Here is a 243793-nt window from a genome sequence, read left to right as displayed (position 1 = left end):
CCCGGAGGACTTTCCTGTTGTGGTGGGTGGGCTCTGGAGAACGTCTCTGATCCAGCAGCTCCCACGTTCTGGACCTTAAGCATACTGATGTTATCCTTGAGATCTCGGCAAAGGAAGGAGAAATTAGTATTCCTCTGTGGGACTGTGGGAACGTGGTTTGCTGGCGGCAAGGCTGCAAAAGGTTTTCAGCAAGCAGTGCAAAAATGGGATTTTGATTGTTTTCTAAACAGTCACGACTGGCATATTTTAAATGACTATAAAAGACTTGACACCCTCCCGAAGAGCAGGGCTGCCCTTTGATGGTTTGGTTTGGGTTTTTTTTTTTCCTTCAGAGAAGAGGCACAAAGGAAAGAGGTTAATTGACAAAACAAAGCCCTGCATCGCTACAGTGGCGTGTTCCCAAGTAGCGACATGGAAACGTAGCGCCCAAATCAACAGTGCGTTAGGCCGCCGACGCTGTAGCCAGGCTGATGGGAGACCAACAAAGGCATCAACGCCTGCTTGCATCTGCCGGGGAGGCAGACGCATTATGCCGTACAGTCCTGCTTTACCTAAAAATTGCAACTTTACATTTAAATTTTAGTATTCCAGTAAATAATACAGCAGCGCTTCAAAGGGTGCGGGCGCTTGCTGCCCTGGAAAAGCCTCCTTTAACTCATGCAAGGCAGATAGGCAGTCTGAGCTACTTAAACCAGGGAAGGGCACAGCAAGCAGCCCTGCTTCTTTTAGCGCCTTGCTGGGGACATGCTTCTAGGCTCTTGGCCCCTCGGTGACTTTGGCCCACGGTGGCAGCCCTCAAGAAAAGGCAAATGCAACTGCGGTGGAAGGGGCATAAAGGAAACGCAGTGCTGGCCCTCGGTGCCAAATATTTTGGGGAAGAACAGCAGCTTGGAGGGGTGCTGTGGGCTAGTTAAGCTCCTGGAAGCATACCATCTACCATCTCTTACTCTGCAGTGGCCCAACAGGGGCACTGCGTAGTCCCAAACAGGACTTTGCTATTTAAATGCACCGTGCTGTTCCCTGGGTAAGAATCTGTTGAGGTAGTTTTTTGTTTGGGTTTTTTTTTTTTTTTCCCAAAAAGCCCTTGCTGATTTTCCATTTACTCCCCCAGTGCAGTGATTACAGGGTTTTGTAGTTGAACAATGCTTAAGTGAGGGAGCGATTGACTGTTTGGGGCAGGCGGTGGTGTTGTAGATATCTATAGGAAAGGTCCTGGCAGCAGGGTTCACACACCTGGACCTGCTCAGGGCCAAGGTTGCAATGGAAAAACAGCGGAAGGGTGAGCCATCAGTAAGTGATAGCAAGTCAGTTAAAGTGCATTTGAGATCAATAGAGGCAGGTTAGGACACACATAGCCATTCGTTTCTGAATGTCTTTTGACACAGCTGCATGTTGCCATGTTAGCTTAAAACCCAATTACTGTGCATTTAACAGGGTATTAATTTTTCAGCACCCTCCACTCAATTTGGGCAGAGTCCTTTAACTACTGCGTTACATGGGCAAACACTGGGGTAAACCAGCCTGGACGTAGGGAACGAGAAAAATTATGCTGACGCCAGCCATGGGACCGAGTGGTCACGGAATTATTGGGAACAAGTGACCCACATGTGCTGGCGAAATAAATCATGTGACAAGGCCCAAAATAGGGCCCAAATGTGTTTTCTTGTTCGCTTTGTTCCTTTTCTCACTGATCTTTTGGAGAACGGTCCAAAGCACCAGAGGATCTCGCTAATCAGACAAGGTCTTATGTGTCATTTAGATTTACTTATTCTACATATACCCCCTCGTGATATAATTAACAGCAGTGGCACTGTTAGGTAATTAAATTTAGTTTTATGCAGAGGTCAAATGACCTGGCTAGTTTATACGTGAGCCGATGCCCTTCAGTGAATAATTCAAAAACACTGACCCTGACATTAGCCCCCCACTGCCAATGGCCGAGCTTCGGTTCATTTAAGGTGCTCGATGCCCCCCCAGCACTGACCAAGGCTGGGGACTGCCGCTCTGTAGGAAAAAATGGCATTTTCACATTTCTCCACTTTCTGAATAGGGATGAAATGGCAAAAAAAACCAACCCTACAGCTTGTCACAGAAGGGTCCCAGCTTCTGCAGCAGCAGAAATGCCAGGTATGGAGCTGATGAGACGCGGGGAGCTGAGCTAGGAGGGGTTGTGCTCTTCTTCCATGGCTCTTGCTTCATGAAGGGTGGGATGCGACAGCTTAACGCCTTCGGTCGGCTCGGCAGCGCCCTGCCCATGCCGCGGCTCACGTATAGCCACGCCAGCGCTGCGATGCAGCCCGGCTGGCCCGAGCACAGGGCACCGCGCGGCCAGAGGGACCACGGCGAGGCACATCGGGGTCCAGCCGCCGCTCCCCGGGGGGGGCCCGCCACATGGAAACACAATTTCATGCCGAACTGACTCACAGCAAAATATTTTGGGCCAACTCCGTGAGTATGCTGTTTCGGGTCGTAGTGACTCCAAATGCAAGCTTTTGTTTAGATGCTCCTGGCATAAAAACAGTATATGGAGAGACACAGATATACACCTCCTTGTAAACAAAGAAAAAAGATTAATATCTTGAAAACTTCATTTTCTACAGAAGCAGCTTCCTGTATAAAATGACTGCCCATCTCTAGCTGTGGATGTCCTCCGGCGTGGCCGGGCACCGGGACAGCCTGCACAGCAGCCCCGGCATCTCGGGTGGTCACCGTGCACGTCTCCCTGCTGAGACCGCTCCTTTCCCCCCGAGCAGCGTGGAAATGACGGCCCTCACTGGGATTTTCCTTTCACCTCCCGCTATCACTTTATGCATTTCTTATGTCAGTGAAAACAGAAGGGTCCTCTACATTTTTACCATCTTGCTAGGCGGTGAATAGATCGTAATTACATCGCAGTTTAGCTTGGGACTTTGCATTCATGCTGAGGAGCAGGGCAATCTGTTTATTTGCAGGATCGGGCACGTATTATTCATTTTTTAAAATCCTGATGTGTTCCACGCAAAATGCCGTGCATTCTTAGATGGAAAGCACATTAGAGCAAGCCAGTGTCCTCTCTCATCCTGTTTGTTCTTCCCTTCTCTCCCTGAGAACAATGAAAGCAGGAGGAAGTCTCGCATTGGTTTGCTACCAGTTTCCAGGCAGTTTTTGCTTCCAGCATCGCAACTACGGGCAAAACATTGCAACACCCAGGTTTGAACAGACACAGACAACATCTGGTTTATAAAAACAGCCCAGCACCAGGAAAGATTCAGGAGGGTGCTCAGAGGCAATGAGAGGGTCCCTGGTGTTTCTTTTATTGAGTTTAGCATTTTGATCAAATTTTGATCAAATTTTGAGGACTAAAGATTATGTAAGACATTGAGGAGTGATGATCCGTGGCTTGGAAAAAGGGGATAAATCCAGGCAGGCTGCCGTCGCTGCGGGCGCTGTGCAGCCCTGTGCGCCTCACCCACGGCAGGCGACTTCCGCTACCTGCCACTTCAGCAGTTCATTATTAAAAAAAAAAAACACAAGACAAACCCAAATAATCACATTCTGCTGCGCCCTCGCAGCCCTGCAAGCCGAAACGCCGGCGCTGCCGCTCCCGCCCCCCCAGCCCCTATCAGCCCTGCTGCGATCAGGGCTAATAACGCTAATAAGCCACTGATGCAGTCCCTCCGCTGCTGGCTATCCAGCGAGCGGAGGGCGGAGGCACCGGCGGCCCCGACTTCTGCAACCGCCTCGGTGGATCCTGTCGCTCCTGGGGAGGTTTCGGCTGCTCCTTTTGGCCTTTTGTCCGTCTGTCCCTCCCAGCCCACCCGGGAGAGGCTGCGCCTCTGGCACCAGCTGCAGCGGCGCAGCCTCCCCACGCCTGCACGGTTGTTTGTAATTCAGGTTTTAATTTTTTTGGAAGCACATCTCCAACCAGAAAGTGTAAGAAAATCCCATCCGCCTGCCAATTGACTCATGTGTAGGGTTTCCGCTTCCCAGATCTGCATATTGTAAGCTCCTGACACGAGCTGATGCTCTAAGTACAGCTCCCATACGGTTCTCTCAAAGGCAACAGATTTTTTTATACATATATATTTATATATGGCACCTGGTTTGGCAGGAACCACATCCGAAAAAGGGAAATACGGAAAACAGCAAAAGCTGAATCTACCTAGCCATTGATGGCTTTGGAGGGGGTTTGGCCAATTCCGAAGACAGCATAAATCTCTTACTCTCACTCAGGAATGGCATGGGAGTGGACGGGGCTGGGATGGCTCCTGAGAGCGGAGGGAACAGGTCGCGAAACCAGGTCTGACGTCTGGATCCAGCTGGATCCAGAAGAGAAAGGGCCATTTCTCGACCTGAGCACCCCGAGGTGCGCAAAGCACATGGACGGCCGCTCCTTCGGCGCCCAGCGAGACCAGGCCCTAGCGCTTCCCCGCGCTCCAGCCTGGGGGAATTTGGGTTCAGCGCCTCAAATTTGGCAACTTTCGCTGCCGGACACGACGTGCTCTGGTACGGGGATGATCCAGGCGGCCTGGATTTTTCTGCCCGCTGTTTGTCACTGGGGGGTCCCTGTGTTAAACCCCTTTCTGGGGGGGTGGGAGCCTGCAGGACACCCACTACGGCTCTCGCAGGTGTCATCCCGGCTGGGAAGCAGCGCATCCCTCCGGAGGGTCCCCGCCGCCGGCGCTCTCCCGCAGCCCCTCTCCCCATCCCCACGGCTCCCGGGGACCGCCGCGAGTGGGCCGGCCGGTGGCGGCGCCCCACGCCCGCCCGCCCTCAGGGAGGGCCGTGGGGTGGCGGTGGCGGGAGGGGCGCCGTGCCGTGCCGTGCCCGCCGGCGCTGCCCGCCCCCCTGCCCGCCCCCTCCCCGCGCCGTGACAGACAGCTCCGGCGGCGGGCTCGGCCGTGAGGGGAGGCGCGGGGTGTGTGTGGGGGGGGAGGCGGCGATGCGATGCGCCGCCGCCGCCGCCATCCCGGCGCAGCCCGCGGCCGCTCCTAGCCGCGCTGCAGGCGGAGGGGCAAGGGCGGCGGCGGCGGCTTCTCCTTCCCGCTCACCCGTATGAGGAGAGGCGTTAAATAACGCCGAGCGCCGCGGCGGCCGGCACTGCCCGCTCGGTGGCGGAAACATGGCGAGCGACTCCCCGGCGCGGAGCCTGGACGAGATCGACCTCTCGGCGCTGCGGGTGAGGCGCGGCGCGGGGCCGGGGAGGGGGCCGGGGGGGGGGATGATGCGGGAGCACCCCCCCATCCATCCCTCCCTCCCTCCATCCCCCCACCCATCCCTCCCCCGGCGCGGGGGGGGGGGGGGGGGGCGCATATATGTGTACATGCGGCTACACGTATGTAAGTACCGGGATACGAGCGCGTGCAGCCGTGTGTACGCGCGCGTGTGTAGCCGTGTGCTTGCGTGCACGGATCCGCACGCGCACCCCCGTATGGAGGCGTGTGGGCAGGTGTGAGTGTGAGTGTGTGCGTGTGTGTGTGCGCGCACGTATATGGGCGCGTGTGTACGCTCCCCTGCGGCCGGCCCTTGGGGTGGGGGCGCGCCCCCGGAGCCCCCCGTTTGGCCGCGCCTGAGCTCCGCTCGTACGGCCCGCAACACGCCTGGACGCACGGACGGGGGATCGGACACACGGATGGGGATCGTGGAGCGGGACATCTCTGGGATGCAGAAGCGGGGCTTTTCCCCGGACCCACCGTTTCCCCACCTCGCAGCCTTTCCATCCATCTCCCGCCGTGCCCCTTCGCACTGTCGTGTCCCGTCGTCCCCCCCCCCCTTTGAAAATGAAGCTCATCATGTACCCTTGAAATGTCAGGCTCGTCAAACGTGTCAGCCTCTGCGTGGGCCGTGGCCTGATGTCCCCCCCGGTCTATTTTTCCTATAACTTTCTCCCTTTCCCCCCTTTCTTCTTCATCCTTCCTGTACCTAGTTGGTATAGAGCATGGGGAGTCATTTAGAGAAGCAGAATTTATTCAGGAGGCGACAGCGAGGCTGCTTCTCTCAACCTGCTGCCATAGATAAAGCAGTAAAATTAAGCAGAATCCGCTGAAGACTTGCACAAGTGTATTTTTAGAAATATTATTTGCTTCCGTGCAAAAAAAAAAAAAAAAAGTCTATCTTTATTCGCTTGCCCTACTTTCTTCCTGGTGAGTTTCTGGTTGATTAATAGTGTAAATGATTGCTCAGCAATACAGTGTAGACAAGATTGCAGCGGGGAGATGAGCTAGCTTAAAAACAGACCTGGAGCTCCTGTTTCCCCTCTTAGGTAGAAGGTGCCTTGGGAAAGAGGTTGCTGAAGCTGGTGGGGTTAATCCAGGAAAGCAGTATCATTCTGGGGGGGGAAGGGGCCCTCTCCTCCTCCCCCTGCTCCCTGAAAATCAGATGATTTTTTTTAAACATCTGCATTAGGAAGTTTATTTGATCGAAGGCACCGTTTCTTTTTAAAAACTGTATCCATGCACACTTAGGTTTTTTCCTCTGTTTGTGGCTTTTAAATAGCAATGTGCACCAGATACAGCCAGGGTTTTGTTTTTGCTTTAGGAGGAAATGTATATTCCCTCCCTCCCCCTGAGACCCGCCGGCAGCGCCTGGTCTGCAGGCAGAGCGATGCTGGCGTTCCAGGGGAACCGGAGACGAGGGGACCTGAAACCCCGACCGATGGTGGGGTGGCACTGCAAAGCTGGGTCCCCCCACGCCCAGCCGTGTCCCCTGTCCCGGTGGTGGCTGCTCGGGCAGGACCCCGGGGACTGCGAGATCCTGGTGCTCCTGACGCTCGGGCCTCTGCCCCCTCTCCAGGGGAGAGACCTGCTATGGCACTTCCCTGTAAATGATGAGAGATGGGGTGGTTTGCGAGACAAGAATAGGAGCTTAATTTGCCAAGGAATAGATCTTCTTCTAAACTAAGCTCTTTTAGCACTTAGAATAATTGTTAAAGGTCATAAATTCAGCAGATAGGGCAAGAAGCATGAATTATTCTGCAGGGTCTGAATCAGAAATCAATAGTAAATTTGCTGCCTGAGCACAAAGCGTGGCAGGGAGGAGTAATTCCCCAAGCCTTGCAAAATTTCGTTTATTAGAAAAGAAGTGTCACATTGCTGCGGGTTTGTAGATGAGTCTGGATGGAGGAGCCATTGCTCTTGTGCCTACGTGTTCGAAGGGGTGAGGGATGGCTGTGTGAAACGCTGGGAGCAGGTAGTGACTCAAAAATCTGGCAGAGGGGATGATTTGTTCCCAGCAGCGGGGAAAGGAAACACTTGGGCCGCTTATCTCCAAGTTTGAGTCACTGAAACGATCCAGGAGGCTGGGTTTTATGAACAACAAGCAAATGCATATTTAAAAGGTGGACCTTTGGCTGCCTGTTCTCCCCGTCCTTTGCTTTGGCTTCCCTACCTCTGTCACAAGGGAGGAAGGTGGATTTGCAGGGTGAGAGCGTGCCGTCGGAGGCTGAGCACGGCTTGGCACCGGCAGAACCCTGCACGCCATCATTCATTTCAGCTTGCCTCTGCCCGCTAGCTTTTGGGGTAGGATTTGTAGAGCTGGGCTGAAAGGTAACATAGGAGGTAGCAGGCGCTTCTGGTTTTGTCACACTAGAGTTTATCTTGGCCACGCAGTCGAGCTCCACCGCAGCAGTGCATCTGTTTGACGTGGTGGCGGCTGGGCCAGGAACAAAGCACTGAATTCTGATTAAAATGCACGGCCTGGTGCATCGAGTAAGCGTACTTCGGGCTCGCTCCTGCCTTCTTTGCGACATGTTTCTATCCATCATTGTGCACCGTGCTCATTGCCATGGTACCCAAGTGTCCCCATGTCGGTGCAGAGGGCTGAGCGTGTAAGGAAGGGCAGGGTGAAGCCTTCGACATCAGAAGGGCTCTTAAAATAGAGATCTCCCGGTGGTGGTGCTGGTAATGAGTATTGTTAATGTTGCAGAAAATTGTAATTTAAAATGATGAGGCCATTGAACAGGTAGTGCTGCATATTATACTGACAAGGGGATAAGATAAACTACGTTATAATGTTCCTTTGTACGGGCTGGGAGATATTTTTGCTAGTCCACTCAGCACGTTTAAAAGCCGAATGACCTGGCAGTGCTATTAGCAGAATAATGATTAACACAGAGATTCACACAGGCTGTTGACAGGCGTGTTTGAGAAGCAGATTTTTGCAATAAAAGGAGAAGGAGTGTGAGGAGGGATGCAGTGGGCCATGCTCTGGTGGTAGATGCACAGCTGATCCCAATAGGAGAGCAAGCAGAAAGATGGGGCTGGGTTTGGGGGGTTTTTTCCACCCTTTTTTTTTTCTTTTTGTCTCAGCAAATGCAAGAGCCTGTCATCTTTTGCTGAAGGCACTGGCCTTGATCCTTCTAAAATATTCAGGTCAATAGCTTTTCCTCTGCTGCATCCATCTGCAGGAACGGGGCCTCCGGCTGATGTACCGCTGGTGGCAGTGGGCTCTTCTGCAGTAGCCATCACAGCTGGATGCATTTGAGATGATTTGCAAGGTGTGTGGGAGGGGATAAAAGCTCTCTAGGAGGAAAACTTTTCTCAGTGAGCTGATAACCCCCGGGGTGGGACCTGTTTGGGGCAAGCAAACACCCCCTGCTCACAGCTGCTCCTTGTCTGCTTAGTGAGGGGCTCGCTCTGGGCTTGGGTCCCAGCTGAAGGCTCGGGGCTTGAAAGGCTCACCTGGCTTGTACAGCTCGGCTCAGGGTTGCCTGCAAGGCTGGGAATTTAAAAAGAACCTTTTTGGGGAAGGAGTAATTGTTTTCTTCATGTACCTGGACGTTGCTTTTGTTTTGAACTCATTAAGAAAAGCCAAGCTTTTGTTATTTACTTTTGCAAACTGCTGAGTGTGCGCTCTCTGGAAACTGGATCCTAAAATCGTTAGCTGTTTTGGAAATGCCTGGCCTTTAATGCTCAGGCTTGGAGCGGAGACAGCACAGAATTAAGGAGCCGGTAGGTATTAGCTGTTGCTGGGAAGAATTGGATGAAACCCAAAAATGTCACTCCTCTTCCTTTAGCTTAGCTTTGTATAGAAGTGAAGTTTCGGTGGCCATTTGTTTGCATTAGTTGATCATTGTCAATGAAGATAAAAGCTCTCATATTTTAAAAAAAAACAACAAACAAACCACAAAACCCAAACAAACATACTGGCTTTGTCCTGTTTCCAGAACTTCATCAGTTTATGGCGTATTTCAGCATCATTAAAGATTTAGGAGAAGTTCTAATGGGGATAAGCACTGCAAGCCACCACTCGGGAGCACTATCCCGGCAGCATTATGTTAGGTTTCTTCCTCCAGCACCTTTTAAAAAACTCTGTAGCTCAACAGAATTTGGGCAGCTTTTGCAAAGGTCACCTTCTTCCTAAATAGAAAGAGGAACAAATTTGACTAGAGATGACTTATTGAGATTAAAAAAAGACATGAAAAGCTTATTTATTTGAACAAATTTGACTAGAGATGACTTCTGGAGAGTTAAAAAAAGACATGAAAAGCTTATTTATTTGTAGTGTGTTTTACATAGTATGCTACCATGCAAAATTTGGGACATATCTTTAACAAATGTGTATATATAGCTGCCGTTCCTGAGGATGGACACTCTTGGGGGTCTTCCATCAATCAGGGACTTCATCTGTCGTCTTCCAGTGTGATTCAGTGCATGCGTAAGCTATGGACCATGACTGTGTCCATGTACTTTGTATATTTTTGAGCCTTTTTTTTAAACCATAGAACCTTGGCAGCACAATTCTGGCCTCTGAATCATCCCCAAAGGGTGACAATGTCCAGCTCTAAGCCTTTTTTCTGCGCCTGCCTTCCATTCCTTGAGTCGGGAGTGCTGATAGTGGTGCAAACGCTTCCTTTCTACACATGCCTATGCATATCCTTGTGTGTGTGATCATGAAGAGTTACAACAGAAATGAGGCTGTCTTCTGCCTTAATTTCTCTTCCCCCCTTGCGCCTTTTGGCGTTGTGCAGCCCAGATGCTGCTCCTCTGCGGTTCTCCATGTCTCCCTCAGCACTGGCGCTGTGTTTGGGGTTCTTCCACAAGACGTTGATGGTGTTTTTTAAAGGCACAGAGAGTCTCTCTGTTCTCAGTAGTGTTCCTGAGCTGGTCAGCTATAAGAATTACTAATTTGGAATTAATTTAGAGCAAAATGTCTCTTTGAGCAGGTTGATGTTTGAGCACAAGCATTTTGTAGAATTGAGGATTGAAGTGATGAAGAGGTAGGGATTTGATTGGTGTGTGTATTTAAAATCAAGTGGCTGATTTTTAATCCATGCAAGAAGTAGTTACAGGAAGCTTTTATCCTTGCTATGGGAAGGTAGTTTTTATCTGCCAAGCTCTGGTAAATCACAGATCACAGTGGCGGGGGCTGGAAGGGCCCTCTGGAGCTCATCCTGTCCCACCCCTGCGTGAGCAGGCACCCCCAGAGCAGGGGCACAGGGCCGCGTCCAGGCGGGGGGTGAATGTCTCCAGGGAAGGGACCCCACAGCCTCTCTGGGCAGCCTGTGCCCCTGCTCTGGCACCCGCACAGGGAAGGGGTTTGTCCTCATAATCAGGTGGAAGTAGTGGTATGGTTTGTATGGGGTGAGAGGAGAAATGATTTCCATTTGATCTATATGTAAATCTCCAGAAATGAATCACCTGGCTAAGGAAGAGGTGTCCTTGGAAGTTATCATTCACGTGGGGCCAGGCCACACTAAAGCTGCTGTCACCTCCTGGGCTTGGGCTCTGAGCTGCTCTCTGTAAACCCTTGCCTGACTCGTTCTCATGTACCCCCAGTCACTTTGCAAGGGTAATTATAGACATCGGTGGGAGTTCTCTGCCTCTGACCTGCAGACCAAGGACAGAGTATTGATCCCTGCCTCATTTCTTCATGGCTCAAAGAAAAACAGGGTGAATCCTGTTAGCTTTCCCATGCTTCCCCGGGTGAAGAGCTACCAACAGGCAAAAGGGTGCCCGGTGTGGGGGAACAGCGCTGGTAAAAGCTCTTGTGTCTTGGGGTGGGGACGATGGTGTTGAGGGTTCAGGACCGACCTCCCGAAGGCAGCTTCTCACCCACGGCAGACACATGCCGTTACCCCTCTTGCTGCCAGCTGCAGAAGAGACCAGGAGTGTCGTGGGGCGAAGCGCAGACCCACAGCAGATCTGGGTCTTGTGGGAGTTGGCGCCGTTCCTTCTCCCAGAGCTTTGGCTCACTCTTCTTCCCCACTGGCAGTGGTTTCAGCTCTGGCTGCTGTGCAGGTGCCTGGCTCGCCCATGGGAAGCGTAGAGCCTCCATCACCTGAGGTTTGCATTCACTGATGCTCAGGCATCTTCTTCATTATGTTTCACACAGCCACGGGTTGAAAACCACTAGCCTAAGTCATTGATAGCTCTATTAAATGAGGGATTGTATTTCCCACTTATAAAGCCAGCAGCTTTGATTTCCTCTCCCCCAGTTCCCTCCTCCTGTCCCCTTTTGTCACTTTGAACCATGGCTGCACATTGAAACCGGCGGGCAGTCTGCTCTGGGCTCAGGAAAACTATTTATACAAGCGAGGTTTGACGCTCTACCTGTAAATCACTTACGATTTCTAAAGGAGGATTGTCTAAGGAACGCAGTCCTTGGGAATCGGAGACACCCCCTCTCCATGTTCCCCCTCCATGGTGGTCTCAAGATGAGCCCTGCGAGGGGCCGAGCATCCCCCTCCCGCAGAGGGATGTGGGTGCTCAGCCCATAGGGCCCGGCCCTGGGGTGTTCCTGCAGTGGGGTTGTTAGTGAAAGGAGAGGAAAAGCCACCAAGGTCAGAAAACACTGATAAGAAGTTTAGAGTCGGAACTCAGTTATATCTATCCCTGCACGCCTGGTTTTATTTTGTAATGGCAAATCTGAAAACCTTCCTCCCCTTTGACTGAAAAATGTTGCTTTTCCACAGTAATTATCTGCGGTGCTTGCCAGAAGTTCAAGGTTGTGTGTCGGTGGTAAATGATGGATGATTGTAATCAGACAGGCAGCACTAGAGTGTCCAGATGTGTCTTGCGGAGCTGAGAACCGACATTTCCCTCCTCCGTACTAGGTGAGCAAACAGCGTGCGCTGCCCTGGGCTCAGCTGCTGAGCTGCCCCGAATGCGGCAGGAGGCATGCACTTTGCTCTGCTGCAGATAACCAGCTCTCCTCTGCTACAGAAACCCTATTAGATTTTAGTGGCTTTGTGCAAACACCACCCCCTTGCCAGTAAGTGAGACCTGAGTGGTTCGCGTGGTCCCATCCTACATACACACTCAGGCTGAAAACAGCCGTGGCCTCCGGCAAGTGCAGTAGCTGCCGAGTTTGTGCAACGGACTGTGAACAGCGAGTTGCTCTTATGAGTAAAGCCTTAGCAATCTGAGTTTAACATCCTCTTGGTTTTAAGTGCTGTTGTTGCAGTGAGGGTGGGTGGATGTGTTTCTGTTCACGTGCGTTCATGTGTGGTTTCCAGCTTCAGAGTACATGAAACCTGTTGTTACAGTTTTCGCTTGCTTCCTCCAACAATGGTATTTCAGGGCGCAAATCGAAAGCAGTTGTTTAACTCTCCTGAAAGCAACACGCTTCAGAAGCCAAGGATGTTGCATAGGATGTGTATTCCTTTATAAACTGACAAAGAATCAAAAATTTAATTTAGGTGCCTGACCCTTCCCCCCTCTTCAAAAATTATCTTTGCTCTTGATTTTGAAACGCAGCAGGAAAAAGCCTACTGCCAGCTGAGTCATGTGTTTAGTGCACGACAGAAGTGACTGTTCGGGACCGTGCCCTTAATCTGCTGGATGGAGACTTTAGGATGCATCGGAGGCAGTAGAGCCTTTGCCGGGGAAGAGATCGCACAGTTTGAATCTAGTAAAATGTGTCTAATAACCGCTGTGGCATGCTACAGAAATACAAGAGATCAAAGCTTCAGAGGCATTTATTTTCATAATTTGTGGGTCAGATCCTTGCAGGACTAATTGGGTGCTGTTTGATGTCCAGGCAACAATAGAAATCTCCCTGTAAATCAGAATATATTTGCCTCTTCCTTTCTCTTTCATACACGGGCATAAAAGCTTTGTATGATTTTGAGATAAACTGGCAAAAATGAAAGTACCGATCTCCTCCCTGCCTCACTGCCATCTTTCTTAGATGCATTAACATATAGCTGATACAGTGACCAAAACAACTGCATTTACCTATAGCTGGTGGTCCTTCTGATGTCGTGCCAGGAGCGCTAAGCCTGCTGGTTATTGCCTGCCATGCTTCTGCTCCCCAGAGCATGAACCGAGATGAAACCAGAGCACAAGCTTTCCTGGTGCAGTTTGTGGGATCTCTCAGTTTGTGGCTCACTAGTCATGATTCCCAGGTGGTATCTCAGCTTTGCAGCTGGTGACCCCCAAAACACAGCAAGCCAGGAGTGCTGTGTGCTTTGTGGGGGCACTTACAAAGTTCTTATATTTTTTGCTAAAAAAATATATATATAAAAAATAAGTGTGGATCTAACTGTTCCCTCTTGAACGGAGTAGGACGGTGTGGTGGGCTTGTGTGCCTGTGTCCCCATACCTGGCACATAGACCTTCTTCAAAACACAGGCCACAATTTTCCAAAACACTCGCTTATATGGGAGATGCTGAATTAGCCATAGACCTTTTCTTGCACGTGAAATCTGGCTGGAAAGGAAGGGGCGCTGCCCTTACAATACAAAAAACTGAAGTTTATCCTCCCACTGAATCCCCCTGGTAAGTGTTTGTGGGGGGCTTCTTGTGTGTCTGCAGATGCCACCATTTTGGGAGGAAAGAAAGATGGGTGTGTAAGGAAACTGTGTTCCTGGAGCAAAACCAGAGGCAACAAAATTAAAAGGGCTTTAAATGCATTTTCTGGCTATGCAGACAGGCTGTCTTCACTGCAATAAATCTTCGGCCTTTACGTATTGATTAGCTTCAGTAAATAGTGTGATGACTCTGCTCTTCCTATTGCTATTCTGCAGGGATCGGTGTGTTAGTGTGGCTGAAGAGGCTGTAATAGCTAAATGGGATTCCAGTAGTGAGAGCAGTTTACAAATGCTCTCCAAAGTGAACCTCGCAGCCAATGTGACTGTGTTTGACTGCTATAAATACAAACACAGAGTGCTCCACCGGTGACCGGGCTGGTAATGGCAGTATTTTTTAATGGGCAAAATGGCATTCCCCCAGCCAAGCACCTGGTGGTGGCTGTGCCCTGCCCTGGCAGGGATGCTGGCTTCTGCTGGTTCACTGACTGGGGAGCTGTGGTGGGTACGTTGTGTGTGGGTGAGTGAAGGGAGCAGGAATGGAGGGGAGAGGTTGGAGTCACGTTGAAATGTGGGTCTGCTTGGCCAGAAAATGGAAAATGGGTGAAAACACCTTCTTTTCTACCTGCCCTGCTGATGGCTTGTAACGGTTTCTTCAATATTCAGGCGTAGCTGGGCATAGTTCAGAGTGATTTTATTTGTTGGGCTTTGGCCCTGCTCTTGGGGGTAATGGTGCGGTGTGGCAGCCTGAAGGTGGTTGTGTCTGAGCGCTGGGCAAGCCCCAGATCCATGGAAAATTGTCACGGTAAAGTACGAACAGAGCGGGAAGGTGGCAGGGACAGCAGCTCGTTGTGCCTGTGGAGCAGCACTGGGAGGAGGGATGGGGAGCTGCTTTAGATCCTAGATGCCGTAGCTGGAAACCCATCCAGAAGACTTCCCATTGACATGCCCAGGTTTTGAGACAACCTGTAACTACACCGCAGCGGAAAAGCTCTTCCCAAGGCAGTTTGGGCCATGAAGTGAAACCCCAGGTTGCTCCGGAGATGGCGGATGGAAAGATAGGATAGAGCAGATGTAAAATTAGCATAACAATATACCTTATATACCTTTAATTCAACTTGAAGGAAATAATTGAAGACTAGTTGTTGCTTATGTTGGTGACCTCTGCCAAGATGACTCATGCTGCAATATAATATGAGTCACTTGTTAATGATGGCCTGTTAAGAAGGAAGTGCCAAATCCTGGTAACTTCTTCATTGTGCGATATAAAAGCCAGGATGAAGAAGGGGGTTCAGGATATTGTTACCTAAAAATAGCTGATACTTAAAAGCGCTGAAACACCTTTACTTGACTCTGGGGGACTTTATCATGAAAAGCCAAAGGCCCTGAGCAAGAAATGCTACCTCTTCTTTGGCTTCTGGTTGCAAGAGCCACGTGACACACTTTGTACCTGTCCTCCCCAGCCTTCTGCATTGACGTGATGTTGCCCGAGGGTGGGGACCCTGATAGCTCTCCTTCCTGCCAGATGGCTCAGCTGGCCTGAGGGCAAGTGCCTGCTGGTGGGAGGGAGGTGGGTAGGTGCTAAGTTGTGCAGTGAGCGTGCAAAGCTGTGGCCACCTTTGCAAAGGTTGCCTGGCCAGGGCTTAGCATGGGGAGGGAGATCTTGGGGGCAGCCTGGCTGATGGGAGACTTGGGAAGGTAGGAACAAGGTCCTCCATGGGAAGGTTCCTGAGGTGCCACTGATGGGGAGCCCTGGGGTGGAGACCTGCAGTCAGGAGCCTGGGGGAGAAGGGAGACGAAGAGGTAACAGTCTGTGGCCCTGTAGTCCTCTGCATCGAGGGCTTTGCCAGGCGCAGTCTCTCAGCGAACACCTCCAACGTCTGCCAAATGGGTGCAGGATGAGATGTTTTTTATGGCTATAAGGAACCTGTGGTGCTCCTGTAGCAATTGACTTGAGCACTCACTTGTTAATCATCTACTAGATGTCTTAAATCCTTCCTCATATTGAACTAGGGTTTTTCCTCAATAAATGAGGTTTTGCAATCCACAGAAGAAAGTGAGAGCCTGGTGCGAAGGCGCTTGTGACCAGAGGCAGGAGCTCACCAAGAAGCGATAGGAGGGCTAGCTCCTGGGCTCAGCCTGGGGCTCAGTGCTCCAGCCACGCTCTTCTCTGCCCCTTCACGTAGCAGTGGGGCAGGAGAAAGGTACGGCAGAGGGGCACCTTGCTCCTGGGAAAGGGTTTCTGACTTGTCAAAAGCCTGATGATTTTGTCAGCAGTCATGAAATCCTGTGAAGTCCTGACACCAGAAGTTAACTTGAGAGGGGAGTATTTGTTTCCTAGATCTCCTAATTGTAGAGAAGCACGGCAAAAAGGCCTTACTAAAAGATGGGTATCCAAAGGGTAAATAGAAGTTTCCAAGTAGTTTATTGAAAATACAGAAGAAAAAATGGTGATAAATATGTGAGGCCTTGCCTTCTTTCTTCCCTGAGTGACGCACCACAACAGCCAGAGATCCCTGGGCTGTTTCTGTCATGCTTTAATTTTCTGGGTGAGATGCTGTTTACCTCCACCGTCCCGCACTGCTGCCAACTGCTCCAAGGCGTATCTTGCCCTCTGGACCGTGCCTGCTTGCAGACCAGACCACACTACCGGATCCTGCTGCCCTTACGTAGCACCAGTGTGGCTCTCGAGGAGAGAGGAGGGTAGTGGTGAAGGGCTGTGGAGGAAGGTTGAGGCTTGAGGAGATGAGATGGTGTGGACCTGAAGGAAGAAAGCTTTCCATCCAGGTGTTGCTGTCAAGGCAATCTGAAGCAACCAAAGGACCTTGAATATACAAGTGGTTGCATTGCAGAAAATTGATGTGTAGTACCCTAGGAATAGATCTCTCTAAGGGATGGAGGAACATCTCTTCCTGAAAAGAAGATGCCAGCGCAGTGGGACCCAAATCTTCTGCACATCTTTGTTTTGTTTTACTCCTTTGATAATTATCATCCTTTTCTTTAGCAAGTTCCCACCATTAGCGTAGTGGTCCTGCTGCTGTGGCAGCTCTCGGGAGCTCTCATCATGCCTCTCTTGCCATCCTTTTTGGCTTCGGCACCAGAGGGGATCCACAGTAAGGAGGGTTTTTGCTCTATGGTAGAGCAAACCAGTGCCGTTGGTGTTCACTGAGCAGCTGGATCCCAGGTGCCAGCTCCTCCTGGGGTGATCTCCAGACTGGCCCTTAGACCTGGGGGTGCCCCGAGAGGACCATAGTTCCTTTGCCATGAGTGGAGTTGGGGTTGCTGTGTTGGAGTAGAGCACTACAGGCTGAAGGATGGCTGGGCTGCATCTCCATCATGTCTCACATGTTCAGGCCTGGGAAGGCCGAACGTCCTTTACATGGAGACCTGTGCTTCCAGGGTGTACCAGCTCATGACCTCTGAGAGGTGGGTGGAGTAAAAGCATTACACTTTTGAAGAGACAAAGGCTTTATCGTGTTCAAAGGGAGGGATGCCTTGTAGGTGGACAGACCATAACTCCCAAGAAATGAAGCAGTGTGGTTGACAAGGGAGACAGGGCAGAAGTTCAAAGCTGGAGTCGCTTTCTCAAGACCCTTTCACAATAAGTCGTGGTTTCGCTTTCACCGGTTGACGTGACCTCTTCCGTGCTGCTGGAGTGAAAAGCAAAGTGCCTGCACAGAGGAAACGTCCTCGAGAGAAGATGCAAGAGCCCTGCTCATTATCAGAAATGAGTAAAACTGCTCCAAGCTAATCTGGCTGCCTAAAAATAGAAGTGGTGGTAGGGGGAGGGACTGTCTTCTGTGTTCGTTTGCCCTTGATTTTCATGACATTTTTCTGCTCTATATTATGTGTCTTGAAGGGGAGACTGTGTGTCCTGGTCACACTGGAGCAATTCACGAGAGCACGTGCTCGTGTCAAAAACCATCAGGGAGGAAGGCTGAGAACCTTGTTCAGGGTTTAGCAGTTAACTTGCAAAGAGCAGTTATTCAGGTTTGTTCCCTCGTTCTCATGCTCCTCGCAGGTTCACAGCCTCTCCCTTGGAGGGATCTTGAGGCCTCCCTTGGGGCAGCTCTGAAGAAGCGATGTGGCTGGCGGCGGGGCTGTGGGTGGGATGGATCCCTGGTGCTGCGAGGTGGTGGGAGCAGGGGGCATCCGTTGTGTGTGCACCTTGCCAGAGAGAGTCCTGCCTCAGCTGAAGGTTGCAGCATCTGCTTTGAAGTTGGGGTGGGGGGCGAAAAAAAAATTACTTAAGAGACTTAATTACCGTGTTATTGTTATTCAGCATTTAAAACCCAAGTTTCATAACTGCCTTGTGATATCAGCATTTATGTTCTTTGTCAGTATTATGCAAGCAGCTCACCTTGTGATCATGAAATACTGAAATATGCTTTCTAATGCTCACCCTGTTTCTCAGTAAGTCCATAAAACCTCTTCTGCTTTCCATTAATTATGGAACAATAGGTCATTTTTCTCTTTTTGAAAGAGCTGAGCTTTTTTCTTTTAATTTTTCTTCAAGTTCTTGGGCCAGATGCTCCTCTGAGACCTTTTTGTTCCATGTAGCTAGACCAGAGTGAACATACCTTCTGTCCTTCACTGCACTGTCTTTTGCCCCCTGGGGGGGAAGGAGGAGGTTTGTGGACATGTCTAGGAGCACAGGTCTTGCCGTACTGGAGCAGTCCCAGCTGGTGCAGCTGCTGTTGCTGGCGCTGGTGTGGTTGATGTGATCTACCTGCAAGGTTAGCCGAGGCAACTGGGAAAGATGTGCTGGGTCTGGATTTACCCCATCTCCACATCCAGCTTTTGTAGGACAGCAAGAGTAGACTTTTAGCTTTTCTTCAGTTCTGCTGCTCAGTGGGGCCGAGAGCCAGGGTGGGAAACAGAAGGTTATTCTGTTTTGTGGTGGTGTTGCCTATGGGGTAACTCTGCAGGTGACTAGCTAGAGGTGGTGGTGTCTCTGGATACTGTGCTGGAAGACTCTGGCATGATTTCCTTGACTTATAGGGACACAGGATTTAATCTCTTTGAGTCTGCTCAAGAAGAAAGAAATTATTTTTATTTTTTCTTTCCTGTAGATGGAAAGAATTAAAACGTGTCTCTACGCACAGATGGGGAGCGCAGTGCAGTTCAGTTTGCCTGAATACACTGAAGAGGATGTGTCTCCAGGCTATGTGGCCAGTGGTGCTTCTCCACTCTTTCATACTTTGCTTTACAAACACATCCGGAGATGTGTTACGCTTTTCAGATGCTAATGAGGACTTTATAGATAAGATCCCCTGTGAGGAAAGGAATGCTAGGATAGTCTCATAGCAGGGGAAATCAAGGTGAGGAGGGGTCAAGCATCTTCTCTAGGTTGACTTACAGGTGATGCAGCCCTGGCAGAGTTGGGAGTAGAAGTCAAACCTTCCGGCCTCACATCCTGTGCTGTAGCCATTAAGCTACGCTCTCCTAAGATTAGATAATGTGGTTTTTGTGTCTGCAAGACTTGATGAGCAAATTCTTTTGAATAAATGCTATTCTTGTATACTTGCCAACACAGAGTGAGATTTGGGACGTGAGGGAAGGGAAATAACTTACAGGTGACAATTTTCAGGAGGGAAATCAGATGGGGAGTTAATACCCAACAGGTTAGAGTTCTTGGATGAACTCAGTGGTGAGGATCGCATCCAGCATCTCTGCTTTAGAGTAAGGGATGTGGGGAGCCCAAGTTGCGACGTGATGCCGGCAGGCTGCCACAAGCTTCGATATTACTGAATAATCTGGATCTCTGGCAATGGGGAGACATGGTGCTGGAGTTTGTTTGGGCTCTGGGATAGGTGCTAAAGTTAACATGCTTAACTTTATGTCTGAATGTTGGAGTTCTTGATGGATCCAGTTGTAGAACTCTGAATTTTCTTACGATGTGAATTGTAGTAACATGGTGGTTGGTGTCTTCCCAACTGAAAACTCCATCCTGGCTTCAGAGCGCTTGCAGTCTGGGGAAAAACTGCTCACTGGCCTGGTTCCCCAGCATAATGAAATACTCCTTTCCAATACATCAGGTCTTCAGAGGAGGAAAGGATTACAAGAGCATCTTGGTCTCAGAGTAATTTGTCTTCCTCGCTGTAGCCCGGGGCTGTAAGGCGGACCGGAGCTCAGCTGAGCATGCATCGCCATTGCTTGCAATGAAACGGCTGCAGCTGCCCTCCCCGCTGACCAGGAGGTGGTGATGGGCCAGCCGGCTCTGCTAGGTGGGGTGAGGCGATGCTGGGTGCCACAGACAGCGCTCTGAGGATTTGGGGTGGCTGGGCAGGGTTTGTTGTGCTGTTTGTTTTACTTTGGGGCAGCGCGTTGTTGCTGAAACTCTTGCATGGGTTTGATTTCTGATTATAAGCACCCTTATCTGCTGCTGTAGCCATTAGCTCTTTGTCTTGCCCACATGGGAAGCTGTAAGTTACTTCATCTGATAAGACTTTCCTTATCAGCTCTTGGCGTTTATTGTGTAGAATTCAAATTATTCTAGGAACTATAAAAAAGGGATGGAGCCTGGGAATTAGAGCTGAGAAATTACCCTTCTCTTCTCTGTGCAGACCAGTGAGATGTAAATGGAAAGTATGAGTCTCTGTTCGTCAAGCTGGGGCTGAGTTCTCAGTCGTGTATCGTGTCGAGAAGGAAGCACATCTCCTGATACTTCTTTTCCTTTCCTTCCTTACTTTGTGCAGCATCATCAAAATGCTTCTTTTGGCCTTTTAAACTCATCAGCCTGCTTGTGAAATACTCGGAAAAGCTTGGGCTGAGTTTGCATCACTGGCAGTGGGTTGCATCCTTTTGGCGTGGCTTTGATCTTGCTTTCTCCACACGGAGTAATTTACACTCCTCTCACATGAGCAGCAGCTTCAATGGATATGCCGCCCTCTGAGAGTCTGGCCCTTGCAAGCTCTCTGTTTCTCCTAATGGTAAGCATTTAAATGGTATTAAAGCTGCTTATCTGAGTCTTTTTTTCTTTTTTAGAGTCATTAACACCTCTGCAAAGAAAGTGTAAAACTCTAGTAAGACAGCTGGTGGCACTTTGCAATGGTTTGGATGGTTACTTCGGGGAACAGAATTCCTTGTGCTGGTGAGGGTGTTTAGGAAGGGGGCTGGTGGTGGTCGCAGGGCCCACGGGTGGGGAGCTGGTGCTCCCACACGCGATGGGGATTGCCCTCCAGAGGCCATGTTCTCCTTTGGCTGGGGGTCAGGGCTCCCTTCTGGGTGTGAGATCTGGCACCTCTGGTTTTTATTGGTGCCCCCTGTGATTCCCCTGGGGTCAGAAATGTCCACCTCGCCATGTTTGCTGTATCTAGTTTAATGGCACGTTTCAAGTGATGTTAGCAATTTTCTTTTAAAGGATCTGTGCTATTTTGATAGCTTTATGAGGAGACATTGATGTTGAAGGGTGATCCCGCCATGAAATCATCAAAAAAAAAAAACAAACCCCAAGAAGTTGGCTTTGTCCTTCACCTTGAATATCGTCCAGTGCAGAAAAAGTGCCACAGTGGTCTGATCTTCCTCGTGGATACAGAGCAGTCCCATTCTTGCTGTCCTTGCTTAGTCTGCTGAGCCAGTTGAGCTCTGCACTGAATAATGGGAAATTATAATGACTAATGTTATGCTGGTAGAAAAACTAATAGAGGTGAGTAATAGCACAAGATACATGGAAGTCAACATTTTTCTCCTTGGAGGCTGTAGATGCAATCCACTTAATGTTCTGTGGAACACAAGATTAATTTTCTTTGGCATAATGTACGGGAGGACTTTTCTTTTTGGTTTGCTGGCAGAGGCATTGCTACGTTGCAAAAGCTGAGGGCGGAGGTGTAGGAGGGGGGAAGGATGCTGACCCGACTTCCAGAGGGTGCAGGAACGGTGAAATCTGGCTAGAGAAGATTGGTCTTCTCCCTCACTGGCAGGACTTTTCCGCAAGAAGTGCGGCTGGGACTGGGTGTCTCGAGCGAACACAACGGGGGCCATCCCCGTGCATCGGCTTTGCTGTGTGGTAGGGCATCTTTCCACTCTCTGGATGTCTAAAATACTGGTGAATAGATCTGATTTGCTTGGACTGTGTGTGGAGACTCTCCTGGTGGGCTCCCAGCACAGAGCTAGTGTCTGTGCCGTATGGAAACCAGCTCCAGCCTTGCACTTGTCCTCCTTCACAGCATACCTTTGCCGTCAATTAAACTCGAAAAGCTTTGTAGAGGTTCCTTTAAAATAACAATGAATCAAACCCCCTGGTTCTTTTCTTTCACAGGATGGAAAGAATGCAGTGACTTGCCAAGCTTAAAGAGTAGATACAGCAGAAATAAATAAATCGAGCCCATTTATTTTAAGTTGATTAATCTGATATGTTCATAGTTTTCTAAAATAAAATCTAGCCCTGGAGGGTTTAGCAAATCAAATAACAATAACGGCAATTAATTTAGAAGCAGTTACAAATGCTTCCCATCCCCTTTTCACATCCCTACACCCACATGATTAATATCACCACTTATGACTGTGGGCCAAATCCTGCTTGGGGACACGCAGTTGTCTCTCTTTGGGTTGGAGGAGGTGGACCTGAAGAGCTTCCTCCATGCCAGAGTACGGGGAATAACAGTGAGCAGGGGTGAGATGAGCAGCTGGTGGATGCTGGGCTCCTGGGGCACCTTGTGCCTGCAGGAGGGCTTGGTCTGCTGCCAGGTTGGATTTATCTGTTGAAAATCTGGGTATTATGGACTTCTCTACCTGCTTTGTTTTCCCATTTTGTACTGGTCTTCGGCAGGCTGGTACCTGCGGTCTTACAGGGCTTGCTTTGCTGCTGTGTGCATGTTGTGTTAATGTTTCCAGCTGGCTTGTGAGACCTAATAAATAAAACCAGAGCTCTAGCAAGAGCGTTTTGCTCGGCAGAGGCCAGATAATGTCACGGCTGGCTCCAGGGACCAGAGCTAGCAGAGAGCTCCCAAGGCAGGGAGGTGTCACGAGGCTGTAATTTGACAGGGAGCTCAACTAATCCCGTAAAGCAAAAGGTGGTGGTTGGATTTACAGGGCATCGTGGTGACTTGCAAAGCAAAACTGGCGCATCTTCCTAGGATGCCTGTGTGAGAAAGGCCCCTCCGCTTCGTGTTGGCCGATGTGCTATTGTAATGCATACATCAAATGAATGAAACTAAATAATCCTTGCCCCCACCCCAATTTTAGTAACTTGGGGCATCGTGATTTGAAATAAAAAGTTATTTCCTGAATTTACAAGAGCGTTTCACAACATAAGAAGCCCCCGACAAATACAGAAGTCTTGGTGTGGGAAATATTCTGTGACCTGGCAAAAAGTTATTGCAAATCATTTCAGCGACTGTGGATTGTCTCTGACTTTCAGGCTGTTTTTTTGGCATGCATCAGGCAGGAGCTTGTTCTTTTTTCCTGTGGGACCTTGTTTCTCCCCCCCAGTTTAAGTGAGCATCTGTCAAGACCAAATCTTAAGACTCCCTGCCGAGTCTGGCATTACTCAAGGCAGCCTGTGAAATGTAGGAAAAAGGTGAGAAGCTTTCCCTCCCCCTTTCTGCAGCTTGTTAACTCTTGAGTGAAAAAGGTCTTTCCAGGTATGAAACATGCAAATTAACATGTATTTGATATTCTTTTAAATAATTCTTCTGCTTTGTCAAGACAATTCTATGAAAACAATGTGTTCATAATGCACTGTTTTGGGAGCTTGTTGAGTATAGTTGTGTTTTTTACGGTCCATTGGCTGCATCTTGTGGAGTTCTGCAGCTAGTTGAATGCTCAATAATTCAATGTAGTTTGCTCCCCATAGTATTTTGTTGAAACTATTGCTACTGGAGAGTTATCTGCTCCTCTCCTGCTGACCAGGCCTTGTAGAACCAGCCATAAGGAGTTGATGAAAAGGGGCATGCAGTGGGGAAACTCTTTGAAAAGCACTAAACCAGCAGATAACTGTGAAAATTGGTCCAGTGTGAGAAACTCGACTGAATCCAGTAGGGAGGTGATGTTTCTCCAGACACGTATATAGAGACTCTGCCTTGTTTTCAACAAAATATGGAAAAGTAATGGCAATCACTTTAAACTGGGATGTAGTGATTTCTGATGGGCAAGGCTTTCCACCCATGTTGTCTCTCTTAAGACCAATGTGTAACTCCTGCTCCTGTTTTGTCCAAATGGCTTGAAGGGTCTGCAGCAGCTCCGCAAAACCAAGCCTTCCCAGGTGTGATGTCTTTGGCTGTGATGCTCATCTGCTGCTGCTGGGTGGACATGAATGGTCACAGCTCTGGCCCAGATGCCTTCTCAGCTCTCCCTTGGCTTTACATCTCTCCGAGGCTCCTTGGTGTGCATGTGTACATGCCTGGCCTCTACGCTGGTTGTTGCACAGATCCCTGCTGTTGAAGGCTGCGGTCTGTAGGCTATTGGTGCCACAATGGCACAGCTGTTTCATTCCTGTTAACTTTTCCCTGGTCAGCTCAGCCCATGCCCTCAACCATAATATAAAAACAGACAGAGAGGTGCAAAACCATCCAGCTTTTAAAAAAGCAAAGTGGTTTAAGATTGCTTTGCTTTTTTTTGTGTTCCTAAATGCATCTGCAAGTGAAACGTTCTCCCATTTTTAAGGCATTCCTCTGGCCACAACTCTCGCTACAAGGAAGGAGCAAGGCTGTCTTTTCTTGACAAAGGCAATCCCAGATGGCTGACCTCAGCAGCCTCCTGTGAGGGCTGCAGAAGCTGGGACGTCCAGCCTGCAGTGACTTGGAAAGGTGCAAACTGGCTTCCGAGCTGTCACACACACCCACCCCCCCACCCCGCCTCAGACATCCACAGACCAAACCACAAACGTGACCTGCTGTTGGAGACTGAATTTTTGCCTGCACGTGAGAGAGGGCTGTCTGCTTTTGGCAGGAGCTTGGCATTAACCTTGCTTTTCAAAGTGTGCCTCTAGGAGTGGTATGTTAAAGAGGCTGCAGTTCCCGAAACAGCTGCTTTGGTAAGTAATTAAACCAACTCCTCTGAGACCCCATAAACCTTTGACAGCATTTACTAGTAGGTAGCAATTTCATCTTGATGCAAACATTTGCTGGCCGAGGTGAAACACTTTATTTCTCAGAGGGGTGAGATCTAAACATTTAGGAATAATATCTTATTGGTCTGAAACTGCAGATAAGTGACTTCCAGTGAGGAGAGTGTCCAGCTGCTGTGCTCTAATTGATGTCTGCATCTGAAGAAGTGTGGTACAATACTAGTAGTGACTTTAGATCTTTTGGGGACTATAGATATGATTTATAATTGGCGCTGTAGCTTTTTAGAGACGCTGAGCTTAGCCAAGCCTTTTATATATCGCCCCGTTGAAGTTGTGTGCTTGAATTAGGCATATGTTCAAGTGGCTGGTTGTACTGAGGCTGCATTCATCTAACACGGCGTTGAAAACCTCAGGGTTCACTTAGCAGTAGTGCTTTTGCTGGTGCTTCTGGACTGATTGACTTCTAACTCTTCTAGATGAACAGTCTTCTGTGAACCAGAAGGAGGGCGTATCATAAAACTGCAGATAATTCATGGAGTCCATCCTGGGGAATCTATGGGATGTGCTGTAGAGCTTTAAAAATGAGAGGGGATTGTCTGATTTGGAGGGAGTCCAACTTCAAGTGAAGGATAAGTAGAATTGTGTTGTCTTAAGGGTTATTGACTACCTCAGTCAGCATCTTCTTACCCTGGTGAGACTCATGGAGGCAAGATGTTAATCTTCATTAGCTTCAAGTCAAAACTCAGTGCCTCGTGCTTGAGTGACATCAGGATGAGATGGAGTCACCTTGTTGCTAGTGGTGCTTAGGTCAGGCTTTTGAAGGAATGGAGAGGAGGCTCGGACCTATCTTGTTTTGATTACAGTGTGTAGCTTGTGATGGCTTTTCCTCAGGCTGAGCTGCTCCAGCGTGCCCTATTGGGGGAAGGTTAGCTTTATGTATGTCAGTGTTGTCATTGTCCTCTCCTGGTATCACTTTTGCATCTTGGGCTGTGGGCCCGCTGTCTGCAGTGGTACAAATGCATCATCTTGGTTTGGAAAAATCCTTGTGTCCAGGTCTGTACGTGTTCTTCACTGGCTTGGAGCTCCCATGTTTCATATCTGTAGAGGGTGTACAGAATGGCTACTTTTTCTGTTGACATGGTAGGAAGGAGAAACTAGGTCAGAAGAACTCTGGTGTGTGCAAGTGCTAGCCCGTGAGTAGGAAATCTGGAATAGGTCAATATATTGTAGCTTCAGTGCCTTGGCCTCAGCAGCACCAAGTGGGGCTGGACCGTGTATGTGCATGGGGGATTTTTTACTTTTCTTCCTTCAGTAGTGATGTTGGCTATACCTTTGCTGGCTGATGGCTACAAATCCGCACTTAGGCCTTAAATTGAACAGGTAATAGTTGTAGAAGTAATCCAGCTTTATTGAACGAAAAGCCCAATGTGGTGATTAGTTCTTATTTAATTTTGCTGTTGCCAGCTATTGGCAGGACTTAACATTTTGGAAAGGAAAGAGATGCATGTGTAGTGACTGGAGCTTTACTGCAGCAAGAAGCTAGGGAGAGGAGTGTTGGAGACCTGGGAGAGCTGATTTATGGTTTAGGAAGAAGAGGTGGGCAGAGCACAGAGTGGCTTTCTGTAGGGGCTGGAGGAACAGTTCCTCATGAGATACTGAAGAGGAATGGTTCAAATGGGTTTGTAAACAGGCTTCTTTCAGCTGTCAAGTGAGGAAGTTCTTCTGTTAATAACTTAGCCTTGACAACAGTTCTTCTTATGCCATATAGGAGTGTTGTTTCTTGACTAACATCTTCATTTAAGATATGGAGCTGGGTGTTTGGGGGTGAGGGAGGACAAACTGCTTCTTCAAAATGAAAACAAAACCCTCGGCGGGTTCCTTATTACTCTTCCAAGTAGAGCAGCTTGTATTGCTTGAGTAGGCAGAAGGTGCAGTGGTAGATGGCATTGATGATAGCTTGTCTTGTGAGTCTCTAGATGGGTGGGCGAAAAAGGGGAAAAGTACCAAAGCTGGGAGGAGAAGACATGAGATAAAGCAATCCCCGTGAGGGCTGAGTAGCACCCAGTAATCCGGCATGGTTCTGCTTCATTACTTTTCTTAGAACTGAAGCAAAATACCTCAAAAATACCTGTGCAGACTGTTGAGCTTTTTTGCACTGCTTTAATTAACAGGCAGGCTTAGGGCTATGTCTGTGTGATGGAAAGGCAGTGTTTGAAGCTCAAAAAGGTAATGTCTCCAGCCTCTTTTTCTGGAAGTTCCTAGTAACTCAACATTTTGTTGGCTTTCTCTCTGCTTTTCCACTTTGCTTGCTGTTGTCTGCAGATATATCAGCAGCCCTCTCCTGGCTGGTGTGATCCATCTTCATACTACTCACAGGGCTGTTAACTAGAAGTGCCTTGGAGATGGAGACAACTAGTTGATTACTAAAAAGCAATTGTGTCTTCAAGTACTCTTCAAACCCCTCTATTTTTCTCCAAACTACGTGCCATTTTGGGTAGTTTCCCCAAGGTGATCCGGACCTCGCTTTGTCAAATCATACAAAGTGCTTCAAACCCTACTGTAGAAGTCAGTGTAAAAAGCGTGGCAAAATGGGTGAGCTGATGTGTCCTCAGAAGGAATATCAGCTGACTTTGTAGAGCTTGATGGTACTTGGCTCCTGACGCTTGGGAGATACGCATGGCTGTCTACAGAGGTTCTGACTTTGCCAGCGTGAAGGATGGCTTCACAGAGCATGGCCCAGCTTGGGCATTTGGCCTTGGGAAGCAAAATCTGAGCAGGTATACAGTATGTGAACTAAAGTCTTGATTGTTATACTTGTTCCTTGTAGTGATGTTTTGCATAATCAGAAATACATTACCCTGATGACAATTTTATGTATCGAACTGTATTGCTGAAAGGCTTCTCTGCCTCTCCTGCATTCCTCACAAAGCCTTTCTCAGGCTCTGAATTAATAATCTTCCTCTCCCGGTTGGAGCTTGGTGGGGTTAGAAGACTCAAATTTCTCCAGGCGGTTGTGTATATACACTACATCTCAAGACAACCACTTGGTTTTAGAGTGCTGCCCATTGCCATCATGCCAAGCTGCGGGATGCTGGGTGGGATTACGGCTCTCCTGTGCTGTCTGTGTGCTGTGGCATTGCCATTAATTTACGAGAGCCAACTGTTGGGGAAGAATGACCCTTTGGTGCTTCCCAGTGACAAAATCTCTCCTTGTGACTGCCAGGACTTATCTAAACAGAGGCACCTGCACACAGGCAGAGCTCCCCGGGTCTAGTGTTGAGGGTTGTGAGTAAATGGCTTTGTAAGCCACCTTTGGTTCTTGAGGGTTCCTGATCAGTTTAATGGGATCTCCTGTTGAGGCTGTTTTGTTATGGAGTTGTAAGGCAGAGGCTCGCAAAATCCTGATGTTTGGGAACGTTAGTTGCACAGGCTTTATTCTTGGTGGAGATTAAAAACCCCTCTCCTAGTGCCGTGGAGTTGCTTCAGCTAACTAGTGCCTGGGGATGCTCCTCCGTTACTGACCCATAACTGCGCTGCCTCCAGTTACGCAGTGCGTATTCCTTCTCTAGGGTTACAACATTTGCTTAATGACTGGTTATCTCCATGATTTTTGGCTGGAAGTTGTCATTAGCTGCTCAGAGTTGGGGGACTAAGTGCGCAATGATTATAGAGGCTCTGATCTCTCATTTCCCCTCCCATGCATTCAGAGCAATTGTGGTTTAATTGGTGTGCCCCTCAGTTCCCCCAAGCATCTCTCCGCTGTCTCCTCCTGTCACCCTTCCTGCTACATACTTTTTGTGTGGGCTAGAAGGGAGAAAAATGAGGCTCCTTCAAGGAAAACAAGTAAGTTTGGTGTATAGACTGTCTATAAATGCTGCTTGTGTTTGTAGACATCTGTGTGGCCATATTTAAGGGCAGCTAACTGGTGATCCGCTAAGTCAGCGGCCACCATAACCAACACCGATACACACCTGCAGCCCTCAACCCTCAGCTGGCTTGGCCCTAGATATGGATATTACTCTCTAAATAGTCTCCTCAAGCAAAGTGTTGGCTCTTTTGTGCCTTGGACTCGTTGAGGCGTCATGGTGTGGGCGAGGATGTCTTTCAGCTTTAGTTCTGCGGGGTCTGGGTTAGGCGGAGCGGAGCAGTTTTAAGGAGGAGTGTGTTCCTGCTGCGAGCCCCGCTGCTGTGTGCTCCATGCTGATAAGTCCTTCAAAAGGGATGCTTGTTTTGTTGCTGAAATTTGGATACATCCCGCTTTATCATCCACACACAGAAGTCCCTTTTCTGATAATGCAGCAGTTTTAAATATACTGTTTATCGAAATAAAGTGGACTTTTTTCCAAGATATCGCTGGAAAAGATGATGCTCTTGCCTTGTTCTGTGTCTCAGACTGGTTTTAGCCACTGAGACTTTGGGACCACTGATTTTCCTGGGAGGTGGGTGAGGAGCATAACAGTTGCCCACTTGATTTTTGAGCCCGTCCTGGCTGCAGCTGTGGAAGCATGGTCAGATCCCAGCACGGTAGAGCTCGGGTGCCAGCCCATCCCTGGTCAGAGGACCAGCGGATCTACGCAGCCCTTGCCACAGGTGCCGCTGTGCAAAACATTTCCCATCCTATGAGCAACTGAAAGATGCTCTTGTTGAGTGTTTTGTTAGTTTATGAAGAGCTCCATGCCCGAGTTTGCTCCTGTGTCTTCTGGCACAAATTCCAAGTAACTCGTCCTCCTCAACGAGGCTTTGTGTGCCGTGGCGGGCGAGCGGCCGTGCTGGGGCCGGCAGTACCTTCATATGGACAAAGCTAGCTCCACGCACGCAGTGCAGCTGGGCTCTTCTGGGAGTGGGGTGCTGAGCCTGCACCACCCTAGAAAGCTTACTTTTTTTAAACTAAAATTAAGCTCTTTGTTTCTTACGGCTGATCTGTGCATCACTGCAGGTCTGAAATGGGAATAGCTGGTAGTCGGTGATGCGCAAACGTCCACCGGCATCCCTGCGGCTCTGCAACCCCTACCTGGGCTTGTGCGGCTGCCCCTGCCCTGCCCACCCCTCCTGGGGCTGGCGTGCGGGGCGGTGGGCGCTGCTGGCCTCTACGGACCATGGACAAGGTTAACGTGGGCTGAAAGCAGCCCTGCCTCACTGCAGTGTGTGGGTGTTGGGGTCTCCTGAGCTGGTGCTGGGTTTTGGCTCTGCCCTTGACCCTGCCTGCCTTTCTGCGCCCTTGGTTCAGGCAGGCTGGCAGGGGAGGAGGGAGGGACACTACCTTGGTAAAAAGGCTCTTGGCAGAGCCCTGGTGCTACTACGACCATACAAATCTTCTGCCTGGAGCTAGTGTAGAGCTGGTAATTATTTGTGGGTTTGTATTAAATGCTCATTCTTTTTCCCCCCATTTTAAACAGCGCATCTTCTTTTCCTAAACTAACAGATCGCCTCAATGTTTTCCTTTAATTTATGGGCTTGTTGTTTAGTCCAGATGTTTTTATTAAAAAAAAAAACCAAAACATACAGTTTGTGAAAGCAGTCTGGGGTGTGGGAAGAGGAGGCTGACGTAGCAGGAGGGTCCAAGTCTCACCGACTGCGTGTCCCTCTTCGATGGGGGAGAGGGCACCGGCAGAAGGTGGTAGGCGCCAGGCTGGAAGCAGCTGCCTGTAATGAGCTTTGAGGCCACCCCCAGCCAAGAGCAATGCAGCACGCTGCTGTGAGCCCTGATCTGCAGTGCAGGCTATATTTGGTCTGAGATTACTCCCTGCTTGGCCTGGATTGGTCCCCGTCCGGGCACTGCGGGGTGGATTTTGTTTCCCCTAGCTAATGTAAAAGCCCCCATGCAGTGTGCCTCTGTATCTTCCTCCCTCCCTGCCTGCTCCAACCTGCCTGAGCTGCCGTCGCTGCTGTTGCTGCTCTCTGGTCCCCTCCTGAAGCATCTGAGCTGGGCTTTGCAGGGTGCAAGGTGCAGGATGTCCTGTCCCCACCCAGTACCAGGGACAGCCTATTCCCCAGCAGCCATTAAGATGCAAAGCTCATCTCCACCTAGGAGCCAGTCCAGGAGTGGAAAGACAGATTTCCCCCCCCCTTTTCTGCCTGCCCCATCCTCAGCTGTGTGTTTTCTGGAAAGGCCATTAACACATTTTTCCCGGGCATGAAGAGTGGCTGTTGGGGAGAAGCGTTGTCCCTCCGACTGCCTGCTGCAGGGGCCGAGGAGGGCAGCGCGGCTGGGAGGAGAGATCAGCCCTTGCGCTGAGCTTGCTGCCGGCGCATTGCCGGCATTCCCGGAGTGTTGCCATGGCTGTGCTGAGATGGGGTGGCTTGTGCCAGCAGCCAGGGGAGAAGTGTCACTCAGCACTGCGCTGCGAGATGCCCGGTTACCTTGGCGATGCTTCTGGAAAAATGTGGAGAGGAGAGTGGGGTGGAGGGGGGACGTGCAGCAGAGAAACCGCTCGGCGAGCGGGAGCTGTGGATGGTGGGAGCAGCAGGGAAAAGTCCTCCTGGTGCTTGAGCTGCCCTGGCCAAAGCGGGGTGGTGGCAGTGGAGGTAGGCACGGGGCTGGCGGGTCTGCGACCAAGTGATGGACGGCCTCGGATAAACCTGGTGGAGCCGTACCACGCCTGACACTCGCACGCGCTAGAGGAGTGAGAAGTGACCTGGAATGGCAGGAGGGGGTACGCTTGGGTTTGAGGATTTGCGGAAAGACGTTGGAAAACACATTGTGAAGAGCAGTTCTCTTTATCAGAAATGGCCAGCTGCTTCTCTGGATGTTTCTCCAAACCTCCTGATCGTCTGCCTTAGGCACAGCTTTCTTCTCCCTTAATCTCCTAGTGAATATTCAAAAATAGATGTAGCACTGGAAAAGCCTCTTTCAGGGTTGTTTCAGCACTGCAGAGAACAACCCTTAGGAAAGAATCTCAAAAAATAAACAGCAGCTGCTGCCATGTTTTCCCCCTGCTTTCTCACCCAGCTCGTGGAAACCCAGTGCACTGCTGGTTCCCTTTCCCATCTGTTCGTGCACTTCCCTGCCTGGTACCAAGGCAGTAAAGCCACAGGATGTGTGCACCCGGCTGAGATGCTGGATGCTGGAAACCTGTTGTGCCGCAGCTTCACCTGCATTGCCTGAGCATTGAAGGTTTGGGATATATTTGCGTCAGGGCAGGTGTGTCCTCAGTGGTCTCCAAACCTCCTTCCAGAGCCATTTCCCCACCCTGTGCTGCAGATGGTACCACCAAAGGTTGAGCTTGGGCTCCCTGGGGCTTCCCATGCGGCATCCCGAGGAAGCTGCACATATGATGGAGAAACAGGCAGAAGTGGGATGTGGCATTTCTAAATGTATGGGGTGATCAGAGGTGTTGCTGTGACCCTGGCGTGGAGGTGTGCTGAACCCTAGCAGGTATGTGCCAGCGCACGTTCGGGGCTGGGTGGAAAGGTGCCACAATCTCAGTAAGGCTTAGATTAATTGACTTGGGGTGTTATTAAAACATTGAACCCTGCTTCTCAGCTGCTCACAAAGACCCAGTGTTTGACTTTTGGACCCAGAAGTCATCCTGAACTGATGCGGGCTTTGTAATGAATGAAACCTCTATGTCCATAACGCAGTGGTGGGTGTCCCTCCCCTGTCTCCCAAGGATTGCTGCTGGCGGATCCTCCTTTGCCTGTTAGAGCCGTTAATCGACCCGTCTGCATCCTCTCAGATGGCAGCTGGCAGCCCTTTGCTCCCTGGGGCGCCACGTTGTTCGGTAGCTCAAGGGACTCAAAACCCCGCAGGGAGGATGGGTGGTGCCATGGGTGCTGGGGTCACTCGTGCTGTGGGCGGGTGGGCTGGGTGGTCACAGGGATGCGCAGACCCCTCTGCATCTTCCTGCTTCCAGGGAGATTGCACGATCTGAAACTGGAGTGACGAGTACGGGAGAAGGAGGAGGAGCAGAGAAGTATAAATAAAGCTTCTGGAAGGGGAAAACCCACCAAGAGGAGAAAATAGCAGCGCTAGTGTATTCTTTCCCCACCCTCCCTCGTACCTCTCGGCGTGTATCGTCTTTCTAACTGTGCCGGCGGGCGTGCTCTGGCTTCTGCACGTGTGTGCGCTTGCGTGCGAGTGCCCTTCCCCTAGCTGGGCACACACCGGGTGGGGGTTCTGGGGATGGGTTTGGTGCTTCGGTGCCACCTTCCAAATCCTCGCGTCCTTACGTAGCGCTGCCCTCGATCTGCACGTCTCAGCTGACAAACCAGAACATCAATGGTCAGGATGCACCAAACCAAACGTGACACTTAGGCCAAGTAACCTAATGCTACTGACCTCAGGCACAGACCTGGAAAAGCCTGTTTTGACCCCAAAAGTGACGTCCCACCAATTCGCTTGTTTAATTCCAAAGCCGATGCTTTAGAAAGCCTAGGTTGTAATAGCAAATAACTGCTATTGCATTTAAAACATACACCGAGCGCTGGCATTTGAAGCAGATGACAGCAGCCGGATCAGCGCTTGCTCGCAGGCGCCAGCCTGGCATCTCCCAGCCCAGATGCTGGAGGTGGGCAGAGCCGTGCTGCCGGCAGTGCTGCGCCTGCCCGCGCCGGGAGGGCTCGGCAGGGCGGCTGCTGGGCAGTGCCGCGCTTCTGCTCGTCGTCACTGAAATGCTAATCCCTGGGCAGCCTGGAAAGCTTAAAACACTCAAAACACTTGTCAGTGAATTGTTGATCTATCTTTGCTGAATGTTTATTTTTGCAGAAATCTTTAAGTATTGCTTATTATATTTTTTTTTTCTTCTTTTTCTCCTAGGATCCTGCAGGAATCTTTGAACTGGTGGAGCTTGTGGGCAATGGTACCTACGGGCAGGTCTATAAGGTAAGGGTTCCACCTGAAGTGATCCCGTTTGCCTTGTCCATGTGTGGAACATGGAGCATCCCAGCACATCGTCTTGGCTAGGTTTGACCTATTTCAGGCCTGACAAGAAGCCTTGCTGAACTCCGGCTTTTTGGTCTTGTGTGCAAGTACCGTGTCCCACTCAGAGCTCTTATAATAAGCAATCCATATTACTTCTGAAACTGTCACTAAAAAATAAATCACTTTTTTTTCCCCTCCCCCCGTTTGCTTTTTATTGATTATATGATGAGGAGAGCACGAAAAGTCTGTGCTTTAATAGATAAATCTCGATCTCTTCTAAGAGCTGAGTTTACAGCTGCAATAGGCTGCCAAATGAGTTTGCTACAGTCTGGTGCTCTGCTCGCACGCAGGCTGGCTGCTGCCCGTTCCATCAGCAGAAACCTGCTGCAGGAGAAGAAACACAACAGTCAACAGGCTTGCTTTAAATTTCTGTAAACATCTGGAAGCAGCTCTGCAGATGAGAACAGTGAGGGGACTGTGGAGAACAGAATTTTAAACACTTGAAGTTCTGTAGAGAAATGTATAAAATGTCCACCCTCTGCCAAATTATATCACCGGTCCCAAACACCTCCTAGCTTGGGGGATTTCTGTAATTTGTCATCATAGTGGGGTTGTTTTTGTGGATGATCTTGAATTATTTCCAAGTCTGGGTTTATCTGCACTTAATATATTGGTGGGGAGATGTTTCTTGGCACGTGACGTGAGGAATTTGCCAAATATTTTGGGTCTGCTGGGCTCCAATAGCTCCCCTGGGCTCCATTCTCCAAAAACTGTATGCGTGGGCATAATATATGTGTACTCATGTGTTTGTGTGCAGGCACATAGATCCTGTTTACCTGTCACACCCATATTCTCTTCTGACTAGGAATATATTCATGTGCTCTTCCTTGGTCCCTTGGAAGGCACAGCTCTTGCCTGTCAGGTGTAAAAGACAGCGAGCTGCCCCTGCTGAGAAGAGAAGGGTGCTTAACAAGCTACCTGTCAGGAAGTATTTGTTCTGAATTCCCGTTTCCCATCGTCCCACTGCTGTAGGCTAATCCCATCAGTACAAGGACAGAGGGATTGAAGTGACCTGAAGGTGAACTGGAACTTCCGGAGTTTCAAATGTGTGAATTTTTGAACTGGAATAAGTTTGGCTTTTTTTTAAAAAAGAAAAACAACAACAACAAAAAGAGCAAAAACCCTCCACCTAAACTGTTCTTATCCAGGTTATATTCCAGGGAGCCTTCCCTGCCGATACAGGTTGTTTTTCCACCATGTGCTCCCCGCCATGGGAGCTCCCTTCTGAACTGTTTTTCCTCTCAGCTGCTAAAATAGTGATAGAGGGTGACCTAATTCTAACTGGTGCATATTTCTAACAATCAGTGGAAACTATGCGCCTTTAATGGCCTTTTGAAAGCGTCATGTTTTTGTGGAGAGCAAAAGAGGGAAATAAGCTAGCTGGTGCTGGCGCTGCTGGTTGCACGGCTCTGCTGATCGCGTTTCCTCTTGCTGTGTTTGATTCTTACGGTGCGTCTGTGTGTTACCTCAAAGTGGGGGAAAAACACCCAGAAACGTCCAAGTGTAGGGTTTCCGGGAGGCAAACGCTTCTGTGTTCCCTTTTTTTCCTGCTATATGAGAAAAACATCCTCCTCCTAACTGTTTTTAACTTGCTGGAGTAATCGGATTGTCCTCGGTGTGATTCACTTGGTAGCAGTGCCAGACGGGATGGTGATGGGGAGGGGAGGAGCGCTGCTGTCCAAACCAAATTAGTAAGTATGAGGTATGCGTTCAGGCTAAGACTGACTTCAGAGCTCTGTTAAACTGAAGTCTTGGAGTAGCACCCACTCTATAAACAAAAGGAGACTTTGATAAAAAGCATACATAACTGTTTATGGTGTCCCACCCTAAAACCTAGCACGGAAATAAGATGTCTGTGATTCTTTTCCTCCAGATACCATCACTGTATTTATGTCTTGCAGCAAAACAAATGGATCAACTTTCATGACACGCAGACCTTCTGGCTCCCTTCTAAAACAGGCTTTAGAAGCGGTCCCTACCTAGGTGTGGTGCCATCTGTAATTAGATGCTTGTTCCACCGCCATTTCAAACCCATCTCAAGTGGGGCCGGGGTTTTCCTGCCCCTCTGCACTGGTGCTACCCGAAGTACACCATCGCTGTCCCCCCAGCGGCTGTGTGTGTCTCTAGTTATGTTTTTAGATATGGAAGGAGTAGTTCATTGTGGTGCCCGCTCTGGTGCTGGCTTCCTAGCCTGGGCTTTGCGGGTCCAACCCCTGCGCTCTCTGCCAGGAGCGGTCACCTGGTGAGCATCGCCTCTCCTTCATACGGCTGGTCCCTCTCTGAAGTGAGCAGAGCAGCTGCCCCGTGGGGAAGAGGCAGAAGCGAGATGCTTATTCCAGGCTGGGGGAGAGCATCTTACGTTTGTATGCTGAAACAGGACTGCAGCCCTGACGTTTGCCCAAGAAAACCTGATTTAGCAGCCAGCTCTAACGCTGCCGCGTGGCCATATTTGTGTTGGAGGCTACACGTGTGCTGGTGGTAACCAGCTGGCCTGCCCAGGACCTGGAGGGACACGTGCCAAGCTCCCATTGATCCCGTGGGATAAAGTGCGGAGTTACATTGCTCTGACAACTGAATGGTACCTCAGCTTGACACGGTGGGGAGCCTGAGAAATGTCTGGTACCGCCGCAGTAACAGGAGCCATCAGAGAGCAGTGGTTCATGGAGCTAACCTCGGGATCTGTTGCACTGGAGATGTTGGGGAGCCCCTGCCACAGCACATGCCTTCTTGCCCGCAGAAGAGGCGTATTGGCCAAGTCTGGTGCACGTTAAGAGCTCCCAAAGGGAGCGCACCCCTCTGCCGAAGCGTGGCCACCGGGATGGAGCTCGCTGCACAAGTTGCTTGGATCCTGCTTTCTGGGTCATGATTTGAAGATCCTGTTCAGGTGGTACACAATGCTTCGGTATATCAAAGCCTTGTTCTCTGAGGCTTGTGCTCCAGTGGCAAAGGTAACTTGTTCAGATTGATCCCTGTGTTCTCAAGCAAAGGCCTTTCTTTGCTCGGGACCGCAGGTTAAAACATCGCTGTGATGCTTCCCGGCTCTGGCCGTACCCGAGGGACACCTGAACGCTGCAGCAGCCCTCAGCAGTGACCTGCTCTGCTTGCTCTCCTCTAACCCCAACCACAAATTCTTCACTTTGGATAATTGCAGAGAGAAATAACATTCTTTGTCCACTGCTTAACAATCTGTTGTGAATAACTTGATTTTTCTTTTAATGAGGGACCGCACTGGTTATCTTTTCTCTCTCTAATTGAATCGGAAGCTTTTCTTTATTTTCTAATAATCCTGCATCTAATGATACAGATCGTAAACTGTAAAAGACTGAGAACTCGCTAGCTTTTGCAGTAGGGGATTTTTGTGTCCTTGGATTTTTTTTTTTTTTTAATTTAAGGTGTTTAAAGAACTGACTTACAGGAATATAATGAGTTGGACTTGGGGAATTGAGCCATTGCCTCAGTGTTTTTTAGCAGGTAGCTGATGCTGAAAGCAAAACTGTAAACATAAAAATCCTTTAAAGATCCTTTAAAGCATTATCTAAAGTGTGAGGAAATGCTCCAGATATTCCAGAACATTATTATTACTGCTTATCTCTTCTTTGCATTAGAAAGCAAGCAAAAAGTCTTTAAAATACTGTGTAGGCTTAGATTGCCTGTATAAATCACAGCACTGCAGCCCTGACGCTTCCTCAGAAATACCTTTCCAACAGATTGTTACAAAGCTGGGGGAAGACATGCGGTGGGCTACTTATTGTGCACTGAATATGTTAAAAGCCAAAGCAATCCCCTGGTGCTTTTAGACCTGCTTAGCCATGGGCGTTCACACGCTGGCCCGTGCACGGTGTCGCCAAAGCAGGATTTTAATGCAAGCCTTTGCAGTAGCAAAAAAAAAAAGTCAGTAAATAGGTCAGATGGTAACCTTTGCCTATCTCATCTTTTGTAGTTTTACAACATTGAACAGGGAAATAAATTATGTTGAGATTACATACTCACGTGCTTCTTCCCGACCATACCAGGAGGACAACGGTCATTGATGCCAAGTGCTGCTTTGCTGAGTGCCCTGGGGATGTGGCTCTCCATTTAGAGCTTTAGCAAGGCTTTATTTTACAGGGTACAAGATACAGTACTGTGGGCTAACTCCATAACTGCACAACAACTATTGATTGTTTAATTAGCTGGTAAATGCCATATAATCGCTAAGCCATTACACAGCAGTACTCTACGCTCTAATTTAGAGCGTGTGGGATCTGCAAGCTGCAAGTCTCCCAGCTGTGGCTCCCCAGGGAGCTCCTCCACCATCATCACAGGATGGGGCAGAGCTGGGGTCACCCCCCAGGAGCCATCTCGGGGTGCCACCAGGCACCTCCAGGCAGGGCGCCTGGCCACAGGCTGTCCCTGTGCCCTGCCAGCCCAAGGTAAGCAGCCGTTAGAAGAGGGCATGGTTTTTGCAATTGCTCTTCGTTGCACTGCGTTGTGTCTGTCTGGGGTACAGCACGTGGGGGAAAAGGATGGAGAAATGCATCCTGAGGTCTTGTGGTTTTTGGGTTTACTTATTACCCAGCTGGCATTTGCCAGAAGCCAGGGCTGATCCACCTGGAGGCAAACCCCCAGGTTTGACCCAGTAGATGAAGATGCCGAGATGTGTAGGTATGAGAAAGCTGATAAAGCATTTGAAATCCAAGGTCACCTGTTGCTGGAGAGCTGGGAGCAGCAGGGCTGCTGGGACACTTTGGTCCCCAAGTGAAATCCCTGAGAATGTCCCAGGCACAAGCCTGTCCTCAGTAACGTTGTCCCAGAGTTTGCAGGTGTCAAACGAGACGGGGTGACATGTGTCCTGCCTTCCCGGGGGCTGTTTGTGCGATCCCCTGCGCAGCAGCATCCATCCTCGTGGCACCTCCGGGTATCCCACTGCTGCAGGCTGGCGGGGTAGCAGGTGAATATGGTAAAGAAAGGCTTTTAGAAGATGGTTTTTATCTTTCTTTTACCTTTTTTTTGGAGGGGAGGCATGAGAAAAAGAACTCATGTGCAGTCTGTGCCATGTTTAGCTTGCCTGAGCTCTGGCTCAGCCCGGCTGCTGCTGATCAAGCGCTGGGCCCTTGCATCAGCCCTGGTGAGAACAGACTCTGCAGGTTCCTGGGTCATTATTAGCAGTTCACACAATTAGCCTGAAGTGAAGAATGACATTAATTGTTTTTAATAATCAGTTGTTTTATTGTCTCTCTTTCTGAAAGGCTGATGGTCAATAGTTTGATAATTAATCACTGTTGCTTTTAGCTGTGTGGAAGAAGTTACTGTGCTGCACACAATTACTGTTTCCTGGGGATTGTTGCTGTAAAGAATTAAGCTTAGTTTACATACACAGCTTTTATAGCTGAAGGCTGACTGCTGTGCCTTGAGAGGCCAGGCTGAATGCATGCAAACCACGCGCGCTGCCGGCACACCGGATCATGCCGCTGGCCACCCCTTGCCCAAACACCCGTTCTGCGGGGGTGGCTGCTGTGTGGTGGTCCTGAGCATGCTGGGGGCACCTGGTGCTCCCTTCCACCGAAGGAATTCAGAGCTCCACTGTCTTGCGATCTAAACAAACAGCTCTAAGCCTGGACAGCCAGCTATTGCGTTTGGAGGTGCATTGTAAACATTTGCCTTTTCCCACCTTCTTGTTGTTCATAAAATGGACTGGGGTGTTGTGAGGTTGGGTGTCAGTTGAGCCAGATAGGTTTTTCTAGCGTTGTTTCCTTGGCTTTGGATCCTTCTTTTTGTTTTTGACCTTTTCAGAGGTTGCTTTTGCCGCGTGGCGGGGCAGGCTGAGTGTAATGGCACGCGCGTGTGCGTAGAGCCGTCCATCGTCGTGCTCCAATGGTCGCCTTGGACCGAGGCAAACGCATGAGGGGTTGGTACCCTCTGATTTCGGTAGCTCCTCGGCTTTCCCTGATGATTTGGTGCTGTGCTAAGAGCCTGCTCCGTAGGGCTGAGGCAGGGAAGCACCTTGCTCCACTGGGGCAGTTAACCAGTGCCGAGCTGACGTGCCCCATCCAGGGCTCTGCTTTCCGCTGGGATGGTTTTGCGGTGGCTGGGACCGCTCGCATCCACGTCCAGATACGGACCTGCGTGGGCAGGCACCAGCTGCCCAGCATCTTCAAGGTCACATGTGGGCCGTGTGAGCATGAATGGATTTACCAGACTTACAAGCTGCTCTATAATCCTTCCGTATTACAAGCACAGTATTAAATATTAAGCTATTGTTTCTGCTGGGATGGCTTCCTGCACTGGCAGAGAGGATGGCGGTGCTGTCGTGTGAGGATGCTCACCGGCGTGGGGGTCTGTGCTGCTCCCCTACGCACCGGCTTGCAGGTGGTGCTGGGCTTTTTATCAGCTCTTACTGGGTCACAGGAAGGGGCTGGGCTGGCATACTGGTATGTGATAACTCGTGGTGGCTTTATCAGAAGGAAAACGGGCAACCTCAATTTATCAGCTTCCCTATGTTGTTAAAACATCTCTAGAAGAGAAGGTCCTTTTGCTGACTCAAATGGGGTGTGTGCATTTCTGAAACGGGGACTTGTTTTTGCCATGCAGGCGAGGAAGTCTTAACTGGAAAATGCTTAAAATGATGTTTCACTCTTGTAAAAGGAAAAAAAAAAAAAAGAGCTTTGTTACCAGAGCAACTGGTACATCTTGTGCTGCTTCATTTCTCTGAAACACAGAGAGAGCCCTCAGCCCTCCCTCCTTCCCCACAAGAAACCAGCCCACACAACACACCTACGCACCAATATGTCACATTAACTTCGCTGCTTTCTGAATAATATAAGGGAAAGGTGCTTTTTACATTTCAATCCTATAGAACGCAGGTTATAAAAGGTGATTAAAAATGTTCCTGCATTACCTCCCTTTTAATATCTATTTCCTTTTCCCCCATCTGGAGTTCGTGGTGGGGAAAGGCAGGGTGAAGGTCAGCAGCAGACCGATGCGTCTGTGAAGTGACATTTGTCCGCTCTCCGTTACGATGCTGGGTGCTCTGCTTCTGGGAACACCGCACAATTTCGCAGGGCAAAAAAATATCTGCAATGGCATGGGGGGAGAAAAAAAAGCTACCTTTGAAGATGCTAAGTAAAGTCAACGGGGTGCTGCAGAGGATGTGGGATGTGGTGGTGGGTCTTGCAACACTGTTTGTGTGGGTGCCAGGCATGGATAGGGATGGAGGGAGAACCCTTTTCTTGACTTCTGGGGATTAGAAGATGTTCCTTGCAAGCACCATTTCCAGCGCCGCCTTCTATCCTATAGGAATGACTGGTCCAGGAGCTCAGGCCTCTCTTCTCAGGTCGCCTGTGAGGACACAAAGTGGGCCGATTCACTGGTTGCCTGTACAGCCCCAGTACACGCAGGTCTCATGGCTGTGGACCAGTGCTGCTGGATGTGTGGCCTGTTTTATGCAAGGGGAGCTGCAGCAGGACAGTCGGGGAAGATCAGGATGTGGATGCATGTGGCTATATTTAATACTGATATCTGGGAAGACTTGCTGCCTAGAGGTCTCCAAGCTCCCCAGGAGGAATTGGTGCATGTCAGGCTGCTCTGTGCTTGCGTGGCTGCTCTTGAGGTTGCTCAAAGTCCCTTGGCTTTGGTCAGGCTCTTTGGGTCTGCTCGTGGCGATGTACGTGGGCGTCCAGCCACCATCTGCAGTCCTCAACCTGGGAGACGAGGGGAGCTGTTGAGAAAATAGCCCTGATTTTTAAAAGCTGGCTATTCCATGTGAGAGCATCGCCCTCCTTTTCGGGAGGTGCAGCTTCTTGTCCTACTGAAGTTTTCATTGCTCTGCTCGCTGTAATATCTTACCACAGTATGTAGTATCTTATAAGGGTGTGATTGTAGCCAGCGGGTAAGGTATGGATGCTGTAAGACTCCGGGTGGATTATAAAAAGCAGATTAGGAGCATCTTGCTCTAAGTAGAAGCTGCTACCTGCTGGGTTTTGTTGTTGTCGACTTGTTTATAGTATTTAAGGATTAATCTAGTGAATTGGAGGCTAGTGCAGCGTACAGGAAGCCTAGGACCAAATCTGCGCTGTTGCGGACTTCTCCGGTGACCGTGGCTAAATGACTCCCCTCTTCTCCTTTCCCATCCCTGTCCCCACCCCTCTCCCCATAAAATCAGGAACAGGGCAACGCCGGGATGGCGTGGGGCAGAGCTGGGAGCTGCTTGGTGGTACCAGCATTGGAAAGCCATCCGTGAGGAGATGGTGTGCTAGGTGTCCCCGCTCCAACATTTTGAAAACAAAAGGTTGGCGGTAAGGCTGGCTCCCAGGGGAGCAGAGTACGGCAGCGGTTCGCTGTTACTAGGTCAGCTGAGCAAAGCAATCTAAAGAAGCCCTGAAAAGTAGGTTTTAGAGCTGGGAAGTATTTTTGTTCCTCCTGGCTCTGAAGGCACCACTCTCAGCTAAGAAGGCAAGGGAGGACTTTTTGGAAGGTTTAGAGAAGGGGATGGGGGAGCAGTAGCCTGTGAACATTGGCCCAGGCTGTGTATTGGAGGCGTTCACAGTTGCCGGAGTGTTTGTCTTCAGAGATGTTTCTTGTCATTTTTTATGTCTTTTCAAATTTTGATGCAGCTGACTCTGAAGACTTGAAGGCAAGCGATACCTACGGGGAGCTGGTTGGAGCTCTGCATCTTCTCCTGGTTATGCTTTGAAGGCTCGCTGCAGAGAGAAGCATGTCTCTCTTGAAATCTGCAGCTTATTCTTAGGTTTACCTGGGAAGCCCTTTACACTAATTACCTAAAGATGGAAAGTGCCAAGCAAACACAGCCTGCTTCCAAATGTTGTGGATTTTTTTTCCTCCCCTCGCGTAAGAATGGCAGATTGGCTCCTTTTGTTTTTTGTTTAGGTCTTTTAAATTTTTTTGTGTGTGTGTTGAGGTCTCTAAATTCTTGCGTTTGAATGTACCTATGGAAGCGTGTGGCTAGGAGCCCAGCTCCATCCCCACAATGCTGCCCTTGTCCCCCAGCCCTCATCCCCCTCAGCTCCTCACGTAGGTGTCCGAGAAGGAGGTCAGTTAGGGCTTCAGACTGCACTGCAATCAGCTGGAGAGGCATGCCAGGGGAACCCGAGCCTTTGTTAGCATGAGCTGTGGTGATCCCAGCCCATGGAGTCCTGCGTGGTACCACAAGCATGGCCATGGCCACCCCTCTCCCCATGCTCTGGCGGGGGTGTGGGGCTCGGTGCCTACCCACGGGTGTGCAGCATCCCCGGCCGTGTGCTCGGCGCCGCATGTCCCGGGCAAGGGTGGCGTGCTGGGAGCTCACCGGTCCCTGCCGCTGCTCACCTACCCTGGGCTGGGCTGAGATAGACCCCTGTGTGTCATGTCCCAGGGATTACTTGCATTCTTTAAGTTATCCCTCCCACCCCCAAGATCTTTTGCTCTTCACTGGTGCAGGGCAGTGCTCTTGAAGTGTCGGTACGTGCTCCTTTTTCATGCGTCACCTTGGTTTTCCCAGCTGAGGGGATGCGAAGTACAGGATGCATCCAGGAGACTCAGCTGTGGCCCGCAGGTCTGCAAGAGGATGAGAAATCCAGGTGCTGGGTTGGGGCTGGTGGGCTTTCTCTTGGTGCGCGTCTCTGCTCGAGCGTGGCAGTTGGACTCGGGGACTGTAGGAACCTCCGGGGTTGTTGGGTTACATTGGTTGCGTGGCTGGGGGGGTTTCACCAAGGGTCGCATCTGCATCGGTGGCAGGAGCGCCCCGGAGTGGGAGGGATGCTGCTCTGTCCTGGTATCTACTGATGTACAGGGGCGCTTGCAGCCTGTGGGAGTGAGTTTCCAAAATGAATAACCTTCTGCAGGTAATTTTCTTTTGGTTTGTTTTTTTTGTTGTTTTTTAATCTGTTGCAAAACTGAACCTGACAGCAAACGATATTGAAATGACCTGGATGCGCAGGGGCAAAGAGGGACAGGGAGGTAATCCGGCCCAGAGTGTTTAAAAATGAGGGTTGTAGAGGGGGAGGGAGTTGCATAAAAGCCAGAGATTGGGATTTCAAATGCCCATAGCTAATTTTACAAAGCTGCCCGCAAGCCCAGTCTGGAAGCTGTGCTGGCTTTGTTAGCTCTCCATGGGCATTAAAGATCAGGAGGCAGAAGCACCTTATCTGGGTAGGACCCGTTAGTGTGACATGCTTCTCGCGCCGGAGGTGATGCTCCACCTCGGCTGCAGGGAACGCGCGACGCACTGATCGCATTTCAGTGGATGTTGCCTTAGGTTGGTGTAAATTTTAATTATTGTTTTAAATTTTCTTTTTCCGGCTAGTTCTAGGTGGGGATATTTTTTCAGTAAGTCTAGCTATTGAGTTCCAAATAAACAAATAGTGTTAGCTCGTTACAGTTGTTCTGCTCCCTTGAGAAATAGTTATTAACAGGGTCAGTGTGAAGAAATGTATTTTATGTTTGTCTGCATGGTATCTAGATCAAATGAAATCAGGCTTATACAGTAAAACAGCTACATGAACAAAAAATTAGCTCGTGGATGCCTCCTAATTAGTTAAAAGGTGTGACTGGTTCATCACAGGTTGGCGTTGTGTTTTACTTGAAATAACTGTTGATGCGTGAACTTCAGGGTGGTTCCTCCATCTGGACAAGCAACCTTGGGGTATCTGCAGGGATTCCTGGTGGGGCCCCAAGATGATGGGATGGGATGGGAGCCTCTGCTGCTGGGCTCTCATCCAAGCTCCTGCTCCAGAAACCCTGTTGTAGTGGTAGGTAGGGGTTGGCATGCCAGACGGAGGGTTGGGAAGGACAGCTTGGAGCTCATTCCAAGGCTTCTACCTCTCCCTGTCCATTTATCCTTGATTTTCCCAGCGAGGGTGTAACGGCCAGGGTGTTGGGCTGGCGGGGCAGTATGCCTGCAGGTGGGTCAGTGGCCTGTGTGGTGGTGCTGGCTTGCATTTAAAAAAAAAAAAAATATTTGTAGGTGACTGTTGCTGAGGAGGGGTTGAACATGTTAACCTCGCTGACAAAGGAAACAAATTTAAGCAGATTATTATTTTTTTAACGTTTTCTTTTTTAAACTCCACGTGATGGATCTGTCCCCGCAGAGCCAGGACTGAGGTGTGGCCGTGGGGAGCAGTACTGCACTTACCTCTGCTGTGATTTAAGCTGGTCTGCTTCACACCAAGGAGCAGAAAGAAAAGCAAGCCCCTGCAGTGGGACATTCATGGTAGCAGTCCCATTTTGCACTAATTGCTCAGGTCTCTGCCCGCATTTTCCAACACCTATGTATCCACATTCAGTCCTACTAGGTTTAATCCTAATATTTCACTGCCTCTGTATGACAGAGAAAAAAAAATCCCTACGAAGCGTAGCGAGGAGTTGAGCCTTCATCTGTGGTGTAGTCTTCCAAGTGCTGAGCAGCTGGTGGCATCCGTGGGAGGCAGTAGCACAGTGTGCTGTCCCTGGGCTCCAGCACTGGCATCCCTGGGCACACTGCTGGTGCCGGTGCTGAGGTCCAGCAAGAGTAGGGGGTGTGCTGGGGGAGACCATCATCTCTCCTGCCAGGGTCTCTGGAGCCAGCCCCGTGTTGGCAGATGTTGTTGGTTGCATCTCACCAGTGTTGGTGAGATGCAGACAGAGAGCCATTTAATCTTTCCAGTTTACTCTTTTTTTCCTGCTTTGCATCCTCTTCCGAAAAGACAGGATGTTTCTGCTCTGACACATCTTTCAGTTGATAAGTCTTTATGCTAATACTTATATTGGTGTTGCGATTTGTCCCTGAGCTAAACCATTAGCTGGGAATATGAAGTCTTATGAAGTATCTAACTTGAGCAGTCAGAAGCCTCCAGCCAACCTCCCCTCTCCCTGCCTGGCACGTAAAAACCTCTTTAGAGTTTGAAGCTCCTACAGACAACAGGAAAGGCTGGAAATGCATCTTTATGTTTTATGGAGGTAGAAATTCACATGTAAGCAGCGATCAGGGCTTAGGAAAAATTGCAGATGCCACTGGACTTGCCATTAGTCTCTTGTTTTGTTAGAGCAATTATGGTTTAGCCAAAGTGGGCAGTGCTGCTGGTGCATGGTAGGAATGCGTTCCTGTGCTTCAGAGATTTTCTCTTTCACACTTTAATTTAGCAGGTCCAGGATTGAGGCCAAAGCTTTTCTTGTCTACATAACTAATAGAAAGACAGCCAATTCAGCAGAATTTCTGTAAATAGCCTGCTCCAGATGAATTGTGTATCCGAATGCCAGTAGGGCTCACACGAGGGGTAGTTTGCAAAAGAAAATGGAAATCTTGTGCCAGAGGAGCAAGCTTCTGAAATGCAACGTAAAATTGCGCTTTGGGACTTTGCAAAGATCGTGTGTGCTGTAGTCATGAAACCAGCCAAGATGCAGAAAACCAAAGTCTTGACCCCGGTGCTGAAGGGCAGCATCCAGTAGGTGAATCCTCCCGGTTGTGCAGAAAATGCTTAGACTCTGCTTAAAATCCTGTAGCAGCCAAGCAGTGAGCTGGTCCCCGAACATCTACCAAAAGGGCTCCTCCAGTATTGTCCGCTGGGATAGAAGAGCCATGGCAGTCGCGGTGTGTTCGGGATACCCTGCCTTTAGCATCTGTGGAGTCAGGGGCTTGTGGGGGTGGTGGGTGCTGCAGCGGGGCTGCTCGGCCGGGTGGTGGTCCGAGGCGTGCACCCCCCCGCAGTGACGGCTGCCCGTGGGGCTCAGCCCTGCCGGGAACGGTTGGGTTCAAGGTCTGTTGCTGTCTAGCCTTTAAACGCCAGCATTGACAGGGCGGGTGGTTCCTTCACGCTTGCTGGCATGTCACTCCTCGGGCTGGAAATGGATTTGCACACGTGCTGCTGTGCTGGCGTCTGGGTCGTGCAGGGCATGGGGGATTCAGGTTACAGCTCTCTGCTCGAGGAAGGGCACTGGGGGCAGGGAGAGGCTTGCTCTAGAGCTCTGTGTGTGTCTTTGGCCGGGTTGACTTGGGGTCTCCGAATCATTTGCGTTTAGCTCTGCTGCAGAGTATGGTCAGCGTATTTGTTCGCCCAGGTTAAGCAGTACAGCGCTGCGCCAGGGCTGCACCTCCATCTTGCAGCCTCCTTCTCCCTTATGGCTACCTTGGGGTGTTTTGGGTTTTTTTTTTTCTGTTGGGTTTTTTTGGTGTGGTGGTTTTTTGGTTTGTGTGTTGGCTTTTTTTGGGCTTTTTTCTTTTTCTTGCATGTGCCTGTATGAGCTGAAACTTGGCACAACTAAGGAAAATCGGTGCCTTTCCCGTGCTGTTCTGCAGCAGATGCGGGTTTGCATGCAGAGCGGTGCCAGCAGCCAGCAAGGTCATGTAGCAAGGGACATGGATTAGCAAAAGGGCTGACGGTAAGAGCGCAAATACGGCTTGCCCATGTGACGAAGACGAGCCTTCTTCCTCCAAATCTGTTGCCTGCCTTCTAGAAGAAGCCCTAAATGTGTGGTACAGTGTCTGGGGTTGTGTTTAGCGAGAACTCAGCATGTCAGCAGCTGGATTTAAATACAGTAGGGGAAGAGGCTGGCGTGGGGGCAGCATGTGAGCCCCATCCCTCGCGCCGGCTGAGCCCCCGGCAGCGGGATGCGCCCGCTGGTGAGGGTCCGAGAGGCCCCAAGCTGGGCCGCCTGCATCCCTGGGGAGGGGATGTGGCTCCTGGATAGCTATGGCAGCGTGCGCCTTAGCCACTGCTAATTACTGCTAATTACTGCCTTCAGCCCTATTGCGATGCTAGGGAGTATCGCTCGGGCTGCGTGAGCCCGCGGATGAGTTGGCGTGGGCAGGAGCCCAATGGTGGGGAAGAGCAAACGCTCTTGAAAGCTCCAGCATACACTCAGAGCGTTGGTTTGGGGTTTGTTTTTTTTCTTTTGTTCCCTTATTGTTGACCCTTCACAACCTATTTGGGAAGGCACTTGAGAAGAAATAAGCTAATTACATAATTTAATAAAAGATGTGCAAGTACTGATCTAAGCACGCCGGCGGTGTTGGAGGAGCTGGGGCTGCAGAACGTGACTTGCGTTGCACGGGAGAGATTAATCACACCGACTCCCGTGAGGCAGGTCTGCTAGAAAGGTGGTTCCGTTGGATGCGCTGTTCGTATCTTTTAAATTAGGCTGTGTACAAGAACTAATAAAAGCAGAAGAAAAGATTTCTAGCAGAAGGGATCAATAACTTGAAAGGATTCTAATTCAAAATTAGAAAAATGAGAACAGTTATGGGCAAGGAGAGTGTATTAATAAAAGAAAATGAGTATTTGTTACTCCTGGTGTGAAATGAGATAATTTGAGAAATGCTCTAAGTGCCTCTTGTCACAGTTAATGCCTTTTGTTAGATTTCCAAGCAAAATGGAGCCTGCGACTTTCAATTTCAGGGTTCTCGGATGATCAAAATACCATGGGGCAGTCTGATCATCTCATACTTTACTGGAATGAGGTCATCAATAACTTTTGCCTGGGTGTGATTTACACAGTTGTCAGTGTCTGAATTGCCATAATATGTCTCTGCCTGGGAAAAATGCGGCATTTGGAGGGGGAAAAAAAACAAACCCAAAGCAGGAGCGCTCTGGGTAGCTGGTTCACTGCTAATAGTGGATATAGAAAAGTGATTACTTGTGATCCATTCAAATAGAAAGGCTCAGCCTCTAAAGCTGGAGGCATGGAAGCTGTTACAAGGTCAAGCCGTGTCCTTTAAGGAGAAATAGGTGGCGAATACTGTCAGCTGCAGATAACACATCTGTAACATCATGAAAAGCACATCTGAAATTGAGATTAAAGGCGTTTTGCACTCGCACGGAGAGAGGGTTAAAAGAGAAGACACAGGCGAAATCAGGAAAAAGAGGATTAGCTTTTGGTGGGTGACAAGCGATAGCTCTGGCCAGGGAGGGATTTTAGCAGCAAAGTGCTCAGTAACCTGGGGAATTATCAGAGGTTTCTGCAGCTGCTTCCAGCTGATGGCCTTCAACAGCCCTACGCTCTTTGTGTTCGAAGCCCTCTGTCACCCCGTGCCTGTGTGTGTACGTGCACACGCAAAATCTCATCCGCAGCCCCGTGTGTCAGGCTGGGAATCGGCAGACCAGAGGGGCTGGCCGTGCACGCTTGCAGGAGTCTGCTTTAATTTTAGATGCCTCGGTTTATGTTGGGGCAAAAAGGCATCTAAGCTTCAGCTTTTGTTGAGATACGCTGCAGGTCAGGGCACCGAGAGCTTGTGTAAATGAAGTCCTCATGTCCTGGCAGATGTGTTCAAGTTTCTGCTTTGGTAAACGGGGCTAGGAAGCATTGCTGAAGGTCCTGCGAGAGAAACTGAATCTCTTGACTGATGGATATGAGCCAAAATTAGCATTTCTTAATGTGTTGAAGAAGGTGATACTGTAAGTTTTGTCCGTCCCACCATGCTGAGAAACCCTCGTTTGTGAAAATCAGTTTTGGCTACATTGTCTCCGAGGAGTAGAAGGACTCAACCCTTTATAACCATGGCAGTGGCTTCACAGGTGGGACTCTTGGATTCATGTTCCCAACTTAGAGTGATCCCAAAGGAAAATACCGCCCCTGAAGCAGAACAAGCAAGGTCCAAGGGCTCTAATGTGCTTTTCCTCCGGCTTGGGAAAACACCAGAGCCAAACAAAACCTATGTTTTTTTCATCAAAATCGAGCCCTTTGATGCAAATCTTATTCTTGCAAAAACTTCAGAAAGGTTTGGGTTTTATTCCGCAGTGGAAGGAAACTGTCTTCGCAAATCTCAGGTATTTTGGGGAACTGGTGGTGGTGTCCGGGGTCAGCAGTACCCAGGACCGTACGTCTGCTTGCTTCCTTTGTGGCAGGATGCTTGCTGACACCCGATTCATCAGGTCCGTACATACCCGGGTGTGTGGGAGACCTTACCGGTGCCTGGTCTGTAGCTGACCTTTCATTTTCCTAGCAGAAAATGAAGATTAACCTTGAGATCAGCAAACTACAGTGGAGACTGCACACCCGTGCCATAGGATAAAAATAGACACAGAAACTGGAAAGGGAGAATATCATATCTGTTAAAGATCATCTATGTACTATTAATGTACCGATGACCAGGCCCCATTCTGAGCTTGTGGAAGCTTTAACTGCATAAGAAAATTGTGCATGAACTATAATAACCTCCAGGTGTGTGTCCTTCTCGTACATACGTGGACCTTGCCTTCCCCATTTTCTCATCTGCCCAAACTAGGCTTATCAAAGGAGCATAGTGTTTGATTTGAGGCAAGTGTCAGAAGAATAAGCTACTATGGTTTTTGGTAGTCTGGTACAAAATTCTTTCTGCATTTCTTGGCGCTTAGTTATTAATGAGGCATTTGTTCTGTTTGCTTTAAAACCTCCCAGCAGCTAGCACATGTGCGCTATGCAAATTATTTGTGGTCTGGTTAAATACTGTTTTTCTAGGAAGAGGAATAACTGAAATTACTAGAGGAAAAATAAGTAACATTAACCCTCTGTAGGTTGTTTCCCTCGTTAATAATTTTGCTTATTTGGCTCTTGCTGTGGAACTGAGTGTGCCACTGTCGTTAACAGCGATTTGGGACCTCAACTTGCATAGTCACGTACCCCTGTGTGCTTACTTTGGGTGGCAGCGGTCCAGAAAACTGCCAGCGTCCTAATTAACACACTTTTTCAATGGACAATATTCATATCATACTATTATACTGTAAAATGAGTAATTTGAATAGACAGAATGTCTTGCACTCTCTTGATCTCTTGTGGATTAACCTACAAAAGGCCACTGGCACTCATTCTTTCAGGCCTTAATGGGTATGAAGGCTTCTAATAAAATGGTGTGGAGCAGAAGTACCTAAAAATGGGTAGCAAATATAATGCATCTGACAGGGATGTTAATGTTTTGTTAGAGCGGCGAAGGAAAATGTGAAGGGAAATGTTTGTAATAGATGAACACCTCCGAATGATGGAGGAGTAAGGCCGCTCTTGGGGGTGAGCGGTCTTACAACATCCATCTAAATGATGTCAGCCCTGCAGGGGTGATGCAGAAGTCCCCCAGCTGAGCCGGTGCTTAGAGGAAAATAGTACTGAAAGGGAGAAAGCAAATATATGTTTGACTGGAAAACAAAAGGCTTGGGAGGCTGGTCATGTTTTATTGATGCCCGCCATTAGGGGCTACCACAAGATATACTGCTGATTTTAGCAAAAGGCATGGATGTGTGGAAAACACTGTGAAAGAGAAGAGTTTCACCCAGAGGAAAAAGCAGAGGTTCAACTGAAGCAGAAAACACTGTATTTTATTTAGCAAATAGGCTAAGAGGCGTGAGGGTTGCAGGATACGTTCGGGTAAGGACCGCCTAATTTACTGGAGTATCCAGATCCCTCTGTTTGCCTGAGATATGTGCCCTGTACGTGCACAAACCATCCTATAGCAGATGCCCTCTGCCTCTCCCAAGGTCTGGCTGACCTTGAGTCCTCGGGGAAGGAGAAACTGGCTTTGGGGTCAGTATTGAGGGGAAACCGCTGCTGAAAACCAGACGAGTCTCCGCAATTCTTAGGTTCAACGTTCAGTACGGAATAGGCAGTTAGCTGGTGGAAATGAGCTTTGCAGTTGCTCCATCCTCTAAAGAGCCTTTGCAGGTGCAAATAGTGCAAAGGAAGGAGGCCCTTTCGGTAGCTGCAGATTTGGCTGTGGCCCCAGGACTTGAGATCCTGCAGAGATGTTGGTCTGTCTTCAGCAGCGGAGGAGAAAGCCTACCTGGGTGCAGAATTGATGCTAACAAATTGTGTTTTGATTGGCTCGGCATAGGAACGAGGTCACGTTTAACAGAATGGGGGATACTTTGAATAATCGATGAGAGGGAGCTGAGTGAGAGGGCAGCAGATCACCTGGGCCCAGGATGGTTTCTGGTGGCATCACACACAACCTGTGCATCTGCTGGGCCTGGCACCGGCTGTGGTCTCTCATGGAGGACGCAAACATATCTTAGATCTCAACAAGGAGAAGGCATTTGTGAAGAGCAGCATTTTCCGAAAGAGGAAGGTGACTGTGTGGTGCTACGGGGCTCACTGTTTAAAACTGATTTGGTTCACTTTGTACACGGGTAGCTTTGACTTCTGGATGAAAGCTTGACCATGGAAACAGTAGCTGCCGAGTAGAGCAGCACACGTCTTTCTGCAGAGCCTGGCCTGGCTCTGCTCAGCTGGTGGCATCTCTGTTTCTGCGCCTATGGCGTGTATAAGCTGTTGGAATGGGACAAACCGCTTTTTTGGAAGGGAACTCATCAACCCCTCTGCCAGCATCTGAGATGAGGAGACAAGACTGAATTACCTGGTTGATTTTAGATGCTGCCTGTCAGCTGCTGGTAAGACCTAAAGCGTTTGTGTGTGCGTGCCTAGGCTGCGCCCATCAGATGTTCAAAGGTGGGTGGCATCTGCTCTTTCCAAATAGCTTCAAATACATCTTTTTATGGTGTGTTCACAATGAACGCTTAACTTTTGTACCGCCCGTGAGCTCCTTCCGTAAGCTGGGACGTGGCGGGTCCTGTGCAAACACTGAACGCGGATGATGTACAAGCCTCTGCCTTTTCAAACCCTGGCACGTTTGTGCATCCAACTGCAACGCTGATGGCCAAGTTAGCGGTCACTTGGGGCACCGTGTCCCTGCTGGAGCACGTCCCCAGACTGCATCTGCATCAAGCGTCATCCTGAGAAATGGTCTCGTAGCACAAAGATTTGCACTGAGCTGTGGTATCTGGAGAGCAACGCTGTGAACCTGTTCCCATCGGCTTTTGGGGAGGCACATTCCCGTAGGTATCAGCAGGAGTGCCACAGCAGGGGCACTTAGTCTACCTGGCTCTATGAGCTCAGTTTAATATTTAAAAAAAAAAAAAGAAATGTGTAATAATTAAGGTGAAAGGGGAAGAAAAAGAATGTATTCAGCCTGTGCCACAGGTTACTTGAGTCCCTGCACAAAGGAACCCACGGGTGAGATTGGAGGCATCCCGTTAGCCAGGAGCTAATGGAAAATTGGAGGCTTTCAGAGCCTGAGTCACTGTTGTGAATCAAACGGTGAAAACCTGCTTTGTTATTGCAGCTTGAAGAGAACTAGCAAATCTCCTTCAAGGAGTTTCTGTGATTGAATGAGTGGAAAATAAAAGTCCACATCCTACATGCTTCTGCCCTGTGGCCGTGTGGGGCTTGCTGGGGCTGGCAGGCTCCCCCATCAGCCCTGACTTTTGCTCTCTGCAGCTCCCTCCCTTGAGCAGAAGGTATTTTGGCTAGCAGTGAAACAGCCAGTGAGTCAAACAAGGTGGAGGGGAAAAAAGAAAGAAAGGAGAGAGGAATAATAATAAAAATAATACTCGAGCCAGTTAGAAGGGGAGGGAAGCGGGCAGCGAGTGGTGCAGAGCTGTGACTCACAGGCAGCTCCGCTCCCGACGCGTGCCGAGCCAAGCGACCGCAGTACTGCAGCATCTCCGCTGACGGGCTTGGCAGCTTCCCGGCAGCCGGGGAGGCAGCGAGGCCAGCGGGCTGCACTGCTTTCCCGTCCCCTTCATCCCTCCTCCGCTGGTTTCCAGCCCGGTGTCTCCCGCCCGCAGCGTGGGTCTGCCTTTGGGCGATGCCCGGATCCGCCCCTGCCGCCGCGCGGAGGTTGCCCTTTGCTCCGGCCGTGGCGAGCGGCGAGATCGAGGAACGGTAATCGCGGCGCCGAGGCGAGGAGCCCGGTGCTGGGTGGCACGGACACCCTCCTGCCGGGTTCGTGCGCGCGATAAGCCGAGCTGGGCTCCCTTCCTGCTGCTTCCATCTGCCCCGTCTTTGCTGCCAGAGTTCATAGAAGTACTGAAATCTATTTTCCTGCCGACACTCGCTGTCCTTACGCGTCCTCCTTTGGTGAAGCGCTTTCATATTAATTTGGAAATTGGGCTTTTTGGAAAAATTCCCAAAGAAGGCCTTAGTACAGAGAAATCATGTAGGTTTAAGTATTTTTGAGGAAGACTGGGAAAATATTCTGCAGCCTGTTCTGTGACCTTTTAATGTCTCCTAGGAGGCCAGTAGCAACTTCTTTTTTGAATAATCCCCCAACTGCATTCAAAATACAAAAATTACTCATTTGTAACTGTGTATTTTGCTTCAAGGTGACAGAATTAAGTCTTCGAGGTACTGACTGTTAGCAACGCAGGGCTGATGCCAGTAGGGTATTTGTGTCCATCAGAACACCAAGGCACAGGGCATGATTTTTTTATTTTTATTTAATCTCCCTTAAGAGAAAGCTAGGGTTAGCCAGGCCAGGCTTGAAGGTCAGTCTCAGCTCAGCCTAAAAGCTCGCATGGCATTTTATTCAGCTGAGCTTTAGAGGGTTTATTGCTCCATTCTCTAAGCTCAACTCAGAATTTTTTCCATTTTTTTGCAGGAAGGACATTTTCTCCCAGATCACTTGCTTTTGTGATGGGGGAGGAAATTCTTCTGACCCAAAATACTCAGATGATGGTTTCCTGGTAGAAAGAACTTAACTTTTTTTTTTTTCTTTACTGTCCCAAAATGTTTATGTAGTTGCAACGCTTGTCTGGGAAACATGCACTATTTTTGAGCTTCGGTTCCCCTTCTGGGGTTTTGCTTTGTTTTCAATGTGTCTCTGCAGTGGGAGCTGCTGCTGTTCCAGCTAGCTCTCCTCACTCGACATGAAGACAGTTCATGAGAGGTCTTCTAAGGCTCCCCTTTCTCAGCTAAATGCCTTTTCCTGCCTCCGTGCCCTGGCCCGAGGTTAAGCATCTCTGCCCCTCGAGGAACGAGGGAGCGCCCTTTGCGGGAGCAGCTAATTGGCAGCGCCTGCGGAGGTGACGGTGCCCTTCGTCTGCCAGCCGGAGCGAAGCTGTTAGCCAGCGGCCTGAGAGCACAGAAGTGAACCGTTTATTTTCTAATTACTATTATTTTGGCAGGTTCTTCTGACTTTCTGAAGGGCCTGTAACCGATCTCTGCCACGGTGACTTTGGCGGCTCGCTCCAGCCTCGGCTGCATAACGTATCCTGGTACAGCGTTCACAGCCGTTGTCAAAAGACTGATTCTTCCTAATTTTGCATAATGCTGTTGGAGGTGCTTGAAGCTGGGCCTGGGCAGCCAGTTCAAACTGCAGCGGGAGGGATCAGTCTGTTCACCCATCCTTCCCCACCACGCGGGATCCCCGGCTGCACTGCGCGGCACAGGGAATAGGGATGCTACGTGCATCCTCTGGAATAGCTACCCTAATGGTCTGTGAAAAATGCCAAAACGCTTATTATTTTGAACAGAATGAGGTATCTGCTTGCAAAGCAAACAACTTTTGCTGGTTAACTTGAGCTCCCCGCAGGTTCATAAATTCTGGGCTGTGTGGATACAAGGCACCCGGCTTGCTTGGTGTTGCAGTAAGGTAAGGAGATCACCCCTGTGGTTACCTAACGATGACTGGCTCAATCTTGTCCATATTAGTTCCTAATACAGTTATTTATTTGCTCAGCCCAAGCATATGAAACAGCCCTTTTGAAATCGAATGGGGCTGCTTGGGTGTCTAAGGGTGAATTTCGGGGAAGTGTTTTGTGCCTGCGAGCCTGATCCAAGTTAACTGTGCTCCCCTTTATTTTACTGGCCCTCACATGGTCAGGAGATAAAATTATGTTATGTTTTTCTCCTGTGGGACTACGGGAGTATATAAGCCAGGGACAGAGAGGTATAGATGCACCACAAAGAAGGAAGCCTCCTCCTTTGGCAGAGGTGGTGGCTGAGGAGACCCTGCAGACACCCCTGCTGCAGTGCAGCGGGGAGAGGATGCTCGAGTTGAAAACAGATTACTTTCCACAGCGTTTTATTTAAGAACCACTCCCAGTTACAGCTCCAGGACTAGTTGAGTGTGATGAAGAACTAAAAGCCAGCAGATTATTTCAAACTCCTTTTTTAGTTCTGGAGGCAGGAGTGGAGGGAAAAAAGAGGAAAGTCATTTTGAAGCTGTCAGGGCGGTATCAATTACCAAAGAGTGAGATGGCGGGAGGGAGTGCTGGGTGGAAACCCCAAGGGGTTTGGTGTTACAGGGGTCTGTGCCCCGGCGCCGCATCCTGGCCTGTCAGAGCAAATGGGCACAGATGTTGTTGTTCCTTCGAGGGCAGGCAGGGATCCAGGGAGGCTGGGCACCCGCGAGGCCGGCAGCTGAGTCACGGCTGCAGCGACGGGATGCTTCGGGAGTGGGGACCGTCGCCCTCATCCCTGCCAGAGCATCCCTGCCCGCCCTGCAGGGCTTCGGGTGGGACCCAGCGGGTGTTTGAGGGTGGCGCAGGGGGTCCTACCTCCAGCAGTTAGGACTTTCTTCCCGTCTTCTTTCTGTTCTGAAGCAGCGTTTGCATTCGCATCCATTTTTTTCCCTGGCTGCTGTGAGATTTGTGCCGAGAGGGCCTTTTTGGAGAATGCCTCTGACAGAAATGTGTTTTCTTATCCCTTGAAGCTGAAAGCCATAAAGAAAAGAATGACTTTAATGAACAGACCTTGCCGAATCACCACCTTGAATCTCTAGCCGCTCATGTGAATCAAAACCTGACAAAAGTAGGTCATATAGTAAAAATGAATTAAGTTTACTTCACATTTTATTGCCTCTGCCAGTTTTTCATTCATAGAGGCTTATAGTTAGGAATGTATCTTGTCCTTTTAATGCTAGGCTGAGGGAAAAGGGGAAAATCTTGTTCTTTATTCCCTCCCATTTAGCTTGCAGGTGAGTCATGCGTATGATGGATGCCCTTCCTCTTTTCCCTGTTTATTATTTTAGTCTCCTGCACCGAAGAACTGCTTAAGTGATGATCAAGCTCCCATGGTACGTTCACACGTGGGAATTCAGCCTGGTCCCAAATGTTCGTGCAACACCTAAATTCTTCTTAAAACTCCTGTGGAGGGTTGGAGTGGTGGAGTGGTGCCTGCCTGCGGGCAGATGGATTGCACTACATCTCCTTAGTGCCCTGCTGAACTGGGGAAACCCACTTGGACCAAGGATGTTCGGGGTCTCCAACCCTATTTATTGTGCAGTAATGTTAAGATCTGGGTGGCTGCACTGAGGTGGGCATTTGCAATTCCAGACAGTGCCAGGGTTTTTCAAAAGGATTTTTTTGTTGCCCCTCATTTATATGATTCACTTTAATTATCTGAGAAGAAGCACAAATGAAAACCCTTGTAGAAGCTTACTTTATAGAGCTGCAGGTTGGAATCTGCTGCATGCAAAGGAGGAGAGGAACCCAGCTGTCCAGCCACATTTATGAAGGTTTTATCACCAACACAGCAGCCTGTTGCAATCCTGAGAGTTAACCTGGAGTTCTTAATTCATATTTGGGTTGCATTTATTATGCTATCACTGATTTAGCCCATTTGTTTGTTTTGGCAGCGTGGGGCTGCAGCAGCAGCGTGCCACTTGCCAGAAATCTCTGAGGATGGGGTCGGGGGGAGCCGGTGGTTTTGGGCACTGAATAGCTGAGTATTTGGGAATGTTAGGTGCAGCACTATTAATTTTGCTAAAATACAGGGCTTCTAAGATGAATCTGGCTGGGTTTTGGATTGAATGCTGTCACTGTCCCTGTACTGTTGATAGGACAAGCCTGGCTGGGTGCAGGCTTGGCGTGGGAGGTGTGTGCCTGGGGGTTTCAGGTAACCTCCGTGCCTTCTGTTTCACAGCCGCGTGATCGGATGAATTATCTTTTATTTGTAATATTGAATATAAGTCAGTGTGGCTGGCCTACAGCAGAGCAGTCCAAGGCCAGCGGGTAACGTGGGTGGGATAACCATGTGCAAGCATGACTGTGGGACCCACAAGTGAGTCACTGTAGCTCAGACCCCGTTTAGATGAATGCAGAAGGACTTTCTACAAGGCCAGTTGGCAGGATACGTGCATAAAGTAGCAAATAAAATGGCAAATTCTGGAAACATCTAGATCTGACACTTCTAAGTGATCCAGCACCAAGCCCTGGACTTCCAAAACTGAGGAGTCTGAACCACATTCCCACAGCAGTGAATGGAGAAGGGAGGGACAGGAGTCAGGCTGGAAAAGGGGAGGTGCAGTGGGGATTTTCATCATCTGAGCACCAGAGCCATGACTATTAAGCTTTGATAGCATGCTATAGGTTAGGTACTTGTACTCAGGATGAACTGGTCAGAATCCTTCCCCAACAGCCCAGCTGGTCCAGTCCCTGTCCTTACTGCCATGGGGCTGTTGCTCCTCAGACATGACTGGGTGGGAACACTCATGGACCAAGGCAGGAGGTCTGGTGAGGCTCTTTGGTGGAAGGTATTTAAATTGGGGTTATCTTTGGGGTGCGCTGAAAAGGGGAGTGAAAACCACAGCACAGTAGGTAATTCTTCAAGAGACTCAGCTGGCATTCAAGGTGACATGCAGTGCATCTTGGAGAGCACGAAGGATGGGTTTGAATGGCCAAGGCATGGTGGACGAGGGGCAGTGAGGCTGATGACTCTGTGCTTGGTACCCATCGCTGGCAGGGCTCAGGACTGGTTATGCTGATTATTTCTGTTCCTTTTTATAAGGTTGGAATTACTTTCCCTATTTTAAGGATGATGAGGGAGGGCTTTAATGACGTGGTGGATGTTGTAACCCTGAGATACTGCAGTGGAGATGAGGTGAGGTCGGTCTCAGCCTCCAGTACGGTGGTATGATGCCTCCTGGGCTTTTTCACTGAGAATTAAATGCACTACTTAGGGTTCTGGGAGTGCAAACAAGGGGGTGCAGCTCCATAAGTTTGTTTGACCATTTGGTTATAGCTTGCAGCAGCTTCTTTCAACATGACGTCCTGCATGCAAGGAGGATGTTTTTCTGGTGGGAAAGGAATAAAAGGGAACCGTAGGCCAGATGTTCACCCGCTGTAAGCGAGGGCACTTGCTCCGGGTAGCGCCTGTCTGCCTTCCCGCGGCTGGGGAGCTCGGTGCTGAAAACATGAAGGTGTGAGGGCTCTCCAGCAGCGGGCTTCCCTCCTTGTGAAATAGTTTTCTGGTTTTGTGAAATCCTGGATTTCAGCAGGCTCCACCCGTTGATTTCCGTGGCGCGGGCACCTTATTCAGATCAAACTTCGAGTTTTGGTGCAAAGCCTTCAAGCATCAGCAGTTCCACTGCTCCTCCATCAATCCCTGCTGGTGATTAATTACTCTCACTTAAAAACGATGCACTTCATTTCCCATTAGACTATGTCCGTCTTCAGTTTGTAGCCATTGGATCTGGCGGTTTTGCCCTGTTCTGCCTCTTTCTGGTATTGTGATTTCTCCTGAAGTTTCTGCTGGAGTTAAACGATCTGGTCTGAGCTTTAGCAAGAAGGTGGGAGGAAGAGGATGGAGACAAGGCGAAAGCGTTGCAGCGGTGGGATCCCATGGCTTTGTGCATGTGGTGTTCTTCATTTAAAAGACCTTTTTTTAAGGGAGACGTGTAAGAATACACAGCACTGAGGTTTTACCTTGTGTTTAGGATTTCTGTCGTAGCTAATGGCAAAACCGTGAATGAGGGCAGGTTCTGTGATGACTGATGGTTTTTTTTTCCTGCCGCCCTCTCTCTCCTGCCTGCTGTAGATGGTACCTACTTTACAGGGGTGAAAAATCCCTACTGATAAATTAGGATTTGTTTTACAACCTTCTCTCTGCAATTATAGCTAACTGCTTTGATCTCAGCTGAAGACCTTCATCCAGTGACAAAATATAAATCTTCTCTACCTGTGGTTTCATAGTTTAAAGAAATGAAGCCAGAAACTGTCTGGGTAGGAGGAGAGAGTCCCCACTGGTACCCCTGTACCAGGCTGCCTGGGGAGGGCACAGCAGAGAGTACAAGTAGCCTCTGTCCTTTAATTACTGCTGGAGAATCCACACATTACCTAAAATCACAGCTTGAAAAAAATTAAACTACTTAATGTTGCATAATACAACGTGACATACAGACGAAGGCCTATAAGTAAACCACTATTCTACTCTAGAAAAGACCTTTATTGACTATTATGTGAATAATAAATCTTCCATTTTCTCTAAGAAACAGTAATTACAGAATCTTCAGCTGCGATGTGTATCTCCTGCTGACAATAAACGTCTGTCCTTCAGCACATCGTCAGTATCTTGGTGATGGATGCTGGTGTGGACTACACTGTAGAGATAATATAAAATACTGTCTGTAGTATGTACTAGCAGCCCTTTTTTTAAATTTATTTTTTTTTAAGCCCTGTGAGTACAGATTGGGATGGTGCTCTGTGTATCGAGGAACACGTCTTGTTTGTCACACTTTCTTTTTTTAGCAGTTCCAAGATATTTTTGCTGTCTGGCTCTTGGTTACTAGCAAGGAGCTCCAAGGAGATAAGCTCCACTCTTCAGCAGGTAGGAAGCTGCCTCAGCAGTTGCAGCGGAGAAGGATGACCTCTTTCGCTGCTTCACCAGCAAAATCGAAGTGGGAAACCAAGTGGATCAATGGGATCCGTAATCCATTTTTGCAATGTGGAACTGGGTCACAGGGAAGCATGGGCAGCTCGGAGGCTTCGCTGCTGCCTGCTACGGGGAGCCTGCCTGTGGGTGCAGCTCCAGCACAAGGTCACGTTCGACCGCCATTCCCTTTCGACCCTGATGGGCACCGACTGTCCCACAGCGGGGCTTGGTACGTGTAGCACGTGGGGACGTCTAAAAGGAATCGTCTTCAATATACGTCTTAGGGCTAACGTGGACGTTGCTGGAAAGCAAACGTGCTTTCTCTGGCATAGGACCTACAGCTGGAGGCTTCAACTCTGCTGCCCGAGCCGTCCCCAGGGATGATGGCTCTGCTGCATGGTGGCACGTATGTGGTCGCTGGTTACGAGAGATTTGACTCTAGGTATCATGGACCTAGCAGGACAACTGAGGGTACCTGGAAGCGGCCGAGTGGTGGGGAATCAGCCCGGTGTAACTGTCTTGCTGTAGTAACAGCTGAGAGCTGAACTTCCACACATGCTGTAGAAGGGCTTCTGCTACTGGGTGTTTGCCACTGTAACACACAGCATTGGATGGATTTTTTATTTTAATCACTCTTATTCATGCAGGCTGTGTCCAGGCAGCGAGCTGTGCTGGGCGAGGGGAGGATCCCTTCCCTCTCCCCTTGAGAGACAGCAGTTCTCCCGTGACACTGCTTGGCACTTCCAAGAGTTCTTCGGGGTTAGTTCCTGATGGAGACTGTTGTGGTGAGCTGGTCTTGAGCAGAAATGGAAAAAAATAATTGTCACAAGGTCTGGACGAAAAAAGAAATGTTGCCAAAACCTTGCAAAGTGCAGGTTTTAAAAATACAGTCTTTACCACCAGGCTTCAGCCCTGCTTCCAAACCATCCACATAGACCAGGGGCTCTCTGGCTTTAAAATTGGATTCCTCTTTTTGGAAGGAAAGAACAGAGAGAGAGTATTTCTGGACTCAGAATGCTTCTAATATTTAACTCCTGAATGTACATGCTTTTCAGATGAATATAAAATGGGACAGGATTTATAGAGAACTTCATCTTTCAACTATTCCACTTGGGAAGATCTGTGCAGCAGCGAGTCCCTCTTGGATGCTCAGCCAGGTACCCTGCAGAACAGGGGCCTCTGTGGTGGGGTTGTTTCGGCTCGGCAGATGGGGGCCAGCCTCAGTGACTGCTGGTACCTGAGATGGACTTTGGATTTAATGCTGAGAAAGATGAAAGGCTGAATGGATGGAGCTAGATAGAGTCTGTATTTATTTTTAATTCTTAGAGTGGTTCTTGAGAAAATATTTCTTGAAAAGGGTTGCAGCCTAATTTAGATGGCTGCGGGTCTGAATTCACTGACAATTCTGACATTTTAAAATTTTATTTCTTTTTTTACCCTGGCTTTGTGTTTTACAGTCCCACAGGAGTTTGGTGGCAGCAGAGGGGCTTGGCCTCTGTTTTGGAGAAGGCTCAGGCTGATCTGATTTCCTTGTAGTCTCATTAATTGCAGACCCTCTTTGAATTGCCTAGAATTCAGAGCGAATCGGGTTCGGGGTATGACGTGGTTGCCTGCTTTGGCTGTCACGTCGCAACACAGACTTTTTCCATGCAGAGTTCACGTGCTTGAGACTTGAAACCATCTTAATAAACACTGGGAGATGTGTGTGCCTCCGTCGGCGCTGCTGGGGGCTTTGGCCAAGCCTTACCTGTGGTTCTGTAGCTTTTAGAAAGACTGTGATCGGGCAAGCGGCTGCCGTGCTTTGACCCTGGGATTTTCTCTCTTCTGTCGCCTCTCTTCCAGGCTGCTCTTAAACAACTGTGCAGCGGGCACATGAGGAACACGATATTGGTTTGAAGAGAGCGTCAAAATAGGCAAATAGCCAACTTTTGTCTTTAATAGTAGCTGCATTGCTTGTTCCCCTTTCCTCTTGTAATGTATAGTTTGCTGTTTTTTTTCTTTTTTCATTTTCTTTATTTTTATCTTTCCCTAACTGAAATTGCCCTAGTTACAGCTGTCAGATTCTAGCTTTGCGGTGGTCTGATTTGGCAGCCCTATTCCCTCTTAAAACTTGCAGACAAACGATGACGTTTAACTCGCAGATCCTCTGGTTGCTCTAGACTGTCACAACAAGATTAGAGTAATTCACGTGAAAGCAGAAAAACCCAGCTGTCTTCTAGGAGGAAAGCTGTACAGAAAATGAAGATGGAGCAGGTTTTGGTGGAGAGCCAGAGCTCCTCTAGTTGTATTCCTGTGTTCAAGCCACACCAAGCGTATGCTGAATCCTCTGGTATTAGCGGCGGTTTCAGGGTGTTCTCTGTCCATCCTCTGCTTGTTTTCTGGAGGTGGAGTCAACTGGGCACCATTTCATTGCTGCTGGTTTAAATCCCAGGTTGAGCCGTATTGTTCCCGAGAAATGAGTGAAAATAACTTGCCGAGCCGACTGCCTAAATAATTTACTCTTGCAGGAGCATTCTTTGAGCGCTCTCTGAAGCAATGAAGAAGTAGGGTGCTTTTCCTACGCAGCAGCACATTGAAAACCATCTCCGCTTCTTTCAGTGATACAAATAAATTTTGAAGGCTATCTTTGTGTTCTTCTACCTCGTGTCCAGTGACTGAGCTGGTCCGTTTCATATTATCCAGTGTTTTCCTTCGTGTCTGCAGCAAAAACTGGCCTTCCCTTTGTGGCTGGTGACAGAGGAGCTCCTGGCATTTCCTGAGATGACTCATCTCTTGCCATGTTGATGCATTTGGGATGACTTTGGGCTCTGTGGTGGTTTGGTAATTAACTGGGCATCTTTCTGTGAAAGGGCTTTCAGTAGCAACTCCTCGTGACTTTTTTTTTTTCTGTTTAAGTCATTGAACTGCAGTGTTGAGAAACTTCTGTGTGTGGAAAAGGGAGCTTTTGGGTCTTCCTTGCTGCAGGATTAGTCAGATAATGCCCAGTGGGGTACAGCTTGAAAAGGGGCAGATGTATGTGGTTAAAGCACAGGACTGAGATTGAAAAGCTGAATGTTTCTGGGGTGCCACGTGTTTTCGGTATGATCTGGGCTGTTGACCTTTCCTGTGCCCCCCCTTGGTTCATCGGTACCGTCAGCCCAATGGAGACATTACTCACTTTATTATGTTTCTTGGGTAATTGATGCCAAAACCACATTTTCTAGTGTGTCCTCCTGTCTCCCCAAGGAGTTTCTAAACAGGCTTGTCAGCCTTGTGAAAGCTCTGTGTGGCTCCTCGATGTAGTACGTAGGGTCTGGTTAAGAAGGGAGCCATGGGGGACCCGGGTCCTCAGCTGCAGGAGGGTTCCACGGGCATCAGTCCCTGCAGATGTCCATCGGTCCAGAGCAATGTGCCTGCAGCTGAGGAGGAGCTCCACAGCCTTCATGATGGTGTCGACAGCTCTGAGGGCTGGCTGTGGGTCCGCATTTCAGTAGCATTTGGGGAAGATCGCATCTCCCGTGGAGAAGACTCAATCATTGACCCATTTTTGCCTATGCAGATGGAATGGTTGGGTCTAACAAGTGAGTGTACTTGTTCTTGGGAGGGAGCAGAGGCTGCTCTTGTTTCCACGAATTCGTGGCATGTGCCCCACCATGGGAGCAGGCTTTAAAACCAGGCAGCGTGGCAGTTTGTTGTTTGGGAACATGCTTGGTTATGGGAGCAGCTTTGTGATCTTCTGTGAGCCATCCTGTAAAGGAAAGGGTAGATCTGTGTGATAAAACACCTTGATCCAGGTACTGGCGCTGTTCTAATTACAATATATAATACTCTATAAGGGGCTGCATTATGCAGCCTTGCCGCAGCCCCACAGGGAGAGAGCAGGAGAGGATGAGCAGGTAATAGATGACTGTGGTAGGAGCACAGTAGATCTGTAAAGCACCCTTTTAAAAAATACTGGGATGGATAGAAAAGCTTCACTGTGGTTTTAAACAAAGTGGGGCCGGCAGGGTCAGAGCTGTCCTTGTGCCCTCCACAGTTTGTGGCATACACGTGTCACCAGGCAGGATCCCGCTCCATTTGTACCTGTCTGCACCACAGGCTTCTTAACGTAAGAAAAACAGAGTCCTTTTTCAGCGTGGCTTTGAGAAATGCTGTTTTTCTGACCAAATACTCAGGACTTAGCTGTGATCTTCACAGAATGACTTTGGTACAGATGGTTTGATGTTAACCTGGGCTGCGCCACTAAAAATCACAGCTTTTTTTATACAAAGGTTGGAGTTCATGGAAATAATATGAAAATTCTATTTATTGTTAATACATGAAAACCCACGCTGAAGATGAAAACTCGTCTTACAAACAGCTCTTTCAATTAAACCTTTGTGGTGTTAGAAATATTCTGCTTGACCCTTTTAATTACAGTCTGAACTCTATAAGGCAACTACTTTGCATCCGCCCTTTGCTTCCTTGGCTGTTTGCTGAAAACATGTTCCCTCTGTTGGGATGACCGACTGAATTGTGCTGCCTCTTCCTCTCCCAAATGTCCAGAGGCGTGTTATTTACACTGTATTATGGGTTTGCTGTAGAAGCAGCAGGATTGCTGGTCCCTTCTCCCCAGTGAGCAGCAAAATGCAACGGGTACCATGCCCTGACCCATGGGTAGGTTCAGCCATGGCCAGGTAAGGTGTTACCCAAACACTTTTTAAATTACGTGTCCTGTTCTTCTGCTTGTGCTGCCAAACTGGTCACTTTTGGGCCAGGAAGAACTGATGGGGTGACCTCAGGGAAGACCATCACAGCATTGTAGTGCTCCTGTGGTGCCAAAAGCATCCTCCTCTTTGGTAAGCATCACTCTTTGTCAGGTTTTTCCCTTCTCATCTGTAACTGTGGGGTTGTTGGTAGCATTGTACGTCGTGGTGCCTCTCCAAGTGCTGACAGCATCGCTGCGGCGGGGTCCTTGCTGTCAGCGCTTGGAAAGCAATCAAAGGCTTTGATGTGTCAGGTCAGCTGAGCTCAGCGTAGCATGAGGGTTCATTTGTGCCACCTAAATAAACAGTGTTTTAGCCAGTCAGCTTTGCTTTTCCTGCTCGCTTTGAGAACAGCTAGGGACGGTGTCTCTGAGAACAAAAAGGCAGCAGTGATGTGAAGAGATGAATGAGTGGCTTCTCTAAAAGACAAGTCACCATCACGGGAGGACCCGCTGGACCCTGCGTATTGCTGGTGCCCATGCAAGTGGCAAAGCCCTGTCTTTGGTGTTTTCTTGTCCTTAATCCCTTACTATCTGTTTTCTTCTCAATACCTTGGGAATGAATGGCATCAGTCCCAGGATCAAGGTTCAGATAAGAACCTCCTAAAAGATTGAGGCCATTTTCTCTTCTGAGCTCTGTGCATGTGTACTGAGTGCTGCAGGAGTCAGGGAGCAAACCACTATAATGAAGAAAAAAAGCCTCTGATGAACCATTGTGTTCATTCGCACGCTGTTATAGGAGACTCCCAGAGTGTGTTCAGTTGTGTATTTGCAAGAAATAGATGGGCGGAAGGGACCGTAAGTGGGACGGGTGCTCTTATATCACACTGAAGGAGAGAGCAATCTTGTACGAGAGCGTTCCTGTTCAGAGAAGCGGGATGCACCTATATTACAGCAGCAAATTGAAAAGTCCTGGGTAGATTAGGTTTGCCAGCCTGAAGAATGCCTCCTGGAATTCAGATACAGTCGTGCCAATAATAGAGCATTAAAATTTGATAGCTCTTGGTTTCACTGAAAGCCTGAACTTACACCTAGTTACCGGGGCGTGCTGGTGGCCTGGTGGAGGCTGGTAAAGCATCCACCAGCATCTCTGTGCTGCAGCAGCTTGTGTGCAGCATTTGCAGAGCAGTGCTGTGCACTTGTGTGTGTTGGTGCTGCCCAAGGCTGTGCTGGTGCGGATGGAGCAGCTTGGGGTGGAACTGCTATTGCCTTTTGGCTGGAGGTCTCCACCCCTCAGCGAGGAGACATGACTTCTTAAAGAAGCCACTGATGGTAAAATCCCAACCACTTTTTGAGGTTTGACCTCTAATTCATAGAATCACAGAATCATTAAGGTTGGAAAAAACCTCTAGGATCATCAAGTCCAACCGTCACCCCAACACCCCCAGGCCTCCTAAACCATGCCCTGAAGTGCCACGTCTACATGTCTTTTAAATTACCCCCAGGGGTGGTGACTCCCCCACCTCTCTGGGCAGCCTGTTCCAGTGCCTGACAACTCTGTCAGTGAAGAAAGTCTTCCTAATATCCAATCTAAACCTCCCCTAAAATAATCTAAATTCATCTAAATTAATCTAAAACTCCCCTAAATTCATCATGTTGTGCATCATGCAGGGCGCTTCCCCCTTCTCATGCAGCTGAGCCTCTCAGCTTTGCTTGGTGTCCTCATCACTTGTGCGTTAGGGATGTTTGACGCAGCCTTTGACCTGGAGATGCCATGAGGGGCTTTCTGAGGTGCAACATCCAACCACGAGGCCCAGGCTTGCACCTGAGGAGAGCCTTGCCCCTGACTGAGGGGACTTCACAGGCCAACGTACCTTTGGAAGTATGGTCCTGTTGGTGCTCAGTGCTTTTCTTCTGTAGACTAATTCAAAATGAAGAGCAACACACGTTGCTATAACCAAGTCTCTGCTGGTGCTTATGATGATACAGGGACCTCTTTGTGGTGGTATGGGATGAAGGAGCCTTTGCGGCATAGCTGTGGATCAGTAATCGTGTTGCATTTCACTTTTTGCAGCCCCCTTTCAACTATATCATCCCAACTCCAAAAGACCTGAAAAAAAGGAAAAGTAAAATCCATGATGACCCTTGAGGGAACAGTATGTTGGAGGAGTTTTTGTCTCTGGCAACAGTTGAGCTTACTTTTGACTAGCTGGAGTTGGGACAGAGGCCTGCTCTCTCCCATGGGTCTGCTGTGGCACCTGGGTCGTCATGGTCCATGGTGGCCGTGCCTTGCATGGGGGTTGGACAGATGGAGGTCCCTTCCAACCTATTCCCGTACATCTTTAAAAAAAAGAAAACAAGTGAGGACCCTGGTTTTGTCAGTGAAGTCAGCAGAGTAACTCCAGGTGAGGAGAGAAAATCGTGTTTTAACTCTGCTGCTTTCTGACCATCGCACATCTGAGGTGGCTTACCAGCCGACGTCCCCACCAGCAGGCCCAGGGAGCCGGTGGATCGGGTGGCCAGGCGAGCGTCCCGTTTCTGCACCAGCACTACCACGGCACGTAGTGCACTTTCCCCTTGCTACCCCTTTGCCCGTGGATACCAGCCAACCACCGGCAAGCAAAGGGACGATCTCCATGTCACACCGAGCACCGTGACCTTCTGCTGGCAGCGCTGGCTGGCCACCGGCCCCAGTTCATGCCGCTGGTGTTCCCCGGGCAGGGCTGGAGGCAGGAGCAGCAGAGCTGACCGGGCACGCCGCATGCCTGTGCTCAGCACAGATCACCCCGACCGCTTGCCTGGGAGGGTTTATTATTTTTAGATGAAGCAGGAGATGGGAATTCGCTGAGCCGGCTCCTAAGACCTGCCAAAAAAGGAACATCTTTCAGGACTTATTTTAACTTCCAGCCCTGCCTTGACACAAGAGTGATGTACCTGGAGTTGATAAGTGATATTGCATATGGTCAATAAGGCTTTTGTCACGCATCTGTAAGGTATGAGAAGTATTTCAGAAGTATTAGAGGAACTGTGTTAGGGCAAACGTCAGGCTTAAAAAATAAAGCAGGCATTCTACACCCAGAAAAATCTTAAGTACTAGGTTTTTTAGTACTTAGTACTAAAGTCTAAGGTACTTCTAAGTACTAAGCAAGTCTAAGGTATTTCTCCTCGTTTAGGGGCAAATTATGGCAGGGGTATTTGCATTCTCATTTCATCCCTCTGAATGAGAAGAGCAGCGGAAGAAGCTGAGTCCTGGCGCAAGGACAGGCGGACCTGCCGGCTCGTATGTTTGTGGCGTTGGGGGTTGTTTTTATTCATCTGTGCTTCCCTCAGTTTCATGGCTTAAACTCAGGAGTTGTTCCCTGCGCTGTTCGGTGATGCTTTTCAGCTTTCCGAGGCCTGGCGGTGTTTCGAAGCGGTCCCAGGTACCGCCGAGCGGTGGGAGCCCCGGGGGGCGGCGGGTGCAGCCCAGCAGCGACTGCGGAGCCGTCCGTGTGACGGGAGGAATGCGAGGCTTCCCCAGCGAGCGGGGCTGGGCATGACGTGCCCTTTCAAATATGCCTTTATTCTTGGCCCTTGCAACCGGGAGAGACACTCGTGACTTACAGGGTAAAGACAAACACCAGAAGCACACCCTTGAGTGATCTTGTGTGACATTGTTGCTGTGGTGAAGTACCTTGCGAGGACGTTAATCGCAGGGTTTTGCTCTATTATAAAGACAGCGATAGAAGGCTGTGGAGGGATACTGCGTTTTTGCATTGCTCAGTGAGCTTATTAGGGATAACTCGGTTTTTTTTTTCCCAGACTGATAAGTTGCATTTAAAGTTTTCTAGACCTGTAAAATAAGGAGTAAATTAAAAATGTTTGGAACAGATGTAGCTTTTCTACGTAATCTTTTTGTGTACTTAATAAGCAAAATATTTGGAGGTAGTGTTTGTTGCAGCCATGATGAACCAGGCACAGAAGAAAAGCCAGGTTTGTAGCGAGAGGTAGGATCTTCTATTAGAACAACCAGCAGAGCTGGAGAAGCTGCCTGAGTGTTAGGGCATGCTCAGTCTGGAAAAAGTCAATGAAAATACTTTAAGCAGACTGCTGACCACGTTAGGCAGGATCTAAATCGGTGTCCCAGGGCGGTGATTCGCTTAGAGGGGGGAAAAGTTGGTCCATCTCCACGCAGGATGGATGGGAGTTGTCTAACTCCATAAGGAGATCTGAGATTTTTGGATCAATGGCTGATGTGAAACCCACCGAGATCAGCTGTTAGTGGTTGCTTGGGTTTGGGGACGCAGCGTGGGCGGCCTTATTTATGTCCCCGTCCGGCTGCTCCCACAGCAGACAACTTGCAGGTGTCCCTGGGAGGGGGAGAGCTGGCTCAGCGAGCTTAGCTTTCTCCTTGGCTATCAGTGCTTTGCTTCCATGAGTGAATGTTTTCTGCCAGAAAAATGTTCCCAGCTATATATTTTTATTTTTTTTCCACTGGCTTTATGGAAACACTGTGCCTTTCTTCTCCTGGCGTCCCAGCTGGTGCCTGCCCTTCCTGCGCATACCAAGTCTTCCCTTCATCACTGATAGCGGCTGCTCAGACCCTGTTGGTCAAAACTGGTTTGCATTGGGGGGGGCGGGGGAAATCAATACATTTTTATGCAAATTTAAGGCTTAACTTTCTTTTCACCTAGTTTCTAGGAAAGGTGGGTGGAGAGTGAGTGTGTGCAGCTGAAACCCAGAGCCCGTAGGTGCCACCCCAGTGGGACATGTCCCTCAGCGCACCGGCGAGAACGGGCACTGGGTCCCTGGCTCCCCACAGCACCCTGCCCATGCCTCCAGAGTGAAATATTCAGAATATTTTAATGAAATGTTCCAGGACATAAATGTTTTGGGGGAAATGAAGCTGCAGGGAAGTTTTCTTTCTTTTTTTCTTTTTTTTAGATGTTTTGGGGTTTTCTAAGCCATCTTTACTCGGTGCCAGCCTGGAATTGAGCATGAAAGGAACGATAAGCTTTTTAGCTGAATTTCCTAAAGAAATGAAGCTGCTGCAACTTGCATGGCTGTCAGTGAGACTCCTCTGTCTCCAGATCACAGAGATTTCCAGCCTGCTGGCTGATCTCGGCCAGATTTGACAAAAGAGTAGAGGTCTCTGAGATGGGCAGTTCCAGCAGATTTCCCAAGGACAGGTAATGAGAATAAATGAGAGGCCCTCGATGCTGCTGAGGGAACAGCTGCAAATACTAAATTCAATTAGGTTATTGAACATCAAAGAATTTATATTTATGAGTGGCAGAAAATAGGTTTCATAAACTGTGATGCTGGCTCCTCTTTACCTTTTTAATGAACAGAATCACTCGTTTATAAACGATGCTTAAAGGACCCTGTGTGCACCACTTATTTAACGGCTTGTAGTGAGCCTTGATGGGAAAGTGACCTAGTTCAAGTCCCCGGAGGGTACTGCAATAAGAATGATTATGAATAAAAATACTTTTATCACCATATGGCAGTTTTAGGCATTGCACATATACATAGTCTGTGACTGTTTTGTCCAGAAATGGTGAGCTTTCTCTTAAATAAATATATCTAGCAAAGGCAGAAGAGGAGGGGTTGCCATTATTAGTATTCTCCCCTGTGAACCGGCTGCAAAATCCTCGGTTGCTGGAAAGGGGAGGATGGGTTTTGTTCTGCAGGCTGCCCTGGATAATGTGCTTTGGGGAGCTGAAATCCTCCGATGGAACAGAATCCGTTTTGCAGGTGCAGAGCACTTTACTTTTTTCCTTATAAGCCCAAGCTGAGATTTAATTGCTGCTCTTCACAAGTGCAAAACAAGAGAATGTAATAATTAGAGCTGTCAGGGTGTCCTTTCTTTTACGCTGATGCTGACATTAGCTGGTTTAAAGCCTATTTTTAACCTCTGCAGCGTTGAAGACTTCCTGTGTATTTTCAGTCTGGCTTTATTTGTTTCAAACTTTGTAAATTTTAAGCAACCTAAGCTGGAGGAGGTGGGGAGAAACAGGAAAAACTGGATTAAAATAGGAAGGAAGGAGGAAAAGTGAGCCAAATTAAATGAAAAATATGTCGGTAAATTATGTCCACATTAGAGTGAGGGTTTTTTTTTTTCATTTTATGAGCCTGCAAAATTCTCTTTAACTGGAAGCTAAAAAATCTTAAAACATAAAGCACTGAGCGCCTGGAAAGATAAATATTGTGTTTAGTGTACCTTCAGACAGTGTCCTGGATACTGCAGACAGCCAGAGGACTGTGTTTCTGCTTAAATAGTCATGGCTTTATCAAACTTCACCCCTGACCCCTCTGGGGGTTATCCTGATGAGCCAGCAGTTGTGATAGCACTGATGGAAAGCAGGTAGGATGTGCAGTGCTGATTCAGCACTTCGTATGTATTACATATGTACATATATGTGTGGCTGTACATGTCTGTATATGCATAGTGAGTGTGGAGAGTGACTTGCTGCTGCCCTGCAGCTTTACTGGGGTAACGGGGAGCCGCTGGGTTTTACTGGAGACTGGAGGAGGCTGAGCTGGTGGAGATGTACCCATGCAGGGTGCTGAGTGCTTCGCCATGATGTAGTGAAGGGTTCCTCCTCATCCTGGATGGATCAACCTGAAGGGCACGCTGAAGCTGGGACTTCTCAGGGTGTCAGAAAGGTCACAGTGCTTTGGGGCTGGTTAAGTATCTCCTTTAAGCCAAGGCAGGGATGGAAGAATAGTGGTGCAGCTGCGTGGTTTCACCCTTGCTCAATTAGTGCCAAAATGGGATGCCCAGACAATCTCGCCACATGGCTTTTGCATATATAGGGGTTTTTTTTCTCTATCTGGCATTTAATTATACTTTTTTTGGCATCTGTCAGTGTTGTCAGCAGTACCCAAAGGCTGCAGGGAGAGGTGGGGCTGGTTGGCTGGTGGAGGGCTCTTCTTGGACCCATCTGATGGTAGGGTGGACCCTGCCGTGTTGCTGGGTAGGGGCTCAAATCTTGTGCTGTAGCTGGAGAATCCCAACAGAGGTGGTGGGAGTTTGCACATTAGCCCGCCCAGTGAGGGACCGTTTTACTGGAGAACACAGACAGTGGTGTTTGCGGCAGATTTACTATTTCTTTTTTAGAGTTTCTTGGCACGGATGGCTCATTCTCCGCTTGCCCTGCCAGTTCCTTGCGGATGGATTAGAGCGTCGTCATGCCAATGCTCCTGGCCCTTTTCTCGTGCAAGGTATTGACATCCAAAATATGGATTCCTAATCCTAAAATTACAACCTGCTCTTTCATAACACAAAATCAGTTAGTTAATCTCCAAATAGTTCCCCAGCCCCTCGTTAGTCGCTTTGTGCTGTTACGCTCTCAGCCAAACGTTTATCCAGGCATTAAAGCACGAATGTTAAATATGCCCGCTGTTTTGCTAAGCCGGCTCTGAACCTGCAGACCCCGAAGAAGGATGGGGTGGCAAAGGACGGAGCTTTCTGCAGATGAATTGACCCCTGGTGGGCTCAGCGCTGCCGTGGGGAGTTGGTGGCTTCACCTTCTCCTTCTCAAAGCCTGTTGGTGTTGTGTTGTTAGACCTGATGATCCTGACTTTCCTCTTACATGGGGGAAAGTGAGATGTCGGAGTCACTGAGAAGCGCTGGTGTAAATCAGACCTGAGAACCAGGGTCAAACACTTCTTCCCTTGAGGCTGGCCAAGCTGTAATTTGTATTTTGGAACAGCAGTTAAACCAGATAGAGGCTCCCCCCATAATGAGCTCAGTTACTTGTCCATCGTGAGTGCTGTGTTTCTAGTGGCCCTTGAGTTTTGGTTGGTTTTGTTATTAACTTTTCCTGAAAGAGCAAACTAGGACTGTGCTATTAAGATTACTGATTTTTTTTTTTTTAATCTCTTCCCCAGTAATCAGGAACAAAATGAGCATTTCTGCAAGCACCAGAACTAATAAACCTGGTTTCCTTTGTATTTATGTCTCTTGGTTGATTGAGTACTTCCCTAATTAAATTAGGATTCTATTATGTCTGCTTATACCTATAGTCTCTCCCTCCCATTACTTTTCTGGCAACATAGAGGCTGCTATAATTGACTGGAGAAAGGGGCCGATGGGATTAAAAGCTGTTGGAGATAAACCTCATGAATGGCTGCGTCCAGCATCCTTTACCACCCGGCTGCCTGTTTCCATGAAGTTGGTAGAAAATAATTATCTTTGATGCCTTTGAAGCTACCTAATAGCGTTAAAACTCACAAGCACGCACACACGCATGCACCTGCGAGTCAGATCTCCGGGTCAGCATGTTGCCGAGGAAGCTGGGATAAAATGGTGGAGGGATGGTGCCTTTTTAGTCCAAGCCAAGCACTGAGGATTTTGGGTTGCGTGCTTTGCTTCGGAAGGCAAAGAATGCGTACGGTCAGCACGTTAAAGCGTGGTTTGGCAGTCGTGAAATGGCACGGCGCTTTGTGCACTTGTGCTTCAGTAGCGCTGTATGGAGGGGAAATCAGCCTACAAGTGAATGCTGGGTGGGGGCTTTTTTTAAGTACCAGCTTCCCAAATGTGGTCTGTACCCAGAAAATCAGGCTGTGCCTTGAAAATCAAGTGCCTGGTGCCAGGGTAAACCTTACTGATTTCGGGCAGGCGGGAGGTGGTTGAGCCCACGTGAAAGCGAAGCTGCGTCTCTGGGAGTGCCACAGCGTAGGTGTCAATGGGAATAAATAGTGTCTCACAGACCCCTGGAAGGCGTTCGGTTTGTAAGCCCCGCTGCTCTCGTCCCCACCTGAGAAAGGGTGACACCCTCTGAGCCAGAGACCCTCCAAGCTGAGCCTCCTGGGTCTCTCCACATCGGACCATACGGCGCCTTGGCGTGCATTTCGGGAGCCTGTACTCCCAGGAGCATTGCAAGAGCTTTCAGCAGAAGTGTGCCTGATGCAAGACGGACTGTGTCCGGTAATAAGGGCAAGAAGGAAAGTTAGTACGTTGAAAGGTGGAGTGAGATATTCCTCTGTGTGCTACAAAAATCCTGGAATGATTGTAATTTGTGCTGGAAATCCATCTTTGGTTTGCTGAAGTCAGGCTTGGTGGTTTAGAAAAGACAGGAAAACTGAGACCTTGCATGGCAGGTACCCATGTTCATGTAATGACCTGGCTTAAGAGATGGCGGCAATGCTCAACCGTGTTTTGGGGGGTTTGTTGCTTGTTTGTCCCCCCCCCCCAAAAAAAAGCCCCCCAAACCAACACAAAAACCAAAACAAAGCCAAACCCCAAAAAACAAAACCACAAGGGTGCAGAGACAACCTTAGGACTGCAGTAAAAAGTGAGTTACCTGAGAAATGTGAATCTTTATATTTGCATATATAGCAAGATGGGGGAATTGCTTTATACTGGTATGGCAGCACAGCCCAGTCCTACAAAAGTAATTGCATAAATAGAAAACATTCTCAACCGACCTTTTTGCCCTTTCTTAAAAGTATATATATTCTTCTACAAGACAGGATAATTTTGCATCCTTGGAATTGCCGGTTGTTCATTTCTCATAAGCTGAATTAGATGTACTGTTGCTTTTCTGAATTATTCTGTTTTATTCTGTGTGCTTTTAGGTGCTTTTAGTTTTAATTTATGTTGCGTTCAGGTGCCACAATCAGAGAAGGATGGAGGAGGGGAAAGGATGAATCCTTCCGTCAGCCCCAGCCCTGGCGAGTGGCTTTGTCCAAGTCCTCTGACATCCCTATCGGATAGATACCTTACCAGGTGGATACCCGGTGTCGGATGGATACCTCGCCATCCTTACCGTGACCACAGTGGAAGAGGGAACAGGGAAAAAGCAGGGTGTGAGAAGGGGAGGAAAATGTAAAGAATGAAAATAAAGGGGAGAGAAGAGGAACGTAGCGAGGAGGCAGTGGGGTCTCACGGGGTTTCGAAAGCTGGAGACAAGCTGCTGTCAGACAATGCCACAGGAAGCCTGAACTTGTATTTTTAGGGACACTTGGGTTTGTATTTTACAGTAAATAATGGGTTTGGGGGAGGAGGGGGAGAAATGACTGCTTTTCCTGCTGCCTGCTCTGCTAGGCTTTGTTTCACTTCTCTTTTCCTTCCTCCCAACCTCAGTGTTTGCAGAGCAAGGGGCGTTAGCGTCCTCCCATCCCATCGCTCCTGGCACTTGTCCCCAGCACAGCAGAGCATTTCAAGGTGGCACGTGAGCCGGGGAGCCACCACGTACTGCATGGGGTGGGCAAGGACCCAGCCCGTCTCCTGGAAAACTAGTTCATTAAGTCAGTTTTTGAATAGCGATTTACCAAATCAGCAGCCTCTTGACCCAGGACCAAATTTGCTGTATGGCAGAAGATCTTTCCTTTATGTTCCGAAGTCAATGTTTGCATTACAAGCAGCTCTCAGCTCGGAGCAGAAGGGCAATGGGTGGTTAATCCAATTTGCATAAAATTGTTCAGGAAAACAGGGTGTTTGTGGGGTTCAGAAGGATAGCCGTATTTTTGACCTGTTCGGTAAGCTTTCAGAAGGAGAAATGATTTCAGATTTCCTCGAAGTGATTTCAAGCTGTCTAGGAGTTTCAGGGGAGACCGAGGTCGCCTTTTCTGTTGTCACATGCGGTGTTTTTCACTTCTGCTTTCTGATTTATTTTTTAGCAGAACTGGGACACATTTACATTAAATCACAACATTGTGCGTTACTGACAGTTTTGGTGAGGCAGGTTTTAAGAGTGCTTTTAAAAGACTCTCTTCCCCCATCAGCGTTTAAGACAGGACTACGAGGATGACTTTGATTTATCATCAGCATAAGCCTTTTTAGGAGGGACGGGACCATTGTTTCAGAGCACATTAAGAGGCTGCCACAGACGGCATGTCCTGAGCAGGTGTAAGGAGCTTTGCCCTGTCTGCAAGTGCTGCTGAAATATCTTATTTTTAACAACTATCCTCCATGACCACGCGACCCGCCTCCCTGTCAGCCTTTCCTGCGGGGAACAGCCTGACTTGGCCATCATTCAGGTCAACTTCGTGGTGACCGATCTCTTCAGGTGGATCTACATCTACACGGAGGCGGTTTATCTCCTCTGTTTTGCCATTTATATTCAGGTTAAGTTTTACCGGCCGAGTCCCATTTCTTTCTGGTCTATCACGTTAATGTTTTGAGATCCCACAGAGACAAGGAAAGATACTGCAACAGGAATTTTAGGGGATGTAAGTGGGGTGAATAGGGACTAGGTTTATTGAACTCCCTGGTGGTTCTTGATCTGAAAGGTACTGGGAACAGCAGCCTTCGGGGAATACTGCAGCTTATCTCTTTCAGAGACGGGTAGGAATTTGGAAATCTGGAGGAGGGAAACAAAATGTGAAAAGCTTAAAGAAGAAAAGAAAAAAGAGAGCGAGTTGTAGCACAGGTACCTAATCCAGTCCAGAGATTTGTGTTTCAGAAGTTTTGATGAAGGCTCATTCTGTGTCTGAAATTACTCATCTTCCTCCTTTGTTTAAAGCACTGGAGGCTCACAGCTTGTAGGCAGCTGATGAGTTGTGGCTTCCGCAGCCGTCATCTGTGCAGTTGCTGGTGCTGCTGATGTTGGCAGTGACTTCACTCCTCGGTCTCATCACTGCTGTAAGCACTAACCACAATTATTCAGTTGTAATTAAATAGCCAGGATGGAGTTGTAGCAGCGTTGTGGGCTCTCTGGAGTGAGCTTGGTTGGAGGCAACATCTAGAGAAGTTACGCTGGGGTCAGCAAGCCTTAGCAAGTGAAGAGCAGGAGCAGGGGGCTGGAAAGGGGGGCCTGAATTTTGGGATATGTCTGTCCTAGGTGTTCTTTTTCCCAGATAAGATTTCTTTCTGCACTTCCATGTTTCATTGGTGAGAATTAGCTTATGCAACTTTTAAATCCCCAAAGAGCGGGAAGGGGAGGGAGAAGGTTTAAAGGCCTGACTGGTGTGTCCCAAGCCAAGTGATGAGGGGCACTTCCATCTAGCCTGGGGGGACTTAGAAAGCCATTTCGTTTAGGGACAGCGATGGTGGTACCACAAACATCTGCAGGCGAGGAGACTGCTACATCACCCACGCAGAAAGTGGCCCAAAACTTTGCAGTGGTGTTAATCTACTCTGTACTGACCCGAGAGCTGTCGGTCTGAGGAGGTGTGAAGACCCAGTGCTCGGTAGGGTGGCTGGTCCCTGCTCAACATGTGCTTCCCGTTTGCTGTGGACTTGATTTCCATCAGGAAACGCTCAAGTGAGCAGTCTTCCTTCTGGTGTCTTGCCTCTTGAGGGTGGTGACCTAAATGCAGACAAGTTGGGTGCTGGGAGGGAACTAAAATGATCTGTCACATTTGTTTTGTTGTCTGTGTCCTTCCTCCGCTGTCTAACCTTCCGGTTTTGTATGATTAATTGAATGGCAGATGGACTTCGGGGTTATGTTGGTCTTCTCTACCGCACCCTGAACACAGGTTTGATCTTGCAAGTCTGATACTCGAGCGGCACTTGGGTCTGACTCTCTTCTGGCACAGCCCCTGCCGTGCTTGTAGCGGGACAGAAGTCTGCCTCCCTGCCCATTTGCTGTGCTGCACGTTGCGTGTTAAAAAGGTGTATTCCTATTTGGCATGGGCTCATCTGTGTGATACAAAATAAGCCTCTTTTGTTCAAAGGGATCTGCGTGCTCTTTTGTGATGTGAGGGAACGAATGTCTTTCACCCTTCAGGAGGACCCAGGTTGTACAAGTGCACCCTGGAGAACGAGAGAAGAACGACCTGATGTAGAGACACATCTGGAGGTTTAAGTTTGCAGCTGCCGGGTGTCTTTACTGCAAACACCCTCTGCTTCTTACAGCCATGTTCCTGCCTGAGCAAATGCAGCCCGGGCATTTCATCACCCTCTCAGAGTCTCCCAGTTACCTTTGCCTGCCTGGGAGCCCCCATCAGAGTTTCGCCTCTTGCAGAAGCCATGGCTGTGAGGTGCACCAGGACGTCCCACCTCTGTGCCGTCTCAGCTCCTCGCCCGCATCGTTACTGAAGCAACCGAAAAAAAACCAAACCCAAAACAGGCCAGGCACATCTTGTAGCTCGCTCAGGGAAATGTGGTGCTTGTGGAAATATTAGAAACGAAACCCCAGGGTGATATTCCTGCGGCCAGTGTGTCCCGCTGAGCTACAGCGGTGGGAGGGCTGAGAAATACCAAGCAGTTTGACAAGTCAGATTTCCACTCTGAAGGCAAAGGGGCAGGTTACATTTATGATGGTATTTATACAGGAAAACATGTGTGTTGATGGGCTTTATGTTATTTTTACTGGCATTTTAATGCTGGTTTTAAAGGCTAACAGCACAGTTTGGGTTCGGGTTGTTTTTAAGGGCATGCCAGTTTGGTTATAGCTGACACGGTAGTTTAGTGCCTGAAGACCAGGGAGGGGCGTGGGGAAAATAATCTGCTGCCTTCTGCTAGGTTGCACGCAGCAGGAAAACCCTCTGTCTGCGAAGGACTGGATTGCTGCGGCTGGCCCCGGGGGAGCAGGGATGCGGGGTGGCCCGGCGCTGCCCCTTGCTGCTCGGGGTGCTGCCATCCCCTGCCCTCCCTCCTTCCCTTGGTGGTCCAGGGGGCTTCAGCACCCCATTTTGGTGTGGCTCACCCCCTGCCTCGTGGCTTCCCATGGGGTAGACGGATAGTAAATTAATGCCTTGGTTATGGGTTGGGTTGTGAAGGGGTAGCTTGGAGGAGAGCAGAGGGGCTTTCTGTTCGTTCTGTATGGCGATGCTGCTTTTGGTCTTGTAGATGAGTACCTGTCATCTCCTGAGCCCCTCTGCATCTCTGTCTGGGCTTGGCACTGCAAACATGCCGGGGAGCAGGGGATGAGCAATGGAGCCCTCGAATCTTCATCAGTGCCGGTGTGAGCCCCAGTCCCCTCAGCTCACACAGGGAGGGTCAGCGTGGAAGGTGAGGCCGTTGAGCAAAGCAAATGAGATTCATACAAGGCCGCATCTGGGCTGCTGTAAAGGATAGAGAAACTGGAGAGGAGAGACAGGTCCTCAGCAGTGGTTTGCTCGTGGGTTGTGAGGTGGTTCCTGTCTCTTCTCACCTTTTGCAATTAGCTTGAGTTGATCTTGGCATCCTACTGGGTTTGGGAAAGGACCCTGGAAACGAGGGTGACCTGGACTACGCCTCCCCAGTCCTCTCTCTGCCTCCAGCCTAAGCTGGAGCCTTTCTGATCCCTTCTGCAGGCAGGGGCCCTTGCTCGGGGGTTTCTTTGGAGATGCTGAAGACCAGCTGATCCTTTTGTCTGAACAGGAGGGAGCCAAATCTCTTGCATTCACCGCAGCGCTGGCACCCTTGCTGGGCTCGCCGCTGTTTGCATGGAGGGGTTTAATCTGAACCTTGCCAGGTCCTGTGGGAAAGTCCTTGCGCTCTGTGACAAGGCTTCTGATTTTAAAATCATTAGCAAAAACATGGTTGCCCTGTTTGCAGAGCCACCTCCTCCAGCACTAGAGAGGGGTTTGGTCCTTTGCTCTCATGGGCTGTTCGTTTCCCCTCCGATGATGCCCAGAAATTAGGTGGTGATAACTTCATTTTATCTTTTGCCCTTTGTTTTTAAGCAAACCTTCCCCGAATCTTCGATAAATGCTGGCAGCTCACCGTGTGCCGTTAGGAAACAGTGCTCCGCTGGCAGAACTGTCTGCGGCCAGGGCTGAAGCCTGCAGAAGCCTGAGTCATCTCATAAGGAAGATCAGCTTTTAATTACAATTTCTAGTGCACTTTTTAAGCAGTCTTGTGGAAATGCTGTGTAGGAGCATTTGAATTACAAATGTAAAGAAATTGTTCGCCTTTTTTTTTTGTAAGGCTGCTGGGAAAATGAAAACCCCTCTGCTGTAGGAAAAAAAAATAATCAAGAATTTAGAGTGCTATTGTTTGACGGTGCAAATCGGGGCTCTGATGCAGAGTATGGCTGCGTGAGGAACAACTTTTATACTCAAACATGCTTGTATGTCCAGGCAAGGCTTTGGAGGCTTTTTGCAATGGAGCGTCAAGCATTGCATCATCTTTATGGGGTAGCTGCAGTATAATTTTACCCCTTTTATTGGGGGACAAAGTTGAACGGTGAAGAACCTGGTCTCTCGCCCAAGGTCGAGCGCAGTTGGTGGGGATCCAGGAATAGCGCCCAGCTGCTCGGCACGGCCTTGGCCCCGCTTCCCGGGAAATCGGCCCACGCCGCGCATCGCCGGCTGCGCCTTCTCTCCTTCCTTGGAGTTTAAGACTCCTCAGTGTACTTAAAAATCAATATTAATTTAATCAAGGCTCTAATATAAGCGGAATTTATACATCCTGTGAAGTGTATCAGAATTCACCCCCCAGCTGTAGGGGTTCAAAGGAGCAGGCAAACTGACAGGTTTTTGTTTTGTTTTGTTTTCCCTGGGAAAATGCAGGGAGGTCTTTCCTCGCTCCTGTGTAGTGGTGGACTTTCACATACTGCCTTCGCCTGCTCCGTTACAGGTGCCCCGTCCCTGAATACCAAGGAGCAAAACAAAACTGCAGTTCTGTCCTGCAGCCAGCTCTCGCTGCTGGGAAAGATCTTGCATTTTTAACACGAATCTGCCTGTAAAATATCAGTGGCTTTTCGTGCTTAGCCAGCATTGATCCTTCTGGGAAAGGGTTAAACGCCCTGGAGGGGTGGCATGTTGTCCTGGCTGTAAGGGATGGGGCGAGCAGGTAGGAGCAGGAAGCAGCTGGTCCGGAGGGATGCTTATAAAGCAATATATTACATTTTCTTTCTCTTAGCACAGCTGAAATTGCAGGTTCGTGGTTTGATGCCGTGCCTGGCCTTGGGTCCTTCCTGACGTCCCTACAGCATGGCATAGTCCGTGTGAGGTTTGGATTAGCTGTGGATGAGGTTTCACGCCGAGCCTTTCAGATTTCCACTAAGATCTTTATCCAGTGGAATAAAAGGCCATCACCCCCTGCCCATATGTGTTCTCCCTGCAAAGCTGCAGGCAGCCTCCGAGCTGCCCACGTTCCGGCAGGCGTCCTGCCTGCAGGCAGCTTTTTGGGCTGCTTTGAGAGCTTTTTCGTCTGCTTTGTTTCACTTTGCAAATAACAGTGAGTAAAATCCATAGCCTTCCGATGGTTCCCTTAAACTGTGCGGCATCGATTTGTGTCTGTACATGTTATTTCTCTGTAAATAGGAGCCTTAATGGCTAGATAGCCCTCCTGTGATGATAACCACGTCGGGCAGTGGCTGCAGTGGCTGGAGTCCCTTAATTACCAAATAGTGACGTGCTGAAGGTAGCAGAGACGCTTGGTCCTTTCTGGCCTCCTCCCACGCCTTCCTAAGCCATATTGTTCCTGTGCAATCCCTGGTACTGGCTTAACCTTCCCCTGCTTAATCCACAGTCCTCCTCCTTTCCTCCCTGCTTTCAAATCTCTGACTAAAGCCCCCGCCTCGGCTGTGCTGCCTGCTGCAAGGCTGGATGGGGATCGTGTGCGGGGCTGGGGGGGAGCATCTTTTGCTTTGTGGGGTCTTTTATGGCTCCCTCCTTCCCCAGAGGAGCCCTCGCACCCCAGTTTCTCCATTTGGCAGAGAAATGAGGGCCACCGAGCACCGGGTGTCCCGGGAGGAGGGTCCTCTGCCAAGCAAGGGCAGCACGGCGGTGCCCTCGGGTGCGGTGAGGTCCATTTTGCAGGTCTGTTGGGGAAGGCGGGCAAAGGCAATGATTTGGCTGCCTTATTTCTTACTACAAAAGCTTTGCCTAGCCATTGGAAGGATTGGCAGTTCCTGCTTGAGAGGGGAGGCTTGAAAAATGAGAAGCCATGAAAGCAGTGCCATTTAATCTGCTGATAAATTCTGTTGATCCTAACCTGCAAGGCTGGCTTAAAAGGGGAGTCACAGCGGGGCTGTTCGGCAGCAGAGTCAGGAATCCCATCTTTACCCCAGACAAAGCGACAAACGTGTGACACACCTGAAGCAAATATAAGGATAAAGGGTCTACATGTCACTTCTCGGACTCCCTTTTCCAGTAAGTGGTTCTAAAAATCTGCTACCAAATACCTGACTTGCTTAAAGCCGTGGGCAACGTGAAAGTCTTGATGTAGCTGCGTACAGCTGAATTAGTATGTCTATCACATCCTATTGCTCTAGGCATGGCTGGGTCTTTTAAATCGGTAGAACATAGAGACTGCAAAATGTTTATTGACTACTGACAGTAAGTGACTTGGTGTAGGGTAGGACGGACAGTAAGTTGTCAAGGCTGCTCAGGGCAGACAAAAACCCTGGAGGCAACTCTGGATAAAAGTGTGTGTGATGCCCATCTGCCTTCAGGTATGTGAGGTCTAAAATTGTTATTTGAGCTGGCATGGATAGAACCGTGCAACACGGGGTCTGCTGTATCTTGAGTTACAAAGTCATTTGGCTTAGGGGAGCACCTCAGCCCTCCATAGCACTAGATGTGGGGTTGCTTATGTTGTTCTTACACTTACTTTCCTAATGCTAACACCTAAGTCACCCCAAGAGATGTAAGTGAAAGCTTCTGGCAGCTGTGGCATTTTATCCTAAGCTCCATGAAACGTAAGTGCCTTTATCAGCTTGCTCTTGTTATTTCTACCACTCTGAGACAGGGACTTGGAGTCTTGCTTACCAGTGATGAGTGTATGAAGCCTGAACGTACGAACTGGCTCAGATGCCGGTCAGCTTTGCCACGTGGTCAGGATTCAAGGTGGTTAGACCTGAACCGATCCTAGTGTTAGCAGAACTGGAGAGACTCGAGGAGTGAGGCAGTGGAAGGGTTGTAAGGATGTCTTGCTTAGAAATTGGTTCAAGGTACCAGACAAATGTCCTGGCTCCTGCTGTGCAGCTATTGCCAGCAATGGGACTGGACCTCAGAAGTTCAGCCCAAATTTCTCCTGGATTTGGGGCATTAGGGTTGGTGCACGGATGAACCCCCTGGGTTTGTGTTCAGGCTCCTTCCTGCAAGCTGAGAGACATGGGGCAGGTGGGGGTGAAAGGGGTGACAGCCCCATTTAACTGCCTTGATAACCACTGCTGAAGTGTCTGGTTATCAGATCTGGAGAGATCCAACGTGGGATCCCAGGAGCCCATCCCGGGTCATTGTGTCTGTGGAGGAACACAGGGCCATGGGGGAATGTGGGCAGCATATGCAGCTATACCATGCTGTGAGCTGAGATAAAAGAAACACTGCCCTGCAGTTATGTGGAGAAACAGAGGGAACGGGGAAAACTTGGGCTGGAAAAGCAGGCAGGGCTATTCAGTCAGCCTGGGTAATTCATGTGGATGCGGACAGAGTCGTTTTATGCCATTGGCAATTCAATGAAATGCAATGGAAGCCCTTCATGGAAAAGCATCGACAGCCACAGAGTTAAATTTCCTGGATTAAATGGTCAGGAAATCACTGAGAAGAGATTTGGGCTTTCCATCATACTGTTTTCCTTACACAGGGACAAAAGAAGAAAAAAAAAATCTCAATCAGCTTTAGATAAGAGCTACCTCAGTGTTACCTGGCTCCCCTGTGGGTGTCTCCTGCCGCCGGTGCTGTCCATCCATGCTGCCAGAGAGGATGCTGAGCACTCAGGTTCGTGGGAGGTGGTTCTCCCCACTGTTTGTTAGTTGATCAACCACCTTGCACTTCACACGCCACCTCCAAAATTGGATCTTGCTACTATGAAGCTGGAGCCGAAGTCAAGCAGATGGCACTGAAGAGGTGTTTCAAGAAACCACATTTCCATCAGTACGTGTAGTGTTTTTTCCTCAAGGGCCTTTTTTTTTTTTTAAACTCAGCTGCAGTTTGCAAGAGTTACTGATTTGGGGCATGGATTAAAGAGCAGGTGAAACTTCACATGTTGAAATGCAGCTGTTTAATGCACGGCACAGATAAACAGGGTACCAAAAGCCTGAGGAGGCTGAGGGGTGCCTACACCTGTCCGGTGTTCTGGGATGAATTGCCATGGGAGGCAGCAGCACACGTTTGCAGGTACTAAGCCCTGTCTGCCCTGCAGCAGGGAGCACGTTAGGAGCAATCTGTTTTGAAGGATCTGTTTTTTCTATAAATACAGAAGAAACAGCAGCAGCCCTGCCGAAGTGCGTTCCATGGTGGAGACCTTGATGGTGCCCCTGAGCTCTGGACTCAGCGGTTTGCTCTCATCCCAAAGTAGAATGTCTTGAGGTCATAAGCAGCCCCAGTAATTACAGAGAAGGGCTTAGAGAGCTCCCTGGTGCCCTGGGACATCCATTCCTGTATCCTGCGCAGAGCCAGCTTCCCCTGTGGTGGGAACTGGCATCCTGAAACAAATGGGCCCATCCTGGAGTTTGGGTCTGAACATCGAAACCTCTGTGGTTGTGGCCACGATAAAGCCACGGTGCCCTTGAACCATGGCTGTGGGGCAAACTGATGCGTACAGCAAAAGCACGTGGAAATCGGGGTCTGCCTGGTGTTTGCAGCTGTGAAAGCTCCCTGCTGCAGTCCGGATCTGGGCAGGTTTGTGGTGGTCCCCCACTACGTGTCAAGCAGCAATGGTCTGGAGGAAGGTGTCAGCCAGTGGGATAGCCTGGCCCACTGGAGGAGGCTGTGTCTTTCTGGGGCCACCCTCGAGAGCCAAGCATCTCCCTTTAGAGGACTGGGTGGTCCTGGCACACGTGGGCAGCACCGTTCCCTCCATGGCTCAGTGCTTCCTGCTGGAAGGAGCAACGTGGTGCTGCTGTCAGAGACGTGGCCTGTGCGAGAGGGTGCCTTGTGGGTCTCCTGAACGGAGGTTTAATTTTAGTTATGAATACTGCAGTGTTGAATAGTCAGTGATGTGAAACAGAAGCACGGTGGGGGTGTTAAAGGGTGGTAATAACATGGCTGTCATGAACTAATGTTACTGGGAACAGACTGTACTGCCTCTTTTAGTTGCAAAAAATGTGCATTTGCAGGGAAGCAGAGGAGCCGGGGGCAAAGGGCGGACGGGCTGTGCAGGAGGGGAAGCAGCACCCCCAGGGACTGGCTGCCATGCTCCTTGCCCTGGGGGGCTGCAGGTGATGGGCTGCTCCCCTTGGCAGAGGGCTGTGGGGATTGCCCCCACGCTGGGAGCTGTCGTGTCAGACGTGCGTGCGCTGGGGGTGCCGGAGCAAAGAGCAAAGCTTGCGGAGGACCTGGGAAAGTTGCAAGGGGTCCAGCGGGAGCTGACAGCATCCCTTTCCTCCTCCATCCCACTGGTGCTTCTTTGAATCCTGCTGCCTTCAGCGTAGGACCAGCTCTGCGAATATTTTCCTAAGGCACTGTTTGTCCATCTTTTTTTATATTATTTTTAAATGCATTGCTCTTTGTCAGGAACATCTCTTCTCAGTCCTTTGGTGCCTCGGGTCTCTGTAGGCTGCTCCTTAAACCCACTTTTGGTGTATTTGCTGTCTGTTGTTGATCCCTTTGCCTGCTCATGCTGTTACGCTCAGTCCACTCATCCTCCAGCCTAGACCTGCTCTTGTTGAGGCTTTGACCTCCCTTTAGGAGAGTGGTGTTGGTTCCTGCGTCCCGGGAAAGCCCTGCCAGATGCAGAAACATCTTGAAATGTGGTCTGCCGCAAGGTTTCCTGTGACTGTGAAGCACAGCTCTTCAAAACCTACGGCTTCAAACACATGTGGACAAAATCTGTGCACAGACCTCTGTGTGAGCGTGAAGCACCCAACCCCCGCCAACCCCCTCTTGCCAGTTTGCTGGTGTTAAATGATGGCAATGCCACGGAGAGGGGGAAGCACTTTCTAACCAGTGGTTTTCCAGGGTGGGAATTAGAAGGGGTGCAAGCCACAGCTAGAGGAACTGTCTGCAGAAACTTCTGGAAGGATTTGGGATCTCTGATGCTGATTTAGGACCAGTGTTTTTATCCATGGAAGAGGGAAACCTCTCAGTTCTTCCTGAGGTGGAGGAGGGCTGCTGTCTCCACTCTCCTTTGAATTACAAGAGAGTAGTAGGATGGTGTGAGTGCAAGCATTAGTGTAAGGGATGCATTTCTCCTTATATATAAAAGGGAGTATAAGATTATAGTCTTGCTCACCTATGTGCTATAGTGAGTCTCATTTCTGGAGATGAATAATATGCTAATTTAACAATTTAGCTTGTTAATCTAATAATCCTGCCTTCTTTACTTAACGTCAGACCTATTGTGGAGCTGCAGTAATGGAATTTTAGCTCTCCCAGCTGCACGGCCCCGATCAGAGCTTGGATTGATACAGAGGATTAGCAATATTTCAGTCCAAAGGTCGGCTTTGGTCAGTCAACACAGAGCATTAGCTCGACCCTGTGCAATTAGAGATGTCTGTGCTGAGAGAGGATTTATGCCTTTCCAAGGGGAAGCTCTGTTTGTTCAATCCAAACTGAAGTATTAATAAAAATGCCCAGCTGAGGAGAACAAAAAAAAAATCCACTCTATTTATTTTTGTTTCTCTTTGAGTTCGTTTTTTTTTAAATGTTTTCAGAGTTTTACTACTTAAAATGTTGGAAAAGATGACAGATGTGAGGGAGGTTTGGCTACAAGTAAAACTTGTGCTTGTCCTGCTTAGTGAAGGTCTTCTGTGAAACCACCCCAAGGGAAAGAGCCATGCTCAAGCAAGCAACCGGCTTTCTGCAGGAGAGCTCAGGAGGACAGAGGAGCAACTCTGGAAATGTCACCTGGCCAACAGATGACACATCAAGTCATTGGATCCCCCTCTTTACCTTTTTCATAGGCTTTCCATTTCTGGTGTCAAAGCATTGGCATTTCGGGCATTCCATGTATATGGGAGGATGCCATTTGCAGAGAAGGTTGAAGCCTTTGGGGGACAGAGGATGTTTTGGGTAGCCCCAGAAGTGAGTGGAAAGAAACTGCACCAAGTCAGTCGTGTCCTTTAGTGCCTTGGGGCAGTGGGGTCACCGCGAAGCTCTCGCAAAACTGTTTGTGAACCCAAGAAATGACGGAGAGGTGGGAATGTGTGCCTTTGGAGGGAAATGAGTTGCCGTCGTGGTCATGCTGTTTGTCTCAAAAAGGACAGCACAAGCTCCCACTGGAAAGGGCAGAGGTTTTGCTGCAGTGTTTGGCTGAAAGGCAGCGAGGTAGAGCTGAGTCCTGGCCAGGGTGAGGACCCGGTTCCCAGCCTGCAGGGTTGTCCTGAGTCCCCACTGGCTTGAAATCCCCCTGCCAGTAGTTGGGGTTAAGTGCAGGCAGGAACGTTAAGGTTTGGCCCACGATCCCTGTGTTTTAGTCAAACACATTGTACTCATTGTTAAAGTAAACATTTTTCCCATCCTGTTACATGACTCACTTTTTCTTACGCTGACCTGATATTTAGAGTATCTGATGTTTTAATTACCTTCTCAGAGGCATGGATTTATTTCAGATACGTTCAAAGGGATGTGTAAATCAAATGCAAAGCGAGCGTACATCGTTTATAAAAACAGCTTCTTTTGGAGACTGCTGAGTTTTCACATTAGTATAGGCCTGGTTTTCTATCAGTAAGTATTTTAGCCCCTTTAAACTAATTGGAGGGGGGTGTTTTTTGGTACCCTCAAGATCTATTTCAATGGGAAACGAAGTACTTAAACGTGTCTATACTCCGTAAAAGCCAAGGATGAGCCACACTGGGTGCTATAGAACGGTCTCATTTACTGCAGGATGGCAGTTCGGGTGCACGGCTCCTGTTGGAAGGCAAAGTTCCTTCTGTCAGGAAAAACTGGGTGCGATTTTCGGTGCGTTAGCGCTAAAGTGCCTTTATGCTAAAAACCTTGGACCGAGTCCCTGAATTGCCTTGAACTACAGGGAAACAAGGAACTGGCAGGACCTGGACCAGGACCTGTGTGAAGGTCTAGCTCATCCCAGGAGAGCTCTGCTGCAGAAGGTCTGGGATGCAGAAACGGAGTCCGGAGGAGATGAGACTCATCACCTTGATGGTGTTGCCTGCAGAAGTAGGGCTTGACAAAGAGTTTGTCTTAGGTCGCATGTATCAAACATGAGATGTTAATGTAGAAAAATGAACCGGTGATTTCTCACCTGGCAAAATCTCTGGTGTCTCACACCATTCCTGTTGTAGGAAGAATATGTGTGTGCTGGAGTTGGTGGTATTGAGGGTGTGCTGACTAATGGCATGGTTTAGAGGCAGGAGTTGGCCAGTAGAAAGGGCAGTCGTTGGGCTGCTGGCCCCAGCTTGGTATTTTAACTGTAGCAAAAATGGAAGTTATTTGGGAGGCTTCTGTCTCACTGAAGTGGTAATATTCAGACTTTTATGAGACTTCTTGTCATAGTTTACAGAGATTTCTGTATGAAATGGAGTTTTCCTTGGGTTGTACTTTCTCAGCGGTGAGGGGTGGCGTTGTGGTCTGGTCCCAGCAAAGCTGTCTGTGTCAGAGGGCACCCTGATCCCACTTAGTCACATAACATGGAAATATTAAATAAGGGCATTGCAAAATGGCTGGATCCCCAAGTGTTTTGCTTTAAATTTTCAGACCTGCAACAGGGTTACTCCATTAAACACCTGCTATCGGGCCTGTGTGTGCATGGGGGGTTGGAGGCTGGGTGCCCTGGTTGGGAGGTTTAAGAGACGATGCTCTGCCCAGCTGAAGGCAATGGGAGCTCTGCCTTTCTCGAAAGAGTGACAATTCTGGTTGTGTCCCACTGGTTGCAGCAGGTGGTGGGTCATGTGTTTTGTTGCATGAATAGGAGCAGACAGCAGAAGTTAAGTTAATGTGGTGGGATACGTTTCTGGGTACAGAAATTGCAGTTTTTGCTTAAATGCGAAATCTGTGCTTGTGCAAGCAAAATTTTAAAAAGCAAAAATCAATCATTCTCTTTCTGTCCTTAAACTGTGGACTTGAATTTTGGGCCAGCATATGCAGGTTTTGTGTAAAAGGCTGCTATTGAGGCCGGGGTTTGTTTATTTAGAAAATCTAATGCCTGAATGCATCAACTGATGTTTAAAGGCGTTTACCAATGTCCCCATCACGTGCCAGTCCATTACGCTTTATGGGGTGTAAGGACCACAACCTTTGAAGAAACACTTGTGGTGCCTGCTTCATTTGCAGAAATTAGTTTTTGATACGCGATATTATCAAGTTAGTGATAGTTGACACAACATTTTGAGGGTAATTAGGAGCATTATGCTCAGATGGGTGTTAAATTAAAAACTGTGGCAGCTTTGAAGTTCACGCTTGAATAATCTGGAGGCTGAAATGGGGGTTTATACCCTAGTGAACCTTGACAGCAAATATCTGGAGAGGGGAAAAACAGTAGCTCTAATCTCCTCTGATTTGTTTTACACCGTCACAGCCATCACGGTGTCTGTAACTGCGCCGAACTGGTGAAGATGAAATCGGATCTTGCAGTTCAGCCGGGACGTCATGTAGCCAGATGCAAAACCTGCTTCAGGGAAAGGAGCAGGGAGGTGTCGGAGGATATTGTGTGTTTGAGACATCCGGGAGCTCTGCCCCAGGTGATGCTGGTGGTGGTACACGAAGCCTTGTCGTGCTTACTGTGAACAGCCAACATGAGCCTGAGAAAGTGCCTCCTGGAAATGTCTTCTCCTTCCTCTCCTTGAACTTCTCAGGGGTTCAGTCGTTGCCCTGCGTGAGTGGGGAGTAAGAGGAGGGTAAACCCATGCTTATATCCCAAGCAAAGGCGGTGGCATGCAGGAGCTTGAGCCCCGCGGCAGGATGGCGCTGGTGGTACCACGTTTGAGATGCTGGGATGTCGTAGCAGCTTGGGCTTTGGGAGGATGCTGGTCCTCTTCCATCTCCCTTAAGTACGAGCAGTTGGAAGCAGCTCACCCACCACCGACAAGTGGAAAAATCCTGAACGATGCCAGGAGACGAAGAAGGCGAGAGGACAAAATGTTGCTAAAGAGCAGATCAGCTCCTTTTCTGCAGGCAGGCAGATGACCACGGGCTGTTGGGATAAATTATTAAGCAGGCAGGAGGCGAGGAGGGTGTGGGGAGCAAGGGTGGCTGCAGTGATTGCTGCTCCCCTCCAGCTTCCGTTGCTCCCATCACCAAAAATGTCGGTGGTGGTGTGGTCTGAAGGCTCGGAAGTGACTGTCTTAGCTGGAAGGGTCTCATTTTCCTGAAAGCTTTGCCTCCAGGCATCTGTACCCTCTCCAGCATCCCCAGTGGGAGCTCCCAAGTACGGGGGCACCAAAAAGGAGGAATTTTGAAAAAGCAGAGAATTTCTGTTGAAATTCTGCATGGGTACCTGCAGCCTCACCTGTTTTGACCTACATCTTTGCTGTTGGGGGAACAGGCGACTGCAGGAAAAGGAGTTGGGCTCGGTCGTTGTGTGGTTTTGTAGCAGAGGCCCCTGCTCTGGCGATGGTTTATAGGAAAGAGCCAATGAGTTTTGATGGGTGGAGGACACACAGGAGGTGAAAGCATATTGCAATAGGGGCTTTCTGGTGCTTTTCTTGGTCTTGCTACCCCAATCCCCATTTGTAGCTTCTTGAAAGCAGTGCAAGGTTCACACTGGAGAATTTAGCGCTTGCCACTCATTAATGAACAATTTTAGCTTGCTTTGGCAGAAATGGCTCTGCTGCCTGGTCCAGCCCGATTCCTTTGGAAAGGCTGCAGAGACACGGGTGTTCCCAGTCCCTCTTCCAGCCTTTGGGCACAGGCACTTCTGCACGGCCAGTGTGCATTGCTAATGGAGGTGGCTGCTAATGCCATCAGAAGGGCTCGTTGCTTCCATGACATTTTTTAACGTGCACAGGTTGGATGCTAATTTTATTCCTGTATTGCATCTATCACTTTCAGTTCTCGGTGTCTTTCTCCAACCTGACTGTATCTGTATTACGAAACCAAGGATGCTTGCAGCAGAGTGAAAACGAACCAGTTTTCTGAACCATATGTGTGGTCTCACCGTGACTATCAATGCTGAGCACTAGGTATGCTGAATTAAAAGGGACAGTTTAAGTGGTGAGGAAGTGCCTGATTTCCCTGGACAGAGGTGGAAATCTGCCAGGATGACACTCAACAATCCATTGCTGCAGATAAACTGTATGAAAAGCAAATCTTTGTTCTAAAGTTCCAAGACTAAATAGTTATTGGTTCTACTTCGCCTGATTTTTGCATGACTAAGTGTCCCCCATGGCTTACATTAGCATACATTTCAAAGCAGTTTTGTTTTGGTAAATATTCGCACAATATTAAGATCTTACTTTCATCTGTAAATACCTGGGAGGTGTACGGGGCAGCGCCAGATCCGTGGGAGAAGGATGGTGTGGGCGCGCAGGGCTGCTTTTCCCCTTGGCTAGTATCGGAGGTAGGCAGCGTCACTCCACCACGGCAAGGCTGGGACTTTTCCTTGAAATACAAAATGAGGTGGTGTTACGAAGGCAGGTATAACTAGCAAATACATGGCTTGAAATGCCCCAACTTGCTTCCCCATCTCCCTCCTCCATTTCATGGGAGATGCAGCGCACCATGCTTGTGTCCAAGCATATCCCTTGCTGGTGCTCTGTTGGCTTTAATTAAAGGGTTGGTAAGTGTAGGGGCTTCCTGGCCAAGCAAACAAAGATGAATTTAGGAAGGGGAGGATTTGTTTTTGCACATCATGCTGTCTAAATAGATGGTGTCTAGCGATGCGCCCTCCTTCCCGACGGCTGCATTCGGAGGATGCTTCAGCCGCAGCCTGGTGCTGCTGGGCTGCAATTTATTCTGTTATTTTTTTATGTTGTGCATTTTAAAATCAAGCTTTTTTTTCCTGTTGTTGTAACATGCGATTGCTCAGGGCATATAAATTGTGTTAATAAAAGAGTGAGGAGCGTCGGTGGGTGAATTGGCTTCCTGGTGAAGTCGTAAATTTGGAGAGGAAGATGCCGCCTTGCTCCGCAGCCAGCGTGTGGGTTTGTTTCCCAACACCGTGCCTGGAAACCCGAGGGGTCCCCGTGTCTGGTAATTTGGTGTTCCCGCTGGAGGCGAGATGGTGTGAAAGACCATCTCCAGCCTGCAGGAGGGCTGGGAAACCTAGGCACAAACCCAGCAAGCACACTGGTGGGGGCTGGAGGAGCCTGCGATTTAGGAAACGCTTCTATTTTTCCCTGTTTCTGCCATGCTGCGCCTTGTCCCCTCTCAGCCTCTGCTCCTTGTTGTGTGTGTCGTGCGTTAATTATCAGCGCTGCAGGGTGGACACAGAGCGTGTGCGCTCCACACGTATCTCGTGTGACGGGGCCTTGGGTTGCTCCTGTAGTAAGGAGCGATGGGGAAATAGGGATGCTTCCCTTTGCCTCCCGGCTCTCCTGCCCGGATCGGCGTCAGCTGGTTTTCCGGGAGAAGCAGCATCTCTTCCTCTGACTCTGCCCATTTGTAAGCAGAGCATGTGCCCTCAAATGGTAGCAGCGGGGAATGATTTGGTGTAAGCCATTTTGATAGGATGCTGGGGGAACCGTTTCTTGGGAGAAGGGGAAAGGCCGGGAATTGGCTTGCTGGATAGCAGTTGTGTTGGTTTTATGATGCCATCAACAGTTTGGGCTCTTTTATCATTTTCCCCATCGCTTCCAGGCATTTTTCCATTAGGATTAATGTAGTTGAGCACTGTGCAAGGAGCAGTTCATTGCAGTGATTTGCTAATTTTCCAGTTGCTGGAAACCGAGGAGGCTTTGTGTGTCAAGGGGCTTCTGTTTCCGTGCTGGCTCTCGAGCATCTCCTCTAGACGCACGCTCCCCCGCCGCTAAAGGTGGGGTCGCTTCCATAGCCAAGAAGAAAATCCGATTTTAAAAACCTCTCTGGCCTGCTAACCGAGGCATTTGCAAAATAAATAAATCAGTGGACAGAGTGTATAAAGGTGCCCTGCAGGCTTGGAGTCCCTTGGGCGCCCCCAGGTCCGTGAGAGCTGGGGCTCGGATGCGAGGGGACTAAGTCCATGCCATGTGGGTACCCCAGCCAGCACGTTTTCATCATCACAGCTCCAGCAGACCATTTCCAGCCGAGTCATGCTCTGTGCTCAGGAGAGGCCCCGAGCTGTTTTTTTGCATGGCTGAGCATTAAAGGATATTTCCAGCACTTGTTTGCCAGGAAAATACAGCATCGAAGGCCCTTTACTAATTAATTGTAATGGCAAGAGGAAGGGGAGGGAATTGCTTTCCCATCGTGGCTGCTGTGAAGATGCTCTTGAAAAGGCAAAAAAAAAATAAAAATAAAAAAATAAAAAAAAAAGCACGGATGCGGCCAGGACGAGGAGATTAATGAAGAATATTGTTCACTGCAACCCTGCCACTGTGATAAAACAAACCAAACCTAACTTCTCCCTTTTCTTTTGCAGGGTCGTCATGTTAAAACAGGCCAGCTTGCTGCTATTAAGGTTATGGACGTCACCGGGGTAATGTATCCTCCTCCTCCTGCATCCTTAAATTACAGATAAGGGGGGAAAGGGGACGGGGTGTGATAACAAGTGGGAGTTGGTAGAAGGCTTGTATTCCTGGGAAGCAAACCCCCTTTGCTTTAATGTGAAATATGCCTTTAAGAGGTTTTGGTTTTAATGAACGTGTGAGAGAAAAATAAGTCTGGAGGAGGTTTTGGTGATTAAAGTAGTTTTGTGCTGAAACAAAGCAGCATCTGGTTCCAGCAGTGGCTCTTGTCAATGGGTTAATAAAATGTGAAGAAAACAGTAGCGACAGGATCGTGTATTCATAACAAACGTCAGTTTCTCCAAATCCATGTTTTTCACCGAAAAGCTTCTGTTCACCAAAACTATGTGCAGGTATTGTTATGAATAACTTCACTAGGCAAGTGAAACTAATCCCGCGCATCCTACTGATAAAGAGGGAAAAAAATGTACCACCCTGGTCTCAGAAATGTGGCTCTTTTGAAACTTGCATCAGACTTAGAGGACTAAGAATTTACAAGTCATTAAATGAACAACAGGATTTAGGGGGAAGAATGGTTTCACCATTTCCCAGTAGCCACAAAAGAAAAGATGGGTGTTACAGCTCTGATCCCTAAAAATCTAACCAGATGCATTTAGGAGCGTGACATGAAAGTGTTTTTTCTTGCATTCCTTTTTTTCCCCTAAATGCAGTATTATACCTCCCAAAGTTCCTGCCTACATAAACAATGCCAGGTTTGGGAGTAAGAATGTCTGTTGCTGTGTTTTGGCTTTTTTTTTTTTTTAACTAGAATAACACATTTCAAAATTTAGGACTCGATCCCAATCTACCCACCTTATTTCTTGAATTGATGTTTTTAATTAGCTCTCAGGAGTTCAGCACGTACAGCATTGACTCGCTGTGAAAGCAGTCAGCTGGCTTCAGGAGTATGTTTTGAAATACCTTAGGCGTTGTGGTGTGGTATTAATATCTACAGGACTGTCATCCAGGTTCTTTTTTGTGCTAATGGGTGAAATGGCGCGTGGAAATAAGTCCGTAAACGTGAATGAGATTTGTTTCTGTTTACTTGCGATACCTACAAGTGCCATTTGTCTGGTACTTGTGGGAAGCAGGCGCTAAGGGAATGGGCAGACTCACCAAACATAACCCCACGGCATAAATACAGTGAGATTCCCATGGGATGAAGTCTGAGGTTACTACAAATTTAAGCTGAGAAATCAGAATATTACTTTGAGGCCAAACAGGGACTTAAATTTGAGTCTATGCTTAGTTTGGTGGTTTTGAATTATCATCATTTCCAAGCAAAGATATTGGAGAAAAGTGCCCCAAATCTGATCCTGCCCAATAACCAATATTTTCAGCTACGTCTCGAAGTACATGTCCCTGATGTAAACATTTATGTTCCAAAGCAGGGTCTCACGTCTCTAAACGTCCAAGGGGGTAAATCAGATATTTGGCGTGGGATGTGTTGTTTGGATATTTAATTATTTTCCCCTTAAGCTGCTTTTAGCCATGTTAAAACATGTCAGCTATTTTTCCTTTAATAGATAATGAGCAAACTTTTAAAGTCAGTCCTCTAAAAAGAATCCCTGAGCTGAACTTCTCCTCTCTTGTACTACTTCTACCCCATTGAATACCCTGTGTGGTGGCTTCTCAGCCTCGAGTGACCCCAGTATTGGGTGAGTGGAGAAGCAGCTATCTAGCAGCTGAGGTGCGGAGGTGAGACCCCCACGTCCTCTGAAGGGATGCCACCGGCCTGTAGTCACCAACAGAAGGCTGCTCGGAGAGCAGGACCAGGCTTGGGCAGGACGGGCGATGACCACAGGGAAGACAGAGCAAACCTGTGACATGGTAGGGGACTGACTGTGCTGCATAGCTGTTGATGCTGAAGCCTGGTCTAGAGCCGTGTCCTCCAGCCACCGCAGGAACGGTCCTGGGAATCGCTTCTGGGGTCATTGCTAAATCATACCTACAGCCACGTTTGGCACCTGGTCCAGGCTCGGTGCGAAGGCTGCTGGTGAAAACCCAAGCATGTCCGCTGCAGTCCTTCACCACCTCCTGACACGCACCAGTTTTGGTGCTGCCGCTGCTTCCTTTTATCCAGATCTTCCATCCCACCTGTTTTTCCAGGATGTCCCTGATGACAACGTGTCTTTCAGAGGCCTACAGAGAACAGACTAGTGTGGTCATCCCAACCATAGCCACCTGCAGTTTCACGGAGGAAGTTCTTTAGAGTGAAAACCCCTCACATGCTAAGTGAGCTCCTGGCCAGCATCTCATCCCGACCACGTGCCTTGCACTAAACCCCCAGAGGCTCCTGCCAGCGACGCTTTAACTCATCTATGCTCTTGCTAATTATCTGTTAGGGAAGATGGCAGCATAGAGGCCCTCAAATTACAGCACTTGATCAGTCTGGGCAGCCACTATCTCTGAATTTGGATTCATTTTTCAGGGGCTGGTCCTGCTGCATGCCCTCCTTCTAGCGATGGGTATAGTAGAATTGACTGATGGAGGCAAAGTGTGGCATAAAAACCTGGTCTGTGGGTTTTGTCAGTTGTGGGGTTGGAGTAGTTAGAGCAGCTCGCTATGATAATTCATTTTTCTTCCCTCCCTCGCTGGGTTTGCTGGTGGTGATCTCTGGCGATGGTCCTGATGGAGCAGGAGGCAGGGCTGGCAACCCCTGAACCTGGCCATGCAGGCACGTCCTCAGGTGCCATCCACAGCTCGGATGTTTTGGATTCTCCCTTCCCGCCCCCATTTTGAATACTTCCACCTAAAGAGGGAGTCGAGATAAAACCTTAGATCAAGCGTCCCTGTGGCTTATCTCCATTTTTCCTAGAGAGCCGGGTGTGAGGCAGGGGACAACTGAAGAGCTGGCTCGTGGTACTCAGGGAGCCGGTGGGGTTTTACACTGACTGCTCCTCCTTGCTCCCAGCATCACTGAGCATCCAGCTGCTTTTTTTGTTGCAAAGGGCTTCAATTTAAACAAAAATAATCTCTGGGGCCTGATAAACTGTGTGTTACTATATTTTCTGGTTTCCTGAGCAAATGAAAACAAGCAAAGTTGTGTTGACTGCTTGAAGGAGAGGTGATAAAGGTCTTCCAGAAAAGTGCCCGGGTCTTCCTTGTCCCGTTCCTCATAGTTTTTGGTGCTTACACGCTCCACGTTCTTGCCAAGGATAAAATTGGAGGTTTTTTACACAAGCTCCACCTAACTTTTATTAGTTCCTCCTGTCCTCATCCTCACTGTTCTCCCCTGAATTCTCTCTGGAACACTGTAGCCATTAAATCACTTTCTGTGGTAGTTTGGGACGAAAGCTGTGTTTCTGTCCGTGCTGCGAGACACCTGGTCAGGGAGCGTCGCTCTTCAAGAGGAGCTGTCCCTGCAGCTTCACTGTTCGCTGGGGTGTCTTGTCCTTTGCTGGTTTGTAAAACTGAAGTCAGGATGAAGCAGGTGAGGGGCCCAAGGGGAATAAAGAAGTAAGAGCCCTTCTGGTCCTTCTGTAATAAAACTCATCGACATCAAGGCACTAACTGCTGCCCCACCGCCTGTGGAATGGCAGTGGGCTGCAAGTCGGTCAGCTTAAAATAAAACCAGGGCACGTTTGATGGTCATGCAAGTGAAGAGGTAGGACATCAAAACAGGTACCGGTGCAGTTCCCCTGCCTCGGCTGCTTCAGCTGTTGCAGCTTTGCAGGTGGGATGGAGAGGGGCCGTAACAGCCCGCGGGAAGGGCGCTTGTCACCAGGACCGAGTTAGTCTGGCAGGGAGATTGTGGACGGGCAGCGTCTGCCTGCTCCCTGCGAGGTACCACTGCACCACCAATGACAGCCCGTGTCCCCAAACGTCTTGTGCCGCTTCCAGGGTGGGCAGGAGCGGTGTGTCGGGCGGCTGGGATGCACGGTGCGGGAGCAGTTCTGCTGTGCAGTGGTTGCTAGAAAACCACCCTCTTGGGCCTTTGATGGGTCTTGGAGGGTGTGCTGATGCATTACTGGGGTAAGGCAAGTATTGTTAAGCTTCAAAGCAATGCAATACTCATGTAAATTGTTATATGAATTATTAAAGGAATTAGTTTAAGAAGATGGAGGAATGTCTAAACTGCTGAAAACACGTGATTTGGCTGCGATGCCAAAGTTCGGCACCGGTGGCCCTCTGGGTGCAGAGCATGTCTCCATGGGAGGGCTCAGTTCCTGGCCAGACCGTGCCTTGCTCCCGCCCAGCAGACCAGTGCCCTTGGCCAGCCCCGTTACACCTGCGGCATGTGTAGGTACTCGGCTCCTCGGGAGGTTCCCGGGGTCTCCGCTCCCACTCGTGCCGCAGGGTTTGAAGCAGCGCACAGGGGTGGTGGGTCATTAACACGCGACAGAGAGAGGTCGGCTGCCCACTCTTAAACTCTGCCAGTGCCTTCAGGCTCCCATCCTGGAGGAGACAGCAGCACCTGAACCATTTGGAAACCACCAGGCACTGCCTGAAGGTCTGTCTGGTTCAGGGTTCAGAAATGCGATAGGTGACGTGGCAAAGCATGTGTCTTCTCCAATTCTGCTCGTCTTAGCTTTTTAGTTTCAATCATTAGTTGGGCTTTATTTTTTTTTGTTGTTTAACCCGTTAGTCTCCAGTCCAGGCTGCAGGCTCCCAGGGCTCCGGTGTCAGTTCCATGCTGCAAAAAGTGGCTGTAAAAAAAATGGTGCAAGGAAACGTAGGCGAGGCCTGTCAGAAATGGGGCGTGTGGAAGTTCACCCATGTACGAAGGGAAATGGGAGCCTGTGAAGTGCAGTCTCTTAGTGTCTCTGGTTTTGTTTTTCTTTTCACCTCATCCCAGGATGAAGAGGAAGAGATCAAACAAGAAATTAACATGCTGAAGAAGTATTCTCACCACCGAAATATCGCTACGTATTATGGTGCTTTTATTAAAAAGAACCCCCCAGGAATGGATGATCAGCTCTGGGTAAGTTGCTTTCTTTTCCATAAATTAACTGGGGTTTGACACAAATGATTTACTCTGTGTTGTCCTCTTACCACCACCTCTGTCACACAAAAAGCCTTATTTTGAATCTGTCTTTTTCAAAGCCATGGCTTTGAAAAGGCTCCTCCTGCGCTGCGAAATGCTCCTCCGTTTTGCCATAAAATCTTTGCAGACTGTTGATAAAACCATTTTTATCCTGAATTGTCATTAACGTCTTTGTTACAATATTCAATTGAAAATTATTCTGTCCTTTGAAAATAAATGCATCAAAAAAAAAAAAAACAACAGTTGGAGGGAGCCGGGAGCGTTGCTGGGAAGATGGAGGCTGGGCGTGGGATGCTGGGCGCGCGTGATTCCTGCCAGCTCTCGGCGCTGCTTCTTGTGCTTAATGCTTCACAGAGCCGGTGCAGGCAAATAAAGAGGAGGGGGACGGTGAAGGGCAGGCAGGAAGGTCTGTGGCTGTTCAGCCGTTTCGGTGAAGATCGCTTCATCTTGCTGAAGGGCTGCAAGCTGCTTTGCCTCTCCATAAATCCTCGCCTGCCTCCTCCCGCTGCTTCCCTTGTCAGTGGCCTCTCGGTTATTAATTCAGCATTCCCAGACCACGGAGAATAGTGTTTAAATCCACTGTCTATCTCCAGAGACAGCCAGAGCGTTGGAGCCCACCTCCTCGCTGGCAGCTGGTGCTCACGGGCGCCGGGCAGGGCAGCAGACACCATGGGTCGGGGCTGTGGGCGCTGCCCTAAGCGGGGTGAAAAATTAAAGTTACTGGGCTGTATTCTGAGCTCGGCTGTGCTGATCTAAGCCTGTGGAGCAACAGCCTGCAGCGCCCGTGGGCGCCTGACCAGCAGTTTGAGACCCTGCTTTTGTTAGGGCAATGTTGAAGACAAGGCTACATTTGAGTTGTCTTAAATATAACGACTTGGATGCTGTCCTGTGATCTAAATAGCATTTTATTACAATCTTGTAAATCCAGTCAGTTCTGGGTTATCCACAGGTGGTTTCCAGTGTATTTCTGTGCCTAGATTAGGCTAGAGCCTAATTTTTCAGGGGTAACATCCGTGTTTCAGCTGGGAGACCATGGAGATGCTGAAGAGCAGCAGAACATCCTTTACTTTCTGTATAATCTAGGCTTTATTTTAGCAAAAGGTTCAGTGGCTTCAGCTGTTTGCCCCCATGTCCTCATGCCAGAGCGTTCGGGGGGTTGTGGGAACCGGGGGGCTTCAGAGGACATTCCGCCTGGGACAGAAATGGAGCTGACGGGCTTCTGTGCTGCTTTGCTACCTGAGGCTTTGTGGTACACTGAATTATTGGGAAGACTTCGGGGCTTGGGCTCCAGGGGCTTTTCTTACTTGGGTGTTGGGGTTATTTCTGGTAAGAACTTTTAAAAAAACATGTTCTTTGCAGCTGGCCAGGGATTCAGCGAGGAGAAAGCTGTCAAGCTGAGAAATGCCTTTTCATCCCATGAAATTCCATTTGGCTTGAGCTGGTTTTTAATCTGGTTTTTTTTTTTTAAAAAAAAAGTAAAATAGAAAACCAACCCACATCATTTTCCCTTGTGCTGCTGGAGTGCCTGGGGTGGGGAAAAAAGCCCCACCAACTGTGTGCCAAAGCCTTCCCCGGAGCTGGGCTCTGCCCAGTGCCTTTATGCTGCTTGGGTCTGGGGTTACCACGGAACGGCCAGGGAAGAGAGGTTTTTCTTCCTTCTTCTAGCCGCAGTGCACAGAGTTATTGGCATATACAAGTGTTAATGAAATAATGGTTTTGAAATAATTTGCCCATCCAGAACAGCCCAAGCTTCCAAAAAGAAAAACTCAGTAGAAAACTCCTTGGATTAAGAGAGGCTCTTTCATCAAGCCCCATCATCATGAAATAGCAGAGGATGCTGTACGTGCTGTATCGCCTTCGTCAGGAGAACCCGGGCTTCCCCCCGGCGGGTCACCCAGCCGTGCAAGGGCGTTCGTCACCCAGCCGGGCTGCTTGTCTCTTGGCCCCCGGGAGAGGCAGGCTAGGTAATCTAAATTCTCTTCCAGACCAGCTACCTCTCCTCTCAATTTTGGGGCCTTTCTCACGGGGTAGTGAAAAATAATTGTTGCAAAAGCTGCTTTCCTTGCACTGAAGAGTGCTGGGGTGTGAGGTTTCTTTAAGTCTATGCCCATTGCTGGGGCTGGTGGAGGTATTCACAGGAAAGCGGAGGAGAGGTGTGCTGGTGTCGCTGTGTTAAATAGCTGCTGTTTCAGGATCTGATTGAATTAGGACTTGCACGAACTCTATCAGTCTTGCTGTGCAGATAAAGGCTTGTTTATTTTTCATTGGCCCTTTGTTGAAATAAAACGGTTTCTGATAATGCCCAAGTAATTCTTTTTATCGACGTTCAGGAGGCTGATACGGAAATAAAAAACAGGGAGCTCTTTCAGTGGAGATTAAGATCTCTCGGGAACGCGGCAGGCTTCTGACATGAAGTATTGTCATCATTTCTGCCGCGGTGATGAGCAGGTCTGTCGGTGCCGCTGCTCCATTCGATAGCAGCCACTCGCCCTGAAAGGCGAGCTTTACTAAACAAGTGAGTTTCCCTGAAATTTAAGAGCTGCATGGAGGATATTTTAGCGGATGACAATGGAGATGTGCATCACAAGTCGTATACATTAGGAAAAAAATGGAAGTAAAAGTCATAGGGGCAACCTTTATGGAACATGTAAAAAATATATTAAAAATAGGAGGTAGGCTTATTCCTGTGTTGGATAAAGTGTTGCTTTCTGGGGGTGCTGTGATGCTTTGGGAGGGATTGCACCCATCTTCAACTGAGACAAGGGAGTCCTGGCCAGGGGAGCCTGTGGTGCAAGGGGGCAAAGAGAGGGTGGGCTGCAGAAGCTGGGGAAATGACCCAGCGGACAGTGAGGACCCAGTTAATCAGTTAACTGCTGCTTCTCAGAGTTAAACTGCTTTAAATTCCCCTCGCACATCTCGGATCTAAGGTCTGGGCTGCCAGGCTGTGTGTAACTCGGTGGGCGGGGGGGCATGTTTTGAGATTTTGGGTTTTGTTTTTTTTTGTTTTTTGCTGTGGAAGATGGGGCATTCATCAGGAAGTGTGAACTTGCTGGGGGAAGTGACCCCCATCCCAAAGAACCCCCTCGCCAGCACGTCGCCTGCCCCGATGGCTGCTGGAAATCGCAGGCTCTCTGCCTCGCTCCCATACATTAACACACCGTATACATCCGCAGGGCAATAGGGATGCTGCTGTGCTGGATCTTTGTCACCTGCCCTTGCCCTCCACGGCGCACTGAAGCCGTTACCAGAGAAGCCCCGCGATGCGTGGGCAGCGGTGGTGGGCAGAGGGGGGTTTGCGGAGCGTGGGGGCTGAGCGGCGGCTGGCGGCAGCCCGGGGGGGAGCCCGCACTGGGGTCCCGGGGGGCCAGACGATGACTGCCGTGGCATCCCTGCCTGCGCCCGGAGCTGCGTCTGGCATGAAGGGATGGGAAATTGCTAACAGGCAGGTTGCCAAATACCTGCTCGTGGTGAGCACGGACAGGGACCCCGCTGGGACAGAGCTGGTGGGGGGGCCTTTGGAGCATCCTCCACACCGGGTAATCTGGGGCAGTTTTATAAAGAAGGAATTAGGATGATTTAGGGCCAGAGGTTACGCGAGGATGGCACCGCTGCAGCCGTGCAGCACTCGGGGCTGTTGCTATGTAGTTGTAATGTGTTTTTTCGCTGCGTTGAGCTGCAGGGGCCCATTGAATCACTGCAGGGCGGTACGAACGGAGTCACACCAGGGATCTGCAGAGCGAAAATGGGGGCAGCGAGGCTCCACGAGCCATCGAAATGCTGGGTTATACCTGTGCAGCTCGGAGCAGGTTTGCTCTTAATCTGCTTATAGGCAGTGAAGAATATTTTTGTGCAGTTGCTGATACCTCACGTCACAGGAATGAAAGCATTAAACATTTGAGAGGGGACAGTTTTTAGTTGAGCTGTGATTTTCTCTAGTCCCTGCAGTCCCGGGGAGGGGGGGGGAACGAGGCTGCTCCTCCAGCCCCCGACCGAAAGTCCGGGGTTAGCAGAGGCTTTCTGCTGCTGTCTGGCTGACTAAGCCAACACTCTTTCATTCTCACTCCTCTTCAAAGTGATGTCAGTGCTGTAAACACTGCAAGGCTGTGAGCTCAGCTCCTTTCGCTGCCGTCCCTAAGCCCAAAGCTTTCAGCCTGCTCAGGATCGGTGGTGGCAGCTGCCCACCGGCTCCGAGGGAGCAGGAATGGCTGGGCTGGCCTCAAAGTGCAGGGAGGTGCGGGCAGGGCACAGCCAGGCGAGTCATTTATTTATGAATATGTGCAAGATGCTGCCATCGGAGAGGGGAGAGCGGAGCAGCTCTGGCCCCGCTGGTCCCACCCAGGTGTCCTGCTGCAGCATCACAGCTTCTCCCGCTGTAGCACTGACACAGGCAATTAAAACTTGCTTACCTTGCTATGGAACATTTCAGTCATTGTTTAATACCAATTTGATCAATATTTCTGTTTCTGGAATGTGTATCAGCTTTGCTGATCCACCAAGTCAAGGCCTCTTATTTTTTTAATGCTCCCTCACTGGCTGTGGGTGCCCTGATGCGTGTGATGAGGGACCCTTTCGCAAGGGAGCCAGGCTGTGGGGTGGGATGGGAGGCGTGGGTGGCCTGGGCATACGGGATTGCATTGCACCCCGGTTCTGTTTACACACGCGGCAGGAAGAAGGATTTCCAGCAGCATTTAGCCTGGGGGTGTTGTGTGCTTGGTTACTGTAAAAGAGCAGTCAGATTGATTGTGGGGTGAGGAATGGGAACACAGAAGGATTTGGCTTGCAGAATAAAGGGGTTGGCTGATTTTGGGGGGTTCCTCTGGGCAAGCTGGAGTGGGGTTGGGTTGGGGTTTCTCTACTGGAAACGCCTCTACTGGGGTTTCGCTGCTGGAGACGCTCAGGTTTGAGCCCTTCCAGGTAATGTACAGTGGCAATGGTCTTGTTGGCCATTCCCCAACTGGGGAAGGTGGTGATTGATCTGAAAGCTGGAAAAGGCTCTTTAAACGAAAAATTTCTGAGACAGCAGGACACAGAGATTTACAGCTGCTGCTTCTGAATTTGCCTTGCTTGTGAAGTTTGCTGTCACTCTGATAGGAAGAGCTGAGTAAATGCTAAATGAACTGTATTTAAAAATACTTCCTCAATAAATGGCCTCGCAAATTAAATTTCAGAAGAGGATCTTACTTTCAGCCCATCTTGATGATAATTTTAATTATGGTTAATAAAACCTCAATCTGCATTTAAAGTTTATTGTCTTACCCCATCATGACTTCATCCTTCAACACTGGCAACGATGCAAGCGTGCGCAGGGCAAAGCACTCACCTAGAGTGACGGTATCTTAGTATAAGTGCCATTTGAAGCCTTTCCTGAGGATACTAAGCTCTGTCCTAAAATCAGCTGGAACTTTTGTTCCCTTTTCTCTTCTCCTGGAAGGCTGTTTGTTGGTTTCCAACCTAAATACACCCATAGGGTGTTGATATTATGCCAGTATCTACCTTGCTCTTCTCCCCCTCTGGTGCTTACCTGTCCATACTGTTGACAGCATATGTTCATACCCCACAGCCATCAATCCCCTGGCTGGCTGAAGAAACCCTCAGATCCTCTGAGAAGCCCTGCTCATGTTCCTGTACCTCCTCTGGTGTGTGTTTCTCGTTCCTGGGCTCTGGCCCAGCAGGACAGGCAGTGCTGTGGGTGAGGTCTCACCTGGCCTGTTGGTGTGACTCCTTAGCCATCATCTGTTTCTCCTCTCTTTGGAGGCTGCATTGTGCGAGCTGTCGTTGGGGCTTCTGTAGGATCCTTCCATCTGCAGATCAAAGGGGATCGCAGTGCCGCTCTGCTCCGCAGCGGCGTGCTGCCAGCTTTCCTCCCGTTCCATCCAAACCTTCTGGAAACGGTGTTTTTTCACGCCAGGTGTCCATCAGCTCTCCGCTGTGGACAGGGATACTCGGGCCGCCTTGTCACCTTTCTGCTGCTCATCATCTTGGAGAACTCGTGGCAGAGCTTTCGGGAGGTGCCTTACTGTTAGCAGCACGTGCGTGCTGCTGAGCCCCCTTGGCCCCTGCCCAGCTGAACCTGGAGGCTGCTGGTAATGCCAGAGATCCGCGGGTGCTGGATATTTTCCTATGGACGTTACAGGACTGTGCGGCTCTTAAAAAAACAAGTTGGAAACATTCCCCATGGGAGTTTCTCTTTCCCTCTGATTTTTTTTTTTTTTTTTTTTTAATCTCCAGGAGATTTCACAATTATGGGTTTGGCACACATCAGCAGGTGGCCGTGTTACTCACCTCCTCGTGGAGAATTAATCTTTGCTCTGTGGAAATTCAAGGACAGGATAGAGGACCGAGTGAACTGCCGGCTCCATAAAGATAATCTGGCAAATTAATGGATGCACTGTGTACTTTTAAGGGATTACTTCCATCTTCTTTTAAGCATTGTGCTTGCTCTACATAAGATAGCATGCCATCTCTCTTTCTCCAGCTCCAAGCCCTGGAGAGGGCCTGTGGGTGAATTTCCATGGAAGGGGACTGGAGAGGGTCAGCCTTTTGGGTTGGAAAGTGTTTGTGGCTGGGTCAGCTCTCCAGGGTTTTCCCTTCCGTGCTTGCTGCTGTGATATCCCAGACATGCCTTTAATCAGAAACACGTGCAGACACTTACACGTGTCGATCGTCCAAAGGGAGGAGAGGGAGGAAGAGCGAGTTTGAAACCAGTTGTTCTGTTATTCCCCAGTGGGTGAGCAATGAGTAACCCAAGACTTAGGCCGTGTCCCAGTGACCCAGCTGGGTTGCTGGTCTGCTGTTGGAGTGGAAGAGCTGCAAGCGCTGCCACAGCGTTCCTTGCCTTTGCACAGGACAGACTGTGAAACCAGTTTCCTGACTTAACAGGGACATACAAAGAATTCTTTCAGCTGTCAGTTTAGGAAGAGAAGACAAACTTAATATCAAAACTAAAGCTAGGATTATGGTCAAAGCCAACTAAGGTATAGTCTTGCTCAAGCATTTTATTTAACCTGAAGGTTTATAGCAGTACTCTGGATTTTATGATCGTTTATTTATGATAGTCTTTTAAATCACTGTGTTTGAGCAATTTGGTTAGAGGTAACCCTTCTGCTGTTTCCTTCTCCTCTTGGCCCATGCTTTTAATAAAGTGATGTCACTTGCTTGGAGAATATTAAATGCCATGTAAGCTTCACGTGATAAGAAACTTTAAATAGGTACGTTGAAGAATCTGGCAAGGTATGACTTGTAAGAGAATATCTTTTAGTAGCAAGCCAATCTAATTGGAAAACATGGTTTCATGTCTGAGAGAAACACTTCTACAGGTCTTGGAGGAGGCCTGTTGCATGTGCAGGTTGTGCTCGCTTTCTGGAGCATGCTGATGGCTCCTGCACGCCCCGGGGATCCGCGATGTCCCTGGGAGCAGACTCGCATCCCGTGCTATTTTTATAAGGTTTATTTCACAGTTGCTCAATGACAAGATTAGGTTTGGGCCCGGGTTAGATCATTGTACTTCTATATTTGATATGATGAAACTTTGTAAGTGGTGCAAGCAGTGGTGCTCTGTTTCATTTGAACCAACCCAAGGACTCCAGCTGCATGGCAAGCTTACCCTCAAGGAAGGTTTCCTGCTCAAAAGGTGTCAAAAGCAAAGACCTCCTGGTAAAAAAAAAATTGGAAGAGTATACCTGGTTTTTAAGGTTGTCTGAAGCTTTCAAATACCTGTCTCATGGTCTTCACATTTTCAGAGTTGAAGAACTTCTATGCAAGAGGTAGAGTTTTGCTTGTATCGCTATTGGTACTAAATATTGATACTAAACATTCATCGTAAGTATAAAGTAGAGTGTGAGGCGATGGGGTCTGAGATTTCAAGGTTTCCGATTTCCTCTGCTGATTTTCAGCACTGGACTGATTCCTGTCTCTTGTTCCCATCCTTCTGGAGAGGCACAAGCCTTTCAAGCCTTCCAGCCTTTTATTGTTTTCGTTTGTATAACAAAACCCACATGGATTAAAAGCTGATACGATCAAGACTACGTCCCGGTGGCTCTGCGTAGCACCGCGGTGGCCCTACCGCTGCGTTGCCAGCGTCGGGCTCCTACCCTGGAGCCAGGCAGCCCGGAGGATGCTGTCGGTGTCACTGCAGTAACTGCGGTTTTGTTCCGTTTGGCAGCTGGTGATGGAGTTCTGTGGCGCGGGCTCCGTCACCGACCTCATCAAGAACACGAAGGGGAACACCTTGAAGGAGGAGTGGATCGCCTACATTTGCAGGGAGATTTTACGGGTATGTGACCAGGGGGACCTAAATGTCCCCCCGACTCGGTGCTCGGGGGACAAGTTTGGCTCTGCAGGCTTCGTGGCTGCTGCGCTGCCGTGGGCTGGAGCCTCTTCAGTGCCGGTGGGCATGAATGATTCATGTGCTTGTATGATGCATAATAAATAAGCCCCATTTAATGCCCTTTAGGTCTGTTAGTTCCCTGACTTTTAACCCTCTTTCTCCTTCAACAAAAATATAATTTCCTTTAGTGTTAATAGGGCAAAGATTTACTTACATTAGAATTATATTTTCAATTAACAGAAGGGTGAGGACTAAGAAGGTTGGTGGAAAGAATCTTCATGATTAAAAAGCACCCCTGGTTTTATTAAATCCACATCTCTGGCTTTAATGAGGATGCTGCAGCTTTTATACCCACAAGATAAATGTTTGACTGGAATGCTTTAAAATGGGCTGCGCCAGATTTCACGTACTGGGGGATGGCAGCTTCAGCAAAGGCTTGCTTGCCTTTTGCACAGCTGAGGTCAGACGATGTGATCATCATGGTTGCTTTGACATTAAAATCTATCACTCCGTGAACCGAGATTTTGTTCAGGAGAAAACAGGAAAAAATGGGCGCATGAAGGAAAACTGTAAAAAAGCCATTCAAAGAAAACAAGGCAAAATGAATACTCCAAAAGGCCGTGTCTGACACTGCTGCTGAGGCTGCTGCGGGTGTCCGGGGTGACCCAGCACTTCTCTGTTGTCCCTGAATGCTACCGTCTGCATCAGCACGATGTGCAGAAGACGCTGGCGCTGTAGCTAATCAGTTGTTGTCCGGACGCTGCTTTCAGTGCCAGGAAACCACACTTACACGGGCTTATTTTAAATGTCTGAGCTCTGTGAGCCTACTCCTTAAAATAGACCCTGGCAGTGAGTCAGAACCCAGCCACTGACTCATGTCCCAGGGCCACCATCGTGTGACATCGCTCGCGTTTTGGCCGCGCGTTGGGGCGGTTGGTTGGTGACCTCCACAGGGTTTCAGGTGATGAAAGGCTCCCACCTTTCGTGCTGCAGAAGGTGGCTTGCTTGTGGTTCAGACGTTGAGGACCAGTTGTAATTCTAACAGGAGGCTCGATCCTGCGCTGTTAAAGGATTTATTTTTTTTAAATTCACTGACATTTTTGCTTTGCCTCCAGTGCACAAAGGTGCCTCTAACTGGGTATAGCATGGCTAAAAAAGGGCTCGCCGACAGATATGCTCTATTCCACAGTGTTGGCCCAAGGTAACACGTGTAAAATGACTAACAACTACTAGCAGTGAGAGCAGAAATTCTTTTCTTCCTCAAATATGAATACTTGATGTGAAATGTAAACCTAAAACGAGATCAGTTTTTAAGTAATCCATAGTTTTACTAAGCTGGCAATATGGCAGGCAGTAACATCTACGTTACTTTGAAACTGAAATAATAAGTGAATGAAATAAAAATGTAGGTTACAAAAAGAAATTAATAAGCTAATCAAAAAGTGCAACAGAAAAGCTACTTTACCTTTAGCCTTTGAGACAGGCTTTTAATTTGAGCTATATCTCCATTAGGGATATGTGCAGCTTGTAGTAGTTGTATTTGCATGGTGGCTTTTTTAATACAAGCTCATCAGTGTGTTGAAGTCAGGTTCATTAGACCGATACGAGAACTGTTTTCTTCAATTTCTGGATGATGGAAATATAGAAAGGAGACAAAACCATCCTATTGTTTCTGCCACAGAAATGGCTCCCTAAGGCAAGGGAGCACACAGGGGAAAATATGTCTAGAGATACGGGAGAATTTGGGTTAATGTGGTTTCCTGCAGAAACTGAAAGGTTGGGTTTAATCCCGCGTCTCCTGCTATGGGGAGCACCCACTGCAGCACGTATAGCCCGTCGGCGGGCATCTGGCTTGCCAGGCAGGTCTTCCCAGCGTGTGACATAGGACAGTATTTTGAACACATGATAAACAAAAGCGTTCTCAGTTGCTTACCCCCAACTGTGAGTGTTTCATTTCTGGAGCGTAATTGGTTGAGGAGGAATGTCAGAAAATAACATGCTTTGAACTTGGATTTCTCTAACCTTTCTCTGAATTCTCTAGGGCTTGAGTCATCTACACCAGCACAAAGTAATTCATCGAGACATCAAGGGACAGAATGTATTGCTGACGGAAAATGCAGAAGTTAAACTAGGTAAGAGTGGGTTAGAGCTCTTGGAAACTGCAAGTGGGCTGGCTGGAGAGAAGCAGCAAGACTGACTTGTACATGACTTGGGGATGGATACCAAGAGCTACTCTGTGTTTTTTCTTGTGCCAATCTCAATAATGTGACCTTGGGCATTGAGCAAGTGCCGTGCAACAAACTGCCAACGGTTGATGGTCAAGTTCTGCGTGCAGAGATGTACTTGCAGTTGTCTTTCTGTTCAGACAGGCAGTTTGGGCAGCTCTGCCATCAAATACAGGTATAAACAATCAAGACCATTTTTTCCATGCCCCGAACTGAAAAGTGGCCTCTGTGCATCGCCAGCCATTATCAAAGGCTCTTTCCTCACACCTTCGTAGTAGTGTCCTACAGGAGCATAGTCCAGCCAACTTCGTGTCACATAATCCAGATTTTTTTTTCCAAGGCGACCTGTTGGAGAGAGATTAATTTGGAAGAACTACTCTGAATTTCATATGCGATGGTAGGCACCCTGGAGAAGACCAGGCATTCATGTGAAGATCGCCTGGGAGACAGCAGATCGGCAGACATGATGTGCTGATATCCTCAGTTGTCCAGCATCAATGTCATTAAGGCTGTCTTTGTGTATTTTAATTAATGCTAGTGATGACAGATCCCTTACACTGGTAAAGTGAGGCGCAAGCCTTGTTCTCCCATGTCCCTCCTCTCTCTTTACAGCAGAGTAAAATCCCAGCCTAACAGATGGCACCACCAGTTCGTTTGGCTTTATGCTGGTGAAGATTCCTCGCCAAGGGGAAATTCTCCAGGGCAAATCTCCAATCACCGTGTTGCGCAAAGTGAACTTAGTGGACCATAGAGTATTCTCTCATTGGTTTAATTTCATCAGTTTTTGCTTCATTTTGCAGCTTTCTGCTTGACATTTCCCTATGGGCCTTTGTCCTTGGCCCTTAGTTCCTTAAGTCTTTTGCATTTCTGCCATTTCCAGGAAGAATTTAGGTAGAAAAATGAGGCTTCTACCAATATTTGGCAGGCTTTAATTCAAATGAGAAAGCATAGAACAAAGGCTGCTGCTTATTCATGTTGCTAACCCTGTTTCTCATTAGTATGAGGAGCTGTGATTTCTTTTCATTGCCTCCTGGCACCGGGTTTCTTACAAAACCCGGACATCAGATGATCAGGTTTGTCCTTGACTGACCTCTGTTGGTCCCAGCAGAGATCAAACAGGAATGGCTCTGGCCCTGTCTTTCTCTCCTGGCTGTGCAGAGAAGCTGGTCTGGATGAATTTAATGTTTTACAGTCAACAGAAGAGTGGGTCAGGTTATCTCCGACCTGACGATGCCCTGTTGTCTCTCTGATCCACAGTGGATTTTGGTGTCAGCGCTCAGCTGGACAGAACGGTGGGCAGGAGAAACACCTTCATTGGAACGCCTTACTGGATGGCCCCCGAGGTCATTGCCTGCGATGAAAATCCCGATGCCACTTACGACTTCAAGGTACCTAAACGAGCATCTTCCTACTCTTTTATATGTCGTTACGGATGTGGTATGTGAAAAGTTTAGCACGTTCACAAATAACATAGGCAAGGAATTAAAGCAGCACTTAGCAGTGCTTGCCATGACAGCTGTGACCATAAACATCTGAAGAAGGTGCTCGGCATGAGCTCAGATTTTACGCCCCAGTACCATGAACTTGAGCACTCAGGAATTTAGTATATTCTTGCAGCTTTGCAGAATACGGTGACAGGCGACGACGTAATCCTGCTTTTTGGCTGTTGGATTTTGAAATGCCAATTCAGGGCTAACGTGAATCTTTGTTGTGCTGTTCACGTATCCAGATTTTCTCTGAAGAAGTCAGACCTTCCTACCTGCTACCCTGCTTTTCAGTGCTGCATGTTTAAATACTACAGTCAAACATGCTGTATTTGCTCTGTTTACTCTGGAGGGAAGTGAGGTCAGGTTTAGAAAGGGCAAAATCACATCATCTGGCCTGCAGGCTGGTATTCGCAGGGAGATCTGAAGGCTGCCACACAATCGGACGTTTGGGGGGCTGACCTACTTTTCACATGTCTCTCTTGCCTGTTTGAAGTTTATTTTTGGATCGGTGGCAGCCCAACATTGCTGCTGAGTTATAATGTGGCTCGGAGCCCCGTGCCACGCAGCAGGTCAGCAGGAGGGCTGTCAGTCCCACCTGCCCGTTCAACCTACACCGAGGTCCAATGTTTAAAGCAAGAAGAGCTGAATATATTTTATCCTGTTTCTGCCTTACGGCGCGTTTCTGGACGCACATCTGTAGAAATATCCCCTGGTTTTTGTCCCATGGTTTTTTGAAGCATCTAGAACTTGAATTTCTAGCTCCAAACCCCCTAAGGTGCACTGAGTGTGTCCAGAGAGCAGAGCAAGGGTGCGCCACGTGGGCTTTCGGGGGAGAAGCTGAGACATACATAAAGCTTGGCGCGCCTCTGTTCATGTGCACGCTGAGAGGTCGCTTTACAAGGCAATGTTTAAAAAGGACTTTGAGACCCTCTGGTGTGGAGCTAGGTGGCTGCTTCCTAACAGTAGGACGTTACAATACAAAACAACCCACCCTCGTGTTACAATTTGGGGTGCAGTTACCAATCACTCAGAGAAATTTTTGAGGGGTGAAGGATTTTAAGTAGCCAACCGATGTTTTGGTACTGCAGCTATCTGAGTGCATCAGTCAACTCTTGAACTGATGGTGTTCCAGGGAGAAGCTCCCCAGGCTGAGTTCAGTCTCCGGGTCACATAAATCGTTAATGATAAGGACATGAAGAAATAGTTTAATCTGCAATTACTTAATTCTCTTTGATTAACCAATTACAACAGGCGTTTCCTCAGCTCTGCTGATGGCTGCAGCCCACGCTAGCTGCTCTTGCTGCTTCTCCACTGACAGCTGCCTGGCTCTGACAGTGCAACGCTCTAGTTAATCACAGCTTTTTGTTATTATTTTCTTTAAAAAAACGACTGATATCTTCATAGGCTACTTTCTACCCACAGAAATCCCTGAGGTTTTTTCTCTTTCCAGAATAACTAGGGCGCTTAATATGCCATTGACTGACGCACGAGCGCCAGGACCAGAATCCCTCTATTGTCCCCGAGGATCAAACGCTTGTAGCGAGCCGGGCGTTTGCGTCTCTGAAGTTGGCATTGACCATTTTCCCTTGGCTGGGGGTATGAAACAGAAGGCTGATTTGCTGCCGACACACTCATTGCAGGGTGTTTTCGGAGCTCGTGGTGGTGCGGGAGCCGCCGGGCATTAGTCCGTACCCCAGATCACCTCCCTGCGCCTGATGCTCTTGCTTTGAAGTTCGGGGGACGGGGCATGTAAATTACTTTTTTTAAAGGGATGCAAATCAGATGCTCTCAGGTTTAGCCAACTGGCTTAAAAAATAGGGAATACAAAAGATGAGATTTATAGGGTGAAAAAAAGGAATCCTTGCAGGCTTAATCTGTTGGACAAAAAGCCTCTGATCTCACTGTTTTCCTAGCCAGAAAGAGGTGCCTGTGTAATCTATGGAAGGAGGCAGTAAATACCCCTTTGCAAAAATAAACCTCTTCAAAAAAGAACAAATAGAAAGCCCACATTGTTGAGGTTATTTATTGGTTTTTTCCCCCAGCCAGTCTTCCGTTTTTCTTTAGAGATATCTTGTCAATAAGCTTAGAATCAAAAAAAAAAGAGGAGGGGGAAGGAAGCTTGATTCCCTTCCCAAGTCAAGACAATGCAAATATATTAGCATGGCGTCTTTTTGCTGGGTGGACTGAAAAGCTTTTCAGACTCAAAAATAAAAACCACACACACAAAAAACCCCTGAATTCCAGATCATTATAAAATGTGTGCTTCCTGCTGAGTTCTTGCTTTCTCTGGGAGACTTAGAGGGGTGATAATCCCTTTCTATATTGCTCCAGCTTTAAGATCACTTGGCATCTTGCATATAATACTGGGCACCTCGATATGGAAAGACACACTAGGAATTTGGAAGGAGTTCAGCGGCAACCCAAAGGGAAGGGGTCATGTGTGCTGAATCATGTGGAAAGACTGCGATAATTAAGTATGCAGCAGAAATCCCAGCTGAACAGAAACAAAGAGTGGATGAGACTGTCCTGCAAAAGGGCTGGAAATAAGATTTGAGAGAATTTTTAAGCAGGTACAAAGCTGTGTAGGAAAGGTGGCATTTTTAAGGGGAGAACTTGAGATAAAAATGAGGGAAAAGTGCCTTGAAATTAAAAATCCAAGTTGTCTTTCCTGGATGGAGTATGTGAGAAGGTGCTTGTGGTCCCTAGAGGCTCTCTCTAGCTCTGGCTGAGCTTTTGGGGCTCTGTGCTGGGAAAAACAACCTTCCTGGGATTTACTTGCTAAATTGCAGGTTTAGAGGCTTGAGGCCGTTTGGAAACAGCAGTTCTTGAAATGGAGAGGAGAAAACTGAAGTGGGACTGCAGGGACGTGGCAGAGGGCACAGGGCGAAGGGAGAGCAAGACATCAGAGCTGGGGGTGCAGGGGGAAGGCTGGAAAGCAGACTGTCCCTTCCACCCTGAGATGTTCCTATTTACAATGTTTACTGGTTTTGATGTGCTAACTGGAGTTTAGCTGGTCTCCAGCAAACATCAGCTGCAGCTACATAGAACCAGGCTTGTTCTGGTCCCTTGTGCACCTGCAGCTTCTGCCCTTGCCGTTGCCACCATCCCATCTCAGGCAGGTCTCTCCACCTCCCTGGAGACGTGTCAGAGGCTGCGCTTGGGATGAAGGCACCAAAATTAGTCTGAGTCCTGTTCCCGATGCAGCAGGTACTGGGTTGTGAATCATTAGCAGCCCTGTACGCGGTGTCCAAAATAATGAATTAGCTGCCTTCTGCCAAAAAAAACAAGTTGCAGCAGTACCGTTAGGGAAGGTGCTTGTTTTCTCTCGCCGGGCACGTACTGCCTCTGCCTCCGCTGCTGTCCGGGAGAGCCGAGCCGTCCTTTGGGGCTCGTTACCAGATCTAGAGGTGCAGCTGTAGCTCATCGGTGATGGCAGGGTGGGGAGAAGGGACTGGAGGGGAGCTCACCGCTGCTCTCTGGCAGGGGGCTGGCGGTACAGATGTCCCTGTTTGCAAGGGAGAAAATGGAAGGAAGAGAGATGCGAGTCTGAAATCAAAGAGTTTTCCAAATAGGTGCCTACTCTGTGCTCTGATCATTCAGGAGACTCAACCAACCGTGTGGGCTGGGCAGGGCTTGGGAGCAGGGTAAATGAAAGTGCCCGTTTCCCCTTCCACTGGTGAAGTGCTGTTTTTCAGGCTTCCATTTAATGAGCAGTCCCTTATACAAGAGCCTCCTGAGGTATCTCAAGATAATTCAAGGTTTTAATCTATTGCAGGCAGCCCGTTTTCTGTGGAGCTGTATCAAATCCGTGGATGTATCACCCAGCTTTAAGGAGGGAGCCAGCAGCCCGGTTTGCTGCTTACCCCAGCCCTGAAGCCGGGGAGTAGTTTGTCACCAGCTAATCTGGGAGCCAGGGGTCCATCCGTTAGTGCACAGGGCTCGTTAAGATGCCCCACGAGGGGACCTTTAGGTCATCAGCGCCTCCCCCGGCAGCCATCCTCACCACGGCTACTGGGAGCAGTTCCCCAGCAAGGTGGCCATGTTCCACACCAAAAACGCCTTGAAGGTTTTGAAATAAACAGTGGGGTTGGGAGCCTCTAAAGCCCCAGTGCATAGCAGGAGGATGAGGCAAGCTCCCGAGCTGTGGGTCTAGGGGCTTGCAGAGGACATGGAGACCCAACTCGGGGCTGAGCTCCCCAGGCTGGGGAGAGCCACGCTTCCCGCCTTGCCCGGTGCCCACCACTGTGACAGTGCTCCCCTGCATCACTGATGTCCCTCTGCTTTCTTTTACAGAGCGACTTGTGGTCTTTGGGGATAACAGCCATCGAAATGGCAGAAGGCGCTCCCCGTAAGTAGATGCATTGCTCTGCTTTAATTAACCCTGGGCTGTAACGTGCTGGGGTTTGCTGGGCACCAGCCAGGGTTCGGTTCTGTGCAAGAAACACCGTGCAAAGGTTTTCCAAGCAACCTGGGCTCACTGAGATGGAGCTCACAGGGTCCGTGGGGACAAAGCTGCCTGGGTGGCGTGGCCTAGGGGACAGGATGGGCAGCGAGCAAAGAAATGTGAGCAAAAAAATGTCCCACCCCTTAGGCACTCTGGGACTCGGTTTCCTCAAATAAAATGCATATCAAGAAGAGGTGGTGGACTGGAAGCAGGTAAAACACTGCTCCTCAGCACTGGTGTGTCACCAACCTCTGCGGTGACACAGTGGCGCGCTGGGTTCAGCTGGTGCCTCTGCAGGGGTCATACTGCCATGGTTTTTCAGCATTATCATGGGACCGTCCTTGCGTGCTGATAAATGCAAGTAAATAAAGCAGAGTGTAGCGGCACGTGGTGCGGCTGTACCGTGCTCTGGGCCCGTGGCTGTCAGCACCTGGCAGGGTGCTGGGGACACGCAGCTGCAGGAGCGCAGGTGTCCTGAGCCGGCCCCCGCCGCTGAGCCCGGCGGTGCTGGGGACATGCACGCTGCTTGGCCGGGGCCGGCGGCGCTCGCCTGAGCTCCAGGCTGCTGCCGGGCCGGGGTCTGCAAACCCTCCCGCCCTGCAGGTCTTGTAGCTTCAGAGGAAACTTGGCTCTCCCCAGTTAAGCATGTAGAAAGCCTAACTTTCTAAAGTTAGGCTTTAGAGGCTAAGCTTCTTTAGGAAGCCCAGGGGGTCTGCAGGACATTGTGTCGTATTTAACACCTCTTCTTGCACGTTGCAGCTCTCTGTGACATGCATCCCATGAGAGCCCTCTTCCTCATCCCCCGCAACCCGGCCCCGAGGTTGAAATCAAAGAAGTGGTGAGTCTGTTTCTCGATCTTCAACAGCTGTAAAAATGTTTCTGGAGCAACCTGTTTCTGCAGCCCGGGCACGCGGGGGATTTGGCGTTTACATTTATGTAGCTTTGGGGGTCGGTGAGAGTCTCCAGCATCGCTCCAGTGAGTGCAGCTTTGGGTCTTGATCGCCTACGGAGAGGCAGTTTGGTCTGAAGGAGTCGTGCTGGAGGGCTTCCTAGGTAGGCAGAGAGGGGAACGCTCTCTAATGCTACCATTTCGCAACACGGAGTCGGCTTTTCCAAAGCAGTTCATGCAGCCTGAAGCCAGATGACACTTTGCTTGGCTCCCGTTTCTTTCCAGTCAGGTTCTGTTTTCAAGTGGAAACATGTATCCATGCCAAGAAAAAAAAAAAAGGATAGTTTATCTTGAAGGCCCAGGAATGCGGGGATTTGTACTTAGTTTGGGCTTCATTTTAAAATTTTGCAGGAAAAAATACATCACTGTTTTGAAAAAAAAAGCAGGGCATGCCAATAAAAACCCGTAGGAAAAAATACTCCTGAAGCCCAGCAGATGTTGTTTTGTTACTGTATGTTCTGTACCAATGGAGCTGGAGTCCTTAAAAACAGTCATCTTTGGTTTGTGCTGTTTGCCTGCCCCAGGTTCAGCAGTGGTTTGGTCAGGAAAGGTCTACCAGATGCTAGAGAAACAGCGCTGCCCCTTGGTCCTAGATAGGCTGAGCTCACTGAGGGAAGTTTTGCCTTTTCCCTTGAAGTTATGCGTATTATCTTGCTGAAGACACACAAAAAAAGAAGAGTAACTGCTGGGTATTGAAGCGCTTTATGCCAAAGCAGCAGGTGTTTTGTTGGTGGGAGAGGAGTGAGGGGGACTTGGAGTCCTCTGCATCCGATGCATGGTGTTGGGGTTTTGGGACCAGCCCCCTAAAAGCTCACCCAGGCTTTGACAGGAGGTATCTTAATTTTGTCAGCCCGATCATCAGCTGCTCGGGTACCAAACCAGGAGGAGAGGGACCTTTCCTGCTGGCTCTGCAGAGCGCGGCAAAGATGCTTGCTCTCCTTGCACAGCCTTTTGAGGATACCATTAGTCAGCTGAGAAAATAGTTTATACACTTTGTTTTCTGCCAGATCACCAGCCTCCCACTTCATTATCCTCACTGCTGCAGCACAAAATGAATTGTAAGACCTTAGAGTTTATTTTTCATACAAAAATGCTGTTTATTCAGCAAAGGATTCCTCAGCCTCAGGCAGAGGGGAGCTGACAAAAGCAGGTTTTGAGCAGAACATTTCGCCATCTCCCTAAGGTAAAAGCTGCTCTGGGGTGGAAGTTGTATTTTAATCCCTGCTCTGAGATACCGGGATGTGCTTTGTGCAAGCTGGGGTGTTGCTTGGCACCACCTTCCCCTCGCGTGCCTGCTGGCTGTCTCAGGTTTGCACTTCTCGTGGTGGTGAACCACGGCGGTGTCTGCCCAGGGTTGGCTGGTGTGTCCAGGGCTGTGCTCTGCCCACGGCAGGGGTGGCATCCCGGATGCTTTGAGAAAGGGATCGCTTTGGAACTCATAGCTTAATGAAACTCCAGCTTTGAACCCCTCCAGGAGAGTGCAGTGCTCACCTGGCCTCTGCTACCCCTCTATGAGCAAGCAGGGACCTCTGGTCTCCAGCAGAGCTGGGACACGTGCACCCTGGGCAGCTCAAACCCATATCCATCTTCCAAGCTTTCATTGCAATGAGAAACTCCAAAGGACCCAGATGAAGCTCCAAGCCAGTACGACTCCACTGATTCCTTAAGAACGATTTTTTTTCAGCATTTTCAGTGGGACACCAGGCAAACTTGCTGTCCTTGGCTCATTGCTCAGCTGGAGGTTTTGGGCCTGACCAGAACGGGTCCTGGAGCTCTGCAAGCCTGACCCAAGAAGACTGGAGATGTTTAACCAGGCTTTCACAGCGGCTCTCTGGCAGTCAGTGGTTTTCACAAGCACAGATCACAAGAGAGAAACAAAATGAAGAAAGGTTCAGCCTGAACCTTGAGTTCATCCTTGCTTCTGTGCACAGCAACACGTGAAAGTACACCAAGACCATCTTTTTTCTTACGTGAAAGAAATAGCACAGTGACTCCAAGCACCTTTGAGGGTAAGTCACGGAAAGGCGAGAGGAAAAGCAGACACGGGAGCTGGCCCAAGTCAAAAATCCCAGAGATGAAAATACTTAAGTTGCTTACTAAATCCTTGAACTTGCTTTTAAAGTAGTGCTGTGGTCCTATGGAATTAAAGAGTCTTTGGTGTGATTTTTCTTTCCCAATTAAAACCAGCCAGCAACAAAGCTTTATTTTCTTCTTCCAGTGTTTCACAGATGAACTAGAACTTTAGTGCTGCAGTTCCCATAAACACTCCTTAGCCCTGCCTTATACGATGACAAAACCTCTTTGTTAATGAGGTGGTGTTTGCACTGTGACACCACTTTCCATCCAAGCAGCTGCAAGGACTTTGCAAACATTGATTTAAGCGTTACAAACCACAGGAGCTGGAGGAGCGCGTGGTTCATGAAGATGGGCTGAGCTGCGCCTGGGGAAGGGACGAGATCTGTGACAGTGTCCTCCTGGATCAGAGCCAGGGAGAAAGCCCTTGTCCTTGCTCCAGCCCTTGCCTTCTGCTTCAGCCCTGGTGAGGGCTGAACTTTGCCACTGGATAGGCTTGCTTTTTTGGAGAGGAAGATTTCAGGAAAACCAGAGGAGTGAGCTGGCCCCTCTCCATGGCTGCTCAGCCAGCTCAGGGATGCAGAGGTGTCTTAGGGCATCGCAGGGCACTGGGACCCCCATCCCCAAGAGGTGGGCAAACCCATCATTTACAGGAGGATAACTTTATAGCTACTTCAGCTTGACCGTATTGGTGGGTGCTCTGGACCACTCACCCAGGACTGGAGTCTCTCCAGCTTCACACCAACAGGGGAGAATCATAATTTAGAAGCAGATTGGGGTTTTTTGAGCATTGCGTGGATTGTCCCTTCTGGAATACACTGAGGCACGGGGTTTCTTGAGGCAAGGTGGGGAAGGAAGATTTGCTCATTAATAAAGCTGGAGGGAGGATTTAATTGGATCTAGTAGCATATTTTATTTTTGCATCTCAATTTGTATGGATTAGCACTTAAAAGATAAATCACTTTTAGTCTGACAGCTTAAAAGTAAAATCCCTGAAAGCTTATTGTTTTTTTCTAATGCAATTCTGTAGTATCTGTTGGCTTCTGACATTAATTTACACTCATTTTCCTATTTGCTAAAGCAACATAGAGTATAGTGGCCTGTCAACATCTTTCTTCCTTGTAAATCCTTGTTCTCTTGGGTTTATAGTGTGGTGAAATTAGTTCCAGGAAAACTTTTGATATGTAACACTTGAGACAAAGAGAAATTTGTTTATTAAAGATTTGGCTGAAATTGTTTTAGCTGAGATTGAATTTAACTGTTTGCAGGCTGTGAGGAGGGGCTGGGCTCTGCCACCTGCAGCCACGTTCCCACCTCTGCCCAAGCCGTGCTGCCCAAAGAGCACATCCCATTTGCCTGGGTCTGTGATCAGGGTACCGGGACTCGGTGGCCCCAGGACCTGGTGGGTCAGTCATGCTGCTGGGGCTCGCTCTGAGAGAGCAGGGGAGGACTGCAGGCAGCGAGCATCACCCAGAGGTGGTCTCATCTTTCACAAGCCATGTAATGCTGGGTAGTTAAATGTAAAAAAAACCATTGGTCTAGCTCGTCCCACTCATCTTCAGAGAGGTACATCTCTTGAAACACCACCTGGGGCCACAAAATATAGAAACAGTCCGTTCAGAGACTGCATGTATATCTGTATGTGCTGTCTCTCGTTTCTACCTGCGCTTTCACAGGGCAAAGGGAAGGGAGGAGGAATGCTTCCTCGCGTTTTTTGGTTGCCATTGATGATATCTGGTGATTCCCTGGTCATGCTGATGGTTCCCAGCTTTCTCCAGGCTCTGCAGAATGGTGGTTTCTCCTTGTTGCACGAGGAAGGCATAGATAGGAGCACGCATGGGAAGAGTAGGAGAGGATAAAGTGAGAGAGGGCACATGCGATGGTGCTGCTTTGAGACCCTGCTAAGCATCGACAGAGAAGTCATGTGAATCCACTTGGAAGGTTGTGTCTGAGCAAGAACTGTGTAGCAGCCAAATGATCTCGAATACCCACAGGCTTCTCATTTTCTAATACAAGAATCAATAGAGTTACCTGTTTTTTTTCAATACCTTCCTTTTATGTCCTGGGCCAGGTCTAAAAAGTTTCAGTCCTTCATTGAGAGCTGCCTAGTGAAGAACCACAGCCAGAGACCAACCACAGAGCAGCTGATGAAGCACCCCTTCATCCGAGACCAGCCCAACGAAAGGCAGGTCCGTATCCAGCTCAAGGACCACATCGACAGGACTAAAAAGAAGCGAGGAGAGAAAGGTAAGTGGAGAAGCAGTGCTCTGGGCAGTGCTTGGCCTCTGCCATGTGCTTGGAGATCCCTACAGCAGACCAAGGCGCATCCGTGTGGGCGAAACATACGGGTAGAAGGAGGAAGGCAAAGAGGATTGGGTTGCTCATGGTCTCGGTACCGGTTCCCTTTATTCAGGTGGCTAAAATTGTTCACAGACTGAGTTAAATAGGTGTGGTCCTTCTGTGTGACCAGGCTTCTCAAGGTTTTGAGGTCAGATTATTTTGTTTGATTTGATTCCTCTCGGTCACTGAAGCAAAAAATACATATCCGTAACAACGCAGTCAGTGTTCGTACAAAGCCTACGGGTGATTGTCATCAGAGCTAAGCAGTGGTTTTAAATATTTATTTTTTTTTCTGGTGAAAAATGGCATCTTTTTTGTCCAAGTGGTAATTTCCACATGGAACATTTAAGCTTTGATTCATTAAAATGTGTGTATAAGATTTACGTCTGCACATATACATACTGGTGTGTGGGAGGGAGAAGCTGCTAAGCTGAATTTTTCCCAGCTCACTTATTTCATGCCAAGTCTGTTGATGTACGTGACATTCATTCTGCACCAGCGATGAGCAAGGTTGTGCAAATGAGCATCTAGATAAGACCCTTGCCCCAAAGCTATTCCGCTGACTAGGAATAACCTATTAAACTGAATGTTTTCAGTGAACTCTCCAGGCCCTGTCAGAGTCCTCTGAAAGGAAGATCAGATAGCTGAAGAAACTTGTTAAAGTATTTAGCTGCTTGTGAACTGAATTTTAATTTGAAAGCTCATTTGTATAATCCAGCAAATTAATATGTCGCTACTTCTCTTCTTATTGGTAGCGGTATTAATTTTTCATGCGTACCTTCCAGCCCCTTGTAATAGATTTCACTATAATCAAAACAATAAAACGGGATCCCAGTGAAGTATTAAATGTGTTTAGTCTGGCAAACGAAGGTTGGACCCAAGAGATGGAGAGTAATTGGATAAGTGCAAGCCTTTCTTTTACTATCATTCCCTTCACCCGATAAAGATGATATCCTAATAGAAATCACAGTGTGTAGCACAACATTGCAGTTGGGCTTTTATGCAGATGTCTTCATTGCCTGGGAAATTCATGGGTTTCCATAGGAGGAGCATATGCTTAGAGAGAGAGGAGTTGGTGCCTTCAGAGCCATAGTGAAATCCCACCTTCCAGTGCCTGTGGCTTCAATAGCTTGTGGTGCCACCTCCCTTTGAAGAACCCTCCCGAAGAAGGGGATCACTCACTGTCCTATGGAGATAAATTCTTACTTTATGGACACCCCCCATCTTTACATTGAGTGTCTTTGGTTGCTGGGGCCGTTGCACGCTGTGCTGGTGCTGCCCGCGGCGCTCCGGCCAGCACTGCAGCCCTCTTGGTGGGCTGCAAGGTGCCAGCACCCAGGGAGACCGCCCATGCTTCTCTGGCCTTGCAGCCCCCTGTAAAAACAGAAAATGAGGAGAAATAATGCTGCTTATTCTTTGTCATGTGAGAAAAAGAGTGTCGTCTGTTCTGCCTTCAGAGCGCTGGGGTTTTCAGCCGCTGGAAAAACAGATGAGTCCAGCAAAGGGCACTGACGAGCAATTCTGTTCTAGATGAGACAGAGTACGAGTACAGTGGAAGTGAGGAGGAGGAGGAGGAAAATGACTCCGGAGAACCCAGGTAAGAATCAGCGTTTCCTTTCTGCCCTTACATCTCTCTAACTCTGTATAAATTGGCTTGGATTAGAGGCTCGTATGAACTAGAAATGGCAAAAGGCCAGTCCGAGCACTCGGTCCCTTTCCTAGGCAGAAGAGGGAATATTCCCTCTGCAAGGTGGCGTGTGGGTGTGAACTGATGCTACAGGTCACCTTGGCCAGGGAAGAAGACCCAGGTACCCCATGGCCTGTGGGACCTGCAGTGCAGCGGGGTGCTGTCATGGGAATGTGGGTATTTAGATGTGGAAAAAATGTGAGGTGAAATTCAGGAAGATTCTTTACATTGTGGTTCCTTGCATCCAAGCGTAACTCCATTTCCTTGTAACTTTTCACCATGAAACCTCCCCGGTGCTGCTGCAGGCACGGTAGGGCTGGAACTTTCTTTCTTTGGTGACATTTTTTATTGTGATTAGTATCAGGTTATTCCATTATTTCACTGAGATAATGTAGTATTTTAATAGCTGTCAATGATTCATGCTAAATGTGTTTTATGAACAGCTAAATATAGTGTGTGCCACTGCAGCACAAGAGGCTTTGGTTAGATACTTAATGTAAAGGAAACCTTTAGCAAATAAGGAGCTGGTGAGCTGTAAACAGTGTGTTGTGTCTGCTGCCTGCCCTGATATTTGTGGTCTCTGCACCCCTCCATCCGCTGCTGTCCAGCATTGGGTGTTGGGGTGCTGTCGGGATGAAGGGATGTCGGGATGCTGTCGGGATGAAGGGGAGAGGAGCCACAGCGGAAAATCACGCAGAACTTCCCCTACCAAGAGGTTTAAGGATGCGGGGAGGGGATCTTCTCTGATGCTTCTCTCCTATGCAGCTCTATCTTAAACCTGCCTGGGGAGTCGACGCTGAGACGGGATTTCTTAAGGCTGCAGCTGGCGAACAAGGAGCGGTCGGAGGCGCTGCGCCGGCAGCAGCTGGAGCAGCAGCAGCGGGAGAATGAGGAGCACAAGCGGCAGTTGCTGGCCGAGCGGCAGAAGCGGATCGAGGAGCAGAAGGAGCAGAGGCGAAGGCTGGAGGAGGTAACTAGCCAGAGCAAACCACGGGCTGGCAAAGGCTGGTTTGGGGCGGAACAGCAGGATTTCTGGTAGCAGGTCCCAAGTGACTGTTCTCAGCCTGGCATAAGAAGATCACGTCCTAACCTCTCTAGTCAGTAACCCCAAATATTTCGTTACGCTGGACAAACCCCCTGCTCGTGCTTTTTGCATACCAGCCTCTAGCCACTCTCCTCACCATAGTAAGTGTTGCCAACTCTTGTGAAGGAAATGGAGCTGGTTTGCTATAAATAAACCCTCTTAAATACCAAACTTAAAAGGATCCCTGGAACTACTGAGCAGAGTTAGCCCGTTATTGGGGTGATAGCTATATTCAGTTGAGGTGGGCAAAATTCTTACCGGTCCAGGCGTCTGTCAAGTTCATTATCGTTATTTGCTGCTGTGGACTGTTAGAGTTGAGAAGAAGCTGAATAGCTCCATTTGCCACTTCCCCAGATCCATGTGCCACTTGTGTCCCCTTTTAATCCCCAATTTCAACTTCAGTCCTTCCAGTCCCTGCCAATACAATTTCTCTTGCAGGGGAGGGGCAGACGCCTGCCTGACTTGTGCAGTGATCCATATGTGCCCCGAAGCATAAGATTTCATTACCCTTGTCTTAACATACCAGCTACAAATGCAATCGGTCATAAAATTATCCACCTCATTTAAAATCCAGATGCAGGATTTGACCGGGTGACTTTGGTTGTCCCTGAGTTGCACAGCCCTGCTGCATTCTCTGTATGAAGGACTCGCTTTTGGTTTAGTGCACAGTTCCTGGATTGCAGAAGTCCACCAAAGGATAAGGGGGCGGTTCTCCTGTTTTTGAGGGGTTTGATGTGGTTTTGCACAAAGAAACCCATTGCCTCGCACTGACCTTATCCCAAGTGTCTCATTGAAGGGTTCATATGTTAAGGGTAATTAAATTAGCTTTCCGAGAGGCCACTGATATGTCTGAGTAAAGGATTTGCAGTAAATGGACTATTGGAGCAGCCACCCCCTTGACTTGCACAAGCCGGTGTGTCTCTTACATTTAACATGACTCTCGGTGTGCTGGGTACTGCCCCCAGGCCAGGGGCGCAGACAAGAAGGAATTTCAGGCAGCTCATGGTGATGATGATGGTGATGGTATGGCCCCTCTTCAAGGTGGTCCTCGGAGCCCCCCTGGAGCAAAAACCAAACCTGGGCAAATCCCAGGCAAAGCATTTTTTCAGTCTGGTAAATATGTAGGCCTGTCGTGTTGTCAGAGCGCAGGGCATCGCGCGTTCAGTATGTTGTTGGTCAGGCTTTGCTTGCGCCCGGCACCCTTCCCAAAGCTGGCGAGTTGCTTTGACAGAGGATGGGGTTTGCACATGGATGCACCCCGAAATCCCCTGCCCCGACAGATCTGAGGGCTGTCGTAAGGAAGCCTGGCTCTGCCTTTGTCCCAGTCTGTTTGCTGCAAGCGGTACAGGAGCAAAACAACAGCAGAATAAAAGCAGACACCAGATTAGCTGCAATCCTGTAATGAATACAATGCTTGCTGCTGTATTAATACGTTCTCTTCACGTAGAAGAAAATGGTTCTCTCTCTTTGCCGCTTCCCAGGCAGGGTTTGAATGGAGGACTAATCCCCTTGCTAAGCTGGCAAACTACGCCCTGAGCTACGGAGGTGCTGCCTTGCAGGGCCTGGCTGTGCGCAGCCCCACCGGGGCTCTGCCACGTCTCCCCGTCCTTTCCCCCATGATATTAAAAGCTAATGCCACCATAGCCAGCATTTAAAATAACGCTTCTGTTTCTGGTGGCTCTAACAGCCCCCCTGGGCTCTTCACCCAGTGCCTTCTTCCCAGCCGCCTTACAGTTTTCAGACCTAAATTGAAAGGGAGAGATCGACTGGGGCAAAGCCGGCAAAGAGGTGTTTTCATGCTCCTGCCATGTCGGAGAAGTGGGGAAAGACAGTGAGACTGCAACCGAGGGGCATCCTCTGCCCGCTCCGGCGTGGGACCGCCGGCGTGATAAGCCCTGTGGGCTGAGCCGGGATTAGGGCAGCTGCACGCTGGCGGCTGCTTGGGTGCCCATCTTCTCGGGTCTGTCTAGCCAGGTTTAGCCTCACCTGCATCTCCAGCCACGGAGTAAAATGAGCTCTCCTGTGTATTAGACACCCTTTGCATGGCGAGCAAGAAACATAGCCGAGTTGCTATGGTGAGGATTAAAGCAAGAGTCCTTGAAGAGGTACAAACCTTCCGTTGCAAAGGTGGTGGGTTGTGGCAGCGGTTAGGAGGGATGCTCCCCAGCGCGGCCAGCTGCGGCTTGGCCAGCTGAAAGGGGTCGTGTATCTGCCGTGGGCTGCTGTAGGAAAACCGGAAAAATAGAGGCAGAGATTAGCAAACAGAAAGTTTTCTCACTCCTGCAGGGAGTGGGATAGAGGAGTTGCAGAACCAGCTTTGAGCATCTTCCCCTTGAGCATCCTGCTCATGGAGGAGTCCCAGCATCTGCCCTGAGGAGGGATGCTGCCTATGGGGACATGGGAAGGGGTTTCTGCCCCCAGGATGTCCCACTACTTCTAGCACAGCCAGGCAGTGGTGGATATAGTTGGGTTCTTTTATGTTCCTCCCATGTATTTTGGGGCAGGAAGCATCTGATGGCCAGACAGAGGTACCAAACAGCGGCTGCCACAGCTGTGCTGAATTTGATATCGCTGCCTGGAGGCACCCAGCCCACTCCATCTATGCCACTGCAGTTTTGCTCCAGAGAGCAGCACTGCTCCAGCTCTCCTAACCATGGCAATGGCACCCGAACCCTTCAGCAGCAGCCAGGCTGTTGCCTTTTGGCCTCTCTGTGTTTTCTTATGCTAGCTTTGCACTAACTTCCGTTGTTGACTCTTGGCTCTGAATTTATTTTGGTTAATGGGAACATGGTTTCTTCCATGCTTCTTTATGGGCTGACTAAGATGGAGTGTGCCTCCAATAGGCAGCACTGTACCAGCAGATCTCTGGGAAGGGAGACCAGTTGAAGACTCAGATTACTGTATTTTCAAAATAAAGTTGACCTTTAAAACCCAAGAAAGCATCCGGGACAAATAAACACTTGGAGCTCGTGGCTTTTGGGGCTCCTAAGTCAGCCTGTTTAGTACTGCCAGGCATATTACTGTGTTTATGGAAAGAGCTCTGACTCACGATAAGACGCCGTGAAGGTGGCCAGGCTGAGCGAGCCCATCGGCTGGGCCCCAGCGCAGCACCAAAAGGATTGACTTGGAGGATGCTCAGAAACACCTGGAGTTAATTTGTTCTGGAGATGCACAGCAAAAGAGCTGGAGAAAGGCTATTAGTAGGATAATTGGTCCATTCCTCTCTGAGCAGACCATCAGTAGATTATCTTGTGGTTTTCCAATCTTGCCAGGCATAGAGTTCCCACCATTTCTGTTCCCTCACCCAGAAGAGCGCATAATGAAGGAATCCCATTTTTTCCTGTCATCTTTATCTTCCTAAACCAGGATTTCTTGAACCTCTCACAAAGTACCTCTCATTTTTAGGGCCTTTTTTGGGGAAATCTACCATCTCCTAATATTGCTCCTGCAATAACACCGAATGCATGTATAAAAAAAGTCAAGTAAGGAGGTCTGGTGGTGGCCTCCTGATGCACCTCATGCTGCCACCGAGACCTGCTGCCATCCTTAGTGTGCCCCCTTGCATCTGTCGGACACTTGGGTCTCCTTTTTCAAGAGCTGACCAATTTCCTTCGTTAAGGCTGAATCTTCTTCCGGGCAGCTGGAGAGATTTAGATCTGCAGCTGTCTTTATTTGCGGTGGATGTAAAAATCCCCAAGCTAGCTTTGAAACCAGGTCCTTCAGGGGAGTAGAGTTGCAGCTTTGTTTTCCCTTGCACAGAAAGTTGGTCTAGTGAATTCAAAATGTGGCCCAGAACTAACTGCAAAACCCCCCAGATTAGAGAATTAAAGATCAATAGATGAAATAGCACTAAGGAAAAGATTTGTGTAATGCAGAAGGGCGAATAGGCTTGAATATAGTTTAATTTTTCCCTTTATATACCTATATTAGAGATACATAGCTCCCTAATAATCCCTCCATTTGTTGCTGGCACAGAATGAGCCTTGCTGCACCAGTTTAACCACCAAAACTCCAGCTGAGCTGTAGGAATAATACATCTCCTGGTCAGGAGGATTGGGGATCCTGCGAGACAAATCTCTGTGCAGACCCCGTGGCAGCAGTGGGCAGACGTAGTCAGGGAAGGGTTTACATAACCTCATTTTTCTGCCACGTTGTGGATTTTCTTCCTTTCTAGGTATAAAACAAAGGTCAGATCTTTACAGGGAATGGACAAGGCAAATCTAAGGATCTTGCTGTTTGCATGTGAGGTTTCAGCCAGTGCAGCTATAGAGCTGGATGTTCAGGGGATAAAAAATTGCTGCAGCTCCTTTTTAAGTTAACCGGCAGAAAACCGTCTACTGCAAGCTTTTATAAAGCAGTGCAAAAAAATTTCTGGCAATTAATTACAGATAAAGTTAGGTCAGCTAAAATGGTGGTTGTAATTTTCTTCTGCATATACAGGTGTCATATAGCTTGTAGGAACATTTTTCGTTGAGATGACAGCCTCCTCGCAGTGATGTGGTACATGGGGGCACTGCAGTGGTCCCGACTTCCCATTTCCAAAGGGAGCTGCGTTACAGCAGCTCCTGTAGTACAGGTATGTGCTAAGCCTTACATCTCTCTCGTTCTCCTTTGGTTAGTAGAACTCGTGGTTTCCGAAGCACGAGCCTTTTCCTGCGTGGAGCATCCCTTCACGATGATCCCAACTCAAAGCTCCTGCAATGGTTCAGAGCGTATCAGATCCCTGTTTGCTATGATGGGAAGTTCTGACCCAGTTTCTCTACCAGTGGGAAACACCTCTCCGTGCTCCAGTGCTTGGTGTGTCAGGAAAGATGATGTTCCAGCCACAGTCGCTCTTTCCCTGGTGGCTCAGATAAATGAGCCTGTCACAACAATGCAACCACCTAGAATATTTGTTTTCATTTGTCACTTGGAATTCCCCTTCCACTTCTTTGCTGGGTCATGCTCGTGTTCGGGAGCAGCAGCCAAGGTTTCCAGGAGCCACCTCTTGCAAGCGTTGGTGCCTCTCCCAGCTCGCTGGGGTCACAGGGCAGCTCCAGCTCGCCGATCGCGTGTAGTCCCGAATGCGTCTGATCTAGCAAAGGGAGCTTGCTCCTTTGAAGTCCTTGTTTCATGCCAGGCCTCCACGGGCCTTCCCACCAGAGGTTTTGCCTTCGTGTGTCTTCCCTCATCAATATTTAAAACCTGTCATTTCTAGCGCAGCGCAAATAGGATCCCATTCTGGCTTACAAGCAGCTACATATAGCTTTACCTGCAGAGTTATATAAACGCAGTCCTAATTAATTGGTGCTCTTGCCTTGCATGAATAATAGATCTGGATAGTGTAAATACGCACAGTAGTTTCAGGCTTGGAGAAACGTGGGAAGTACGCATTTGCAGTGGGAGAGGGAGGGCAGAAAGCAGGGAGAAAAGGAGGCAACTAGAGAGAGATCTTTGAATCTCTCCCCTTTTTTTCTTTTCCTTTCTTCAGGCGCTTCCCACATGCAGTTCTCAGCTGCATCTCACTTTGCACAATCCCTCCTTTAAACAGGGTCCCGATCATCCCGGTGCTGCTCAGCACCAGCGTGAGCAGAGGCACAGGGGAGATGGGTGCACTGCCGGAGGCTTCGCCCACCGCGGTGCCAGGTCCTCTCCAGATGTTTGCCAGCTGCCGAAGCGGGGCCCTACGGGGAAGGCAGCTGAGCATGCCGGGAGGCTGTGCCGCTGCTGATTCAGCCCCACTCTGCTGAGACGGCGGCGCGGTGTTTAGCTGAAGGTGCTCGTAATGCGACTGTGACAAATGACTTGCTTATAATGTGACCTGACAAAACCGCCGTCGAGCTGGAGGGAAGCTCTGTTCTCCTGGCCTCGATAAATGTATATATTTCAGCCTGCTCACAGCCTCAGCCCAAAGAGCCTGGCTGCAGCAGGATGCAGAGGTCTTTTAAATATCCAGAAGAGCATCGGGTCTGGCTTCGAAAGAAAACCGTGCCTGGGGGCCCAGTTCCCAGCTCCTGGTGTTAAATAGGCTTTTTGGTGTGGAAAAGGGCTGCTGGCCAGGTGGTCTCCTGGAAGGCTGGTGGTGTGCTGTTCTCTCCCTGGGGAAAATGTTTTTTGTTTTTTTTTTCTCCTTCCTTGGAGGGGTTTGGCTTTGTTCGCCTGCCAGATTGGCAATAAAGACCAATCGGGTGATTTTAAGTTAAGAAATAGCTGTAGCATTCAGGGCCTTGCCTCCTGCCAGCCAAACCCAGCCTACACAGGCGTTATGTGCTTTATTCAGCAGTGTGCTATTTTAACTAAAAAAAAAAAAATAAAATGTTAAAACCTACCCCAAACCCAGAGCGATACACGTAGTGATTGGAAGCTCGGGGTAGTGTGTATTCAACCCGTTAGCGAAAAGGTCTGTGCTCCTGAGTGCACGGGAGCAGTGACCATCACCAACAGTGCTCATCCGAGGAGGTCAGGGAGCGCTGGTGAAGCCAAGAAATCCCACGTATTTCCGCTACTGCTGCAGAATTACCAGGTCCCAGCGGCATATCCTCTGCAATTTCTAGTATAGAGTTCAAAAAATTACAAACAGCCCTACGTACGCGTTGCGCTCGGCGAGGACAGGCGTACGCACGGAGTAACACATGCATCCCCGGCTTACGTGGGCAGCGTGAGTGACTGCGCCTGGCGTGGGACACGCCGGAGTCTGGAGCTGGCAGGTTATTTCAGGTTGGGTGTGATTTTTCTTTCCCTCAGGCGAGTGGAACAGCACTGATAAATATGGCTATAGGTGGCACTAAAGCTGTGCTGCAGCTCGAACGTGAAGCTAGAGGAAACGAGCAGAATCCCTGTGTGGGGTGGCTGTGGATGCTACCTGTGGATGAGGAGACAGCAGCAAAACGGGCAGTGGCTCCTCCCTGTATTGAAATGTGGGGGAGATATTTAAATGTTTGTTAAAATATCTTTATATCTATCTATAGATACAGCTATCTTTATAGGTAACTATAAAGATATTTGTAGATATTTATTTCTAGGGAGATATATAGAGATATATAATAGAATATAGAGTAGAATATAGGATAGATATATAATTATAGTATTTATAGTAGATATCTAATAGAGTAGACTTATCTATTAGATAGATGTCTATTATAAATACATGTATTGGAGATGGATCTATTAGATATCTTTTTACCTATTATAGACATAGATCTATAGAATGTCTATAATATCTATTTAATAACTCTATAGATAGATATCTATAATAGGAATGGATATCTATATAGAAGATATCTCTATAGATATCTATCTACAGATAGATACACGTATCAAATCCATCTGTATGTACAGCGCAGGTTTACTGCAGAGCAGCAATGGATGCATCTTTGTCTCCGGATGGCTCAGCCAGCTCCTTGGGCAGAGCCGCCATAGTCAGCTGCCAGCTCCAGACCTCCACGTGATTTAGCTGACGGACGGCGTTGCCAGCCCCTCCGGTGCCTGCCTCGCCACTGCAGTCAGCTCAGCTGCTGTGTGTCAGCAACGGGGAAGAAAAAAAAGGGAGGAAAAAAGACCGGGTTTCTGCTTCGGCAGGTTGCCTCCCCGTTAGCGCCGCACACATCTTGCTGCACCCAGCGCGTGGCCGAGTTACCGCAGGCTGCAGAGCCCCCGTAGCCCATCTTGGCATTTGAGTGCCCTCTGCCGATGCGCCGGCTGCGGGGCTGCGGTGCGGAGCAGCCTGCGGCCCCTCTGCTTCATGGCACAGTATTGCAGCAGTTCGCTGCCAGCCCCTGCTCCCCAGGGTGGGAGAGCAGGCTGGTTCGGGGAGCTGGAGGAGTCACGCCAGGTTAAAAGCAGGGGGTGTGGGGGGCTGCGGGTGTCACCTGGGTGCCCAGCGCGCGCTGGATGGCTCACAGCAGGCTGTAGGTCGTCATCACCCCAAAATGCCCTGGGTTGCTGTTGGCAAAGATGCTACGGAGCCAAGCAAGCAGGGATGCGACCCAGGAGGCAGAGGGTGGGGGTAGCCTGAGGCTGGTAAGGGAAGCCCCTCCACCCTGCTCATTTTGTGTTTCAGAAAGGAAAAACCCTCAGGTTTTGGGTCTTCTGTGTTAGCTTCTGATCTCAGCAAATGTAAGAGGGATATGTTCTCCTCTTGGCGGACAGTAGCTTCCCCAGCACCTTCCCTTGTCCCCATGGGTGGGTTTGGGGCCGAGACACGCGTTCCCATCAGCAATGGGCTCGCGTGGCTCCCGGGATGAGCCCCCCGTGCCTCCCTGCATCCAGGGCCTGATTAACCCACCAGTCAGGCACACGGGTGAGTGGGGACCACGCACTGCCCGTGTGGCTTCACTTGCAGGTGGGAGAAGACATGGGGTTGCCTGCATGGTCCGGTGCTGGCCGGGAGGATGCCGTGGGCTCTCCGTAGCTGGTGCCAGGCACTGGAGCATGTGAGGATGAGGTGGGATCGACAAGCCCCAGGGCTTATCCTCGGGCAGGTGGGAGTGTTGTGGGTCTCTGGTTGAGGTGGCTCCCAAAAACTGTGAGAAAAGGGACTTTGAGCTTCCGGAGAGAGGAGCGGGGGTGCTGACCTGTGCCTCCTGCCCCCACAGCAGCAGAGGCGGGAGAAGGAGCTGCGGAAGCAGCAGGAGCGGGAGCAGCGGCGGCACTACGAGGAGCAGATGCGGCGGGAGGAGGAGCGGCGGCGTGCGGAGCACGAGCAGGTAACCCAGGGAGCGCCTTCAGCGCAAATTCCTCTTCCTCTAATCAGAGATTTTTGTCGTAAACACTCGTATTTTTTGCCACTTGAGAACACATTGCTTAATTGTTAACACTGCGTGTGTCGCTTTCCACCGCTGTCACTTGTTTCGGTGTGGATCCACTTGCTGGCCGGCAGGTGTGGAGACACTTGATGCAGGTTTTTCCCACTGACTGGTTCCCGGGGTGGGATTCTGCGGTGTTAAAGTTTGCCATTTCCCAGTGGTTTTCACCTTTTATCCTCGGAAGTCCCTTGTAAAGTGATGGATGCCCCAGGCTCTGGGCAGGGATGGAGGATGCCCGGGCTGATTGACTGGTGTCAGCAATCGGGCGGGATGGATGCGGGTGCCCACCTCATTCTTCTTCCTTTTGGGAAATACTGTCTCTTTTACCTTCTCTCTCTTTTTCCTTTGATCCTTGCTGCCCATGCCTCCAGGAGTACATCAGGCGACAGTTAGAGGAGGAGCAGAGACAGTTAGAGATCCTGCAGCAGCAGTTGTTGCAGGAGCAAGCACTACTTCTGGTAAATGGGAGGCCCCGGCCACGCTTGCCGCTTTCTGCCCGTGTCGCGTCCGCATGTGCCTGCGTGCACCCACGTCCCCCGAGTGCCTCCTGCCGTGCCAAGACACGGGGGACGCCGCTGCCACCGCCAGACCCGGACCCTCCCGTCCCGCCCCGTGGCCGCGAGCATGCCTCGATTCCCCCGCCGCCGCTTCGGGCTGGGTCCCCTCGCGGCGCACGCCCCTCCCGTTGCATCCCTTCCGCAGCGTCGGCGTGCTTGTGCCTTCGTGAGGGGGGCAGCCCTCTCCGTTGCTGCTTAATTTCGAAGGCTGTTTGCAGCATGTTGGAGCGTGGTCGAGCTGTTGCGTGCCTGCACCTGGCAAACCCACCCTGCCACGAGGGTGTTCCTATTCTGAGTGAAGGCTTTTGTTTTAATTTCCTCGCAGGAACACTGTGTATTCCTTCTCGTGTAGTTTGCGTTCTAGATGTCCTCTTTTTTTTATTTGATTTATTTTTTAATTATCCTTTTTTAATGCTGTTAGCTGTTACTGTCACTGCATTTTCGTTTAATCCGCAGGGTTGATTCTTTTTCTCTCTTGCTATTAGTTTTATTTAGGGAAAATAAAAACCCTCACGCAAGCCCTGGCCTTTTAAAAAGGCCCTTTCAAAATTATTTACTCATTAAACCTCATAGAGCCGTAGGGATTTGGAAGGATCATACGGCTGGCTCAGCTGTGCGGTCCTTCCCACGAACAATAAATTCGTCCTACAGAGGACTTGGCTTTGGTTGGGCTTTGGCTGACCCGGTGGTGTTTGGCACCTCATCGGATTGATGCTTTGTTCTTCCCATCCAGAAAAATCTGGGCAAAGTCAATGGTAATTCATAAAGGAATGTCTGAGCCCTTGCGGGGGGTCTCACAGTGTTTCCCTGGCGAGGCAGCGCCGGCACCCTCCGATCCCAGCAGACAGGGCAGTTCACTGGCCGCGCTGGTCACAACTGGGAATCCGCCAGCTCTGTCCTCCCAACCGTCTCTCCTCCAGGATGCTTTACAGCTCAGTCCCCAAAGTCTTTCAAATCAATGAGCTTTACCAGAAAACAGCCTTTCGGATACTCGGGCCCACTTTTCTACCCAAACAGATAAATCTGCAGTTTGCAGCCCTGCGTTTACACGCTGGCCAGGCACCCGTGTCACTGTGTTTTCTTCTGGGTAGGAGTATAAGCGCAAGCAGCTGGAGGAGCAGCGGCAAGCGGAGAGGCTGCAGAGGCAGCTCCAGCAGGAGCGGGACTACTTGGTCTCCCTGCAGCAGCAGCAGCAGCAGCAGCGGCAGGACCAGAGGCCGGCAGAGAAGAAACCCCTCTACCATTACAAAGAAGGGATAAATGCCAGCGAGAAACCAGCGTGGGCCAAGGAGGTAGGCGAGAGCGGTGAGCGTGGTGATGCTAGTCTGCACCCGCAGGTCGGTCTGAAATGCATGCAGCAGATTGCGCGCTGCTGGGTCAGCCTCCAGCAGATGCCAGTAGCCGTGCTGGAACCGCTCCCAGTTCAATGCGCATCTGCGTGTATGTTCGTGCAAGCAGAGGGAGTGGAGGAAGGAGGTTTTCCCGTGAAGGCATGTGAGGAGGAGGACGGGTCCCTCCTGGAGGGGTTCAGCCATCGCTGGGGATTTGCGGACGTGCCAGTTGCTCCTGATGCTCCTTCCTGGCACGTCCACAAGTCTGCCGGGGGTCGGGGGCGAATGCAGAGGGTGGTTGTACCCGGTTCCTTGCTGAACCACTAATTCAGTTCCCCGTGATCAAACTGGAACCAGACAGCTTTTCCTCCCATGCTCAGGGCTGTATCTTTTGGGGTTGCTCTTTCATGATTTTCAGGAAGGCAAGCCGCAATGCCGATTTTCTTTTTCTCTTCAGCAAAAAGAGGGAATTATTGTAACAATTGTGAGATCTTGAATATTAATTATTGCCTGGCTGAATAGTCTTGAAAAGATGAAGACATGCATTGTCTGCAGTGCGGTTTCAGGATCATGTGCAAACTCTTTCTCCTTAATCTCTTTGTGGTGGCTCCAGTAAGACCGATGCCCACTCTTGCTATTAATTTTCCTAAAGCCCTTTGTGTTTAGTTTGTTAATTTTGTAACCCTACTCCTGGGCAGAAAGATCTTTTAATAACTCGCCTATTCTTCCTGCTAAGGAGGATCACGGCTCTGCTGCCAAATGTCTGGCACCCTTTAGTCCTGGCAGAGACGCGATGTGCATCCCACACGTAGCTGTGTCCTGGTCTTGCCTCTTGATGGCCTTCAGCTGCATCCACAATACCTGCAGGCATCACATGCTCAAGAAATTCGATCAGCTGTCCACTGCTAAGCAAAGGCCGATAACACAAACAGTTCAGAGGTAGATGTGCCTGCCAAAAATTCTTTTCTCCTCTTTGTACTCCCTCGGGTTTCTCCTTCTTTCCCTTCTGATTTAGTCTTCAGAATCTTTTGGTGGCGATGCGCCAGGCAACACATTTTCATGGAGTTGCGGCATTGTTCTCCAGGCCTTCCAGTGGAAGAAGAGGTTTGGTAGGTGGATCTGCAGACGAGATGTTCCAGATGTGCTGAGCCGTCTCCGATGGGAGAGGCTTCCTCCGGGGTGGTGCCTCTGCGGCTTTCTGCAGAACTGGGTCTCTACTGTCCATCTGCAGAAGTGCTTGACAGTAGGTAGCAGGCAGGAAAAAGGGAGTCAACTCTGTCTTTCATTGTCTGGTTTTAAATCAATCCTCTAGAACGTTGCTGAAGTACCTCTGTCACTGGCTTCAAAGCTACAACAAAGATGTATGAAAAGGAATCTTATTCTTTATCTAGGGTGAAGGAGAAAAGTGCTGATTTTAGCTTTCCATTTCAGACACAAAGGCCCATTTCCTCTGTTCCGTGGGGGAGGCATCTTTTTTGGATGCCATCACTGGAAGCAGGGCGTTGGGAACTGTACAATGTGAATAAGAGCAGCAGAATGTGGTCTCATACCCTTTGCTGAAATCATAGGGAAGATGAGGTTTCCTGTTGTCAGGGAACATCTTCAGCTTCCACCAATTAGCTCCCCAAACCGCTCATTCTTTACCTGTGTCACTCTGTCCAGTGTCTAATGAAACGCTCAAGGTGGCGACTGTGGCATCTTCATCCTCTCGAGAGCATTGGTTTGATGTACTGCCTTGACACAACACCCTTGGGAACTTCCCAAAACTACTCCTCTTGCCTCCATCCCCTCTTTTATCTACTGCAGAGTCCCACTTTTAGCACAATTCAGCTACTTTGCTGCATATATTGAAGTACCGCCCTTGCTGGCTATACAGATGGACTTGTGCTGATACTTTATCAGCCTACCATGATTCTTGGTGTAGTTTAGCAATTTCCATACCCAACCCATGCATGCTAATTTAACAGAAATATCGAGACTTTGTTTTCCTTTGGGAACAAGGAAAAGGGAAGTCTGGTGCTCAGCCTACAATTTCTGGAGGCTCTGCAGAGCTTATCAGGATATTTCCTGAGGATTTTGCACAATATCCCATACCATCCTTGCTTTTATGCTCTTTGGTCTCAAGTCTTCTTGCTCAGGAGCTTGATCACCACAGCTGAGTTCTCCTCATGCCGTGCCCCCCTCTGCTTTTCATACCTCTCCTTTATGAATTTATTTTCCCACCTTAGTTGTCTTCACATGGTGATTCCAAGACCCTGCAGATGTCAGGTAAAGCATAAAAGTGAGGCTGTGGCCACTCACGTCTCTTCTTATAATCAAGGACTAGCTGAGCCTCTTCAGACACCATGTTGGGACCCTCTGATGATCCAGCCAGGGACGTAGCATTAGCACTCTAACAGGGGTACTGTAATTAGCAGCTCTCTCCATTACTGACTCTTCTGTTACGGACCAGTATTTGCCAAACGAAGCGGTGCAGATAGCCAGGTCTAACTTCTCAGTAACAAAGCAGCTTGTGCAGCTGAAGGGCGGGTTTGGGCAGGTATATGCCATACATGACCACAAATAAATGAGGGGACAGGTTTAATCGGATGTTTTCCACGCAGTGGCCGGGCCTTGCGGTGCTTTCCCGCAGCTCAGAGCTTCCCAGGGACTCGGGGCTCGGCTGTGCGTCACGAGCCGTGCTGTTCTCTGCAGCAGCCAATGCGCACGTCACCTCCTCCTTCAGTCCCTGTGGCTTTTATCCTTCTCTTGCTTTGAAGTGATGTATTAAAACATTAGCAGCCTTCCACTGGGACCTGCACAGAAGCTGCTAGGGATGTTTCCCATTTGAGGGGGAACCTTCAGCTCAATTAGAGGTGACTGGAACCGGAGCAGTGATGTATTCCTGCAGGGTTTTGCTGCTTTTTCCCCCCCTCTCTGCCTAATGGTGAAGTCAGTAATGCTCTATGAAGTACAGCTGGAGAGTCCCAAGAGCATCCTCTGCTGTGCTGGTGCAACAAAGTACTAGTGAGTAGACGCCGGCAGTGGGAAAACCAAGCGCCTTTCTCCTCCCCAGTACACAGGCATCCCCATTTCATCCCTCTCCTGTCTTCTCCTCCACGCAAGCTTTGAAGTCCTCCGTAATCAGCCATGCATTACGGCTTGGCAGCGTGCCGGCGGGCGCCTGGGAACACCTGGAGGAGGCGGCGGCAGCACCGTCTCTGCCTGCGGTTGTTCGTGCCAAGGCTTGGCTGATGAGGAGATGTACGGGACCAGGCACTGTGACCCAGTGCTTCTGCTGCTGCTGCCTTGTTCAGAGGGAGTTCTCTCCTTCCCACCCTTGCGTCCGCTCCCGTGGGCATCGCTGAGCCGAGCTGTGCACAGCCTCTGCTGGCCGGCGGGCAGCACCTGGGGAAGTTGCGACGACCTCTTGGGACACAGCAGCGGCCCGGGTGGTCCCTCATGAACTAGGAAGGAGAAAGTCCATAACACAAATCTTTTACCTAAATTTGATTCTGACTCCTGCTCAGTATCTGAAAAAGATTAATTTTTATTAATATAACGGCTCTTTTGTGTCACGAGTATTTATTTACTTCAAGAAGAGCTGCAGTTCTTTCCAAGCAAACGTGTTTTAAAGATTGCCTTTTAACATGACATTGTACGTGGCGGAATTGAGACATGCTAAAGGTATTTAACAGGTTAATGATATGTAAATGAAAATATACGTCAGATGTCGAGGTAGCAAAAATTCTGCATAGCGTATGCTGCATGAATATCAATGCGTACGGCGTAACTGCAGGAGCGCCCAGATGGCGCGTGTGTCTGGGTTAGCTGAAACCACCGTGTTTTGTCCAAAGGTAGCTGAAAGCAGTGGGCTTTGGGCTTATTTCTCTCTCAGTAATAGAGGTTTTTCCCGTTTCCCTACATGACAAGACGCCAGACTCACTAAATCTAGATCAAAGCCTGCCATTTTCTGGCTGCCATGTTTATCCTTTTATTCAGATCAAACAAAAGCACTCCTCATGGTGTTTATAGGAGTGAAGGAAAAGGGTCCTCTTGCTTAAAGATATGTTTGAGAAGAAGCAAGAGCTTTTCAGGAGTCATCTTCTAGAAACACCTCTCTAAGGCATGTTACCTCTTTTCCTCTCATAATCAGAAATGAATTATGCGCATAAATTCAAATAATCCTTTTGATGTCTTTAAAATGCATGTATTGCAGTGTCTCTGGGTGAGTTGGATTCTGCAATCATATGATATATATGACGTACCTAAAGAGAAAACAGCTTCCTGTATATGTGCGTACCTTGGTTTTCAATTGGAAATGGCTTTTCGTGGGGCATTCACCCACCCTCCCCGTCTCGCCGCAGGTGGAAGAGCGCTCCCGGCTCAATCGCCAGAGCTCGCCGGCCATGCCCCATAAAGTGGCCAACAGGATCTCTGACCCCAACCTGCCTCCTCGCTCGGAATCTTTCAGCATTAGCGGTGTGCAGCCAGCCCGGACCCCACCCCTGCTCCGACCCGTGGACCCACAGGTAACGGCGCTTCCCCCGGCAGGCTCACCTACCGGAGCCGGGATGCTGGGGGTGCTGGTAAGGTAACAAGAAAAAGAGCGGATTAGAGGGAAATAGTGTCTTGCTCCCTGGTTTCTCAGCCTTAAGCGTATTCGTGAGTAAGAGCAGCATCTACATTCATGAGTGGATTCCTCTTGTCACCTCCATGTGTTAGAAACATCACGCTGGTTTATACCTTCCTTTGAAGCATCACGTACTGGTTACTGCCAGAAACAAGCCGGAGGACCGAGAGGAACTGCTGGTCTGGTCCAGTGCGGCAGTTGTCCTGTTCCTCTTTGGATCTGGTTAACGTAAAGGACGGGGAAAAAAAGGAGGTTTTGCTTTCTTTGCCGCTTTAATTCAAGGTTTTGTTTTGGTTTTCCATTGAGTTGACATCAGTCACAAACACATCTGGAGAGGGCATAGATCACCATGACCATCTAAAAATTCCTCCCAGCCACGAGGTCTGTAAGTACTCTGCCACCGAAAGCTCTGCACCGAGTGTCAGTGCTGGCTCTGGTCCAGCCCCTGGGAGCGCTCCCGCAGATCCGCAGCCTCCAGCAGGGATTTCGGGGGGAGCAACAGAGCCTTTGCTCCACGTCCACGTGGGCTTTCTGTGGGAAAAAATGTGCCAACTAAGCACCATCCGCGTGTGCTAAGCGCACCTGTAGGTCAACAGTACCATGCCAGCTTTAAACAAGATACATGCAGGAAAGCCCTTAAACACACTCTTTTTTTCCCCAGTGTACATGGCCAACATACACTGGGAAGTGGGTGAAACCCCACCTCACTGTAGTCTTTCATTGTCCAAATACTTTTCAGTGACCTTTTTGACGACCTGTGTTGTCAACAGCTACAAAGACTTCTGTTTGGCGATAAAATACTAATGAAAAGGTTGTTGGAAATCCAGAGGCACGTGTAAATGTACGCATGCACAGGCATATACACATGGTACGTGTACATGTGTACCTAGACATGCACGTAGAAACGTCAAATAAAAGCTACAGCCCCACTGCATCAAAGAAGTGCAGCTTCGCAAGGTCCTGGGAAGAAGCTCTGATTTCACAGAGCTTTGTGGATTTCTCAGATTTCCCAAAACAGAAGTCAGTATTCCTTTCACTCGTAACCCTTAGATCTGTAGGGCTGACCCATGGGATAGGGGCTACATAGACCTATAGATACTCATGCCTCAAGGTATTTTTTTAAGCCATCTATGCCTCAGAATTCCTGACGATTTTTTTTAATTATTATTTATTATTGTTTCCTTCTTTTTGTTTTTTTTTTTTTTCCCATTTTGAACAAGGAAAATCCATGCCAAACCTCATTAGCACAACCTTAGAGGTGCCAGGCGTAGGAGCTGGAAATCCAGCCAGCGGCAGGCAGAGCCTGGGGCGGGCACAGCGTGTGCGGGAGCTGGCAGGAGGGAGCAGCGTGCCCCTGCCCCTGGGGTGGTACCCACCGAACGGCGCGGGGCCGCATCACCGTGCGCACGCAGGAGCGGTCAGGGCTGAAGCATGACGTTGCCGGATTTTAAAGGGCTGAGCTGTGCGAGGGTGATTTTTTCATAGATCTTGCGTTGAAGCGATAGAAGTCAGAAGTTCCTGAAACCAAGGCAGTGCTGATCTCAAACCAAGGGGGCTTTTTAGTGCATCCAAAGTGCTAATCAAATTTTTTTTTAAATCAAATTTTTAAATATTTTTAATTCCTTTTTTTTTTTTTTAATCTTCTCCATTTTGTACTGATAGTTCTGTTTTGACTTGGTGCTTAGATTCCACATCTGGTCACTGTGAAATCCCAAGGAAGCTCCTTGTCTGGGTCTCAGTCACTGCATGAACAGCCTGCAAAGGGACTGGCTGGGTTTCAGGAGGCTCTGACGGTGACCTCTCACCGCACTGAGATGCCAAGGCAGAACTCGGACCCCACCTCAGAAAACCCTCCTCTGCCCCCTCGCATTGAAAAGTTTGACCGAAGTTCTTGGTTACGGCAGGAGGAAGACATTCCACCAAAGGTAACACTATCGCTCCTCACTTTCAGCACATCAAAGAGGCAATCCCGGAGCTAAGACCCCGCGGGACGGTGCTGCGCCTCAGCACCTCCGGCAAAGCAGAGCGGGCAGGACTGAGCCCCTCGCCGTGGCTCTGCGGCGGGTACCGCCTGCCCGGGGGCTGCGTTTCCCGAGGCAGGTTTTGCACAAGACGCTGGGAGCTGCTCTCGGGTGCACACGCAGCGCTGCAAAATAGTGTTGCCCTCCAGCAAAGAAAGTTCTCGAGCCCAAAATAAATTAATATCTCCTTTCCCTAGGATAACAAACAACCTTCTGTTTAAATAGAATTATAGGAACATAAAATTTGTCATACTCAATAAGACGGGTCCTCTTTAGTCCGGTACCGTGCCTCCAGTTGCAATCAATATTTGATGGAAGACTTGTAAAGGCTCCAGCAGCTTTATACCTTCGTTGACATTTTGGCAGCGTGTGGCAGTACCTCTTTAATTAAGGCTCTTCTGGACCAGTATTTCGATCGCAATGTTTATACACCTTCATTTTGGAAGAATTATAACTCAACCATTAAAGTTCCTCTTACGGTGAATCAGCGCTCAGCCTGGGAGGATTTTTACAGAGGGAAAAATGATTACAAATTGATTAGTGACAGCGAAGCGGTATTTGTCCCTGATTGAGAGGCAGTATTTCTATGTATTAACAAAGCACCTTGCCTTTTTAAGAGAAAAATATCAGCTACGAGGTGAGCCTCCCTGTGCAAGGGATCTACGGTGGCATGTACATATGTTAATAATATTCCTATTTCTGCTACCACCAAGTGATAAGAGACGTCGGTGTTTGCTTAAGAGGAAAAGCAAGCCAACAGCTCCTGGAGTTGTTCGTGTGCTTTGCTCCTCGGTAGTGCAGAAGGGTGGCTGCCTGGTTTTAACCCAATTTTGAGAAACCCCTTGCAATTTAAGGTTAGCGCTTGCCCCGAGTCCTTCGAGAAGGACGTCTCTAAACTGCAGTCATGTGCTACACGGTGAGACCACAGCACCGGCTCCTTGGAAAAAAGCTGTTTTCCAGCACTATGAAGTATTTTCCCCCTCGACTGAGGGAATGTGAGCTGTGGAAGGGGTCCCCACCAGATCACATTTAAGGCCATCATGTCGGCAGTAATACCCATGAAGAGTCTGACTTCACATTTTACTGCCCGAAGTGGGTTTGATGTGTTTGTAAGCGGGAACGAAAGGACTGCCCTGTGAGGCAGAGCCGGCTGTCTCTGTGGTCCGGGGTCTTGTTTCTGCCAGTGCTTACGGATGGATGCTTCAGAGGAAGGTAAAAAACTCTCCCAAGTCCAGACTGCAGAGTCCCCTACCCAGAGGGGAGGTTGCTTTTTAATGACACAAGACATAGCTAACGATGCCACGGAATATAAAGCTCACTCGCTCTCTAAATTTTTTTATCTTGACTAACGTAACTAACTGTTTGTTCTCAAAAAAAAAAAAAATCCTAATCATTTTTTTGCTAATCCCGCCAAGCCTTTGGCCTCTCTGTTATCTGGTGCAAGGTATCGCATGGTGAGTATCATCAGGCGTCTCCACATCAGCCTGCACTGCCGGGGGATGAGACCCGTGCGCCTGCGGCCACGCGGCGATGCCCGTGCTCCCACGGGACGAGGCAGGGCTCTGGGGTGACCCGCCGTAGCGCCCGGAGGCTGCGGCTGGCTTTGGGTTTCTGCCGGCGGCGTTGATGGTGAGCCAGCCTGCCGGCAGCGGCATCCGAAGCTCATCAAAGGTCGTAGGGTCTGATTGTGGGTGTTAGGTGGTTCGGTCTGGATCTTCCTGCTGTCAGTCGTCGTGTTTGTCCACCAGTCACCACCTCCTCTCTGCTGGTGCGCGTTGTATCCAAACTAGAGATGCTAAAAACCCCACCGTGGCTGCTGAAATGCACTTCAGTCTGAATTTTACCTTATAAATTACTTTTCTGGGGTTGGTTGGGTTTAGATTATATATATGTGCGTGCGTACGTTCAGCTTTTGAAAAAGTAAACGCCCTGTTTGATGGTAGCCGGGCTGCATATATTGCATATAACTCAAAGGGAAATCAATTGTAAGTCGAGTCTTAAGGCAGTGCTGAAAGGTAATCTCTCAGATGTGCCAACGGCCGCCGGGCGTGGTGGGGCAGACTCGGTGACGGCGAATGTCTCCGTTGCTTTCCAGGTGCCTCAGCGAACCACTTCCATATCCCCTGCTCTGGCAAGGAAGAACTCCCCAGGGAACGGCAGCGCCCTGGGGCCCCGGCTGGGCTCCCAGCCCATTCGGGCCAGGTACGGACAGCGAGGGGGGTGGGCAGGAGCGATCCCAGCGTGCCACTGCCTGCGCTCCTGGCATCGCCCAGCTGGGGAGCCCAAACATAGGCTGGGCTTTAGCCCTGCTTTCGCTCACTGGTAACAACGGGAGATTTGCAGTGCTTCTCTCATGTAGTATTTTGTAACGTCAGCAACGGCCACGAGCGCTTGGATCCCTGGAGGTTTTGCTCCCTGGGCTGAATACGTTCCTGGGCATTGCAGGGTTTGGAAGGGGATGCTGCATCTGCTGCTGCGGGGTCAAACGGGAATTTGGGTGCTCCCTTTAGTGGAATTAGGTTCTGGTTCTCCCAGTGTCACCCCTTGCATGTAAGGGGATCCATCTAAGCCAGTGGGGAGAGCTCAGAGATATGTGCCATACATTTCATGCCATCAGAGCAGCTTTTCACAGATAATGACCGAGGAATGTGCCGGAGGGCAGGCACTGATACACCTTAGTGAGATCTTCCTTAGATGTAGATCAGGGATTAAATTCCTTTCAGCTTCCTAGGACTAGGGCCTTAAGTTTAGCCAGATTGAGCTCTCTGGCAACAGCGGTGTGCAGGGCACGCTCGTAGCACCCCGAGGAGGGATGCTGCACCATATCTGACACGTGCCATGCCAGAGCTATCCCTGGGCATGTTTAAAACGAGCAGGGAAGTTGACAGGGTCTGTTCAGAGCCAGATGGAAAAAACGTGGCTTAGTCATGTGAGAGCTTGCCTCTGGTTTGCAGAGCATCATGGGCAGGTCTAGACCTCAGAGAGGTAAATATCAGGGTAAACACGTGTTCCACGTAGCCTTGCATGATGGAGCTCCTTGGTCTCTTCTTCCTGCCTTGTCCTTTCAGGGTGAGGTCAAAAAGCGAATGCTGGGATGTCACCAGTTTTCAGCATACGCCTTTCTTTCCAGCTCAGTGCCCCAGCCATGCATCAGCAAACTCACATACAGCGGGCAGCAGCTTAGCATAGCTGGCAGGGGTACCAGACAGAGGAGGAATCATTTTTGGTGTTGCGGAATTTGGCAAAATAAGAGTAGAAAGCTGCTCTAGCTGATTTTTCATCGTGGTTGTGGTCCACCTCCATAAAGATGTTGAGTGCCTAATTCAGCTCCCATGGATTTCAGCGGGGCTTGCAGGCTCAATAGCTTCAGAAGAGAAGACCTCAGCCCTGCCTTGTCCAGCAGAAGAGGTGTCTCTCACCTTTCAACAGTCCCTGTCAGTGTGGGAAGGATCTGAAGCCCCGGAGGTGCATGCAGCACCATCTGATGGTGCCCCTCTCGCTTTGTGCTCCTGCAGCAACCCAGACCTGCGGAGGACGGAGCCCATCGTGGAGAGCCCGCTGCAGAGGACCAGCAGCGGCAGCTCCTCCAGCTCCAGCACTCCCAGCTCCCAGCCCAGCTCCCAGGGCGGCTCCCAGCCCGGCTCCCAGGCTGGCTCCAGCGAGCGCAACAGAGTCAGAGGTGAGGTTCTTGAAAAGGTCCCTTAGCACCGGGCGTGCCTTCTGAGGCTTGTTTGGTAAGCAGGAAGGACAAGAGGTCTATGATCTTAGGCATGCTTTTCAAAAAAATTTTAAAAATCAAAGGATTCATCATTTCTGATGTAATTCTGTGACCAGGTGGCCTCCTGGCAAACGGAGATGCCGACGCTCCCTTTGGCCTGGGTGCTGGTGTAGGACGCCCACGGCAGCTTATGACTTTTGTTATATGGTTGTAACTTACACAAAAGGAGATGGGGGTTGTGCTGTAGAGGAAAAAAAGCAACAAAGAACACCAGCATGCTTCCTATCGTCATTGACCCAAGCTCACTTCTGTGATGCTTTTTTTGGGACTGTGTTTCACTTTGGGTGGGTATCTCTTTTTTCCTAGTTTTTTCTTTTGAGCTTCATCTCTGTGCGAAGCCTGGGGTGGGAGCAGAGGAGTGAATGAGCCCACAAGAAGCTTCCTCTAAAATGCTTTCACCCGGCAGCCATGCTTACACCGGGTTTATGTTCCTAGCCAAATTCTTTCCTCTCATCTTAGAGCCACTCTTAAAGATATTCCATTCCCCCATTTAATCACAGTAAAAGTTGCTAAAGCACATACAGCCCATACATCTGCATTTCTGGCAGAGCCCCGCAGTATAAATCCCCAGGGCTGAAGCGCATTAAAACAAATGCCTCCATGCTTTGCATTTTTTATGACTTGGCCGTAAGATGACGTGTCTGTTGTTGAAATCCTCACTTCTCTAGGTAGTCAATAAAAGCAGTTTATCGCCAATTGTCCTTTTTGGTTTGGTTTGTTTTTTTACTAACGAGGAATCCTGTGATAAATAACATCCTAGTAACGTCAGATGCTGCAAAGCTTTTAATTTATCACATGCCCTGCTCTTTTGCAAAGTGGATTTGCTTCTTTAGTAGAAAAAAGGGCAGTTGTGCTCTGAGAAGGCTGTTAGCAGAGGCTGGGCTGGGTTATGGTTTCTGTGGCTCTATGGAGGGACACTCCATATAGTCAAGTAGAGAGGAGCAGGGGATTTTTCGAGACAACAGAAGCAAAACGTAGTGAAACTTCATTAGATGGACAAAAATTACCTGTTTACAGGGCACCTGGTCCTGAGCCTGGGATGTCCTTGTCTGCTTTCACCACCATCTTCCTGCGCTTCATGGGCAGATAGCCGGGGAAGGGGCTGCCAGTGCCCTGGCACTGGGGCAGGACAATGAAGCCGCCCATGCCCCCAGTCCCAGGCGATGGGATGCAGGAATGGCTTTTCAGCTTTTCAGCAGCGCTTTAATTCCCACTCTCCTCTTGCCTTTCACTCAGGGAACGCCAAGCCCGAAGGGTCCCCTGTGCTCTCCCACGAGCCCGCCAAGGTAAAGCAGGAGGACAACAGGGACGTGACGCGACCGAGCCGACCCGCTGTGAGTCTTAAATTATTTCCCGTGGGAAGGTTCCCAGCCGGCTTGGCCGCGTTTCCCTTCCGTGCAGTAGCACAACCGCGGGGACCCCAAAAAAAAGGCTAGTACCATTGCTCCTCCAGCGGAGAGGCTGGAAAGCGGTGGTACGGTGAGAGCCTGGGGAGATTTGAATGCTTAAGAGAGTGCATGAGTTTTTACCAGGAGCCCAAGTCTAGGGGAAAGCGCTTAAGCCTGTGTTTTCACGTGAAGCAGGTGCTTAAGGGCTTTGCTAGCTTGGGCGCGGTGGTTGCCGATGGCACATTGTTGTGTTCCGTGCTGCATGTCCCCCCGCAGCAGCCTGGTGGAGGGATGCTCTGCTCGGGAAGGCTGGGCGACCGGCCCCCGACAGCCTTCACAGCTTAAAACCAAACATGGTAGTGGTTTCTGTACACTCCCGTTTTATTATTCTGAGCAAAATCTCATCCGAAGTGTTTCCTCCTGGTTTAATGCTGTTGACATTTGTATTTTAAAACTGCAGAGTCAGCCTAATAACAAAATGAATTTCCACTGCTTCTCTTTTTTAATGTGTATTAATGTTTTGTTGATGTTGGTTTTTTTTCTCTACACTCCACAGCGTTGAGCTAACAATTCTAATTTTATTTCTAACCTGCTTGCCCTTCCTCTGGCTTTTTCCTGTCCCGATCTGTTTCCTCTGATGCTGATTATTCTTCCTTTACCCACAGAGCTATAAGAAAGCTATAGATGAGGTTAGTGATATCTTTTCTCAGTGGGTCATGCCTATGCAAGGTCGACTAGTTAGCGCTTAATATCGAACCGGGTTTTCTTGGTGCTGACATTGAAAAAGGTGGCGATGCAATCTTGGGTCAGATGGGAGCGAACGATTGCGTATCGGCGTAGGGAGCCTGCCCGCGGGGAGGGGAGCGGCGCTGCCGGTGTGTTCTGCTCAGCCGTGGGCTGCCTGAAACCCGCTGGCCAGACCACTTGCATGGAGGCTGTGGCAAGAAGCACCCCAACTTTCACGTGCGGAGCAAAGGGTGCTGCCGTTGTTTGGCGTATTTGAGAGAGGAAGAGCGAGAGCGGAGGTTTCTTGTGCCAGCGGAGGCGCTCCAGGCAGCCTGCGCCGCTCACCACATTCTGCTCGCAGCTACGGCCCCCGGCCGCCCACTGATTTCAGTGGGGCCATCGAGTGCTGTTTGAAATGAATTTTAAGCCTAATTCGAATGAAGGCATTTGGCAAATAAAGGAAAACAGAGCAGTGGAATACAGCGGGTAATTCATTCTCATAGACCCGACCATCAGCTGTAAAGCCAGAGTCAGCGGAGCCATCCTGGATGTTGATGGGCAATGCTAGTCTTCATCCGCCCTCGTAAAAAAATAATAGTCCTGAATGACACCTTTTTCACCGTGTGAAAATACTGTGTATCTGTCGATGGTGAGAGTTGAAACGTTCATGGGAAGAGACCAAACATTCCCGATCTGGCGTTTAACTTGCCTCCGACATGCATTGCTGTGCGCACGCTGCTCATCCCGGTAACTGCGGGGCTGTAATGGAAAGCACCGGTACCAGCAGCCCCTCCTGCAGCCTCTTTCCTCTGAAATTAGAAGATATGAAAGAAGGGAGATGTGCTGGTTAGTTAACTTGTTCTCTTGGATAAAACATGAGCAATGCATTTTGTTTAATGAGGTGCTTTGTTAAGAAGAAAGCACATAAATCAGTGTCTAAATAGAGGCAGCGTGCGTGTGCTAAATTCGAGTTCAATGAGCTATGTGATTTCGGAAAGCAATCTGACTTGATTCCAGCAAATATTAAATCTCAAGAAGTCTTTGTAATTAAAAGTAATTAAAGAGCACTGGTACTGCTAACTTATGTCACCCTGAGTAATAACATTTCAAACACATGTGGAACTACAGAGCGCTTTCTAGTTGTCAGATTGTTTTTGGTCCAAGAGCAACTCCATGAAACTGTTTAATCCTACAAAGTGCTCGTTACTTAGAGCAAATGATAGCATCAAAGAATTCACCATCCCGAGGCAAAGCTTTAACTAGGAAATACAAATTATCTGATTATATTGCCTGGGAGTATTATTGCTGTTATAACTTCCAAATTAGTTATTAAAAACTAATTAGGCTGATTTTTAAAATACTTGATTATGTTCTAGCGATGGCCAAAGGAGGCTGATGGGGTGCCTTGAAGCACGTTAGAAACGGAAGGTGCAAAAAAAAGAAGCCATTTTCACGGTCCATCGCTGTGATAGAGAAGGGTTTAGTGCTAGCCCTGCGCTGCAGGAATTCCAGCTGCAATTTTAAGAGGCTCTTATGCAGTCCTAAAGTCATCTTAGAAGTTGAGAAAGCTCTAATCCAACTCAAAGGCAAGTAGAGCACATTTTATACTCTAAACAGAAAGCATTGTTAAACCGTTCAAATTTCCATTGATTCTGATTTAGGAAAAGAAACAATCACATCGTAGAAGCTTCTGCAGCACTAATGAAAATAATTTGTTGTCATGGCTGCATATTTGACTGCATTTCAATCCCGAACATGTTGGCATCAGAAATAAACTCTTGTAATACCACGTCCTCTCTTTAGCCATGATAAAAGAGCCTTTCTTTAAAGGTACAGAGAGTGTTTGGATTTGGAGAGGGATATATAATACCCATCACAGGCACCTGCTGCCAAGCAGCGATGGATCCTGTTGTTTAAAAGACCGAGGGGTTTTTTTTGGTAAATTAATATTTACGGGTCTGATGCAAAGCCCTCTGAGGTCCGTGGGAGCCTCTGCTCCATGTCGGAGGGCGGGCAGGCAGGCAGGGCACACCTGGGAGCAGAATGTGCGGCTGTCCACCGGTGGGAGCCCGCCGGGGGGTGTGGGGCACCAGTAAGCAAAGTACAAATTGCTTGCAAAATATTCCTGCTTCACAATTAAAAAAATAAACTGGGTTTGCATCTCAGCCATAGAAGTTTCCCATCGTTTTCTTCACATGTCGACGGGATAGATTTTAAGAGCTCCCTTTGCAGCCGTAATTAATATTGCCGTAGTTGCCCTGCTGGAACGGTAAACTGGAAATGCAGTAAATGAGAGTATGGCCGTAAGAAAACTGTGGAATTTAGTCTTTTTCAATGAGTTTCTTTCTCCCTAATCCTTTATCTCTGACCGAATGCACTGATGCCTACCTCGGTCACTAAAATAGGGAGAAATGGTAAGACTGACAATTGCGATGCTTTGTTCGTCATGTGCATGTCTTGTGCAACAGAGTTCTCTAACCCATTCTAATTCGAGCTCTCATGCTTTTCTGCCCTACTGCTTCCCCCTGCATTGCTATAAAAGCATGTAAGATAACAAAAAGTCTCTTTTCTACACGGTGCCTGCCATGTTCTTTGTTTTGAAATAGCAGTGTCTATTTTATATGACTGTCGGGTCTGAGGCCTCATCAAAGTCATGGTAAACTGAAAAATTATTACTAGGCTTTGGGACTGCTCCTATCTTTTTTCTTGTTTCAAGGCTTTTTTTTTTTTTTTCCCCTTAGCTTGTAGGCTGCCACATTTCACATAAAGTGCTTAATGGGTCCCGCTGAGGGATGTTTTTATTTTTGGTTGGTTGGTTTGTTTTTTTTTTTGATCGTGTGGCTGACTCAGAGCTGTGACTCCAAAGTCTGGCTGAGCTGGGCGCTTCTCCTCGTGCTCCTCACCGCCTCTCGGCAGCCGCCCGACAGCGGAGACTCACCACGGAAGCAGCTCTTGACGTGGGGATTGCACCACTCCATGGGAGATGCTGTCATTGCTTCCTTCCCAGATGCATTTATTACAGAATAAATACACTTACGGGGTCTCTTTGAGAAGTTTGAAAGAAGAGAAAACCCTGCAGGAGAAATTCTCCGAGCCAATCTTTGAAATGACGTTTTCCAGTTTACTATGATGGTGACTGAACTTCACCTTTTCCAACAAATATAATTTTGTCGTGTATATACATATAAGTGTGTGTATATATATGCACATACACGTTCCAAACAGAAAAAGAAGAGGTTGGCTATTGATTTTTCAGTGAGCATAAATCAGTTTTGTTTTGTTTAATAAATGCTACATGCTACAAACATTGTCTTACATTTGTCTCATGTTTGTAACGACTCTGTAAAGCTATTTCTTGTTGCTCGTGCTGTTAGCATTGGCTTTTGAAGAGATGTATGTGATGTTCTCCTCGCTTTAAATATAATAACCATCACCGCCTTGTTTTCTTGCCCCCATCCCCTTTAGGATCTGACGGCCTTAGCCAAAGAGTTGAGGGAGCTGCGCATCGAAGAAACCAATCGCCCCTTGAAGAAGGTGACAGACTACTCCTCCTCCAGCGAGGAGTCAGAAAGCAGCGAGGAGGAGGAGGAGGACGGGGAAAACGAGACGCATGACGGGACCGTGCCTGTCAGTGACATCCCACGGCTTATGTAAGAAGCGCTTTCTTTTGGGGGGCAAACCATGAAAGCGTGGCGCGTCTGGGTCTGGAGGAGCCCTAGCTGTGATATGGGATGTGTTCGAAGCACGTCAGGGTTCAGCAGCTGGCACCAGGAATGGCATCACAGCTGCAAGGGATAATTTACTCAGATGGGTCTTTTTCCTGCTCCAAACTAGAGATACTTAATGGGAAAAACTGAATTATTTCCACTGCGCGTTCAGGGAACTTGGACCCCAAGCTGACGGACCTGTTCCTGCTGATGAGCAGGGCAGGTCTTTGGCCAGAGTGGACACGCCTGACTTCATCCACACCTTGAATCCTGCCCACAGGGTTGGCGTGTTAAAGCTCCGCCTGCTCTTGAGCCTGGTCTTGCCCCAGATCAAGCCATCATACAGGAGTGCAGTACTTGGTGGCCTGCCCAGTGCCAACTATTAGAGCCAGGATTATAATAATCCTGAATCTTGGTCTTCGTTTTTTTTTCCTTGGCTCAGGCACTGTGTGATACGCGGTGGGCTAAAACGTTGAAAAGAAAGCAGACTCTATTATGGCATCCTCATTATAGGTCATGGGACACTTGTGCTTTTGAATATCTCGAGATGAGGGAGGAGGGCAGCATGGCTTCAACACACACAAAACAGCCATCGTCATGCGGTGTGAGCTCTGGGAGCATCCCTACCTGGGCTCCCTACCCGGTGCTTTGCAGCACTAGCACTGCAGGGGCGTTTCTGGGGGGCTCTCCACCCAGCAGTGGGGTCCAACTTCTGCTCCTTTGAATTCACAGAGGAGTTGTGGGAAGGCTTTAGAGGATGATTTGCTTACCAATCCGTTCATTTCCATTCTTCCTGCTAAATGAATTATTAGTCATTATAGGTGTCCCTGCCTTCATAGTGGTGGAGTGAGTGGCAGGGAAGCTCTCCGGGTGGCAAGGAGACCCAGCGGATCCATGTTATGCAGAGAGCCAAGCTCCTGGGTTGGACCTTCCTTGCAGCAGCAGAAGAAAAATCAGAGCTCTTGGAATTTGTTGGAGAATGTCAGGAGACGGAGGGATGGCTGTGAATACGCAGCACTCAGATGGGCAGTCATGCATGCAAGAAGGGGCCTCAGGCTGCTTGCATAAGAGGAATTTGGTCAGGAGTGGTTAATCTGTGCTGACATCCTTCCACCAAACGCCTTGCACTCGACACAGCACTACTCAGTGGATAAAATACCTCACTGAATGCTTTATAGCCAGATGTGTCCGACAACAGGCATGGCGGTGAGATGGACGCCCCAAACCCACTGCCAGCCGAACGCTGCTTGCTCCATAGCATCCTGTCCATGAACGTGCCCCTGAGACTGAGCGCTGGCCTGCAAACCCTTGGTGTCACAGCGAGGTGGCAGGAGCACCGTCCGTATCTAAGCCTTCACGGGTATCTGCGGGCACGGCTGCGCTGCTGTGTGTCTGCGGAAAGAGAAAGTGAATGCTTGGCTTTCCACCCTTGTTTCACAAAAGGAGCCTTAACTCAAGTTCAGACTAGATGTAGTTGGGCGTTTTTCTACCAAAGCTTTGTTTTTCCTACGTTCAGTGTTTTCCCATTAGAAACTGGCGCCAAGAGAGATCATCTCATCTTCTCCTGCACCTTCCGAGTGATCTTTGTGTAACCCATTTTTAAACTTCCCTGGGCATCCTCCCTGAGCACTGGGCAGCTCTTCATTCCAGGTCTTTCCTGCTGTGGGATAACCTCATCCATCACTTTGTGTCCCAGTGGATAGGAGGGACCGTTCACTCCTTCTGTCTCTGCAGATATATTTTCTGCATCTGAAGACTATGAGACTGCCTTCACCTCCCTCTTCTCTGGGCTATACAAGCCAGCTCTTGCTCATGTCCTGGGAATTCTTATAGAATCACAGAATCATTAAGGCTGGAAAAGACCTCTAGGATCATCAAGTCCAACCATCAACCCAACACCCCCAGGCCTCCTAAACTGCACCCTGAAGTGCCACATCTACATGTCTTTAAATACCTCCAGGGATGGTGACTCCCCCACCTCTCTGGGCAGCCTGTGCCAGGGCCTGACTGCTCTGGCAGGGAAGGCATTTTCCCTCACATCCAACCTAAACCTCCCCTGACGCAGCCTGAGGCCGTTTCCTCTCGTCCTGTCGCTGGTGACTTGGGAGCAGAGACCAGCCCCCCCCTCACTCCAGCCCCTCTCAGGCAGCTGCAGAGAGCGAGAAGGGCTCCCCTCAGCCCCCCCTTCTCCAGGCTAAACCCCCCCAGCTCCCTCAGCCGCTCCTCATGAGATTTCTGCTCTCCAGACCCTTCCCCAGCTTCGTTGCCCTTCTTCGGACATGTTCCAGCACCTCAGTGTCCTCCCTGCAGGGTGATGCTGAAATTTGGGACCTTGGGGCTACCACAGCCATTCATTCACTCGCTGTATGGTCTCAATATTAACATAACCTCCTTTGCCTTTGGTTTCTTATTTCTAAAACTGGAATCACTTTCCCACCTTTTGGTGGTGTTAAGCACTAATGTTGAAGGAGGTGGGAGCTCCTCGTGCACAAGGTACAGCAGAAGTATGGCACGCTGTTGTTTGGAGTGCTTTGGTGATGCCTGTCCAGTCATACGTTTGATTAGGTGCAGGCGAGAATCCATCATCGAGCCAGGCCCACCTTGGGGTCCCCGGGGCTCACATGTCACGTTGGTCCGGTAACCCCATTGATTAATGCAGGCTTGCTTTGGCTTTTCACATCACCAGGCTCCCTTGTGGGCACTGACAGCAGGTGTGCGTGGGGATGACGTGTTAAAGAGTGAATTAGTTCATATTGATGGAAAGCAGCCGGTCTTTTAAACGCAAAGTAACAGGTCTCATCAGCAACATCTTCGTAACCATCATTGACATTTTCCGGCGCACAGGCAGCGCTGGGTAATCCAGAGGTGCTTCATCATTTGCTTTTGGATTTGTCTGAATTATATGTAAGCTAAGAACGTAATAATAAAGTAACGGTGGCTCCTCACCACCTGCGACACCCACTCTCAGGCAGTCCTAAAATTTAATGTGTTTGAGAATAAATTCCAGCCTCTCTCTTGATGTAGGAGCACAGAAATAATCTCAAGGCAAAATCATGGCTTAGGGCTACATTTTCACCTGGAAAACAGCAGAGCGCTCCAGGACACAGCTTGTACTCCTGCCCACGCCTCCTCCAAAGCCCATCCCCTCCCTCATTGCCTTTTGTCATCAGACGCTCTGATGCCCTGTTCCCTTTTCGGGGGTTGAGATGAGGAGTAAAGGGAGGGAATTATTATTTTTTTAGAAAAAACTTTATTAAGTGGAAAAAAATGATGTAAGGTAGAGCAGGACTGCAACTCCTCATCGCCTGTTCGGCAGTGCTCCTCCTCTCAGGGCACCATGAGACGGGAAGGGCCCTTCTCTTTGGTCTCCGTGCTCTATCTGTAGCGTATCAACCTGGCCCTGCTGCTGTATTTCTGACAGCGTAAATAATTTCCCCATACATTTAAAAGGATATATTTTCCAATTTTTCTTCCTGTGGGATACAAAGCCTTACCCTTATTGAAATAACACTGTATTAGAAGATTTTTTCACTAGTTTAGCAAAGGGAATATTCATCATTATTGCTTTTCTGTTCTGTCCTCAGACCAACAGGAATTCCGGGAAGCAATGAGCCGTACAACCTGGGAATGGTGACAACCCACGGGCTAGAGACTTCCCATGCAGATACGTTTAGCAATATTTCAAGGGAAGGGACTTTAATGGTGAGGGAGGTAAGTTGTAAAACAAGTATTTCCATGGAGCATCTTCAGGAGGTTTTGCCCATGTAAGCACAAAAACTAACAGTGCTGTGTGTCCGGAACACAAAATGACTGAGTAAATTGTGCTCGTTAGCGCTCTCGTTAATGCAATTTACACTCGGAGCCAATGTGACAAGTGCAAATGTTTCTCAGAACTACAAACAGCAGTGAATAGTAATGCCAGGGCACGGCAGAGGGTGCTCGTGCAAATGACTCTGCCGTAATCCCACAGTAGCTCCAGGCAACAGAAGTTTTCTTCAATTTACACAATTTAGTTAATACACTTGGAACCTGGCCCAAAGTTTCCCATCTTCTTTACAACCTTTGCCACCGTGTAACGATCAGAGGCGTGCGATGTTTGTAGAGCATTTGGAGGCTTTTCCCAGGGGCTGGTCCTGCTCGGGCAGGGCCAAGCCCCCCCCGACGAGTGAGCCAGCAGTGGGGGGCACTGGGCATTCTGCCTGGATGCGAGCCCCCGGCTCCGGCGTTGCGGAGGTAAGGCTGTGGTGGGAGCGATCCCAGCGGATGGTACCGCAGGAGCGAGGCAGAGGAAGGCTGCGGAAGATCTCCCCCAGTGTTTCTCGATTTCCTGGTTGCTGGAACATGCTGGCGATGCTGCTGGAAATACAGATGGGTAGCAGGTCTCCTGGTGAGAGGGCAGGAGGCTCTGGCAGTTAGTAAAACAGAGCAGTCACTCTCCTGCCAGCATGTAAAGGAGGTAGATGGGAGAGGAGGAGGAGGGTGGTGAGGTTGGAGTCAGCAATCATAAAGGAGGAATGTTTAGATCAAACGCAAACTAGGCTTGAGCAGCATTTTAATTCTTAATTCCATTTATATAAAATACATATGAAGGAGAAAATATGCAACTTTGAGAGGAAGGAGTTAGCAAAAGAAGTCGCAGCATATTTGCTGCCTTCCTCCACAAGTTTTGGAGGTGGGCAGCAACGCACAGCCCGCCTAACCCCTCAGTGGCATGGTGCAGCCTGGGCTCTGCGCATCCTCGTAGCAGGGAGGGTGATACGGTTGGGCAGGAGAACGAGTCACTGCTATAAAAGGCAGCCATTTCTGAAACGAGCTTTTTGGTGATCAGCATCACAACTGTAAAACACATGCCGTGCCAGCAAGGCTGTTTGAGAAGACAGTGATGCAGGAGGGTTTAAAAGCCACGGATGAGACGAGCAGCTGGGAAACCCCTTTGGGAGGAGGGAGCGTGATAAGAAACTCAAACTGCAACCTCGTGCTGTGTGCTTACTGTTTGCTCCCCACCACCACTGTAGCCATCAGAGGACAGACTCGCTGAGGTCAGTGGGCTTTGGGCAAAGGGCTTTTCGCTCTTTGGCAGGACAGCAAGGTGGTTGAAGGTGGTGGTAACGAGCGATCGAAAGGTAAATGTTGTCAGGACTGGTCTGAAAATTTGGTGATCCCGTTCAGAGGGAGTTTTCCACTAATCCCAGTAAACGGGCAAGTCTCTGTAATGATCTCGTTGATGTGCTCCAGGTAGGTGGCATTCATCAAAATGGCAAACATTTCAAAACGATAGGCAGGGAGAGGAGAAGCTTCCCAGCGCCTGCCTTGCACGAGGTGGGGATGGAGAGGAAGGGGAACCCCAGGGGAGCGCTGGGAACCTTGTGCGCAGAGCGAGATGCCGGTGGCTCTGCCAGTGTTCTGCCGATGCTGCCGCTGTTCACTGCTGTTTTGGGTTACAGAAACATGCGACGGGGGCTGTGTTGGCATTTGCAGTCAGGCTACTCGCCGCCGTAGCTGTGCAAAGCCGTTAAGGCTAATGCTGATCGAGGGGTCAGATTCTGCTGCCACCCTGGCCGGTGGCTGCGTGGGAGGAGAGCTGGCCATGGGGTTTGCACCCATGGTGGCAGAAGCAGAATCTGCCCTGCCTTCCTTGTCTCAAATCGATGGTGATCAGGCTTCTCTCGCTCTAACGTGGCTAATGACTCTGTATTGACTTTGTGATTAATCCTGTCTTTATTTCTCCTGGGGTGGGGGCAGTTGGATTGCTGCTTGCCAGATTGCATGGGGATGGAAACAGAGAGGGTCCTTCTCCTGCGCTTGCTCTGGGAACTGGGGGACTGCCAACGACTTGGTTTTGTGTGGTTTTTTTTTTTCCCCCCCTCTTCTTTTTCTCTTTCCCCCCCACCTCCCTCCTTCTCTTTCTTCCTCATGCCTTGTGTCTCTGCAGACCTCTGGTGAAAAAAAGCGTTCTGGCCACGCAGCCAGCAATGGCTTTGCAGGTCACATCAATCTACCTGACCTGGTGCAGCAAAGCCACTCGCCTGCGGGCACGCCGACCGAGGCCCTGGGGCGAGTCTCCACGCATGCGCAGGACATGGACTCGGTGCCTGAAGTAGGTGGTGGGGGGGCTCCTCTTTCTCCTTTGCATCGCTTTAAACAAGCATTAACATCTCTGCCCTGTAAAGGGACTTTCCTGCTTTCCTCCCCTGGCTTTCTTGGCTCTTCTCTCTCTGTTTCTGGTCCGTGTGGGCGAGCGTAGTGGAAATACAAGGGAATCCGATGGGTTGGTGCTATGGCAGATGTAGATGTAGATGATGGTAGAAATTCTTATTAGGTCTTCTCTCAAGTATACCAGCTGGAGTTCTGGTGGTGACGGTTTGAATGCTGCCAACTGATGTGAAAGTCCCCATTTTTTGTGGCACTTGGACATAAGAGAAAACGGTGAGAGCCAGAGATGCCATTAACTTAACTGGGCGCAGCTTCCACCTGTGCGATCTCTGATACCTAACGTGACTCATAAGGTTAGCAAAAACCAAAGTCAACAAAACTCTGGATAGTTCTTCAGGCTAGCAAAAATCTGCGCACCTTTTAGATTATTTATTTCCAGTTGTAGCAAAGCATTTCTCCCTGGCAGCTGTTTTACAGGGACACGATCGAACATTAACATTGTATAAGGTGTAAAAAGCCCTAGAAAGTATGTGATGCATAAGACAAGGGAATTGGTGATTCTTGCCTTACCACCACCAGCTGTGGGAACCAGGCTCAGTTCTCTTGTTTTCCCGTGAAAAATCAACCCATTTGGGGCTGAATAAGCTATTTTATCTAATTTTTTCTTTTCATTTTGTTGGTTATACATCAAAAGTTCTGGCAGCGTATTCTCTTTCATAGAAATTATGTACTCGTTTTACAGTTTACTTTTACTAGCAGTATAAAAATAAAAATTGCTTGGAATTGGGCATTGATAAAATGTAAGAACAGATGGTGTGTGACTTGACCTCAAGGTTTTATCCATCTCCTTGTTGCCTTTAAACGTGGTGAAGAGAGAGTTGATCCTGAAAGTAACACCTCCCATGGTCATCCTGGGACGGCTTAAACGCAGGCAGACGGTACGCAAGCATTGGGTTTAAATATATTCATTTATAGAATACCAAACAAGAAGAGCTTTTCCATTTCTAGAACTGCATTTTTAGGGCTGACTGAGCCGGGAGTGGGTGTAAGTGGAAACCTGGGGCTTTAGTTCGCAAGCTTCCAGGTGACTCATGGTGCTGCAAGCAAAAAAAAAGAGGGAGCAAGCACAAGCTCACCCTGCAGCTTGATGCTGTCTCTGTAGGCCACCACGGAGGTTTATAGGCAGTTGAACAGGACCTGGAGGAAGGTGAGGTCTTAACATTTAAATAAGGGACTTGGAAGTTCTTAAAATGCCAGCTTCATAGGAGAACAGATGAATCTGAGCAAAGAAAATAAACGCTCCGTGCATTGGAACGAGGGGTTTCTTCATAATGTATTTGTTGGAAAGCACCTGGCTCTCAGCTGGGAAGCATCCCTGTAAATACTGAATTTTTCCCCTCCCTGAATTGTTGGTGCTTTATGGAAGAGACATGCAGCACAGGAAGAAAATGCATATTTCTTGGATGTGAAAGAAGCACAGATCAGCGAGTGCATCTTACATGCGCACCCAAATACCGTGGCGTACTGTGTATGTAAATGTGCTATCTGTATCTGCTCCTGCAGCCTCCCCTGCCGCAGGCTGTTAACTCCTTCCGTGGGTCTCAGTTACCATGTACTTTTTGGAAATCCATCCCATTTCTATGGAAACAGGCGGGCTGTCGGGGACAGAGAGACGGGAGGGAAGCGGGATGCACGGCATGGTTTTGGCAGGCGCAAGGCGTGGATGCCGGCTCGCCTATGGATGCCAGCCGTAAAATGCTTGGAAAGTTTTTCCTCCTAACCTTTGTGTCACCTATCAGAGCGCAGGTACAAGCCCAGTTTCGGCCCAGACGCGCCAGGGCGGTGGTGTTCCCCATGGCACGTGTTCCCACAGCATGGGCTTGTCCCCATGGCAGTTTTTCCCCCGGGGGCTGCGGTGATGGCGCTGGGCACAGGGAGCAGCCTGGGCTCTGGTGACTCGGTGGTGTGAAAGCTGAGGGAGATTTATTTCAAGGAAGGAAGATGTCCCGAAGAAGAAAAATGTGATCAGTACTGTTGCTGCAGAAGGACTTGGGTTTTGCTGCTGTTACAGCTTGTAACAGAGGTCATACATAAAGCATATTCTGGGTAAATGCTGGAGTAGGAGAAATAAGCTGCTTAACAAGGGGGGAAAAAATCACATCACTCTGATTCCCAAGGCGAGGATTTCCTTTTGCCTGGGAGAAGGTTTTGCCCCGTTTTCCACCTTAACAAAGCAATGGCTTTAAAAAGAAAGCAACGTGATGCTGCAGTTTGTTCCTCTCCAAATTCCCTTGGCAAAGTATTGGCTCTGACATTCCCTGCGGTACCTTCAGGTTAGGTTTTGTTAGCTTAGAAATGGCCCTTTCTGCAGTCCCAACTGGAATGATGTAGCCAGTTTAAAATACTTTATTGGAATTGCAAGTGATGTGTGTCCATGAGGTGGGCTGAAGACCAGACTTTGGGGGCGATGGAACGATGTCAGGGATGCCATCTTCTGATAAGCCTGAGTATCCGAGGCATTTTCAAACACCCCCTGGTCAAAAGCTCTCCCTAAAGCATCACATAGCTCACTCCAAGCCTTCCCCATCTCCAGAACTTTCAGATCCACCCAAAATCGGAGCGGCCAGGCAAATTGAGGGGCATTGCTGGGTCCTGCCTCAGCCGTAGGTGTGAGGACCAGCAATAACAGCCCAGCAGAACAAAAAACAGGCATTTTGCTAAGGAGCTGACTTTTCCCACCTTCCCTGGGGCATCAGCGTTTTGGGCTTAGCCCAGCAATCCCCTAGATAACAGGCGGCAAAAGCAGAGCGGTATTACGGCTGTACGAGCTCTCCTGCCTATGCTATACAGGTCCCTAAGATAGACTTCCGTGACCTACCGAAATCAAATCTTTGCTCAGGTTGTGCTAGTTACTGTTTGGCTTTGGCACACGGAAGGCAACAGTCCCACCTTTTCCTGAATTACTCTGGTGGTGGCTGGTCTGTGTCAGCTGCGCCGTGCTGGGGCTTTCGGGGGGCTCCCAGCGTCATTCTGCAGAGCAGGCTTTTACGGCAGGTGTGTTACACGCGGACACGTTGTTTTTTACCTGCATTGACTCTGCCTCTGGCCCTGCGGCTTCTCCGCTAACCGGTCGTGGCTGTGCTGTGCTTCTGCCCGCGAGACGAGAGCAGAGCCGGGCCCTGCTCCGCTCGTTTTCTCTTGCTCATGGACACTTAAAAATCCAATTTAATATTTTTCCTGATTAGTTATGGGGGAGGAGGAGCAAATATTCATAGACGGCTTGGAAAGGGCACCACAGGGGCAGGCACTGGGTCTGCTAATTAGAAAGTCTTAGACATACACACATACACAAAATTACTGTTATTTCAGTGCTCTGAGCCCTCTCTTTGCTGTTTATTTTCCAGTATGGTATGGGAAGTAGCACCAAAGCCTCTTTCACCCCCTTTGTGGACACCAGAGTGTATCAGACCTCGCCTACTGATGAAGATGAAGATGAAGACGAAGAGTCATCAGCTACTGGTAGGAGCTAATGGGGCCAGTTTGAGAGGGGAGGGCCTCGTGGAAGCCAGGTCATGGAGCCTGAATAACCCCACTGAACCTCTTCTGCATTTCACGTACTCTTGTCCAAACATTGCTTGTGTCTGCATCCTGGTGCTCTCCAGTTTCTGTCCAACTTCTTCTCCCCCATCAGTGAAATGCCACCAGAAAGGTCCAGGAGAAAACAGGGGACAGCAGAAATCCACTCACCTGTCTGCCTGGGCAGCTGGGAGGAATGTTCCCAGCAGAACTGCGAGGTGGCAATAGCTCAAAAAAAAAGCTGGCAGTTGCTGAGAAGTCATGGAAAATGGCTGGATGAGGGCAGGTGGGCAGCGAATAGCACTGGTCAGCTTGGAAGGCAGGGCTGGAGGTCTGGGGACATCACCTACTGACGGGTTTGGTGGTGGTTCCAACCCATGAGAAAATCCTGATGATCCCTGTTCAAATGAATAGCTTGTAACATAGTGATGACATCAGAAAATAAACCAAATATTTTCTTATTCAAAAAAACAACCTGACAGAAGAGGTACGTACAATTAATCCATCACACCTCGCTGTTTTGTTGTGTTTCCTTGCAAGCCCTGTTCACCAGCGAGCTGCTCAGACAGGAGCAGGCCAAGCTGAACGAAGCCCGGAAGATTTCGGTGGTGAATGTCAACCCCACCAACATCCGTCCCCACAGCGACACCCCGGAGATCCGGAAATACAAGAAGCGCTTCAACTCGGAGATACTCTGTGCTGCTTTATGGGGTAAGCCCCTTAGCACACCGTGCCCTCAGCAAAGCTCTCCAGAGCGTGTGGCTGGCGATGAAGCATCGATGTGTCATCGCAGAGCCAAGCCCCTGCCTCTGGTTGTTCTTTTCTCCATCCTGGGCAAGTTGGGTGGGAGTGTTGATCTGCTGGAGGGCAGGAGGGCTCTGCAGAGGGACCTGGGCAGGCTGGATCAATGGGCCGAGGCCAGTTGTGTGGGGTTTAACAAGGCCCAGTGCCGGGTCCTGCCCTTGGGTCACCCCAACCCCAGGCAGCGCCCCAGGCCTGGGGCAGAGGGGCTGGGAAGTGCCCGGCGGAGAAGGCCCTGGGGGTGCTGGCTGACAGCCGGCTGGGCATGAGCCAGCAGTGCCCGGGTGGCCAAGGAGGCCACCAGCCCCCGGGCTTGTGTCAGCCCTGGTGTGGGCAGCAGGGGCTGGGCAGGGATGGGGCCCCTGTGCTCGGCCCTGGGGAGGCCCCACCTCGAGTGCTGGGCTCAGGTTTGGGCCCCTCGGGACAAGAAGGGCCTTGAGGGGCTGGAGCATGTCCAGAGAAGGGCAGCGGGGCTGGGGCAGGGTCTGGAGCACAAGTGTGCTGGGGGGCGGCTGAGGGGGCTGGGGGGGTTTAGCCTGGAGAAGGGGGGGCTGAGGGGAGCCCTTCTCGCTCTCTGCAGCTGCCTGAGAGGGGCTGGAGTGAGGGGGGTTTGGTTTTAGCTCAGCACAGGTGGGTGTTGGTCTCTTCTCCCAAGTCACCAGGGACAGGACGAGAGGAAACAGCTTCAAGCTGCGTCAGGGGAGGTTTAGGTTGGATATTAGGAAAAATACCTTCACTGACAGAGTGGTCAGGCCCTGGCACAGGCTGCCCAGGGAAGAGGTGGAGTCACCACCCCTGGAGGTATTTAAAAGACACGTAGACATGGCACTTTCAGGGCATGGTTTAGGAGACGTGGTGTTGAGTTGATGGTTGGGCTCGATGATCCTGGAGGTCTTTTCCAACCTTAATGACACTGTGATTCTAATGTCCCTGAGACCCTGCGCTGTAAGAGTGAGTCTTCCCGTTCATGGGAAGATCACAGCCTTAGCTGGGCTCGGTCGCTCTCTCAGTGGGAGCAGAGACAAGCTCGGGGTGTTGTCCTCAGGAGCAGCCATGGCTCCCAGTACCCATTGCTCTCTCTTGTTCAGGTGTGAATCTGCTGGTGGGCACAGAAAATGGCCTGATGCTGCTGGATCGAAGCGGACAAGGGAAGGTCTACAACCTGATCAACAGACGGCGATTTCAACAGATGGACGTACTCGAGGGTCTTAACGTCCTCGTGACAATATCAGGTATGCCTCTCGTGCTCTCACCCCATCATTAACCTTCTTGGCCGTATTTCCAAGCGGCTCCAGCTCAGACAAAACCACCCACCGCTGTCAGAGGGAAGCTCCCAGGTGGTTTATTCCAGAAGCAAAGGCGTTAGGCGTGCAAGAATGCCTCAGAGAGCAATTTGCTCCCATCGCCTGCTGGTTCCCCTTCATCTGCAGCACTCCATCCTCCTTTAGCAGGGAAGGGAAGGTGCAGGATACAGGCAGACACTCCAGCAAGGCGGGTAGTCACGGCTTGAGGGTGTAGCGAGCTCCGCTTTTGGGTCTGTTTCAGTCTAGCCAAAGGAGCCATGAACCATGGCTTCAGGGCTCCAGCTCAGACCACGGCTGTGCTCGGGGTGCCCTGAGCATTGTGAGGACAGTGGCCTTGTCACTGTCCCCAGGTTCAGCCAGGAGCTCTGGAACTCTCAAATCAGGCTCACGTGCCGATTTCTGGCCAAAAAAAAAAAGGAAAAACTCTGTAGTCCAGTGTCCCAGCAGAGAACCCAGCATGCTCCCTGCAGAGCAGCCCGTGAAGCACACGGGTGGCGCAGCCAGGGCAGAGCCTTCTGCTGATACGTGCCCTGCAAAGCTCATGGAGGACAGTAAGAGAAATGCTCATTAGGAAAATTGCTTGATGTCATCCTTCTGCTTACTTTCATGTTGTTCAGCATCCCCGTGGGCTCGTGTGTGTTCGCTGGCAAATTCCTGCTCCCTCCATTCAGATAGGGATCTTAAAAAGTCCTCCTTTGTCATCTGCCTCGCTCTGCAGCTCCCCTGTGGTTTTGTGGGATACAGCTGTGGGAAGAAGGGGTGGCAGATGAACGGGGAGGTAGCCCTCCCCAGGGACCACCAGCCCCTGAGACAGCACTGAGGACAAGCCCTGGGGACTGGTGGAGACCCGCGAGCAGACAGAGCCCCTGGGTTATGGTTTGGGTGCTCTCCCACCAGCCTTGGCACGAGCTGTGTCCTGTCTCCGTAGCAGGGGTTTTGGAGCAGCAGGGAGGTTAATAACCAGATCGCAGCCTTCCAAGAGGCTTGCAGAAATTTGGCAGCCCCTCAGCATTGCAGAGCCCGGCGCCGGGTTTGTCAGCAAATAGCGCTGCCTGCCTCACCCCAAGGAGCTCGTGTCTGAGCTCCAGGGAGGAATTAATGTTGTGCAAAGGAGAAGAGAGGGAAAGAAACCAGGCAGGTGAGTGGTGAGAGAGCTGGGGTCACGGCCCGGCTGTCTCTCCATGAACACTGATTAATAGGAAGAGGAACATTTCTAGCCTGCAGTGAGTGAGAGACCAGCTCCTCCAGCATCTGCCTGCAGTCTGGGAGACAGAGGTCTGGGCTCTGCTTTCCATACCTTTTTTCCCAAGCAAAACAAAACCCACAATAACTGAATAACTATTTTCGACTTCATTGTGAAATGAATCACCTTGTGAGTGAAATTGAACCCTGAAATACCAAGATTTCCCGTGCACACATGCACTGCTCTGACAGGGGAGTTCCCTTTGCCAACAGGAAAGAAGAACAAGCTGCGCGTGTACTATCTCTCCTGGCTGAGAAACAGGATTTTACACAACGACCCTGAAGTGGAGAAGAAGCAGGGCTGGATCACGGTCGGGGACCTGGAGGGATGCATCCACTACAAAGTCGGTGAGTGGCCTCTCCAGAAAAAAAATGTCTGGAGGGATGTGTTTTTGTTCTCTAGTCTTGGATCTGGTCTGATGATTTCTTCTAAAAGTATGGGTAGACCACAGCCACAAAGAAATTTGGTATTCACCTATATGTATTAGGTGGATGTTTTACCAAATGAGAACCAACAGAGAGATAGCCTGAGAAGCTGGAGACAAGTTGTTCAGCCTTGTTATAAAGAAAGTGAATGGTTTTAAAATCGGTTTTATCTTTTTATTTTAGTGAAATATGAAAGAATCAAGTTCTTGGTGATTGCCTTAAAGAATGCTGTAGAGATCTACGCTTGGGCTCCTAAACCATATCACAAGTTTATGGCATTTAAGGTATGCTTATCTTTTAACACTCTGTAATTGTAAACGCATGGGGTTTCTGTACTGCGCAGAGCAGAAAAGCGTCCCGCTTAAGCAGCTGCGCTCCTCGGGATGCCTGGCAGGCATGGGAGATGGGGTACATTCTGGTTGAAGAGACGGGATATGTTCTGCTTACGGCTAGCAATTAAGTGTTAATATTAGCTTATGCTGGGAGGCTTTGCTTGGGAAGTCCGCAGAAAGCTGACCAAATGCCCATGAGTAAAACTGAGTTGGGGTGTATTTTTTTTGGTGGGGGGCGGGGTGGTTTTATTGTTTTTTTGGTTGTGGTTTGGTGGGGTTTTTTTAACTTCTGACTGATTTTTCACATATAGAATGAAAACAGATTGGCATTATTTTCCATTTTTAATTTGCAAGGGCCTCTCCCCTTCTGCAATGTGGATTCTGTCTCAAGGCAGAAAGTCCAGGAGAATGACCCACTCTTTCTCGTCCCACCCCCCCCCCCTTTTCATCTACCTGAGTTTCCTTCAGTGAGACCTTTCTCCTCCATAACCTGCCAACGGGTATTTTATACTTAGTACTTTAAAGTACTTCTCATCCTAAGCTCTGCGCAGAGACAAGTCACAAGGGGCAATGCCTTCTGGAGACGTTCATGCTGAGTAATCTCATTTTACATCCTTCCAGCACAAATGGGTTTATGCAGTATTAGGTCACATTTGATTTTTCTGAACAAAAGCCAGAATAAATGGGCTCGGTAGCATGGAGAGCTCAGCAGCATTAAAATAGCCTGGATCCAGCCTCCGCCGGCTCTGGTGAGGGTGCGGGTTAGTGCTCCTGCTGCTGCTTCTCCAGTCTGGGGGGGCTGAGCGTCCTTTCCTTGCCACGTAGGCAGGGATCTGTGGGGACGGTGGGAGTTACCACCCACTGATTTTCCCCGTCAGGAGTCAGAGCAGCCCTTGCACAGAGAGCCAGGAGCCCTTTTCTCTCCCTGGGGGTGTTTCACCCTCCTGCTGAGGACCCGAGCCATGGAGAGATGCTTTGTCCTGGATCGGTCCATGCCAGGGAGCTGGTGCCAGGGAGCTGGTCCCAGCCTTCATCCAGCAGGTTAGATTCAACAGGGATAAGTAGGTCTTTGCCAATCTGACTCACTTCAGCTGCCCAGACAGGAGCTGTGATCCCTGCCGAGAGGGGAGGTGGGTGGTCACAGCTTTCTGCAGACTTTGATCTTGTTACCCTGAGCAGCACCGGCATCGGGGCCTCCCCACACACTGGCTGTTTGCACGCTTGTGTAAAACTGAGCTGTTGCCTTCCTTGAGAGACCAAATCCTCAGGCTGGCCTTGGGCTCCTGGGGGAAAAGAGCCGGACTTGGCAAGGGCGAGCGCTTATCTGCTGGGATGGCTGGAACGAGTGGGTAATACCCTCTGAGGCATCTGACATAGGAACAGACACAAGAATATAAATAACCACATACTTAGTAGGAAACATAGTCAAACAAATATGATTTTGAAACCGTATCAGGCTGCTGCTGTGGGGATTTGTCGGTTTTCCGTGATACTCACTGAAGGGATTATAAAAGTCTTTTGCAGATCTCCAGCACAAGCCGTTGCTCGTGGATCTCACTGTAGAAGAGGGTCAGAGACTCAAGGTTATCTTTGGATCGCACACTGGTTTCCATGTGATTGATGTAGATTCTGGGAACTCTTACGATATCTACATACCATCTCACGTGAGTACCCGGGGGAGTGCTGCACCAAACCCGCGAGGTTTGGTGGCTCAGAAGTGGTGATCGGATAGATGACATCTTGCCCTGGGTGTGGCACTTTCTGGTGCCACCTTCGTTGATACTCGCTTAAAGAGGACTCGGGCATCGCATACTTTGTGTTCGTTATCACACGGGCTATTTCTGTCCTTGTGCCCGAGCAGTCAGGTTTAAGGTTGCCGTGTCCCACAGAAAGGAGGATCTGTCCATACGCTGCACGGAGCAGTACCGGAGCGCTCTGTAGGGCCATGAAACCTGGTTCTTGGTCGTTGGACAACATAGACCCACCAAGAGCTGGATGCCCAGCGCACCGTCCCGTTGCCCGGCGTCCCAGACGTGCTCACCAACACTTGTTCCTGCTGAGGCACTGCAGTTTGTCCAGGCGAGGGTTACAGGATTAGGGTAGCCTAAATCTCAGTAAGCCTGCTGCTCAAAACTCCCGAACCCCCTGGCAGCAGGGACTCACCACAGGACCTCTCTCAGGTCCATCAGCTATTTCAAGAGAGAACCAATGCTACAAAAATCTGTAGATGAGGATTTTCTTGTTGGCTCATTGAAGCTCCATCCGTGCTGTTGGCCCAAGCAGAATGAGAAACTGGGTCACTAATCAAATCCCAGATCTGCTGAATCTGATGTGAGCAGCAGCACCTCCTCTGCGAGAGCTGGCAGGAAGCATAGGGAGAAATACTGGGGCAGTTTGGTTGTCTTAGCTATGGAAGGGCAGACGTGGGTGGGAAGCCACTGCAGCTGCTGTTGGAGCTAGAGACTGATTGCTAAAGAAATGGGAATATTTCCTCCCTAGGGCTACCTGTAAAATTCTGGGGTTTATTTGCCTTAATTTGAATAGGAGATGGATTCGTCAGTCAGCAGTCACTTGTTTGTGTTACAGCCGAGTGTCAGCCATCAGTCTTGGGGGCGTATATGTTGCGATCGCTCTAGAATTGCTAAACCTGTTTATCCTTGACGTATCAGACAGCTTTGATGGTAGGGTAAACATGACAGTTTATTCCCCTTCAAGCTTATCTCTGAAAGCCGATGCCTGTTTGTAGAATCGAGGGAGGGTTTTGTTCTCGGCTTGGTTTGGGGTTTAGTTTTTTCTAAGGCTCTGCTCCCTTCCCCTTACTCCTTCCTCCATTCAATGTAATTCTGACTTTTAGGGTTTATTTTAACTGCAGATTCAGGGCAATATTACTCCTCACGCCATTGTCATCCTGCCTAAAACAGACGGGATGGAGATGCTTGTGTGCTATGAGGATGAAGGCGTATATGTCAACACCTATGGACGGATAACTAAAGATGTGGTGCTCCAGTGGGGAGAAATGCCTACTTCCGTGGGTAGGTCAACCCTTCCTCTTCACCTGCATGAAATACAAATGACAAGTAAGATGAGGAGTTGGGGATGCTGAGGAGGAGTTATTTGGGGTTTTGTTTATCGGAGATTTCTCTGAGCCACGTAAGAGATGCAATGGCTAAATTTCTACAGTTTGGTCCTGTGCAATAAAAGCAAGTGACTTTTTAAGGATTTGAGCTCTGGTTTATCTTAAGTATAAGATCAGTGTAAGATAATATAAGCTATTGCGCTGGTGGGATACAATGTTGAGTGGAAGAGGGGCTGAGCGAGGAGCTGGGAACTCTTGGGTTGCTCTTCTGGCTCTGCTGTCGCTCAGCTCCACGACCCAGGGAAGCAAGCCACTGCCCGGCTCCTCACCCACAGAAATCGGGAGAAGCGATACTACTTCTGTTTAAATCACTCAGCAGTTTATGGATGAAAACTGCAATGTAGAGACTATTATCCCTGTGGGCACACGCCTGGCCGCCTGTGCCGCCGGCAGTCAGAGCTCTGCCATTGATCTGCATAAGCTTTGAATAACAGCTGACGAGGGCTTTTCTGCCTGGTGCGTAATATTCAGCTCAACACACGTTGTAACACCTACCAAACGCTTCCTTTTGACAGCCTACATTCATTCCAATCAAATAATGGGCTGGGGAGAGAAAGCTATTGAAATCCGGTCAGTGGAGACGGGACATTTGGATGGAGTATTTATGCACAAGCGAGCTCAAAGGTTAAAGTTTCTATGTGAAAGAAATGATAAGGTAAGTCCACTTCAAAGCTTGTGTCCGCGCTTTAAGCTACAGCCAACTACTTTAAGAGTTTAAGTCTGGTTTATCTTGAGGTTAATAATTAATCTGAAGGTCCTGTTTAATAAGCAGTGCCCATAAGCCCACTCCCAGTGAATTCTCTCCAGCGGATGCGGACCTCAGCCTGTGGTGGGAAGATCCGCAAGATCTCTTCCACCTTAAGCTGAGACCTGGCTTGACTTGGCTTGACTTTCTCCCAAGTCTTGCATCTGAGCACTAACTGTTGAGGCTGCCGAACAAACTGCAAAAGCTGAGAAATGGTAGCGCTAAGGATGTGTAAGTGACCCCAATTCGAGCTCTGGTGCAGAAACATTTTGGTGCATTTTTAGTTTTGTGATCTTTAAACTATTTTCTCCGTGGAGCCCCACCTTCTTCTGTAGACAGCATTGATAAATAGTGCTCTGGAGGGGCACCAGCGTTGCATGGGGAACGCGGCTGTCGTGTAGATGACCCCTGCCACGGGTGTTGCTGATGGGCAAGGGGTGCAGGGAATGAGGGAAGGAGAAATTGCTGGAGGAAGAGGAATATTTGCATGGAAGATGGTTGAATGCCAAGGTCTGTTTCTGCTGTTGGTATTTCCTCATCTCACAAGGTTTCACTGAGGTAAATCAGGACCGTGCAGCCAGGAGCTCTTTCGTAACGAGCACCATCACGAAACACATGAAGAAACTGATTGTTCTGTCCCCAGAGCAGGGTTAATAACATGCAATACAGAAGGTTTGAGGTCACAATCATTAGTTGAGCATTGCCCTACCTGCTGCTTGGAGTTAGGCTGGAGCTCTGCAAAAAAAAAATGCATCCTAATCTTGTGATTGATTATACCACGGGACGCTGCCCAAGAAGCTGAATTTAAGTTGCCAAAATACTCCTAGTTTTCTTTTTTCTAACTTCTGAGCACTTGACTCTGCAGGCTTTAAACTGTTTTGCTAAAGGGTTGTTCTTCTGGTTTGCTCCTATTCAGTTTCTTTCCTTTTGTAAGAAAACTGGGAAAAAAAATCACCTCAGTCTGTCTAAAATACTGGAACCAACCGATAATGGTGGGTTTGAAATACTAAATACAGATGTTTCTCCTTCTGGAGAAATAGTTAACGATTAAAGTTCTGAAGATTGAATAATTTTTGGTTTTAAAAAGGGCAGAGACTTCAGATTCTCCTCTTAAATATTTGCAAATTAGAACTTACTTATTTTTTAAGACTTCCGTTGGGGTCAAATGCTGGTGGATCCCGACGGAGGCACCAAAGGGTCTATCCTTCACCCAGAGTCCCGATACATTTACATGCTTTGAGCATATTGAAGGAGAGTAGTTTTCCCAAGCTTGATTTTCAGAAACAGGTGAAATACCAGGGCTAACTTTTCCGAAGAAAACCATTTCAAACTCCCATGCAGGGTATTGACCCAAATGACCTTTAGCAAGATCCAAACCACTGACAGCAGTCTCACTAATATTGCATAGTAAGTGATGCCGTGGCAGTAAAATGTGATAAACTTGGTATTTTTAAGGTGCTCTCTTTGGTAGTGATAGCAAGGGAGGTTTTGTTACCGTATTTACTAACAAGTGGTTTGGTTTGATCCGAGTCTGGCGTGGGTTAGCTCCGGCCCCTGAGCTCCACGGAAAACTGAGAACCGGGCAGTGGGTCTGCTTAAAATTTCTGCTCTCAACTGGAGAAAAGGTGCAGGGAGGGAGATTTAGGGAGAGGAAACCACGGGGTGTGGGGCAGCTCCTGCTTTCCTCGCTCACCGAGACAATTAACAGACTTTTTCTTACAATAATGAAAATTAATACGGGGTTTTATTCACTTCCAAACAGGTATTTTTCGCATCGGTGAGATCCGGAGGAAGCAGCCAAGTGTTTTTCATGACCCTCAACAGAAACTCCATGATGAACTGGTAACAGAGAAGCACTTGGCACTCACCACCATGGCATTATTTCTAATTTAAAGGACATTAAACACGTGGACTAACACTGTAGAGGCAGATGCGGAGGGCCCCAAGGAACACCGCTCCCCCAGCGCCATCAGCCCCGGGGCGGGGGCTGCGGGCAGGGACGGACTTTCGCGCTTGGACCCCCCAAGGTCTCCTGATTACGCTGTGTTATAGTGGGTTATGAATTTTCCTTTTTTTTTTCCTTTTATTTTATTCTTTTTTTTTAATTTTACTTTTTCTTTGTCCCCTACTTTGTAAGAACGGGGAAAGAAACCGTGTCAAAAAGTCTGTTTTTAATTCTGTCTGCCTGCTAGCATCAAATATATAGTATGTTGTAAAGTTACCAATTAAATCTGGTGAGAGACAGCACAATAAATGTACCTTTTATCTTTGTGATGAAGGCCATAACCGTATAGCTGGGTAATTTTAGAAAACTTTTGCCTTCACCAACATTTACATGTTGCTTTTGGCAGCAACGGCTTAACGGATTTTTAAAGAAGAGAAAAAATAATAGGTTTTTTTCCCCTCTTTTGGGAAATGGATTTTAAATGGCTAAACTACTAGCCTTAGACTAATAAAAATCAGCTACCATTTTTGTCAAGTCTGTCAATCCATATTTCTATATGGATCTTCACATAATGGTGTGTCTTGATAGGGACAGAGGTGCCATTTGTTGTTGCTCTGGCAGTGCCTGCCAACCCCGGGGCTTGGCCGCGGGCGCTGGGATGGGGGATCGGAGGAGGAGAGGACGGCGGAGCGGTCGAGGAGCCCCACGCTCGCCCCTCAGGCGGGATTTGCGGCCGCAGACGGCTCCCGGGATGCCGCGGGCGCCGGACCCCCGATGCTGAAGCCGGCGCGAGCTGTCGGGCGCTCGTCCCCCCTCCGAGCCCGGAGCCGGGCGCTGGCGTGCGGAGGCAGCCGGCGTGGGGATGGGGACCACGAAACGAGCTGCCCGTCCCCCGCGTTGCTGGATTGGGCTTGTAAAGAGCTTAAAATATATATATATGTGTGGTTTCTTCGGCCGAGGGTCCGAATCTCTACTCATTTTCCGCCCCCTCCGCTCCCTAGGAATTACCCAACATACAGTGAAAGACAACATCTGTGCCGAACCGTGTGTGTGTGTTTAGTTCAGGTTGAATCGTGTCCCTATAAACTCTGCTCAGTTGATTTCAGTTTTCGGTGCGTATCTGGGGTTTTCTTTCTCAGTAGCTGCAAGCATGGCCGCCTGTGGTGTTGGGGTGTCGCATAACAAGGTCTGTGTTGCTGGTTTTAACCTACCTCGTTTCGGTTGGGGTTTGTTTTTTTGGTTTGGTTTATTTTGGTTTTGGTTTGGTTTTTTTTTTTTTCCCCGTTCCGCTGTCGATCACAGCGCTGTTACCTCCAGCGACATATAGAGAGCTTAACTGGCAATCTTGGTGTACTCAGTAACGATGGCTTTATTAAAAAATGATTAAATCAACAGGACTTGGTCCAACTTGAATCTTTATCAAGGGTAAGAGGCGATGCGGGGTGGCGGGGGCGGGTTGGGCCACCCTCGCCCGATGCGTCCCGCGGGCGGGGCGTCGCGGTTCGGTACCGGCGGGGACTTTGCCGGTGCCGCCTTCGCCCGCCGGACATCGGGCGCCTTCCCGCTGGTCCGGCGCAGCCTGCCCCGCACCGGGCTAAGCACCCTGCGAAGGGCAGGGACAGCCGTGAGACCCCAATACAGGAATTAAAACCCCATGCAAGTCCCATCACTGATGCCACCAGCTCTTCATCGGTTAAAATATAAATATAATAAAAACCGGACCTTTTTATTGCAAACCAATAACTCTTTTTTTTTTCTTTTACTCCCTCTTGATGTGACAAATACACAGCTTTGGATGGTTATGGGTTTTCTTTTTGTCGTGGGTTTTTGGGTACAGTGACAAAAGAGAAGGGAATCGTTGTGTTTAAACATAAGTAGTTCTTGAATGTATTTTTTTAAGTCTTGGAGTCATTTGAAACAAAAAGCATAAGAAACCACTATTAACACAGTCTTGTCTACGGAGCGCGTACATGGACGTACCATAGAGTAAATGCATTTCTGGTGCCAATAAAACACAAAACTTCAATGTTAAGCCATGCCTTTTATATTTTTGTAAATAAAACCTGGGGTGTTAACCGTTAGCGGGTCTTGAAGGTAAAGTGGATTTCCAGGGCTCTGAGTCGCGATGCCCTTTGCCTGGAGGGTCCCGGGAAGGCGGCGGGTTTGGGCCGGGTGAGTGCGGGATGTCCCCTGCGATGCTGCCTGGCAGCGGCTGAGGGATGTCTCAATGGACCGTCACCACCTGAAAACTTCTGCTCTTCTACAAAACCAACCTGTGGTTATTGTAAAGATGTGCTTTCCCCTCTAAATATTCCCAGCTTTGATTTGCTTGCCTTTTGTTGTAAGTAAACTATGCTTGTGGTTGACCAATGCTACCAGAAGCTACTTAATTTTAGTGTTTAAAGAAAGAAAATCTGGGGTGCTTTTTTAACACCCTGTTTCTGGGGGTTTTTAGCTGGGAAAGGAAACTGTTACTCATTGAGCTGAGCAGTGCTGCCGGAGGAAAGAGGGGAATAACGTCCATGCGTGCAGGAGTCACGTGAGACCGTTGCAGATCCAGTTATTTAGAGAGTTGCGTGAACTTCAGGCACAAGTCGCACCCTCCGTGGCACGTGAAAGAGAAGCCCCGAGAGCTGGCGCGTGCTCGGCCGCGGGGTTACCCCCAGCGTGCTGCGGACACCGGGGAGGTGCTGGGTACCGTTCCCAAGGTCAGGGATGCTCAGAGGTAAGGCTGTGTCAGCTGCTCGTGGGAGTTAAATGTGTTTCCAAACCAGTTCCAGAACCGTTATCAAACGGCATTTTTCTTGTTGCGAGATGATTTCAGGGTTGATCGTATTATGTATTTTTGGGACAGAAAGGGGATGCTTGAGGTGACCCTGGCCCCGGCCCCGGTTGCTGGCACAGCTGACATTGCCGTGCTGCAATTCCTGGTCTCGACCTGAGCCCACGCAGGTCCGTTGCTGCTCATGCAACAATTTGCACGGTGACGCTGCGTAATTGGGGCCAACGCTGAGCAGCAGCAGGGACTGAACCTGCATGGACCTCCGTACCATACCCTGCCCGGGATGATAAGCCACCCGCCTGGGGACGCGGCTCCCCTAAGGAGATCCAGCAGAGATGTTCTCCGCAATAAGGATGCGGTTCAAGGTGGGGGATGCCTGTCGCAACCGCCGCGCCCCTGCGGCATCTGTTTACTGCCCTGCGTACCGCTGCAGAGCTCCGCTTCCCATCCTGGCTGTCGCGATCTACTGCAAAAGAGGTTTGCTGCAGATAAAAAATGAACATATATTGTGTTCTTTTTGTGCCAGCCATTGATGTGCCTCGTTGGCCTGCTCTTCTGGAGACCCACAACCTTATGGTCTGGATCTTCCTTTTTTTCCCTTCGTTTTGGTTTATGTTTTGGGTTTTTTCCTGTTTTTTTTTGTTTTGTTTGGTTTTTTAACATCAAAGCTGCCTCTGGATGACCCAAAGGTGGTAAAACGAGTGGGCAAATTACCCCAGCCACAGAGGAAACCTTACTGTCCTTATGGAGTCTTTAAATTGCTTCCACTGATGTGACAGCACGTTCAGTTGTTCGAAAGCAAAGCCCGACCCTAAACTTTAACCCCCTCTTTTTATCACATAGCGTTAGATTTAGCAACAACACTGATTATAGTAGACACGGCACACAGTAGGCAATAAGCATGGCAATTCTGCATGACAGTAGCGTTATTACGGAGTTCTTACACTTCATTTATAGCTAACATACTTAGCAACAACGCAAGCGCTGTTGTCTGCAAATAACAGGAGTGATGCCCATCACGAAACATTAAGATTCCTGCTACAAGGTGCAGCCACCCAGGGTTAAGGGGCTGGATGCTGTTTAGGATTCCTGGCATTTACCTGTTTTGCACACTCAGTGATAAGCTACAAGAGCAGTTTGGAGCAGCTCCTTGCCAGGAGCCCTGGAGAAAAGCCACAAAACCCTACGGCACCGGCCAAAGCACTGACAGGGCTGTGGCGTGTGCTGCTGTCCTGAAAACAGTGAAACCGGTAATTCTACCGCGCTTTACCTGGGAACAGCAGCGATGCCCTCGGGCTGGGAGTCACCTGGACCCACGGCGATGCTCAGCCATGCGCGTGGAGGTCCGTGATTGTCGTCTTGCATGTTTTACCTCTGCATCGCACCGCGTTCCCTGAATAATTGTGGGATGAATCCACCCGGCTGAGCTGCTCTGTTTGCCCTGGCAAGGAAAGCGCTGTGCGTACAAGCCGCGTGAAGCGTGTGTGTTCTTGTTGCTCTCGGACACATTCAAAGATCACCTGAACATGGACAAGAGAAAGTACAAACAAGCTCCAGGCTGATGACGCTGGGGTCCCAGCAGCGAAGATGAGGATGGCATGGCTGGCCCCGCAGGGAAGATGCCCACGGGCCAGCTGCCATCTCCCCTTTACCCTTTTGATCTCTGTGCCCTTGGTCAAATCGCTTGACTGCTGCCTGGTGCGGCTCCCCAGCCATGGGACAGGTTGGTACTGCTCCTGAGCTGTGCCGCGTTGATATCTGCACCCCACAGCCTGCGGTCCCACAACCAGGCGTCACATACAAGAGATTAGACAGGTTGATCATCCTGGTGGAGTCAGGCACGGCGCATGTCGGTGCGTCGCGCTTCAGTTTTCCAAGGAAACAGTCAAGGTGTGATGCTCTGACAGCCCCTTTGGGAAGCGGCTGCAGTAGGAAGCAGATTTACACACCGGCCTTTCCTGCCCGTGAGCCTCGGGACCAGCCTCGAGCCAGCCTCTGCTAACTGGCACATCCACATCCAGACCCCTGTTCAGAAAAACAGAGGGGCTTGGATCTGTTACTGAAAGCTGAAAACATGCTTTAACTGCCTCGGGGCAAGGCTCTGGAGGAGTGTATTGCAGCTGGGGGCTCTATGCGAGAGGCGAGGTGGCCCTGGGCACCAGCTGGCAGCATCCAGCCCAGCAGGGAGGGTAAGGGGGCAGGAAGGGATGGGAGAGCTCCAGGATAACGTCATGCCTTTTGCCAGCAGACCTGGCTGAGGGAAGCTGGTGGCCATGGGCCTTCCAGCCTTTGGCATCCAAGGTTTCCATGGAAGTCGCCGGGTCATTCCTGGGGAGGTGACTGATGCTCACCCATGCCTCCCCGCCGCTGCTCCAGCTGCTCTGCACCCCGGGAAGCCAGATTAAGGGAGGGTTCTGCTCTGTAAGCAGCAGCGGGGAGGACATGACAGGCTACAAGCTATGGAAAGGTCACCCTGCTCTCTCTGGTATGTAGATGGCCTTTGTCCCCTCAAACTGCCTCCAGTAGGCTGGGAAGAGTAGGGGTGAAAGCATCATCCTCCCTCGGCCAGGCACCTGTGACGGGATAGGGATCGCAGAAGGGGATGTTGGTCCTGGCCAGGAGTTTCACAGCGCCTGAGGGTTTCAGTTTGGGATATTGGGTCAGGGGTCTCATTTGTTTTCCAATTTAAACTTGAGGCAGCCCATTAATTGTCTAATCCTGCTAGCTCCCTGCGTGGAGGCATTTAACCGCAATGCAAAGAAACAAACGGTGCTTGTAAATGCCTGCGTATCCACACACAGCGAGCAAACAAACACGGTGGGCAAAGATCCCAGCTGGAAGGACAAATATTAGGGAAAACGTTAAAAAGTTCAGCCTTGGGGCCCTCCCCCTTGCGGCTACACCAGCCCGAGAGGGGAACGCAGGCGATGTGGCTGCGATCAATGCCTGCATTAATGCAATGAACTTTTCTCCTCCGGTTAAAGTTTTACCTCACTGGCGGAGCCCAGTGCAAAGATTAGCGGTCTTATGCTCATCTTTTTATTTTTTCTCTCGCTCTTTCTCTGTAGAAAGTACATTCTGTGCCCGTGTGAAGCCTGGCTGACTGCGAGCATCATCCAACGCATCGCCATGACTTGGCTGCTGGACCCATCAGGGGCTTCTCTGGAAGGTAATGGCATTAATCAGCATTAATCACCTTCTCACTGACTGAGACTTTGGCATGTCTGCTACAGCTGCCACCATCTGCCCTAGCGCTGCAGCTCCGCTCACTGACCGTGTCAAGGACAGCAAAGCCCGAGCGCGACCAGCTCAGACCAGCTTTTGCGGCTGTGCAAAGTTTATGACTACCGAGTGAGCCGAGCCAAAGGACTGCGGTATTCGGCAGCATCAGCAGTATTTTGTAGCATCAGCAATATTTGACAGCACAGTAATCAGCCGGTGGTGCTGAAAGGCTCAGCGTTCATGCTGTTGTGGGGTTTTTTAAAGAAAAACAATGTTATTGTAATATTCTGGGTCATTTTGCTATGTTTTATCTCATACAGCCGTCTCCTCGATACGCTTAGGATGCGTGCGTACAGGTGTGTGCTGGCATTGTGTTGAGGGGCCTGTGTGCGTGCAGGTCTGTATGTACGTATTTATAGAGACCCGTATACATCTGTGTTTATATATGTTTGGTTGTGTATGTTATATACACACATAAATATATTTTAAAGCAGGTGTCAAGCGCTACGTAAATAAAACACTCTTAGTCATTTTCTAGCTTCTTTGCTACATATGCTGGAAAGGTTTCTTCGTGCTAATTCAGCAAGAGGGTTGTAACGTAGCACACAAAGCCAGCACAGAAGCCAAGAAAGGTGTTGAACATCTCGAACTAGACTGTAGCATGGTCCCACGTCCCTGGCATGTCACATCGCCGACTGCTCTGCAGAGGGACAGCCCCAAACCAGCCTTTCAGCTGGATCATTTGAATTTCCCAGGCCGACTCCATGTACCTGTGGGTCTCCCGTTGGTTCGTTTGTCCCCCCAAATACGGGGATTGGTGGTGGCTGCTCTGAGCTGAGCAGTGGCCAAATAACACATGGAAGGCTTGGGTTTCTCATTAACTCCAGAGCTGACATAGTCCCATCTCCCGGAGCACCGGCCAGTTTTGCTGCCTCCATCCCAGCCCTGCTGTCCCTCCTTCCCTGCCCAAGCCCCCACCTCACTCCGCAGCCCAGGACAGTGACCGTTCCCGGGAGGACAGCGGAGGAGCTGCGGGATGGACAAGAAAAGCAAAATGCAAGCAGAGAAGGTAACCGTGGCTCGGGGGTATTTTTGCACTAGAATTTCTGCAGCAGCCAGGTGCTCAGCAATGGCATTTATTGCTTGCCAAGACTAAAACCAACAACAACAAAAAAATCTGCTCCCCTAATTAATTGCTCTTTGATGTCTGCATACTGAGTGCAGGGGCAAAGGGGTCAAGGGACTATTTTTTACTTTTAAGAGCTCCATCAGCTCATCGGATAATTTTAACAGCGATGGAAGGAAATAATACTTGAAAGAGCACTGCTGAAAAACACCGTTTTCGTCATTCTTTCCTAGCTGTTCTGCTTCAGCGGTGGTGCTGCGTGCGCCGGGGACGGGGCAGGGCGCCTTGCTGCTGGTGCCTGCTCGGCTGTACCAGGCAGAGCTCCTGCTCGCCGCGAGCACCGGGGCGAGGACGGGCAGTGCAGCAGGGAGAGCCCCGGCACAGACTGCTCTTTGTGGGGCAATGCCATTCTGCCCCGGGGGCCTGATCCTGCCCGCCCCCAGCGGCTTTCCCTTCTCCTTTGGAGCCAGCCAAAGCACCTGTGCTGCTGCAGCAGCATCCATGTGTGTCGCGGTCCTGGGCAGTGGGGTACCTTGGGACAGGGATGGGATGCAGCCCCCCCCCAGGTTTGGGCAGGGCTAGGACAGTGGGGGTGAGGCTGTTCTCTGCTTCCTCCTCCAGCACCTCACAGGAACGCTGGTCCTCTCCGTCTTCACCGCAGTGTTGGGTTTCTTCCAGTACGGCTATGGCCTAGGTGTCATTAACGCCCCCCAGAAGGTAAGCCGAGCCCCCCAAGCTGTGCACAGCCAAGGGGTGAGGGCTTCGGGGCAGCCAGGGTTGGTTTGTCCCTTGCAGAAGCCCTCAGGAGGGCTCTGTCCCTTCCCCAGGCGCTATCTCCCACAGCACAAAGCCCCCATGATAAGGCAGCGGGGTGAGAAAACACCGAGGACCCCTCGCTGCCGCTCCCGCAGTGCAAGGAGAGGGGCTCCGAACGTCACGGTGCTGCCCCCACTGCAACACGGTCCCCGTGCCCAGGCTGAGGGACGGCACCTCTCCGCAGGTGCCGAATCCAGCCACGTGCTTGCCCCGTCCCCGGGAGGCAGCGCTGGACAAGGGGGGATGCTCCACACCTGCCCTCGCGGTCCCTCCCTGCTGGGGGTCTGGGTGCTGGGGAGCTGCAGGGAACCCCAGGATTTCACCCCTGTGGAGCTTGTGACAAAAAGTTCTTCCTGGAGCAGAATAAAAACCCAAAATGGGTTGGGGGTGGTTATAATGTTGAGCCAACAGCATTTTTTCTCTTTGTCCATCACAGGTGATAGAAGCCCACTACAGGCGTGTGTTGGGCATTGCCCCCCTGGACAGACATGCCACCAACACCTCCGGGGAGGATGGCACCACCCCCGTCCCGGGCACGGAGCCCTGGGGCAGCACCAAGGGCACGCTCACGCCCCTGGCCGGCCCCAGCGAGGACCTTGCCACCTCCCCGCACAGCCTCACCATGTACTGGTCCCTCTCCGTCTCCGTGTTTGCCGTCGGCGGCATGGTCTCCTCCTTCACCGTGGGGTGGATCGGTGACCGGCTGGGGAGGTGAGAGGACCTTGCGTGCTGTGACCTGCGTGCCACAGCCCAAACCTCTTTGATTTTTTTTTTTCCCTTAGAACCCTTTCCTCCCCATAGCGTTTTTGTTATTTTCCCCAGTTTAATGAAGAAGCCCCCTCAAGCCTCCAAAATACTGTTCCAGCCATCACAGAGGTCTGGCTTATTAAAATCCTCAATTATAAAACAGACGTTTTATTGCAGATTTTAGCACTTCAGACAAGCAGCTGATGAGCAGCCTTGATTAACTTCCAAATTCCTCCCTTTCTTTCCATGGCAAAAGGGAGAGGAGCGTTTCCATCTGAATGGCTTTTGCACGGGATGTGTAATACGCTTTTAGCTACTCTGCGCCCCTGCCCGATATTTGTCAGTGCCTACGATCATTATCTTTTCCCCTGTAGTGCTGATTAAGTCACTTAATAGCTCTGACTGTATGTCGCACTGGCTGCTTCGGCTGAGAGAGGTGCCAGAGCGAGCTGTGCTGCTGCTGCCTTGCAGGGTGAAAGCCATGCTGGTGGTGAACGTGCTCTCCATCGCTGGTAACCTCCTCATGGGGCTGGCGAAATTCGGGCCATCTCACATGCTCATCATCGCCGGGAGAGCAGTCACGGGGCTGTACTGCGGTAAGTCCGGGAAGCGTCAAGGACGGCAGACCAGCTCCTTGGTGGGTGCTGGGTGCTCTAGGGCTGAAGTTAAGAGTTTCCTATATTTTTTACATCTTTTTTTTTCAGTTAGAAGGGGTTTCACAGGTGGGAGTTTCTCTTTTCTCCCTATGTCCGTCCTCCCCAGTCCAGGATCTTTCCCAGAAGTATTTGGGTTGGCTCTATTATGAAATCAGTTTATTTTACATATCCTAGAAAGGAGCAAGTCCCTCCTCTGTATCTCAAGGCTCGATCTTGGTGGTGGCTGTTGTTACAGTATGTTATTAGCCATGCTGTTTAACAGGTTCCCTAGGCAACACTACTATCAGCAGATAGTACAGGAGCACTGTACTTAAAGAGGATAAGATCGTAGGCAAGTAATATGGAATTAAATTAGAATTATCTTAGAAATAACAGCTCATTATCACTGTTACTGGTATGTGAATATGATACTCTCCTCTGAAGGTTCAAGGCAAGTTTAAAAAAGCTCTTTGCTCTGTGATAACTTCTCCCAGCAGACAATCTCTGCTCCATGCTCATATGTAGGTGTTCAAGCGTAAAGCCTTCCCGGCTCAGGGCTCTGAATCTGGGGATGTCCAAGCACCTTTGCAGGGTGCAGGTGGTTCCCAGCGAGGCACGAGGGACTTGGTGGGATGTGGGATGCAGCACAGGGGCTCCATCCTCCTGTCCCGTTTGGGAAGCAGTTTCTGCTGGTTGCTGAGCTGTGGTCTAGAAGAGGTGACACCCGCCTGTGCTCGGTGCAGGGCTCTCCTCCGGACTCGTGCCCATGTACGTCAGCGAGATCTCTCCCACGGCCCTTCGAGGAGCACTGGGGACGTTGCACCAGCTTGCTATCGTCACGGGTATCCTCATCAGCCAGGTAAGAAGGAAAGCGCCTGAGCCCAGAGAGGGTATCTCTGAGATTAGGGATAGCCCAGTGATATGCTGGGATATCACTCATCATTTCACCCCAAAACTTAAGGAGCGTGGGAAGCAATCTGCTCTAATGGGGTTAAACGCCTACCTCGAGTCACAGGAGTCCTTAACAAAGATGACTTCTCATGAACTCAAAAGCACTTCTGCAAACAATTTCTCCCCTCCCCTGCAAAGTTTTTGTATGCATCTCATCAGAGTCAGGCTGGACCCTGAACACGGGATTCCTGATATTCAGGTGCTCAAAAATGGCTTCATCAGAGAAGCAGGGAGTCCAGCAACCCCATCAGCATCCCCCGCCGTGGTGGGAGTCCCAGCTACGCAACAGGCTGGCACATAAACGTACCAAGAACCAACACGTCCAGAAAAACTTAACCGTTACCACAAAATTAATCCAATCTGATTTAGCCAAGGACTACTGAGAGACTATGGGGAAAAAAAGGTCCCAGTGTAGGTCCTGACGGTTTCACTGCCTGTGGGACTACAAAAATTGCTTTGCAAATTGTGGAAGGAGAAAAGTTGCAAGTACCCACAACCCCTCTGGAGCACCTTTTTCAATACCATAATCACACACTAAAGCAGAGCCCAAGTTAGCCTACTTGCTGAGCCTCGCGTCCTGCTGCGGCTCCAGCGCTCAGACTCTGCTGGCTAGCCGCCGGGCAGCTGGGGCATCCCGCGCTGCGTGGATCTCCATCCAAGCTCCGCGCCTTTGTGGAGTTGCTGAGGACACATATGCCCCAAAATCCCCATACCCTAAAAACTAAGGAGAGCAAGGTCTGAAGAGAAAACATTTCACCGGCATGCCTGTGTTTGCCGAGCCGTGGTTCTGGCCAGGCAGATGTCTCCTGCTGGTGGCATGTCCCAAGGAGGACCGAGTCACCCCGGGTGGGGAACCGGCTTGCAGCGGTTTGTCCCACAGCACCTGTAAGCCAACCTCTTGCTCATTACATTTTGCGCCATCTGTTCATTCCCTCCTTGTAAATGTGCGTCATAACTAAATAAATCAAATTTTTAGGACTGAGTCAATTAAAATGTAATTTTGGTTAGAATCAGAAAGAACCAAAAGGTATTTGCTTCTAGTTTTCCTCCAGTTTGTTGCTTCAAAATGCCATAGTGGTCAATCACTTTCTTTTTCTAGGGTGCAAAATAAGCCATTCAAACATGCCTCAATTATTCCAGGTCCTTGGACTAGACTTTCTCCTGGGCAACGACGAGATGTGGCCCCTGCTCCTCGGTCTCTCTGGTGTGGCTGCCCTCCTGCAGTTCTTCCTGCTCTTACTGTGCCCCGAGAGCCCCCGCTACCTTTACATCAAACTGGGGAAGGTGGAGGAAGCTAAAAAAAGTAAGACACACATTCTGGGCTTCTCTGGAATTTTTTTTATACCATACATAGTATTAAACACAGAAGGAAAAGCCCGGCTGAGGGATCACACGTGTAACTGGGCATAATTGCTCCGTCCCACACAGCACATGTGCAGGCGGGATTTCGGACGCTTGCATGCAGTCACTGCCTATGGCACACTGGCTTCTGTGTCGCTGCGGGTGGTGTGAGGCTTAGAACGTTGCTCCTTTCCGTCAGAGAGGTCGCATCTGGCAGATGCCACCCCCCAAAACCCCCCATTCAGTTGGAAGGGGTTTCAACCAGGTCTAAAAATGACATCTTCTGGGGGACAGCTGATCTCTCTATCCTTGGCGCTATTCGCAACTACGCAGCAAATCCACAGCAGTTACTGCAGCTGCTCATACGTCTTCCAGCACGGCCCCCTTAGCTGGTTCCAGCTGTCTCTACAAGGAGTAAGAGCAGTCAATGGCAGGACACCGCTGAGACTGAGGTGAGAACCCAGAATCAAATAAAACAGCATGTCCACGTGCTTGGGGGCAGAGCTGCATGCCCGCGCCCTGAGCTGCTGAAGTATAGATTAGTTCTGGTCCAGAAACTATTGAGATATGTCTGCATGGGTCTAATAAGCATCGTTGAGGGATGAGGCGTGAGCATGGTGTCTCAGAGCTTTCGCAGAACTCATGTGTTGCTGCCCCTTGCCAAGCAAACAAACCGTTGATCCTCGATGTGCCATAGGAGTCCTCAGAGCAAGAGGACACTACTATCCACACGGTTGGCTTACCGTGAGTTTTGGCTAGATTCTTGTCCTTACTCTACTCTTATCTACCATTTAAAATAAAACATTGATCTTTTTTATCTTAAGGTCTGAAAAGGCTCAGAGGAAACTGTGACCCGATGAAAGAGATTGCTGAGATGGAAAAGGAAAAGCAAGAAGCTGCTAGTGAAAAGAAAGTCTCCATAAGGCAGCTTTTCACCTCTTCGAAGTATTGGCAGGCTGTCATCGTGGCGCTGATGGTGCAGATATCTCAGCAGTTCTCCGGAATCAACGCAGTGAGTTTCCCAAAAGCGTTTTCCTTTAAAGAAATCCATGCTGAGCATGAAAAGGCAATGCTGCCTCCATCCAAGCCATGCAGCGGTGAGGAGATGGCTTCCCCATGACTGCGGCAGGCTTCTCGGCCACTGCCATAGGTCTTGGAGGTGGACCTCACCGCCGAGCCAGGCTGCGGGAAGGCAGGAGGGGAGGAGGGTGCCAGGGAGTTCAGCATGAAACCAGCTGGCATGGCGAGTCCACTGAGCTCTCCCTTGACCCCCCTCATATCTGAGTTTGTCAGCAGTTTGCTCTCTCTAATGACTGCCTGCTCACCCCGGGAACCACATAATCACCATCTTCTAGCTATTTTTAGCTAAACAGGTTTTGCACCACCTCCTGGGATACCAGAAATTACCATTTTATACCTAGAAGCATGGAGCCTCCTTTTCAAAATTGGCCAAGACTCAGATTTTTGAAAGTCTGGTGGCAGCTCTGCAAAGGTTGAGGCATCTGTCCCACTGGCTTTCAAAACTCTCAGAGCGTTGCCACATCACAAGGCGGAGCAGCACGCAGGGATGCCCGGCCTCGCAGGGCTGAGCCGGCGGGATGAGTGGCCCACAGGGCCTGGCTGCCCCAGCTCGATGCTGTGCCCAGCCCCCTCCACCAGCCGTGGGGTCAGCCACCCATTTACCTCCTGCCCTTAACTTCCACAAGATAGGAATCCACTTATTCTTTGAGAGAAGGGAGAAAATTTAGTCATTCCAAGATAGAGACAATATTTTTAAATTAATTTAAGACTCAGTTATATTAAGGTATTTGTCTCCAGCACTCAGGGCTGGTGATCTAGCTTTCAATATTAAACATGGGACTACATGGGAGAAAACAGTTTTAAATGTGCAAATGCAGTAGCTCAGGAGGGGATTGTCAGTGGGATTTTTAACTCCCTCAGGCTCCTTTGGAAGCTTCAGCTTTAATTATTATAACAAGCCATTAAAAAGTTGAAAAACTAATCAGAATTAAATTACTTCACACCTCAGCCAAGCAAGAGCAACTCTTCCCTCAAGAGAACAAAAAGTTGCACCAGCCCTGTTGCCTAATCCTTCATCCTAATGTATTTTGATAGATCTTTTACTACTCTACAAACATTTTTGAGAGAGCTGGGGTTGACCAACCAATTTACGCAACCATTGGCGTTGGAGTGGTGAACACAGTCTTCACAGTTATCTCTGTAAGTAAATATTCCTGTCCACCCAGACTACAAAAACAAGTGAACTACAATGTGGCTTTGAAACGTGATTTTATCCTAGAGCAGGGGCTGACCCCGCACACCTCACCCATGGGAAGGCACTGTGGGCAAGGCTCATTTGAAAAATCAAGCCTTGAAATACAACCCATTGCTATCAAGCAGCACTGCTAAACGCCTCGTGAGTGAAAACTGCATCACCATGTTCAGGGAAGCTCTGGTAGCTCAGCATTTCCCCAAAAATAGAAGTTGCCTTCGAGACTGAAATTCTGCAGATCCTGTTCCCCTGGGGAGCAGGCAGGGGATTGGGATTGTGACGGGGAAGCCAGCAGCTCACAATCTCCCTCTTACCTGTTATCTTTCAAATCGTTTTCAGTACGTACATAGCACCTGCACAAGGGACAGCCAGCGGCTATTATTGCACGGTAATGAAAGTAATCCAGCACCTAGCCTCAGCGTACCTACGCAGTGCGCTGTAGCAATAAAAGGATGGTTTCATTTTCACAGCCTTCCCCTCCGTTTGTCTCTCTCAGGAGAGTATTAACACAGTTCCAATCAGCAGGCAATTATTTTTTTAATGTAGCCATTAATATAAGATCAGGGAATGCCAAGCCCGTTTTCCTCACATCCCTAGAGAGACTTAGGGAGCAAAGGACTTTTACCCACCATGAAGCAGGACAGGCAAGGGAGAAATACACAGGTCTAAGAGATCTCAGTCCAGCGCACGTGGGATAGGATGTCTTGGGGGTGAACCTGCTTTAGAAGTCCATAACAGATCCCGTACAGAGGAGAAATATTTATTGTGAAATGCGGCATGGAGGTGTGCGGCTGGAAGAGGTCTTTCTCCAGCGTGGAGGGTCTCCGCCCCAGGGCTGTGGTACTTGCAGCCTGGGGCATTTGTCCTTTGCTTCTTTTGGCCACGAGCACTTAAAAATTACCTGCATCTGTCAATAAATGACAGACCCCGATCAAAAGGCAGAGGCACTGACAGCCGGGTGGACCTTGGCAAGGGGAGAAAGAAGTGCAGAGGCTCAGCCTCTGCAGCTTCATGAGTTAGCAGGATGAACTGCCTCCAGCAAAACAGATGGTCCCCTGGAAGCATAAATCATTTGCTGGAATGGCAGGAAAGGTTGAGCTGATGGCCAAAGGTGTCCTTTCAAGCAGAGGGGAAGGAGCAGGCAGCCTCAGAGGCTAGCGCGTGGTATCTCTGGGCAGGCCAGATGCCCTGTCCTCTGGAGTTACCTACATCTCCCCATTGGGTGAAGTGATTAGATGTTGAAATTTGGGCGAGATGTCTGGAGTCCACCAAGAGGCGCTGAGGAGGAGCAAGCCGAGCCTTTGGGCTACCAGGGAAGCAAAAGGAATCTGGGAGCCATTGTAGGAGAGAACACGGCTCCAACTGATACAGAGCTGTCCCTGCCCTTGGACAGGTGAGACGCAGTGGCCCGTGAAGTGACTTGAATCATGCTACATTTTAAAGGCTACTTCCAAACTAATAAAGACCTAGTAAGTTCATTCCTCCTGAAAAAAAGAAAAAAAAGAACCAAAAAACAGAGAGAAAAAAAGTCCACAGTCAGCAATACATGTGTAGGAGCGGTGGGAAATCCTGAGAGATTGGAAATGCATGAGCTCTGAGCATTCCTGTGTTCGCCTTGCCCTTGGCAGAGCAACTGCTCAGCCTGGCTCCCTAACAGCCACCAGCGATGTTCCTGACACTTGGAAACCAGCACTTAAATCTCCACCACGAGAGCTAAAAGGGCAGGAGCGCGGTGCGGTAGTGGTGACAGGCTGCTCGTTGCTAATGGACCTGATGGAGCCCCCTGAGAGCGGCGGTGCTGGAGACTGAGCTGCTGCACGTGTTTCTACAGGTCTTTCTGGTGGAGAAGGCGGGCAGGCGGTCCCTGTTCCTGGCCGGTTTGATGGGCATGTTAATTAGCGCCGTGGCCATGACGGTGGGACTTGTGCTCCTGGTAAGGATTTCTCCCCATTTTTTCTCCATGGTTTGCAAACAAGAGAAGACAAACCACCCTTTAAAGTGACTGTTTTGTATCTTCATCTCAGAGAAGCTGAGAAAATATCTGTCCTTAGAACAGGCAGTTCAAAGTGGCCATAGCTGGAGCCATCTCTGGTTACAACAGTGCCTGAGGATGTTGTGCTCTTTGGCCCCTGAGATACCCCAATGCTGCTAGAAAGGACGCGTGCCCCCTGTCCCCTCCCTGAGCTCAACCTCAGCTCCTTACACAGCAACTGCGCTATTCCCACGGCATCGTAACACACCTGCTAAGAAAACCCAGGGCATATCTCCATGAGCAAGCACTATGTGCCATAAACCCTCAACCTGCATCTTCCTGGCTTGGTGCAGGGATGCTAGACTAGCATCCTGTCATAGAAAAAGGGATAAGTTATTCCTCCCATCACCCAGGAGAGGGGTCAGGCTGTGAGACACTGGGCAGAACAGGCAGCATACGGAGCCAGCCCCCATCAAAGTCGGTCCAAACCACTGGTGCAAGCTCCTGTCAAGATGTAAAACCAAATAAGGGGTGGCTTCCTTTACTGAACACCCTGGTTATTAGAGACAACACCAGCGTGCCTCTTCCTGGCCATGCTTCAGGCAAGGAGAGGGCTCAAAGCTACAGCTGAGCTGATAGCTGTGAGCTCCAACATCCCTCTGCATGTGGCAATGATGGCACCAAATGCTCAGCCAGCACCTGAGACACGAGTTTAGAGCTTTAATTGTGCATGTCCGGTCCCCATTTGTCTGAATAGAAAGAAATTTCTGAAAAATAAGCTTAATTAAAATAATTAGTCATAAATAATGAGTCACGTTGGGACAGTAACACCAAGCACACCCTCTTGCAGAGTCAGTTTGCCTGGATGAGCTATGTCAGCATGGTCGCAATCTTCCTCTTCGTCATCTTCTTTGAAGTTGGGCCTGGGCCCATCCCCTGGTTTATCGTAGCCGAACTGTTCAGCCAAGGCCCGCGCCCCGCCGCCATCGCCATCGCCGGCTTCTGCAACTGGGCCTGCAACTTCATCGTGGGAATGTGTTTCCAGTACATAGCGGTAAGAAATCCCTCTGAAACTGTACAAATAAATGACTGGCACGACCCCACCGCTGGGCTCCCGTAGCAGCCCAGCGGGATGTGCACGTGCCTCCCAGTTCTCCATCTCCAAGCCCTGCAGGGCACCCCGGCCACCCAGGGTAAGACATCCCTGCGGTGCTGATGGTGGTGTCCCCTGTTCTCACTTCCCCCACTGCAGGATCTGTGTGGACCGTACGTGTTTGTGATCTTCGCAGCTCTGCTTCTAGTCTTCTTTCTGTTTGCATACTTCAAAGTACCGGAGACGAAAGGAAAGTCCTTTGAAGAGATCGCAGCTGTGTTCCGCCGCAAGAAGCTCCCGGCCAAGGCCATGACTGAGCTGGAAAACCTGCAAGGCAGCGAGGAGGCATAGACATTGCCGTGCACCCAGAAAGGAGGGACTGAGCACAGACCTCCTTCAGGCACCGCGGGAAGAACGTTGGGTAAAAGTCTCATTTCACAAAAACCTTGCAGCTGGTGGACCAAGAGGACCCATCCCTCAGGTGTTTTCCAGCTGCTGTGGCTCACACCTCCGAGCCACAGGTCCTAACCTGGTGTTTTACTCTGAAATACTTGCTACAGCTGGGCTGCAGGAAGAGCCAGGGAAAGGACAGGAGGAATACGTTACATGTGTGTCTCCATGCCCCACTGGAAGAGCCCGGTGGGAGGATGATCTTACTAGCTGGCAAAGCATTACATTGAGCAGGATCATCACTCAGCTGGAATGAAGGAAAGAGGGGTTGGCTGATGCTGTAGCCTCATGTTTTCACCTCTTTGTCCTTGCTTGCTGCTTCCTCCTTCTGGGGACTAATCTCATGCCTTGAGAAACCAACTGCTAGTGCAGTTGTGCCACCAGCACGCAGCACTCAGCGCCCGAGGTGCTAAGAAAAACAGAATGAGCAAACTCCCCCTTGCTCTTGCCTGTGCAGAGGAAGAAGGTAGACCCCACCTGAATCGGCTGGGAAGCACCTCGCTTGCTTTGCTATCTGTGCATTTTGGAGGCATTGTCCAATCTCATAAGGACAATGTTTTTATGGACAATTTTAGAAACTCTGGCTGGGCTGATGTGGATTTTTTTTCTTTTGTTTAAGCCAGACTATTTACCTCCCGTTTCCCCCTAGGAAGCCTTTCCTCCCTCCTTTATCCCTGCTGCAGCACAAGACACATCACTTCACTGACCACATAACAATGGCCCTGGGCACTCCTGGCACCCGGGTCAGGAGACTCAAGCCCTGCTGCCATCCGTCCCATGGTGTGACCATCGCCAGGTCACCTCCCCTCGCTGCTCCTCCTTCCCCACCCTCTGCGTCTGCCTTCCCTTCTTTTTGTACAATGCTTAGATGCAGAGGATCCAGCTTCAGCCGAGGGCTCGGGCTGCCGATACCGTAACAATTGGTGATAACCCAAAGGGGAAATGGGTATCGCAGCAGTAACTGGAAGGTGCCCCACTGATCCGACCCTCCCTTTGCACCACTTCAGGTTTTGCTGGCTGGATGTGCTTCAGCCAAGACAGTGTGCAAGCAGGAGGTTGTGTTGTTGCTGTAGCCTTGTTTGTGCTTGTTTTGCTTCTTTATGAAATACCTTCATGTGACAAAATCAAACTGCAGGGATTTTTCTTCCTTTTTTGCGGGGGGATATGTTGGAATCATTGTAAAAGCCTGCTCTCTGTTTGCTTGACTTTTAAGATTTGCGTGTCCCTTTTTGTGATACCAGGTTACTTTCCAGCACCTTTCTCGGGATAGATGCCCATTATTTATTTAGAGATGAAACACTAGCATTGCTCAGTCGCTGCAAGCTCATCACGACTGCCAGAGAAGCAGTGACCATAATGTAACAGAGGATCAAGCGTAATGAAAAGCATAAGGATAGATGGGCCAAGGAGGATCATAGGCTGCTGCTAGAGGTTTGGTTTTAGGGAAGGTTTGTGCTCCTTTCCATGTGCCTGAACTTTCTTCCTTTGTAGACTTTACCCTCTTGGTATTAAGACCCTAGAGGAAATTCTGGACTAGAAGTGTAGCTGCGAGGTCCACTAGGACAAGCGTCTGGCCCCGGTCCATGCAGTGAAGCAGTATGATTGCACCAGAGGCCTTCCTGGAGTGACCGCCGGGATTTAACTACTGGAGAACTGGGTCAATGCTGCCATGTGCTACAGCAGGGGGACCTGGGGCTGACACGGGGCACGCAGGGCGTGTGGGAAGCGGGGCCCAGGCTGCGGCGCACGGAAGAGAACAGCAGAGCTGGGGCGCAGGCTCTGGGTCGAACCGTCAGTCTCTGTGCTGCAAAGGGGTCTCCCCCGCTGAGACTAGCTGAGACAGCAGGCTCAGCAGCTCTCCATGGTGTCTGCTGCGGTTAGTTAAATATTATAATGGAGTGACTGAATGTAAAAAAAGGGGGGAAAAAAAAAGATGGCTTCTGGCTTTCAGCAATGTTATCTATGTCTGTTACATAAAAATGACAATGGACAATATCTACAGCATGTCTTGGCTTGCGCTGTTGTGTGTTTTTTCCCTCTGTACACCTCAGACACATGTCTGACTCCAGATGGGAAGTGTTTTCCTGGCAGGACACATTTGCTCCATGGGTGGTAATTGCTGTGCAAGCCCTGAGCTAAATCCCTTCGAAATGGACAGTCCAGAGGTGAGACGGGGGGGTTGGGAAGCAGCCCTGGAGCCGGTGGGAGCTGGCTCTGCACCGGGATGAACCCTCACTGGAGGTGTGCTGGCGTCTAACCCCAGCCGTCCCCACCACCCACCTGTAACAGCCCGCTGTAAAGCACACCCCTGCTTGCAGATGCTGGTGCGGCTTAAAACTTGGTGCTGGGGCCTCCGTAGGCACGACAGGCAGGAGGATGATATGGGGTTCAAAGCAGATTTGCCCCTGCTCTGAGGGCAGAGCCAGGCGGGGTTCCCTCCAGGAACGGGAGGATGGGACAGCAGAGGCAGGGTGGTGGCAGGGAAGGTGCTGGCACTGGGGTCCCAGATGTCCCCACTCGGTCCTTGTGAGCCAGCCAGTCCGTACAAACAGCACAGCTCAACCTAGAGCCACACAATGGCTGTACGGGTGGCTTAACATGAGAAAAGCTGTCCAAAACTGCTTCACTAAACTTCTGCTGAGATTTGTCCTAATGCCTGAGGGGCATCAGCCAGTGACACTGTCAGTAGCTCAGCAGTGAGGGATTATTTATTTAGCAACTCACTGAGCAGCCAGTCTTTGTTTTCCTGGGTGTTTCTAGGTGAATAATAGAAATCCTGATCCGATTCCTGCAGTGCAGAGCACACGTTGGCTTAACAAAGCCCACGACATTAACATTACCCATAGATATATCCCTACACTTCCCAGAAGATCTGCCTGGGGGCTCAGAGGAACTCAAGTAAAATCGGTGGGACAGGCTGTGCTTCGCTTCCTTGCAGCAGGTGCTGCGTATAAGGGAAGTCAGTCTTCTCCTCCCAGGCTGGGACCTCCCGCTGGGGACCCTCTCTGACCTTCTTGGGCCGCAACTGGGCAATGTGCCTTCATACATTTGACTATTATAATTTCATTTATTTGTATATTTCCCCAGAGATGATGCTTTGCTTATCCTGGGATGGCTCAAATCAATTCTGCTAACGGTTGCAGCGGGGTGAGCTGCAGCCTGGGGCAGGATACCTGGAGCTTGGCGCTGCTGAAGGCTGCAGCTACCCCTGTCCTCACCAGGGCCACAGCGGAAGGATTAAGCCGATACACTGGGCTGAACTATCACAAGCGCACTTTTACCACGTACAGTGATGCAGGAAGGGGTCATACGAGTCGGGTACATCTGCAGGTATGTTTGCTTTTGTCTTGTCACGCGAGCTGGTAACTGGGACTGCACGCTTCATCTGTCCTTGCTACACACAGGTTCCAGTTAAAACTTGTTCTTGAGACACAGATTGTTGAATCATTATTTTTATCGCTCAGCGTTACAGTTTTACCAAGTTGCTAATCATTAAGAAAATTTAAAAGTCCAAGTCATACTTATTAGCTAAATGGTCATTGCACTTTAGTTAACATGCGAAGTATGCTCTCGTACTGTTGGTTGGCTAATAACGCAATATAATTAATAATCCCCGAGAAAGCACCTTGTCAGCAAGAGCTTTGACAGTGTTTTCCTAATGTGCTGAGATGACAGCCATTAAGACTTTTCTGTTGTGTCAGATAAATGGCTAACGATATCTAGTTTCCCACTCTCTAGGCATAATTTTAAAATTAGTTTGACTTCCCTAATTCAATAAACTCAGGACATTTGGCCCCATTAACACTTTTCACACTAATTTATCACAGATTTTTCTGCCTCGCTTCAACTTGTTTTTCATCACTGAGAAGCACTGCCCTCCATCTCCCGTGTCAAACAGCTGATGAGGATGAAGCTGAACCGAGTACTACATCTGCAGAGGCCGAGTCTTTGAGGTACGATGCATTGTCCGAGGTGCTCAATCACCTCGTATTTCACTGAAATCTGCAGGACCTGAGGAATTACAAGGCAGGACATCAGGTCTGAATCCAGCAGCACATGTAAGCATGAGACTTAATTTAACTGAGCCTATGATCAAGTGTTTCACTAAATCCTGAAGCAACACTGGCAAATTTTACCCAGAGGCACAGCCTGAATAACTGGCTTGAAAGGGAAGGAATCTCTTCCCCAGCAGGGTGGCAAGAACTCCTGGCTGGAGATCAGTGGTCCTTAATTTTTACAGGCTGTAGCTATAACTGCAGACCCGAGGCTTGGGCAGCACCTTGTGGTTTTGCCCCCCCGCCATATTCTGTTCAGGGGAGAGAGTGGCTCTCGCAACTATGAAAAGCATGCGGCCACCCCCGGTCACGGGTGGGATATTGCTGTTTTAGGACCATTGCAGCCCCAGGAGGAAGGAACAGCCGGAGTTACTATGTGCTTTCCCTCTTCCTGGTGGGAGTCACAGGTGGTTCCCACTAGCTCAATGTCACTGCACCGTCACCGTGTGCCTCTGACCTCCCGCGTGTGCCCAGCGTAACTCCCCGGGTAACTCGGACAGCGCGGCTGTCTGCACACACCTCACCCGACCGCGTCTGACCAGCTGGGCGGTTGTGCGGACCGCTGAAGAGGTAAGGGTGGCCACAGGGCAGGCAGAGGCATTACTGCGGTAGTTTTGAAGCGCCCAAGGGCATGCAGCCCCTAATAATTGTAGGAACCATCCAGCATCCCAGAATCTTGTTCTCGAGGCCGATGCAAATGTAAGGTGAGGCACTGGCCCTGCGTTCGCTCTTCGCAGGAAGCAGAAGGTGAACAGCAGGATTAAAGCAGTGCCTGGAGCAGAGTGGGGTGCCTGTGGCAAGGTCGCTGCAGAGCGTTCACGCTACACAGAGAGATTGTGCGTAGGAGCTCCCAGGGCCTGCTGAGCACGGCACTGCCCTGTGCAGGCGCGGATCGTTGGTCCCCAGCCTCTCCCATGTCCTCCTGCTCGAGGCTGCACCCAGAAGCCAGTGTGAACCCTCACCCCCAGCTGTCAGGACACGTTGGTGGGATCCCAGGTAAGACAGCTCAGCAGTTGACACAGAGACGCTTGCTTAAGGTGGAATAGGGTGTTTACACTGCTCTGCTCATGACCCGTTATTTATAATCTTGTGACCTGAACCAAGACTTGCCGAATGAGCCTCTCTCTACTTTCCCGTGGTGCTCACCCAGCGCTGAGGGGAGCAAGGCTGAGTAAACTGCTCATCGCTGCTCTGCAGCTGGCCCTCTCTCAGCCAGCCTGCAGGGCTTTCCTCCGGCACCCTCTTCTGTCCTCCGAGCACCCGGGCCACCACCACTGGATGTCCCAGGACACTGAGCCCTCCCTGATGTTCCTTGGAGAGATTTCTCCCAGATTTTAGTAATGCACCAGGCAGGCAGGTGGAGCAAGGATGCAGTGTGAGCTAGGCTGCACCCACAGCTGGTATTGGTATAAACACCACCTCCTGCGTTCTGGTGGGCTTGCTGGAAACAAGGTGGGATGGTCACCCCAGTGCTGGCTGGAAGGGTGGGATGGTCATCCCGGTGCTGGCTACTCTCAAGGTAAGGTTTTAATAAGGTGTTTTAGGGCATCAGGCATTTCTCCAGAATATAACTGAGAACAGACACAACTCGCTCAGTTTAAACCTTCCAAAAGTTTTCCAGCTCCGATAATTTCTGCAAAGCAATTCATATAAAGACTTAGCAGAACCAAAGCTTGGTAACGTACTGAGTCTACTGGAAAGAAAAGATGTGTGTGTGACCCAGCTGTGCAACACTCTACACACACGCGCACAAAAGGAAATACATTTAAACGTGAAAGCCATGGTATTTACAAATATTCTTTGGCATCAAATTGCTATTGTTGTACAGAAAAGTGGGATAATCACATTAGTACTATCAAGAAACATACTTTAGAAAATAAATGTTGATCCAGACAAAGGAACGCTGCCTGCAAGCAATGACTGATGGAGCTGATTTCCGATTTTTTTATTGAATCTCTGATAAAGGCTGCCTTGCAATATTTGTTTTGTGTCTCAGAAATAAATATCATCTACAGCTGCACTTCAGCAAAAAGACACAGTTTAGCACAGAACATCTCTCAAGACATCCAAAATGAATCTGTTAATTATGGAAAATCAACAAAATTTATAATCTCATACTTGAGAAAAGAAATTATGAGTGCTTAGCCCCCGGCTGCCCTGGTTTGGGCTCAGAAGAGTTGGTAGTTCTCTCACAAAGTATTTTATTAAAAGAAAAAAAGCCCAAGAGCACGTGCAACTAGTCATACATTTGCAGGTAAACAAACACACGCTGCACATGTAAAAACACTTAATGGGATGCCGCAGACTCTGCTTATCAACTGACACAGAAGAAAACTGGGCAGTTCCCCAGGGTAATGCATACCACCTATAGAGCAGGCTGGTGAGGCAGCACCCACCGAAAACCCCGGTAACAGAAGATAGCCCTGCCTGGACCTGCTGGAGCATCCTAAAGCGGCCCCGTGCAAATGAAAGCCAAACCCGTCTCCTTGGGGACACGCTGTACAATTTGGAGTGGGATCTATGTAACCAAGGGCAGGAGCACAGGCATCACACAGATTTAAATAAAAGATCCCTTAGAAGACATTTTAAAATGCGACTTTAAAACCGGTTCCTGTAGCCACCCCGTTAGAACAGAGTCAATAAGCTGAGGATTTGCGGGCAGAAAACATAGGACAGCACACTTCAGCCCACAGTGCTGATGGCAGAGGCCAGCTCTGACAACGCTGCCATGCACACCTCTGGATTTCTGCATTTTTCTGGTGTTTAAAGTAGGTGATTTGTGTGGCACCAGGCAGGGCCAGGCCTCATCCACTGGCAGTTCCACAGAATGGTCTTCAAGTGAATTCAGCCAAACAGCTGACGGTCTTAGGGCATCTGGCTTGGAGAGTTTTAACAAAAATTATCATTTGGCCTCGTTTCACTGGGAACCCATCCAGCTGGCCAGGCATTCATTCCTCAGGCAGCACAGGGGTGCCAGGGGCTAATGAGGGCTGCACCATTGGTGTTGCGGGGAAGAGGCAGGGCAGGGAGCCATCCGAACCTCATGCCCATTAATGAAAACAAGCTTTCGCCATGGCTTCTAGGCAGTTTCAGACCCTTCTGACCGATTACTGTGCGCTTGGAAACGGCTCTTGTTTCCGATTATCCTGAAAGGGGAAATGTTAGGTGGGCAAATGAGCTTTGTGTTGATAATTGACCACATCTCACGAGGAAGCCTTGCCCCACCAGGCCTTGGGAACACCCATTTGTTCTCCAATTGCTTGAAAAAAAAGAAAGAAAAAAACCCAAACAACAAAACCCTAGTTTTGTCTCTGCCCTTCAGAGCCGCCTCAGCGCCAAGATGGCGGCGAGCGGGGGCTGCGGGAGGAGGCGCGCAATGGCGCCCCCTGGCGGCTGAGGCGGGGATACGGCGGGGTCATCTCGCTAGCGATGGCGCCGGGCGCGCGGGCGCGCGGGGGCGCTGAGCCCAACCGCACTCCGTAGGCGCCGGCGAGGGGGCGTGATGAGGGCGAGAAACGCCCCCCCCCCAGCACGTGGGTCTAGCCGGCGGGCGGAGGGAGAGGGGGTACGGACCAATGAGAGTGACGGGTCGGCGGAAGCGGGAGGGGCGGGGCCGGGCCAGGGCGGGACGCGGGGCGCGCGCTCCACCGCCGCCCCTTCCCGCCGCCCGCCGCAGTGGTCGGGCGCGTGTGCGCGGCGCCGTGACCCCGCCGCGACCCCGCCCCGCCACCGGCACCGGTACCGTAAGGTGAGAAGGGCCGCGGCGCCCCTCGGGGCTACGCGCAACTGGGCCGCGGGGCTGAGGGGGCGGGTGAGGGAGGCTGGGGGGGGGGGGTGTGGGCGTTTGGCAGGGTGGCGGGGTGCCTTCCCCGCCCCGGCGCGCCGCCGTCCCGCCGAGGGGGTGGTCGGGAGTTCCCTCTCCCCGTACCCCCACCGCGGGCCTTCCCGCCGCCCGGCCTTCGCACCGACCCTCCCGCTTTCCTGCAGCCCCCCCCCCCCCCCCCCCCCCCGCCCCGCAGCGCCATGGCGGACGAGCTGGACTTCACAACGGGCGATGCCGGCGCCTCCTTCACGTACCCCATGCAGTGCTCGGCCCTGCGGAAGAACGGCTTCGTGGTGCTGAAGGGGCGCCCCTGCAAGATCGTGGAGATGTCCACCTCCAAGACGGGCAAGCACGGCCACGCCAAGGTGAGCGGCAGCGGGCGGGCTCTGCCGGCCCCCGGCGGGCGGCACGGCCCGCGGCGAGCGCCGCTCCGGCTCCCGGGGCGGCACCGCCTGGCCGGTGGGGAAGGGTGTAGCGTTTCATTTGGCAGAGCGGTCCGTAACCCTGCCTTCGCTATTCTCGCAGCAGCGTCTCGTGTGTCTCTTCAGCCTAGACTTAGCTCAGGGGGTTCCATAACACAAAGCAGGAAGGATTGAGGACGGGACGGGGGGGTTGGTTTAGGCGGCTTTTTTTCCCCAACTTGTTAAAAAGCTTTAACGCTCGTCGTGATAAAACTCGTTTCTGTAGCAGGGGTAGAGTAAGTTCTGGAAGGGGGGCTGATGAAGTCACCAGGGCGTGGTTGGGCTGTGCTGTCGCTCCCCACCAGAGCACGTTTGTGTCTGCCTGTGCCGGCAGACTTTCACTATTGCAGCGCTCGCCTTGCGCGCTTGCTAGAAGTGCCCGTGCTCTGTTACGTAATCCCGAGGAGCTCGGCGGACAGTCCTTACCTCCCTGGGCCTCCTCTGGCCCTGTTTTGCTGCCTTGCCTCGCTGCTGCTTTCCTTTTTTCAGCACAGAGCGAGGAGTACCTTCCCCCTCCTGCGTCCCAGCAGGGACATTCTTAGGCTGCTGTCTGAGGCTGCAGTCCTGCTGCCTAAGCAGTTGGCTTAGGCAGCTGTCCAGAGCTTGGACCAAGGCTAGACTCCCACTTCGTTCATTCAGCAGCACTTTATGGTGGGTATATTAGAGTTTAAGAGACAGATCTGCCACAAGCACAGACTAATGAGAGTTTTAAGTTTCCACAGCCTTGCGTGATACATGTAGGTGGGTAAAATATTTAGGATTTGTTAAAGAGGCCTTTGCCAATTTTTTTCCTTTCTCCCTCTCCTTGCTTTTTTAAAGGCTTGTTTTCTTAGGCAGATCCCATTTTCTTAAATACCGAAACAGTTGTGAGAGTGAAAGGGCCTGAGAAGAACAGGCTATGAACTGGTAATCCAAATGCTAGCCGCAGTGGAGAGTGCTGCTCATGTAAATGGAGGTGGGAGACGCTTTAATCTCTCTGCGTGAGCACCTCTTCCTTTCCCCTTTACCTTCGCATTGTCGCCAACACTGTTGCGTTTCTCAGAACAGCTAGAACTTGAAGTAAATGTTTTCATAACTGCTGCATACTCTGAGCTCTAGCTTGCTGCTGTAAAACTACAGGTGGCTGTGGAAGATAACACCAGCTGATCTTCATTCTGATGTAGTGTTTTCTGTAGCGTGCTACGAAAGGGTGTGAGAGGCCTTCTCTCCACGCCTGGGCTGCTTTCGTACTGCAAGCAAAGGGTCGAGGCAGAATCTGGTATTGCATGTGATCTCTTGGAAAACTGCGTGGAACCAGCCATACTGATGGCAATGGCATCTTGCTTCCCTAGGACCAACAGTGACTGATGCTATTGTTCTCCTCTTGTAGGTTCACTTGGTTGGTATTGATATCTTCACTGGCAAAAAATATGAAGATATTTGCCCTTCAACTCATAACATGGATGTTCCAAATATCAAGAGGAATGATTACCAGGTGAGTTAACAGTCACTGTGTCCTCCCACACATTAAGAGGCTTTACACTCCCAATACCACGCGTAAATCCTCTTCATCCCAAAACTTGTCTCTCAATTAATTAAGTACTGTTGTCAGAATTAATGGAACTTGCCTGTCTACACATGACCGTGCTGAACTCATAGCATTTAATGAATTGTTAAAACTGTTGGTGCTCACCGATGGAGGCCTCCTTACTGTACGAACAACCTCATGTTGTAGCAGCAATTTTAGAAGTGACAGGCAATAGACATAATTCAGAGCAGCGGGGTTTTTTTCTAGCTCATGTTGTAAGGTCACTTTATTCTTTGTAATACTGGCATCCTTTAGAATCTGGAGAGAGGTTATCCCTGCCGCAAGTTATTACTAGTTAAAAGATAATCAAGATCTCACTTGAGGTAAATTTGAATCTAATCATATGTTGTCATTTGTAATTTCACCCTTACAGAGGGCAGGTGAATCAACAAGACAGTCTTAAACTGCATTTGATGCCAGTTCTAACTTGCTACGGTGCTTCCTGCTCCTTGGGTGGAAGCTGGCTTGAGTGGATATCAAGTAGTTTTGGTGCTCCTGAGCTCTGCTCTGAAATATATGTGTGGAGGGAACTTGGCAGGCTTCTGTAACGTCGGTAATGCCTTCCGTGATATAGACTGCGAGCTCTTAAAACCAGCACAATTCAGGGTCTGAGCTGTAACGTGTCGGCTGTCTTCCCGTTGTTTAGGAGTAGTTCTGGTCAGGAACCGATACATCCATGTCAGCTGGAAAGCTGCATCTGCTTGACAAAGCCAAAGTTCAGAGCATCAGCAGCTCCTCAGGACAGCTGATGCTGTTTGAATAAAGTGTGAATGGCCTGTCTTAGGGCTCATACCTTCCAAGACATTCTTAATGTTATCTTGGTCATGTTTTTCTCGTGCAGCTGGGTCCTTATTGCTACTGCAATTGTTGTTGTTCATCAGACTTGGTAGGGCTGCCTTTGAGGTTTAATGTTGCGTGTTCCAAGTTCCCTAACCTGCTCTGTCAAAATAGCCCTTCCCCTTAGCTCAGGCTTTCGGTTAGGCCGAAAAGAGCATTACAGAAGTGGTCCAGAGCTTGGTGGATGTTCCCTAATTTATTCATTAGCCTTTAATGTAAATGATAGTATCTCATTGCACAAATGAAGGTATAGAAGTGTATGGTTCCACTGTTGTGTACTTTCTATGCTTTCTAAGAGCAACGCTGTTCAGTGGAGACCGTTCCAGTTGTTGTTTCTAATTCACAAATACAAAAAGCTGAACCAGTGACCTGGAAGCAGTACACTTCCTAAACCACAAGGGTGGGTTTTGCAGTGCCCCGCCTACTAGGAAATGCTCCGCAGGGTCTGGTGGTTCTTGATAGCAGTCTGGCTTTTGCTAAAGTTGCCTTAACTCTCAGCCCTCTAAACCTTTGTTAAAAATTGACTTAAATTAGGTTCTTAACTATCACAGACCCAGTACTAAAGAATGAATGTACCAGGTAGAGTTCACTGCCTTCTGCTTCTCTTCAGCTGCTGCCTGCTAATGACTGCTGATGTTAAACTTCCTAAAAGTGAACTTCTCTTCACAGCTGATAGGTATTCAGGATGGGTATCTCTCCCTGCTGACAGAAAGTGGTGAAGTTCGTGAGGACCTAAAGTTGCCAGAAGGGGATCTTGGCAAAGAAATAGAAGGAAAATTCAATGCCAATGAAGATGTGCAGGTAAGTACAAAGGGCAGACAAGAAGAGTTATGGTTAATTCCGCTTGATTATACAATGAAGAAGTCCTATTCTGATATTGACCATTTGTATCTCTCCATGAAGAGCGAGTTAGGAGCACAAGGATTGCTCCTTTGAGATGTCGAAGGATTTTTGTACTGGAGCACTTAGTATGGCACTGACACCTGGCTCGGTTGACAGTAAGGTGACATGGGTGTCTCTCAAGTGTCTAGATATATCCTGTTAGGATTCATCCTGTCCAGACGGTGTGGATTAGAGCCTCCAGGCCTTCTCAATTGGGAGCAAGAGTAGAGTTTTGTGATGTAGTCTGAGTAGGCTAATTCACTGCGTTAGCAAACCTGTCCACAAGTAGCTCTGCAGGCTGTAGCCTACGCTGGGCCGCACTGGTTGCTAGTTCGGCTCTGTTGCGGGAGCTTGTTTGCCTTCCTCTGTTGTACGGACCTCAAGCTGCCAGCCAAGGCAATATAGCAAAGAGAAGGCAGCAGAAGAGCAAATCAGTGGGAAGGGCAGATATTGTGGGAATTATTCTAATGGCTGAATTTTACCAGCTTCAACTTCCTCTTTTTTTCTTCTCAAGAGAGATGGGATAGGTGTCTGTAACTTCAATAGCGCTTCCTCTGGCATGGGTTGGAGCTCACCTATCTGTCTTTCCTTCCAGATATCCGTCATAAGTGCAATGAATGAAGAATGTGCTGTAGCCATAAAGCCTTGCAAATAAAGAGGATCGCCAGGCTCGGGCAACTGCTCAGGTCTGGACAAACCACAGATCTATAAATTTGGTTCTTATTGTCACCAAAGCTCTGGCCTTCACAAGCAACCTCATTTCTTTTTTGAATTGTTAAAAAGCAGTGCTGGATTCTGGATTAGTGTTGCAGGCTAACTGGCAGTTTTCAAAATCACTGAGATTTTAATTCCTTAATTGTAACTATTTTAACATTCCTGTGGGTTTCAGCCATGGATCGAAGAAACCAATCAGGTGTTACTAGTGGATATATTTTTATTTGCTTGAGCAAAACAGTGTTTGTCTGTATGAACAGACAAAATACAGTATTCAGGGGCTTTTAGATAAGCTGGTAGGTATCTAGGATTATAAAGCGACCTAGAGCACAAATAGTATTTTTCTTGACATGTTTAGGTAGAACTGACAATAAAAGTAGCATTTCTTTTTTTAAAATTTTTTTATTTTAAAGCTTAAGTATTTTGTGGATTGGGACTCTTGCAGAACTGTAGGTGCCAATCGCAACTTTTAGAGCAAGAAACTCAAGTGATCAAAAATGCCAGCTGGCTTGACCAAGCCCCAGTGGCCATGTGCAACTTAACTGTATTACCTCTGTATTCTTCTTTGCCAACTTGTTGGCTTATTGTAATGATAAAATGGTGTCAAAGCCTACCTGTGTTTAGGCAGGCAGTTGGAATATTGGGTAGATGAGACATAGACAGGTCAAGGGGACACAAAGGTTAGAATGGTGGACGTTAAAGCTATAGACTTTCACTCGAGGCCTTTGTCAGACTTGAAAAATAAAATAGAAAAATGCAGTTCAATTCCTTTCCTCTATTTATCTTAAACTATAAAAGGGTGACAAAATTCATGGGAATCTGTTGCAGTGCTTCCAGCTTTAGGTTTTAATCTTCAGGTTCAGACCACATTTTTGTAGCACATGTTTTCGAAAAGTGGGACAAACTGTAGCATTAAGCCTAAACGAAATGCATGTGATTTTTTTTTTTTAAATACAAACCAAAACCAAACCTATTGTATTTTCAAAATATAGACTTGACAGATAATACTGAACCAACCATGGCTTAACTATAAAAGTAAATTGCTACATAGTTAGGAAAGCTAGCTCCTCTCCAGGGGAGTTCCAAATCATTGAAACATGTGTGTGCCTCGAACTACTCTGTAGCTTAACAGGCAAACACAAGGCTTCACAGAACTAGTCATGGAAGGGTAACTAGCCTGATCCTGTTTAAGGTGTTCAGCTTGAATTCTAAGACTTGGTGACTCTTCATGAGTGGGAAACTTCCGTAGTCCATGGCTCAGACCTCTCTTCACAGTTGATAAATTGTTTCTTGAACTTGCCTTAAGCTTCAGTGGCTGTTGGCTGATGGAGGACAACTTGTAAACCCGTGGCGTGCTGCCCTGGACAGCACATGCAGTTCATGCTTCTGTTGGCAGCAAGAGTCAGACTTCACGCTGCTGTTAACCGCTTAAAACGTTCAGCTTAATAGTATGTACTCTCTAATCCCCAAAGGGCTCACGGCAGCCGTCCTGAACTGCCCTTGTACATACTGTGGCAGGGCCTAGCAAATCTCGGAGGCCTAACGTAGATGGCAAAACCACGCGTTTTCCATGGGCTTCTCATGACAAGGGGAGCAGTGCAGTGAAGGTAAAGACAGCAATAAATATACTCTGGTAATAAAGCACAGTTACCTGGGACACCTGGCAGAAGTAGGATACTGCCACACGCTCTTGCCTAGCACAATACATGTTGCAGGTGAACAGTATAAATAGCACCTTGACCGAAAAGGCAAGATCGCCTTTAAAAAAAGCAGTAGATGCAAAAGATTGAAATGCGTTCAGAACAGTTTTGAAGTGCATGCTGAATAGTTCAAGCTAGCCTGCGCTATGCTCCTTTCTGCCTCCATCTAACTAGTACCTGAAAAACACTTCGTTGGCTTTGGAGGTGGCTGTGAAACCATTGATGATGGTCTTGCCAGCAGGCTGAGCTGTGTGATGGCAAATGGGGAGTCATAGGTTGCTGCGTCATACTAATGCAGGTTCTAATGCTGTCACTGCATTATGAATACTTTTGATATGCTTGAAAACAAGACTCTGATTTGTGCTTGTTCTGGTAGTGCTTTAGTCTACTTCCAGGTGCCTGGCTGTCCTCTAAAACCTCGTTGGAAGATAGGCATTTGATGCCACTGGCCCACCATCTAAGCATTGACTTAGACTGTAAGCTCTTGGGGACGAGGATTGTTTTTTGTCCTGTTCCTACAAGTGGGGTCCTGGTCGAACTGGAGTTTTCAGGTACTAGAGCAATCTAAAGACAGAGGTTTTATGACCTCCGGCTTGCTAGAAGAGCCCTCCTTGGGACTTACAGATGTCCTTCTATTGCAACCTTCAGTTCTGCAAGATTTAAACAATTAAGTACTTCATTATAGTTTTGTTCTTATATACTTAGTTGTCTTTTGTGAAGCACTTCGAACGCTACAGGAGTGCAGAGCATTGGCTTGTCATGCATGAAGTTTCCCATAGGTAATACAGAAGCATGAGTTAAGCATAATCTCCAAGTTTCAGTAAGGTTAAAAGTTGCTTCTAAATTAGATCATGTATTTGAAGCATTTTTTCCAAAGTAAGGTGTTTCAGTTTACTGTCAGAATCCTTTGCAACAAACTTTGTTTGTGGTCAATAGTCCATTATAGACGTGTATTTTTAAGATCCTAACCAAATGCTTAGGGAAATTCTTTCATAGCTTTACTTTAAAACAAATCTTACCAATGTACTTGTTCTGTACTACTGTCTTAACATTTAAATTGTGTCAAAACCGAAAAACTATAAACTTCTAATAGCTGATGCAATTGCTTAGAGTAAAGGCTGTGAAAATTAGGAGGTGAAGAAGAGTATTTCCACTCCAAATAATGCTTTTTTTTTTTTAATGGCTCGAATTCATTGAGTTTCGCTTACGACTTTACAGAATTGGAAAGACTGCAGTGTTTCCTGCCTCAAATGTTGGCAAGTAATACTTTAAGATTTCAATAGAACCTTCTAATTTTTGCTTATAATGGTGGTTTTTCAACTAGGCTCTTGCTAGTTGAGCCATGTTCTCAGGGCTGTTTTTTTTAAGAAGTTAGCTGAATTTCATTGTTTTAACGTAACTGCTTTCAAGCCTCTTGCAGGTTTTTCTAATCCACGGTGTAACCAGAAATGGTGCACAGTCTGTAGTTTCATGATGCAGGTAATTTTACATAATCTGTAAAGAAGTCAAATTTGTTGACAGTTCAAACTCTTATGGTTACTGCAGGTCAGTCTCACAGAATTCAAAGTTCAATGACTCCCACCTTTTTTTGGTTTTTTTTTTTTTTGGTTGAGTAATTAGAATGTAGTTTGTTACAGTAGAACTTCAGGAAGAAAAAAGACCTTGTTAAGGATATTTTGAGTATCTTGCTTATACATGGAGAATGTTAATGAAGGCGTAGATCCCGGAGGCGTTGTGGCGGGAGCGTGGTGGAGCGTCAGCAGTTCAGCCCGGTATGCCGAGAGCATCAGAAGTCTCCCCAGCACCTGCAGTCCGGCCCTACGGTATTTGGCATCTGAGAGAAACTTGGCTTTGTGAACTTAAATCAAAACATTTGCTGTGTAGCGCTGTATCGCAGAAAACCCCTGTTCTCGGTTGTCCTGTGCTGTATATTTTAAGTGTTGACTTGTTTAGCGCGGCTTTCCAAATGGGGGCGGCGGGGGGGAGAGGAATGATGGCAATGACTTGTTTTTACCAATCATAGCAAAAACCAAACCCTGTAAATCGTGTGGGCTGGGAGCGGTAGACCTCGTGTTTCAAATGTGTTACCTGTTTTGGAAAGCTGTATTGTTCTCAACACCGTGCAAACGATGGGAGGGGGAAGAATATGTCAATGTGTGTTTTGCTCCAGAAATTGTTATAAAGATGTCAGTGCTGTGGGGAGGTGGGTGCCGGTTAAGATTACCGGGAGGGCTGGAGAGCCTTTCACGCTCGGGTGAAGCTGCGGAAGGGACCTGCGAGCTCCAGCTCTGACTGGAGCTGTGGTGAGGGGCCTTCGCTCCCCTGCCCTCAGCCTCCCCGAGGGGAAACGCCTCACCGCTCGGGCGGCGCGGCCCGCCGCTTGTACGGGAGCTCGCGTTCCTCTCCAACGCAAATTTAAAAAACCGTAAAATAAAGCGAAATGAAAGGGTGACTCGTTATTCGTGCTGAGGCGGCGTGCGGCGCCTGTCTCTCCCTCGGCGAGCAACGCGGGCGGGGCTCCCTCGCGCCCTTCCCGCCACGCCCCGCGCGCCTGCGTGATGGCGTCACCGGCGGGGGGGTATAAAAGCGTGGCGCGGAGGAAGTGACCCTCTTTCTCTGCGGGAGCGGCTGGGTGGCAGCATGGCGCCGGTGAGGGCGGGCGGGCGGCGGGCCGTGTCCGTGTCCGTGTGCGCGTCCCCCCGCGGAGGGGCGGCCGTCTGCGGGGAGGGGCCGGGGGAGCTGGCAAAGGGCCGGTGGGTCGGGTGGGGAGCTGGGTCACCTCGAGTGGGGGCGGCCGGGGCCGGGCCGGGCCAGGCCGGTGTTCGTCGGGTGTGGGTTGTTAGCGTTAACATTGGGGGTTTGGGGTGTTTTTTTGGTGTTTTAGCAAAAGGACAGAAAATCTAAGAAGTCCACCTGGAAGTTTTGCCTTGACTTGACCCATCCTGTGGAAGATGGAATTTTCGACTCTGGGAATTTTGTAAGTCTTGGGTTTTTTGCTCGTACTTCTCGCGCGTGGTGTAACAGCGGCCCCGGCGCGGGACGGCGGCTGAATTACGGCTGAAAAGTTGTATTTTGAATGAGCAAATTCGACAGCTGTTCTTCAGCTCGCCAGCGCTTTTTGAAGGTTTCTCGGGTTTAGATGTGTCTCAGACGTCATGTAGACGTCAGACACCTTTAGACGTCTGAACAAGATGGTTCATACTCATCCGTGAATAGAACGACTTTAAATTGAATCCTGTTTTTAGGGGTGACTTTTTTTTTAATTACACACTGTAAAAATCTTACTGCATTGTAAATACTTGCTATCAGGACACACATAAACGGTGATTTTTAATACTGCTATATGGCTAGGGTCCCTTCCCTAGTTCATACCTAGGGTGCCATTCCCTAGTGTTCTATTTCTTTAATGTTGAAACAGGAACAGTTCCTAAAGGAGAAGGTTAAGGTCAATGGGAAAACTGGAAACTTGGGCAACACCGTTCATATTGAACGCCTGAAGAACAAGATCACGGTGACATCCGAGAAGCAGTTTTCTAAAAGGTTGGCGTGGGTTTTCTTCTGTTGTACTTGCGGTAGCGCATTTTGAACCGTCGCGTGTTGAAGGTGACGCACCTCTGATACGAACAGAGAAGGTGTTAGCGCTGACCTTCACAGCACTCACAGATATTAGTGGGAGATGTAATTCAACCAAATTTGTAATATTAGATATTTTAAAAACCTTTTTAAAACACAGACCTTGATTGCAAATTAATGCTTCCTCAGGTATAAACATAGTGTTACAGGGTTGCTTCGTATAGGTTGTTAGAAGTATGTCAAGGAAAGAGATGCTTTTAAAAGTCATACTGAATTCACGTCACGGGTGGCTGGTGTATTACTTAATTGGTTGCGTTAAAAGGTATGTGTACATAGTACGTGTTCTTGCAAAAGAACCCCTTAAGTCAAATGGAGCCTTAAACCACATAGTGCGTGAGGGCACGCAACAGATGAGCGCCCTGGTTAGAGGTGCAGTTCCCTCCCTGCCTCCCCCCTTCATTTTGCCATACAGACACACCAATGTCACTTTAAATCAAGGTTGAGAACTACTTCTCAGTGTTTTTGAATTATTGGCATTGTGCTATGTAGTCAAAAAGCTTCAAATAATAAATTCTTCTGTGTCTGGAATGAAAATGCACTTTTATTACTGTCATATATGATATTTTTTCATTTCTGGCTGTAATTAGCGTGGTGTTGGGGCCGTGTCTTGGGTGGAGTGCTGACAGCAGTATGAGTTGTTAAATGAGAGGGTTCTAATGTATAATTACTGTTTTTAAGGTACCTGAAATACCTCACAAAGAAGTACCTCAAGAAGAACAATCTGCGTGACTGGCTGCGTGTCGTTGCTTCTGACAAGGAGACGTACGAACTGCGGTACTTCCAGATCAGCCAAGATGAAGAAGGGTCGGAGTCTGAGGAGTAATTGAAGCTAAGCTTTATATTCAAGACAGCGTACAAAAGACTAGAACATCTATTTATAAGAACACTTAACTTATTGGTGAATAAAGATTTTGTACCCTGTTTGACAGAGCGTGGTTAGTTTTCTAGCCTTTTTCTTAAATTCTAATTAAAAACCCGTCACGGGACATCACTTGGTTTGCAATTTTCCTGCCATCACTAGAAACTAGGGCTATTCAACACGGCATCAGTGAAGGTCCGAGCAGAAAACTTCACTGAGTACATACGTAGGACAGCTGCATCAGAGTTGAATTATATGTTTATAAATAGCAGAGCTTTTTGCGACTGAAAGTACCAGCTCCTTGAGCTAATTTATGTGGAGCTAGTGATATTTAATAAAAGTTTACTTTTAACTCTTAGTTAAAAAGCGGGCTTACATGTTTTAAAAGAGAAAGACTATTTCTGTGTCATTTATTTAAATCATTAATTGGTTGTAGCATTCCTGTGTATGACCACAAGTCAAACAGGACCGTAGCAAACAAAGATCTGTTGGCCAGGTTTGTCTTAGATGGACAGGGAAGGAGGTGGAGGTGAATCTCATTGCCAGCATGTAGCTAAAACCACTTCAGGGACGGAGTGAGTTTGCTTTGATGTTGACAGTGACTCAATCCCATTAAATCCATACAGATGCTTTTGCTTTATGATGGTGGATTTTATGGTTCTTGTATTTGACTTCTGGGATTATTTCTTTAGTACAAATAGCAGGTTCTTCATTGAAACACGAACCGCTCCAGGTCCTATTAACTAGTTCTGTTCATTTAATATGAGGAGAAATTTGATTAGTTTTCAGTATGGAAGAGTGGTATTTGTGAGCCCGCAGCTGGAGTACCTACCACATGGTGCGTTTCAGTGCCCTGTTCTGTCAAGCTGGTTGTGCTCTGCGTGTGATTAATTGGAATATTTACTCCCAGGTTCCAGTGCAACGGAGAACTCTGGAATTCGTAATGCCATACTGGTTTAATACCATAAAACAGGGACGCATGTGGGCTCTGATATTGAACTTTTTGTGCTTGAGCAAGTCTGCTCGTTCAGGCTGAAATGTGCCTAGTAAATTGTTTGATTTCCTGATTATTCTTTTTATTATTATTTCAGCATTGTTTTTGCTGGCAAACCTCTGGGACAGACTATTAAGAGAGCTGCCGAGCGCAAAGCAATGCATTAACAGTTGTGTGACACCCACTTGTGCTACCTGAATCGAAGCGGTAGCCCAGAAGGGGAGATGGATGTTGTCAGCAGCCTTGGGGTCTCTTGTCATTTTTCAGTTTGCTCGAGGGGCTGTTCCTGCAGCGTGGCGCAGGGAGACGAGAGGGAGCGGCAGTGGAACAACAGCTGCTCGTGTCAGCTCTGCCTCGTTGATTTGTTTCATTTTGCTGTTTCAGGACTAGCGAAAGGAAAGCCGCAGCGTGTGTAACTGGCTGCAAGGCCAAGGATTATTTCTTAGCTCATGTACGTTGAGCTTTAAGTGCTTCTGTGGAAATAACTTAAAACACCTGAAGTCGTGTCCCCGATGTACGGCGCTGGATGATGCCAGAGTGCTGCTTGGGCTTTCCTGTCTGAGAAAAAACAGGCAGTTTTGAAGCAACAGTTAAAGGTGGCTAGGTTCTTCCTTTTCTGGAAATCCAGAGGGTTGCTAATGCTTTCTTAAAGTAGTGACAGTATTTGTGGTTAACGCTGTGTTGGACAAGCAATGTTGTTTTTCACAGTTAAACTGCAAATATTTGAAAACATGTTTTCTTTGCTGTGCTAAGTTAAGCAAAGGGCAACGACTAACAGTTGTATTTCAAAATACATCCCCACCTGTGTTTTCAGAGTTGCTCTTTTGTGTGACGATGCATCCTTTACACTAGACTGGCACAACAAAACTGTTCTGATTAACTGGAACAAGCACAGACGCAACCAGAGCTAGTAGGATCGTGCTGCCGTTCATCGTTCCTTTTAAAGCACGCTGGCAGCTACGCATGTGGCTGTATGGCCTAGCAGATGCAGATTGTCATTAGTCAAAAGATAGGAAAACAAGGCCTGGGATTTCAAGCAAAGCAACTTATTGCGTAGCTGGGTTTGGAGGAAAACTGCCAACGTGCTTGTGAGAGTTGTATTAACTCTCTGAGCTTCAGTGCCCTGAGGAGGAGTCTAGGAATTCCTTTCCCTGATGCTTGAAAATATGTTAAACTTCAAAAAAAACCCAAAATTCCAAATTTCTGACAAGCTCTGGAACGCTTAATATATTTAGGAAAGTTTTCCTTCCTTGAGATACCAGCCAGGAATTTCTGTTTTATCTGTTTTAGCTGCCCAAGCTCTGCCAGCCATACCCAGAGCCTCCCGTCCAGCTCTGCTCTTGGGAGCACGTGGGCTGTTGCAGCTTTCTCCTGCGGTGACGAGCTTTATCGGGTCAGCAGGATCAGTCAAAGCATGTATAGGCATGTTACCCACAAAGAGGGGAGGGTTAAATTTAAATGGAGTGTTTACAATATGATTATTAAAGTTCCATGGAGAAAAATAGCTGGAGTACAGAGAGGAGATGCTCACCTCAGACAAAGCTTCAGAAAAAGGGTGATGCGTAATTTCACATAGTTCACAGCTGAAGAGGTCAGGTGTAATGCAGGAAACAGCCTGTTAGTGTTCACCTAAGGTAATTAATACAAATTACCCAGATTAGAATCGATGTGAGATTTTTTAAAAGCCACAGGTCAGCGTTTCTCTGACCTTTGGTGGGGTCTGGCTCAGGGAGACGGCAGCTCTGCTGTGCCAGGAGCTACCAGGTGCCTTCACCGGGGCACCTGGCGTGGCAATTGTTTCTTCCCAACTAGCATCTGCTGCAAAATCACCAGTTCCGTCCATCTTTGTTTTGAAAGTTAAAAGATCTTGAACAGCTGGAAAACGGACAGGATTGACTGTTGGAATTTTCCCTATTTAGTGCTGGACAAGAGCCCAGAAAAGCCCTGCTCGAGGGAGGGACGGGCTCTCCTCGGAGCTGCAGAGACGCGCGCTCCTGCGTCAGCCGGGCGATGAAGCTGCTGGGAAAAATAATGCACCCGTGGCATGAAATTTTCGCAGGTGACCTGGGCTGCTGCCAGGTTTGGTCCCCATGGCTCCACAGCAACGTGCTCACGTCTCGGGCAATGCTCAGCGTGCTTTAGGACTCCCAGAAGGGATAAGAATGAAATCCAGCAGAGGCGAGTGCTTTGCCTCTGCCCAGCTGAGAGCCCCAGTTCATCAAGCCAGAAATTTAATTTGGAAAGAGGAATAATCTCTGCAAAGCACCGATTGCACTGGTAGTGCAGCAGATGGGCCGGGGCCAGCGCCTGTGAGCTGGGCGCTCAGGAGGGCAATGGCGCTGGCGCTCTTACAAGGCTTTAATATAGCCAAAATTACATATATTTCTCTATTCTCCCCCCTTTCATTTTTCAATAAATGTTTCTCCCCTTCATATCTCAAAAAATGTTTGCGCTGCTCTCTTCCAAATAAAATCAGTTTATGAGAGACCTCCCACACATGGAAAATTTCAGTGTCTGGCAAATAGAAAAAAAGAGAGAGAGATTTATAAGTGCAGGAGCTACGTGGCTGTTGCCAGAGCAGCAGTAGCAGCGCTACATAGGCTATTTATGTGTCAGCATATAGAGATATTATAGTTCTGCGCCATCAGTCTCTATCACCTCTACTGCAGCAAAACTCACTGACTTCCATTAAAATAAAGTGCAAAACCCACGGGTTTTCACCAGTCATCACCACCACTAGTAAAAGTTGCTTCTAAATGGCCTTGTGTATCCATGTCCTTTCTGTTCGCTCGCCTTTCTAGCCCATCGGCCCATCAGAAAACAGCTTTATCGTATACCCAAAAGTACTAAGATCAGAAATAAAGAGGTAAATAACAGCAGGAAATATCTGAAAAAAAATGCGTCGGGGTGCTAACGTATGCAATAGGCCCAGTATGTGGCATTAAAGGAGGCATAGACTCAACGTATTTGCATAACATCAGCACAAAGTAATTAGAAACAGAGAGGCCCGTGGAAAAATAAATACTCAATAATAGCTTCAGTGTACCTACCAGCAGGAAATGAGCCACACTGGTGGGAGTGATCTGGTTACACCGAATACAGACAAAAATAAGGAAAAAATGCTGTTTCTTTTTAGAGACAAAAAACAAAAGGAAGACTTCTTATCAGGCAGCTCAGGAGGGATCGAATGCCTCCTTGCCCTGCCCATGTCGTGGTGCCCCAGAGAGTTTCCGCCTTGCCCCGTCCCGGTGCTCCGGTTCCCCAACCAGCCCCATCCCCCTGACCGTCAGCCCTCGCAGCAGCACACGAATATCTGTCTGAAAAGTGCTCGGCCCGTAGAGAAGCGAGCGCTTTTCCTGCCGATGCCCGGGTGGTGCCCTGCAGCCCGTGGCGGCAGGCAGGCAGGCGGTGAGGTGCTCATCCATTCCTTTGGAGGCTTTTCCCACCTTCCCACTGTCATTATTAATTCTCACAGCCCATACTTCCCACTTCAGGCAATAAAATATGGTTTATTTTCTATGGGTATGTTTGATATTGAAAGTAGAGTCTTTGTCTGGTGGACTTTAATAGCTATGTCAGGCAGAGTGTCCTGGGATGATCCCAGTCTGATGAGCGAGGGACTGCGATTCCTTTTAGCAGGGTAAGACTTTATTCCTGCTTTTGCCCGGCATAAGACCACTCTCCAAGCAACAGAGGAGAGCTTCGTAGGCACAGAAGCCATAACTCAGGGCAGTGTCACCAAAGCCAGGAGAAGGAGAAGCAAGGGATAAGCCAGAGACACCAAGGAAGCTCCTGGGACACGTAAAAAGGCCCTGAGGTTGAAGAAGTGGAAGAAGGAGGTGTCACACGACCGGAGCAGGTCTGCACCCCCACGGGGGAGGGCTGGCTGGGAAACTTCTCATCCCGCAGCGTGTTATTGCCTGCAATGGCAGGTCCTCCTGGGGCTGCCCCAGGCATCCTGGCAGGGTATCCCGGGGGGTCACGGTGTGGGGACCGGCCCCGGGGGTGGCACAGGGCTGCGGGGCTCAGCAGGGACTTGTATGAGCACCATCCTCTTTCAGCAGCTAAATCCACCAGGCATGTCCTGCGGCTAGCCTCCAGATCGCTGCCCAGCGGTCCTGTGGACACGCAAATCCCTGAATTCTCATGGCACGGACATTTTTGGTGGGATGCTGGCCTAGACCCACTTTTAGACTCGCCTTGGCACTGCAGCTGCTATTTGAGTCCTAGCTCATGCTGAAGCTGCTGTTTGCGAGACCTGCTTTTGCAGCGCACAAACCGTAGGTGGGAGGAGTGGCCCAGGGATAACCGGGCCAAGCAGCTAAAGCATGCCCCAAGCACCCTTCAAGCAGGAGCCCATAAAGCCCTCACAGACGGGGTTAAGGAGTGTCTGGGGGGGGGTTGTTTCCACATTTCCAGCCCTGGAAATTGCCCTTAGCAGCTTTTTGTACGTGAATCCCTTTGTTCTGGGAACTAATAAACTCACGAAGTACCAAAGAGCCACCAGCTGGGAAAGATTTTCCATTGCTGTCCCTTCATGCTGGATTTAAACGAGCCATTAACAGATAAATTCTTTAATATTCTATTAACAAATCTTTTTTTATTAAGTAGTTTAACTTGACAAGACAGTTCAAACACCCCCTTCCCACAATAGTGAGTATTAAGCATGATTTGTCTCAGTTTTGTTATAATGTTCTTGCCAACAGGTTAGGGTTCTGGTAGGGTTTTTAAATGGGACCATGGGACATCAGGCATTTTTTTCAGCAGCCCATTGCCCACACAGTGGCACCGACGGTCCCCACGCACCGATGGGATGCTCTGAGGCCAGCCTCCGGGTGACAAAGCCAACAAAGGCACCAGCATCTTCTTAATCACTGGAACAGAGAGAAGAAAGGCATCACTGAATAATAAATACAGTAAGGTGTGCAAACAGCAGAAATGAAAGCAAATTCCTAAAATGCCTTGGTTTGATGCAGAAAGGCAAGATGCTTCTGGGTGCAGCGCTGCTGCCGGCTCCAGAGGGGGAGACCTCAGCTGCCCCCCACTTCTCGGCCAGGACAGATAAGGGATAAGGGGGTGTTCAGCCATCCCTGTTCCCAACTCAGTAACATTTTCCAGCAAACCTGCATTAATCAGTCCTCCTTCCAACTCATTTAGAAAATATTTACACTGCTGGACGATAACGGCCTTGAGATAGGGGTAGTTTTGCTGACGCAGCGGGCTGGGAGCTGTAAATCTTCCACAATTCTCCCGGCAGCTGTTTAAGGGCTCTTTCTTCTGCCCCAGGCTGGGATGCTGAGACCCCCCCCAGGATGGGGTAAAGACCCTCCCCATAGCACCCGGCTGCAGTGGGGCACAGCATGGGTCTGGCAGAAATAACTTGCAGAGCCTGTGGGTAGTCAGCAAGGGGCAGCTCAACCAGGCTGATCATTGTGAAGCCCAAAGCAGGAGGGTCCTGCCATCGCTCCTGGCCGAGCAGCACCCACCACACCCTCCAGGGGCCCACATTTGCACCACGTGCCGGTTTTGGGGCAGATGGTATACACTGGCCATGGGAATCAAGTCTTCTTGCCTCAGGAATGCAGGACCGGGATGCTGTAGAGCATCCCAGGGAGCGTTAACCCTCTGCCGCCACGGCTTGCACGCTGCCGTAATACATGGGTGGTTCTGCGAGAAACTATATTAGAGCTGAAAAATACTAATGAAAACCAAACACAGGAGCCCCCTCATTACGCCAGCTTTGGTATTCAATTTAAATTGCACCAGTGTTTGCTTTCAGACCTTCCAGACCCCCCTGACCTGGCTGACAGGTTACAGCTCCAGCCAAGAGATCTTTGCTAGCAGTGCCATGGCAGCCAAGTGGATAAGAGACATAGAAAGGCACCAAAATTTGCAGTATTGGCTTAAGAATCACGAGGTTGGCTAAGTAATTATTTTTTACTCTTCTGCAGTTTAAGGAGTAGTATTTCCCAACTCTGCTTGGCAGGAGAGTTAGAAATTAATTTACTTTTTAAATTAAAAAATCTCAGGAAATTGTGTGATGCCAAGGGCTGAAGTTTTCAGTTAAATACATGCAGAAAGCTGTAGTGGGTCCAACCGAAGGTCCTGGAGCCCTGTGCCTTCCCTTCAGCGGGGGTCAGGAATAGGAGGCACATCAGCTGTACCCACTAGGTTGCAGCAGCTCATGGTTAGGGCCTTTCCAAGCTAGAGCTGGTATCTGTGTGTTCACTAATCCTCACTAGATTCCTTTCCTACCATAAATTTGTTCACCTGTTTCTCCAAACACCAGTTATTGCCAGGCTTGCAGTTATAGAAAAGCCGTAGATCTGTGAACCGAGCAGAAGATGGAGCCAAATAAAGCCTGCATGTTCTGGAGCCGAGATCAGCGCTGCTCTCCTAGGGGAAGGAGGGATGACCAGGGAGGAGAGTTATCTGCCGGAGCACCGCTGGCTCTGACTGCATCCCTCTCCTCCTCCTCCATGGGCAAAAGCACATCCATTGATTAAAGGGGAATGAAAATGAGTGCCCCAATTCAGGCACAAAATGGGTAGGTTTGCTCAACCCCCTCCACCCCCCACGTCCGCTACAGCCCACTTGGCTTTTTGGAGGAAAAAGCCCTTAATTAATTATTTTTTTTTCACAGAATCAATCCAAGCCCAAGCGCATGTGCAGAGCCTAGGGCTGGGCACAGAGCATGAATGTGACCATGGCACAGCAATATCAAAACCGTATATAGATTTTATATAATTATTATCTATAATAGCTATTGTTTTTAATAACACATATGTAATATATAAAATATATAGATGATGTCTAAATAAAATATATAGCTGTAGATGTATATTACACATATAATGCCTCTCAGAGCCAGGGATGGAGGCAGCAGGGTGCTGACAGCACTGCATCGCATTCAAGCCTGCAGTGAGCGCTGAGCCTCTGCCCAGCTCCAGACACCATCAGGGTAGCTCCATAATTACACGCTGTGGCCATGGAAGTGTAACCATGTATTTGGTGGCAATCCTGAGCACCACGCTTTGGGTCCAGGACAAGCGCTTGGAGGTTAGCAGGCAGAGGAAATCTGCTTTTTCTCACTGACTTCTGACCTTCAGATGCACCCTGGAAAGCTCAGGAGGCCTCTTTTCCTCCGTCCCCAAACATAATACAGCACAAAGCGCCCAATGTTTTTGCAGGTGCAGAATTATCTGTTGGGAGAGCAAACTGCAGCGACTGTAACATAAAGCTGCAACTTTTCCGCTCACCTTTAGCAGGAGCCTGTTTCTCACATCAGCCCAGTGATCAAAAAACCCAATAGAGCCCGTGTAATCAGAAACTGGGCAAAATAACCCAGCTTTTGTTCCAGCATTTTGGGAGGCTTCTCTAAAGCGCCTTACGAAGCGATGCCATTAGCAGGGGTGCCCTGGGAGGGGAGTGCAGCACAGCTGCCTCCCGCGCCGCAGCTCGGATGCTCTTTGCCAGGGTGGGATCGCTGGGACTCGCTGCAGAAAGGGCATTTTTCTGCTGTTCGCAAAACCTCTGGGGAGAGCTCTGCTTGCTCGTTGAGCAAGTTATTGCTGTTGCTTCCCTAATGTCTTTGGGCCTCTCTTGTTGTACACAGCAAAGTAAAACAGGTCATGATTATAAGAATATTTATGTGTGTTATATTGAGCTTTGCTAAGCCCCAGAAGCAGCTGGGACACCTAATTCCCTTTAAAACAAATAGCACTCCTGTGCCAACCCGCTTAAGATAGCTTTGCAGTTGGACCTTACAAATATGAGCTCAAAAGCTGAGTCCTCCAGGGCAGGTATAGCAGCACCATTACCCTGCCCTGGGGAAAGCGGGAAGATACAAGCAGTGTTTGCTGCATTAAGTGCTGATCTTAGGCTGGGATCAGACTGTCGGAGGGATGAGTAAACATGGGGGTGCAGTTAAGGTCCTCCTCAGTTTGCCCATTGCTCTTATTACCAGACAGCTCCCCGAGCCACCAAGGTTTAAGGCGCAGTGCTTGAATATGTGCCGGTTTGCAGGAAAATGCCATGCTGGAAGCCAGGGCCAGGGGCAGCAGGGCTGGCTGCCCGTGCTGAGCAGCGTAACCCCAGTCTGGGCTGTAAACTGAGCAAGCCGATGGTGAACTGGTTGCAAACAATCCGTGGAGCAAGAGTTAGTTGCCAAAAATGCTTGAGTGAATAAAATCAAAGCAATGCACTTGGAGGGTTGCAATGGGCAGGCCTTATGAGGCAACAAGGACTGTTAATTCATTATTTACCTCAGTATTTGGGACAGCTCTGTGGTTTATCTTTTAATTTGAAATTCACTGCGTGAGTGTTTATAGAAACTTGGAAGTAGAGGTTAAGCAGCACTGCAGTCATTTTTCATACAAATTTCCCCAGGGTGTGACAGTGTATCTGATCCATTGCTTATGGCAGGGTGTGATAACGGGAGAGCTCACTTCCAAAAATGTAAAACGCAGCAGCAATCTCCATCTTGGCTTCACAGGGGGAAGATCAAGGGAGAAGATCACATTTTGCCTCAAATAACTGCAGCCGTGTCCTGCCCAGGACACACCACTGCAGGTAAGAGATGACCCAAGTTGCCCAGCCTAGATGGGCAGCAGCAGCCATGGGCTGATGGTCTTGGCTTGGCCCCAGCAGCTGCTGAGATCCAGGACGCCTTGTCCTCACTCATGTGGCTACTCAGCTGCACCAAAATACCATCTCAGGTCACACCGGGACACTGATGGGGATGAGACACTGACTGTGACACTTGGGTCCAGCCGAGCGCAGTTGCTCTCAAGTTCTGCCATCAAATCTACAAAAAAACACAGGGTGGGCTTGAAATGTGCAGGAACAATCCGAAATCAGCCCAGTAAAATGAAACCACCAAGAACAGAGGTGCGGCCAGCAATAAAATATTCCTCATAATAAAAGCACGTGCACAGGTCAAGAGTAATTACAATTTAATTGGTCATTCTCAGGTAACTGGTGGATTGGGTAGATCACAACTGAAAAAACGGGGCTTGATCAACCTAAATGAAAATTCATCTGCCTTTTTGGATCCTAAATGTCAGCTGGAAAGCGCACGGGTGTGACAACGTCTTGCCAATGAGCACAGAAAGATGCCCGGGTTTCCCATGGTGTGTTCACCTGCAACCACAACTCAGACAATGGGTGATACATTCCAAAAGGATTGATTGATTGATGCAGGTATTTGGAATTTTATGTTAATTTGGAAACCTTTTTTCATTTTAACTAGAACCGGCCTACAAATAAACTGTAATAATAAGGCTCATGCCTTATTGCAGACTCTCTGTGTAAAGCACCATCGTGACATGGTCTGTGCTGAGGTCCACCTGACCGGGTGCCAGAGAGTCAGAGCAGAGGGACAAGGTCCTTGGTTAGGGAACCAGTATGCCAGCTGCCTGCCCAGGCTTTAAGCATCCCTCATGACTTATCATTCCAGACTTTTAAAAGCCAGGGAAAAGATCCAGGTTGTGCAGCAAGGATCGGTACAACAAATGCTGGGAAATAGTTAAACGCCAGCTTTTGTTTACAGTAGGGAAATGTAAAATATCCGAATGGACTTAGGTTGGTTAACCCTTTCCCTGAATGAAATTCCCAAGCCTGGTTGGACTTTGCCACAGGAAGGTAAAGCACGGCATGGAAAGGTCCATGTGATACCCATGTATACGCCTGGATATAGCAGCACTCCATATATGGTCATATACAGGTTTCAGTGCTAGCGATAGAATATATTAAATCTGTTTCTCTAACCTATGCACTCACTAAAAGAGATGATTATGCCTCTCTCCTTTGATCCTGAATCCGAGGGACCAGGACAAATGAAAGATAATCACCGGGCAGATGAAAATTCCTAATGACCGTCATAACTCTGTGACTCCCGTCAAGGTCTCCGCCACACAGTTTAGGTGGATGCATTAACATGGACAAAGGAAAATGCGCCGTGAATTAAGAAGCATTGCCCTGATGAGGGAATATCGCCTGTAATTTGTTTTGTGGGCACTTAGCAAAAGCAGAACTGGGAGAAATGGGGAGAGCGCCCAGCAAATTAATATGAAAATGGAGCCTCTGGCAGCCTCTGAAATGTACACTTTTAATACCGTTAGACCATGGAGTGAATGTTGGACCTCGGTCCTGAAGTAGCCAAGCTCTAGCTGTGGGGCTTTTTTATGCTGAGAGAGAAGTATTGATGTGTCTGCACTTCTTCCAGCCAGGGAGTGCAATGCAAAACCAAAGCACAAAGATGACCACCCTCTGCCAGCAGCCAGCAGCAAACTGCCCGGTGCCGTAAGGGAGCTCTCCCGTGGTCCCCTGCACGCAGCCCATCCCTGCTGCCGTGCCTCCCTGGGAAACCTGCCCTGTGACTGAGGCTCGCTCTCCATCTCCAGCCCCGGCCAACGGGATGCTGGGTCGCATCAAAAAAGGCATCGCCAGCAGAGAGAAAGAAGTCATCATCCCGCTCCACTCAGCGCTGGTCAGGCCACCCCTGGAGCGCTGTGTGCAGTTCTGGTCCCCGCTGTACAAAAAGGATGTGGCCAGGCTGGAAGGGGTCCAGAGAAGGGCCACTGAGATGATCAGAGGACTGGGAAGCTGCCATACGAGGGCAGGCTGGGAGAGCTGGGTTTGTTCAGCCTGGAGAAAAGGAGGCTCAGAGGGGATCTCATCCCCATGTACCAGCACTTAAGGGGTAGCTACAAAGACGACGGAGGCTCCGTCTTTACAAGGAGTCCCATGGAGAGGACAAGGGGGAACAGACACAAGTTGCCCTTGGGGACATTCCGATTGGACACGAGAGGGAAATTTTTCACAGTGAGGACAGTCACCATTGGAATAATCTCCCCAGGGAAGGGGTCGACTCGGCCACGTTGGGCACCTTCAAGAGTCGGCTGGGAAGGGCGCTGGGCCGTCTTGTCTAGGCTGGGTCCTTCCTAGAAAGGTTGGACCAGATCATCCCTTCTGATGTGGGATTCTGTGATTCTGTGACTACTCACATTGGTCTGCAGACAGCCAGCTCTCAATGCCCGGCTCAGGCACATGTGCCTGAGCCCACTGAGTTCACGAAAGCGGGTCCACCTGGCCGCGAGGGCTTGCCTGCAGGTGGAATTATTCCTTAACAGCCATTCTGATCAAAACCCTTTCTCAAAAAATTGCATGTTCCAAACCAGCTTAATCTGTGTGGGATCTATTTGAACAGATTGGTCTCAGGCTGCCTGTGAAGCCAGGAGCTGAGCTGCCGTGTCTGACTTCCCCGACAGTGCCAGCTGCAGCTCATCTCCCGCAGCGTCCCGGACCACCCGTGTCCGGGGCTTAGCCAGCCCCACTGACAACAGCGATGGGCACCACTGGTGAGGGCAGCTTTGCACTGTGATGTCCCCAGGGAAGGGAGGGTCCTGTGGCAGGAGCACCCTCCTTGGCTGACAGCAAGCCAGGAGCCCACCAGAGGCACCTGCAGCACATCAACCACCACCCAACACCTACGGTGGAGCACCTGAGCTGCAGTGAGCGCTTAAATGCTTTGGAGTGAAATGAGCTATAAAAACCCACAAGAAAGACAAAATTTGCAGCAGTCTGGACACACCACACTTTACTGGAGGAAGGAGAGCATCTTTAGCACTGCCTCCTCCATCTCTCAGCCATGTCAATGGTTAAAGCTGAAGGTCTGAGCACAATCTGTTCCACAAGTGACTGGCAAATACATTGCAGCTGTGATGAAAATGGATTTTTCTTTTCTTCTTTTCCTATTATGAAATATGAATTGGGAATTCATTAGCTATGAGCTGCTGCAAAATAACATTGCTCTTAAAATATTCAGTAGTCTCCTGGCTCCAAAGGCTCTTGGTTAACTACAGACAGAGCAGAGGGGTTATTCACTTTTTAAAATGTCCTGGAAAGGATCGTTAGAAATTACTTACAGTTTCTTTCAGGGGATTTTTTTTTATTTCCATTTGCAGGCTTTAAGTGGAGATGTGGAGACTGAATCTGCAGCAGCGTTGAGTCATGAAGGAGAGGGGGTGCCACAGGCTCTGCTGCTCACAGAGGTGGTGGAAGGAAAGGCATTGGGGAAAGCGAGTTGTGGCTGTGGCTTAGCAACACCCCGTGGCCCTCCTGCAGGATACTCAGCAGCTTTAGATGCAATGAGCGGCATCGGTCCTTGGGACCTGCTCAGGTTCCTGCAGGTCCACCCAAGGGCCAGACTCAAGACTGTGTGAGGACAGGCACGTGTAGCCTGGATGTTGTCAGCGATGTGGGGCCGTTGCCCTGGGTGGGGAGCTCTGTGTGCCCCTGGATGGGCTGTGCTCCATCACTGCAACATCTGAGCAAGGTTTTGGAGGTTCAGGGACCACCAAGATCCACCAATGATGGGCATGGGCAGTAGGAGTAGGATGGGTGAAGAAGATCTGGGACTTCTTGCTAGTAGAAGAGTTTGGTCTCCGTGCCCGTGGCACACTTGATAATCCTGCCAAGAAATCACTCATCGTGCTTAATTCTGCTTTTCAAGCAAATGACAATCTGCTGCTCCAAGGTCTACTCAGAGACTGGTGTAAGTCACTAAACAGATACATCGATCTGCCCTGCCCAAAGTCGGGGCACAGTCTGGCTCTGCGGTCAGGTCCCAGCTATGTTTTTGTTCCAAACAACCCCAAACCCCCAGGAGAACAAACTCCACAGCTTTGGCTTAGGACCCTCACAGTCACCATGTTATAGAGCTGCTGGGATTGTTATCCAGAGAGCCCAGTGGACCCGATGGGCACACTTCCAACATCATCATACCATTGTAATTAAACAGCTGTATGATGAAGTGGACGGTGCAGGAGTAACTCAATACCACCAGAGCCAGAGCAGCCTTTGAAGTCCACACTTATCACCTCTGTCCACCGCTCACACTATTAAACAGGTTTTTTTTTTTCAACAAAACAGCAGATGCCAACACAAACAGAATATCCCCCACGCTTCTCTGTTAATCATTGAACAAACCCACTACAAAGGTGACCCCAAGCCCTTGTGCTGAGCAGGGATGGGGACGCGCTGGGGCACGCAGGCTCTTGAGGCGGCAGGACTGTGCTCGGGAACGGCTGCGCTGTGCTCTGCAAGCGAAGGGATGCAGCAGCCGTCCAGACGGACGGACGCAGAGGCCCTCCAGTGTGCCAAGCAGGGCAGGACACTCTCCTCCCACCACACTTCTCCTAACGGGTTTTGACCCTATTTGCCAATGTTGTTCCAAATTTGGCGTGGCAGTAGCGCTCCCAGCCTGTTGCATTTGCTCAGATTTCAAGAAAGCGGTGGCTAAACCAAGAAGGAAAATGGGGAGAGACAAGAGCACCTCCTGGCCAGCCTGGCCTGGTGGCACCAGGGGACATGGCAGGAGCATCAGGGACCCCTGGAGACCCATGGGGACCTGGGGAGGGAGAGGTGGCAGGGCAGGGGACCAGGCAAACCACAGGCTGTCAGCTCGGCTGCTCACGGAACAATTTATTTTCAAGGGCTTTGAACAAAAACTCAGAGGAGTAGAAATGATTTCACAAGTACCTAAAAGAGGAGCTGTAATCTGCTTTCTGCTGGCTGCAGGCAAATCGATTTTCCTTAAGGGTTACAGGCCAAAGAGCTCCAAATGTCCAACACCTCTCAACAAGCAAGAAGCCATGGGCTGAGAATTACGAAGAAGAAATGTGTGAGGTCTTCTTCAAAGCCAGAAAGATCTTCAAAGCTGCAAAGATGAGATCTCCTTGAGCAACAGAGTCACTCCCACCTCTGCTGTTGCTTACCTGACCTTTTTGTTTGGTAAAACTTTGCCATCTGGAGAGCTGATAAAATTCACATAAGACGTGCCTGGTGAAAAATCCTTGCTTACAGGTTTTTGGTAGAAACAATGTGCTTCCCCCCCAAAAAAATGTTCCAAACCAACCAATTAAAAAGAAGTTTTAAATTAATTCAAAAGCAATTTGCATTTTGGTATTTAAGATTTTTCAGCTCTTTTCAAAAGGAAAATACCAAAATAAGATGGTAATTCATATTACTATGGATATTTATTTCTGCTGGCATGGTACCGTCATGTCAGTTTTTTGAAAATGATGAATAAATCTTCCCCTGGAGAGCTTACAGTGAGGAAAAGGAGAGCCTAAAGGAAAAAACTGACAGCAGATAACAATAAAAACAATTTCTGTTTTCTTTTTTTTTTTGTTTTTTTTTGGAACTAACATTTTTCTGTGAAAATATAAAGTGAAAAACTGTCTTTTTCATTGGGAAATCAACTCAAGACATTCAATCCCTGCCAAGAAGCCGTCCCACCCACCCCAGAGCAGGGCTACAGGCTTTGCAGCAGGCAGAGGTGAGCTGAGCACCATGATGCTGCCTTCCCTTCCCTTCTAAACACTCACTGCCCTCCAGAGAGACTTTTTTTTTTCTTTTCTTTTCTTCTTCTTATTTGCATTTTCCTGGAGCTCACCTCCCAGGAGGACTTATATTTTACACCAGCATGCTGACAGCTATCCAAGTCCCATCAGGCTCTTCCCCACCCACATGTGCCACGTCTCCATCAGACCACCCTCACTCACCCTGCAGTGCTCCAAGGAGTCTCTGAGCTCTCTGAAGCTGCAGCAACAGCTTTCCTGCAAGGCTTTTCTTAGAATCATAGAATCATTAAGGTCAGAAAAGACCTTTAGGATCATCAACCCAACACCACCATGTCTCTGAAATCATATCCTGAAAGTGCCATGTCTACACGTTTTTTTAACACCCCCAGGGCTGGTGAATCCCCACCTCTCTGGGCAGCCTGTGCCAGGGCCTGGCCATTCTTTCAGTGGAGAAATTTTTCCTAATATCCAACCTAAACCTCCCCTGATGCAGCTTGAAGCTGTTTCCTCTCGCCCTGTCACTGGTGACCTGGGAGCAGAGACCAGCCCCCCCCTCACTCCAGCCCCTCTCAGGCAGCTGCAGAGAGCGAGAAGGGCTCCCCTCAGCCTCCCCTTCTCCAGGCTAAACAACCCCAGCTTTCTCGACCTCTCCTCATCCAGCTTGCTCCCCTGCCACGCTTTATCACCACTGTTTGATTCAGTTTTCCCAGTGGCTTCACTCAGATGCAAAATGCTTAATTCCCCACCACCGTGCGCACCCACCCACCCACTGCAGGGCACCAGGGACCACCACCACCAGTGCGGAGCTTCACTTCTCCTTCGGGCATCCTCCCTCTGGGTATCATACATCTCCAGTAACGAAGAACTGGCATACTTTAAATGAAAACCATCTCCTTCATATATATTCATAGCCACCAACCATGGCAGATGCTGCATCTCTCAACATATTCAGTGAAGTCTCCGCAGCAGCTTTGACTCTCCAGATGCCAGCGCAGAGGTGCCTCCTCCTGCTCGCTGGCCCCACCGAAGAGGAATGATTGATTTTGCAGTCTCACAGCCAGATCTGCAGTCACAGATGACAGCTCTGGGGAAGGTTTTACTGCTGGCTCCTTGTTAGCTTTGAAAGACCTGTAGTAATTGTATTTTCTTAAGAAAACAGATGATTTAATCCTCCTGCTAGGGTTGTGGTTCATTCTCCTAAAATTGGTGTTTTCAAATGATTTCAGAAAGCAAGTGAGAGTGCCTAGCACAATCTCTCAAAATCATTCCCAGTCATGTATTTCAAACACACCATCAGATTTTCAGAAGAAAATAGATCAGATTTCCAAAGTGCTCAGTGGGTGCTGATGGCTACTAGAGAAAATGGGGTCATTGTCTTGGTGCCTCAGGGGAAAGCGGTAGATTTTGCACAGACCTAATACATCAGAGACGGATGCCAAATACAAGCTCTCCCTGAGTTTTAGTTACATTTTCCTTCCTGAAATGATCCATTTATAGCTTGAAATATGAAATATGGATAAATCTAGGAAAGAGAACAGGAGAATTCAAAACTGGATGAAATATCGTGACATGGTTCCCATGCACAGCCATGCTCCTGATGCCAACAAACCAAACCGCTCTGCCCTAAGGCTCAGGAAAACACCTGCAAACACTGGATTTTGCAATATGCCAAACGCAGACCTCATGACACAACTAAGAAGGTTTGGTGAAGGGGCTTGATGACAGAGCTAAGGAAAACCCTGACCTCTTCAGATGGAAGTGCCTTCTGTGAAAGGCACTGCAGAAATATCTCTCACAAAAAGCCCTCCAGCTTCATACAATTTAGTGTAAATTAGTTTAATCAGTGACAATTAGTCAGAAATGCAACCTGAAAGACCTCTAACCTCTGAAAGTCAGGCTTGGACATCAGCAATGGAGATGGCTCTTCTTTGCAACTGCTCTGCAGATAATCAAATGGGCTAACCTCCTTTCCGTGGTTATACATATATAACCGCACATTTTGAAAGCAGTTTATTTGTTTAAGCTTCTCTGTTTGACTTTACAAGCACTTACATCTCGCAGGGGAAATCACGGTCACGTTAAAACTAGTGGCGGTTTGCTCAGCAGCTCCACATGGCAGCATTTCACCAGCTGAGAGGAGATAAACTGGGACAGGCGATCAGGCTCTTGATCAGGTTCTTCATTTATGGATTTAATATTATTGCCTGAAATAAGAAAGTACAACTTTGTGGGGAGACTAGAGAACTTTGACTTATTTAGCTGAAAAAAAAAAAAAAAAAGCAGGTTGAGGGAGGATACAATTGCTATTTATAAGTATATAAATAGTAACAGCAGGAAAAGAAAATAATTAAACTAACAACACAAGAACTAGTGAGAATGAGCTGCCCATAAATAATTTAGGATGGAAATGAGAAGGTTCACACCGTTAAAGGAAATCTCCATAAAAACATCAATTCTTGCCTCCAATTAGTCTAAAATACCACGGCGGGGTGCGTGTGTTATATTTTCAAGCCAAGACCTGAATGCCTCCTCCCAAGCTGCTGAGCGCTGGATGATGACACACCCCAGAGACACCTCGGTCCCATCTTAGCCTCATCTGGATTAGCAAAGGCTGGATGCAGCATTGGGGACCCTTCCTGCGAAGGGGCAACAATTTTGGGGCAGGTTTCATTATTCAGTAATGAAAAACTATCGAAATTTCATTCTGAAAGCTTTCAAAGATGCTGAAAGGCACACACCTGGGTCTTTTTCTCTAGGTTAAACAACTGTTTGCCAGTAAATAGGAGCTGGGAAATATTTATATGTGTTTTAAAACATATGTCCCAACATTTCTTTTATTTCCCTTTTCTATCCCAATTTTACCATCCGTTGGGTTGACATTGCATTTTTTACCATCAAGAGCCCAGGCTGGCAATGGAAATGAGTTTGTACCTCTACCTTTTATATGTAAATCAGGGTCTAAACTTTTGGCTCAGGCTTTTCTGTAATTTATCCTGTACTCTGGTAAGCAAAGCTGTTCAATGAGTAATGCAGCTATTTAAGACAAAACAAGCCATCACCCAGCACAAAGGAGATATGGACACCTATGATGTTTCTTGACCAGGTCCCTATTTTCATAGAATCATAGAATCATTAAGGTCAGAAAAGATCTCTAGGATCACCAAGTCCAACCATCAACCCAACATCACCATGTCTCTGAAACCATGTCCTGAAGTGCCACGCCTACACGTCTTTTAAATACCCCCAGGGATGGTGACTCCCCCACCTCTCTGGGCAGCCTGTGCCAGTGCCTGACCGCTCTTTCAGTAAAGAAATTTTCCCTAATATCCAACCTAAACCTCCCCTGATGCAGCTTGAAGCCATTTCTTCTCGTTCTATCGCTAGTGACCTGGGAGCAGAGACCAACCCCCACCTCACTCCAGCCTCCTTTCAGGTAGTTGCAGAGAGCAAGAAGGGCTCCCCTCAGCCCCCCCTTCTCCAGGCTAAACCCCCCCCCAGCTCCCTCAGCCTCTCCTCATAAGACTTGCTCTCAGGCCCTGCCCCAGCTCCGTTGCCCTTCTCTGGACACGCTCGAGCACCTCGATGTCCATCTTGTGCTGAGGGGCCCAAACCTGAACACAATATCCGAGGTGTGGCCTCAGCAGGGCAGAGTACAGGGGCACAATCATTTTGATGATGTCTTAGTCCACCAAGAGCAAATCATTAACGCATCCAAGACCCCAGCCTCCCCCTCGAGTTCTGGGGGTGGCCGGACCCCCAGCACAGCAGCAAATGCCCCAGGCAGGATCAGACCCCAGCACAGTCTGGCAAATGGTGGCAGCAGAGTAAAAGCCTGTTTATACAGGGCAGCAAGTACATGAGCATGGCCTGACACAAATGCACATACTACAGACTAACGAACAGTCTTGGGGAAGAAACGGCCAACATCCTTGGCTCCTCTTACTTTATGATTTCTTTATCACTGCCGTTAAGGATTCTCATGCATTTTGTAGGACGGTCTGAGGGCAAATTACAGGATAGTCAGAGTAAAATAAACTATTATTTTCTTAAACTGTTCCATGTGAAAAGAAATGTCTCCATGAAACTTTAATAAGACTGTGGCCCTCATCTAAACCCAGGGTCAGGGCACAGGAAAGATTGGGGTGGCCAACTGCAGTCTGAGGCTAATTTAAATGCCAAAAATGGAAGAAAGTGCTTGGGAATGAAGAGTTAATTAGTATTATCTCTCTCTCGCTGTCCTGAAAGCAGGCAATGCCGGTGACCTGTGATTTTCTGACCAGAAAAGATTCCTAGAAAGAAAAAAATAAGCATAATTGGCAGGTGGAAGGTGGTTTTGAGCAACATCCCTTCTGCTATAGTGCAGTAGGCATGACATTGTCCCCTCCTGGTGGCAGTGGGCTTGAAGTCCGTCCCCTCACTGCCAGGGGTCTGGATCCTACTGGAGGGATTCACAGATACATGTCCCTTTGCACTTCAGAAAATACAGCATCTGAGGGACAACCACCGGCAACCTGCAATAAATTCCCAAGCTGGTTGATTGTAATTCCTTGAACTTGCAAAACATCTTTAATTGTGGCACTCATCAAAGCAGTTTTTAGACATTAATGCTCACAAAGCCCTCACAAGGCTGTTACACCCAGAGAAAGCAAAGCAGGCAGAGATTAACTGATTAACACAGGGTATGCCACAGCTCGGCAGAAGGAGCCCTGCCCTGCCTCAGAGAGGTGGTGTTGCTATTTTATAGCAAAAAAAAAAAAAAAAAGCAAAACCATGCCAGGCAAGGCCTGGAAGTCTGTGCTCCAGTGTGGTGAGTTGACCTTGCTGGACACCAGGTGCCACCAAGAGGTTCCACCACTCTCAGCAGGATGGGAGGAAGAAAATGAGATGGAAAAAAAAAAACAACTCCAACTCATGGGTCAAGATAAAAGCATGGAAGCAAAAGAAAAACAAAATATTTATTCTCTACTTCCCATCAGCAGGAGATGTCCATCCTCTTCCCGGGAAGCAGTGCTTCAGTATGCCTAGTGGTTGCTCTGGAAGACAAACTTTATAAATAATGAATGCCCCCCATCCCCCTCCTTTCCCTTAGCTTTTATTGCTAAGCGGATGTCGTATGGTATGGTATGGAATATCCCTTTGGTCAGTTGGGGTCAGCTGTCCTGGCTGTGCCTCCTCCAAAGATCTTGCCCACCCCCAGCCTCCTGGTGAGGCGGGAAATGTTGGACAGACAGCCTTTATGCTGTGTGAGCACTGCTCAGCAGTAGCCTAAACACAGGTGTGTTATCAACACCTTCCCAGCTACTCGTACAAAGCACAGCACTCTGATGGCTGCTATGGGCAAAATTAAGTCCATCTCAGCCAGACCCAATACATCCGGCAAAGTGCTGAGCTGTGCTTTGCTCTAGTACACAGCAGCTTTGCTGTGCCGCTGCCTCGTGGGTACCCAGCGTCACTGCCTGCAGCTCCCACCCATCGCCCTGCTTCACAGTGCATCATTGCAAAAGGCAAAGGTGCAACATAGGATGGGGAAACCCAGTTAGAAAGGTTTGGAGCTCGCTGTGCCTCTTTCCATTGGTCCTAACAAGTCCTGACAATGAGTCCTAATGAGTAACAGAATCACAGAATCCCAGGTTGGAAGTGGACCTCAGGGATCATCTAGTCCAACCTTTTCTCAAGGCTGAACAAACCCAGCTCTCCCAGCTTAGCCTCGTATGGCAGCTTCCCAGTCCTTGGATCATCTTGGTGGCCCTTCTCTGGACCCCTTCCATCCTGGCCACATCCTTTTTGTATAGCAGGGACCAGAACTGTACACAGTGCTCCAGGGGTGGCCTCACAAGCGCTGAGTAGAGCTGGTGATGCCCTTTTTGATGCAACCCAGCACCCTGCTGGCCTTCTTGGCTGCAGCAGCCACTGTTCACTCGTGTTGAGCTTCCTGCCCACCAGGACCCCCAGGTCGCTTTCCACAGAGCTGCTCTCCAGCCAGGTGGATCCCAGTCTGTGCTGCACTCCTGGAGTAATGGTGACTCTTTGTATGTCCCTAAGGACCCAGGGGTGCCCCTGGGCATATGCTCCCCTCCTTACCACCACCATGAACTCCCCTCTAGAACGAGATCTCCCCCAGATAAGCCCACCAGCTTCTCTGCACAGAAAACATGGCATGACCAGATTTCTTTACAGCCACCCCAAACCCAGAAGAGTAAGGGCTTCAGGGCATGTTCCCACTTCCCCATGTCACTCAGCAGATGAAGGGCTGATGTTTGACCACAGAACTTTCACTGATGATAAATCCCTCCCTGCACACCCAGATCATCCTTTAATGAGCTGCTACAGATCAGCCCCTGTCTGGGGTCAGCCAGTGCTGGTTAAGCATGAGCTTGGCAGAGTCATCTTCATCCACCTCGATGGAGGACTCGGCCCATAGAAATGCCAGGCTTGCTTAGCTCAGCACATCCCTTATCAACAAGGGCACTCCTCACAGCACTTTCTATCCCTCTTGCCTAAACAAGAAACCTTTCTGTGCAAGCCAGGCGATGTGTCCGGGAGAGGCAATTCCAGCCCGGAGATAACACGGATACAGCTGCCTCTTTTCCCTGGGTAATCTGCTGACGGGAGAGAGGGTCTCACGTGGGGGAGCTGCTGTTTGTGGCCATTCAAACCGATGTTGCTGATTATTTGATACAAGGCAGCGTGGGCCAGGCTTGCTTTCCCTGTGTGCAGGACAAGCGAGGCTGCAGGGAATCAGTGTTCTGTATTGCTCCACACAGAGTTTATCACCAAGGACGGGCTGCAGACACACAGCGGATGGCAGGAGGAGAAAAGCCAAGCACGGTGATATCATAAAATGCTCCCTGAGTCATTAGACACGACTCATATCTTCGCTTGGGCCAAAGAGACAAGGGCTTGCAAATAGATGCCATGGATAAATGCCAGGAGAAAAAGAGTTTCAGTTTTACTGATGAGGCTATTGCTGATTAACTACTTTGCAGCCTGGTCTGTTCCAAGGGCTGGATCTGGACACAAAAATCCTTAAACTGTTTCCACTTCAAGCGTGGGCAGCCAGGGAACCATAAACTCCACAGCAGAGATCTCATCTCCCTCCAAGTCCATAGTGCCCCGATGCTGGCCGGTGTCTCTCAGGGTTGGGATTATAGGGTTAGAAACTTGCACACTGGAGTATGAAGAGAAAAGGCATACATTATATGTTGGCAGGGGGCAATTAGTGCCATAAATACATCCTTCTTCTGAAGATATCTGTACTGGTTTAGTGATTTTTCATAGCTAAATGGTTTTGACAGGTTTTCAGGATAATGAAAATGTGTTTAACTAAGGAGTAAATATATTTGTGTTGATCTGAGGATAGAAGAGTGAGGATGCAATCTTCAAGATGAGCTCCAGCAAACTCAGAAATTGAAAATTCCAGAACAAAGAAAGCAGTAAATAATAAAAGTAATAATCCATAAAGCAATATGCTGCATCTCCTCTCTGAAAGGGCCCCAGCCCCAGCTTGCTGTGCTATGGTACCTGAACACACTTTCTGCTAACACACATATTCCCTCCCGCAGAGCAACGCTGGCTCGTGGATGCTCCTTAGGAATTGCACACCATGACTTTCTCTCCAAACCGTTTTCCCTGAGCATTGCTTAGCAACTCATTTCTAGTTGTCAGTAACTCCAAGCAGTTCATCCTAATGACCATGCTGTGCTTTTTTTTCCTTTTTCTTTTTTCCTGAGCTCTTCCCATGCTGCTTCTTCCGGTAAGGAATGGCAAGTGGCAGCAATTTGAAAGCTCTAGGCAGGGAACATGGTCTCTGCAGGACAACCCTTCTCTCCTTGCTGTGAGTATGGACCTGCAGGATGCTCATGGGCAGCCAGCACAGCTCCCCTGGCCCAAAGCACCCAAAAAGCTCCACGCTCCTATGAGGCTCTTCCTTTGCATCACTCTAATATGACCTATCTAAACCTTTATATAATCTTAAAAAATTGTTTGAGCACTAAATGCCAAAATACCTTGCTCCCTTGCTGGTAGAATTGTGGGCTACAAAACAAGATTGCTCTGTCTGATGCCCCCACCCAGCCCTAGGTGCAGGGAGAGCAGCCCTGCAGCGCCTGCAGCAGGTCTTCCACCTCCAAGGAAGGTCTGCAGTACAGATCACTGCCTGGGCTCCTACATTTTTCCATGCTACAGCAGGCATTAATTAACATGCACATGCAAATTATGCTGGAAAATTGTGTGAGAAGAGACGGTCATCCAAAACAGAAGGAAAAGTAGGAGATGTGTCTAATTACATGCATTTATTCCTTCAAAATGTGCTTCTGGTCAGATCATTAACTGCAAAGAGCCACTCAGACTGCAATCTAATATTCAGAGGTTTCAAACGCGTCGTGCCTTTTTGTGCCAGAGGAATATTTCAGCTCCTGCATCAATCTCTCTTTCACCTTCCTCGTCACCACCACAATGACAAGTCCCTTTTCGTGTCTTGCAGCATCTTGCCAGATTCCTCAGGCAGAAAATTTCCCTTTCTGAGTCACTGTAGAATATCACAGGCTGCAGAGCAGCCAAAGCCTCCCCCAGTTTCCCCACTTGCTGTACAGTTTTACAAAAGCTTTGTCCCAGCCTGAGGACAGAACTGTAGCTCCATAAACAGCATAAACATCAGGTAAACCCTGCGCTTCACAAGCTACAGGTGAATTTATCTATATGCTGCTGGTCAAAAGCGTGGTATCTGCATGGGCAAAGGCAGACCATGAGTGCTGCTTCCTCAGCTCCTGAGTTAAGGAGCCCATATAGCGATGTACATCTTATTTAGGTGTCCTCCAAGTGAACATGTGTGGAAGACACAATTGTGTCTCCAGGCAGACCAAAAGTTGAATTTCAGGATGGATCTAGGGTCCTCTGGAATGCAGAGACACCCTGAAACAGATCGTCTCCATCCTGAGACTCCGGACTTCCCTCACGCTCAGAGTTTGCACGCAAACCTGTTGCTAATATTTTATTTTACTGGGACAAATGAATAAAAACAAACAAACCCTACTTACTTTTGAATGACCCTGCCTGAAACCCACAGGGATACAGCAGATGAAGCCTGACTTTCCTGGGCAGGAAGGTCATGGCATCAAGTAAGGGAGGGCTACCCCAGCACTGCCATCCCATCTGCGTTGTGACCCTGCTCCACGCTGGGCAGCCTCAGCATCACAGGGAAGCCTGTGCCAGGCCGTGCAATAATTCCCTGTTCAATGCAAAACCAGCGGCACACGGCTGATAAAATAACACTGGGAGCTTCCACACAACCAGCATCGTGTGACTTGCATGATTAAAGCTAGAGATTTCCTTCCTGTATGCAGTCTGGCTCCACTGTGGCATTAAAATCAGCATATAATACAAAGGGGTGGGTGGGGGGACTCGGCAGCACAGCAGGGACCCTCGGCAGGACAGCCACACGTGAACACCAGCAGCTGCTGGTGCTTCCCTGCCTAGCCTTGACCTCCACCATCCTTTAGGGGGGAGTCATTCCTAGGCAGGATCTAGTTGTACAATCTGGGGCAAATTACTTGGTTTTCTTGTTTCTGTCACAGCCTGTAACACCAGCTTCTCGTCTACACCACAAAGCTGTTTTGAAGACGAAGGTAAGAGAAAGGGCTCTCAGGGGATACAAGAAGGAGTTTGGTGCCCACCTTCCAGTGATACTCAAGTATAGCTGGCATCTGGAGATAGCAGAACAGAGGAAAACAAGTGAAATAAAGCCATTACCCCTTTCTCCTTTAAATGGCATCCTCCTTTGTCTTTTTTTCTATTTTATTTTTGCATGTGGAATCTAAAGATGGGGAGCAGCACAACATTAAACCCCTGTATGTGCTCACCTGTGTGCATGTACCAGCAGCGACCGCATCGTCTTGGCTGGCAGCGAGCAACAGGTCACAGCCTGCTCCAGGTTACAAACGCCAACCCCTGGAGAAAGAGGCCAAAACACAGGCAGAAAAGCTGCAGACACTTGGTGAGTAGCTGCAGTCTGTGGTTATTTCAGCTAATAAAATTGTAACCCTCTCAATGACTGGTCCAAAAATAGGTTACGATTTTGGAGAGACACAAAAAACAGTCATCCTGCTTCTGGGATTGTTCCCTGCCCCACAGCTTCGCTCTGCTTTCCAAAACAACGAGCTTTGCCAGCGATGCGTGGCTGTAAATGCTCAGCTCAAAGGTAATTAGGGCAGGAGATAAATACGTGGGGTGGCTGTCGGTCCCCCGCCATCAGGGGCATCTTGGGACAACATATCTTTTAGTGTAAAAATATTACTGCAATCTCTCCGATCTGCAGCTTAATGTAATAACGTCTCTCTTGAGCAGGGCACTGGCAGATGCACAGCAGCTAAACGGATTTTGCAAGCTGAACCAGCCACCCAAACAGCAGAAGGAAAAAGCAGTTTGCTCCAGTGCCATGGGACTGGCGGGGAAGCCGGCAGAGCCCAGCCTGGGAGGCTGGAGGTGCATGGGGAGCATCGGTGACCCCCAGCCCCCCCAATCCTGCACCCTCAGGTGAGGGTCCCCTGCCCCCTTCTGCAGCACAGTGAGCCAGGAGCTGCCTCCCTTGTTCAGCTCGGGCCCATCTGCTTGATGGCAGACAAAACATAATGGAAATGCTTTGCACTGATTAATTTATTTTAGATTTCTGCAAACTGAGTAAATCCCAGCAGGATGAAAAGCATGAAGCAAACCCTGAGCACACAGGATAGTTCAGCATCACAGTATTTCCTACACGTGGAGAGCCCAAACGCAGACCCTGCACCCCGGCTGCCCTTCGAGCAAGGCTGTGCAAGAAGTGGATTTGTTTTTCACCCTTCTCATTGCCTCAGGCTTGAAAAGGCTCGTCTGGTTTAAGGCCAGACAATTGCTAAAGGCTTTATGGCAAGCAAAGAGTATCTTAGAGAGACTATGAAAATATTAGTAACAGCATTAGCCAAAAATGTTAAATGCATTTAGCTAATTAAATCATACAATGAAGTAATAATATATTTTAAATGTAAGCTGTAAGGCAGTGCCTGGATTCCCAAGGCAATACATCTTTTCCAGTCTCAAAACAAAACCTTGCTACAGTAGATGCTGGCATCAGCACAGAATTTAAGGCTATTCAAAATGCTGTTAAAAGCCTCCTATATTTCCCCCCACCCCGGCAGCAAACACCATCCAGCTTTTCCATTTTAATTGGGGCCCATCACGACACCAAGACTGATGTGTTTCTCTTCTGGTCTTCAAAGCAGGCACACGTTGTTCAGACACACAATTAAAAAGGAAACCTGAAAGCTGCCAGTATTTCAAGAGACACTGAAATGAGCAGAGATCGCCGGAGAGGACAAACAGTTGCATCCCATGCAAAACAATTAAGCAAGAGCGGCGGACGTGCCCTGGCAGTGGGTACAGAATAGCGACGTCTAAAACCAGTCTAGAGCCAGTTTAGGGCACCGAGTAGAGAAAACACACTTCTGACTGTAAACAGGAAACTCTTCTATCCCCTTTTCTTGTTTTTCTCTAATAAAATTATTTTCTCCAAGAGCTGTAGAGGTTACAAGCGCAGCCATGTTTGAGCATCACTCCCTCCATTGGCAGCTCACTTACCCAAGCACGGCTAGTTTTTCAGAGTCCCTTTGTCAATCTAATTAAAGCTTTCCATTTTGTTGCTGCGAGCAGCAGAGCTGCTAGTTAACTGCGAAAATTGTACCGAGGATCCAATATCTGCTGCGCAGCTGCCTCAGTGCTCATAGGCTTCCCAGGGTGATGGCGGTAGGGGTGGAGCGGCAGCAGAGATACAGAGAGGATGGAAAAAAAAAAAAAATCCAGCAACTTTTGGAAACACTAGTGGTTTGGGAGTGTCTCTAACTGGATTTTCACAGGAAAGAATAATTAAATATATATACACACATATAATAATTGGATATCCAAAGTAGAGTGCAACGCAAACCCCCCAAGCCTTATCCTCTCTTTGCATCCTCTCCAAATGCAGGGGGGGACCACTTCCATTTTTTTTCTGATTCTCCTGCAACTCTTTTTCTTAAAAATGAATAAAGAAAAAACAATATCAGGTGCTCTCCCTCTTTGCTAAAAGCACTTTTAGTTCCCCCTCCTCTCCAATGTGCCAGCAGGCCCTGACAAGGTGAAAGAGGACAACACTTGTTTAGATGAAACTTTATATGCCGTGAGAGCCATCCTGTCTGTGCAAGCAATCCTGAAACCCTGGGACCAGGATTCTTTATTTCTGATTCAAGGGACCATTCGATTACAAGATCCCTGTGGAAGGATAGGAAACACGCACCAAACCACTGTGCGGCACAGCAAAACGTGCAATGGCAAATGGCCCCTCAAAATGTGCCACATTTGTATGATTTATGCTCATTTTCTGGTTTATCATCTTAATTGGACTTGGTCACTAGGAGAGGAGAGGGGTCAGGGGTGGCTAATGGCACACATAGTGCTGTTGCTTGAGGAGCATTTTGGGGAGAGCTGCAGCCAGGTTGGGGGATGCTTTTAATTAAGCCATATCCCTAAAATGCTCTTGATGAAATGCCAAAAGGTGGAGCACCAGATAACAAAGCAAGTGATTCAGGCGAGGTATACACGGTTGGAGCAATAGAAATGACTTAATGAACTTCCTGAACTCACCAACAGAGCTGCTGAGATATCTGCAAGCAGAAAAGGTGATTGCACAGAAATTCTGATTTTTTTTCTTTTCTCCTGGCTCTGATGACCTCCTGGAAATCCCAGTGCAGCCACCCCTGCAGCCTGAAGGACCAGGCCACCTTCTTGCTCCTTGGAGGCTGGCCCACTGCTAGGCAGGCTACCCTTGCTGCCAGGACGAAGCCTTGCCTGCGGGAGATTTGTTTCCCGGTGCTCCTTGTGGGTGTTTTACAGGAGCTTCAAAGAAGAAAAAAAATAGAAAATCTGACTATGGCTAATTAAATATCATCTGCCTGAGCAGGAATGTTACCTCTCCAGTGCATCCCTCCATAACTCCAAAAGCCAGATGCTGCAGATGAGTCTGCGTGGTGACACTTCCTATGGGTCCTCCTCCGGGGACCCAGGGCTTCAGGGTGGTCTTCCAAAGCCAAAGAAAGCCTTTTCCGACACACGGCTTAGCTGAAGGTTTTAAACACACTCCTCGGTTGGCTTCAGTTGTTGTTGCTGAGCTGTTACATGTTGTTTATGCTTTGCCCACTAAGTGGAGCTGGGGACTCTCCCATGCTTCCCCTCCTGGGATGATGCCAGCGCAATGTTTATTTTCCTCTCCGGACGAAGTGGCAGGGTCATCTGTCGGCAACGTGGCTGCAGCTCACACAGACCCACACCGGCCCACGGGCCGGCAAAGTAATGGAACATCACTTGATTTCCATCACACGCGGTTGGGGACTTTCCCCTTTTTCTATGAGAGGACATGTGATTTTGAGCCCAACCCACGTAGCCCTGGGCAAGCGAACATGTGAACATCCACGGTTTTGGAGGGTGAAACTAAAGCAGTTTCCTGCTTTGATGCTTTCCTGCTTCAGCTTTTTTTCACAAATTCCATTAATTAACCTTTCCAATATCTACAGGTACTGAAACTTTTCAGGAACCTCCTCGTACCTTGATCCTCTGTTGTGTTTTTTAAACCTCTTTTATATAAACAGCCTAAAAATACCTATAGTATGATATGGCAGGTCAGCTACAGAAGTTTTCCTGTTTTCTGCCATGAAGATCAATTCAACCATTAAGGCAGACTGTTTGCTTTGCTAGAGACCATCCAACACCCACACAAGTTCATACGTTCCCAGAGAGACTTCCCTGGGATTTGGGAAAGCGGCTGACCATTAATTCATCCACACACCACCACCTTTCCTGCTGCCAAAGATCACGTCAGAAATAACCTCAGAGGAGAACAGAGCGTGTCTCTAGAGAAAATAGGGGACGTGGAAATAAACCAGGATAAAATTACAGCTTTACGAAATTCATTGCACTACCCTGCAATGGAAAGATAATTAGGAAATTGTTTTTGTTCTAATGATTCAGATCTAGCTGTGCAGGAGCTGTTTCAGGAACATGACTTTAATTTAACCTAATGCTACCGTACCGAAACATGGTTTGCAATATTTTTATGCCCAGGAATCAGATACTCCCAGTGCACTGCCCCTCCCCTCCCTGCCCCCTCTCCCCACATCACCGTCTCAGACAAGGGCATTTGGAAACTGCACAACGTGAACAACAGCTAATTGTCCTTAATGTTGTTTGCAATGATGTAGGTTCAACCTGAAAGAGTTGAGTTAGTGAGATGATTTTCCAGGAACCTGATTATGAGTTTTGAGACTCAATTACAATATGATCATCTAATTGTTCAGGCTGGATAAAATCCATAAAATCACTGAAATGTTCTACTGAGATGGGTCCACAAGACGCTCCTACCCAGAGCAGTCTCTGAAAAACTCTGATGTTACTTCAGGTGTTGGAGTCTCCTCCTGAATGTTCCTTTCCTGGCGGTCAAGCTTGTAGGAAAACTTCAAGCATTTCTATTCAGTTACAATGAAACCCGCCCTATATTAAAGTAATAATTATATTCAAATTATGTCAGCACATTGACAATGTTGACTGAAATAATAATTTGTAAATGTATTTATGCAGCATATATATCTTATGGTTGCCTCTACGAGGGTTTTCTTTGCAGACAAAATATTTGGTTGACAAATATTTACAATTCCTCATGGAAACATTGCCAAGGGAAACCATACTACTGATATACAGCGAGAGAGAAATACGTCACCCAGCACTGCATAAAAATCTGTGGATGAGCGGTACAAGGAGTAGATTTGTATATAGTTTTTAACTTTGTGAAACAAAGTCTACTTCTTTTTCAGTGATCACTATACAGTTGCATGGCAAACAATGAGTTTTCTTTAGTGTGTAATGAATTTAGAAGTATTTAATGAATAGTACATTTAAACTTTTCCCCTTCCTTTGCCTCCCAGACTTGAGAGTGACTCAATATCTCTTCCAAACTTATAAGGTAGCATCTGTTTCAAGAGCAGTCTGGACCAGCACACAGGGATAAGGATGGCCTTGGAGGAAAGCAAGTTCCTCATAAACCAGGTCCATCTTAAAACTTAATAGGCATATACTGAATATTATGTACTTAAGTAAACTAAAATGAGAAATATCCTTGTAGTCAGTTCCTTTTAATCTAAGAAAAACGGAAACAGATTTCATAGCACGGAGAATTTCCTAATATATTGAAACATATTGTCGTTATTGCTTTATTGCCAGTTATCTCAGCTTTCTTATCAGCACATCCACTTGGTAAACGAATAAACCCTTTCACGACACAGCTCTGGCTTGAATGCTAGCCACAGGCTGGGCTGAGAGAGCAGAGCCCCAGGCAAGGCAGAGGGTGCCCGTCCTGCCCAGCTGGGCAGCACTGCCATCCTTGGAGTCTTTACGCAAAGAGATTTAGCGATTTAAAAACGAACAGGATCATTTCTAACTATTAAAGCCTTGACCTGCCCGTTCCAGCCAAAACCATGGCAGGAGCTGGTGTCGCACCAGCCACTGCTGGGGGTGACTGAGAGATGACCCACGGTCCCGGCTCTGCTCTCAGGGCACTGAGGTGGCTCTTTGGCTGCATCAGAGATGCGCAGGTATGTTACTGGGGAGCATTTAGTTTTCAGGGCTTAATTTAGTGAGTATCTCACTCCTGAGTAGACCTTACATGTTACCGAGATAAAGTATTTATTACCAAGTAATAAATACTGATGAGAAAGTCACAATATGCAAATGCGGTGCTGGTGGGCTGTATTTTGGTGACTATGTGGGAGAAACATCTACATGCACTTCTAATATATCGGAAGGGGGTTCTCCCAGATAAATCTATGCCTCTCTCGCTTATATGCACACACATAAAAACATAACACCTGTCTAAACTTTCGCTGTGGAGTCAGTTCTATGCCAAGTGACTGAAAAATCCCTTCACTGCACCAATTTCCTAATTGTTTACACGCAGACTGGTGTTACCTTTCCTGTTAGATAGGGTTCCCATAGCAACGTTACTTTTATCACAGAAGAGGATTCACCAGATTAAAAACAGACGCCTTCAGGTAATTAAAATACATGAAATTTGTTTGTTATTTACATTTCTGCTAGCAAAGAACCACAATACTCAATTCAAACCAGGATGCTGAGGATCTTTGCGACCGAGCAAACAAGAAATAAAGCTGTCAGTGTATGTCTAGTACAAAATGGGGACTTGCCAGCTGCAGGAGGCCTTGCACACAAAAAGCCTCCCAGTTTGGAGCATGCGATGCAGAGAAGGGCAGGCTGTGCAACCTGGTATTTGCATTCAGAGCCGGTGCCAGAAGGTTGGGATGAATGGCCTAGTTCATCTTCTAGAGAGGCAGTTTTCAAGAGAAGATGTAACGCGTTGGATGTGTAAGAGCTTTAACCCTGGTGTCCTGGCCTGAATGATGGTGAAGGGGGGATTTGAACACAGTTACCTGTTTCCCAGGTGACTTCAGCTAGATATAGTATTTGCCACCTCTGCCTTGCAAGGCTTCAAACCTCCAGTTTACTAGAGGCTGGGCAAAACTCACTCTTCCTGAAGTATCAAAATGTGTGTTCCCATTAGAAGAGCTCAAGATCCAAACCAGTGCTTCTGATCCTTTCCAACTTTGTCCAAAGAGTTTGCGTTTTGGTTTTTGCTTTGCCCCCTTAGCACTTCCAGAGGGAGAGTGCAGGGGTCACTCCCAGCTTTACCCTTGCAATGCTCATGGCTGCCCCAGCCTGTCGCAGGTGAAGGCAAGCACAGGATTCAATCTCTGCTGTAAGGTGACAGGACGGGAGCAGCTCTGGGAGTGCTACTGCTGGAGTCAGAGCAAAAAGAGTAAACTTAGCAGGGAAAGATGGATCTGGAAAAGCAGCCTTCCACTTGGCACCGAAGGGCATTTTGCACAGAGAGGGGGTTTCCCTTTGCTAGTTGATGTGGCCATCAGGTTAGAACCAGGAGGTTGAAAGTAGGTCTTTGTCCTTGTCCTGAGTGAACAGAGGACCTAGCCAGTAGAAGGACTTTGGCTAGCAGGCTGAATTAAACTGCTCGTTCCCCTCCATGGTTGTAACAGCAAAGACGGGAACATTCAGAAAGCTGGATTTCAAGCTGCTTCACTGTGAAGCTAGGCTCTATGCCACAGCGTTTTTGTACAGCTTCCAGTAAACCGAAGTGCAGAAAGCCCTTCTTGAACTAAATCTGTCCTCGATGAATTTTAAGATCTTTGTTTCCAAATGAACGTTCGATTCGAGCAGCTGCTATGGAAAGTTTTCTGGTTCGGAAGTATTGGGAATATTAAACCCAGTGTTGTCTTAACTGTGTCCCTAACTACACCACTTCTTATTTACTCCACAGCTAGAGACTGGAGGAGTGAGGACTTAAGTCACACCGAATAAGAGGCAACTTTAACAGCAGAGACAGTTTGGGCTTCCAGCCTTCTTCATCCCTACTTTGAGATATACCATTTCAGCAGAGGTTTGGCATTTGTTGTCTAACCCTTGGCAAACCCCAGCTCCTCCCAGCAGCTACCACTACAGAGCCCAGTGGTGGATGAAAGCAAAAAGATATTTAAATGCAGATAGGGGTGTCCTCATCCTTTCCTCTGTGTTCTCATGATGATGAACAGAGAAGCTCACCCTTTCAGAATTGAGATTCATGGTTCCCATGATCCATGAAGACCCGCCATAGAGTCGTGTTTCAAGCTTCTTTGCCAGATATTATAACCAGGAACTTTAAAAAAAAGTTACAAAAGAAGAGCTAACTTCCATTCTTTGGTATTAAACACCATATCCAACTTTGCATCACATAAACTGCAATTAAAACCTGACTGCTTTGGTGACAGACAGAAGAGAGTAACATGCAGCTGAAAGTACACCAGCCCCTGGAAGTCCAGTTTAGCCCCTGGAAGGCTCATGCTGTCACAGATGTTTCCATTGTAAATGGCCCATGAAGTCCATATGTGACATTGCTGTGGCCTTGCAGTGTTCTTTTTATTGTCCTGGCATATCTTCAAAAAGACACATATGTTTTTGGGAAGATAAAATGGAAATAAATTTTAATGAAAAATGAGTACAGGAGTGATTACATAGAAGGAAATTAAACCAGCGGTGTTATGTCTGGCAAGTCTCCTCCACTCTTTGAATAAGCTGGTTATCCCTTGGTTAAAACACAAAACAGAAAACAAAACAAACAAAAGCAAAACACCCCAAACCAACCAATCAAACAAAAAAAAAAACACAAAGAACTGGAAGAGAGGACAATATCCATTAAAAAAAAGTTATAACCCCAGCCAACACCCTTCATTCATTTGGGAAAAATGTTGATTTGGGGTTATTTGGAGCAAGTTTAGTTGCTACCATGGAGCTTTAATGGTGCTGACACTACAGACCAGCCCAGTGGGCTACTCGGAGTGCAAACCCAAGGCCCTTGCAAGCAGCCTGACTGGTGATCTCTATCTATTCCTTACTGCAGCCTGAGCTGCAGACTAAACCTAATGCCAAAGCAAATGACTCACATGAAAAGATGGCAGCCTACAGACTCAAGTGACCACCTGAATATGGTTTTGAACCTGTAAAGCATTTCTAAATGAACAGAAAGGTATATGATACTCTGCATTTGGAGAATGATGGGATGCCAGGAACTGCATGTTCGGTTCTTCACTGCTGTAAGACCTTTGGCTCATCCATAAATCCTCTGAGCAGGCTCTGGTGACTTTTCACTCTCTTACAGCAGCACCACACAAATTAATGCCCAGTAGCTCCAACCTGTAGTTATCACAAAAATAACAAGACACCTTCTTACAGACTTTGAGCACAGGGTGCTCACAGACTCGCAAGAAGCGTTTGATCTCTGCTCTGGAGGGTAAATTAGCCAGCTGACTTTGCACAGAAGAAATCACGTGTGCCCATGCCGCAGTGGTGACCTGGCCACGGGGGCAGTAACCCCACCAAGGGGCACTAATCAGCCTCTGGTCTGTGAACGTCTTCCAGTTGTTCCTAAACTGTTAATCTACCTAAAGGTTCAACCTTCCAAATCTTTACAATGCAAACCTTACCTGCTTGGAGATGCTTGGGTTAAAACCGCAAACAACTTGCTTTCTAGACATTAAATTTTAGTATAAAATTGCAAGCCCCATTGTGAAAACTACCCATTCCCTACAATAGCCGAGCAGCACGCGCTAATGCCGCTGGCACGTATTCCTGCCAGGCTACACCTAATCATTGCATGCTGAGCTGCGGCACAACTTCAAAAGCAGGAATTAACAGAGCTGTTGTAGATCATACGTATGTTCAGCTGGGAACGCACTGAGAGCAACGGCCATAAAACGTACCGTTGTCAGAGCATTTGGAAGAGGAGGTGCCTGTGCTCTGGTGGTCCTCCAGAAGCACATTACTGCTGCCTAGGTGGTCTTTGGACTTCAGTACACTTTGCCCCAAGGATCACTCCCAACCCTGTCACTATGTTTGTCTCTGCTTGGGCAAAGGGCAGATGTAGGGTGCTCCTGTCATAACACCACGAGACGTGGCTGCCTGAGAGGTTCTTGCCTAGTCTGAGACCTCATCCAGGTTCTCCACAGCCTGTGAGAGATGGTAGAACTTCCTGAGGACAATGCATCTCACCTGCCCTAGCCATCTGCCCTACACGGGCATGAGCTCCAGGGATCTCACAGAAATATCTTGGATTAGACATGCCTCATGGAGTGATTCAGGTACCTCAACATAAGTGTCTAATGACTCAGCTCTCAATTGATTATACTGGTCATAGCCTATCTGGTAAAAAGTTAGAGCGAAGGTCACTTTGAAGGAAACAAAACAAACATCTTGCTAAGGAAGGTTACTAGCTTTGATGCTTCCCTATAGATTTTCTTGTTTTGGAAAACACAGTGGCAACATACAGTGTCATTGAAACGAAGCCTGACTCATTTATCCGTACAAGCATGACAGTCAGCAGCAGTGGGGTAAAACAGAGTGGTTGCTTACTCTGCCTTAGCATTTCCTTCGTGCTTAGGCATGGCCGCTTTAGCCCAGTCATCCTGCTTCTCCTGCCCAGTTTATGTGACTTCATGCTCCCCTCTTGGACTGCCTGGACAACAGCTGCCTTATTTAAATTGTTTTTCAAATCATACAGTTTCTCACCTTCTTTAACAAGGGAGGCAGTTCCCTACCTGAAAAGAGGCATCTGTTATGAGTTAGGCAACAATGGAGAGGAAACCCCAGGATAACTCGGTGTTATCTTGCAGCAAGCAATATCACTGTTAGCGAGCAAAACATCACACAGCGGTCCTGAACATACTACAAATATCTTTTTTTTTTTTTTTTTAATTAAATTTGGACTCAAACCATCAATGCCCCTATTCTGAAAGGAACACCTATAAACAACAGTTCAGCTGGGCCTTTGCCAAGAGAGAACTAATTTTATGCTTCATCAGAAAAATCACATTTCACTCCCAAGAATAATTTTAATCCTGTTCCTAATTCACATACATTAACACTCAGAAGTGATTAGAGTTGCACAACATGAAGTAATCAAGTTTAAGCACTGTACATAACACTCAGCAGTTTCTGCCCAAGGCAGAACATACCCTCAACAAATCTGTTAGCAGAGTTGCCCCTTTGGGACTACCTGTGCATTTTCTGTTGACAAAAATATTCCCTGGAATACCAAAAGAAAGAAGACAATAAAGAGGCTGCCTTCATAACTCTTCACACACAACTTATAGTTTGTGTAAGGTTCTCTGAGCCTTTTTTGCTTGGCTTTTTGACTCATCTGAACTCATTTACTTTGGGTCAAATCCAGAAGTCTTTATGGAGTGAAGGTTTGTTGCCTCCAAATGACCAAATCTTGAGAGCCCCCTCAGTCCCCAGTAAGAAAACTGTCAATTCAATCAGGCTACTTCTCTGCTAATAAATTAAATATTCTTGGGACCATTCTCTCAGTTATTGGCCAGCTGGCACAGGATGACCTGTGGCCACAATGCTTAACTCTCGCAACCTGCAAAACAAAAATGTTGTGTGCACATTGCCTCCAGGAAGGGTTGACCCATCCTGACTTCTGCACCATGCCCAAGGACCGCTGCCTGGCATGGGCCAGAATTGTGCCATGGATGGCTCTAACATCTGAGTGGTAGCAAGGACTGACCTCCTGCACCTGGGAATGTGACTCCAAACGGCTTGTACACGAGTACAGAGGTAGCCTCAAAGTCCAACTTTGAGTCCAGCACTTACTGCTAAATTTGCATGGTCCTTAATCAGGGAAGCTATCATTGAAACCAAACACAAGAAGTGAGCCAAGGCGTCTGAGTTTTGCAAAATATTGCACTCTTTGGTTAATCTTGGAAGCTTGAACTTGCAGAGTTTTCCAGTTATAATACCTTCTCGATGCTGTTGATAGGAAAACCTGATTAATTCTTGTACAATCCACCACATGGCTCTATTTCTTCACTTAATCCCTCATGGATAAGAGTGAGAGGAAGCATGAACAGAATAAGATAAATTGACACTGACTCTTAACAAAACAATGTTTTAAAATAATCCAGCTGATTAAATAGGCCTGGTATTGAACATATTGCTGCCCCTGAGCAGCAGCAGCGAGGGAAATCTGGGCTTTGGCTGCCTTGGCACTGAACAGAACCTGTGGCGTGATGCCTTGCTCTGCTTGGCTCTTCCTCCTTGGGCAAGGCTCCTGTGTAAGGAATAAGTAATGCCACATTCAATTTCTTTAATATGGCTTTGCATTCTCTATATTTAAGTCTGAACAAGGAGAACCTGTACTGAGGAGACGAGAAGGACAGCCAAAGCTAGAGGGACTCTTGGGCTTGCTGATGACTATCAGCTTCTTGCACCACAGCCCTGTTCAAGACAGCACCTTTAATTTAAATCAATTATTTCAAAGTATTCACTGCTTCCTTCAGAGACCTTAGAACACCACCAAGGGGGGTGTTAAACATGGACCCAGAGCTGTGCTTTGCAACATAACCTCTATTTAGCACCTTTCCTCTGGTTCTTATCTTACCCATCACTTCTCCAGGCCAAGCACTATGTTAAAGGATGTCTCAGAACCTCAGAAACTCTGAAGATTACTTTTCTTCTCTACCGCCTCAAGTGCTTCAGAAAACATTAAATAACTTCTATTGTCCTTGCGATACAGGTGGTATTGACCATCTGCATTTCTCATTCAGGGAAAGAGAGGCAGAGAGCACAGCTACATCCAAGGAAAGGTTATCAAATAAAATGGCGCAACATTAAAAAGCCATCCAGTAACTCACAGTTTCTATTTCTAGAGTTTAGGATTATGTGAAAGTGAAACCACTTGATCAAAGAAAAATTTCCAAGCTATTGTACAGCCATTTGGGTTTCTCTTGTGTGCTGAGCTGTTTCCCAGTTCCTGAAGACTTCTAACCTGGAAGCATTCTGCAGCAGCCTCAACAGAGGAGCTGGAAGTTGTGTGCAGGTGCATTAAATGCCCAACCAAGGCTTCATTCGCGTTCGGTGCCCTGCCATGCAGCCAATAGGCGCGTGCCCTGTGCATGGCACAGCTCTGCATGTCCTGCTGGGACCAGGAAGGGTGACCACACAGATCTCTTTCGGACAGAGATTAATTTTCCCTTTGTTTGCTTCACTTGTACGTTCTGGTCTCCAGCACAAGCAAAATGGGAAAACGTGGGGAACGCACAGCCCTACACGAGGCAGAGGTGCCTATTGGCAGAAGCTTGCTGCAGGGACGAGACCACAGCTCCATTGTGATTTGGTCAGAGTACAGAAAATGGAGGCAGGGAAATGGCTGTAGTAGTCTGAGATAACAAGGGTCCCAATATCCCAATTTACCAAAGCTGATGCGATGCTTTTCCCATACTCTCAGCTCTGCAAGCGAAGGCTGCTCCATGGCTCAGGCATGAAAAACAGCACTTCAGTCCCTTACCCCCAGACACCATCATCATCACGGGATTACACAGTGTGTGCTGCAACTCCAGATTTAAAGTGAGAAACTCATCTACACCCAGCTCGTTTCAAACTTAAGAGAAAATAAAACCAAACCAAAACATAACGGAGGCAGACTGGGCTGGAAGAACCACAAGCAAAAATTTCTGACCCCATGATGATGCTGTTAGTTACGGGAAAAGGGTTTATTCTCTCCCCCTTTGCCTATTTTAATTCTTTAGAGTTCTTCACCCCTATCACAGAAACTCAGAGTTATATTACGAACCTTCAAAACAGTCTTCTCGCAGGATAGCGTGGTGTTAGGAGCCCTGTACATCAGTTCTGCATATGTACAGAGCAGGTAAGAGGCTGGTGGAGGCTGGTCCTCTCAGGCATTAGTGGAGCTTTGGCCAGGGCTGGCCTTGTTTGCA

General features: G+C 48.9%; 4 protein-coding genes across 8 annotated transcripts; all 4 read left to right on the top strand.

Annotated features, from left to right (window-relative positions):
- The first annotated feature begins 4799 nt into the window (after nucleotides 1–4799).
- TNIK (TRAF2 and NCK interacting kinase) lies at nucleotides 4800–170497 on the top strand. Of its 5 annotated transcripts, none has more exons than XM_064457987.1 (32): nucleotides 4800–5158; nucleotides 33490–33555; nucleotides 92856–92912; nucleotides 97739–97864; nucleotides 106089–106199; nucleotides 108295–108385; nucleotides 109736–109866; nucleotides 114259–114313; nucleotides 115169–115247; nucleotides 119503–119678; nucleotides 121302–121368; nucleotides 122224–122428; nucleotides 131116–131226; nucleotides 131697–131783; nucleotides 132974–133174; nucleotides 137560–137724; nucleotides 139511–139750; nucleotides 141942–142048; nucleotides 143362–143525; nucleotides 144861–144958; nucleotides 149204–149388; nucleotides 153030–153156; nucleotides 155378–155542; nucleotides 159003–159117; nucleotides 159715–159885; nucleotides 161064–161207; nucleotides 162735–162869; nucleotides 163131–163231; nucleotides 164794–164943; nucleotides 166152–166311; nucleotides 166931–167070; nucleotides 168923–170497. In XM_064457987.1, the coding sequence occupies exons 1-32, from the start codon at nucleotides 5102–5104 to the stop codon at nucleotides 169004–169006; spliced, it is 4071 nt and encodes a 1356-aa protein (XP_064314057.1). In that variant the 5' UTR covers nucleotides 4800–5101; the 3' UTR covers nucleotides 169007–170497. The 5 variants fall into 5 exon arrangements, with proteins under 5 accessions (XP_064314057.1, XP_064314059.1, XP_064314061.1 ...); XM_064457988.1 differs by lacking the exon at nucleotides 4800–5158 and adding an exon at nucleotides 20593–20658; XM_064457989.1 differs by lacking the exon at nucleotides 131697–131783 and having other exon boundaries at nucleotides 4801–5158.
- A 4449-nt stretch (nucleotides 170498–174946) lies between these two features.
- SLC2A2 (solute carrier family 2 member 2) lies at nucleotides 174947–188516 on the top strand. Its single transcript, XM_064457993.1, has 12 exons — nucleotides 174947–175056; nucleotides 175997–176178; nucleotides 176857–176952; nucleotides 177488–177762; nucleotides 178270–178394; nucleotides 179177–179292; nucleotides 180525–180687; nucleotides 181550–181737; nucleotides 182841–182945; nucleotides 184829–184930; nucleotides 185820–186023; nucleotides 186222–188516. The coding sequence occupies exons 2-12, from the start codon at nucleotides 176146–176148 to the stop codon at nucleotides 186411–186413; spliced, it is 1599 nt and encodes a 532-aa protein (XP_064314063.1). The 5' UTR covers nucleotides 174947–175056; nucleotides 175997–176145; the 3' UTR covers nucleotides 186414–188516.
- Nucleotides 188517–194548: 6032 nt separating this feature from the next.
- EIF5A2 (eukaryotic translation initiation factor 5A2) lies at nucleotides 194549–199803 on the top strand. The gene is made up of 4 exons (XM_064457994.1): nucleotides 194549–194755; nucleotides 196221–196325; nucleotides 197925–198056; nucleotides 198733–199803. Exons 1-4 carry the CDS (start codon nucleotides 194591–194593, stop codon nucleotides 198790–198792), a joined length of 462 nt encoding a protein of 153 aa, XP_064314064.1. The 5' UTR covers nucleotides 194549–194590; the 3' UTR covers nucleotides 198793–199803.
- A 3300-nt stretch (nucleotides 199804–203103) lies between these two features.
- RPL22L1 (ribosomal protein L22 like 1) lies at nucleotides 203104–205115 on the top strand. The gene is made up of 4 exons (XM_064457995.1): nucleotides 203104–203200; nucleotides 203436–203528; nucleotides 203970–204091; nucleotides 204863–205115. Exons 1-4 carry the CDS (start codon nucleotides 203192–203194, stop codon nucleotides 205005–205007), a joined length of 369 nt encoding a protein of 122 aa, XP_064314065.1. The 5' UTR covers nucleotides 203104–203191; the 3' UTR covers nucleotides 205008–205115.
- Nucleotides 205116–243793: the final 38678 nt, after the last annotated feature.

Source organism: Phalacrocorax carbo, chromosome 7, assembly GCF_963921805.1.
Source record: "Phalacrocorax carbo chromosome 7, bPhaCar2.1, whole genome shotgun sequence".
In the NCBI taxonomy this organism is placed as follows: domain Eukaryota; kingdom Metazoa; phylum Chordata; class Aves; order Suliformes; family Phalacrocoracidae; genus Phalacrocorax; species Phalacrocorax carbo.
The sequence above is the reverse complement of the archived record's forward strand: the minus strand, read 5'-3'. Positions and strand labels throughout refer to the sequence as shown.

What these genes read in the sequence shown, in the direction of transcription:
- TNIK (XM_064457987.1), top strand. Translation starts at nt 5,102, where the DNA reads ATGGCGAGCGACTCCCCGGCGCGGAGCCTGGACGAGATCGACCTCTCG. An exon ending in AGGTTATGGACGTCACCGGG is followed by an intron (nt 92,913 to 97,738) that starts GTAATGTATCCT and finishes ACCTCATCCCAG; the next exon opens with GATGAAGAGGAAGAGATCAA. An exon ending in AGAGGCGAAGGCTGGAGGAG is followed by an intron (nt 122,429 to 131,115) that starts GTAACTAGCCAG and finishes CTGCCCCCACAG; the next exon opens with CAGCAGAGGCGGGAGAAGGA.
- SLC2A2 (XM_064457993.1), top strand. Translation starts at nt 176,146, where the DNA reads ATGGACAAGAAAAGCAAAATGCAAGCAGAGAAG. An exon ending in TCATTAACGCCCCCCAGAAG is followed by an intron (nt 176,953 to 177,487) that starts GTAAGCCGAGCC and finishes TGTCCATCACAG; the next exon opens with GTGATAGAAGCCCACTACAG. An exon ending in CGGTGGGACTTGTGCTCCTG is followed by an intron (nt 184,931 to 185,819) that starts GTAAGGATTTCT and finishes ACCCTCTTGCAG; the next exon opens with AGTCAGTTTGCCTGGATGAG.
- EIF5A2 (XM_064457994.1), top strand. Translation starts at nt 194,591, where the DNA reads ATGGCGGACGAGCTGGACTTCACAACGGGCGATGCCGGCGCCTCCTTC. An exon ending in GCAAGCACGGCCACGCCAAG is followed by an intron (nt 194,756 to 196,220) that starts GTGAGCGGCAGC and finishes CTCCTCTTGTAG; the next exon opens with GTTCACTTGGTTGGTATTGA. An exon ending in TCAAGAGGAATGATTACCAG is followed by an intron (nt 196,326 to 197,924) that starts GTGAGTTAACAG and finishes TTCTCTTCACAG; the next exon opens with CTGATAGGTATTCAGGATGG.
- RPL22L1 (XM_064457995.1), top strand. An exon ending in TTTTCGACTCTGGGAATTTT is followed by an intron (nt 203,529 to 203,969) that starts GTAAGTCTTGGG and finishes ATGTTGAAACAG; the next exon opens with GAACAGTTCCTAAAGGAGAA. An exon ending in GAGAAGCAGTTTTCTAAAAG is followed by an intron (nt 204,092 to 204,862) that starts GTTGGCGTGGGT and finishes ACTGTTTTTAAG; the next exon opens with GTACCTGAAATACCTCACAA.